The 257,054-nt window shown below is 35.3% G+C and overlaps 4 protein-coding genes across 4 annotated transcripts; all 4 read right to left on the bottom strand.

Moving 5' to 3' along the window:
* Positions 1-2,797: 2,797 nt before the first annotated feature.
* On the bottom strand, positions 2,798-38,343 carry LOC145679479 (endoglucanase E-4-like; the record flags this gene model as incomplete). The annotated part of the gene is made up of 9 exons (XM_081750058.1): positions 2,798-3,035; positions 5,657-5,796; positions 7,125-7,289; positions 10,212-10,374; positions 11,615-11,792; positions 16,535-16,717; positions 18,322-18,417; positions 37,204-37,368; positions 38,295-38,343. Coding segments are annotated over 9 exons (1,365 nt in total), but the record flags the coding sequence as incomplete, so codon positions are not given.
* A 29,605-nt stretch (positions 38,344-67,948) lies between these two features.
* Positions 67,949-90,759, bottom strand: LOC145679478 (endoglucanase A-like). The gene is made up of 9 exons (XM_081750057.1): positions 90,738-90,759; positions 87,478-87,642; positions 83,714-83,809; positions 80,420-80,602; positions 79,036-79,213; positions 76,963-77,125; positions 74,691-74,855; positions 69,282-69,421; positions 67,949-68,182 (listed from the first exon to the last, which is right to left on the bottom strand). The coding sequence occupies exons 1-9, from the start codon at positions 90,757-90,759 to the stop codon at positions 67,957-67,959; spliced, it is 1,338 nt and encodes a 445-aa protein (XP_081606183.1). The 3' UTR covers positions 67,949-67,956.
* Positions 90,760-103,185: 12,426 nt separating this feature from the next.
* On the bottom strand, positions 103,186-153,396 carry LOC145679477 (uncharacterized). Its single transcript, XM_081750056.1, has 10 exons — positions 153,303-153,396; positions 151,742-152,068; positions 122,159-122,323; positions 121,009-121,104; positions 116,056-116,238; positions 112,825-113,002; positions 108,972-109,134; positions 106,312-106,476; positions 105,515-105,654; positions 103,186-103,416 (listed from the first exon to the last, which is right to left on the bottom strand). Exons 1-10 carry the CDS (start codon positions 153,394-153,396, stop codon positions 103,191-103,193), a joined length of 1,737 nt encoding a protein of 578 aa, XP_081606182.1. The 3' UTR covers positions 103,186-103,190.
* Positions 153,397-157,637: 4,241 nt separating this feature from the next.
* Positions 157,638-198,439, bottom strand: LOC145679476 (endoglucanase E-4-like). The gene is made up of 10 exons (XM_081750055.1): positions 198,361-198,439; positions 197,561-197,621; positions 188,586-188,806; positions 188,041-188,136; positions 184,325-184,507; positions 181,810-181,987; positions 163,648-163,810; positions 161,047-161,211; positions 158,991-159,130; positions 157,638-157,896 (listed from the first exon to the last, which is right to left on the bottom strand). The coding sequence occupies exons 1-10, from the start codon at positions 198,437-198,439 to the stop codon at positions 157,671-157,673; spliced, it is 1,512 nt and encodes a 503-aa protein (XP_081606181.1). The 3' UTR covers positions 157,638-157,670.
* Positions 198,440-257,054: the final 58,615 nt, after the last annotated feature.

Raw genomic sequence — 257,054 nt, 5'->3', positions numbered from 1 at the left:
CCATTGACGCATGACGAGATACAGAGGATGAGATCTTAGATGTCTTCCTTGGGTATGACAAGCCATGTGTCCGCAACACGTTTCCAACACTCTTTAAGTGGAGGGGGTATCTGACGTGAAAGGGACTGTGGAACTGTGAACAATATCTCGGTTAGATTCTAGGTCAACGTGTAAGCCAAGGAAACACTGGAATACTGATTCTATCCAAGAAGTCTAGGATGTTGCGAGCCACGTGCGGTCGCGCATTATCTTGTTGGAAAGTGATATCATACATTACCTGCAGTAGAGGGACCACAACTGATTGAACATCTCATCGAAGTACAGTTGGCTGATTGAAGACCAGTCAATGAGTACTATGAGCGAACGAGAATGGCATCCAATAGTACCCTACATCCCAACGCTCTGTGGCAAATGTAGAATGCTGGCGTCCCTCAACCTGGTGCCACGATGCCATTAGACATGTATGCGACAGCATGACGCTGCAGGTGGAAGGTATATTCGTCCAAGAAGAGAATGACTTGACATTTAACTTTCCATGTGTGATGTTCATAGCACTATTGCATTCGCTTTATTGAGCAGTCAAAGGAAGCCGCAATAATGAACGTCGAATATGTTCAGTCCCACAGTCGATATTGAGCTGTTCGTGAGGACACATATCAGTTGAGTGTGTAATTCTCAAAAAGTATTTAACTTAACATATAGCTGCTTGGAATTGAATCACAATTGGGATTATCAACTGATAAATTTTGTTGATTGATTTTTTTTTTTTTTTAAAAAAAAGAACTTTTCTAAGATATGTTCTGTCTGATACTGGAAAATCAGACAAAATAGAAAGGAAAGCGTTTTTCACTTTTATGAAAGAAAGATGGAAAGAAAGTTTCGAAACCACAATTGAAAATAAAAGAAATAAATTACTTTTAAAGAAAGTATTGGCATTTAAATGTTATAACTACATTGGAGAATAGTCAAAAATCTACTTTTAGATGGGGTATTCGATATTTTGTGGTCCTGGAATACTTCTAAAAAAAAAAAGGAAAAAAAAAACATAAAAACCGTTGGTACATGGTGTTGCACTTTAGGAAGGTCTTGTATTCTTAGTTCTTTTTTGGGCAATTTCTTAGTACACAAGAAGTATACCTGGTGATATGATAGGGTAGCACGTATTCCTATAGTTTTCGAAACCCGTAACACTTTTTCCGTCATTGTATTGTGTGTACACTAAGGTGAAATTTGAATTCATATAAAACAACTTGAAAAGAGAACTTCTGGATATTAGGTGTTTGTAATTTGCATGGCTAAACTTTTCTCTGAAACTGTATTCCCCTATATATATATATATATATATATATATATATATATATATATATATATATATATATATATATATATATATATATATACCGGGTGATTCAATAAGAACGTACCAGGCCTATATCGCAGCTAATACTGCACGTAGAGCCTTCAAACAAAAAATTGCATGGCCAAATTGTATGTGTAGAATGCAATAAAAATAGTAACGAGACCAGTGGCGTCTCGTGAATACCTCCAACGGGGGTCAACTTCAAAATTTGCAATGGAAAGTGGTATAATTGTTGGAATCGTTCGAAAGGACATTAAATGTCATGCAACTTTTAGAGGACAAACTTTGTCATATCCTTTCCCATTTAGCCGCTAGAGGCGTTGTTGCAGACTTGTATCTGACTACCCGTAGCAGGCCTTTATCTCAGCTAATAATGCACATAGAGTCGTCAAACAAAAAATTGAACTACCAAATCGTATGTGTAGAATGCAATAAAAATAGTAGCGACACCAGTGGAGTATCGTGAATATCTCCAACGGGGGTCATCTGCAAAATTTGACATGGAAACAGGGGTTGGTGGTGCCTCCATTGAAACAAGCGCACAATCGGAGAAACGTCGAGAGGAAACACTTTGGCATATTTCTTCCTCGTCGGCAGCAACACGGTCGCATTACTAGGTGAAAGTCAAATGGTGTGAGGGTGTTTCCTCTCGACGTTTCTCCTATTGTGCGCTTGTTTCAATGGAGGCACAACTAATCCCTGTTTCCATGACAAATTTTGCAGATGATCCCCGTTGGAGGTATTCACGAGACGCCATTGGTCTCGCTACTATTTTTTTATTGTATTCTACACATACGATTTGGTAATGCAATTTTTTGTTTGAAGGCTCTACGTGCAGTATTAGCTGCGATATAGGCCTGGTACGTTCTTATTGAATCACCCGGTATATACAGTAGCGTACGCAGGAATTTATTTCGGGAGGGGGTCCGGACCCCCAAACCCACCCCCTGCGTATGTCCCTGTATATATATATATACATATATATAGTAGAACCCCTCTAATCCGTTCCCTTTGGGACTGGGGGTGTGGTCGGAACGCAAAAGAGTTCGGATTATAAGAAAATACAGAAAAATACAGTAAAATAAACAATCTCTAAACTCAAAAATGACTATATTGCTCTGTACAGTAAAAACAAACGAACACTAAGCACTAAAAACTGCACAGTACAGTACAGAAAACACCCACAACAAAAGAAACGATACTAGAGATAAAGGAGCACTAAACCGAATGTTCGGTAGCAGCAAATAAACAACAATGGGTCTCGTGAGTCACCGATGTGTCGGGACAAGATCAGCTCACGCACGGTGGGATGAACCGGATTGGCAGACCAGCCGAGGGCGTCGAGGGGGGTTCTACTATATATATCAGGTTACAAAACTAAATCAAACATTATAATAAAACTGTGTATTATTTATTTAGTATTACATTCCAGAGCTGTTTATAATCTCATTAAAGAAGTCCACTATTTTGTAAGGTAACAAGACTAGCTAGAGCGTTTGTAAATCCCGCATTGTAGCCACAAGCAACTTCATTGTGGACATAGTCATCTCTTATATCTTCGTATTCATCATTTACATTAGGACCACCAACTAAAGCACCATAGAGAATATGCCCATTGGGATCAGGACTGCACAGCTGTTTTGTATCACATGGGTTTGGTAGATCTGGACAAGAGCTGAAATTCAGAAGGAAACAAAATAAGTACAACTTAAAAGTTTATAATAAATTATAAATATATATCTCAAACATGCAAATATTTTTCTAAACACAAAATTATAAAGTCCTTCATTCCTATTTATATGCCTTTTTCCGTCACTTTTTCAAATAAGCAATAGTGTAAACTTCAGCAATCTCAGGTCAGCTATCTCTCGAATAGTTTGGCGCAACTTTTCACCCGTCCCTATCCTGATCCATCTCTTTCCATTTTTTTGAAGCTTTCCTATCTTGTATGTGGTCCGTTTATTTCAATCGCAATCTTCCTCTAGGTATTTTCATTCTGCAATTCCTTCTATAGTTACTAACTTGATTCCTCCATGTCTCATAAAGTGTCCAATCATCCTATCTCGTCTTCTCGAAATATTCTCCAGTAAAGTCCTTCTTTACCACTTTTCCAGTACTCTCTCATTTCATACCTTCTCCGCCTAAGTTTCAACATTCTCATATAGTACAATATTTCAAATTCTTCCATTCTCCATTTTTCTTCTTCTAGTTTCAATCTTTCATATCCATACACTTCCCTACATATACTTTCGTCAACAATTTCTTCAGTTCTATGCCGATGTTTCCGGTTAGAAGGTCCTGTTTTTTTTTTTTTCCAAATTTCTTCTTCGCCTGAGATATTTTGGATTTTACATTTTGTTTGCATCTGTTATCGTTCGTTATTTTGCTCCCTAAATAACATAATTCTTGTACTTCTTCCACAAGTAACCTATTTTTATCTTTACTTTTCCTGTTATTTCTTTTGTGTGCATCTCGTAACTTTTGTTTTGCTCTGGTTTATCTACTTGTTGCATACCGTTTAGATCTGTCTCTTTTCTCACTGTCTGCCAACATTACGATATTGCCCCTAAGTCTAAGTGTGTGTGTTTTCTGCCCATGAACAGTGTGTTCCTATGCTCTGAGTGTTCTTGAGTTTTTTGTTGTTCCTTCAATATAAAGATTTTTTAAAAAATGATGACAATGAGCATCCTTGTTTAACCCTTTTCTGAATTGCTACTTCTCTTCTCTCACTTTCCAGATCCACAAATACTACATACGTTGCTCTTCGCACTCGAATTCTTTCTTCTAGTAACCCTCTTAATACAAGTATTGTATCCCTCATTAAGGTTTTCTTTCTGAATCCAACTGGTCATCTGCTAGTACCTAGTTTATCTGGGATTACAACCTTCTAGAGATTACTTTTATCAAGGTTTCTGAAGCATATGTAAGCAAGTTTATCGTTCTGTGATTGTTGCATTTTTCATTATCTACTGCTTTCGGTACTGCCGCCTTTCGACTTCTTGGTCCTCCCAAAATTTGCGGAGCCAAGTTCTTTTGTAGTATGGAGTTGTACGTTTATTGCTCTACCCATTTGAGATAACTCAGTTCTAAAAATCGCCAGTCCTAGTAAGCTGCTTTGTGTGCAATGTATGAAATACTACAAATTAGAATAGCAATTATATGTCTATTATAAAATTACTTTTTTAATCAGTTCTTCACAAAAAAAAACCTATCTGTGATATTACTCCACAGTATATAATTTCTAAAGAATTGTTGCTGTTTTTTAGACTCAAAACTTTTATAAACCAAACATGTTTAGGAAATTATGTTGTGTAGTTTCAATATTATTATTTACTTAAATTATATTAGTATTATGTAATGTATTTTTATTTATAAAAAGTAGCAAATCGTTATAAAATTCAATAACCAGTCTTATGTTTCTGATATCTACATTTAGTCATGTAATTGATTTCTTACTAACAATCTATCTTTTCCCCATACATCATTCCAGTAAACTTTATGAAATACACAAATCAGTACAAAGAAAGTGTATTATTAGAAGTTTAATACTTCAATACTTAATGAGAAACAAAGTATACGACAAATAAACTTTGGACTGATATTAAATGAAAGGCGAAATGTAAAATATACAAATCGTTTAACTTTTTAGAGGCGGGCGTGGCATACAAACACAAAACCGGTCGTTCCGTTTATGACGAGTGGTATATAAACAAAACATCTGGACAAGAAGGACGAGTGTTGTTTATAAGGGTCATTTGCATTTAATTTGCCAAGTAGTTATTCCAATCATAGGCTTATATGGCTTTTAGGGCGTCCTTATTGTTCTATTTTTTTTGCGTCTTAAAAAAAACATGTATTTGAAATAGCCATCCCTATTTGTCAAGTAAATCATTCTATGTATTACAATATAATAAATCTTCTCTTTGAAAATTGTTTTCATTTTTATTTTATCTTTTTCTTGTTTCTTCTTCTTTTTGGATCTTTGAAGAAATACTCATTTAAAATAGCCTTCTCTAAAGGGTTAATGCTATTCGGAGTATTACTTGTGTCATCTGAAAGCGTTGATGTTATATCTTCTTATCTCTGGCTATCGATATTATTTTAGAGTGAGTTTGTCAGAATTAATTAACAATCTTCAGTTGTTAAGAATCCTCTGATGTGTAAGAATTGAAAACCAACTGAAACGGTTTCAAACAGCACCTAATAAATTACATATATCATTGAAATGTATTATTATTATTATTATTTTGTCTTTTGATTTTCTTATTTGAATGAAATTTCCAGTGTTTAACTTACGCTGGTCTATGATGATAGTGAGTTGGCGGATTTTCTCCGTATCCAACAACGTAACTTCGTCCTGCGTCTCCTAGAGCGTAGTCAACTTGCTGCTTAGCAAAATCTCTGTAAATCTCTGGATTTATTCCAAGGTTGGCTACCTACAGTAAACGAATAGTAAAACTGTTTTAAACAATTCACTTTTTGAACAATTCACTTATTGTTTCTTGATATTTTTTTTAAAATAAAGTATACATTTATTATTCTTTCATTGTCCACAACATAAATTTAATAGTAAGATTATCCATTAACTCACTCCGTATTGGCTGAAATTGACAATGAATACAATTAAAGGTCTAACATTGCAAAATTTAAACAAGTGAATTTCGTTTCATGTCGTGGAGCTATAATAGTTTTAAACTATGGTGATTCAGCATAGTGAACGGAAGTGATTGATCCAGCTGTTCTGACTTTTAAAGGAGGAAAAGGAGATAAAGCCTACGTTTGAGACTTAAAATAAACATAAAAAATCATTTCTTACTTTATCTTACTGTGTTTGCTCTATAGAAAATAGATTGAACGTTTACGACTATGTTCCCTGCTTGTCCTTCTTCCACTTCTGAAACTAAAAGGGACCGCGGTGGCTCAGTGGAAGAGCGTTCACCTCTTGTGTGTGGGTTCCCTGGTTCGAGCTCGTGCCAAGTAGATATTGTGGTAGACAGTGTGCGTAGGTTTTCTCGGGGTTCTCCCGTTTCTTCCCACTTTCTTCATTTTACCATTTCATTCATTTCTCATCATCAACGTCTCCTTTAGCCTAGCTGGCATAACCGTGTGACGAAAAATTTAAAGATTTCATTTCAATACTGAAACTAAAAGTACATTTCAGTAGAGGAATAAGGGGGGGGGGGAGGAACCCACATTTCCAAAGTTCAATCCATAAAAAAGAAAAGAAGTTCCTTGTTACCGATTATCATTTTTTCACTCTTTAGGGATCCCATATTGAAACTGCATTTGGTTAAATATACTACTCCCAGACATAGTAGTTCTATAAGATAGTTATACACATCTGTTTTGGAAGTTTAAAGAATGAAATTTCGGAAGGTTATTTCCATTCGCTTTGTTTTCTCTAAGAAACCTACATAAGATAAGGAGCAATTGCTCTTGCATCTATTAGAACTGATTTTTAGCTTATTGAAGTAAGACCTTCCATTATTAATTATTTACGAACTATTATGTGCACTTGACGAATAAAAGTTTCTATTCTGTTCATGATGTAAATACTAATATTAATGTTCTGTCTGTAGACATGCTAACCAAGAAATAAGTACGAGTAACTTGCTACTTACAGTTTCAATAGCCAGCAAAGCGTCTTGAAAGAAAATAATTGACTTTTGCAATGTAAGTTACCTTGCAATGAAATATATCATAATCATACTGGTTGACACTAGAAAATGATTGAACAATGGCCTTATTTGATAACATTACTTACTTCTAGGCAAATGAAGGCGGTGGTAGTAGCGTAGGTCAGCGATCCCCATTCAGCTACAAAGATCATTCCCTTTGGAGTTCTCTGTTGGTCGTTCACCATGTAATCACAAAATTCCTGGGATCTGTTTAGATACCTCTCTTCTCCAGTTATTTGAGCTAAAAGAACCTTATGAGATAATAAGGGGAGTTGTCAAATTTGATTTCAAGAAAACACAAGACTAGATTTTAAAAATATACTGATGTATTTTAAACTTCTGTCTACCTCTCAGTGACAATTTCACTTTTATGAAACAATGTAAATGTTGTACAATTACATTAATTAAGCATTGGATCATGCTAATTTGCATGGATTTGAAAAGAATCACTTCATGCCATATATGTTGGGATATGGTATACTGACTCTCAAAGCCGCACAGTCAAATCCAGTTTCTTCCATATAACGGTAAACACTGGCATGTATCTAGAAATCCTCACCTACCATTGTGGATTAGGCGTGAACGTCTGAATACTACTATTGGATATTTTCAACAAGATGGAGCGACATGTCAGACTTGAAAGAGATCATGGCTCTAAGCTCCAATCGAGATTTTTCCCTGCCGTGTCATCTTGAATGGACTGTGGACCATGGTTGCTTTTAATTACAAGGCCACCATAATTTCTTCCTGAATGTTATGTTGAAGTATGCAATATATTGGTTCTAACTTGACTTTTGTGGCACACTCTTCGCCAAATTGAATTTGTGATTTCCTAAGAGCTAGTAGAAATCTTTGACCACAAGGACCGTTGCATTTAAAAGTGTCTGAATACCAACAGTGACCATTGTTAACTCCTCATGTGCTAACTAGTTGATTCATAGAGCAAGATAAATCCAACTATAATTTATTTTCCATGCATTTTTTATTTCTCGTGTTATCGAGAAAAAACAGGGAGAACAGTGGATAACCTGTATCATAGGTTATTCACTATCATTGCAATTATGTATGGTGATTTAAGTCACCTTAAGAGCAACTTTGGTAAAAAAAAAAAAGAAAGAAAAAAAAAGTTAATACTTCAAATAGTAGCGTTCAAAATTACTACTTTCAATTTGTCAAGATATTTCAATTCTCTATAGGTATTATTTTTAAGCAAGGAGAAGGATGTTCTCCTATTTGTATTTCCCAAACAGACCATGTAATTTGTTCCAAATATGTTTGAAGCATATTTGGTGAAAGACAGATTTCAGGTGTCCCCAAAATATAAGACATACTATCGTGCCTCCAGTTACAAACATTTGTAAACTTTACTCTTCTATCAAACTATTAGCGATAATTGTTTGAAGACTTGACTTGTGAATCTACTTTTACTTTACTTAAGTTTATTCAGCTATACTAGGCATTTGCAAGTTAACACTAGTAACTCAGACGGGATATGAATTACCGACTAAGGAAAAGTCAATATGTATTGAATTTCTGTTGTTTTAACTATTGATATAAAATGTCTCAAAATGCATAACGATTCACAAAGAGAGAAAGAGCCAACATTTTATTTCTACAAATCACTGAGAATGACTCAAAGACGTAATGTTTTAAATACTAACATAAAAAACACAGAAACCAATTAAGATTGAATTTCCATGACATCCTAATTTATGGAAATAACAATGGTTTGCTTCAAGAACACCTGAATACAAAGACTCCCAATCTCTCTACTTACTACTAAAACGTGGCTAAAGGTGTGTGTGTGTGTCATCGTTAGGAAAATACAATCAAAAAGTAAGATATAATTTGCTAGTTGACTGTATATTGCTACATACAGTACATAAATAATTATGCTTGAATATCTTCCAGCAAAATAAATACTTTCAATTATTATTGGTAATGGACGATAATGGATTTATAAATGGACTAGCCTTTGGCTAGCCTGGGACTCCGGCCCTAGACCCCCGAGTCTGCTCGGCCTACGACCTCACATGTCTTATCTATCGGCCTTTGCATCAACAGTGAATTTCGTGAACTTGCTCTTCATTTTTCCTGAATCTGCCCATCCGAGGGCTTCGCCCCCACACACTGTTGCTAGGCCTACGGCCTCGCACCCCTTGAACCCACAATTGTATCGTTTCTTTTTCTATTTCAATTATCTAAAACATAAGATTTTGTATCCTAAGAAAACGCCCATTTAAATAGCATGGGAATTTCTTCATCCCGTTTAGACCCCTAAAAATTTAAAATATTCACTTTTGACAATTTTCCTGTCGGTTAGTCCTGGAAGGCTACAATCATACAAATTTCATCATTCTAATCCTGCCGGAAGTGCCTAAACATTTTGTGGTGTAGAAGACGTCCCATATAAATAACATCGGAAAGATTTTTCAGTTCCTCATAAAACCACTCTACGGTTGGAATTTTTTATTTCTAATGATTTACTTAGGTAATGATAACAAAAACGTACAAGCATACCGAATTTCAAGTTTTTATTCCAATTCTAAGTACCTAAAAACATGAGATTATAAGTAAAAAAAAAAAGTCCCATTTAAATAACATAGGGAAATTCTTCATTCCCTCTTTAGACCCCTAAAAGTTAAAAATATTCACTTTTGGCAATTTTCCTGTGGGTTAGTTCCGGAAAGCTACAATCATGCCAAATTTAATCATTGCAGCCCTACAGAAGTGTTCAATAATTTATGTCAGCTCATGTAGTATTATATATAGTTAAGATTTATAAACGATACGGTAGCTCAGAAGCTTCATAAATTTGGCGATCACTGCTATAAAATATCGCACGAACCATACTATTACTATCATCGAGTGTCAGAACGAAGAGTTATATGAGGGTAAATTTTAGTGTCAGTTTTACTTAATAAGTGGCATGCTTCTTGTAAGTATCAATTTCAAAACCTACGCATGGAGTTTTAACGCATGTATGTAATTTTATTCAGCTTCATATGATGTACGTATTGGAAAGAATATATATTATTATTTTTTTGCTGATACATTATTTCCATGAAAGTATCTCCAAAATACCACAAGAATGAAACCGAATTTTACCTTGTTATGAAATGAACTATTTGTCTATAAAGTTTGTTGAATAAACTATAATATATAACTGTTACCTGTATGCCATTCACTTTACTGTCAACAGTAACTACTCCCGGCCTGTAGTCGAGTTCATATTGGTCATAGAGTTGTTCAGCAGTGTCCAAGTAAGTCTGGTTATTAGTAGCCTTGTTAAGCCAAATAGCTCCCCATACCAGTTCATCTTCAAAACCAGACGTTCTGAAAATATTAACTTAATAATATTAGTCTTAATTTGTACTTATTATTAATACACAAGACATTATGTTCGACTAATTGTATATTTCATAAAATTAGTGACATAATTTGACACAAATGTTCTTATTTTCTTACTGAAGATTATAACTCAATGACAAACAAAGAAATTTCAATAACATTTTCTTTTAAGTATAAAGATGGTTTGTTTTGCTTTAGTATTTTAATAACATTAGATGACAACTATGTTTTGAGGAATTTTCAAAACTGATAGTTGCAACTGCAAATGACATTTTTAGTCTTACGTCGCAACGAGGAGCCCTTTAAGTTAAAGAACAAGAATGGTTAATGAAAGTGAGTGCTTATGGAAGACCTAGTGTAATGAGAATGCGGGAGGAAACGGGAAAACCTCCAAAAAACTCATGAATACGATGTTGTCCACCACAAACTCACATTGTTTTTGATTGAATCAGGGATCGTTTGCACCAGAGGTGAACGTCCCAGCACTAAGGCACAGTATGGATTTATAAAATACTGCTGGTGAAAATTAGACCTAATCTGGACAGCTTTCATGATTGATCATTCAAATATCACTGAATTCGATATACAGAGTGGCCCAAAAGTAGGTATGCAGAACAGTATCGATCAAGTATGACATTTTAATTTATTAAGATCATGAATTTATTTGCTTTGGTTTGTTTCGAGCTTAAGATACAAATAAAAATAAATTAAGAATAGATAAGGAAGAAACTAAGTCAATACCTATATGGATAACAATAAGTAAATGATATAAAATGTAATGACCGATCAGTACGGGACTGTATACCTACTTCTGGGACACTGTATATTCAATAATCAGTACTCGAGAGCTTTCCAAGTGCTGAATTCGGCGAATGTTTCCATAGTAGAAAACTGCAACGGATTACTGTACTCATGACTTCCTCCATTCGTAATGAAGAGTTTGAATAATCTGTCAGTGTAGTTTTACTGAGCGTTTTCCTCATTCCCTTCAAACGAATGTCGGGATGGTACTTCTTAAAATACTGTATATACCGTATATCTACTGGTCAATTTCTCTTCAAAAGTTCCTTACTATTCTTTGCTGTTACTTCCCTGCGTAGAAAGGCAATATCACTTATCTGGAACTATATGAATGAACTTCTAAAAAAAAGTTTTGGTGATTATAGTTTCTGTAGATAGAATGACGGTATATACTGAAAGGTCAATAAAGATACTAGTAACTTACCCATAGAAATCTGCAGCATTTGTGATTGAGTCCGTGTATTTCGCTTGGAAATTAAGCGCAAATTCATAGAGTTGTTCAGCACGGACTACAAGATCATCTGCGTAGGTGCTGTTTACATCTCGGAAAATAATCGAGGTAGCAGCCATAGCGGCAGCAGTTTCAGCAGCAAGGTCAGAACCTTTAGAAAAGAAGTGCGAGTTAATAGCAAGTTCCAATACTAGGTTAAAAGGTTTCTGTGAGGTACAAACTATCATTTTCCACCGAAATCCAGTTGAAAGGAAGACTAAAGTAAGAACCTAAAATTAGTTGTGCATAGGAACATAATGTCCAATTCTAAAGTTAAGTTAGAAACAAAAGATACAAACGACATGGCATAAATTTATTTTATTTACATTGTCTCCGTTAGTAGAGACACAGTTCTGCCATTGAATGACAAGTGCTTGATTTGTAGTTGAAAATAAATATAAGTTACGGGATTCGAAAAAGTAATGGAGCGTACTTTTAGTCTCCTTTCGGTTTCGGAGCTGTATTTTTCAGATAATTACTCAGGTGTACGAAAATTGAAAAATCGGTAAATGTAAATTGGGCCTGGAAGCTAGATATTGGGGGTTACAAGTTTTGTGTAGTGTATTTTCTCTTTGACTATTTGAGGTGTGAAGTTCATCTTGTCATGCAGTAGAAGAGGTCATTTTTATCTTCATTAAAGATGAGTATTTGAAAAGCAAATTCTGACACAATACGTTAATTTCGATGCATCATGTAGTTCAAGAATAAGAAACTCATTTAAGTATTTAAAATACATGTGAAAGAGGTTACACTATTTTGTTGCACCAGAACACGAACTTTCTTGACATCCTTAACAAAGGCTAATCCCTTCTGTCTATTTGATTTATTGATGTATGACTTCATTGAGAACTAGAGCTGGGACCTCTATTTGATTTATTGATATATTGGGAACTAGAGCGTACTATCTGGAATTATGCAAAAATGGATAAGTTGGTTGATAAGTAATTTTTGAGGTCCACTTACTTCTTACAATATTTATTTATCAATGATACAATTACTGAGGAAGCTACTATTGGATTCTTATTCACAATTCTAAATAGTTGCCTCTACTCCCTAAGGATAAGCTTCTGTGGTCGTTTCACCTCGAACCATTCACATTATAACAACTTCTTTGCATCCATTTGCAATTTCAGCAAATTATTTCTCTTTGTCGTATTGGTTTACGATGAGCTTTATTTCCTCAAGAATGCTTCTTTTCCTTTCTATTCTATTATACACAAACACACACTTGTTCAATATCTTGTGTCAATTTCTTAAACACGAACCACTGTATACTCATTCAGTGCAACTCAAGATAGTAACGGTAATATTTTGTTGGGCTTCTTACATTTATCTTCTGCTGTATGAATAATTACGTATTTCTTTCAAAATTGCGCTTACACTGCATTGGTATATGAGCATTAGATCAAAGCTTTATAAAAGTTGAACATAAAAATATGGAATTATCTTATTTTACAAACATTGATGTGAAATAACTCATTTACTACATTACAATGTAGACATTTTAGACGAACTATGTAGTATCTGAAGCATACGATGCCAGTAAAAGTGTTATGTCTTTTCACACATGTTCTGTTGCCAGTTTCTGTGGAATGTGTGAATCAACTAGAGACATGTTTTAGGCTACACAAGGATATCTTTGTTCTGCCGAGAAACCAACCAACAAACAAAAAAGCATAAATAAGTACAATTTCTTCAAAAGTTTGCGGAATGTGATTACATAAAGAGCTCATATTGTGACGATTTGCTAGCTGTTTATAAAATGTCCTCTTATAAAGATGACAAATGTGTATCTTTTAAATTTAAAAAATAAATAAATTTATATTTTTTCGCAACGCTTAAAAACTTAATACCTTTACTTTCAAAAATTCTCTAAGGAACTAGAGTTACTTTTTCTAATAGGGGTTTCCAAGTTCAAAAAAGAAGTTTTTAAACTTTTAAATAACCATAACATATATTAACCTAGTAGTTAGGATGTATATCTATCTATATGTCTGAAAAGATAATATTGATATATTGCTGAATTCATATTAGATCAAAGATCAGAATTCTTTAAATATTTGTGGCGTATTCATTCTATTATGTAAACACTACACAATTATTTTCTTACGAATATTCGTGAACTAGAGCTCCTTCGTGGCTAAGCGGTTAGCGTACGCACCTTTGGCTTGGGAGATCCGGGTTCGATTCCCGGTGGGAGCTCATGTGGTTCGGATTCCACGTTAATCAGTAGGTCCATCTCTCATATAGCCTCGCTGCTAAATGGGACGTTACACTCAACTCAACAACAACAAAAACATTCGTGAACTATACTATTGTAAATTCAATAAAATCTATAAAAAAAAATCATTGAAATAATATGAAGACATCGGCGGAAAATAATGGTACCTCACACTGACATGATTTTGAGATACACGCCTTTAAACGTTTGGGTACGTATAGTGACACTATTGAGAAACCTGTAAGGAATTGGCCATATCTCTGTCACCTGTTGACCAAACTCGGTAATTCTTCGAGGGATAATGATTTCACGATTTTGAGAGTTATCATTATTTCCTCCCGAGATCATTATATACGTGGTAGAACATACAGTGATTATAGAGTGAGAGAAAAGTTTTACGAAAAGTTTGACTAAAATAATGAATTAGAATTAGTTTTAAGGACAGTCCATATATTTTATTTTGTTTTAATTTTTCCCGAGCTCTGAGCAATGATTTCGAAGCTTAACATTATTAATATTTGCTAAATCTCAAATCTCTGAAGATAGGAAAAATATGATTGGCTTGATCAAAATGAGTTCATATATTAAATCTGTTGCTAAACTGATTTGCATATGAATTCTTTTATTTTAAAACTTTAAACAATTTTCCACTTTGAAATTTTGAAGTGTTTCGTTTCCACTGTACACAACATTATATTATATAAGAGTTAAAAAAGAATGGAGATATCTCATGCATAGAATAACAAACATCCATAATACGATGCAGGACATGCATTTTGTCGTCTGCATTTAATACTATCTGAGAATAGACTTACTGGTCGAACAACTAACGAGGAAGGTCCATAAACCGTGAGAGTTGAATTTTGATGAAAATTTGTGACAAGATTCAGTTCGAGTTGCTAAGTAACGTAGTAATAGTCACTCGATGCGCAAATGCTTCGTTGAGCTGCTACACCGACGCCATCTTGAAATCCTGTAGGCAGTGTCCAACAATACCCTTTTAGCACAAAAATGAAAAAGCTTTTGATATATCTGACTTCAGTATTGTGAACCAAGGTAAATCATCTATATGTGAGAGTACTTCCAGTGCATGACCGCCATCTTGAAAGGCGCCATATTAAATCGCCGTCAAATATGATAAATGGCAAGGAAGTCATATGGGGTATCAAATAGCACTGAAATTTACTCCTGAATTCATTTCCGTAACCAAAATTTAGATATCTGTTTTCACTTCCGAGTTAAGATCTCTCTCGCTCACAGGAACATATAAAAACTGTGCGAGTTAAAATTGTTTCATGAAACACGGTCGTGCGAGCACTTGCATGATTTTAACTAATGCAGTAGTTAATGCAGTACAATAGCAACTATACCAATCAGATCTTGAGACTAGTAAGAGAACTCGTTAATTAAATTGAAATTTCTGTAGTGAAAAATGGAATATCAGCATGCTACAAGTTATACCTATTTCAAAGTGCGTTGGAATAGACGTTGGTCGATGAAACACATGCCTAATAGTACTGACAAGCAGAGAATACCAAAGAAAATGCATTCTGTTGTGTATCATCAATTTTGTGCACCAGTCCTAAAGGACATGCTTGCTTATGCATGGCAGAAATGTGAGTACGTAACAGGAGCAATAGTTGGTTCATTTACAAATGTTCTGAAGACTAGTAGAAAATAGTGTCTGTGGTCATAAAGATTGTGACGAAAGTGCATTTGTTAAGTGTTTGCACTACGTTTTGGATCTACATCATCACAATTGAAGAGCAAAAGGTTAGTAGGTTAATATTTGCTTATGTGCAATAGTTTATATTATTTTTCTAATATTTTTGTATTAATTTTCTAATAACTTCAAGACAGATTCTTTAAAACCATATGTTCCGTTACACCTAACTTGTATTACAGCATTTAAATGCTATGCATAATCGCAACACACACAGACTCATACATATATAGCGATTTTGAAATATGTATAATTTGTTACAGTGCTGCTATTCCATTTTTCACTACAGGCATTTCAATTTAATTAACGATATCTCTCACTAGTCTTAAGATCTGATTGGTATAGTGGCTATTGTAGATCAAAAACTACTATTGCATTAGTTAAAATCATGCAAGTGTTTGCACGACCGCATTTCATATCACAAATTTTACTTGCTCAGTTTTTGTATGTTCCTGTGAGCGAGAGAGATCTTAACTCTGAAGTGAAAACAGATATCTGAACTTTGATTACGGAAATGAATTCAGGAGTAAATTCCAGTGCTATTTGATACCCCACATGACCCCCTTGTCGTTTATCATATTTGACGACGATTCAATATGGCGCCTTTCAAGATGGCGGGCATGCACTGGAAGTGCTCTCACATATAGATGATTTACCTTGGTTTACAATACTGAAGTCAGATATATCAAAAGCTTTTTCATTTTTGTGCTAAAAGGGTATTCTTGGACATTGCCTACAGGATTTCAAGATGGCGTCGGTGTAGCAGCTCAACGAAGCATTTGCGCATCGAGTGACTATTACTACGTTACTTAGCAACTCGAACTGAATCTTGTCACAAATTTTCATCAAAATTCAACTCTCACGGTTTATGGACTTCCTCGTAAGTATGATCCAAGTAATTTTATTTTACCTGGGTGTTCCTCATCAATTTTGAAAGCTGGTCGTGCCATAGTCATTTCTTCTGGTCGTCCCCAATATGCGTGGTCACTGGTTCCATTACCAACTTGGCCATAGAGAACATGAGGAGCGACGTGACATTTGATGAAATAATCCGTGCCCCATTTCAAAGCGTCCATTGCATATCCAAGTTGCTCTATGAAAAGGAGCAATTATTACTCAAAATACACAGAATTTCAAAATAACCATTGGAATTTGACCTTATGTAATTTTGTTTCGTCAGACATGCTACTAGACGAATCAGTGAAGTTGTGATCAATTATATTACTAACATGAGTATTGGCATATGGTTAAAATATAAGTAATAGTTCTGTGAAATTGTACTAAATGCAAATGAAAATATAAGAATGTGCTCTTAGTTCAAATAATGGCGAGTTCATAACTAAATATTCTTGTATAACTTACATTTAGGTCGAACAAATCAATAATATATTTCAATAATATTTATATTTTCAAATTATAACTGTTCCCAATTTTGCTAGTTTATGTTTTAAATTTTGATTGTAATGTATTCGTACCTTCTATTCATAAAAATAAGTAACAAGAAATTTTGGAAAACCAAAAATGGATTAAAAGTTTTCGACCTCGACCAATCATTAGTTTTTGGATCAGGGGCCACAAAATTTTTGAACTACTTCTAAATCGAGTTTTCATATCATACTGAGTTAACTGATAGCTTGGATTCGGCGACACTATTATGTAGTTCTCAGATACAAGGCCTATAAGAAAATTTTTGATTGAAATATATTTCATATTTGATCGAAATATATCGGATCTTTCGATCCAAAAAGAATTAACGTGATTCCTTTCTGATAGATATTTGGGTCTTGAAATCTTATTAAGAAGGACCTTTACATTGCTTTAATGATACAGGTATGGGCCAGAATATCGAAAATTGTCGAATATCGGAAAAATATTTGTATGATTATTGTAACAGTTCATATTTTAATTTAAATTTTTACGTAGGCCTACAAATAGTACTTCAATAATAGAAATGTTGATAATAAAAACATTATTATTATTATTATTATTATTATTATTATTATTATTATTATTATTATTATTATTATTAAGCATTCTGACTGTTGGCAAGTCCTGGGACTAATGATTTTTTGTTAGGTTCCGGCCTGGAAATGTTTCTTTCACGTTCCTTGATCTTCAACTTCCTCTATTAACTCCAAATATTTTCTTCTACTTTTTCACATCATCGGTTAGTTGTGTTCTTTTCCTACTTCTCGCTTTCATTCCATCTTTCCCACTAAGGCGGCTTGAAGAAGGCAATTTCTTTGCAAGATGTGTTTAATCCAATTGGCATTTCTATGAAGGGTGCTAGCTAAAAAGTCCTCTTCTCTCCTACCCGTTCTAAAACAACTTTGTTTGTTACCTTCTCAGTCCATTTTATCTTAATATTCCTCCTGTATCACATTTTTGAAGCTCTCTAAATATTTTTTCTAATTTCCATAATGTTCACGATTCTAAACTATATAATCCAATACTGCATATAGAGTACTTGACCAGCTTCTTTCTTAGTTCAATATTAAACCTGCTAGTGAGAAGTGATCTTTTTCGATAAAAAAATGATTTGAATATTTTTATCAATGATATTGAAACCTATTTAATGTTCAGCTTCTTTTGTAGGAATTTAAGTCAGTAGTTCAAAATCAATCGTATTGATTTTATGCTTTACGATGTGAAAAGTTTCGTGATTAAGGAATAGTAATGTTTTATAAACCTTCTTACCTGTGGACTCATAAGCTTCTCTGTTAGAAAGGATGCCCCAGCTGAGAAAAGTAACTGTGTAAGCCATGGGGAAACCAAACTTGACGAGATCACCAGCTAAAAATAGATAGTAAAGGAAGATATTCTTAGAACTATCAAAATGTAAGAAGTATACAATATTTGTAAGTTTGCAAATAAGGAGAGAAAAATGTATTTTTAAAAAATCACTAAAATAAGGTCTTAAATTAATATCCAATTTTCGTCGATTTGTGACAGTTGTATCATCTCCATTTTCATTTAATTTTTAAATAAATCTTTTAAATTCCATTTTGCATATAATTATGAACGTTAGTGAATATCATTTTCATTTTCATTTTTGTGTGTTCAAAGAAGCAAAGAACATTCTTTATTTTCCTTTACTATCCGAGAGTAAGATGTTTACTTTTTTTTTATTCTGTATACCTGTCGTCGCGGCGAGGACAGTTGAAAGACCCTTCTATTGTCTCTTTATACCGCTGCCTAAGCCACATGCGTAAAAGACCACACATACAGAGGACCCTGCGTGAGCCCAAGAAAGGAAAACAAAACAGCTTTTAGCATCTTTTTGTGAAATTGAAAAAAAATAATAAAGTCTGAACACTGAATAAAATCCAAGGGGAAAATAATCTCTGTGAATTTGTCAAAATCATATCATAGACCATATGTCGCCACGCAGTACCAAGATAAAATTTTGACACAGGTCTGGTTCAAAAGCACGCATGAAACTACGAGGCGCCGAATAGACCCCTATAAAAATTTTCTATATTACATGTGAAATCTAAAAAAATCACGTACGTCGGAGAGACGACGCTCGAACACCGTAAATAGGCGGAGACCAAGAAAATAAACATTTAGGACATCAAAATAATCTAACGAATAAGAGAACAGAGACGAAATCGAAGACACCGTTAGAGGCGTATCCAAAAAGATCGACAGGTTAAAAATTCAAAACTCCAGGTCAGTCGTATCCAAGTACATCACCGGGAAACATCATATCACCACAACACAAAAACACACCCGGAACTTACACACACACTACACTGATAATCAAAAGTTAATCAACCGAGAATAATGTGCGGCTAAACTAACCGAAGCCGAGTGTACGGACTTGCAATTTTTCTAAGGCATAGGAACTTACACATTGATCTTCTTCAAATTTATATATATATATATATATATATATATATATATATATATATATATATATATATATATATATATATAAACTTTTAACGCTGCTAATATATATATATTGCGAAACGCTTACAGACATTTTTTTGAGTGACAGAATTTCGCACTTATAAACATATTCACGAGCAATTACAGACAATTAGCAATAACGGATGGCCTACATACTCACCAAAAGCACTTAGACTAGTTTCAATAATACATAATCAGTTTTGAAGTACTATACACAATACTTAAAAACAATAAATACTATTTATCCGTGTAACACTACACTTCTGACACATAGAGTGATGTTGGTGCAGTGTCACGTTTCTGAGTGTTGTTAAGAGTGAAAGTAACCAACAGAAATGGACCAACAGAAGCAAGTCCACTTTGATGGACCAGGAAACGCCCAAGAGCGTCGCCCCTTGCAGTTTAAGAGGAGGACGCAGCAGGAATCGAAGAGAGGAACTCCGGATCCAGGACACTTCTCACGGAAGAAGGAAACCAAGAAACACAGGGACATCTGTATGTATGTGGTCAGCTTAGTGGTGACTACGAAAGTGGTGAGAGCAGTGTGGACGGCGAAAGGTAGGACCCATCCAAATTATTTTTTGTTGATGCTAAAAGGGAAATTTTCGGCATTGAATAAAATGCAAGACGTTCGCGGTATAAAAGTCGGAACTATTTGAAAACTGTAAACGCATTTAAACCGTGTGGAGATAAGATTTTCCAATTCGAACTATAATTACTAAGCATTAGAATTCTTTTTTTTCTTTTCTTTTTGAGCAAGGCTTATTGAAAATAGAGACTTTTTTTTCAATGTTACTCTTACATATATTCTGTGACTTCAGTGAACATGTCGTTGTTTTTATTAAAGAGATAGTAGTTTATGTCATTATTCTATTTGTCAATTAGAATTGTTAAATAATATATAAAGAAAGTTAAATTAAATGTAGATCAAATAACAGGCTGTAGATCTTTAACGACTCGAACTGTGAAATTTGTCATGAAAGAAGTATGTACTTTACCATATTGAAGTTTGTATGAAGTGAAAGTGTATCATCTGCGCTATGGACATGCAATATTAGAAATTTAAGATAATTTAGAACAAGGCGTAATATGTATTCCTAGAAAATATATTCCAAACATTGCTCCAATTGTCCAAAGGTTATTGTGTTTGTAAAGTCATTTTGCAAAAAAGTTAACGGACTGAATGAATCTATTTCAATCTATATGCGAGTAAATCTCTAATAAATAATACTGTAATGTCTCCGCAAAAGTATGTTATGTAAGAGAGCTAAAAGATTAATTAGTAATTATAATATATATGCGACTAGTCTCGCAATTAAGCATTTTCTTGGTTAGACATACGTAATCCGTAAATAAAGCGGAACCAACATTATTTTCAGTCAGGTAGAATGCAGATGGAAAAACACAAAGTAGGCTAAGTAAAGCCGAAATTATTACGTCATTCTGATCCTCTAACAATAGAGCGATCAGAAGTCTATGCGCATAAACTAGACAAATAAATGAAAATGTATGCCATATACAAATCTTATTGATGATACAGAAAAAAATCACGAAAACTCAATATATTCATGTTAAAAATCTCGAGAGACGTCTTTGCATTTACTATTAATATTCATATGTTATTTGATTTTTATGTATGTATGCATGTCTTTACTTATGATTTTTTATATATATCTATGTATGTTTGTGTCTGTTAATTTTCTGCTTGTGCTAATATGTGTATATATATATATAGCTTTTATGCATAATCAAATAGTAATGCTACACTCATTAATTTTATGTATTTGATGATGTATTCTTGTTAGTTAGATAAATGTCGAATTGCATATTTAGTGTACTTATTTTCATTCTCAGTTATTAATTTCAATAATTAGAAATGGTTAGCAGTCAAGCAGTAAGTTTACTTAACTCCTTTAGATCATTCTATGTTTCTTTCATACTTCCCACGAATCTCAAATCAAAGTCATGACTTGTTTTTCGACTTATTTTATTTATTTATTTATTTCAATTTACTTCAACTCATTTCCGCTTACTTCAACTCGTTTCAACTTATTTTTAAATCATCCCAATATTTAGTTTTCACCCAAATAAGATGTAGGTAGTTATATTCAAATTCCGTCAAGCAATATAATATCTTAATTTCGTTATTCTTGGAAAGGTCATTGTCAAAACATATCAGCTGATCAACGTAAACTATATACTTAGCATACAATGTCAAATAATTAGGTATTTTCAAATACAAAATTGTAATTTAACCAGTTTGATATAATATATATGTAAATTATAAAAGCTCTATATAAAATATAAACAATGCAAGATTGCATCTAGCACTGGTTATAAACATCAATTTCATAGTTTGTTTATGTATGTCAAGTTAATGATAACAATTCATTCACTACATAGGTCAAGAAAAAAAGCCCAGATGTAATTTACTTGAATTAATTTCTTTTTGTGTTAAGGCCTTATGCCTTATTCTGAACATTTGCTGTCACAAAACTCAAAATTCAATGTTAATTTTCGGCCTGCTTAATATTAAAAAAAAACAAAAACATTTTCTTGTTGTTGTTTTCGTTTGCTCATTAAAACTTTTATTACATTGTTAACCACAAATTCATAAGCTTTTTCTTTCATAAACAAGTTGTATCCCTAACCTTAAGCATATCTTTGGTTTCCAAGGGATCTGTTAGGCTAATTAAGCAATATAAGCAATTTCTCGATTCTAGTGGGGATTAAACTAATTTTCAGGATTTTCAACTAAAATTTTAAATTCTAGATATTCGTTTATTTTCTGGTATTATTATTATTATTACTATTATTATTCAGTCCACTTGGAAAGTAAAAGTCAGTCTAGTTCGTCCACACAAACCAAACATTAGAGCAAAATTCTCTTTCAGCGTTGCAGCATGTAAATACAGGATACGTATGCAAATAATATCAAGTTTCATTTGCTTACACGGTTTTAGGGAAATCTTGTTTCCCTAAAGCCCTGGGACACCGCAGGAAGATAGAATTTCCAAACCGTGAAACTAGTCCTTATCAAATCACAAACCATTTTAGTTCGGGGAACGAAAACTTTAACGGTGGTGCACAAAAAATAAAAAGTAACACACGAAATATAAACCCGAAACCCGCCATCTCATTTTTTTTATTTTTATTATTACAAAATCTGGCGCTACAAACAATCACCACCGGGATCTCTCTCTCTTTCATTTTTCAAATTTTACAGATTGCAGTTAAATTTGTTGAATTTCGAATTTGTAAAAAAAAAAAAAAGAAAAAAATCCCTTATAATTAACAAGTGTAAACTGAGTAATTTTTAAGAAGACTCGAGCATAAAACATCTTTGTACGATTTTCTGCCAATGTTCACTTCCAAACGGCTGTAGTCGAGGGTTCACGGCGGTACACGCAGTACACCCTCTGTTTGATCGTAGTCATTAGAGTGTACCTTCTGCTTCAGAGCGTATAGTACTTTCTACTTTTGTTTCGAAGGCCACAAAATTACTTTCAAAATACAAGAGTCGCCGGCAATAGCATCGAGGAAGGCATTATGAGACTTACTTTAACTGCAGAGAATACTACTATAATAATATTTCGAACAGCTTAATACCTGGCAAAGAAAAATCGACCTTTTTTAGATCACGAGGACTTGATTCGTTTATTGGAGACAAATGAAATAAATATGGGTTCCATTTTACATTCCTGCTACACTGCCATCAATATTATCTCTCATACAAGGTCTGTATGATAAGTAATGAGACTCGCCGCGCCGCGGCGCGCGTGTCGCTGGAGCGGGTTTGTCGGTGATGGAGGATGTAGGGGGGGGTCCGAGCAAAGCAACGCACCGCGCGTCAGTTGGCTCCGAGCCTTAGTGGAGCGCGGACAAGCCTTGGACAAAGCCCTTGTGAACATTCTTGTCACGGCGGAAAATCAACAAACATGGAGGGTTCCATCGAACAGCGTTATGCGATCAAATTTTGCGTTCGCCTGGGGAAAACGGCTACTCAGACGCTTTCTCTCATCACGGAGGCCTACAAAGAGGAAGCCCTATCCAAAGCCCAGGTGTTTCGTTGGCACAGTGCGTTCCGGAACGGCCGGGAAAGCGTTGAGGATCTGGAGAGGGCTGGACGCCCGACAACAGTGACTACGGACGAAACTGTGGCAAAAGTGAGGGATCTCCTGAACTCAGACCGTCGATTATCGTTGAGATTGATTGCTGATGAACTCGATATGAACCACACAACAGTGCACAAGATTGTGACGGAACAATTGGGAATGAGAAAAATCTGTGCGAAACTGGTGCCGCGAGTGTTGACTGACGAACAAAAGCAACGACGTGTTGATTGTTGTCAGGAACTGTTGAACCTCATGAACAGTGACCCTAACTTTGAAGATGACGTCATAACAGGTGACGAGTCGTGGGTGTTCCAGTACGACCCTGAAACGAAACGTCAAAGCGCGGAGTGGCACACTCCTGCGTCCCCGCGCCCCAAGAAGGCCAGAATGTCGAAGTCAAAGGTGAAAACAATGTTGATTGTTTTTTTTGACAATGTGGGGGTGGTCCACAAGGAGTTTGTACCCCAAGGACAAGCCGTCAACGCCGCCTTCTACAAACAAGTCCTTGAGAGACTGCACAGGAGCGTCAAGCGGAAAAGACCGGCGATCGCTAGCCGGTGGAAGTTGCATCACGACAATGCCCCTGCCCACACCGCCTTCTTAGTGACCTCCTTTTTGACCCGGATTGGGGTGGAAGTCCTTCCACAACCACCCTACAGCCCAGATGTGAGCCCGGCCGACTTCTTCCTCTTCCCGAAGCTGAAGCCACGCTTGAAAGGAACCCGTTTTGCAGACGTCACAGCCATCCAAGCAGCCGTGACCACATTTCTAAAGGACATGCCGGCTGCTGACTTCCAGGGGGCGTTTGCAGCGTGGAAACATCGATTGCAGAAGTGCATCGACGCAAGAGGAGAGTACTTCGAAAGCTTTTAAGTCCCTGTACAGATCAGATCAATAAAACAATGTTTCCAGACCTGGTCTCATTACTTATCATACAAACCCTGTATTGCTGGAGAAATGAGGAACGAATTGGTTCGGTCAATGATTACCACAGGATCAAAATTTAGCGTTCTTATTGAGGAATCAACTAGCTTGGAAAATAAAAGCACCTGTGGTATATTTAATAGTGTATTTAGCAGGTAAAGCTATTAATTATGTATTCATTAACTTAATCGGGTTAGATTCCCAGGATGCCGAACCCATTAAGTCCAAATTGTTGAACTCTTTAAATGTATGGCCTTCGTGAAAATTATCTGAGAGAAAATTGGATTGCGAATGCTAGTGATGGTGCTAAAGCTATAATTGGGTAACGTTTTGGAGTTGTCATAACGATTGAAACAGAAATACTCTCAACGGTTTTCATGGCATTGTTTAACACTTAAACCGTATGCCCCGTCTGTGATACGGGGAAGTAGTTTTGTTTCCATGGTGTGGCAACAATGAAGGCGGTAGAAATCTCCCCTCCACATTACCTTTCCCCTCTTTCATCTTGCATCTCTGGGAATTTCTGCAACTTAGTACGAGCTTGTCATCTTTGTGCAATAGTTCAATTGTTGAGAGTTAGTACGTCTGACAGACGGGACATACGGGAACTGTTACTTTTCTCCCCGTCTGTGTGACGGGGCATAAGGTTAAGCATATAAAAATGTTTTAAGTCTGTTTTTTTTAATGAACTATGTTTCTATGAATCTTATTGTAATGGAGAAGCATTGTACTCGTCGTGGAGATATTGCTCGTCCAACCGATAGTGATTTTGATGCATGTTTTCGTCGTTTACTAGCAGAAGAAAGTGATGTTTCTAGTGAGTGTTTTAGCGAGTTTGACGATACGGACTGAGACTCAGATTACGATCCTAACGACACGACTGGTGTAGAAATAAATACAGGAGCAAGAGTCGGAGGATGAGGAGGAAGATAATTCAGAAGTAGAAGATGTTGAAGACCTGACAGGATTGAAAACCCTGAAACAGTACAAATGGATGTTCTCACGGCAAATTATGTAGTCAAGGATGGTTACACATGGTCTTCTTAATTGTCTCCTAGGAACCGTCGAACTTTGCAGCATAACATTATTAAAGGTGGAATTCCCTGGTTTGACTACTCAGACTCGAGTGCTCGGACAAAACCCTTCCCAACATGAAGTGTGGTCTCTCTTCACAGATGCAATGATAAATGTTATTGTTTTGGAGACAAACAAAAAATGCTATAACTAGACAAAAACATCCTGATTCCACTATTTAAAAAATATAGACTCTGATCCGGTAGAAATAAAAGATTTCATTGGTCTGTTACTTGTTCCTTCACTTATTTCATAACATAAGTGAATGAAGTTACTGATTGAAATGGGGGCTGACCATCGACATGTTAACGTATTAAAAGACAGTAACTTCATTCCCTTATGTTGATTGTCGAGGTAAATGGCAACGTTGCATCCTCATTTAACATTGGGCGCATAAAAAATGTAGGGGAAATCGTCTGGTATTGGACAGCGGGTGTTATCGGACAAAAGCAGTTTTCGTTATTTCCTGCTTAGGGCGGCACATGTCAAGCATACAGTGAGTTGATCGAAATGAACTAGCCAAGCCCACACCATAGTGGATTTGTCCGATGAACGGTGTATCTCGTGCTTCAAAGTTTTTGTATTTTTGCGAGTAATCAGGTGCACGGAAATAGATTTGCGTGCCTGCAACTTGTTACAAAGTAAATGTATTGATATGTTATTGCAATCATAGCATTTATTAGGGTGTATATATTATAATTTACGCGTATAGTTGCCTTCGTGTTGTTACAAACCGATAGATAGCCATTCATAAGTTGCAAGTCTTTCGGCTGGTATCGGACAAAAGGAAATCTGGTGGTATTGGACAAAACACTGGTAAGTAAACTTGACGTTTTTAATGGTTTCTGGCTTTTTCAGAAAACTATGGGGAAAATACGTGGAAATTGCGATGAAGAAAGTATAAAGTTGGTCATGGACAAAGTTATTTCCAAAGAAGCACGTGTGGCCAGTGCTAGATATGGTGTTCCTTAGATTATATTAGGAGATTGTATCGAAAACTGTCGGAAGGGAAAGAGGTAACAGCTAAGCCTCGCTGCTCGGATAAGAAAGGCACATTTAGTAGAACGTGACCAAGAAGAAATACTATAAAATCATGTAAAGGCTTTGTATAGTTAACTAGTCTAATGCCACTACGAATACCAGAGTTTTTTAAAACTAGTTTACAAATTTGCTGAAAAACTAAACATTATAATCTGCGGGGAGTCTTTTGATGATTGGATAGAGCGCAATATGTGTAAAGACTTGGTCCATGAACAATGTGAAAATTTTGAAGGCAGACTGTTTTATCATTGTGATTTATGTCAGAATAAAAAATAACAACTCTTGATGAGACTAAGAATTTTAAGATATATTTTTACTCTTATTTTAGGCTGTATTTCAAAGCGTAATAAAACTCTATTTTGTGTGTAAGAACTCCTGTAAGTAAACAGTTCATATTTGCAATTTGTTCTGTTATTAAATTACCTCAAAAGACCAATTCTCTATAGTCTTATGTTTGTCCGATACCACCCTCCACTTTTTAAGAATGCTAATTTGTATTACCTTTGATTTTTTACAAAAATATATATTATTTCTTTTTACCTGTCAAATCACCTTTAACGCGTTGTGCGTAAGATACCAAGGTATAATTTTGTGCATTAAGTAATTTGATATAGCTATTTTTCTGAATGACAAACTGAAAAAAGATACGGTGTCCGATACCAGACGACCTTCCCCTGTAGCCCAAACGCTCATCTGATTTAAAAAAAAAATATTTCACTTTAGATTGAAAATATCATGTTTGGAGACGGTTTTCCCCGTTACATTTTGTTGTAGCTCTGATAATAACAGAGTAACCCTTGTGGAGGAACTTTTGAGATACCCTGTATATTTATATATAGGCTATACACCTTTGGAAGTGTAAAATATCTTGTTGCTTGTTAAGGTGTTTATGAAAAGTATAAACCATTCCAAAGATATTCTTAAACTATATACGTATTTGGTCTAGGAATTAATTCGTGCGGGTGGACAAGAGATGGCGCAACGAACGGAGCGTCCCACAGTTCCGTGTATCCACACATGTGTTGCAAACCCCTGTCATCGCGTATCGTTCGTAGTAAAGGGCAGTGGATTAAAGCGTCAACAACACCAGTTTGTAGTTAAGTGAACATGGCGCAATTTGTGCCTGATAAAGTGTTTTTGCGGGGTGTCCTGCTGCATTACTTTAACATGCAGAAAAGTGCGACTGAAAGTCATCGTATTTTGGTGGAAGTGTATGGTGACCATGCTCTAGCTGAGCGAACGTGTCAGAAGTGGTTTGCACGGTTTAGAAGTGGTGATTTCGGCTTGGCAGACCAAGAGCGAGCTGGGCAGCCAAAAAAAATTCAAGACGAAGAATTGACAGCATTGCTCGAGCAGGATTCGTGTCAAACGCAGGAACAACTTGCAGCAGCATTAGACGTTGATCAAACAACAGTCTCCAAACGCTTGAAAGCCATGGGAATGATTCCAAAGATGTCACATTGGGTTCCACATGAATTGAAAGACAGAGACGTTGAAAGACGAAAAACCATTTGCGAATTGCTGCTTCAACGACAGAGCAGAAAGGGGTTTCTGCATCGAATTATTACGGGTGATGAGAAGTGGATCCATTAAGAGAACCCTAAACGAAAAAAGGCCTGGGTGAAACCAGGTGAACCAGGTCCATCACAACCAAAACGAGATATTCACTGTGCAAAGGTTATGCTGTGCATATGGTGAGATATGAAAGGTGTGGTGTACTATGAGCTGCTGCAACCGGGTGAAACTATGAATGGAGAACGTTATCGACGACAATTAATGCGTTTGAAGCAAGCTCTGGCCAGAACACGATCAGAATGGGAGAACAGACATGATAAACTTATTGTTCAACATGATAACGCTCGCCCACATGTCGCAAAACCGGTCAAAACCTATTTAGAAAATGTCGGATGGGAAGTTTTACCCCACCCGCCGTATTCACCAGACGTTGCTCCTTCGGACTACTACTTGTTCGATTGCATGAACAACGATTTGATTGGACAGCGGTTTACTTCTTCAGAAGATATTGAAACATGGGTCTCTGACTGGATCGCTTCCAAGGATGAGGACTTTTTTCGCCACGGAATCCGTACATTGCCTGACAGATGGGCGAAAGTGGTGGCTAGCGATGGACAATATTTTTCTTAAGGTATTTATGTATTTTGTGTTTGTACTACAGCTTCAATGTGTGCGTACCAACCGCACGAATTAATTCCTAGACCAAATATATCGGTGGCCGTCTGAGAGACGGGACTTACGGTTAAGTGTTGGAGAATAAAGCATACGGTTTAAGTGTTAAACCATAGACTTGAACTATCAAGTCCCTATCAAGTGCCAGAGTCAAACCATCGTTGACTTCAATGCTTTTATGGACAAATTGTTTAGTTTATACAACCTGTCCCTTAAGCATTGTCGCGCAATGGAAGAAGCATGCCATGAGTTCGGTGTGCAGTTTCTGAAAGTAGGACGAGTTCTTGGGATGCAGAAGGTTGCAAGTACACTCCGAACCGTAAAGGCTATGCGGACATCATTTGGACACTCCATCTTCAATTCACTAGCCCATTGCAGGATAGTACAATAAATCCTTTAAGGAAAAGGCTTGCGAGTCTAGAATTTTTTCTGTATTTTGCACTAATGTATGACGTCTTGCAAGAGTTAGCTATGCTGTCAAAAGAGCTATAATCACCACAGATAACGCTGCCAAGAGCTGGTTATCTAGTGAAACAAACCATACAAGTGATCGAAAGTTTCAAAGATGAACCAGGTGAACATATGCAATTAGCCTTGCAGGCTGTAAGGAATTGTATATTTCGAAATGTAATATTTCAACACAACAAGAAGATAGCTGCAATAAACGCTCGTCAATTCATTCAAAGTGGGACAGACAGAATGAGATCCAGACTGTGTTCTGACGCCGACTCAGAAAATAACCAGTTGTTTTGCGACATTTCAGCAATCGATTCTGTGAACATAATTAAGCGAAACATACGTCATGGAGAAGTTGAATGTAAAAGAATCTACAGGTGTTTCCGTCTTGATGAAACTGTCGCAATTCGAGGGTTAAGGGACTTGGCAGACAACCCTACAGCCGAAATTATTCTAAATAGCCGGTAATATTAGTAAACTGATGCAAATAGTTCTAGAAAAAAACCTGTAGTGTTGAAGGTAAATAATAAGATCTTTAAAGTAACGTCATTTTGTTCAAAATTTTAAAAATCTTTTTGCAGTATTATTAAATTATTAAGGGTTTTCGTATGATAATTGTGAAGTAGAATCGAATTAAGAGATGCGAATAGTTCCAGAGGAAGAATTTATTATTCCAGACGCAGTTAATGAAGCTGTTCATACTACTTTGTTGAAGCTTTCTATGTTTTGTGTTGTTATTAGTGATATTTAAGTTATTTAGAAAGTATTTCACTGACAAGTGTTAGGACAATTAAAATTAGCACTTTCGAGTTTTATTGAGTAAACGGACGCGTAGCTTCCGATAAAGACTATCAAGGTGTTAGTATCACATCTTAAATTTTATCGAAGATTTTCATTGTTACTGTTGTTACTATTTACTATTATTTGGATGTTATTATACAGGTAAGATCAAAACACAAAACTATTAGTTTTAGAATGAGAGGATAGATCGACGCAAAATAGCACATTTTTGTTCTGTAAGGATATCCAAGCGTTTGAAGATCGATGACTGTGATATTTCAGTTGTTTTGTTTAGTTTTATACGTATTTCTGTTAAAACTTTGTTCTGTGTTGAAGACAACCAAACTTGTTCGATATTTTTAAACTAAGGTATGAATATTTTCAATATCACGCCAATGTTAATACGTAACTTTGAACAATATAGAACCTATTAATAGAAAAAAGAAAGAAAATACATTTCAAGCCTTAAAGGTTTATAGAGGTAAATTTTCTTACTTGTGGCACATCGGATGCAATGTTTTTCTCTTCCTTCTCGGAGTGAGTTGGTTTCTTCTCCATATCTGCACACATTTATAATATTAATGGTGTGATTTAAGTAAGGAATGTCATTAAGAAAATAGCATGAAATGCTTTTAGATTATAAAACAGTAATGTATCCTTTATATTTTAATTTAATTAATTAAGACATGCGTTTTACATTGTTCATTAAAAATACCATCTATGTTTTTTATGACAATCATAGATGATCACAAAACAGCGTATACCCTCAGAAAATTTCAGGACTACAACACTGTTCCAAACGGAAGCTTTTCTAAATGTTGATGTTTCACAGGTAGGTTAGAATTAATCCAAATCATGTTGTAAGCATAGTTAAAAAATTAGGTTAGCATTTATATATCAAATGCTAATAGTGTCAGAGTTCTCTTGTGGTTATATGATTAACATATGCGTCTTCAGCTTAAGATACCGTGTTTGATTCCCAGTGGGACCTTATTTGATTCGGATTCCATTTAAGATGTAGGCCCACCTCTCGTATAGTCTCGCTGCTGAAAGAGACGTTAAACCCCATACTCAACTCAACTACCAATCTACTAGTGCCGTACCTGGTAGCAGATGTTTTTAAGTTGACAGGAACTTACTTTCTTGCTATTAATCGATTTCAACTTTTTTGAACTTATTAATAATCCTCGTCAGATTTTGGGCAATTAGGCTACTTTCATTGACAGTATTATCGCTTTTAATCTTGTGATGCAAATAGTTAACTTTCTTTAAGGCTTCTCTTTGGAGCCTTCACCTGTTTTATAATAGATTAATACTATTTTAAGTTCTGTTCTTTTTTATTTATTTTGTTTCTCTTCGCTTTTAGTCTTTTTATTACTTAACCTTAATCTTTTCAAATTTGTACATTATATTCAAGTTTTAGATCTTTTTGTTTGTGTTTAATAGTCATGTCTCTCACTCTTTTTTTTCGAAATTATTTTATAAAAATCTCTTTTAGTTTTACGTCCCACGGTTATGCCGGTTAGGCTAAAGGAGACGGTGATGATGAGAGATGAGTGAAATGGTGGAATGAAGAAAGTGGGAGGAAACGGGAGAACCCCGAGAAAACCCACGAGCACGGTGTTTGTCCACCACAAAGTTCACTTGGCGGGGCCTGGGATCGAACCCGGGACCCCAAGCACCAGAGGTGAACGCTCTACCACTGAGCCACCGCGTCCCCCGGAAATTATTTTATAAATGATATGTGTTGGCCATTGGCTTTTTCGTGACTTGAGCAAATAGCCTCGCTGTTGACGTCCGCAACCAACCAATTGATAAATTTAAATCTCAATCAAATGGGTATAATTGTGAAGTCCTGAAGAAAATATACATCATTTAACATGAAAATCGAATAATGTTACAGAATTTATCACGGAAGATTATTTCTTATTACATTAATTTTACATGCGGAATTTTCCAAAACTGATTATTCTCTAATTAATAAAAATAATTGAAAAACTGTAAAATATGCAACATAGTACCTCAAAATCGAAGAATTATTCCAGTTGTTAACTTTATATTTCTTCCTCTGTTGAAAATGAATATTCCAGAAACCGCTTTCATTCTGATATTTAATGCAGATGTACTACATTTACACTCATGTCCAAAATGATTGTCGCATGTCTATAATTGTCTTCTTGTAAGAATATAATTTGATAATGATTTTGCAGGATACTTTTAGTACTGATACTATGTGAATAATCGGGAAATGTATATTGTAGTACGAAAATTACAATGAGTAGAACAAAATGTTGCTAAATTGACAAGAAAGTTTTATTTTCGTTTTATTGTTCTTATTTACTGCTCTTTTGACATGAAATTTGCCACATACATGTCTTTCCCGATTATATACATACGAACATTATAAGAAATATCGGGCGAATTCGTTATTAAATTATATTCCTACAGCATATTTATAGACATGCAACAATAATTTTGGACATGAGTGTACATATTTATGATTTGTATTTTAGAATAGCGCAATTCATGTAGCTAGCTAGTATTTGATGACCGAAAATCACTCAGTGAGTGTTAAAAGATTAGTTAAATACGTATCATACATCATGTAAAGAAAAGAGTAGATAAAAGAGATGTTGAAACTAATGGGCACAGTGTAACTTTTCGTCAAATCCATGTCTCGAAGATTTTAGGAAAGAAAGTGATAATCCAACAAAACAGAAGAGGTATAAACCACAAGTGCAATAGTGTTTCAATTAAGTTTCATACGTATATTTGACAATTTATGTGTTAAAATAGTAGAAAAGTAGTGCAAAATTTACCATCTTTGAAATGAAGAGATATACTGAAAACCAGTGTCTCACATATCACTTTACTATCAATAGTTACAAATATTGTAACTTGTATCTGCTCGTCACTTGTTCTTTTATGATCTCAAAAATTCATTTACCTTTGATGAGTTTCATATATACACCGGTGTATATATATATCTAAGTTTATGTTATCACGGATTATGACAATATCCCCTGCCGACGTTTCCATGGATTAAAATTTCAGAGTTTGAAGGCCACAACTCTGAAATTTTAATCCATGGAAACGTCGGCAGGGGATATTGTCATAATCCGTGATAACATAAATTTAGCAGTATTGCCAACTCAACGTAATGTTGCAAGTTTTCAAATATGGAAAACGTACTTTACATAACTTGTCTTGCAGTGTTGCAAACTTAGGGCGCTACAGTATAAAAAATCCCAATTTTGATGGTTTTTACAGCAGTAATAACGCAAATGAGACAGACGGAGCAACGCACATCCAAAGTACTTTAGTGTCTAATACTATGATCATGATATGGGGATTTCGAACGAATAAGAACGAACTTACAAGGGATTAAAAATTTAACTTTTTCAAAAGCTTTTATTTCGATAAACTATTTAGATAAGTACCTGGTTCAATTGCATAGATTATTTTCGATAGATGTGATAATCACAATGCAGTTAACAGCATTGTGGCATCTTAAACCTTTCTGGAGATACTAAAAAAGTATTAAAGGTTGCAACATTTGCTTAAAATGACGTAGTTCCGAAAACCCGTTGTAATTACATCTAAAAAGGTAGGGTGGGTGCGCTATATATGGAATACGTTCCTAATTTGAAATACCAGACTATTTCGTCTACTATGTGCTGCCGCCGAGAAGACTTTACATAAACTTGTACAGAGTGACACCCTCAGTCTGCGCATGAATGGTTTGCTGTCGAACGATAACAAAACATTTTCTTTTGTTGCAGAATATTTTTCTGAAGAACTTGAGTTTTTCGGATGTACCCTTCCAAGCTGCTAAGTGTACGCAAAAAGGCATGTATTATCTTTGAGTTTGTGATGTTTAGATTACATATATAGTGTACCATAAGGGCAGAAAGATTCAGTACACTGAGAATCACGTAAGCGTGTGTAGGAAGAGAACTATCCAAAATAGCGATTTTCCTAATATGGAATACTAGCATGATTCTAATATGGAATATTCCTATATAGGTTCAAACGTATGTGAACTAGAAGTGAAGTCGAATAACTGAATTGTAAGTTATAGTCCACGTCACTCGAATTGGCATATGGCGTCCACCAATAAACTTGCAGTGCGCTGTTGGCAAACCTTCAGTGAGGTTTCTAATCATTCGTAAATGACCATAAATAAGAACAAAATCAACTACGAAAGATTAAATTTCTTACTGAAGATTTGAAATCAGCTTATTGGTTGACTCCATACGCCAATTCGAGTGACGCGGACTGACAGGCCTGACATATTATTTTAGACCGAGCGTCAGCGAACGTCTCCTAGTCGAGACGTTTGGCATTTGTGTTGTCTGTCTGTGTGGCTTGCGATAACTCCTGAACGCGTGAACTGATTTGAATGAAAGTTTCACAGATTATTTATTGGTTCAAACGTCCCAAATGCCGTGTAGTCTACAGTGCAAAGTGAAGAGAACAGCACGACAGCACGACAGTACCGATTGAAGTAGTGAGTACGCTACCACAGCATTGCAGCATTGTGAGTCCACAACTACAGCCATAACATTGTAACACACTTGGTCAAAAGCTAGGTGAGGCTAAAGTAGAGCACTCTACACAAAAACGATTTAGAAGCTGCCTCTACCTCATCACAACGGGCCTTTACCTCATCACTGCAAGTAGTTAGAAAAATGTTTAACTTTCCAAGTCCCTCCCCAAAAAAATCAAATCGAAACAGCCAAAGATAAGGACATCAAGTGGCTACAAGTTAGAAAGTTAATATGAAGAGTCAGTGAGTGATTTGAACGAAGATCGTGACAGTTTAAGTGATCCTACTGATGATGACGATGATGAGGAATATGGATATTGTGGTAAATTGTGGTCGCTTAGTGCAAGGGAGGGAGATTGGTTAAAGTGGCCACTTTGTAAAAGATGGTCCCACGAAACGTGTCCCATGAAAGATGGAGAAAAATATGTTTGTGGTCAGTGTTTTGCAAAGCAAAACCGGAATTAAAAATTTGGACGTCTTAAAACACACTAATCCAGTATGTTCGAACTTTTTCTTTATATAGGGCATTTTTGTATACTTTATTTGTTGCACGTAGTTTGCTTCCCGGAATATTTCGTTTACAAGCAGTTTACAAACATAGGCGTAATAATGAATAAGTCAAGTCAAGTTCGATAATTATCTTTGTACTACGTAAAATTCTGGTATTTCTGCTGTTTTATGCTTTAATTATCTTAAGAATGCTATGTAATTTTTGTTTACTTGTCTTATACACCTATAGGCCGCAATGCCTACAACGCGACATTTGGATAATTCGAGCATGAGCACGATCACTGCTCAGACCGCCCATTCTGAGTGAGGCTTTCCCTTATTTTCCTCAGTCCCATCAGGCGTATGAAGACATGGTACTTTTCTGGAGGCTGGACCGAGTCCTTTTCAATTCGTATACTTATATTAAGGGCCTATGTGATTTCGGAGTTCGAGGCTTGAACACTTCATATGCTTCTTTCCTTGAACTAATATCTAAGTAAATTTAATCCTTAAATAAACAAATAAATTGCTCGAATGCATCACCCATGCTCGAGTTGTCTAAATGTCGTATTGTAGGTAGACACATACATTTGTTCTAGTATTCCATTTTAAGAACAGGTAGTGTTCCATATTAGGAGCGGGGTGTACCTAATATGGGAAATTGAGTTTCTTTCAATTTTGTAATATTGTAAAAAATCAATAATGTGGAACACACTTTCATACTTGTATTTTGTTTTGCAAAGGTATCGCAAGTATTATGATGTATAATATTTTTATTCTGGATTACGCATTTCCGAGAAATGAAGAAGAAATAAAAAGTATTCCATATTCGGTGCCTTTACCCTATTGTTGTAATGGTGTAGAAGCAAAGTAAATAAAAATGTTTGAGATACACCCCACAAATACGAAATTTAAAGCAATTTATGAAAGTTTACCATTTTTCATATATCCCGAATGATTTGAGATCTCAAATTGCTGTAAATGATATTATGATCTTTATCTCTATTGGAAATCACGTACATAATTCGATGTGATACTTATCTAATTGTTGTTCCGAAGTAAAATCCCTTGAAGAAAATCAAATTTTCATTCCCTTTTAACTTCGTTTCTACTTGTCTGAAATACCTCATACGATGGCTGTAGTATTCAATATTATAGTACTTTGGATGTTAATTATCCCCATCCATCTACTTTGTTGTAGAACTCTTCAAACTTAGGTTGCTTTTTGATGATTGTGATATTGTTGCGTCCTTCGTGACAAATGTGGTATTGTATTTTTTTCTTTTATATATAGATTTGGAATAAGTAATAACCTGACGTATGCCATTCGAGAAAATACAACTTTATGTTGAGCTGGTAATATTGTTATCCATGTAGTATCACATAGTATGTCAAACAATGGCCCCATGTCGATATTTGCATGCTAAACAATTTCAGCTTTCTTTTGTCCATTTGTTTAAAAATTACAAGGATGTATCAAGATAATGGTCTACCCGGTACATATATATATTAGTATTGATATTATTATAATCTTCATATTGGAAATATAGATGTTTCTACGTGAAACTATACCATCACCCGTTCGAGTGAATGTTGTGACAATGACATGACATACAAGGATGCATTTCCAGGAGTTACAAATCTAAACATTTGGTGACTTTCCATCCCGTTCGAGTTTGTTTAGCTTGTTTCTGGCAAAAATAGGCAGATATTTCAAGAAACAAAAATGTTTAACTTTAACTACTACAAAAAGGCTGAAAAGCGAGTTATAGCTTAAATAAAACACATTTTTAGTTTAAAAACATAAAATAAAAGTTCTTTCCTGTTTCTATCGTCGTGACTATTCAAAAGTTTTAGAAAGGGAAAATTATCCCTAGGACGGATAAAAATTTTCTTCTCAAGTGGGATAAATTTTTATCAGGGGGGAAATACTTGACATCCCTTCCGTCAATCCGCAGATTGTTTATGCTTAACTATATGCTCCGAAACAAGTACTAAGTAGTTTATTTTTTTTTTTAATTTAAAGCTACCAAATTGAAAGCACAATACCGTCATAATATCCTCCAGTAAGATCTTCTCCATTTTCTCCTTGGTCACCTAAGGCAGAATCTCCTCTCCAGGGGACACGGTTGTCTGCAGGAAGCTTTCCCGACCTCTGAGCCTCATAGAATAAATAGGAGAGACCCAACACTTCTCCGTAGTCATACTGACCAGCTACAAAAATGTTCAAATACAATTGTTAAAGAACAACAAATTTTGAATAATTTTGTAATTATGTAGTGAATGTAGTCTAAAAAAGTGTATGTTTAGAAATACTTGTATTTTCTGCTCAGTATATATTAATAATTAATTATTAAATGTTGTAGAAATAATGTTTATAAAGTATCCATCTGTGTATTCGAGGTTCAGAGTTGAAAAACGCATCGTGATTTCTCTTATGACTATAAGGTTAGCGACGTGTTTGAGACCCGAGTGCGATTTTCGGCAGGAGATCATGTTTTCCGGTTTCCACATTAAGCAGTAGGTTTACGTCTTATAGACCTAATGTTAAGCTAAAAGGAACGTGAATCTCAAAATTACTAACAATATCAAAAATATGTCTTACAACACATAGATGCGTCATTTTGATAATGGAATGAAAAATTGTTTTGCGTTTCACTTTCATGGCCTTAAGGCTAAAATAGCCAAATAATTGATAAAATATATTGATTTCTTTCATCAAACTAATTTTGTGTAGAGATTGATTTGTGTTCCATATTGAAAAAAACTAACATATCCAATATATTGAAAGTGGTACAATTAAGTCATTTCTAGATACATTTTGAGTACAACTCCATATTTTTTTAAAAGTTGTTTAACTTCAATAAACGTTAAAATACAATACATAACCAGAACTGTATTACTTTCCACTTAACTAATCTCAAAGGATATTAGCAGGGTTATATACTGTGTGTTTGAAAAAGAACTCCCTACTTTTAATGTATCCTAGAATCTGTACAAAGTGACATATACTATTCTAGTTTGTGGTGTTTAATTCATCAACTCTCCAAGTTTGGTTCCCCTGCAGTTGGCAGGTCTGCTTGACCTTGAAACGGCACCAGTGCCGTTTTTTCCCTCTGTTTCCTCAGTTCAGTCCAGACAGACGTGCAGTGCAGAGCAACTCAGCATCAATATGTACTCCGCAACAGAAAGTGCAGTGTGTTATTTGGCTTGTGAAAACTGAGTCAGTTATAAAAGTGCAACGTAATTTTAGACGTCAGTATGGTGGTGAACCACCTACAGCAAAAACTATCTGTCATTGGCTAAAGTCTTTCAAGGAAATCGGTAGTGTTTTAAAAGCAAAATCACCAGGTAGCCTAGACCGAGAACTTCTGAAGATATTGTTGAATAGATCCGTGTTTCTTGTGTTCGGAGCCCGAAGAAGTCATTGGCCATACGTAGTGTAGAACTAGGAGTGCCTAAAGATACTGTGTATGATAGTGTGCGTAAAAGACTTAAGTTGAGCGCCTACAAATTGCAACTGTTGCATGATATTAAACGTACTGATAAAATCGAAAGGTATGAGTTTGCTGCTGATTTTCTACACAGAATTGATGATGAAGTCAATTTTTTTTTAAAAAAAGATTCTCTTTTCTGATGAGGTTACATTTCATGTCAGTGGAACAGTTAATCGTCATAACTGCAGAATTTGGGGGGCAGAGCATCCACATGAAGTTGTCAGTGGAACAGTTAATCGTCATAACTGCAGAATTTCGGGGGGGGGGGGGGCAGAGCATCGTTATTCAGCATCAATGTGACTCTCCCAAACTTAATGTCTGGTGCGGTTTGATGGAAGATCGTGTGATTGGTCCTTTCATTTTTGTAGAAAAAACGTTTACTATGACATGCTGACAGAGTACGTCTTTCCCCAAATGGACGATATTGAGGCGGAAAAGGGTCTTGTGCTTTTCCAACAAGATGGCGCCCCACCTCATTACAGTAACCATGTGCGTGCAGCTCTTGACACTTGCTTTCTAGGAAGGTGGATAGGCAGGGTTGGCCCAATACCTTGGCCACCACGAAGCCCAGACTTAACCCCACTGGACTTTTTCTTTTGGGGCCACATAAAAAATGTTGTGTACAGTGAAAAGATCGGAGACATCAATCATTTACGGGAAAGAATCGTCGCGGCGGTTGGGACAGTTACACCTGAAGTATTAGTGAATACGTGGCGAGAAGTGGAATATTGTCTCGACGTGTACAGGGCCACAAATGGATCCCACGTTGAAGTCTACCAACATTAAACAAAACTTAAAGGAATTCTCTTTCATCATTGATGTAAGTTTTCATCCATTTCCCAATTAAATTTATACTTAAAACTAGGGAGTTTTTTTTCAAACACCCTGTATATCACCGTACATCCTCTGCTTAATCTTGGTTATTAGAGTTACCTTCTGCTTCAAGGCGTATCGTACTTTCTTCTTTATTTCATTTGTATTTGTTTTCTTTCTTTCTTTTAAGTCGTCCATGACTCCAGTGAATAAGTGATTGCACTACTTTCATTTCTATCCTATTCTTAACCGCTGTTTAAATATCTCGACCATTCAAGAAAAATCTGATTTTCATCATTACTCTGCGATTACAAAATAGATTAGATAGGTAGGATTAAAGTTTAGTGTCCTGTTTGAGCGTTGAGGCTATACGAGACGTGGATCAACAGCGTAACATGGAATTCGAGCCACATGAGCTCCTGCATAGAGCCGAACTCAGGTCTCTAGCGGTTAACCGTATAGCCACGATTGAGGATCACAAAACAGAAACAAAGAGGGAGAGAAACAAAACTTGTAAAAGTACGTGAGCTCTTGCCTCTGTCCCAGTTCGTGTTATTCTGATCACTGAATATCAATATAATTGCGATAATCAGTGGCGCATTTAAGGGATGGGCCTCCGGGCTTAAGTCCCTCCCGGAATGTTATTTACTATTTTAAAATAAATGAAATATCTTGTAGAATTTTCGCATTTGCAGGAATAAAGTTAGAAAAGTCCCTCCCCGAAACAAAACCTTAAATACGCCACTGCCTGCCACCATACACTCTGGCACGCCTTTCTAGCTACAGTTCCTTATTAGCCAATGTTCCAACCATGTTCTCTTCTGAAGCCAACAATATTTCTATACCTTATATTTTATTAGTTTCAAAAAAAAAAAAAAAAAAAAACTGAAATTTCTAAACGCCAAATACCAAACTTGTATTAAATTTTTTAAAAAATGTTTTTTTTAACTCAATATGAAAAATAACCACAATAAAGTACTTAAGGCACTTCCTTGCCACTGGTAGATTCCTAAATAAGTGACGTTCTCCCCCTTTTTTGACGAAAAACTGATAAAGTGTTAAGATGAAAGATTTCAAATCCCCTACTCGTCTAAAATGCAAGGTTAATTCAACCGAACCCTATATCAACAAATTTTCTTCAATTATTTACGTGGCAATAGTAGGCCGCATTCATTTAACTTTACTTTCATTTTCATGTGACACATTACTTACCAAGACAAAAGTTTCTGATACCCTTATTTCTAATTTTTATATATTACCAATTAAATTTAATTACTCTATGCTTAAATTTTAAGTCTTCTTACGTTAGCCTCCAATTAAACTTGGACAATACTTCTTTACTATTCCATTTTAACTTTCCAAGTTCGATTTAACTAAAAGTATTACATATTACAGGTTGCAGGTCTGATAATGTTCTCTTCCGTTATCAGACCCGACAGTTAATAAATTATGAAAATTGTTTGATAAATGTAGATTGTTACGTAACAATATGACAGTTTTGTAATGGTGTGTTGTCATAACAAATTAACAATACAAGACTTCATATTTTTCATCTGAAAATTTCCATGAGAACGAAGAAAGATGAGCGAAATATTTTTCTACTTTTAATTCTGTCTATCAAAGCACTCTGATTTATCCCTAGAGGACCTAGAATTGAACATAATCCACGAGTATATATATCTTTGTTATTTTATATATTTGTTTGGTATATTCTATAAGTACAAGAATTTTGAAGTAACGCTAACAAAACACACAAATAGAATGATACACTCAAATTTAGAATTTTATTTTGCTGGTAACGTCACTGCAAATATAAATTTCCTTCTTCGTTTTTTTTAAAGTCATCACATTTCATGTTCTTATTTGTTAAGACAGTATAAAATATCTTTTCTCCAGTTTAATCCACTGGAACTGTCAACATAATTTATTAAATCAACATTGACATCACATTAGGTGAAGCCTGCTCCTGGGGAAGGGAAGTAAAACGCCCTGAATCACCATCTATGAGCTGCGTCTTGTTTTACCACTATATTGTCTCCAACAACCCAACAACTAAGGGATAAAATGAGTGAGAGTAGCAAAATCTTCAGTTAGAATATGCTGGAAACATCCAGGTGAAGGAAGGATAAAACCTCTGCCACAAATACTGAACATAATTGTATTTCTCAGGAAGCAATTTCCAGGACAGCAGCCAGAAGATATGACAACTAAAATACTACTCTAGAACGTCCTTCTGATGACCACATACGAAATGTTCCCGGGAGAGAAGACAAGGACATCCCGAATTACCAAAGTGAACAAATGTTTGTCACAAAATTCGTTGCAGAACAGCAACCAGGTGTGACAACCAAAAGTCCAAGTTCTGTAGAATATACTTTAAACTTTCAAATGAATGGTTCCAGATGAGAACACGGCGGACCGACAACAATAAACAAATTTTAGATTCCTTATAAATTAGCTGCAATACAAGAATCAGAAGACATAACAACTAGAAAAAAAACTCAAAATCCTCTAGATCACGCCTGATACCCTCAGGTGAGGCGTGGTCCTGGGGGAGGGGAGGAGGACGCTCCGGGCCACCAACAACAAACCAAGTTTGCATTTCAGAAGATAATAATTTCGAAGGAGAACAAACAGAAGAAACAACAAATTGGAAACTTGAAGAGCCTCTGAAACATGCCTCATATGCCTATGTGAGTAGTAGTCCCGGAGTGGAGGAGGAGACTTCACTAGACCTGTAAATAATTGTAAATATTTGTACATATGTTTATATTTGTAAATATTATTGTGAAATATTTGTAAATAATGTACTATCTAGTTACGAGAATGTATATAATACTTGTAAATATTCGTATTATATGTAAATAAATTTGTACATATGTAAATATAAATATTGCTATATTTGTTGAAATGAATAGTAAATAAAATTAATTTAACACGTTGTGGTTGAGCCCCGTTTACAGGTGACAATAACAATTGAAGCTGAATGATAATAATAATTAGTTGGCTGCAACAGTGGTATTAAACAGTAGTTCTAAGGGTTAATCCACGTATTTTGTACGAACTATTCGTACATAGTACGACTTAAGCTTTGAAAACACAAAAAATCAAACGGCAGTATTCAGTACTATACTTTTTGGTCGTGGTGCTTGTGGTAATCATGAAACTTTGTGAATGTGCAAAGCTTTAAGACTATAATAGGAAAAAAAAAAAACAGTATACCTCGTTATTTGGTGAAGTTTAGCATCCCTTTTCAGCTCGGATATAAGCATCCTGGACAAAATATCACAAAGTATGGGTGTTCAAGGGGCTTTGTGGGAAGTGGCATTTGGAATAGCAATATGTTTGTAGATATCACGAATGTGAGTATTGTATGTTATTTGTGACAGTTTGGGGCTAGTGAAACGTGCATGCTGATGCGGTATCTTTCTATTGTAGGTTGAACGATGGGATGAAGAAGGCATATAACCGAGTGGCAAAAGGGAGACACTGTCTTCGGGGGTAAACATAAACATAGTACCCTGCAGGAGGTGGCGCAGTTCATTGACATGTCCAAATTCACGGTTAATACTGTCCATGAGGAGTAGGGGACGTCTGGCAAAAATGAATCCTCTCGAATCATCAGTGGTAGAAAACCCACTATTTTCGATCGCGACCGTACACGTCTAGGAAGATTAGCGACTTCTAAACGGTTCCAAACCCAGCAAAAGCTGCTGCTGCTGGACTAAACGAACCCTGCGACGACAACTGCATGGTGTAGGCATATTCAGTCGCATTGGTAGGATACGCCCAAAACTGACTGCCATACAGAAGAATAATCCCCAGTCGTGGGCGAGAGAACACGAGCACTGGAGTAGAGACGAGTGGCGACGTATGCTCTGGTCAGACGAATCCCAGTTCTGCCTCTATTTCAATGACGGCCGCTCCAGGGTGATACGCCGGGTCAGAGAAGCCTACAAAACTAAGTGTGTGCAAAGTGCTCCCCAAGATTAGTGGGTTCCTTGACAGAGGTGCTCAACTGCATGGAGGCTGTGGATTACGTGTCCATTCTCGATACTGAGGTATTGCCATTTGTCTAGTTTCTGCGAGGTGGTCACATCACAGAGTCCTAGTATCAAGACGATAACTGCTCTGTTCATCGAGCCAGATTTATACGATAATGATTCACTTAGACATTCCACTTCTCACCTGAACTGCGAATTCGCCTGATTTCAACGTTATCGAGAAAATTTGAGAAATATTGGAACGGACTGTAAAGAGGAGACAACATCCCCCTACGTTGGCCGCTCTGCAGGACCAGTTGCTTAGGGAATGGGTTAAACTGGACTTGAACGTTATACTCTCCCAAGAAAGTACACACTTCGTAATTTTTAATCCTGAGTGCTTATGAAACGTGGATCTACAGTGTCACAGTTAAGTTTGAATTCTATTCTATTCTATTTATCGACCCCTTGCAGGTGATTATGTAATATAGTCGCAGCCATAAAGCCCAGTCGACTTCTTCAGTAAGATTGTTTCAAGTTACAATTGATATAAATATATCAGTATAAAGATGGCTTGTCCATGTGGACGATTAGCCTGTTCTAAATAATATTGTTGTAAACTAATACTTGTAGAAATAATGTGGGGTAGAGGTGCCTGGCATAGTTACGTTGTACTATATACTATATCTCAAGGATTGTTGTATAAAGATCAAATTGTTTAAATATTTAAAGTGAAAAAAGTGAAAACTTGACGCTCATATAGACCTACTTATGTCTGGCGGCCATCTTGATCCCCCATGTTAAGTTTTATTGTTCATAGTAATTTATCTTTCTTTTTTAATATAGTATGAATGTTTGATTGGAATATTATCTTTCAGCGTCCTTTTTCAGCACAGACTGTATAAGACATGATTCTACAATGTCATATACTAAGTTCCTAAGCAAGTTTATTGTCCATAGTAATTCCCAGTTCTTTACAAGATGTGGATATTTGATTACAATAGCACGACTTGGGTAATCATAATTCAGGGGACTGTTTCTGGGTTGCTAAAATAATCGACTTATTTTGCATATATTCAGTTTTACAGTAGTGTTGTTCTGTTTACTTTATAGTATTTTTGAAGACTTTATTCATTATGCTGTGTATATATAGTGGTTCAAGACAGTACCGTATCATTTAAACATACATACAGAAAAGTAAAGACCTTAAGATGGTAACTGGTTGTACTCCTTAAACAAGAGAGAGATATAATAGGGTGTACATCTACCTAGTACTTTTAGTCCACCGTATACTCGCCTTAAATTAATAAAAAGGAGCGTATACGAGCATGGGTATATGTTATATTTTTGAAAACTTTCTTGCGTATATTCTCCGAAAATTTTAGCATTATATCCCTACTCAAAAGTAGACCCGTAACCGGGATTTTCTTAAGGGGGAAAATTCTTTCTCTGTTCGTCTCAAACATATAAGCCTTCTTAACCGAGTTATTAACACGCTTTTTGCACTTAGTACGCATGTTTCTGGGTTTAGTTCTCGTCAGAGAATCAAGATTTTCGGTGCTGAGACAGTTTAAGAGTTACTTACACAAAGAACTCATGAATTCCAGTTCAGAATAGACTAGAAATTAACGGCTTAGTAACTACAGTTATTTTAATAATAATAACTATAGCAATAATAATCAATATTTGATTTTACTTTCAGTAAGAACTCTTTCCTTATTGGCATAAGAAAATATTCTCAGAAGGAAATGTTCTTACAGAATCACGTGAATAAATTGCGTGCTGCATGATTCTTCGGGTCTTAAAACCTGTTGAGATAATGAACTAAGAAAAATATTAAATAACACTTAATATTTGTACATATCTGACCAATATTTTTAGCCAACCAAATTTAAATCCCTAGGATTTAAAGAAACAAAAACGATTACCGGATTTACCCAACTTGCAGAGCTGTTTTACATAAAAATTGCAGAAAAAAATTATGAATCAACTGTCCTATACACAGGGGCGTATTTAAGGAGGGATTCCAGGCTTAAGCCCCTCCCCGAAATTTTATTTATTGTTTTAAATTAAATGAAATATCTTGCAGTATTTTCACATTTCTAGGAATGTTAGCAAAGCCCCTCCCGAAACAAAATCGTAAATACGCCACTGGTGATAATGATAACCGTATTTTCACTCTAGTCTTCAGCACAATTTTCTCAATTCCTTTTGGTACATCAGGAGCCATCTTCTTCATTCCTTCTCGCAGTGTGTTGGTTCCTTCTTCGTACCTTTACCCATTTATGTTATTAACAGAGTGATTTATCTAAGGCGTATTATCGAGAAAACAGTTTAAACCACTTTTAGACTATAAAGCATTATCCCGGACGTTATATTTTAATGGAACTATTAATACATGTGTTTTACATTTATAATTAAAAACATACCTCCTCTATTATCATATATGTATTTTAGACCAATCCAAGATATTCACAAAATGTGTATAGCTTGTGGAAGTTTTAGGACTGCAGTACTGTCTATAAAAGAATACAGAGCATCTAGTACAGCATTTCCCAACCGGTGTGCCGCGAATGGACCGTTGGTGTGTCGCGAGGAAAACGAAACAAAATCATTAATTCTATAGCAACCAAATTGCAAGACATAGGGAAAAAATGTACATTTTTGTATTTTACATTACTATCAATTTCTACTATGGAGAAAATTACTGTAATTGTAATATATTATTCTACATCTATTACTGTGTAGCAAATAGTATCTCCACTCATACACATTTCCACGGTTAGCTGCTATGTTACGCTTCAATTGAGAGTCATACTAACACCGAAGATGGAAGCACATGTACTATATGCGTCAAGTGAACGTTCGTAGAACACTCATTCGCACGTGAATAACAGAACAACACTTTGTTCAACAGGTGTGTTTTGACTTCGACGCATCGCAAGCAGTGTGATTGCAATAATATGCACCGGTTTTGGTTAAAACAGCAAAGTTAAAAGTACAAGACATTTGTTTGTTCGTTCGTTATTTAGTGATCTTCGTTCTTAGTGAAAGGTTGGATATAGCTTTCGAAAAAGAAAGGGTATTTTTAAAAATCTGAGTCCTATATTTCATTGCAATTGTTTTCTATTTTAAAATTAGAATAAAAAATAAGCATAATGAATTAGCATAGGGGAAAACCAGTGATCGAGCTTTCATCTCTGTGAGAAGATCAGTAATCACAGTAAAAAAAAAATACCTTGGTATTTTATATTTGCAAATAATAATAATAATATCTATGAGTGTGCCGCGAGAATTCAAGTTACACCCGTAGTGTGCCGCAAGTTGAAAAAGGTTGGGAAACGCTGATCTAGTACATTACAATATATTGTAAACTATTTCGTATGTCCTACAAAATATCAACTAAATTATATGTGATTACTTATAACTTGAAAAGGTAGAAGAGCTGGTCAACCAATTTTAATTCAGTAACATGAAGGGCAAGTGAGGAAGTTCTCTACATCTAAGCAAAATACTTTCCTGACAAATAACAAATCGAAGTTTTAAAGTTGATCTCCACTTAGCAAGTAAATACTTGTCAAAGTTTCGATATTAATGTATTGCACAAAAAGATCTGGAGATATGACTTTTATGTGTATTACACAAATCAGAAAGACACAGAAAAGTAGTATTGTGTTGGTTCACATTACACTAGAAGATTATCCATTTTGGGCTTCAATTTTTCGCAGACGAAGGCTTCCACAATCTAGAAATATCACATCAAGTCAACTTGACTCTAAAAGAAGCATGTGTTGTGTGGAAAAGAGGTGAATTATATTCTGTAGAATATTATCACCGTATAATAATAATAATAATAATAATAATAATAATAATAATAATAATAATAATAATAATAATAATAATAATAATAATAATAATAATAATAATACAAATATCTCATTAAGATTAACACACATCAATGATGGAACTCATGGAACGCAAGAAAATTGCATGCGTGGGGGTAAAAATCTCACATTACTTTTCCAGAAAATTGACAAAATCGATTTTTATGGTGTTAAAAGATAAGGTATTCGTGGCCAACAATAAATAAGTTTAATAATTATTCAGGCGAAGCTAATCCTAAAACATTCCCATCAAATATTTCATTATGACATTTGCAAAAGAGCAACACATACTATGATTAACGAGATATATAATAACTTGAAATTATAGTTAATTCTTAAACTTTAATTTGAATATCTTTGTAGTTAGTCTTGAGAGTTATACGCATTTCTGTAAAAAGAAATTAAACAATGTTGTGTGTAATTTGCATGCGTTAAACTTGCTCCTTGGTAAAAGGTTGAGAGACGAAAATATTCGTAATTGGAAGGAAACGTAAGTTTTCCAGTATAATGACTCCAGGAGATCAAGAACAGGCAAAGACAAGCTAGCTTCCACATGGTCTTACACAATGAGTCATTATGACATCTGGTATATTTATAAACGTTGATTGCAATTGTGATTCATGAACAAAACTTCCACTTCAATACTTCACTTGTTTTTTATTTCCTTTTTTTATGTATTCAAGATTAATTAGAAACATTTTTACTGATTCAATGTTGGATAAAGGATAGTTATGTAACTAAATCTGCACACCTGGATCAAACTGAATAGAACATCATTTTTCATATTGTTCACACAAATAACGGAGGTATAATTTTGAAATTATACATTGTACACACTAAAGTACTATAGAAGAAACTTACTTTTTTGTTTACACATATTTATAAATAATGATAATTTACCATTTTTTCTCGCAAAAATTGAACTACAGTTTCGGAACATATGAATGTATGGAGTTTTAAAATGCCTTTGAATAAATTTAGCTGATTTTTCTCTCAGTCATCTGTTCCCGTATAGTTTAAAATGAACCAAATATTTGTTTTCAAAATTTCACATTTTCTAGTATATTTTTAAAAATTTCCAAGAAGTTTCAGACGCTTTTATCTTGAATTTAATAATTAATATTTTGTAAAATTCCAAAGACACATTATACTAAGTTTTTGATGGCCTGGTGCAAGGGAACTTAGAAAAACATAATAAAATATTTTTTAAAAAAATAAGGAGTACCTTATATTCTAGGAATAATAATAACTATTTTTTGTGCCAAATATTCCTCATGTATCCCTACAATATGTATAAATCTTAAATTTCTCTAAAAGATGAAATATATAAAACTTTTAAAAAATAAATAAAAGTCATGATTGAACGCACCACAGTCAGACAAGGGAACCCTAATAATCACATTTGAAAATTTACCTTCATACTTTTTACATAGTTGTAAGAGCTTGATATGCTATCATCTACGTGTGGCAATTAAATAACGAGACTGCCCACCTCCTGTCGCGCAAGATCGTGGGATGGAGGTAGCTAATGATGTGTTGCTGATCTGGAACCTTCATGAGCAGCTACTGTTTGTTTCATGATTCTGAAAGCTTTCTTTGCTTTGCAGGCTTGCATGAAGAGGAATGTTCTGTAGTAGTGACGGAATTATGGTGAACAGTAAAGTTGAGCAGCGCATTAACATCATATTTCTGGTGAAATTAAGAAGAAAAAAAAACGGAATGTTGTGCAATGTTCAAAGATGTATATGGGGATAATATTATGTCACGTGCGCGAGTTTTCGAATGGCACAAACGATTTTCAGAAAGTAGGGAGGAGGTTGAAGATGATGAACGACTCGGCCGCCTTTTGAGTTCAAGAGCGGACGATAATGTTCAAAAAATTAATGAACTTGTGCTGAAAGACATACTGGGCATTCGGATAATTGCAGATATGACGAACATTAACAAAGAGACAGTAAGACAAATTTTGCATGACAATTTAAACATGACAAAACTTTGTGCAGAAATTGTCCCGAAAAACCTCTTTCAGGAGCAAAAAGACGTTCGAAAGACTATTTGCTGTGACGTCATGGAACGACTCGAAGCAGAACCAGACTTACTAACACGTGTCATTAGATGTGATGAAACATGGATTTTCCAGTATGGCCCCGAGACTAAGCGTCAATCCATGCACTGGAACACTCCTTCATCGCCAAGAATGAAATAAGCACGAATGAGCAAGTCGAAAGTGAAGGCAATGCTCATCTTTTTCTTCGGTATCAGGGGTATCATCATGACTGAATGGGTGCCTTAGGGTCAAACGGTGAATCAGACCTACTACAAAGCAGTCCTAATCAAGCTGAGGGAAAGAATAAGGAAGAAGAGACCGGATTTATGGAAGAACGATGCATGGATCCTCCACCAAGACAATGCACCTTTCCATAATGCCCTTTCTGTGAAGCCGTTTTTAGCAGCCAGGCGCATTCCTGTGTTCGACCATCCTCCGTGTTCCTCAGACCTGGCTCCATGTGACTTTTATCTATTCCCAACAGTGAAAAGTGCATTGAAGAGAACACATTTTCAATCTTTCAATCTGTGGAAGAGGTGAAACGAAAAACGGCAGAGTTGTTGAACAGGGTGACATCTGAAGACCTCCAGTATTGCTTTGAAGAATGGAAGGCACGTATGCAGCTTTGTATAGATAGGGGAGGGGAGTATATTGAAGGGGATAACAGTCAATTGTATCTTTCTTTGCAGTACATCACATTTATAATACCAGTCTCGCTATTTAATTGCCATACCTCGTATACGGTACATGTTTGACTATTAAATACTAAATACTGTTCTTTTCTGCATTACCTGTCACTTTTAGTTTTTAAGCTTTTGGTTAACAATGGCGTTGATATTTTCATTGTTTGAAGGATTGTCGGTGTTGTTGGATATATAAAAACGGACATTTAACAATTTATAACTAAGTTTCAAGGAGCCAGAAATTTATACTCAATTACATTGGTTCTTATAGTTATTTAACTTTTAAATACTGTTTTACAAACTTTGATACAAAGAAGTGCTAAATTAAAGACAGAAAATAATTATCGAGTAAGAACTGCGGTTTCATTATGGAAGAAAGCTCGTAAAATATAATACCTGCACTAGGCTATAATGTAGACATCTTATTGATGATTATTATTATTGTCAGTGGCGTATTTAGTTTGGTGGCTACCGGGCTTAAGCCTCCCCGAAATAAATATATTATGTGCACAACTTCATTAAAACTTGTTGGAACCCAAAAGGAAAAAAATATTTGCTTATTCACCTATTGTGCATAGCTCTCCCAAAACAAACTCCTAGATACGTCACTTATTATTATTATTATTATTATTATTATTATTATTATTATTATTATTATTATTATTATTATTATTATTATTATTATTATTATTATTATTATTAAAGATTTGATAATTGAATGCTGCATCTGATATCTCAGGACGAATAAGATAAAAGCACATATGGCCAACAAACTGGATGGAGAGGGCGTGAAGTATGTAGAGTTAACAAAGGGAGAGCCAGGTAAACAGGATTAGGAACACTGAATTCATAAATAAATAGATAGATAAAAAAAACTGTTAATTGGTACAATACAAACTCAAAGATTGTGTCGTTTGAGATAAAAATACAACGATTATAACAGCACATTGGAATATGTAATAAGTTTCCCACGCTTACCATCCCTATGCCGTAAAACGTCGCCAACACCTAGTGGCCCACTTGCCGGTAAATGTCGATCGTCGACATAGCGACGTGTAGAAGGATTGCTGCTAGTGTGCCACTGGCAGCAGAGGACTTTATTTTGGTCCGCGCTTCTTCGATTCGTCACAGAGAATCGCGAAGGGACCAACACGAACTATCGCCAGCCGTGTGCATATGCTTATTATTACATATTATTTTTTCCTGAAGAATGTTTCTAAAGTGAGCTCCGGGAGTCAACAGTAACCCCTGCCTCTGCATAATGAATTGAAAAATCTTGAGATAAGTGCGTATAATTGCATGAACTTAGATGGCAACTGTTGCCGATCATTAGAATGTGAATATGGGAGAACTATGAAATAAAGTAAACAGGCGTATGTCATTTTGTTACAAAATGAAATTGCGAATGTATTTTAGCAGATCCCAAACGGTTATCGTGGAATATACACGGTTAAAGGAGCACTCGGATTAACAAAATTAAAAAGATTTTACGCTTTACCCCTCTACAAGCGGTTTTCATCATCGCCTCCGTGGCGAAGTTGACAGAACACGCGGCTAGTAATTATAAGGTTGGTGGTTCGCGCAAACTCGGCGGTACCTTTTTTTTTTAACTTTTTGTGTTTTTGAGATTCACCTTAATGTAAATAAATCACACATATAGGCGATTTAACATATTTTGGAGGTGTAATTTTGTGGTTCATTGGTGTTCCGTCTTGTCTCTACCACTGTTCGGCCGCTGGTGGTAAAATTTTCAAAACGAAAGTGGGGCCACCGCGGGATCGTCGCTGTCGGGCCGTCAATTTGTGGCGAGATGTCGCTAGTTGTCCATTGGTGGTCCACGGACGCTTACGGCATGGGGATAATATTAAACGATTCACATGGTTGTACAACAATATCAATATAATGATTCAGTTTTGTTGACTGTGCTGACTGGTATAGTTCAACATGTTATAATAGATAATTTACATTTGCTTGACTTCGAATCTACAAGATTAGAATCCAAATGTGAATTTTTACAATGTATTTATATGGTGTATCATTTTTACAAATTTTAGATTTATACAATTCGGAAAATGGATATAAGGCCTGTTTTACAAAAACGTGATTATTATTATATGATACTTTTCTTTCTTTCTTTCTTTTCCTTTTTCCACGGATTATCGAAAAATTGACCCTGTTTAATCTTCAGAAACTGAAAATATTTTTCTTTTTCATCTGTTGAACTTTTTTCCTGAAAATATAAAGTTTTCCCAATTTAAGCTTACGTAGGAACGGATCACTTAAATATCTCACTAAATCTGTGCGAAGGTTCTCTGCTTGTCTGGCTACCACATTTCCAAATAATATCTCTTCCATAGCAGTAACATATATCTATAAATGAGTAGCTCGGGGGAAGAGGAGGGTTAACGCCGTTTTCTTACTTTCCAGTAAACTGAAATGGAAGTTCAACATTCGGTTCGGGTACAAAATCTCGCCGGACCAAAACCTCGTCTGGCCAAAAACTCGCCGACCAAAATCTCGCCAGGCCAAAACCTCGCGGGCCAAAACCTCGCCTTGACAAAACTTCGTGTCCCAAAATCTCGCCGGGCCAAAACCTCGCGGTCCTGATTTCGGGACATAGAATTTCGTCTGGTTTAAACTTCGCGGGACGTAATCTCGCTTGGGAAGAAATGTTGTCAGTATAAAACATCGTCACGACGATTTCTTCGATGTATTTTAGAATACTCTATATATTGCTATATGTGTATATTTTGTAATAATATAATTGCATTAAAATAATGAGAAGAAAAATTCTAACGCGTGCATTGAAAATCTATCCTATATAAAAATGAAAATGATTATGTTAGTGATATCATACTTCTTGAGCTACCCGACCGATCTCGATGAAATTTTCAACATAGATGAGGTTCGGTCGTGGGATGTATTTTATAATTTCATTTTGACGGCACAACGAAGGGGGAGATATTTAAGGGGAGGGGGAGATATTTAAAAATAAATAAAACTTAATAACTCTTGAACCACGAGACCAATCTCGATATAATTTGCCACACAGATCAAGTTAGAGCCTGGGATGGTTTTTATCATTTCAGTTTGACGGGAAGGGGGAGACATATAGAAATACATAAAAATGAAAGGGGCTGCGTTTGTGACTTAATAACTCTTGAACCACTCAACTATTCTTGATCAAATATTCAACACATATGGGGGTTTGAGCCAGGGATGGTTTTTATTTGCTTTGACGGTGACTTTAGGAAATTCTAACAACTAATAATATTTATGAAAGTATGAAATAATATTTGAGTTTTTAATTCCGTCGATCATGTCTTGTAGGTTAAAGGAGACGTAGATGATCAGGATGAAGGAAATGATGGAATGAAGAAAGTGGGAGGAAACGGGAATACCCCGAGAAAGCCCCACGCTCACGATATTTTGTATCTTCTTCTTCTTAATGATATTATTATTATTATTATTATTATTATTATTATTATTATTATTATTATTATTATTATTATTATTATTGGTAATATGGAATATTTGTAATAAGAAACTCATTGGGAAAATTTTAAGGAAAGGTTTCATTCTGCAAGGTTTTATCCAAGCGAGATTTTGGTTCGCGAGGTTTTTGGAGGGCGAGGTTTAGACCAGGCGAGATTTTGGCCCACGAGGTTTTGGACGGGGGAGATTTTGGGTGGCGAAGTTTTGGCCACGCTAGGTTTTAGATGGGGGCACGGTGGCTCAGTGGTAGAGCGTTCACCTCTGGTGCTTGGGGTCCCGGGTTCGATCCCAGCCCCCGCCAAGTGAACTTTGTGGTGGACAAACACCGTGCTCGTGGGTTTTCTCGGGGTACTCTCGTTTCCTCCCACTTTCTTCATTCCACCATTTCACTCATCTCTCATTATCACCGTCTCCTTTAGCCTAACCGGCATAATCGTGGAACGTAAAACTTACTTACAGCTAGGTTTTAGGCGGCGAGGTTTTGGCCCCGCGGTGTTTTGACCCGGCGAGATTTTGGCCCACGATGTTTTGGGCGGCGAGGTTTTGGCCCGGCGAGATTTTGGTCCGTGAGGTTTTGGGCGGCGAGGTTTTGGCCATGCGAGGTTATTGGAGACGAGGTTTTGGCCGCGAGAGGTTTTGGACTGCGAGATGTTGGGCGGCGAGGTTTCGGCCGCGAGATTTTGTCCTATCCCCAACCTTCCCACGTAATGGAATGCAATGATACATACTAAATAAGCTTCCTCTGTGGTATGCAGATACAATGTCTGGACTTAAACTTCCTACGTACTTTTCTGTGGTCTGATCCCAACCTATTCCATCTAATAACTCAATTTTGCCCGAGGTTGCACTTATCATTGTCTCCCCCCAAACCGCTCAGATATGCAATAAACTATTTTTTCTGGTTTCTTCTTTCAATGCTTCAAGCAAACGTAGGATGATAACTTCTGACGTAAGCTAAAGGAAAAAAATCACATTTTAATACACTGGGCTTTAGTAATGTATATTTCAGTAAGTGGTATATTTTTAATGTAATTCGTGCAATTCAGAAATTAATTCTTTAAACATTTACAATAGAAGCTGACAAATTGAGAGGAAAATTAACTGTATTGTATAAAGCTTGAAAACTGAAATAATAGTTTCAGTTCTCTTAACAGCCATCAAGACTCAGACGACCCAGAACAAGTAACTCATGTCGATTGGATGAGTATGACAAAAATAAAGCAAATTACAGAGTGAATATCTATCATATTCACAAACATATGTGTAACAACTATGTATAAATATCGATATAATTAAATAACAGTATAGATTAAAATTAATTAGTGTAGTAATTAAAATGGATACTTTTTTTATGTACCGTGTTTTTAACCTTCTTTTATACCAAGGTACATAAATATTCAATAGATATGTCGCAACGTTCAGATGTCATTCTTCCTTCATCTATTGAATAGTTTTTCTTTGGAATAAAGACTAATTAGAATAAAGTAAGAAACAATAACAATGTTTTAAAGAATGATTCCGTTTTACCAACATTTGTGGTTATCTTCGTCTTCATTTTCTACAGATGGGAGACGACAGATATAATATTATTTTCTCGGAATCTATGTCGTATAAACGATCCGACGAAGTATCACTCATAGTCTCATGATAACCAAGACCGTGGACGTAAATGTAATTTTTCTCGCTTTAAATACACATTACAGAGTGTCTCACATGCACTATCAATTGCCATTTTGCTACCTTACGACGTTAAAAAAAAAAAAAAAAAAAAAAATCCTATTTTGCTTTCTTTGCCATCTTCTACAGCTTGGGCACGATATGCACAAATCTTATCTCTTTCAAATCTACCTTCCAATAGCATTACTGTAAGGTACGATTCATGGCCCTATAATAATTTGAACGGTGACCAGAGCCGAGAACGTCAATGTCTGTCTTGCTTAAGATGGCCGCCATTTGAGGATGGGGGAGTTTCAAAGTGCTCCCCATATTAAAAGTGACTCATGGGTATGGACATTAAATATAGCAGATTTGGAAAAAATCTTCAAAATAAAAAGTACAGTTTCATTTCGCTTATCCACCATACTATAGTTGCCATTATATTAGGTTTCCCCTACATTTTTCGTTTTCTTTTGCTACGAAATCTTCAACCTTAGGACATTTGGTATTAATATAAAAATTGAAAATAAAATGTAGATTATCACATGAAATATTTTCTGAAAAATTATAATGGTGCAAATGATGAGCTATAAAGAAAAGGTAAATATCAGAAAAGTATTAAAACAATCCGTTCTGTAACTGTTAAATCAAACACTGAAAATATTGAATTGCACCCATTTATTCGATATTTTAAAAATATCTGTGGTTAAAGTGAATCAAGTGCTTAAAGTATACTCAAAGCTTCTTGAGAGATAGACAGACTAGTGCCATGAAATGATCCCTAGGAAATAACAATAGAAGAATTGTAATCTATATTATCATGTGCTCCAATAGTAAATAGTCCCTTTCTGAGGTTGCTTGGACAGATGATCCCTTCCTCCTCAGCTCGGAGTACTTGAAACTGGCAAAAACAGATGTGATGAAAGTGATATTCCAGAGGCATATATTTCGTGTGTCGTTTTCCTGCGACGAGACTTGAAATATGTAAAAAGAGCCCAATACAAAGAAAGAGGTGGTTCTTTGTTTCTTCTCTGACGTACAATATAACACTCGCATTGTGGTGCACGTGATCTGTGATCCAATACTATGAGTTGGCTAATATTGACTATGTTGACTGGGAAGCTCGAGTCTGTATGGGGCCGTATAAAAGAAGGTTAGCTGTAGCAAGCAAAACTGAAGATACAGAAGCCTCCTGGCAACCACTCTCTATTGAACCAATAAACGAGCACAAATGTTCTGAAATTTTTTTCCTCAAAGATCTAATAAATTTAAAGAATGCATCAACATTACTATTAGACAAATTTTCAGTGTTAATCTCCCAGAAAGGGTTAACACCATTAACGAACTAAAATGTCTCTCTTCCACATTGTTGTACTCGAAGCTCAGGAAAATGAAGCAAAATTCACTCACGTAAATGTGTCGTGTGAATAGTGGTTATTTCACCTTGTTGTTAACCTAGTAGCTATATCAATTAATTTATGTTTGATCAAGATTTAACATTTTGAATTCATATTCGGCGTCGCCACTGTTAAGTTTGTCCATAATGAACTGAATAATACACTGAATGCTCACTGAATTGCTACCATCTTTCCACACAAAAAAGTGTGGCCAGCAGCCGAACTGATTACATGACTACCCCGACTGGTATTAGTATTGCAGATAGTGATGGGCAGTGGGAATATTCCCGGTGGGAAGGAATTTAAAAAATGGGAATATTCCCGGGTTTTTCCCTGGCCTATAAATTCCCGGGAAGGAATTTATTTCAATTTCTTTACTTTATCTTCCAAATTATAAGAACCATATGACTATTTACTTTATATTAATATATTGTGATTTACTTCTAGGTTTTAAAGAATTTGGAGGTTAAACAATTTAAAATTGTTTGACTACTTTATATAACTAATAATATGATTTTTAAAGTTCCATTTCCATTTGCACTAAAAAATAGGCTAAATGTTTAGTATTGGTGGGCAAAACTAGCAAAAAGTAAGATGATTTACGGAAGAAATGAGTTGATAGCAAAGGTGGCCATTTTCCACTGGGCTCGCTCGGGCTCGCGCTCACCTGTCTCAGCTGGGCTCGCACTCACTCGGGCTTGCGCTCATCTCTGTGGACTGGGCTCGCACTCACTCGCGCTCGCGCTCACCAGTCTCAACTGGACTCGCGATCACTAGCGCTCGCGGTCACTTCTCCCAACTGGGCTCGCGCTCATCTCTCTGGACTGGGCTCGCACTCACTCGCGCTCGCGATCACTTCTCCCAACTGGGCTCGCGCTCACTCGCGCTCGCACTCACTAATCTTATCTGGGCTCGCACTCACTCGCGCTCGCGCTCATCTCTCTCGACTGAGCTCGCACTCACTCGCGCTCGCGATCACTTCTCCCAACTGGGCTCGCACTCACTCGCGCTCGCGCTCACTTCTTCCAACTGGGCTCGCACTCACTCGGGCTCGCGCTCACTTCTCTCCAATAGGCTTGCGCTCACCCGGGCTCACGCTCACTTGCCTTAATTAGGCTCGCGGCAGGAGCGGATCCAGGGGGGGGGCGATCGGGGCGATCGCCCCCCCCCCAGAAGAGTAAACTTTCTTACTTTATATATATAAATAAAATCTATCCCAGAGTTTGGAGCCCTTAAAAGTTGCATTATGACAACCCACCGCCCCCCCCAGAAGTCGGTCCTGGATCCGCCCCTGGCTCGCGGTTATATGATGGGTATAAAGAGGTATTAAAATCTAGACTTTGACTAGCAGTAGGCCTAATTCAGTAGAAAATAGAGCTATTAATGCTATATATCAGTTGTCAGATACAAAAATAAAATAATAAAAATGTTGCAGGGTTTAATGTATTAAACGTGGGCGGACTTTGAGGAACTTGAAATAAAATGCTCCTGATATTTAAATCTGGGCTTTGACTACTAGTAGGCCTAGTTTCTCAATAGAAAATAGGCTATATGACTAACGTCATATAGGAGTTATCAGACATCAGAATAAAATATTAAGAGTGTTGCAGAGTTCAAGTCTTAAGGCTGTCATCGCACTTGCAGACCAATACTCATTAAATGAATCTCTTTCTTATTTACTAAGATCAAAACAACTTATGAACCAAAAAAAAAAAAAAAAAAGCTTAGTGTTAGGAAATAAGAAAGAAACTTGTTTGAGTGTTTGTCTGCAAGCACGACGGCAGCACTAAGAAGCAAAGCCTAAATACATCTGAGTATGATGATTTCGTAATAAATAAATAAAAAAAACAGTCCTGTTAGCAAACAAATTCTATTATGTAAGTACTCATGCCTTATCATGAAATTATTTTAATGCAGTTGATGAATTGTCAGGCTTATAAGAAAAATTTGGTTCGAAAGTTTCCAGGGCCAAAATTAGGCTTACTGTCGCCCATGCTTCACACATTAAACTTGCAACATCCCTATTTTATTCTGATATCTGATAACTGCTATACGACATTAGTAGCTCTACTTTCTACCGAGTTATTTGGCCTATTTGTAATTGTAGTCAAAAGCTAGATTTTAATATCCAGGGCATTTTATTACAAGTTCCTCAAGGTCTGCCCACGTTTAATACAACGCAACTCCGCAACGTCCTTATTATTATTTTTTTATACCTGATAGATAAGTCATATAAGATAGTTGCTCTATTTTCTGCTTAGGAAGTAACTAACACCTGAATTTCAATATTCGGTGAATTTTATTACAAGTCCTTCAAGGAAGCTTATGTTTGCTATCGGTGAGCTTTTGTCCATCCCCGTAATATGAGACTGTCGGTAAGCTTTTTGCCGGTGAGCTTATGTCCGACACCCACATTACGCATAGATATATCTTGTTTTTAACTAACACACATATTCTTAGGTTTTAATTTTTTATTTATTTATATTTTTGTGAGAAGACAGCTTTAGAAGTAAAATTAGAAGTAGAAATTTAGGAACACATTACAGGTATTCAACATTCGTGAAATTACAGAACTTATAATAACAAGAGCTAAACGTTTCCCGAAAATCTGCTAAACGTTTGGTAAAGGAAGTAACAGGATCTGATATCAGTGACTCTAAGTGTTTGTTAAAACCATTTTATAATAAAACAGCTACCTCTGCGGAAGCTAAAAGCAAACCAAAAGGTAAAAGGGAACTTTCTCTGATCTCTTTATATCGGTTTGAATGTAACACAACGAAATAATAGTACTTCAGTGGATAGTGCAATGTCAATGGTCTCATAGGCTCCAGTAATACTTGCAGGAGTTCCGGCCTATCCTACAGGGATGTGCTAATCAAAGCACTAAAAATTAGAGTTTTGAGAAATTTTGGTAGTGTATACCTCCAGAGCAATAACTTTTATATATATAGAGAAGGAAAAGTAGAAAAATATTTTCTAAATTTTTTAAAATGGACCTACTTTTAATCGGAGGGGCTTGTAAGAGAAGTAACACGGATAAAAATTAAAAGACTTTTTGTTGCTTCAAACTAAAAGAAGAAAACTTCCCTACTATATTAATTATCGTATACAACAATCAGGGCCGGACTTCAGCGGATTGGACCGATTGTTCCCAGTCTGGTCCCGCGCTAGAGTGTAATCTACTATTCAGTGCCGTCTTAGCACCATAATGTTCCCCTGTGGAAACCAGTGTGGCTCCTATGACTAAATTCTTCAAGTAATACATGCAATTAATACATTCTGCTCGCGGGTCCCTCGGCCAAGTGATCATCAGACTGTTGGATGGCTCTTACTCTTGGCTTGTGAAATACTCACAATAACATATTGCAATACATATACATCCATGAACATAAACAAGGGAGCGTATAGCCTGTTGGCCTCTATCTAGAATTTGAGGGAGTAAATAGTTTGTATTAAAAGCAACATTTTCTAAAGTTAATTCTGCAGTAGTTTCTTTATTTCTTTACGTTTCCAATTTCCGATGAAAAAATAGGCCTATTAAGTGATATGACATCTCAATGAATACCAGGATGATATAGTCTTAATGCGATTTCTTTACTTGTTTTTCTGGAACCGGGAGTCCCACAATAGTGTTCCCATTCGGGCCTGCATCTTCTAAGTCCATTAGATTACTTTTACCCCTTACTTTGAAGCAAGAAAACTTCAATTTTTTAACTTTGTGACTTCCCTCAGGAGCAACTACTACTTTTAATTATGTATTTGAAAGCATATTGTCCAGCTAAAATACATTAAATATGAATATTTCTTAATTTAGGCCAAGTTTAAGAGTATTAAAACTGAAAATTTGAAAGTATGCGTTGATTATAGCCTGTATTTTGTTAAAACAACACCAAAGAAAATTAGAAGTTAATGAAAGCTCAATAAAGATGTTTATGAATGAAATTTACGTCATAACATCAGTTTGAGTCAAGAAGTTATGTGTAATACTTTCGAAAATGGTAAGCATATTGTGGTTCTAGTTTTCAATTCATCTGTACATTTCCTTATGTATATTAAAAGCCGGTTCTTTAATGGCGTAACATTACGGAAAAATAGAACTTATATAAAATAAGGTAATAATAAGAACTGCGTTAAAAGAGGAAATGTAATTATGTCAATTTACGAAGCTATCGTGAAATTTAGAATGTTTTGTGTTTGTTTGTTTGGAGCTTAATATTCTTTTTCATCAGTGAGGTTATATGAGATCTCGCTCGTCTGGAAGATGAGAATACTTACCACTTATTCACAGTGAATCAACATGAATAAGTGCCTGGCAACCCTTAGATATTTCGTCAGGTATGTGCTAATCTTCACGGTAATAAGATTTGATAAATCCGCAATGAAAATATTGTCAAACAACATCAAAATCGAGTTGTAACCAGGGGTAAAAATTGACGTTGGGGAACGCACGATGTCATGTCATCCCTTGTGCCTATCTTTGTCCACTATATTTTTTAGGAAGTGGAAGGACGCCATAGATATTTTTGGAAGTGGGAAATGACGTTCCCCATGTTTTCCTTCACTTTTAACTCTGGTTGCAACAAACGACACGCCATCGTTTCAGGGTAGCTTTCGAAAAAAGACTTTAATAAAAGGAGGTATGTGTGTGTGTGTGTGTTTTTGGATGTTGAATTGTTATTTTTCTTTTTTTTAAATAGCCCATTGACTTATATGAGGAAGTATTTTTGTTTTAAATAGACGAGATTTTACTCATTCAATTTTACTAATTTCTTCTTCTGGCCTATTTAAGAGTTCCTTGCTTTAAAAATATTCAATGTAATATTGTTTTAGTTTTTATTTATATATATTAAAATTACATAATACAGTGGTTAAATTTCGCATAGAATACATTTAAAGATCTCAAGAAGAAGTAGTCAGTAAAATTAACTGGCTAAAATTCTTTGTTTCCTCATATAAATCAATGGGCTGAAAAACCATTACGATGCAAGTTATCAACATTCCTAAGAGCTACTCTTGTTTATTGGGATTTAAAGAAGCTATAATTAAATAATACATAATTATTTCGCTCGACTTTTCTATGAACGCACAGCTTCATTAGTTGTTAGTAAATAAATTTCCTACTTCGGAAGATCAAGTAGTTTCCTTATTCTATGATCTCGCACACACAGACACACACAAAAAGCTTGGGTCATGGAAGTTGTTACTAAGACAACAAAAACAAATACCTGCCTCAAATACCATCCTCTCATAATAGCCATGAAAAAGTCGGTTCTCAATCGAAAGGTGTTTGAAGTCCTCTGGACAATAAAATGACAGCTCAGATCTCAAGAATGTGATTTTTCATTTTGTAAAGTTGTTTAATTCTTCCTTTACAATTCTGCACATGGAATGAATTTCCTATTTTTTTGACTCTAAAGCAAATTAGTCCACGTGAGTGTGAAGTGAGCGCGGGCTCGCACTTAACTGAGCTCGCACTCACTCGGGCTCGCGCTCATCTCTTTGGACTGGGCTCGCACTCAATCGCGCTCGCGCTCACCAGTCTCACCTGGACTCGCGGTCACTAGCGCTCGCGATCACTTCTCCCAACTGGGCTCGCGCTCATCTCTCTCGACTGGGCTCGCACTCACTCGCGCTCGCGATCACTTCTCCCAACTGAGCTCGCACTCACTCGCGCTCGCGCTCACTTCTCCCAACTGGGCTCGCGCTCACTAATCTCAAGTGGGCTCGTGCTCACTCGGGCTCGCACTCAATTATTGAGCCCGAGCCCGGTTGAGCGTGGGTGCCGAGCTCACGAGCGTCGGGCTCGCGAGTTTGGACACCTATGGTTGATAGTGGTGTTCAAGTAGTCAAGAAAGTATCGAACACATATTTTAGGCCAGTAGAGAATTTGTACAAACTGTAAAGGTAAGTGGAAGTGATTTAAGTGAGAAAAGGAAGTGAATTGTTGATAACGAAGATAGAAAACAACGTGCCTTGCGGGCCTCTAACCCGCCTTCACTCGCTTACGCTCGCTCGGCAATGCTTCTATTTGTATCCTCTCTCTGACTCGAATTTCTGAAGAGGTACTCGGACTTCTTTTACATGTGAATTAACGGATGAAATTTCGAGAAATGGGCAGGAAGAAAGGTCGTGTGTGGTAATATTACATGCAAAATTAGAAAGATAGAAAAGTATCATGCAAATATTGTGAACATACATATTTATGCGCAAATGTTGACAAAATGGTGGGACATGTGTCTTCTGGCAGTTACCCAACCTAATTTATTTATAATATTTAAAAATTTAATATGTTTATAATATCATTAGTAGAGTCAAGTTTAGAAAATCCACTTACATGTAAATTTAAACTGTTTAGCGGTTTAAAAGTATGTGGACTTACTATACCATTTTTGAAACAGATTTACTTTCATAGAATATATTGTAAATGAATACCCATTTATGCTTACTCTCTAAATATAATAAAATATTAATAAAATAACATAACATCGTTCAGAATATACATTTTAAAGACACCTCTGGGGACCACAGTAATAATATACTGTGATATAAAAACGAATTTAACTTTGAAATTATAATATAGTAATAGAATGCAATTTTCTTTGTGATTGTACATAAATTCCCGGAAAATTCCCATTTTGGGGAATATTCCCAGGGAATATTCCCGAAAATATCTTCCTGGGAATTTACCCATCTCTAATTGCAGAGAGAGAACACTCTCTAGACTACATGTTGGCAGACAACACACTGTTATAATGGGAGATGTGCAGGATTTATTCACATTCCAATAGGACATGATTTTGGGTACCGGGACAATAACCCAGACAGCGATATTTGTCGGATGCAGGGGCGTCGGAACAGGGTGGTAAGGGGGCAGCTACCCCCTGAAATTTTCATAGGGGACTACATACTCGTTTTGCCCCTCCATTTTCAGACTGTAAAAACACAACATAAAAGTGATTATATGAACTAAATTTTGTTTCTTTATGGTAATGTGAAAAATTCTCTATTCCAGATTTATCTTTCTCTGTAAGACATGAGAACGGGCGCTTTTTCTCACCCCATATTAGACAGAAAGATTTAGGAAAAATAATTGAAAATTCTCTTTCTTTCCATTGGTGTACATTCTCAAAACACTAAATTCTTTAAGAATTGTTGTTTAAGTAATCGTAAGTCTGCAATATGAATGGTGGGTCTTGGAGGTCCGGACCTCCCCCGAAATCCCGACTATTCTGTATATTGAACTAAACGAAACAAGAGGGTGGGAATCAGAAATTGCCATTGCATACGTGTATACAGTACAGATGGTTTTAAAAGAATATCGTAACATTTAGGAATTATACAGTATAGTATGCTTATTCGTAGTTGAGTTAGTGCAGTAACCGCGTTGGTGTAATACTGTTTGTTTTGGTGTTCCTCTTTCATGAATTTTGTTTTCTCCATGTTTGTGTGCCTTTTTTATGCAAATACAGTATAATGTTTTGAAGCACCTGTATACGATACGAACATGAAATTATAAATGAAGCATCAAACAGGTTCACTATATTACATAAACGAAACAACACACAAAAGGTAAATTAAAAAAAAAAAGAGTCGTAGGCCCATTTCAGTAAAAAATGTCTACCATTAGGGGCCCTAGAAATAATATTTATTCGTATAGCTTTGAAATTTGTTAATATTGTCCCCTTAATTAATTTGTCATGTATGGAACGGGCCTAGGGAAGTGCGCGAAGGCGCACAAAGAATAAAAGAAAGATAGAAAAAGGAGTATATTTGCGAATTTTGCGGGAGGGTCCAAAACAACTTTTTCTACTGGGTCCAAATATTAATGCTTGCCCCCCCCCCCCAGAAAAAAATCTTAGTTATGGCGCTGGCTCCTCCTCATCTATTAGTGACATATGAAAAAATTGATGAAGTGCATTTATCTCCTTGAATCTCAAGAGATTATCGGAAAGTGATTTTAGCTATCATTCACTTTTGTTCTATCATTATTCCTGAATGGATCAATGAGTTTCTTGAAATCAACCTAACAAATACAACATTTGAAACTGTTTATCTCACGTGGTGGCACAGATAACGCATAAAATTTATGGGACAGGAATGCGAAACACTCCCGCTACTAAATTTCCTTTATGAGAAACTACATTCTGCTATACAGCTTTATTTGTAACCGGGCCCGGATTTTTAAGTTTTATGAATATCAATTTAGCCTTCTTCTTTTTTTAAAATGATAATCTAGTCCTTTCTACGATTTTATTTTTCTGACCATTTTTATGTTAATCTGACATTGCAAACTTGCACTGAATAACGCACAAAAAGTCGGCACAATTTACTTGATACTGTTACTGTTCACTGAAATTATTGCATTTTTTAAGGTAACATACATCAATACAACATAATTCGAACATACATCAATACAACATAATTCGAGTCAAAGTTTATATTTTTAAAACTGTTTAATTGTGAAGTACGTATGCAAAACGCAAAACAAAATGTTCATTTTAAGTTGAATTGTTATAATGCGCAACAGTATACATGTTCAAATTATGTACTGCAAAAGACTTCCTATTTTCCCTTAAAATATTTTTGTAGCGAAAAAGTGCTTGCCACATATTACATGTAGTTACTGATGCATACTTCATAAATGTCACCGCTTTCTGCCCCATGTACTACTTCTTCTTGAAGAGCTTCCTTCATTTTCGCGTATCCCAGATTTCGTTCCAGAGCTCGAGAAAGCTTCGAAGAGAGTATGTCGTCCACTATTTCTGGTACATCTTTCCCCAAAATTGATTTAAAAGAGTTGAACCCTCCAGGGGTTCACTCGAAGCAGGTAAGTCAGCGAAGTTAACTTTGATGAGCAAGATTAACGACGTTTTTTTTTTTTTTTTTTTATCCTGAAGAGCACTATTTATAGAATACGCCTTCTTATGTGAATGGGTGGTCGCAATTCAGTGAGTACTCACAAGGAAATCGATTCAAGTGTGACACGAAATTGTGGACGAGTTATGCCCAAACGAAGTGTTTTTGTGTACAATTAAACCCATTAGAGGGGAAAACCCTCGATCTCAACCGTTCCGGAGATATAGAGGAATAAGGGGAAGGCTAGTGCTCCGATATTTTGCGAATTTTTGAATATGTAGCGATACTACAAGTAAAAGAAATATTTAAAAATGCAGAATTCGTTTATCCACGAAACTGTAGTAATACGCCACCTTAGACATGAGGGTTACAAAACAGAAGAGTCCATTAAATTTCTAGGGGAAGAATGTTTTGGAAGGGGAAGATGAAAATACCGGATTTTCATTGTTACCTGAAATAGGCATGTAAGGTGTCTATATATAGGTTTCTTGGTACGCTGAATCGAATAAAAGCATCATCAGTCAAATTGGACTAAAAATGTAAAAACTGGTGTCTGTCCGAATTTTCCAAACATTTAAAATTTCTACAATAGTTAACCTATCGGAACTGTATGTGATATACTGTATATAAGACGTACATATCTTCATTTTTCAAGGGGAAGATACTATTTATGTTTATTGAATCATACTTTGCGTTTTAATATATTTCACACAGCTACACACTGTCGTACTTATGTTACAACAATTTTTTTTATGTTCTATATTATTTGATTTTCTTTTCTAGCGCTTTTGCACAGACTTCGACTTTGTATTTTTGTTCACTTAATAACGTCTCTCTGTTCCTTTGGCAATAGAATTAATACATTTTCATATCACGTTTTCTCATTTGTTACGAACTAAAGACATGATATATTAGCAAGTAATATCGTATAATTTTGGTCTTCGTGTCAATGGCGTTTTTAATTCCTCATAGCAACTTCTTTTTTCAGCCCCTGCAAAAGCTACGTCACTCACTTCAACATTCAACACCGCTTTCATTCGCTGTGGTGCATCTTTCTTAAAGTTAGAATGCAATTTTCAAACATATTCACTTCCAATATAGCCGAAAATCCAGAAAATATTAGAGCACCAGCTTTCTCCTTACCCTTCAATAGCTCCGGAACGGTTGCGATCGAGGGTTTTTCTCTCTAATGGGTTTAATTGTACACAAAACACTTCGTTTGAGCATAAAATCGTCCACAATTTCGTGTCATACTAGAATCGGTTCCCTTGTCAGTGTTTATCCATAAAGATATTCTACAAAGTGACAAGAATACCCAACCTACACCGTGTGTGTGGGGTTTCACGTTGATATCCCATTTCCTTCAAAATTCTTCACTCCACAATTTCATTCATTATTATGATAATCTTTCTCTCAGTGTCGGTTCATAATCGTGGGTCATTAAACTTAAAAAGGAGAAGAAATCTTAATACACAACATAATAATACAAAATTTCCCAGACAACCAAATCAGTTTAAAACAATTTTTGTTTCTTCTGTCTCGCTACCTTTTATTTTATCAAACACTTTCTGCTCTGCTCACTGTTGCAACTTTTCAATATTAATTTTTACATCCTGCCAAAACAACCGCATGAAACTCATTATTTACTGCAAATTAAACCTACACAATTCACACGCAATATATATATCGATGGTAAGCATAAAATGTTGTCAACCTGAGTGAAACAGCAAAATAGTAATAAACACTATGTTTAACTTCCACGAAAACATGTCTGGTATGCGTAAAGCAGTAACAATTTTCCAAAGAAAGGATATTGTGTTTCCCGTGCAAAATTTGCAAGGAACGAGGAGCATTGCCCTGAAATCCATGATTATTACAAAACCTGTAACGTTTTGTGATTTGTTGATTTGCATGCAGGCCAATACATGAAAATACTTATGAAGTCAATACGTTACATATACACTAAATCAATATAGGACATAGAGTACTTTTACTGTATTTGGCTGACTTCATCCATGAGATGTTGATACCTAAGTCTTACTTAATCTTCCAAATCAAATCTGATACTAATCACAACATACTAATATAAGATTTATCTAGCATCCCAGTTTAGGACATATAATTATTTCTTAAAGCCAGTGACTTATCCACACATCTCTCACATCCAACTAAATTTTCTTAACCATCTGCCAACTATATATCAAAACATCATTCTGAGTACTCATGAATCTGCACACACCCACATAAACATACATTTCAATTACAACTTCAAGAAGAAAATTGCATGCTATTTCTAAATTATTATATTATTATTATCATTATTATATTTTCTGACCTGCTCCTCTGTTCCATACATTTTTGACACTATTGATATAAGTGATAGTATTGTAGCTAATAATGCCATCTGGTAATAAAGGTAACATAACTTAATAAAACATGGATTGAAAATGAATGTTATTTATTTGTTATTACATTCAGCTGTTTTAAATTCTTAAAGAAATCCGCTATTTTGCAAGGTAACAAGACTAGCCAGGGTATTTGTAAATCCTGAATTATAGGTACAAGAGACTTCATTATGCACATAGTCATCTCTTATATCTTCGTATTCGTCATTCACATTAGGACCACCAACTAAAGCACCATACAAAATATGTCCGTTTGGTTCAGGACTACATAATTGCTTTGTGTCGCAAGGATTTGGGAGATCTGGACAAGAGCTGAAATATAATGACAGAGCAAGTAAGAATTTTTAATTCAACATACAAAGCACCTACATTGTAATCACAAAATATGAATGAAATATATACGGAACCTCGTTTTTATCAAGTAACTGATGTACATACTGTTTTTAAAGCTTCGATTAATCAGTTACACATGACTTGTTCAGTGCAATGCATTATTGTTAATCAACATAATATTATCATATACAGGAACAACGTTTGGAATGTCACAAATTGCGATTGATTGGATGTATGAGGATGTGATTTAGGTGTTTAAGCACTGCTAGGTGAAAAATCTTCTCAACTTGCTCATATTAAAATTGGATATGCAGTCTTCTTTAAGACAATAGATACTTTCTTTTATCAATACTTTCCCTTATCAATGAAGTAAAAACAAGTAGATTTCAAAAATTCGGTTTCCATAATAAGCAGGAAGTTTCATCGTTTAATTTAAATTTTCCCCTTCTTATAAATGCCAAATATTACTGATAGGCGAAGAAGTTTCAAAAAATGCTTTCTAGCATTCTATTTTTCAGTGGATATGGCCATTTTAATATCTTAAAATTTACCCCAAAGCGTAGCTGTTTCATTTTCACGTAGAAGATAAAAAGTTGTTTTACATCATATGAACATCTTCAGACTTTCAAGTTTCTTCGTGTTTGAATTTTTGATCTGAATTTTCATCTATTATTTTGTCGTTGTTGATTAATAATCCTTATTGATAGAAACCAGTCTCCAACGCTACTATTGTTGTTTCTATCTGGTATCCAAATCGGTTTGGACTTTAAAACATTTCCATCGAATTTTGTTTGAAATTTTAAAAACATATATGAGAAGGTAAGAGTACCTATAATACATGTTTTGTTTTCAAGAAACATACTCAATATTGTACATTCTATTCACCTGAACAATCCATAATGGTCCAATATTAAGCATGAACACAGACAGCATAACAACATCACTTCCTGATTTTCAATTCGTAGTAAAAAGTGCAGTGTGTTAGAATTACAACGTCAAGTGATAATTTAAAAACAGTTTTGTTAATACATTCCTTTTTCAGTTACCCTTGTAGAAGGGTTTTGATGTAATAACTTACGCTGGTCTATGATGACAGTGAGTTGGTGGATTTTCTCCGTATCCAACCACGTAGCTTCTCCCTGCGTCTCCTAGAGCGTAGTCAATTTGTTGTTTAGCAAATTGTCTGTAAACATCTGGATTTATTCCAAGATTGGCAACCTACAATAAAATTTAAATATACGTATAAATATTTGAGTGTATTATAAAGATATTTATAATACCGAACACTAAATTTGATTTCGTAGTAATGAAAAATAAGATGTAGTTATCTCTATAAGAATTGTGTTTTACAAGTTTCCACCATGTGTGTAAAAGAATTCAAACTGCGCACTAGCCAGATTGCAGATTTGTAAGAGTGTATACCTCCATTCATGGTTCCCATTTTTGAGACAAACTTGTTAATATGGTGGTAAAGAAGTCATGTAAGGAGTTCTAGTTCTGCTAAATATTGCGATATCACAAATATTACTCAAACAAGTATACTGTCTTATTTGGTGATGTTTTAGTTTTCATTTTCAGCCCCAAGATTAAATGGAACGAGCAATTACAGTTTAATCTGAAATCCGAACGTTTGCGATGCTTTTGATGCTCTTCTAACGAGAATCAAGACACCACATGAACCAAATATCCTAGATAAGTGAGCAGGGCTAACTGCACAGTCTTGTGGCATTATATTAACAATATCATTTTTAATAATGGCAGTTAGGTATAAAAGAGCAGTACAACGTTTCTTTGACAACAATTATTAAGTATACAAAACATATTTAAAAATCAAAATATAACGAACAATTAGCAAATATTTTACCACAACAGCATTGTTTAATTACAGTCTAGTATAATGCAGGGAACACGGTTTACATTAAAACAAACAATCATTGACCTTACGATACCATGAAATTTAAAATCAATGTGGTGGAAGAATTTTCTGTCATTGATTTGACATAATGCAACAGAGAAACCCTTGCATTATAGTGCATCTCAAAATCGGATTAGTATTTCTCATGATTTGACAATACATTATGTAACCATATTTCTCTCAATTTTATTGAACGATTCAAACATGAAAATATTCACTATATGTGTAATGTTTAGAAAATGGAACGCACCGTAATTGCGATTTCTTTGGAATAGGAAATACCAGTTCTATGAAATGCAAACAACAGATAATGAAACTACACTGTTTCTTAGGATTACCAAATTTCTTGTTATTGATGCCTTAGTTTTCTTTCTTCGTTTAATTATCGCTAAAAGACTGAAACTACCGTTTCTGTCACTGCAGTAAAATGCTTGTTTTTTTTCCGCTGCAAAGAAACAAACAAAGGAAAGCAGGTGATTGCTATAGTTTCTAGTTTTACATTCCACGTTTACTCCTTGTATGCTAAAGGAGACGGACAATTTCAGATAGTGAATGATAATGAAATAATTGGTCTAATGGAAATGGTGGAGAAAACAAAACACTATAAGAAACTCCTCGGTCACAATGTTGTATAAGCTCTCTTGATCTGAGATCGAATAAGTAACCTATTAAGTTCCAAAGTTGGTCGTCAGTTTCTAGCAAAATTTTGAAAATTTACCGGCAACATTTCATTTGCAAAGTTGGCAGTAAACCATAGTCGGCAGAGCTTGTAGTAACTGTCTAAACGATAAGGACATCGTTGTAAGCGTCTCCTTAAAGTTCTCCACACAGACGATTGCACTGTAACTACAGATTTAGTCTTTGCAAAATATAAAAGACAAAAAGTTTTCAGCTCATTATAGTGATCGCGAGGACTCGTGAAGCCTGGCCTAGATTTACCAATTTCGCCACCCAATAGAACGCGAGGGTGTGTCCCAGTCGTCAACTCTTCATCCATAAATGGGGGGCCGCGGTGGCTCAGTGGTGGAGCGTTCACCTCTAGTGCTAGGGGTCTCGGGTTCAAACCCTGCTCCCGCCAAGTGAACTTTGTGGTGGACAAACACCGTGTGCGTGGGTTTTCTCGGGGTTCTCCCGTTTCCTCCCACTTTTCATCATTCCACCATTTCATTCATTACTCATCATCACCGTCTCCTGTAGCCTAACCGGCATAACCGTGGGACGTAAAACTCAAAAATTTCATTTCTCTCCATCCATAAAATTCTGCCAATGTCGTTTCTCGTTCCACACGGAGAATATCCCCTGAGGGTACAATGTTATCAGATTGCCGCTAAGTTTCGTTTTGTTCGTATTGTTGTGGTCGTTATTTTATATTTTTGTTTTTTTAATTATTGCTACCATTTAATTCTAATAACTGTTATAGTTCTTTGAATGACCGGGATGTTTTTTTTTTTTGTGTGTGTGTGTGGTTCGTTTCCCATGTTTTCTAAGCTTGGCAGCGTTGTTGATGCCCTTTTGCTGTTTCACTTTTTCTCAAGTGTGCGTTCGAAGGCAGCTCCACGAATTGTGCCGAATTCTTCCGATGCATTATACGTGAGGGAAAGCAGTTCTGTGATAAGTGTAGAGCCCAGTCTTCACGAATTGTCGCGGTCACTATAGTTGCCGTCTTTGCTACTAGCGCTCTCTCACAGCAGATAGGGGAAACAGAGCATGCGCATGCGTATGTACAAAACTGTTTGTTGATTTATTATTTATAATTGTAAGTTAATTATAAAAAATACTACAAAGGCTTAAAACCGCGATATTCATTTTGAAACACTTGTATTATTAGCGTTTAACGAAAACATAACAATCTATATATTTCATTCACCTGAAAAAAAATATTATAACCAAGCGTAAATCCTCATGCGCATAGCAGTTCTCACGAAAATTGATAAAAACAAGTTTCTTTTTTTTTTTGTAAAATGTATGCTGTACGATAATCACATCATCTATTCAGAAAATATATATTAATCAAACATTTCATTATGACTGTAGTGCATATTAGATTAATCAGATATAGCCCATAATTATAATAACTCCTCAACTTTATTTTTTTGTTTAAATATACAGGTTCAAAAATCTATATTATAAAATTGAAAATGACTATGTTTGTGGCTCTTAATCTCTTGAAGCGCCTGACCGATCTTGATCAAATTTTCAACGTAAATGCCGTTCTGCCTGGGAGTGTTTTTAGCTATTCACTTTGACGGTAGAACTTAGGGGAGAAGAGATAGAAAAAGATAAATAAAACTTAATAACTCTTGAACCACCCGACCGATCTCGATCAAACTTTCAACATACATAAGGTTCGGGCCTGGGATGTTTCTTCATTTCACTTTTACAGTGCAACGAAGGGGAGAGGGACTGGGAAATATATGTAAAAAAGTAGAAATAAAAGTGACATTCTTTGTGACTTTATCACGCTTAAACCACCCGACCGATCTTTAAAATATTCAGCATAGATGAGGTTTGGATCTGAGGTGGTCTTTATCATATCACTTTAACGTTAAAACTTAGGGGAGGGGGAAGGGACAAATATATAAAAATAAATGAAGCTTCATAACTCTTGAGCCACCAGACCTATCTTGATCAAACTTTCAACATAGATAAGGTTCGGTCCTGGGATGTTTTCGTTATTTCACTTTTACGGTGTAACCTAGGGGAGGGGGAGGAGGAGATATATATGAGAAGAAGAATAAAAATAAAAGTGACCATCTTTGTGACTCCATTACGCTTTAACCATAGGACCGATATTAATCAAATTTTCAATATGGATGAAGTTCGGACCTTTCGGTGGTTTTTATCATATCACTTTGACGGTAGACCTTAGGGGGGAGGGGAGAGGACAGATATATAAAAAATAATATAACTTAATAACTCTTGATTCTTGAACCACCCAATCGATCTCGGTTAAATTTTCAACATAGATGACGTTCGGGCTTGGGATAATTTTTATCATTTAACTTTGACTGTGCAGCGTAGAGGAGGGGGGGGGGAGTCGGATATATATGTAAAAAATAAAAATGAAAGTGACTCTCTATGTGACTTCATTCTTGAACCACCTGACCGATCTCGATCAAAGTTTCGACATAGATGAGGTTAGGGCCTGGGATGGTATTTATCTATTCACTTTGACGATAGATCTTAGAGGAGGAGGTAGGAGGGGGAGATATATAAAAATAAATAAAACTTAATAACTCTTGAACCACCGGACCGATCTCGATCAAAATTTCAACTTAGATTAAGTTCGAACATGAGATGATTTTTCATCACTTTCACATGAGATGATTCACTTTCACGATGTAATTTAAAGGAGAGGAAAGATATTTACAAATCATCGAAAATGACCGATATTAGTATCGAGTCTATAGTTTTTGAGGTCGATGAGATGAAGAGTGACCCCCTGATGACATTTAAATCCAAATTCAGCCCCGAAAAAATAGTAAAAGTCTGGGAGGGGAGGGATATATATATATATATATATATATATATATATATATATATATATATATATATATATATATATATATATATATATATATATATATATATATATATATATTAATCATATATATATATATATAATCAAAATGACCAATAGCAGTGTCGAATTCATACTTTTTGCGTCGCTGAGATAAACAATGATACTTCCGATGCCGTGGCAAGCAAAATGGGGAAGAGAGGAGATATATAAAAATCATCGAAAATGACCAATATCAAGGAGCGCTTTAGTAATAGTAAAAAGTGACTGACTAACGAAATATGTTACTATTTTTTCTTAATTTAACCCAGCGAAGCGGGTAATTGATGGTAGTAAGACATATATCAATCGATGGATGAAATCGAGATAAATAAAATTACATGGTTGAAGGCGAATTCTTATGCGCAGTTTTCGAGAAAATCGAAAGAAACGAATTCTTATAGCTCTAAAAACTATGCTGTTCTTTATCAATCTGGTTCAATTAATATGATTTATTCTGCTGTGTAGGTTTTTAAATTATTAATTTATTTACTGAATAAGAGAAATACACTACTTGTAATCAATGTGCCACCAAGAGTATCAATGGTGATAGCAAAATGAAGTCAAAGCTGAATTTATAATTATAAAAATAAAAGTGACTATGTTTGGTACTTTATCTCTTGAACCACACAACCGATCCTGATCAAATTTTCAGCATACATTATGCTCGGGTCTGGGATGTTTTTTTTATCATTTCACTTTCAAGTGCAACTTAGGGAAGGGGGATGGGAGAGATATTTAAAAATGATCGAAAATGACCGATATTTGCATCGAATCCATAGTTTTTTGGGGTCGCTCAGACACTTCCGATGCCGGTTTAATCCAAACTCAGCCCCGACGAAGAGTAACGCTTCTGCTGCAGTTTAAATAAAAAATCAGACCTTTATGTTCAAAATGAAATGTATTCTCCTGGTGCGAAGTTCTGGTATTCTGCTAGTTCCTGCTAAAAGTGATAATTATGTTCCTTGAAATGGGAAAGAGAGGAATGACGTTATTACATAAGAGTTACTTACTTCTAAACAAACGAAAGCAGCACAAGTGGCGAGATGTAGAGATCCCCATTCACCCAAGAAGACCATTCCCTTTGGAGTTCTCTGTTGATCGTTCACCATGTTATCACAAAAGTCTTGCGATCTGTTTAAATACCTCTCTTCTCCAGTTATTTGGGCTAAAAGAATCTTAGAAGACAATTCGCTTAGATTACAACACAACATTTTAATTAAACACAAATATATTCACAATATTCGAGTACTAATACACGATTGAACTTTAGGCCAGTGAGTGTTGCTCCATTTCCACCCTTCTCATGAAGTCAATTATTGTAATTCAATTGACGTATACAAAAAATTCTTCAGAAAAAAGTACAGGGAAATTGACTATTCTGCACTGATCGCTAAGATACAAGGTGATTGTTATAAGTTCGGAAAACAAAATGATGAGATTTAATTGTGTGTGCTAAAATTCTTTTTACCGCATTGTTAAGAATTTTAAATGAGTTTCAAAATAATCTTAGGTGATTTATCTTTTAAAAAAATGAACTTGCTGTCTCGATTTTGATCAATTTGAGTAGAGAATACATATACATCATTCATGTTATTGTTCTATGAACGAATTCCTGCGAGTTGTGATATAAAGAAAATAACTAATACTATCCAGAAAACAAAACCTTCTATCATGTGCCAAAGCATTGTAATCAGAATTACTAATGATTGTGTAGAAGTTGTATGATGTCACAATTGGCCTTGGCGCCATCAAACACTCACTGGATGATTCATATCTTGCTCTAAGTGTCACACTCAGTCTTAGACTAATTTTGCAAACATACCTATTACATTTTCTTTAATACATGCAGCAATATAAAATTTAGTTCATACTTAGTAGAGTAGCTATTACAAACACTATCTTGAGCGAAACTCCAATATAAAGTTGACTGTAACGCAAGATCTATTGAAGTACTTTTCAGTACAGAATTGTGTTGTTTACCTAACACTTGTAGGTTACGTACATGCAACATGAACAAATAGATTCTATTTGATTGAGTGATGAGCCTAACCTCTATCTCAGACGCCCTCGCTTTGGTCAAATTGCTCAGTTGTGATAAATAAATGAGGTAGTGTAGTGTTACCGAACAATTCTTCTGGTATATAAATTTTTATTTACTAAGAATGAAGATAATTGTTTCACATTACGACTACAGTATATCTCTCTTTTCGCTAGTGAGTATAGGGGAAGGTACGATGTAATTTAGGCGAGGAGTCAAATCAGGGGCGGACCCAGGGTGGCGGATCGGGGCGATCAGACCCCTGACAATAGGATTTTTTTATTTTAAAAATAAAACCTATGCTAAGAATTTTCACCTTTGTATCATAAATATAAAATAAAACCTAAAATAGGAAGGTCTTACTTTTTTTTTTTTTTAATTTGCGTTGACTGGTCTAGCTCTCTTATATGTCCATCGCGAAATCAATGTCCATGTTGAGAAACTGGTAGATAAATTCGACAACGCAAGCTGGAATATATGTTTTGTAAAGTGTCGTATGACAGGAACCGATTCTTTTGTGCATTTCCTTTCTTTATTCAAAACTGTTTATTTTGTATTTCCAAGAACCAAATCTGTAGTAAGCTTTAGTAATTACACATATTCTTCCTGTGAATCAATCGTGTTGTTATTGCATTTGTAAAAATAGTTATTACACATACTTCTTCTGTGAACTAATAGTATTGTTATTGCATTTGTAAAAAATATTTATTTCAAAAGTTGTAATTCACATAGGTTAGTCGTGTATTTTACATGCAAGTACAATTGAAAATAGCAAGGAAAAGAATTAAGTAATACAAACTAGCGTATGAATATAAATTTAAAATGTCTTGATTAAAAAGGAATTCGCATTCTTATTATTATTATTATTGTACCTTTTTTTTCTTTGCAATACACTCTTACCTTGATTTGACTTCGAACGACCCCTCCGCAAACATTCAACCTGGATACGCCCATGAGTCAAATCGAGAGTTTCTATTTGATCAGATATCTTAGTAACTAAAACCTGCAAAATTTTTCTAAGTAAACTGGTCCCAAATGAAATGAATTTGTAACTAGGTGAATTAGGCAACTAGGCGAATAGCGTGAATTCAACGAAAGAAACAATATTTGTTTATACTAGATGTAAAACTTTCTAATACTACATACCTAAAACTCAGATAATAATTTTATTAATAATAAAAACATTTGAAGTAGGGTTTCTCTACAAAGTTTGTTGATATATGGATATTCTGCACACATCCTACCTGTATACCATTGACTTTGTTGTCACTGCCAAGTACGAATGGCCTGTAATCTAGTTCATATTCATCATACAGCTGCTGAGCTGTGTCTAAGTAGGTCTCGTTATTAGTGGCTTTATAAAGCCAAATAGCTCCCCACACAAGCTCATCTTCGAAACCAGATGATCTGTAAATGTAATTATATTAATATTAGTGTGTATGGTTTGGATAGTTAGGAACAGCTGTTGTCAGAACCAATGTCTCTAGAGAGCAATTACATGATTGACATAGTGAATTGTATGTTGCTAACATTTTGTATTTTTGTTATTAGTAACTAATAATTGGACTCTTGTCTGTTCCAACTTTCACCAAATATTGCTGGTTTCTTCTTATATTATTGTCTTATACAAAATTTGTTACATTTTCCTTAATCTACGCTATGATCAAGTGCTACGTTTATAGAATAACTCTGTAAAGATGTCTCTATCATATCTATCTTCGTAGGTTTCATTTTACTATTCTGCGTAAAGGAAAACTGTTTCCTTGCAGCTTTGGAAACACATAATCCATCATTACTGTAAACCATTTGTTCCATCTAAGTCTTCGGCCTGTGAATGATCGAAGAACGACACATCAAAATGCGTGCAAATGTAAACAATCTGATCTGTACTCCTAAACCAGACCTGTACAAGAAACTTGTAATTAGGTTAATATGTCGCTAAACAAGCGGTTACACAATTAAAATATTAATGCGCAAACCTAAACATGGTTACCACCACTTGTCCTATTTGGAAATGTTTAAATTCAAATTATACCATTTTTAAGCTGCATTTAATCTTTAGATTAGTTTTAAATCCACTAATTGTCTGCACAATTTAATACTCGATAGCAGATGTAGCGACATCTATTTTCGAGACTGTTTATTTAATTAGGATTATTATGATATACAGTTTGAGACGTTTTCCGTCTATTATTAGGACGATGTTCAAGAAGACGTTTCACAAAGTAAAGTCCGGGTAGGAAATTTCTTGTCCACGAGCTTTAAAGTCTTATAACTTCAAATATACGTATAATGCCCACCTATGTACTAATAACCAATCGAAAGAGCATTCTTTAAAGTTTTATTTACGTCATTGCAGGTTCCGTTGTGACTCACCAGGTGGCAGGGTGATAACAGTTTGCAAAATGGCGAATAAGCAACAGAAAACATTTTGTATGATCTAATATATGAAGACAGAATCCGATACCACCATGCAGCGTGCGTTCCGAAGACTGTATAACATACAACCACCATCTCACCAAAGGATTTAGCGATGATATCGACAGTTTAAGGACACAGGCTGGCTCTGTAAAGGAATAAGCTCCGAACGACCACCTGTCTCGGAGGAAACAGTGGAGAACTTGAACGTGTATGGGCTAAGCTTGACTACCGCATAGGTGTGTGTCGTGTAACACAAGAAGCACACACAGAATATTTGTAATGATGCGTAAGAAACTTGAAAATTTGCTTTTTCAAATGATTTATCTATCATTATTTTGTATGTAATACTTTGTGAACATTCATATAAACCCCGATGAATCATTTGTAATAATTCTGTACACTAAGTTTTTGTATGCTATGAATACGAGGAACCCGGAAGTATGTCCAGTATAGATTGTTCAAAAAGAAATAAAAATTTAAATGTATTCTAAAAGAAAAATATAAAATTGCTCAAGAAGTAACAAAAGATTGATTAAACTCTTTCTGTTTACAGTTTTTAACACAGAAGATCATGATTTTGTCATAAACCAAAGACTCAGATGATTTTAAGACTAGCATCTTTTTCAGATTATTTTAAAAACTGTAAAATCGTCTTAACCTCTAGAAACCATCTCCGATGCTGTTGTCTGATAGATGACTCAGGAACTCTTTTGTGCAAAGCATTGAAGGAAGATGATACTTTAGGAGTGAATTGGTCTTTCATCCACTGTCCTAAATGTTTTCGCTCCTGTTTAACAAGATAACAGTGAGGTGATAAATTTTAATTTAGAAATGTGTTTTCTTTCCTAATTTAAATTCAATAAAATAAATTGTGATTTCAATTACATTTTACTTACGCATAGAAATTGGCAGCATTTGTAATGGAATCTGTATATTTTGCTTGGAAATTGAGAGCAAATTCGTAAAGTTGTTCAGCGTGACTCACTAGTTCGTCTGCGTAGGTGCTATTTACATCCCGGAAGACAATGGAGGTAGCAGCCAATGCAGCTGCAGTTTCACCAGCCAGATCAGAACCTTTAGAAAGAGAACAAAATAGCAAATTTTCAGTCAATGAAATAAATTACCTGAAATTCTTATGTTAAACAATGCATTAGTATGAGAAATCTAGAATTCCTTTTTCTTTAGATAAGAATGGACTATGTAAATTGAGGGAAATTTAGACTTAACCAATTTCCTTCGAATAATTTCGATTTTGTATTCGATATGTGGTATTTGTGGAACTATGCTGCATATATTTGGCGTTCTTTCACATGGCGTTCATTCTAAAAGAAACTTGCCATTTTGTAATTGTCTTTTGGAAATAATACGAATAGATGAACATAGGCCTAAGTGTCAATTTTCCTACTGCTTTCAATGTATATAGTCCTGCGTTCGATTCCCGGTGGAGAATATTTGGATGTATTACGAAGTTCGGATTTCATCATAAGCTATTGATGGTTTACTGACACACGACGACCTCTGTAGATAGCAAAACTATGAACCGATCACTACCGTTCGTTACACTGAGAAAAACCCGTTCTCGGGACAGCGGTATATTGTGCAAATATACGGAATCCTTTTGCTTACTACAGAAATCAGTACGGATCATACGCTATCTGTATGCTACATAGGCACTACCCTTAAATGTTACTTTATACCGTTACAGGATGTCTGATGTATTGTATGTTACCTTCGTCAGCTATGTTATATACGTCCATTTGTATGTGAGATCGTGACCGCCTATATTGTTTCACACGGAAAGTATGCAATTAAACTCCTACACAGAAAGTATTATAAAATATGCGTTTTCAGTTATATGTTTGCTGTACGTTAAGTCCAAAAACTACAGGATTTACAAATGTTAAATAGGATTTTACGTGCGCCACATACATTTTTTCTCAGTGTATCCACGGCTCAATGCTGACTACATTTGCATAAATAAATAAGCAAATAAACACATTTCCAATTAAAATGAAAGTTATGAAGGTTTGAAATTAATTAGATTGAAAAATTTTCTTTTGCTCCTTTGTAGTAAGCTGAAGTATATTATCCAGAAATATATATATATATATATATATATATATATATATATATATATATATATATATATATATATATATATATATATATATATATATATATATATATATATCCAGAAATATATATGTTCCAAAAGTATATTTACACTCGAATAGTCTATTTGGCCTCTATCCACGGAAAACAATAAATTAATTTTAGTACCTGGGTGTTCCTCGTCAATTTTGAAAGCTGGTCGCGCCATAGTCATTTCTTCTGGTCGTCCCCAATACGCATGATCACTCGTTCCATTTCCAACTTGGCCATAGAAAACATGGGGTTCCACGTGGCATTTGATGAAGTAATCGGTACCCCATTTCAAAGCATCCATTGCATATTCAAGTTGCTCTGTAAAGGAAAAGAAAGCTTTGTGTAATGAGGATTGTTACGAAAGAGTACTTTCCTTGGAATGCATTCATGTATAAGAAATGTATCAATGGAACATATCTTTATTTAATATCGAAGCAGTAGAGCTGTCTGAAATTCAGCTTTCATGGAAAGATCTCCATGTTTTGTAGAGTAAGGATTTTCCATTTTTTTTAATTTCGAGAGACAGTAGGACAGTCAAAAATATGATCATGAAAAAAAAGTCGAACACGAGATTTTAAGGGATTCATATATTTCATGGCACCTAAATTCCATAAAAGGGATTTATGGATGTCTGTCCGTTTTAATGTATGTATGCTCGTTTGGATGTCATATGATTAAGGTATTTAGACCAAATTTTAAACTAAGATTTTTATAAGTTTTCAGTTTTTTTTTCTTTCGAATTTGCATGTCTGAACTGTACTACGATAAGCTTTCATACCCAGCACGTTTGGCATTTCCTTAAATTAAGTATTGTGTTCTTTCTATTTGTTCTGACCAAAATAAATATTTTTTGTATTTGAGTCATTCAGTTGCAAATTGGCTTTTGTCCTTTTACAACAAATCCCGGAAAACTGATGAACACTGTTATATTGATGTTTTGTAGAACTAGAAATATTTAAGAGGTAGTACATCACATGGACACACTCTAATAAATCCGGATCTTCAAAACATACAAATGCTACAACTTTTGTGAGTTTTGTCGGATTTCTGTAAATTATAAAAGAAGACGTTTTGGAACAATTCATATAGATATGATTTTCATAAGCCATTGTGACATCAGTAAGTCCTCTTTGAAAGTTCAATAATTGGCCAGTGCATCATATTGTCTTTTCAATAGAAACTTGGAAAAGGTGGCCAAACTCCTGCTGTCTGCAGAGGGCCCATTGAGACTATAGCTACACTACTGGGAGTAGACATTCTACTCTAGAGGATGAGTTTTGTCCGCCGATTATCTGAAAACATGGTAGGCTCAACCAATTTTGTTCATATTCCATAAACAAACGTTAATAATATTATAATATTCTTCTAGAGCCAATTTTATGCAATATATCACAAGGTTTAATTTATAACTATTCTTTGGTCGAGTTTTTTCAGACGCTTTATTTAAAAAAATGCTCAGACAAATTTGTTCAGTTTTCATAAATATTTTAAAATCACTATATTGTGGTTTAAGCCATTTTACCTTAAAATATCCACAGAAGTAGTTTATTCTGGGGATAAGTTTTTTTCGGGCAGTTTATTCACAAAAATATACTAAGCCAATTTTGTGCATATTTTTAAAAAAAATACCTCAATAACCCTGACGCAAGTTCTTTCTGAAAAATGTTCATCAAAGGATAGTTTATTTTTGGATTGAGCTTATTCAGACGATTGTCTAAAATTTACTCAGCCGATTTTGCTCCTGTTACACAAACGAACAGAATAATAACCCTCAATATGGCATTGGCCTACGACATTTCAAATGAAAAATCAAGAGAGAGGAATTTAGTCATGGGGACGAGACTTCCTCGAAGTTTCCCCCGAATACCCCTGTCATAATTGTGTTCATATGTCATAAACAAATGTTATAGCAATTACTGCAGCATGACTTGATTTAATTAATAACTGCAGCATGAATAAACTAAATGGAAGTAAAAAAGTTTAGTGCGGGTGTCCGTATCGTTTACCGTAAACTTATAGACTGTTTTACTTACTACTATTACTATTATTCATGAACTCTTCTTTTGAATGAAATAAAATGAAATTTTATAGTTTTATGTCCCACTATTACATCGTGCAGTCTAAAGAAGACAGTGATGATGGAAATAGTGAAATGGTGAAATTAGTAAAATGACAGGAAATGGGAGAATCCCAAGGGAACCCACGCACACAGTGTTGGTTCACCACAACCTGCACTTGGCGCGAGTTGGAATCGAACCAAGGACCACACTTACTCAGTAGCGGTTTCTGACGTAGGGCTACCGGGCTACAGCACGCTTCCTATGTTTGTGTATTTGTGTTAGTCTAATTTTAGTTCAAAAAATTTTCATCTATTCATTTGTTTAAACTGTTCGTTAATTAACAAAATACGATCTTGTTTTTCGAGCGTGGAGCGCGCGATTATCAGCGCCCTCAGCAGTGTGAAAGTTGTACTAACGAACCGAGCGGGCTGTACTGAATGGAGCCCGCTTGAACTATACAAGCCTACCCAACAAATATATCTCTAGAAAAAATAAACGAATTAAATGATCGAAAAATGGTTCTACATCCACTCATACCAAACTTCTTAATATTGTGTATTTGAGATCGACGGGAAGAACCCAGCACATTCCTCCTGATGATTACAGATCGTATACCGAGACGAGAAACAGTAAAATGCATTGTAAAGTGATAGCAATAGTTCGTACAGTGAGAAGTGAAAATCGTACTAACATTCATCGGGCCATCTACGTCCCACACGCTACCAAAAGGGAAGTTGGTAAAACTTCTGCACAAGGAATGAGAGCAGGAACAAAAGCCTCTTGTGTAAAATTTTTAAAACTTGTGTCAGGAGCATTGAACCACCCTTTGCTTCATCGGCCTTCGAGAACTTGTTTTGTATCACCTACACACAGTATATTATAAACATTATAAAATACCTCTTTTTAAGAGATGCAGTTTGGCTCTCAAAAATTAGTAGCGTGTCACATTTTGCTGTAAAAGCGCTGCTTGGTACTCAATCTAAATATATACCTTTATATAATGTGCTATGGAATAATACAAAATACATACGTATCTGTCATGTTTGAATATGTTATAATGATTTTATGCATATTACTCCTTGTAAAACAGAAAGTGAAATTTGCTTGTATTACATGTACTATAATTAATAATGTATTTACGGCAATAAATAGTAAAATGTATACAAAAACAACTGTGGAGCAAAATGTACTTTGAAGCATAAAAATCAAGTAATAATAAATTTAAAATTGAGAGACCCTACCAACACGTAAATGTTAGTTAAAACCACCAGCACAATTAAGGGTTTTATATGTGATTTTTTCAGGTAACATTGCAACCAATATTATATTCAAAGGTGTATTTATATATATTAACAACTAACTTGCTTACCTGTAGAAACATAAGCATCTTTATTAGAAAGAATACCCCAGCTGAGGAATGTAACTGTGAAAGCCATAGGAAAGCCAAACTTGACTAAATCGCCAGCTGAAAATACAATAATCATCCCTTGATTAGATCATCCCTTAATCATCATCCCTTATTACGAGAAATCATTTTGAGAACACTTTACTATTCAAAATTTTGTTGGGATAATTAGAGAATAAACATAATCAAATACAATCTTCTATTTTTGAAATTTTAAAACCATTAGACCTTGGAAAAAAATATTAAGAACATTTATTTGCAATAATGCTGTTAGAAACTTCGTTGGAAATATTTCCTAAAGTAGACGGCTAATGGACAACAACGGAAAAAGAAATCTTGCTACAGGAATACTGGAAGCAAATAATTGAAACAATATTTTCATTGTTGTACACAAAACATGAAAACGTTCTTAACATCGTTCTTAATTTTCTGAGTTTCCAGTTTGAATTGTTACGTAAAAATGCACGTTATGTGCTTTTAAAATGTCAGAAATGAAATGAAGTATGTGAGCCACAAATCAGTTGGTAGACCCTGTTCCTCTAAGGGCTGTTGTGCGAGCTTTTTATGCAGGCAATTGTTTCAGATTTAAGATTCAGATCGTACACTTGTAAAAATGTATATAATTGTGAATGTTAATATTGTTGCAATATTCCATTTCCAAGGAAATAAAAGACACACATCCAGCTGTAGACGTAAAGCAAATAAAGTTAATATTTCTGTGATCGATTTTGATTGAATTGTGTTTTCTCGCTTCGCTATTAAATGAGTTGCTAAGTGTTGGAATATAAAAGGGCACAAAGTGCTTGTTAAATGGACACTGGCTGTTGCTAAGGAAAGTAGGTGATATTATGTGCAAATATGATGGAAGATAATATTAGTTGTTGTCATATAGATTGGATTTTGGAGTTCCGCGGTGATAGTGATAGATTGAACATCGCAGAAAGTGAGCTGCCGAAGAGGAAGTGGATAAAGTGAAAGACATTCATTAGATATCATTTACACTCATTACATCTAAACACGAAAACATCTATACACACTTTCAAACATTTTACACACAATCATTTCATCTATATTTCACTTTTTCCAATATTTTCACCCCGAACAACTGGGTAACTGGCCCTCTTCTTCCCGTTGGAACTCCTTCCCGATTATGACATTATATACCTAACTAAGACTATACAATTACTACCTGGATTTGACTTATTGCTTCTATATATATCATAACGTAACTGACGAACATTTTATACTTAAAAACATTTTAATACTATATATAACAGGAAAAACGACTTTGAAGTCGACCAGAAAAAATGCAAATGGCGGCTTACGCCATTTGCAAAAATAGTTACAATTTCAAGAAAGACATTTCAATTTTCATACATTTTTAGCATACTAGGCAAATAATGCTGATGCTTATATTTAAAACACCGATAGTTGGTGATTGAAGACAAGACAAGACAAGATTGGATTTGTATTCTTAGATTTGGATATGAGTTCTAGATGCCCAGAACGAGATTTATGGTGATTAAGATATGTCATGATAAACAGATGTTGTACTTGAAGAAGTGAATTCAATTGTATCAGTGCAGATTAGGAATAAAGTGGCTAAATGCGATATATAGTTTTTTGGTGTAAAGAAGTACTAGGTTAACTTTGATTTAGTATCCCTATAAGAAAAGCTAACATATTTGGCGCAGTCTGGTTTTTATAAGTACCTACAAGCTTGCATAATGTCTATGATTCCCAATTTTCCACCGTTTAATGCAGAAACAGATCAGCTACAATCGTATTTGGATCGATTCGAACATTTGTGCATAGCGTCACAAATTCCAGAAGAAAGGAAAGTTTCTACATTATTTACAGTTATTGGTGCAGAAGCGTATGAACAATTATGTAACATCTGTTGGCCGGTCTCGCCCGCAGAAAAGTCATATGCCGAGATTAAAGAAGAAATGAAAAAATATTATGCAGCAAAAGTAAACATTATTTCTGAAAGGTATCAATTTCGTACGTTAAAGCAAAAATCATATCAGTCTGTTAAGAGTTTTGTTCTGGATTTAAAAAAATCAATCGTCCTTTTGTGATTACAAGTGCTGTTTGGATGAAAATTTGAGGGACCAGTTCGTTTTTGGAATTACTGATGAGTCAATTCGAAGGAAATTGTTAAATACCAAAGACTTAACTTTCCAAAAAGCAACAGAAATTGCGGTCAACATGGAATCAACAGAAAATCAATTAAGATTATACAAGCACGATCAAGATAATACAGTAAGTACAGTGCATCAGAATAGGAAACGATTCTCTACTGGTAAAGAAAGGAAGGCTTCAAGTGCAAGTACAAGTTCAGGTTCTCCCCAAACAACACCACCTACTTCACCAAGTCGCTGTCTTTACTGTAACTTACATCACAGGAAAGGAGTTTGCCCAGCATGGGGAAAGCAATGTTTAAAGTGTGGTAGATGGAATCATTTTGCCTTAGCATGCCGATATGATACTTTTCAGTCCCAAAAGTATAAAATGCACGGACTGGTTGTAGAAGAAGATCAGACACAGAAGCAGAGAGATAATTCAGCACAGCAGGAGCAGGAAGATTTATTCAATATGGTCAGCTTCATGAATTTGGATGTGGGCGTTGATAGCATGGATAATAATCGGTCGTTCTCTGCCAAGGAATCTGAAGATGGATTCTCAGATATATTATTTTATGATCAGCAGGACGATAAAAAACCTCACGATGCAGAAATTAACGACGAAGGTTTAAATAAGACACCAGAGGAAAACCAACAAGCATTCGGGTATTCTTATCCAGAACAACAGTTGGGTAATTCCATGGATATAGGCATAATAGAGGAAAAGAGAATGACTTTCCCGAAAAAAGTTAAAACTAGCTGGACGAATTGGTTCAATAGAAGAATAGATCGAGATTATAGTAAAACTGGTATGACGAATAGGAAGTACAGAGATGGGGAGCAGACAAGTAGGGAGAAGACACAACAAGTAGAGAAGCAAGATGAACTTATTCAGCGGCTGATTAGACAACAAGCTTACATGCAAGAGCAAATTGACTTTCTGATGAATAGTTGGTACCGGATTAAACATCACAAAAAGCATAAGATTGCGAAGGAAAAGGAATTTAATTCCGATCATTACTTTGGTTCGGTTAATTTTTAAACAGATTGATGTTCGTTTCGTTTTTTAGTTCGGATTGCATTACAGGTTCTGTTTTTTGTACCGGGGGAAGAATGTTGGAATATAAAAGGGCACAAAGTGCTTGTTAAATGGACACTGGCTGTTGCTAAGGAAAGTAGGTGATATTATGTGCAAATATGATGGAAGATAAGATTAGTTGTTGTCATATAGATTGGATTTGTATGGTGATTAAGATATGTCATGATAAACAGATGTTGTACTTGAAGAAGTGAATTCAATTGTATCAGTGCAGATTAGGAATAAAGTGGCTAAATGCGATATATAGTTTTTTGGTGTAAAGAAGTACTAGGTTAACTTTGATTTAGTATCCCTATAAGAAAAGCTAACACTAAGTAATATAGTCTACATGTCCTTGTGAATCTAAAATGTCCTTTTCTTAAAAGTCTGTCATAGAGTAATCCTAGTCTAGACAACAAGTTACTGTCCTAGTAATGCCCAAGAAAAACGGACCAATAAAATTCAAGGGGATAATTATGATTTTCCTCTTTGTGGCTTTAGTGTATCTAAAAGCAATGCAATACCGTCATAGTATCCGCCAGTAAGATCTTCTCCATTTTCTCCTTGATCACCTAAGGCAGAATCTCCTCTCCAGGAGATACGGTTATTGGCTGGAAGCTTCCCTGATCTTTGGGCCTCATAGAACAAGTATGAGAGACCCAAGACCTCTCCGTAGTCATACTGCGCAGCTACAAAACAACAGATATATTAGAAAATTAGAATCACGGGTGGCAATTATGATACAATTGTCAGTGATGCTTAATCACTAAGAACAAACTATTCCAGAAACAAATAAAGAACGTCTCTTTCTCTCTCTCTCTCACACACACACACACACATACACAGAAACAAACGTACACATAGACAGAATATAAGAACTGTTTTTAATGTAGGCTAATTTAATGCTATTATACAGATGCAATGCTCCAATGCCAGACCAATTCAGGTGTGACTTGTAAAACATCTCGATGATCTTTATCATCTCGCCTAGCCTGCTTAATCTCCTGACTTGAACATATTGAACACCTATGACCAGTTTTAGATAAGCGGGTCAAGCACATATTTTCTCCTTTACAATTACTGATGCAATTTAGAACTGCACTTAGCGAAAATCTCTATTTCTCTGGAAATAATTCACGAGTTGTATGCCTCAATTTCGTGAAGAACACATTTTTAGTACAGTCTAACGTCATATTAATAAGATAAAATACATTTTGTTAAGATACTTCTATATTTTAGTGACCCCATATAGAATATAGTGTCATACAAAATTTTAGAAAGTATTATAATTTCAAAATGCCTTCAGAAGATATTTTGGATGTGCATAATGGGGATTGAGTAGCACCTGATAGAGAGTTTGTTCATCAGAAAACATTTAAATACATGCTTTCATGTTATTCAGACCATTGCACCGTTAAGTCAACTTGGTGACCTGTATACATATACCAACTAATATATTTTTCATCACACTTATTTCGCCTTTGGTGCAATAGGTCTCTGGTTCGACACTAAGCCATGCGAGTTTATCGGAGATAATGTCGTGTTCATATTTTTGGGGAGTACATTTCTAGTTATTTTTCACTATTTGATTTCGTGCACTCACCTTCAAATTTTTCTCTATTATCCGCCCTTTATTTCTTTCATTTTGTAAGAAAGAATTCCTACACATGGAACTGGACTTCATATAATTTTGAAAGGTACTTTAATCGTCTTACTTAAAACCTTGAAAGTAAAATATAGAAAAAAGTTATTACCAGTAAAGTGACTACAAAAAGTCAAGAAGACACAGAGGAAAGCTGGCTTCCACATGGCATTTCACAATAGACCACTGTAACATCTGGTCTATTTATAAATGTCGGCTGCATCCTAATTACCTGAATAAATGTCTCTTTCCTCACCTATTCAAGTTTAATTAGAAACATATTTACGAAGCAAATGCCGCAGAAAAGATGTCTTAAAAATTGCACAATTGCTAAAACATATTAGAATTAATTGTTGACATTGTAAACAAAAAATAAAAACGATCAAGGAAATTACATCTGTCACAAATACAAATGTGATGAACAAGATTATTGTTTTTCCTTCGTAATATATACCTTTCATGACTCATACAATTAGTTTTAAGTGCTTATAGTTATGCTAGAAAAGCGTACTCTATGAACTGTATTACACTAATAGAAATAAGATTATTACTCCTAGCAACAGCCAGAATCAAGTATAAATTTGTGAATGGAATGAGTCATATGGTATATTTAATAATCTAGCATGTCTTTCACATTTCATAAAAAATAATGATTCATGCTCATTCATGGGCGGATCTATGACGGACTCCTGGGAGGAGGCAGCGGTGGTAATGCAATGTTTTCACTACGGAGAAACTCAACTTCAGGATTGTCATCTTTATTCTCCCTCACAAGAAAAGTATATTGTTTCACTTGTAAATTATTATCACTTATTATGTTTTTGACAAAAAGCAAGAAATAAATCCTATTTCACATGAGTAAGGCTTCCGTATTTTTAGATTTATACCCTATGAACTCTGAAAATTTACATTGGTCATAGTTATGCACTATCTTTCTGCCGAAATATGAATTAATTCAATCGTAGGTCGAAATAAAACTGTTTGAAATCAATCAAATTTCCTGTCTTGTAGTTTATTGCAATCGCAGTGGAAATGTATCTATTTCATGATGAGTTTGGATTTGCATTCGCGGTTCAGGATAACTTCACAGAATTGAAGGACATCTGGACAGCGCTTAGTTTAGACATTATGAGTAACAGCAAGGTGCCATCAGTATGAGTACTTCAGCTTCTTGGTGTAATTCAATTCCAGCGAGGTCAGTCCCCAATATATACTTCCCGTGTGGTTCTAGAATGGTTCGCATAGCAGTCTGAAATTGATTTGATTGACTGGCCTCCTCGTGGCGCAAACCTCGATCCCATAGAAAATATATGGGCAGAGGTGAATTGTAGTCGAAGGGACTGGCCTGAGGCAGATCCAAGAACTCTGGATGACCTGTGACGACTTATTTCCGAGGCATGGCTGGAGGTGGGAGAAGAAGATTGTTCAGAAGGATCTTGGACACAATATTAGTGTCCCTAGCTTAACTTCAGAAACACCCCTTTTTTAGGCTACCTAAACTTTTCTGAAAATATTTCTAAGAGTGAGCATTCCTTGTATCATATTTTTGTGCAATTCTACTAAGGAAAAGTCTCTGTAGGACTTGAACTCAAGACTTGATGATTAAGTATTCCGTGCTCTTCCAGTGAACTAACATGAACCCACAAACCCATTCTGGTTAAACATGACTTTGAATTTCCTTTGTTCGATAACAATGATACTAATATCCGTTGCAGATGGTATTAAAGTTGGGATATTATGAAACACCGAAGTTTCGATGTAGCAAACGTTTGCACACATTTAAACAACCAATGATAATGAAAATATTTGAATTTACTTCCATTACTAAATTAGTCAAAGTGTGGTTTTATATGGTTTCTTTCCTACAACCCTGTCAAATTCACATGTAATGTTTCATATGTTTGAATATGGGATGGTAAATTCCCAAATTCGGAAACTTCGTTATTCTAAAATCCGGAAATTTCTATACTCTGAGATTCGGAAATTGAACTAATGATTTCCAAATGCCATATACTCGGCCATCACTCAAGATATGTTACAAAACCTCAGGTTGTAAATGAAAGAGAAAATATAAATATGTCATCAGTAAAAGAAATATAAAGTTAATCTACACTTAGGAGAAACATTCCACATCAGACTTACGCTCAAGTATTCTACTTAACATGTTACCTTTCGACAACCAACGAACTTCGTTATGGAAAAGTAACCTTTTATGTTCAGAACTGGTCTTCACACAAAGCCTTAAAGAGACGAGTATTTAGAGCACTTGACTTAACAATTTAACAACCTTAACAGCCAATGATAATGCTTTCTTAAGATTCTCTGGTAAAGATTTTGCAGCTAAGAACGCGAAGCTAACATTGCTGGAGCTCCATTAGTATATACGCGCTTCTAAAACTCTGTCCCAAGACACATTACTGATAGCAATAAAGGCATCAGAACGTGTGAATGATGCCCTCAACGTTTTAGAAAATAATATTTCTTTCATTAACATTCTTTCATTTACGAACCGACAGTGCACTATATGTCCATTGAATCATACTGAGATATGTCCATTGAATCATCACAGTGCAGGGCAAACAATGGTGATTCTTTTTACCTTTTCAACTACCTGGCCTTTTAAATCTAAAGTCATTTCACTAATTCTATGTTTCATAATATTATCTGAAAGCGATATTTTGTCAATTTTTACGGCTTTCTTCCCCAATCAATAATAAGATATTATTCTCTTTGGTTATAAGAAGAGCAAGTTAATATAATGTTTCCTTCAAGTTCTCATTTTGTTCGTGAAATATTCTAGAGGAATCCAACTTCATACATTTAAGCGAGTTTAATTTTACAATAAAAATCTTCAGATATGTCTTTTAGGCCTTGATGTATTGTTGAAAAATGCTGTTCGAATCAGAATGAGTGAAGAGCATCTCTCTAAGCCAGAGTATGACTCACAACACAGTGTGATAGTTGAATACGATCTTTCTCAATGAATGTAAAACCATCCCTAATGTAATCTTCATTATACAATCTTCTCTTAGAACTGGAAAATACAATTTCACTTCATTTATACACTGACGCAAACGAGAAGTTAAAAGTCAATACAACATTCACATCACAAAATTAACTTTTCAGATTAGAACACCTGTCTGGAAAATGAATAAAACTAACAATAGCTCGTGAAAGGTTCCAATATTGCAGATATAAACAGTTTCCATTAGGTTTATTATTCAGAAGCACAATAGCGACTATTGAAACAAGAAAGAAAGAGCTCATTATCAATCGATTACTAATCACCTTTAAACTAAGTGATGTAGGCTTTTCGTATATTAATTGTTAACAACAGTTCCAAAAATAAATACTAAATGTTGTACTGCTCTCTTTCTGATTGTTCACAACTCTTCATTTTAACAATCAGAATATTTTCTTGTTTACTTATCGAGAGTTGTCGGTGTCTTCGGAAGTACTAAAAATTTAAAAGTGACGTTTAAAGAATTCAAAAGTGAATTACAAGGAGCGAAGAATGGATACTAAATTATTATTTTCTTTACGGTTATTTAGCTTAGAAATAAAGTAAATGTTATAATAATGAGACGTTGAAGCAAATATCGTACAAACACAAGAGCAGTAGTTCTAACTATTCAATAAGAACTGTGATTTCATAATAATAATAATAATAATAATAATAATAATAATAATAATAATAATAATAATAATAATAATAATAATAATAATAATAATATACTAAAATGGTATGTAGAGTTCTTGATACAAGCATATATAATCTCATGAGAACATGATATTCTTATTATTATTCAAGATTTGAGAATTCATAGTTGTATCTACTACGCTATCACTCGAGTCCAAATAGAGTTTAAATCTGAGTTAAACGGAATAGCAAGTGACACTATTTATCAAGACGACCCCCAAAACTATGAATTCGACAGTAATACCGAACGCTTTCTATCATTTTTATGTATTACCTTCCCATTTCCCGTAGATGCGCTAGAGAGCTTACCTCAACAGTACTCTTTCCCAGACTGTAAGTAATATGGGTACGAAGTTTGGTTAAAATTACTCCAAGCATGGTGGAGTTATGTTGGAACACACACACATAAACACACACACACACACACACACACACACACACATATATATATATATATATATATATATATATATATATATATATGAGAGAAATAGAGAGACGGTCACCACTTCCATATACAAAAGCATTTCAGAGTATTGAACTGAAAACCACTGTAAAGAAGTTCTGTTCTGCCTGCCTTAATAAAGCACAATTCATTCTGTTAGTGACCTGTTGGGATCGTGATTTTTTTTTTTTTTTTGAAGGTTTGAGGCTAGTAAGCTATCCTGGTGATACTAGCATGTTCTGTTTTCACTTCTGAGTATACACTGTGGCCCAAAAGTAGGTATACAGTACCGTACTGCATTTTATATAATTTCTTATCGTTATCCACCAGGTAGACTTAGCTTCTTTATTATTTGTTCTTAATGTGTTTTTACTTACATCTTAAGTTCAGAAGAACCGAAGCCAATAAACCCATAAACTAGAATATTATACTTGATCAATGCAGGGATGTATACCTACTTTTGGGCCAATGACAAATAGCTGTAGATAAGTACACTACATACCTTATTTATTACTATTACACTGTTTTCTTAATTTGTATTTAACACTTATGTCTTGAAATGTTTATTTGAATAATTATATATATATATATATATATATATATATATATATATATATATATATATATATATATATATATATATATATATATATATGATTAATTTTATGCAATTTTTTATGCATTGTGGAAAATAGCATTACATGCTAAAAAGTTTGTCCCAAACGCAAATCGAACTCACGATTTAGAGTTCCGCAGTTTATCACTGAGCTAACATGATCACTCTGGCCGAACTTCTTCTGACGAAATATAACTGAATTTCCGAGACAATGATATTCATATCTGTTGTAAATCCTGTTTTTTTATCTTTTGTCTTTCTTATTTTATTATGCATGCCAGAACTATGTTCGCTGTCTTTAATTTAATGTTCATTGGAAATGTTCGCTTGGAAATGCTCATTTACGTATGAAAACATAAATAGAAAACGAGCATGTGCTGACACGAAAACATAGTATCGAAATATTTTATCATTAAGTATTTCAATTAATGTTACGTTGTTTCTACACTTAATAACATTTCAACATGTCTTATTATACGTAAAAGAAGAAAAAAACACATCTGCGCATTTTTTTTTTCGATTGCAAATGATGTCATGGTGGTCCGAACCTGACATCTTTGGTTTACTGTTTCTCGAAGATCTCCAAAGTTGCACTTAGAAAATTTTCCCCTCAAAACAACCGTAATCAATGCAATCATTCATTTTCAATAAAGTGTACGAAAAAAATGCAATACAGCAATTAATACTAATAAATATGAACATATATAAGTGCATCTTGAAAGGGAAAAACAGTTACCCCAGCCATAACTCAAAGCTGGGCCTTTATATTCTAGCGGCCCACGCGTTAACCATTAGAACACCGACACAATTTTTGCCAATGTTACTTTGTCCCTTCTATTGACAGTGCGAACAAGGGAAATTGGAACTAAAAGATGGCCTCAAATCTGGTCAAATAGATCGTAAAAGAATATGCATGTTATACACAGCATAATTATTTCAAGACCACGTCCCTGTCGGAGCACTTTCCACACTGTCGAAAGAAAAAAGCACGTAAAACTACATGACCACACCTAACCTGCACTAACCCATAGTTACTGATTTAAGATGATTTACGAAAAATGCAAAAAAGCAATTATTCATAACAAATATGAATATATAGAAATATATTTTGAAAGAAAACATCTTGTATCAGCCGAGATTCGCACCCGGGTTGTTTTACTCAACAAGGCATCACCTTACAGACTTACACACATCAGAGATTGCAAACTGGGTTCTGGAAGTTTTATTTATACGGTATGTGTGTTGCTTAACAACACTGCGACATGCCATTTGAGCATAGATTTCTGGTGCGTCCACCTCCTTCAAGAACTGGGACTCGTTGTGAAATCACTTTTTAAATCCTCGATTAATCCGAGATATATATGTTGGTGCAACAGTAAGTTTTAAAGATTGTTGATTAAGTCTTGTTTGATCTTGATCCACAGATCGATTGGTTTTTATGAAACTAGGAGAGGGAAAGCCGTAGACGCCTAAAGGCCGTAAATAAAATTCAAATTTCAAATGGAACCAGAGGTAACTTACTGACAGCTGCGAGTTTAATAGCTGTTTAACAACACGTCTGTTATCGTCAGTGTAGCTAAGTAGACAAGTTGTGAGACTCACTGTCAAGGTTCTTGGTTGGATTCCCAGCCTGAATTTGCAGTTATTTTTTCAAGGAATTAAGCATTGTAAATTATGTTCGTGAGATTATGTTCGCTACTGAAAGACATTTACCTCATAAGGGCAAAAAAGCCTGAGGAAGAGTGAGTGGCAGGGGGAAAGACGCAGGCTGTTTATCCATAAGCACTAACGTTTCCTTGTCTTCCGCTTTCTTCTTTCCGTCTTTCCTTCTTTGCCCTCTTTCCCTCTTGTTTTGCTCTTTCTATGCTTTTTCTGTCTCAGCAAGATGCGTATTATTATTTTCCTTTTCTTTACATTAATTTCTATATCTTAAAATTTTGACGTGAATGGAATTTCTGTCTATGTATGTCGTGTTTCTCTAAGTGATGCTTAACTACTAACTGTTTCTTGCTCCAAATGGAGAAATATCCTGATATATCATATTTTGGGGCATATTTGTGCTGTCATATTGATTGTCCAACTATCAGCTGTACAGTAAAAAAATTCTGAAACAATTCTCCCGAGGGAAAGAGTTATTTCTTATAACTCTAACTTCCACTTAATGATGTCGTTCGTTTTACTACTTCTCCATTTTACTTCCTTTGTTTTTGCATATCTTGGATTCGTTCCAGACCTTGAGAAAGCTTCAAAGGGAGTATGTCTTTCACTATCCCTGGTAATCTTTCCTTGAAACTGATTCAATTATGTTCATTCCTTCATCTAGCGAAAGAGCAGAACCCTCCAGACATTCAATCGAAGAAGGTAAGTCAGTGATGCTAGCTTTGATGAATCAAAGATTAACGAGGTTTTTCCTATTCTGAAGATTATTCTTTGCCTTCGAAACATATTAAGCTTCAGAATTATCGATATTTTTCTATGGCACTTCTTATTTCCTCATAATGATCGTGTGGCTAAAAACCAGGTTCCCTAGTGAGTGTAGGGGCGTCATTAGGAAGGTGCAAGGGGTACAGGTGCACCCTCTGTATGCATCTCTGCACTCCTATTCTAGTACGGAAGATAAAATTTAATTGATAAGTGAAGATCAAGAGTATCATATATTTTACTTTTGAAATGATAAGGCAACTTCCAAATCCTCGCATGAGAACAAAGGAATGTAACTCAAGAATGGGAACTTTGTATTCTTGGATTATGTATAAGCCATAACCCTTTCTTCTTATACATAATTCTGAAAGCCCCATTTGGTGTCATTTGAGAGTTAATGAACCTTACTTTGTCATGCCTTGACTTCTATTCAATAATGTTTTTACCATTTCATTAAAACAATGTTGCTTTCTTTTAACCGCTTACCGGTCTACATTTTTGCAGAGAAACGTCCCAAAAAAGTCATATTATTTTATTTCATATTTTAAATCTATCATAAATGCAACCTCTCTTGATCTATGTTAATTGTCATTCAGAACTAAATTTCGAAAGTTATAGCTCCTCAAAAAACTCCTTCTGGATTATCCCGAGTTATTTCGGATACAGTTCAAAATACAAGATACAGTATGTAAGAATACAATGAATTTGCGCTCTAAAGAATTTGCTCTATTCAGAAATATCTTACCTATTTATTACTGAACAGAAACAAAGCGAAAGTTCTGTGTAATAACAATATGGAGCTATCTAAAAAAAAAAAAAAAAGTTACGACATTTCTTCTGGATTATCCCGAATTATTTCGGGCACTGAAAAATAGAAAAAAAATGTAAAAATGAAATAAAATACACACTAAAAATATGCTATATTTATTCATATGCTGTTCCATATGTCATAATATAATGGCTATATTATCTTAATATATGCTATTTTCATTTAATAGAAGCAAATACAATATAGAAGTTCGTAGGAATTCAAACAAAGAAGTAAAGATAATTTTTGAATAACTACACCGGAGAACTGTTAACACTACCTCATGTTGACTTTCATTGTGCCAGTTCTTTAGTGTGTCGTCCTCAGCGTAATTTATAAATTGCGTTTACCTCCTTTACCCTCGAACAAATTGGAAATGTTAAAATATAAAAAAATATCTGTAGCGAATTCACTGTCACTACTACTATTTGTATTTACACTAACAACACTGAAATTTTCTGCTTCACCATTGCTCATTGTTTGCAAAATGTACTCAACAATGCAGTCGTAATATAAACACAATTCTTCAGAAAGAAAGAAAACAAACAAACTAGGGAACAGCTCCCTTGTAGCGATGATACCGAAAAATAATGAGATTTTATGGAAGTAATACACTGACCAGTGGCGTTAAATCAAAAAACCAAAACAAAAGATGATTGAGTCACGTGTAAATATTTGCTCCGTGTGCTTTTTTTTTTTTTTATCATGACGCAATATTTCGGGTTAATCAGACAAGAACGTAAAAAATATAATGAGCGTAATAACTCGGTTAATCCAGTTTTACATGTTATCCATAAACGTAAATATTGGGGTTAATCCGGGAAGCGGTTAAAAAAAGAACTTTATTTTATTTACACCAGTAAACGTACGAAAATAGACCTACGTTACTCTGGTTCTCATACAAAGAAAATATTGCTTAAGATCACATAAAAGGAAAGAAATCTGATGTAATGGTTTCTTTTGGACCTATTAAACTCTTTTGAGTGCTTCCCGGTGAAGTTGAAAAAAAAAAAAAGATCTATTCTCACCTTATTTCAAGCTCACCGAATTATTCGACGTTACGATTGTGCTTTTCCCTCTGTGATTTTTAGTCTCATAACAGCGATTTCGGAATGGTTGGTTTTTTGCGCCGGTGAAATTAATCGATTTTCTGTAGTCGGGGGTGTTAAGACACAGTGCAATCTAGTGTCATATTGACGATTAGGAACCAGTATGTTAACAACACTAAACCTCAAATTAAGGCTGGAAGATGGTTTTGGTACCAATTTATTCCTGAAAGATGCAGCTTTGCTGGTGTGCATTTTATGTATGCGGGAGGAGGGTAAATATCGTGTTTTTTTTTTGTTTTTTCAACAGTTTTTTGGGGGCCATTCCCCCTCTTGGGGGATAGATTCATAAAAATTGTACGTGAAGCAATGAAGTAGGTCACTACATGGTAATATCGTGAATTTGTATTTCTTGCTTATATGGGTAAGCAGGGAGGGGGCAAAGTTAGCCAATTTTTGTAGTTTAAGTTTTTTGACGTAAATTACATTTATTTTTAGAACAAGCGTCAATAGCTCAGTCGTTAATTAAGCTAGAAAGATGATTTGGTACCAAAGTATTTTTGAGGGATGAAGCTTTCCGGTAGTTGCATTTTATGTATATAGGGGGTACGTATGTACGGCCGAGAAAGGGAGGATGAAGTTTTTTTTTTAATTTTCATCAAATTTTTTTCATTAGGTTTTGGTGGGTATTCCTCCCCCCTTTGTGGTACATCCATAAAAATTGGTATGTGAAGCAATGAAGTAGTCCCCTACATGATAGTAACCTGTGTGTGTACTTGTTTATAGGGGAAGAGGGGGTCAAATTTGGTTAATTTACATTTATTTTCGGGACGGTCCCATATAACACAAGATATATTTCACTGAAGTGGTCTAGAAGCATAATTCTTGTTCGTATACATGATGTGTGCAGCAAAAATGATTTGCATATGGACATGGTACTATAGTGAGGGAGGGGAGAGAATGTCTAATTCAATGAATGTTTTTCTGCGCATATTTTTTAAAAAATATTTCCTACATAAAACGAATTCATTACGCAATGACAGCAATGGCTACCATTTCTTATATTATTGTCACAAGTATGTGGCCTACACATTAGCGTCATTTTTTCAGCGTAGGGTGACTGCAAGGGTTGCCAGGGCCCCGAAAAGTTAATATTTTCATATTTTTAATGACTTTTTTATGTCTGTTCTTTTTCTACGAATACGGCGGGAATTTCACGGATTTTACCCCGTTGTAATTTGTGGTCTATAAGCTTTCCAATGGTGTATAACTCATGACTGTGATAATTAGGGGGGTCACAAGAGCCCCGAACGTGAGAGTCTACCATTTTGTTAAAATCCCTGGCGGGTGTCTAGAGTTGTGTTGTTATGCCGTAGACACTAATCATTATTAGCTACCCATGTTGCAGATAGATATGTATCTTGAAAACTGTTTAGTTAAAATGTCATTTGCTCCTTGTAGGCTAGTCACTGCTCTTTTCTATGAGTTGTATTGTATTTGTCAGAGCATTTCTTCTAGCTTATGATGTGAGAACTGTTCATTATTATGAAAATGATAGTGATCAAAAAATACCCAAGTTTTGAATTTGTGAATTTGGATCTTAGAATAGTGTATAGGGTGTTTAACCTCCGTTATTCTTAGAAATTAAGAAATATTCAAATACTTAACTTGAATTTCTGTTGGTTTAGTTAGTTTAGTTCAATTTCGTTCAGTAATTGCTGTTATAAGAAGAATATAACTCTGCTTGTAATTTACTCCGTGCACAAATCCTGCGGAGGATGGGTTGTTTGTTAGAAAATTAAATTAGCTTCTTTAATGTGATATTTTAGTTAGTTGTTTTAAACATGTCGAACCAGCATCGAAAAAAAAACACGTTTAAAACAATTTGTTTAAAACGTTTAAAACAAACTGAATAAAACAACAGCCCTCGTTTTAAACGTGTTTTAAACACTTGTTTTAAACATATCAACCCTGGCTATGGACCTTTAAAGTTAATTTTTTCTTGTTTTGGGCAACCTATAACTCCGAAAGGAAGCATTTGTGCACCCAGGATGGTCTATACTTTTTGTCTTATCTTGGTGTCAGGAATCACCTCCCAAACGTTGTCGGTGCTATTTTGAGATACCCTGCGCTATATATATAAAATGTATAGCTGAAAAAAAAAATCAGTTTGGACTACAAATAGCTCAAAACCGCTATCTTTCGAGCACAACCTCACTACTTTTTAAGCATGAGATCTGGCAACACTGTACGGTGATTGCTATCAGTAGCTGAAGTTTCTTCCTGCCTATCTGTGCTCATATAAACCGTGCGTTGAATCTTCCAGTGCCAAAAGAAAGTTTGTAAAACTTCTCTACAAATTTATTTTGTGTTTATGTCTGTCTCACTCTGTCTCTCTCTCTCTCTCTCTCTCTCTCTCTCTCTCTCTCTCTCTATATATATATATATATATATATATATATATATATATATATATATATATATATATATATATATATATGTGTGTGTGTGTGTGTAAAAATTAAGAATGTGTAGTACTCAGAAACGAAATGTTTCTATTTTTTTCTAGAAAGTATCTGTAAAACAAATTAGGTAAGTGAACTTCAAAGTGTCAAGAGATATTTTCATGACGATATAATAGAAGATAGTAGCAGTTCGTATAATGAGGAAGGTGATTGTCAATTTCCTTCTGATATCACGAAATCCATTTCAGATGGGTCTCAGCAACCAACCAGTCTTAAGTGAATGTCCGAAGAGAGAATTCGGACAGAAGAAACGAAGTTTAGAAGCGGAATTATTTGGTTGGAGTATAGCATTATTAAAGATTCTGCTTACTGTTCGCTTGTCTTTTATTACTGTCCGATACTAACCGATGTTCATCGATAGCAACAGATCTGATACATGTCAATTAGAAGAAAACTCTTTCTGCTGATTCGGGGATCCAAAAACACGCTGACGTTCACAAGAAAAACTGTGCGAGTAAGGAAGAATACAGGCGGATAAAGCAACCGGATACACATACAACAATATCAATTTTGTTAAGTAAAACATGTACTAGTGAAGTACAGAAAAATCGAAAGTACATTCAGCAAATAACTGAAATACTCAAGTTTACTATGGTACAGAGGCTTACACAGAGAGACTATAATCAATCGGAAGAAACTGAAAACCGTGTTAATTTTTTTTAGAACCTTTAGAAATTGTTTCAAAAAGTAACCCCGTTGTGAAGAAAAGAGTGATGAGTCTCCAACATGCGAAATATATACACATCTATCTATTCAAAACGATGTTTTAGATATTCTGCAAATAAGACTTGAGGGTAATAGCAAAAGAGGCACATAAACGAATTTCTTTCGCTCTGATAGTTGACAAGACCAAAGATATAAGTAAATCCGAACGATTAGGAGCTGTTTTTCGTTTCTACTTCCATGGTAATATTTATGAAAGGCTTTTATGCTTGTCGTCAGTTGTTTTCTGAGAATCAAGTTCTCTACTTTCATACACAAAAGAAAATTTATGTGAATGTGGCATAAATAAGCAAAATTCTATTGCACGTACTTACGATGGTGCTAGTGTCATGAAGGGGTCAATCAATGGTGTACGGTCTCTTTTTAGGATAGAAGTTCCTCAAGCGATATAGAGTTATACTCTCTGCCAAATCATTACATGACGTTGTTATAGTTGATGTATGTAAAGTTGTGTGTACACGAGCAAAAGTGCATTCACACTTCCAATTTTCATATCCTGCAACGTTAGACAACCAACAATACTGTTAATGTTGGTTGGTTGAGAACTACATAAGGCGTTCTACAAGTACTATAGTTTATTTGAAAAATGTCAGTGTAGCAAGCAGCAAAAATAGAAAAAAAAAATGTTTTGAACGAATAAAAAAATGGATAGAAGACACCATTTAGTATCTACAGAGCGATTGATATCATCACAAAGTTACAAAGGAATCTTATTTAACATTATACATACCAAAGAAAAATCAATGTTGGTCAAACATTCATTTTATTTCACAAGTTACAGTATTTTGTAAAATCTCTGAATGTTTTACATTATTCGTTTCAACGTTACCTTCACTTTTCTTAGTTATCAGTTTTAATATTTCTACCAAAACTTTATGAAAAAAGAAACAGGTCAAACGAGGTCATTTGATTCTCATCTTTGTTTTGCGAATATTTTTTTTATCAGCAAAACTATCGAAGTTTATATTTTCTTAAAAATGTATTATTATTATTATTTTTCATTTACACATTAAAGCTAACAAGAATGTTTTCTGATATAATATTATTGGTTTCCAGCATGTTCGGAAAATGAAAAGAAAAAAGAAAAACAAAAAGAGAAAGAAAAAAGACAATAATAAAGAAAACACAAGATGTGCAATGTGTGTCAGTTCAATTTGCGGAAACCATTGCATGAATAGAAACATGCCATATATTTCAAATATGACAAATATTCATGTTTGTGCACATATAACATGAATTTGTGTAATTTAATTACCAATTAATAATACAAACATGTTTTATTAGAACCAATAATACAATATCAAAGAATACGAGTTCTTCCTTGTAATACGCCGTAATATATCATTTACTACCACTTGCTATATTTTAAGTAATCGAGAACTCTAATTTCGTAAAGCAGAATAAACAAAAATGTACCGAAACATAATCAAATATGAATAACGATGAATGTTTCTGATAACATTTCAATAGGAGATATCTCCACTAACACTTTCTCTCGGTTAATATGGGCATGATTCTTGCATTTCATCTCTAGATGGAGAACTTTGAGCAAAGGGAAGGTATCATACAACTTGCAAGAACAAATTAAAAGTATTATATTGAAGTACAGTGGATTTGAACTCACGACCAGAGGCTTTCTAGACCACTGTTTATAACAAATAGAGTATTCTTTCATACTGCCGAAGTCTTCTAACTTGAGCGTTATGTTCATCAAATGATAGGAGAAGAGAGAAGGGACGAAAAAACAAGTTTGAATTAAAAAGAAAAATATCTAAAGGAAGTGCCTTATATTAATACATTACTATCTGTTATAAAGATTTTTGTCGCGAGTCTACATTGTTTAATCCTTCCTGGAATCAGCGGCGAAAGTCTATCCTCAACATTGAAGGGGGGGGGGGGTAGACCGTTCCCATAATCTTTTTTAAGCGATGTCCGAAATATTTATGAAGTTGAAAAACACTGTTGTGGAGGATCAGGCGAGCAGAGATGTCTTCAACATTGGGAGGCGGGCAGATTTGAGGCTTATTCTGAGGGGACGTCAATTTCTTCTCATGTTCCTTTGTGGCAGTCGAACAAAAACTATTACATTTCTCCTCAAAAAACACATTGCAAGTGGATTATTGCACTGGATTATTGCACTTTGTATACACACGAGCAAAAGTGTATTCACACTTCCAATTAATACGTGATAGAATTCTAGCTGATGAACTATCATCTGGTAATAAAGGTAACATAACTAAATAAAACATGGTAAGAAAATGCATATTATTTATTTGTAGTTACATTCAGCCACAACATAAGGCTCACATTCTTAAAGAAGTCCACTATTTTGCAAGGTAACAAGACTGGCCAGGGCATTTGTAAATCCTGAATTGTAGCCACAAGCTACTTCATTGTGGACATAGTCATCTCTTATATCTTCATATTCGTCATTTACATTAGGACCACCAACTAAAGCACCATAGAGAATATGTCCATTAGGTTCAGGACTACACAGTTGCTTCGTGTCGCAAGGATTTGGGAGATCTGGACAAGAGCTGAAAATTTAATGACAAAGAAAGTAAGATTAACTAATTTAGCATTCAAATCACCTACATTGCAATCACAAGATATAGATGGAGCATATAAAGAAACTTATTATTATCAAGTAACTTAGGTACATACTGTTACCGTTCTTAAAGTTCAGTTAATCAGTTATACATAGCTTGTTCATTTGTCAGCTCTGCAATGTACAATTTTTAATAAACAGAATGTTATCATATACAAGAGTTACGTTTGCAATGTTACAAATTGCGATCAATTTAGATAGGAAGATGTGATTTAGCTTTAACCACTGCTAGGTGAAAAATCTCAACTTCCTCATATTAAAATTGGATATGCAGTTTTCTTTAAGACAGTAGATCCTTTTTTATCGCTGCTTATCATGATGTTCAGTGAAGTAAAAGAGTAGATTCCGAAAATCCGGTTTCCATAAATCCAATAAGTTTAATCTTTTAATTTAAATTTTGTCCTTCGTATAAATCCCACATGAATTAAATATTAATGATAGACAAGGAAGTTTCGGAATATGCTTTGCAGCATTCTATTTTTTACTGGATGTGATCATTTTAATATCTTGAATCCTAAGGCGTCGCTGTTTAATTCTCGAGTAGAAGATAGAAAGTTGTATTTATTATAATATGAATATCTTCAAGCTTTTAATTTATTCTCGTTTTGATTTTTGATTTGAACTTTCATCTATTATTTTGTCGTTGTTAGTTAATAATCGCTATTAATAAAAAAAGACAGTCTGAAACTGCTGCAATTGTAGTTTCTACCTTGTATCCAAGTGGGGCTGGATTAATCTTGTTAGAAATTTTTAAAATATGTGAGAAGATAAGGGTACCTACACTTTTTATTTCTCTGGAAAAATACTTAATATTGTAGACTATTAACCTGAAAAGTTCTTAACAGTCCAATATTAAGCATGCACAGAGACAGCATATACGCTGTTACTTTCAATTTGCAGCTGAAAGTATATTAAAATTACATTGGTAAGTTATGTTATTACTTGTGGAAACTTTTTTCCACATTTTATTAAAAATATTTTGATAAGTGGGAACCTATTATATATATTACCCGGATAAGATAACTATGTTCAGCGCCATAGGTGGAATTTCTCTGAAACCCTGCCTTCGAATATTCGTCTCGATAACCGTAGTCATTCGAAGGCAATAGATGAAAACGGGCAGAGCCTTGTAATCTTCCTTCTTATGTAAAGCACTGAAAGTTAAAAGTTATGTTGTGAATCTATATTGTAATCAAAAAGGGTTGTCTTTTCCTAGTCTATTAAGTGGTGTAATTTATCGGAAAGTGGTGTTATAGTGTTAAATATGATTTAAAACTAATTTGTGGTGCATACAATACGGAAAAAGAAAAGAGGGGTGAATGAGGTGCGTTATCAGAAATATTTTAGATGAGTTGTGACTTTTGTGTTGTATTCTTATAGCTTTGGTAACTTATTTGACGAATTGTGCTATTTAAGGGTATAATTCAGAATATTAATCTTGTAACAATTAATAACTTTGAAAATTAAGGTAATGATTTATTATATGAACGTGAAAGACTAACTGTAATATTTGACTACAATTTCTCACTTCCAGTTAAATTTCAAGTTAAATTTTGGCCTTAATAGTTCATGTTAATTGAACGCGAGTGATTAATGAAAGAAAAGATACGTACTGTTAAATATTTATTCTCCATTCTTGTTGAAATTTGTCGTTATTTCAAAATAATTGTTATAAAGAGTTTAAAAATATACATATTAACTTTCATTTTAAGTATCCTAGAATACCAATTGTAATTCACAATTAGAGGTTTTCGTCTTTCAGCATATAATTTCAGGATTTTGGAAGTCATACGATTTAAATTGAATCTATATTTTGATATTAGCTTATAGTATTTTATTTTCCATAATTTTTCTAAGAAGACTCAATAAATGTCTAGTCTTGTTTAATAAAATCTTGTCATGATCTATAAGATAAGCAGCCCATCAAGGAGCTTAAACAGAGCTAAATAAGGTGACAATTTAAAAACAGTTTTAATAATACATTCCTTTTCTGTTAGCTATGCAGAATGAGTTTGGATGTAACTTACGCTGGTCTATGATGATAGTGAGTTGGTGGATTTTCTCCATATCCAACCACGTAGCTTCTTCCTCCATCTCCTAGAGCGTAGTCAATTTGTTGTTTAGCAAATTGTCTGTACACATCTGGACTTATTCCAAGGTTGGCTACCTACAATGACATTGAAATGTACGTATAAATATCGCTGTGCGGGAAGGATAAAGGTATTTGTTTTGGTAGTAATAAAAAAATAAGATGGACTTATCTCTATAAGAAGTGTGTTTTACAAATTTACAGTAAGATGTTCGTTTTTCCTAAATCTAAAAATGTATGTTGTATGATAATCATGCCACCTATCCTAAAATGTATAGTAATCAAGCATTTCATTATGACTCTAGTAAGACCACAGTACACAGTTTTGATTAATGAGATATAACCAGAATTATAATTAGGTTATAAACTTTAATTTTTTTACAAAAAATAATATAGGCCAAAGGTAAGACATATACCAATCAATGGATCACGTCGAGATGAACAAAGTGACATGATTGAATGCACATTCTCATGCGTAGTTTTCGAGAAAATGGAATGACACAAATTTTTATGGGACCAAACTGTGTATATTTTATTCCTTACCAATAGTCTGTTGTGATGGAATAGGTTTTTAAATTATTAATTTATTTAATATATAAGAAAAACGATTGTAATATTTGTCACCAAGAATATTAGTAGTGATAGCAGGATGAGCTGATTTCCCCCTAAAAGTGATATCATGTTCCGTGAAATGACAAAGGGAGAAACACAATTATTGTATTATGCGTTACTTACTTCTAAACAAACGAAAGCAGCAGAAGCAGCAAGGTGTAGAGATCCCCATTCAGCTATGAAGACCATTCCCTTTGGAGTTCTCTGTTGCTCGTTCACCATGTAATCACAAAATTCTTGTGATCTGTTTAAATACCTCTCTTCTCCAGTTATTTGGGCTAAAAGAACCTTAAAAGACAATTCGCATAGATTATAACTTTTTAATTAAACACACATATATCTTCATAATATTCAAGTAATAATACCTAATCAACTTTAGGCCAGTGAATGTTTTCTCTCCTTTTCTGTCATGTTAATTATTGTAATTCAATTAGTCTACACTAAAAGTATTTAATATTCTGAATTCTATAGAAAAAGTGCAATGGACATTCACCATTCTGATCTGATTGCTAAGGTACAAAACAATGATGTTTGATTGAATGTCAGTAAAATTCCGCTTATCTCATTGTTGAGAATTTTATTCGAATTAAAAATGTTTTTATAATTTACCTTAAAACAACAATATACATTCTTTCCATATTTTCGTCTGTTGGAGTAGAATGTGTACAAATCATTTACATTATTGATTTATGAACGAGTTAGTGCCTATTATGATTTAAGAAAATAATTAAGTAATTCTATACTATCCGGAAAATACTATCCACAAAAGAAAACCTTAAAAGTTGTTTCTGTCATGTGCTAAAGCAATGTAGTCAGAATTTCATAATGCCTAGGGGTCAGATGTCCTGCTTTTGGCCGGACAGTCCTGCTTTTGGAGGTTCTGTCCCGGGCCCGGCTTAGTAGTCGAGCCGGACACCCATTTGTCCTGCTTTTCAGTTTTCTCATTATAAATGTTTAACTTTCCATTACTTGATGGCCCCAGTTTCAAACATTTCACAATTTGCATATTATTACCAGTAAATTTTTAAGTTATAAAGTAAGAAAAGTTCGGAGCTCCACAATTTGGTACAAAAACGGAAGTGTAATTTCAGTGAAACAAGTTTACATATGAGACTATTGTTGTTTTCGCTTGAAAATCCCAAATGTTCTTTTGAAGATTTCATTAGTTCTGTTGAGGCGTATTGACATGGATGGATTTTATGAAGAGTTCAAGATGTTTCAAGAAGTAGCAGCCTCATATATGTTCATGAACTGAAGAACCATTGAAGAAGGGTATTTAAAACTTCGAACGTGCGAAAACACCAAGCGAAAAAGGTTTTCAGAATTTGAAGAAAACCTGTTCATTTATTATTTCCATACAAATTAGTAATACTTACTGTGAACGGGTATTTTCATTAATGAATGCTACTTGGACAAAACAACATAACCGACATAATATCTCCACAGTGATCCGATCTTAGATTGTTTCAACTTTAAAGAAAAAGTAAGAATGGAACGTGTGGTGACATATTGAAAGAATTCTTGTAAAAGAAGCGTTCATTGCAAGCCGCTCGAGGAGTAGAAAAATATGAACGAAGTATGAATTTTAACATGTAAATGTAGTTTTCCTAGCTTGAGCGAAAAATGTCTAAATGCAAATAATGGATTGAATTGTCATATGTGGGGAAAAGGTTTACAAATTCATAAACTCCAGCTTTCTAAGTCAATGTGTCCATCTTTTTAATCATTGTCTTCTGGCCACCCTAATAATGCCTGTGTAAAAGTTTTATAATGTCACAGTTCGCGATGGAGATCCATATCGTACTCCACGTATCGCATGCACGCATTAGACAAATTTTGCAAATAACAATTGAAGAATTTAATGAAAAAAAAAATGTAAATCTGAAAAATGATCTACATATGAGACGCTCGGTGCACAAGGGATTCAAATCCAATTTTGGTCATTTAAAGATCTCTACCTGAAGATCCTTTTAGTACTCAAAAGATTCATATGCAGATATTGTAAGCAACTTATAATGAAAAGAGAGTGTTCACTTTCCATGTATTTAAACTGAACATACGGAACATTTATGTCTCTCTTTCCCATAACTTTGGTAATTGGACTTGAATAGCTTGTGCTCTGAATGCCTCATAGATTCTTGATATACGAGATTCTCCTACTTTAAGTTATTAGTTGAGACAAAGCTTTTTCGCAAATGCGCCATGAGCGATCGATAAAAAGAAAGTGTGTATGTTTGAGGAAACCTCAAACTTTTCGTTTCAGCGCCAGAAACCACATCTATATTATCGCAAATTTTTGCGAAATTCGGTTATAAATGCGAATAAAAGCGAAAAAATGGAATTCTTGCTAATAATAACTAAAAAGCGCATTTCCAATATTACGTATTTAACTTAAAAATCGTTGCATGTTACCGAAAATCCATAAAATCCATAAGTTTGCATGGCGTGATGTCATTTTCTGGGATTTTCAACGCCTGTTTGTGCGTCGCTAAGGCCAGCCGGGACCCTTATGCTATTGAAACGTGATATTTCGAATTTTCGGTAGTTCATAACTCTGAAAGGAGACGTTTTTCGACCCATGTTTATTAGAACTCTTTTTCTTTCATCTCATATAAGGAACCATCTTCCAAAGTGATGGAGTTACCTACTACCCTGTATACTTGATGTAAAACTTTAAAATATTATATACCTAAAGCTCAGACATATTAATAATAATAAAAACATTGGAAGCAAAGTCTCTTTAAAGAATTTGTTGATATATAGATATTCTGTACACATCTTACCTGTATACCATTGACTTTGTTGTCAGTGCCAAGTACGCCTGGCCTATAATCTAATTCATATTCGTCATACAGCTGTTGAGCTGTGTCTAAGTAGGTCTCGTTATTAATGGCTTTATAAAGCCAAATAGCTCCCCACACAAGCTCATCTTCGAAACCAGATGATCTGTAAATGAAATTATATTAATATTAGTATGTATGGTCTGGATAGTTAGGGACAACTGTTGTCAGTACCGATGTCTCCAGAGAGCGAACCAGATATGCACGTCGATAAATTAGTGACATGATTGACATGATGAATTGTATGTTGCTAACATTTTGTATTCTTGTTATTAGTAACTAATAATTGGACTCTTGTCTGTTCCAGCTTTCACCATATATTGCTGGCTCTTCTTATATTATAGTTTTATACAGAATTTGTTACATTTTCTTTAATCTACACTATGATCAAGTGTAGATTACCTTTATAGAATAACTTTTATACGAAGATGGTTTTGCCTTTAATCATTGAGAGCGTCTATTTTACTGTAATTGTGTTTCCTTATAACTTTGGAAACACATAATCCAATATTAGTGTAAATTATTCGTTTCGTTCGAGCCTTCGGCTTGCTATATGATCAAAATGTGACACATGAAAATAGGTGCGAATCTAAGTAATACATTAAATATTAGTTTTGCCCTGATCCATGGACAAAATGAGAGTGGCTGTAATAGCTAAACCACAAGTACCAAAATCTTGTTATTAGGTGGCTAAACAAGTGGTTCCACAAATATAATATTAATGCACAAATTTAAATATAGTTACGACCTTTGTCTTAGTTTGCAATAGTTAAATTGAAACTATACAGTTTTCTAAGCTGCAATTAATGTTCACATTAGTTCTAAATCGACCAATTTCCTGCATAATTTAACATTCCGTAATGCAAATAGCGAGCGACATCTATTACCAGGACTTTATAATGTTAGGATTATTGTGACGTACACACTGAGAAGTTTCCGTCTATTATTAGGATGATGTTTTAAGGTAACTCATCCAAAGCGTTTATCCTTGGTTAAGTGTTCTGAGTGCTCTAAAAGTCCATCATTGTATATCCCCTCATTGATGAGTTGAGGAAATGGAGAATGGATGGTAGTTTACTTCACTTTGAAAAATACCTTAATTATGATAGATTGGAATTTACTAGAAAAAAGAATTACGACTAGAATACAGTGGCAAATTATGAAAAATTGTATAGACACAAAACTACACACACACACACACACACACACACACACACACACACACACACACATATATATATATATATATATATATATATATATATATATATATATATATATATATATATATATATATATATATATTTAACATTCCTACAGGGCGTGTGGGAGAATAATGGCTCTTCGGACATTCGGGAAATCTAGACTTTGGAGATGTGATATTAGTCCATGTATTAAAAGCAACTAATTATGAAATTTTATACTCAAAGAAAAAGATTAAATATATTTATAGCAAACAATATTGAAAATTCGAAACATAAAATTATGAATTATCAGGGATCATCAGTGATGGCTTTTACATAGGGTGATCCGGGCAACTATCTGGGGTCCCGCACTTCAGAGCAGTGCTCTTGAATTTTTAAAACATATATGGTCAAGTGCATCAGCGAATAAAAATACAAAGTTTACGAAGTCCTAATCGACCCGATTACAATTCTATAAATCTGCAGGACACCAGAGAACGCAGCATGAATAAAAGTATTCCTTCCATCAGCTTGGGTATTTTCGAGTAGACAAACAAAGCAAACTGTCTAGGGCCGCTGAGCTCTGAAGGGCCGCAAAAGAGAAAAATCAACATTTGGAACAATTTCATTAATGGTTAGCGTATCAGGAGGTGGTGTAGCGACGAGAGAGAGGCCTTCGAACTTAATTTGCCTAGGCTGCAAAACACCAATATCCGGCAGTGTCCTCCACCTAAGTATATATTCAATGTATTAGTGAATCATGTTATCCTTCAATTTGTCCTGTAATATCCTTGTAGGTAGATTCATAGTGTTGTAAAATGCAAATCTTATTTTTTTATTGTTTAAAATTTAAATTGTATCCATTATTTTCTAAGTATCCTTTCACAAGCGGTACCTTTCTGAAACTGCATAACGACATAAAACTAAAGCAATAAGTTTATTTTCTAATACTAGTTCATGTTGCTTTGGTGTATAGGCAATTAAGAGGAAAAGAGTTTCGTTCGCAAGCTTCGAAGTTCCCTGAAAATTATTTTATCATAAGCTATTAAAATCCATTCAGTCACCTGCAAACAATAGTAAAAATAGTTTCTTTAAATGAACTTTAATCAACGTTTTCGTAACAGCTCTTTCCATTGGTATCGTGGTTAGTGCATAGACCATTGACACACAGTAACGGGTTCCATTTCGACCCAGAGCGCTTTGAAAATTTCAACGCATTATGCTGCTTCTAGTTCCACCTTAATATGTAGCTCCACGTCTTATATAGACTTGTTGCTAAAAAGGGACGCTAAACTTCACAGAAATTTTATAAGTATTTTACCGTAGCTAATTTCATAATACAATGTAATGTAAACACTCATCTATGAGAGATATATATAGAGAAAAAAACGCCGTGATCACCTAACTTCTATTTGTCACTCTCGCGAAATACATAATACTGATAACATCTGAACTGGTAACATGTAACATCTGAACTTTACACTAGGTTTCTTTTACTGATATTACACAGAAAACGACAAAATGAGTAAAGAGAAATCGTTCTTTAACGACACGTTATAACAATTTAACATTTTACAAAGGGAGCTCGAAAAATGATTTAAAATAAACAACAAGAAAGTGGCGTGTTTCTAGCACTTACAAATCTATCTTAAAATAAACTAGACGGCCAACCCTGTAATAGACAGAACGCCTTACATATTCTGAAAGCGAGTATTTGGCCCTATAATCGCGCGCGGCTTGTATCCTACGCTTCTACAAGTAGGTGCAATGAATATGGAACCACATAGGGATAGTTCAAGATCCTGCGAAACGGCGGATGATCTCTCTACCTACATGGAAGCAGGGTCTAAATAAGGATCTACTTTCACCTTTAAAAAGAATTTTAAAAAGTATAGGTATATTTCAATTTAAAAAAGACCTAACTTAATGTATATAAAATTCTAACGTGTAGGCGCTGTCTAACTGTCTCTCATCAAGCCTCGCCACTGTTAGAATATATAAACACTATACATTATCTAACTAAAAAGCTAGAGCTCTTCTATAATACATTAAGCGCCTGTATGATATGAATATGAGAAGTCCGAAATATGTACGTATAGATTGTTGCTTGCCACCTATAATACAAGGAAGATAAAATACAATATACCAAAAAAGAAATAAAAAATAAAATTAGCTTTTAAAGAGAGAAAAATATAAAATATTTTCAAAAAGTAACAAAAGAAGAATTAAACTGTTTATAATTTTTAGCTTAGAAGACCAAGATCTGGTGATAAACTAAAGACTTGGGTGATTTAAAAGCTAGCATTTTCTTTTTCAAATTGTTTTAAAAACTGTAAATCGTCTTAACGTCTCGAAACGATATCTGATACTGTTGTCTGATGGATGGCACAACGAAATCTTTTTCTAAAGCATTGAAGGAAGATGTTACCGTACGTTAGTTGTGAATTGATCTCTCATCCAGTTCTAAAAATCTCCGCTTCTTTTGAACAAGATAACAGTGGAGGTTAAGAGGTCGAGACGCACAAGGTGAAAATGTTTAATTTAGAAATATGTTTATTTTTCTAATTTAAATCCAATAAAATAAATTCTTATCTCAATTATATTTTACTTACGCATAGAAATCAATAGCATTTGTAATGGAATCCGTGTATATTGCTTGGAAATTGAGAGCAAATTCGTAAAGTTGTTCAGCGTGACTCAGGAGTTCGTCTGAGTAGGTGCTATTGATGTCCCGGAAGACAATGGAGGTAGCAGCCATTGCAGCTGCAGTTTCAGCAGCAAGATCAGATCCTTTAGAAAGAGAACAAAATAGCAAATTTCCACCCAACTAACAGACATTGAGATTATTATGTTAAACACTGCATTAGTATGCGAAATCGAATATTTTACTTCCTTTAGTTAAGGGTTGAATATATAAATTAAGAGAAATTTAGAAATCCATTTTCCTCGGATAATTTCGATTTTGTATTATATTTTGTAGATAATCTCATGTTTTTGCGTTATTATACTTCTGTAGTTTAGCTATACTAATTGTTTATTTTCATATTATATTGTTATGTAAATTAGTTATCAACATTGTCTTATTGTAATTTGTAATATAAATAATGTAATTTCTCTTCTTTCATTGAATAATGATAATCAGAAACATTAAACATTACAATATCTGTAATTCTTAGGGAAGCACGAGAGATGATTTCTTAATTCAAATAGTGCCTTATCCTAATTGATGTCCCGTGCAGCCCCATGGAGTGTGTGGCTTAATTTTAGACTAAAAATAAATTTTATTTTGCCTAGAAAGCTTATAAGTCTAGATTTTAGATGACATTTTTTTATTTTTATTATGAAACGTTTAACATAAGGTTAGTATGAATTTTCTAGCCAGACTGTACCAGTCAACGACCTCAACAGTGGCACCAATGATGAATTCTAATCAATTCTAACATGACCTAAGTGTATCGCGATGTTATAGAAGTTCAGTAAAGTGTGTCGTCTGTCAAAAAGAAAGAAAAAACGTAGAGAAGAACTGCAGCTGTATAAGCTAAGTAAGAGTGGTATGTGTGTATTTTTAGGATCACAATAGTTGGCCTTATAAGATTATAATGTTAGTATGTGTGTTCGTTGCTCCACAGAACGAAAGTTTATGTTTTTGCAGTAGATAATTACATCGATTATTTCGGCCAAGTCTTAAAACAAATGTTGCTTTCTTCAGTGATTTGTTTTTCTAGTTCAAATTATTTAAGGCAGCAAACCTAATATGAGCGAGTAAGCAATCAAAGATACATCAACATTCGTTTCGAATTGGAATGCAAGTTTCGGATGTTTCAGGTTAATTAGATTGAGAAACTGTCCTTTACTCCATCACATTAAGCCCAAGGCAACCTCGAATCCTGCTGGAAGTTGAGTACAATTTTAATACTTTTGAGGGAAAAGATAGAGCTATTGATTTCAATGAGCATTTCTGCAATAGGTTTTCTAAGCTTGGGACTCCCCCTTTTCTACTTAAGATCCAACCTGTGAATTCGTGTCCGCTGACTGCAATTACTAACTCCCTCAATGAAATGGAATCAACTATTTCCTCACTATCTTCTCGCCGATCCTCTAGCCCTCACAATATTAGTACAGTTTTTCTTTGTAACACAGCACACTCGCTCGCTTACCCTCTGTAATTATTATTCAACGGATGTTTTTTGGAAGGCACCTTTTTCATTTTGTGGAAAACTGCCAATATCATACTTATTTTCAAGTGTGGAGAGAGAAAACAAGTTCCATCCTACAGAACAATTTCTCTTCTCTCTTCTGTGTATATTCTTTGTGAGAAAATAGTTAAAGACAGAATATATAGCTTTGTCAAACCATTTCTAAACAATTTTCAGCATGGTTCGTCTCTTACCAATTTGTCAGTGTTAGCCACACATGCAACCCAAGCAGTAACTGCTAACTCCCAACTTGATGTAGTTTACTTTGACATATTTAAGGGTTTTGATTCCATAAACACCAAGTTTCTTCTTTATAAACCCTCTAATAGACATAACATCCAAGATTCTCTCTTTCCTAGATAGTTATCTCTCAGGGAGAGAACAATGTGCTACTTTTCCTGGGTTCCTGTCTTCGTATAGTCCCGTCTTATCCGAAGTGTCTCAGGGGAGTGTGCTTGGCTCACTTCTGTTTTTTTTACTGTATATAGACGACTTACCTAGCATCTTTTCAATCCCTTCTTCTAATATTTTGCTCTTTGCCGATGACTGTAAACTCCATAGAGTTATTAACACCGTAGATGATATATCTTCACGACAAGCTGACATAGACATGTTAAGTAACTAGTGTTCCAACTGGAATCTGATCTTAAACCCCAACGAATGTTCTTCTACCCTTTTTATCTCCCTAAGAAAGAATGTACTTTGTCAGATATATAAGGTCAATAATGTACCCATTAAACGAGTTCCATCTCAAAAAGAGCTAAGTGTTGTCCCTAACGAAAAACTCTTCTTTGAGAATCACAATATATCAACCTCATCCAAAGCCATGAATCTACTTGGTCTACTTTTTTTTTAGATTTTCTTAAATACAAAGTCTCCCTGTCCTTGCGATGTTTTTTTACAAGGCTTTGTTTTCCCGATCATTGAATATTGTTCATCTGTATGGAATATGGCTGTGCCTACTAATCTATCTCACATCGACTCGTTTTCAAAGTTCTTTCTTGCGATAGTTAAATTTAGAATTCCTGAGTTACGTAAGCATTTAAGAGAGGAACTAATGTCTTTAATAAACTTATGTGCCCCTGAGAAACCACGTCGCACAGCTAATTTACTTTACCTATCTTACATTATCAAAGGTAAAGTTGATTCTGAATTCTTATTACCACAGATTTATCTTCTTGTTCCTTATCGGCGAACTCGCTTTCTAAATTTACTAACCTACGAGTCTCATAGGTTATCAATTGTTAAGTGCTCCTTGTTTTACAGACTAGCGCAAGGTTATAACACAGTTTCAACAGATTTCAACATTTTTACTACTCAGTGAAGATTTAGAAATCAACTGAAGAGAATATTGTAAATTTAGAGGTGAGCTTTCTTTGATTTATATTTGTGTTTTCAATGTTGATATTCTGTTTCAGGCCAATGACCTTGTGCTGTATACAACTTAGTGAATAAATAAATAAATGAATCTATCTATCTATCTATCTATCTATCTATCTATCTATCTATCTATCTATCTATCTATCTATCTATCTATCTATCTATCTATCTATCTATCTATCTATCTATCTATCTATGTATATATAGATATACGTGAATAGTTCATTCTGCCTCCATCCTCGGAATACAATGAATTTATTCTAGTACCTGGGTGTTCTTCGTCAATTTTGAAAGCTGGTCTTGCCATAGTCATTTCCTCTGGTCTTCCCCAATACGCATGGTCACTCGTTCCATTACCAACTTGGCCGTAGAAAACATGGGGTTCCACGTGGCATTTGATGAAGTAATCAGTACCCCATTTCAAAGCATCCGTTGCATATTCGAGTTGCTCTATAAAGGAAAAGAAAGCTTTGTGTAATGAGGAGTGTTACGAAAGAAAGAGTACTGTTAAGAAAGAGTACTTTTTTTGGAATGCATTCATTTATAAGGAATGTATCATGGCATATATCTTTATTTAATATAGAAGCAATGGAGACGAATGAAATTGACCTTTTGGGGCTAAGATAAAATATTTTATAGAATAAGGTTTTCAAATTTTATTTTTACTTTCTAGAGGCGATAGCACAAAAATATGGTGATTATGAAAAATAATCGAACTCGATACTTTTAAGGGATTGACATGTTTCATGGCACCTACATTCCATCAAAGTGATTTATGAATGTTTTTCCGTCTTAATGTATGTACGCTCGTCTAGATGTCATATCGTTCAACATACTTAGATTAAATTTTTAACTAAAGCTTTTATAAGATTCTTCAGTTTTTATTTTTTCGAATTTTCTTCCTACTCCCAAAAATAAGAGTTGTTTACTGAAGGATGAAAATCAAAATTCGAGGTTTTCTGGGAAACTTCTCTAACGATTGTGTTTATATTTCATAAATCAATATACAAAGAACAAACGTATATCATAGTATAAATATTGTTTCCAGAAAAAATCCAGAAGAGATAGTTTACTCTTCGGAGTAAGTTCCCTTGGGATAAATTTCAAAAACGACACAGCAGAATTTGTTCACATTTCATAAATTAAGATTGTTGCTCGTATTTCATTAACAGCCCTACAATTTGGCGTTAGTAATTTTTCCTGAAAAAATCTATAAGTTTTCTCTTGGGGGTGTTTTTTTATGAGTTATCCAGAAGCATCTGGTATAATTTTGTTGATATTTAAGAAATTCTCGTATATGTTTGCTTGACAACGCTACAATGCAGCATAGGCTGTTCCTCCTGGAAAACTCCTCAAAGTTACAGTCTACTCTTGGGGATGAATTGTTTCAGGCGATTTTCTCAAAAACTGCTCAGCCGATTTTCTTCACATTTCATAAGTAAATATTAACAACACTATATCTAATATTCTTCTGAAGCTATTTTTAAAATGGAAATTACTCCATTTTGAAACGGAGGTTTACTTTAGAATTACTCTCAGGGTGATTTTTTCAGACGCTTTTTATTTCGAAAATTTCTCAGACAAATTTTACTATTTTTCACAAATATTTTAACTTTCCCATTCTGTGATATAAACCTTTTCTTCTTAAGATATCCGCAGAGGGTAGTTTATTCTTGGGGTAAGTTTTTTTTTTCAATCAGTTTATTCACCAAAAATACTCAGCCAAGTTTGTGCACATTTCGTAAAAGGAAAACGAAAAGAAAACTCCTTCAACAATCTTGACGCAAGTTTATTTCTTCTGAAACTGTTCACAAGGGATAGTTGATTCTTGGAGTGAATTTATTCAAATGATCGTCTCAAAAATTGCTCAGACGACTTTACTCATACAGAAATTATACAAATAAACAATAAGAAGCCTGCAATATAGCATTGCTTTATGACATTTCAAATGAAACATCAGTTATTTAGTTTTTGGTGTGTGTCCTCCTCCATGTTTTTCGAGAACATCTATAATAATTATGTTCATATTTCATAAACAAAATGTTCTAGTAATAAGTGCAGCATGACTTGATTTAATTTTGTAGGCTAAATGAAAGTAAGGAAGTTTAATGCAGAGGTTCATACCTATTATTGTATACGTTATAGACGGTTTTGTTTACTACTATTACTGTTATTTATTTTACCTTCTTTTGAATTACATGAAATGAAATCTTTGAGCTTTATGTCTCACAGTTTTGCCTTGTAGGCTAAAGGAAACGGCGATGGTGAGAACAATGAAATGAAGAAAGTGACAGGAAATGGGAGAACCCCGAGGAAACCCACGCACACGATAACTGTTTACCACAAATCGCACTTGGTGCGAACTGGAATGTAACCAGGAATCTCACTCACCACAGTGAACACTTCACCAATGAGAAACTACGGTCCCACACCACAGTTTTAAAAAACTCAAATTATTTTTTCTCTTTCTCTGTCATTCTTTGCTAATGATTATATTCGTTCACTAATGTAGTTACACCGAGGGTATAATTGACTACATATAGACTATTAACCCTTAACTGTGCTGGTGGATCCCACACAGTTCCCCAAAGGAACCCACGTGGTTTTCATTTCCATTTTGAAAAAAAATAAGTGCGTCCAATGATGAAAAAATATTTCTACGCTCACTGATACCAAGCTTCTTAATATTATGCATTTGAGAACGACGGGAAGAGGCCAACACATTCCTACTGATGAACACAGATCGTATATCGAGACGAGAAAAAGTAGAATTTCTTGTGAATTGATAGCAGTACTTACAAGGGACTTATGGGAACCTTGACAGCTAGATATTTATGAAAATTGGTACCCTGACTAATTATGGATCGCTAATCATCGTGGTGATAGTCATTCTGTACGGAAATGCCTTGTTTACTCGCTAAATAAACACACTGCTGAACAAGACTGCACTTATTTAATATAAAAACACATTTACACGTGACGTTTCGATCTTCTAGCCAAGATCCTCATCATATCCTCATCAGATCCTCATAAGAGATCCTTATCATTACCCGCTAAGTATAATGCATATACCAGACAGTGACCGGGTTAGGCTGTGACGAGTTATACCCTAAAAGTATCGGAAAAAGGCAGTAAATGAGAAATGTGTGCAAGTAACCTGAAACCTATCGGGGGAGGACACGGGACCAAAAATACGGCAGTAGTATCGCACAAGCAGTGTTCCCATCCAAACACAAACATATAGTTTTTCAAATAAAATGTATACCATTTTATGGCATTACAACGTGAAAGAAACTAAGCAAAAGGTGGGTTATCAATTTTGTCAAATAAGGAAGACATAGGCCTAAGGCTCTAAAGTTGAGAAATTATGGGACCTGTATAAAGAAACGAACAAGTGTACAACAACAACAAGACTGCGAAAGGAACAAATGTACAGTAGGGATTAAACCACACCATGCATAGTATTCAGTGACTAACAGGCTTGATGCTTCATATCGAGTGTGCAGCTAGGGCAAGAAATGTACTTATTTTGCCATACTATCTATGTTTTTCTGTTGTATGCATTGGTGTATTATGTTAAAATATTTTGCGCCTGTATATTGTTCTTAACCTGAATGCAGTGTGTTTTGTCTTCATTGTGGTCTCACATGTTAACGTATCCTATACTCTTGACTGACACCTATCGTAGGTCATTAATCTTTGCGAATAAATTCTGACTTTCTTGTCATGTATTTGTTCGCTTTTACGCCAGAGTTTTTCTGTAATCTTTTTAGGCGCTACACCGTCGTTTCTGTGGTTTGGAAGGCATGCAGGATTTTATGCAATGTTTCAACCCCAAGACAATGTTTCATTTTATAGTTCTCAAGAACAGCTCGAGATATCGATTCCTCACAAACACCATTGGAATTGCTGCGCCACAGAAAGACTTTCTGTTCACATTTGCACCTATGTCACATGTGACTTCTTCTTTATATGGCTACTCTAACATGTTCCCTTTTTTGCGTGAATCCTGTATCAAGCCTGTTAGACACTGAACACTGTATATAGTGTGGTTTACTCCCTACTGTACATTTGTTCCTTCTGCAGCCTTGTTGTACATTTATTCGTTTCTCTGTACGGACCCCGTAACTTCTCAACTTTAGAGCCTCATATCTCCCTTATTTGGCAACACTGGTAACTCATCTTTTGATTATTTTCGTTCCCATTTTATGCCAATTGTTTTAATGCCATAAAATGGCATACGCTCTATTTGAAAAACTATATGTTTGTGTTGGAGTGGCAACACTGCTTGTGCGATACTACTGCCGTGTTCTTGATCTTGCGTCCCCCTCTCATAGGTATCAGGTTATTTGCACACATCTTTTATTTTCTGTCTTTTCCCGGCATTTTTGGAGTATAACTCGGCACAACCTTATCCAGTCACTGCCTGGTATATGTATTATATGTAGAGGGTAAGCAAGACATTTCCGCACCGAGTGACTATCACCACGATGATTAGCGATCCATAATTAGTCAGGGTACAAATTTTCATAAATATCTATCTGTCACGATTCGCATACATCCCTTGTTAGTACTGCGAGAAGCGAAAATCGTACAAACTTTCATTGGACCATAGACACCCGACGCGCTACCAAAAGGGAATTCGGTGAAACCTTTCACAAGAAATAAGAACAAGGAAACCAAACCTTCTCGTTCAAAATGTCAAAAACTTGTGCGTCAGGAGCACTGAAACATCATTTTCTCCATCTACTTTTGAAAACTTGCTTTGTGTCACGTACGCACAGTGCATTATAAACATTATAAAATACTTTTTTTTTTTAGATGGATGCAATAACTCTCAAAAATTAGTAGCGTGTCACATTTTACTGTAAAAGCGCTGTTTATTATTCAATCTGAATATATAGTTCTACTAATATCAGTCAGGTTTGAATATATTATAATGATTTTGTGCATATTACTTCTTGTAAAACAGACAGTGAAATTTATTTGTATTACGAATACTCTAATTGATATGTATTTCGTGCAATAAATAGCAAAACATATACAAAAAAATTGTGGAGAATAAAGTTCTTTGAAATACAAAAATAAAGTAATAATAAATTTAAAATTGAGAGATCCTACCAAGACGTAAATGTTAATTGAAACCATCAACCCAGTTCGGTAACATAACAAACAATATTCAAAGGTGTATTTGTATTATTAACAACGTAACTTGCTTACCTGTAGAAACATAAGCATCTGTATTAGAAAGAATACCCCAGCTGAGGTATGTAACTGTGAAAGCCATGGGAAAGCCAAACTTTACTAAATCGCCAGCTGAAAATAGAATAATCATCCTCTGAGTAGGTAGTTTATGAGAAACCATTCTAAGAATACTTTACTATTCAAAATTTTGTTGAGATAGAGAAAAAGCATAATTAAATACGATCTTCTGTTTTTTTTTTAAATTGTAAAACCATTAGGCCAGATGAAATAATTCTGTTAGAAACTTTGTTGATAATATTTCCTAAAGTAGGTAGGCAATGGCAACAATAGAAGTAGAAATGTTGTTTCAGAAATGTTGGAAGCAAATAATTCAAAGAACGTTTCCATTGTTGTATACAAAGCATCAGAACGCTTAATATAGTTCTTAATGTTCTGAGTTTCCTGTTTGAATAGTTACGTAAAAATGTACGTTATGTGCTTTTTAAAAAGTCAGAAATGAAATGAGGCAGTAGTGGTATAAGTCGGCTGGTAGGTCCTGTATACCAGGAATATTTTTTATGGTACAGGCAATAGTGTCAACTTCAAGATTTATAATGTACACTTGTAGATACGTAATTGTGATTATTAATAATGTTTCAATATTCCATTTCCAAGGAAATAAAAAGCACGCATCCAGGGGTAAGCGCAAAAGAAAAGAAAGTTAATATTCCTGTAATCGATCTTGTAGAAGGTTAGCTAATTAAATTATATTTCCTCGTTATGCTATTAAATGACTTGTTAATTAAAATATAGTACACATCTTTTTTATGAATGTATTTGTGAATGCCCTCTTTCTTAAAGTCTGTCATAAGGTAACCCTAGTCTCCCGCTAACGTACTGCCCTACTAATGTCAATGAATAACACACCAATAAAATTAGAGGTTATAATTATTTGATTTTTCCCTTGCATGCAGTGTTCGAAGTGGAAAAAAAGCAGAGGCGGTATGTTTTATTATGATTTTGACTCAACATACCGGCTACTTAAATATTGTCTTGATCACAGAAAAACCAGAGACGGTATGTCCTCATTACTGAAAAACCAGAGGCAGTATGGCATACCACCGCATACCGTCTCACTTCGACCACTGCTTGCATGGCTTTAGAGTGTCTAAAAGCAATACCATACCGTCATAGTATCCACCAGTAAGATCTTCTCCGTTTTCTCCTTGGTCACCTAAGGCAGAATCTCCTCTCCAGGGAACACGGTTGTTTGCAGGAAGCTTCCCTGACCTTTGGGCCTCATAGAACAAGTAAGAGAGACCCAAGACCTCTCCGTAGTCATACTGCGCAGCTATAAAACAACAGATATATATTTTTTTTAGAAAATTAGAGTAACGGGTGGCAATTCTGCTATGGTTGTCAGTCACGCTTACTAATACGGAACGAACTTATAGAGAAACATAAAAAAAGGTCTCTCTCTCTCTCTCTCACACACACACACACATACAGACACACACACACACTCATACACATACACATACACACAATATAAGTTCTTTTTCCACAAAAATTGTAGATATAAAATTATTGAGGGACAATTACAACTGTTTAATACGTTTATGTACAAAATACCCTGTAAACAATCTATGAGGATGAAGAAATGACGGCAGGACTTCACCAACATCATTGTTAAATCCCAAAATAGTCTCATTGTTTGAATTTTTTGCCGTAAAGAAAGAGAAGGTAAAGAACAACAATGATTTGGGTGTTTTGAACTTTTGGTTTGGTACTTGCGTGAATTTTCTATAGTCATCTTACAGAATTGGTTTTATCCACATAGGCTAATAAACTATGTGGGTTCTCAAAATTGACACAAATGTTTTGGTTGATGGGATGCTTATATTTGATTTATAGGCTATTAAGAATTTGCATTTGGGTAGCGAACTGCTAAACAAATTTACATTTTCATAGTTCATAAGTTTCATACATTATTTTGTTAAGCGAAGGAAAGTAATCATATTATTATTATTATTATTATTATTATTATTATTATTATTATTATTATTATTATTATTATTATTACGAGGAGGTGAGAGTAGCATTGTCATATTTCCCTATCGTAAATACAGGACGTGCATTGTAAAAAAATCTAAACATACATGCAGCACATAAATTATTTTTACATTAAAGATATATTAACTTTCTTAACAGTACGATTAATTACTTAACTATTTTGATTAATATGTGCTGCATTATTTTCATGTGCTTCGCCCCTAAAAGTGTAATATTACAATTCTAGCAGCATTGTGAGTTGACATGGATTCAAACATTTGAACTGGTGGTGTTAGTAAACAAATGTACGACAAATGTGCGTCCTGTACAACTACCGTATGGCAATAAATTGCAAAATCATTCAGGAGAATCTCCATATGCATTATATCTGGTACAGTCAGCGACTGTAAAAAGTGGAGGTTGGATACATAAGAAATGATAGCTTTTTCCAGTAGCAGAATAGTTTCACTGTATGTCTGATAGTTGGACAACCAACATGACAGCAAATACATGCCCGAAAACATAACATACCAGGATATTCCTCCATTTGGAGGAAAAAGTATTACTATCTGAGAGCATCACTTAGAGAAACAACCACGAGATAAATCTGCAGAAATTCCATTCACTTTAAGATCAAAGAGATAGGAATTAATGCAAAGAAAACGAAAAGAATAATACGCATCATGCAGAGACCGAAAAAGTATGGAAAACTAAACAAAATGAGAAAAGAAGGAAAGAGGGAAAGGAAAGAGCAAAAGACATGGGAATAAATTAAATTTTAACACTTATTAATAAACAATCTCCGTCTTTCCCCCTACCCCCGTATTGTCTTGTTTTTCTCCCTTCATAGGATAAATCTCTTTCAGTATCAAACGCGAACATCATTTGTAATGTTTAATTCCTTGAAAAAAAATGCAATTCAGTCTAGGCTGAGACTCGAACACAGAATCCTGAGAACGACAGTCACACACGGTACCCACTTATCTACATAGGCTCTATCAGGTGTGTTTATAATTCAACCATTACATGCGCTGTCATCAAGCGTGTTAAATCAGCCATTGACTGTGAGTTACTCCAGTTACACATGAAGTTAGAATTTCATTTACGGCCTTTAGCTATCTACGGCAACAGGCCCCATGTTTTCATTAAAAGCATTTGTGCTGTAGATTAACATCAAGAATACATTAATCTATTATGAATTAATCTCTTGGGTGCACCAACACACATACATACATCGTATATACGTATATAGAGATATAATCGGATTGATTAAGGATTAAATGAGTTATTTCGTAAATTTACGAAACGGGTCTTGAAGGACAGTAATGACATCTCGTAGCGTTGTTACGTAACACACGTAATATAAATAAAGCTTCAAAACCAAAAGTTACAAGTTCTGCCGTGGCTAAGTCGGTAGAACGTCTTTTTCTTAAGCGGTACAACGCGGGTTCAAATCTCGGCTGGTTCATTTTGATTTTTCTTTTTCTCAAAATACATTCCTATATGTTTGTATTTGTCAATAATAATTGCTTTATTGCATTTTTTGTAGATTAACTTAAATTAGTGAGGTTAAGTAAAGTCAAGAAGGTTAAGATAAATATATGACTGCTTTATACGTGTGTGCAGTCCAGAGATGGAGTGAGTCAGTGGGTCAATTGCGTCAAGATTTGTAAGTGGGTCATGGGTCAACAGGATGTGACTCACTGCGATAGACAACCCACCGTGACTCACTCTGACCAAACTACCCATTCTGATCCACACTGACCCACTGATCCACTCTGACTTACGACCCCATTCTGCTCAGTGCATTGTAGACAGTTTCTTCTGAGCACTGGTGAATTTGTCTACCTTTTACTTTCAAGGCCTCCTTTTTTCTTCTTTTTTCATTTGTCTCTATTGAAGAAGGAATTTCAGGCACTCTTGCAGAACTTCAGGCAATTGATCATATTTGGAATTGTAATAATAGCAATAGGACTTACTTCTTGATTTTTCAAACACATCCTGTGAGTTTTTAGAGGAGCTAACTACTGGAGAAAAAAAATGTGAATTACCTATAATGTACGAATAATTATATAAAACATTGAATATAACTGTGTGTGTGATCGTCATGATCAAATTGCAAAGTGAACTGAAATGACATTTGGTATATACATAGTTAGGCCCTGATCTCAATATCATTTTTAAAACTCTTTTATTGGGAGGGAGCATTTTCTATATATAGGGTTGATTTCTAAAAATAATCGAAAACGATGAATATTACTTCAGAAACAAATTGAAAAGCAATTATTGAGAAATAAAAACTACAGTTTTATGCATTTTACATCTACTGCTTTTTATTATAATAACTGCTGAAACTTGTGTTTATGTATGGAGCGTTACAGCATAAGGATATCACGTCATAAACTTGTGAGGAAAATTTACATAAAATTTGTACTGCAAGCTTAATTACATGGGAATTTTAAATTTGTACGGGATGCTTAATTATATGGCCAATTTTAGACTTCTCTTTACTTTGGTCTACTTTACCTTGATTTGAGACTTTCAAATTTCATCCTATTTTCCACTGAAAATGTCTGTAAGTCAACAAAGAAATAATTATATATGATAATTAAAGTTAAATTCATCGCAATTTGGCCCATGACAAACATTTTATCATTGTATATCGTAAAGATCACATCCACCGGTATTGTAACAGAGCGGTGCTTGAGCGTTGAACCGTGGAAATTCAAACTCCGATTAGTGATAATTTCACAGCCTTGTTTTATTACAATTGTAAACTTTATTTAGTTTTAAAGAGAGCGTGGATTATGGGTCAGAGTTGATGACGATGGGTTTTGGCGGGTCGGAGTTGGTCACAATGGTTCAGAGTGGGTCATAGTGGGTGGTGGGTCGCAGTGGATCACATGCTGTTGATCTACTTGACCCACTCCAACTCTGATTAACGCTTCGACATCTGGAGTAAATAAGTTCTGCCAGGGGACCCTTTTCCTTTCAATATATATATTTTGATATGCTCATATTTATTATTATTAATTACTTTCTTGCATTTTTTCCTACATTATCTTAGATTAATGACCGTGGTTTAGGATAGATTATATAAAGTGAAATGCGGTTATGTATGTTTACACTTTCGTTTCTTTCTTTCAAAATACACTCCTATCTATTCACGTAGTCCAAAAGTAGGCATACACCTCTTCATTGATCAAGTATAACATTCTAGTTTATGAGTTTATTTGCTTCGGCTCTTCCGAGCTTAAGATGTAAGTAAAACACATTAAGAACAAATAATAAAGAAACTAAGTCTATCTGATGGATAACAATAAAAAATTATATAAAATGCAATGAACTGATCAGTACGGCACTGTAAACTTATTTTTGGGCCACCCTGTATATTACTAATAATTTATTTCTTGCATTTATTAATAACTAGCTGAAATACACACTTTTCGCATGGGTCAGATAAAATACCTATGCAAACAAACTGAACAACGAAACGAAAAGATATCGGTTATTTTCTAATACTTTTACATATCCCGGTAAACGCTCCCTGTGACCCCCTGGTTCGAAATTTAAAAGAACGCCTCTCGCCCGCAGGCGATTGGCCTGTATTTGAAAGTCAACGCCTCTGGAAGAATCACCATTCATCTCAGCGACCGTGAAAACTAAGGATTTGACACTAATATTGGTCATTTTGGAATATTTTTTATATATTTCGGTACCCCACCTCCAGGGTGACACCGACCCGCATACAATGGTAGCCTATTTTCAAAGTCATCGCTAATGGAAGTGTCACCATTGTTCTCAGCGACGGCGCTAACTATAAATTCAACACAAAAACCGGTCATTTTCTAATGTTTTTACATGTCTCGGTAAACGGTCCCTTCCCCTGAGAAACTGGTTCGAATTGAAAAAACGCTTCGTTCTGGTCTGGAGCCTGGATAAAGTATCCGTGACCAAAGTTTAGTAACTTTCGGTCAACTCGTCTGATTCCCAGGCCGCACACAGACAGACACACAAACAAACTCGTATTTCATACACAACAACAGATAACACAACCCAGAGCATTTTTTCTTTTTTACATAGCACAGCGTTCTTTGTCATAGAACGTTGCTATGTTGCTTCCACGCAGTCAAACCTTCTAGTAAGTGCCTGAGGCAATTAGTCTTTTATACGTAAACACGTGCGTTTGCCTCTTCTGTAGAAGTAATGGGTCGCGTGTACTTCTAGTACAGCTATTTTGTTGATGTATTGACCTTGAAGAACCTACAAATGGATTTTCATTAAGCCACGAGTCGCTTTTGTCCGTGAAGTTGATATACAGTAGAAATGACCTATTCATTATTAACCCGATGTAAAATACTAAGATTATATTGGTTTTACCTGAACACCCACAAATTTGATGTAGCAAGAGGCCTTCCCACAACTGCTTCCAATCCGGCATAAATTTCAAGGTTAACTTTTTGAATTATACACAAGAGTATCATTGATATGTTAGTGTTAATAATATTTATGGAACTAGACAAGTTTTTAACTTCCAAACTGTGCGGTGCATAAAAGTCGGAAGTCTCATAGAGTGGTTTCATCCGTGTGTGTGACAGATACCAGAGCAAAGATAAAAGTGATATCGGGAAGTGATTTTCTGCCATTGATTCTGCATCCAAAGAATAGGTCCATCTCATCCGTTAACTCCATATTCAAGCCAGAAGTGGTCCAAATTAGCTATTTTTCGTGTCTCGTCTCGTCTCGTAAACGAGACGAGACAGAACTCTTTGGGACAAGACAAGGCAGACGTTTTCGAGACGAGACACGAGACGAGACGAGACGTCTATTGAAATGTCTCGTCTCGTCTCCTGTCTCGAAATTGCAAACACAGTTTTTGAATTTAAAGCACACACACAGCAAACGTAACGTTTTCGATGTTACTCGGATGACACATTAAGATGTTAGAACATTGAAACCGTTACGTTTGCTCTGCGTTTTTTTTTAAAATAAAGTTAAGTGTGATAGCCTTGTTAGCTGATTTTTATTAAATTATTTCTTCATGTTTAATTTTTCGGTTGTTTCTAGTGATCACTCCTTAATTTCCTACAGTAATTTGAGTCCGACATTTATAATTGAATTTAAGTTTTGGTTCCATCGCATTTTATTGTGAATATTAAAGTTGCCTTACAACATATTTAATTTTGACTGAGGAAATGAAATTTCTTCACGTATTTGTGAATTCGAACCCCTGCCCTGGATGACTTTTGTATGTGTCCTTAACCTTACTTTTTACAACGTATGTCCTGCACAGTAAAAAAATAACTGTGTTGATTCAACACCATTGGCGGAGCTATGGGGGGATGGAGGGTATTGTCCCCCAACTTTTAGACAAAAAATGAGTTATTCATATTAATTCCACACTCGTCTAGGAAGTATTCCACAGGTCGAGACCGGCCAAAAGGTCTGTCCCCCCAGCAGGCAATCCTAACTCCGCCCATGTTCAAGACAATGCGGTGACCCAACGTGACTACCACTTTTTGTGTTAAATCAACACAACACCGGTGTTGATTTCGGTAGTGGGAGAAAAAAAGGTTAGCTGCAGGGAGATTTGAATGGATTAGTCAGTTAGAAGTCAAGCGTCTTACCTAATTGGCTAACTCATCAGACAGAAAAAAAAACCCTTAAACCAGTATAGAGATAAAAAAAATGTTGCTGAACACTAAACACAAAGTTACTCTCACGACATATACCATGATTTAATTACTTTTTCAATCGTCAACTAAGAAGCACATTTCCCTATTCCTTTCAGTACCCTTTCTGTAGTTTTATTTTTTTAAGCCACTACACGACCTGGCGACGCGACGGCCAAAACATTTTCTTTCATCGCGCTTTTGTTATTATCTCTGGATCCAATCATAGCATCGCTATTACTAGCGTCAAGCCATAATAGTAAATACGGTCGTAATTGGAATACCCATCAAGTTCCTTTTTTTTCTTTTTTTTTTACACTTTCACTGTCAAAAACATTCTTATTATCAGCAGGCTATTATCATATCTAATATAAGTGTGTTAGGACTTGGAAACGATTTGTGAAAGTTAGGAAAATCACGCCGCCATTTTAAACCTGTCTTAAGACCGCCTTTACTATTATGATTGTCGTATGCAATTACTAACTCCAGTATCGCAGTAGACATGCCTATCTGACTTGACTCGCGGTTTTAGAGAGTAAGGTAGGTTGTACGGAATACTATTAAAAAAAAATAGTGAGTCGGTATTGAAATCTTGAACACGTTCAGGAAGGCCTGTTTCAATTCAGTTTGGCATTTTACTTCGTAGGAGCTTTTATTTTCAGTTGTTTGCCACCCTCTAAACGTGCCCTTACTCGCTCCTAACAACAATCAGTATCGTCTGGGGCCAGTGCAGTCACATCGAACTTTACTTGTCGTGTTAACATTACTTGACATTAATGTCTTCGTTTTCGACGTATCTATGAGCAATATATATTCGTGTATTCGTGCCGGTAAAACAAATTTCAATGTTTCAGAATGTTAAAAAAAAGTTCAGGGTCGAGGAGCCTCAAACCAGCGGCGCAAATCTGTCTTCAACATTGGGAAGGGGGGAGGCAGGGGGACGAGTAAGACCGTTCCCGTATTTATTCCACATACCGTATTATCCGACATATCATTGCAGGTAAAAAGTAGGATCAATCGGCAAGAAGAACTGCAGGTTGTATGTGTTTTTGATGCTCTGGACTCTATCGCCTAGCACGCCCGTCTACACCATGACTCATACGTCTATCATTCAGTGCAGGCACGTATTCAAGTTTTCTTTTCGGATGGGGCAAAACACGAATCCTCCTAAGCACTTAATTCTAATGTTTCAAAATTATCGATATTATTATTATTATTATTAATAATAATAATAATAATAATAATAATAATAATAATAATAATAATAATAATAATAATAATAATGAAACAGTTCTGTATTTTTCTTAAACTTTTTCTTACTTTTCATTTATAAACCGCTTTACTTTAAACAAACTGCATTGCAGCACAAACAAAATCAAAAAATATTTTTGAGACACATGTAAGGAAAACTGTCTGCTACGTATATCACATAAAAGCAGCAAATGGCAGTAAGTGTATCGTCCTAATACATTAACGTCATAAACAGAACGGAATCGAAATTGTAATCCCATTTAAAAATTTTCTTTAACTTCACCTGGTATCAATGGCATTACGGTATGTTCTTAGAATTATAACAACATATTGCCCACTGTTTGGACACTGCCTCAAAGTAATCTGATATAAAAGAACCCAGTGTGCGAATTAGATAATTCATATTGGGTGGATAAAATTAGGCAACAGGACGTAGAGTTTGAAGGTAAAATAATTCAAAATAAGACAATAATGTCTTACCCCCCACACACAAATATATGGGTGGACAAACACCGTGCTCGTGGGTTTTCTCGGGGTACTCCCGTTTCCTCCCACTTTCTTCATTCCACCATTTCATTCATTTCTCATTATAACCGTCTCCTTTAGCCTCGCCGGCATAATCGTGGGATGTTAAACTTAAAGATTTCATTTCATTTTCATTTCAATTTTTTATATAATAATTCATATATTACACATGATTCAAACATTTTTTCCCAGTAGTTAACTCCTCTAAAAAGTCACAGGCTGCGTCTCAAAGCTAACTAATAAGTCCTATTGCTATTATTACAATTGCAAATATCAATATCTAAAATTGCCTGAAGCACTATTTTCAATAGAAAAAAATGAAAAAAGAACAAAAAGCATGGCTTGAAAGTAAGACGTAGACAAATTCACTAGTGTTTGGAAGCTGTCTGTAATCCACTGAGCAAAATGGGTCGGTGGGTCGTAATGCGTTGTTAAGTCATAGTGGATCGGTGGGTCACAGTGGGTCCCGGTGGGTGGTGAGTCGCAGCGACCCCCTCCATCTCTGGATTGCATATACGAGAAAGCAATCATATATGTGTGTTTTAACCTTCCTGACTTTACTTAACCTCAATTAATTTAAGATAATTTACAAAAAAATGCAAAAAAAAACAATTATTAATAACATACATAAAAATATAGAAATGTATTTTGAGAGAAAAAGTAATCGTTGTATTCGAAACTCGAACCCGCACTGCCCACTCAAGAAGCAAACACCTTACTGACTTGCCCACACCATAACTTGTAATGTACGATTTTGAAGCTTTATTTATAGTGCGTGTGTTACGTAACAACCGTACGAGATGTCATTATTTGCGAGGACTTCCTTCAAGACCCGTTTCGTAAATTTACGAGATAACTCATTTAATCCTTAATCAATCCGATTATATAATTATATATATGATTATACACAACACATATATATATATATACGATGTATGTGTGTCTGTGTGTTGTTTGTGTGTGTGTTGGTGCAGCCAAGAGATTATTAATTCATAATAGATTAATTTATTGTTGATTTTAATCGACAGAACAAATGCTTTTAATGAAAACATGGGGCCTGTTGCAGTAGATGGCTAAAAGCCGTAAATAAAATTCAAACTTCAAGTGTACCTGGGGTAACTCACCGTCAATGGCTGATTTAACACGCTTGATGACAGCGCGTGTAATGGTTGAATTATAAACACACTTGATAGAGCCTATGTAGATAAGTGGGTACCGTGTGTGACTGTAGTTCTCAGGATTCTGTGTTCGAGTCTCAGCCTAGACTGAGTTGCATTTTTTTTCAAGGAATTAAACATTATAAATGATGTTCGCGTTTGATACTGAAAGAGATTTATCCTATGAAGGGAGAAAAAACAAGACAATACAGGGGGTAGGGGGAAAGACGGAGATTGTTTATTAATAAGTGTTAAAATTTAATTTATTCCCTTGTCTTTTGCTCTTTCCTTTCCCTCTTTCCTTCTTTTCTCATTTTGTTTAGCTTTCCATACTTTTTCGGTCTCTGCATGATGCGTATTATTCTTTTCGTTTTCTTTGCATTAATTCCTATCTCTTTGATCTTAAAGTGAATGGAGTCACATCCTGTTGACCCATGACCCACTTACAAATCTTGACGCAATTGACCCACTGACTCACTCCATCTCTGGACTGCACACACGTATAAAGCAGTCATATATTTATCTTAACCTTCTTGACTTTACTTAACCTCACTAATTTAAGTTAATCTACAAAAAATGCAATAAAGCAATTATTATTGACAAATACAAACATATAGGAATGTATTTTGAGAAAAAGAAAAATCAAAATGAACCAGCCGAGATTTGAACCCGATTTGCCCCACTCAAGAAACAGACGTTCTACCGACTTAGCCACGGCAGAACTTGTAACATTTGGTTTTGAAGCTTTATTTATATTACGTGTGTTACGTAACAACGCTACGAGATGTCATTACTGTCCTTCAAGACCCGTTTCGTAAATTTACGAAATAACTCATTTAATCCTTAATCAATCCGATTATATCTCTATATACGTATATACGATGTATGTATGTGTGTTGGTGCACCCAAGAGATTAATTCATAATAGATTAATGTATTCTTGATGTTAATCTACAGCACAAATGCTTTTAATGAAAACATGGGGCCTGTTGCCGTAGATAGCTAAAGGCCGTAAATGAAATTCTAACTTCATGTGTAACTGGAGTAACTCACCGTCAATGGCTGATTTAACACGCTTGATGACAGCGCGTGTAATGGTTGAATTATAAACACACTTGATAGAGCCTATGTAGATAAGTGGGTACCGTGTGTGACTGTCGTTCTCAGGAGTCTGTGTTCGAGTCTCAGCCTAGACTGAGTTGCATTTTTTTTCAAGGAATTAAACATTACAAATGATGTTCGCGTTTGATACTGAAAGAGATTTATCCTATGAAGGGAGAAAAACAAGACAATACGGGGGTAGGGGGAAAGACGGAGATTGTTTATTAATAAGTGTTAAAATTTAATTTATTCCCATGTCTTTTGCTCTTTCCTTTCCCTCTTTCCTTCTTTTCTCATTTTGTTTAGTTTTCCATACTTTTTCGGTCTCTGCATGATGCGTATTATTCTTTTCGTTTTCTTTGCATTAATTCCTATCTCTTTGATCTTAAAGTGAATGGAATTTCTGCAGATTTATCTCGTGGTTGTTTCTCTAAGTGATGCTCTCAGATAGTAATACTTTTTCCTCCAAATGGAGGAATATCCTGGCATGTTATGTTTTCGGGCATGTATTTGCTGTCATGTTGGTTGTCCAACTATCAGACATACAGTGAAACTATTCTGCTACTGGAAAAAGCTATCATTTCTTATGTATCCAACCTCCACTTATTACAGTCGCTGACTGTACATGCAACGCTGGTACGTAATAAGAATAAAAAACAAATGTGCATCACGAAAAGTGAAAAGTAAACAAGAGCAAATACAATTACAATATATTACAATAGTAGCTCAAATGGTAGAACATTGACTTCGCCTTCGGGAGGTCGTGGGTTCGATTCATGCTGCCTGGTGTTTTTCAGAGTTTTCCTCAGTCCTACCAGGCAAATGCAGGGATGGTACCTGCTAAACAGGCTCTGGCCAATACCTTCCCAAATTCTTTCCATTGTTATTGTTGTTGTGAGATAACCAGTGTAAAATAGCTTCTGAGCTGTATCTGGTGATTTGTTAAATAAAAAATAAGAACTGTCATTAGGGCTTTTTATGAAGTGCTGAGTACATAATGTCATCAAGAAATTTGTAACGTTCACTTTTGTCATTAAAACACATCTTAATTTCACACAAATGTTCACTTCCAAAATCGTATTGTACTCGTACGAACCTTGATTGAAATAGGTTCCTGGTTCGATACCAACTCGTGTGAAGTTTGCTTTGTGGTGGACAAACACCGTGTGCGGAGAGCAGAATTTACTACTACCCCCTAGGCCAGGGCCAAAAGGCTCAACGTTCTTGGACTGCGCATCTGCGCAACATTTTTAGACTTAGAGTGCGTTCTTGGACAAAATTTTAATAGGTAAGAGGGAAAATGCTAATGTTAAATGATACTACTACTACTTCAAATATTATTATTATTATTATTATTATTATTATTATTATTATTATTATTATTATTAATAATAATAATAATAATAATAATAATAATAATAATAATAATAATAATAATAATAATAATAATAATAATAATGTAATTCAAGTCAGATTAAGCATCTTTCAAGTGATAACTCCTTTAAAAAGTTTATTGGCTTCAATCATTGGCGATTGAAGTTAAGTGGGATTTTAAGTTGTATATATACATGTTGTAAACAGTTGTGTAGGAGCAGGCGAATAACACTGGTGGGGTGGCCCACGGCTCCGTCCCACTCCGCGGAGTTCTTCGATACACACGCGCCTTATGACACTCTATCACCATAGCAAAATTTGTTGAAACGTATGCAAAAATATTGGAACAAAAGTATGCGTAAAATAAAATCATCATTTTTAGTAGTATTGTGAAACACGTTGCCGGACGTATTCTGTCGGCTGAGATTCGGCTGCATTTTCACGACGCAAATCCTTGCCAGTACACTCATAAGTCACTCATTTGATCTCATAGTTTACGAGCATAATGGCAGGGATATGGGACACCAACTTGAAAGAACCAAAACAAAACTTGGGAACAATTAGGCAACGAAATCAAAGTGTGTACTCCCAGAAGTTACATGAAAAGTTATTTTTCACTGAACATCATCTAACAAAGGACGATATTCAGTAATGTCTTCGACCATGACTACATTTTTTAAAAAGGCACGTTTAGATATTTTTTTATGGAACAACTTTACAAAAACACTTCAGTTAGGATTGGGTGTGTTACATTTATCGAAAATGAGCTTAAACCCAGGCATACGTTCCCCTAGTATCTTTCGATAATGATTCCTCGGCAAATCACGAAATACCGGTACCGTTTTCTTTAGCCTAACCGACATAACTGTAGGACGTAAAACTGAAATATTCAAGAAAAATTTGCAAATCATGAAATCGAATCACAATCTCTTTACATGTAGAATGACCTTGATTTTTTCTGAATGAAAATAGCTTATTGTATTAGTTCTTTTGTAGCAGGTGGTTAAGTACCAATGGCGTTGATCCCGCTCTCACAATGTGGACGGTGTAATATAACACTGTTAAGTATTCTGTCAAGGTTCTGGTAATTCTGGTATTTGTTAAGATAGTAACCCTTATTGCATAGGAATGTAAAACATGATTGTTGCCTGAGACTGTTACTAGTAATATATCACCACAATAGTCAACATTACTGGGGTGTCACTTGTAACATGTTAAGCCAATAGTCAACGTGACAGTGAATTCTCAGTGAATGCTCCAACGTAATGAATTCGTGAAAATGGAAAGAAGTCACGATATTAATATGCCCAGAAGTATTTTCAAATTGAAGAGACTGTTGTAATAAAATCCAGTTACGCAACACCTCATCATTCATCTCATCATTCATGAACTTGAACTTACGGTCGAGTTGATATAGTGTAATTGTAGTTGTGTAGGCGGCTTTTTCAGATGGAGATCCGATTAGAGAGTCCTAACTACAAATACTCTCTTCTCCATCAGTTGACTTAAACCTGATGGCATGTTTGCGTTATTATGCTGAGAATGAGAAGATTCACTTTCCGATACATGGAGTCTGGAGAGGGAACTAATCAAGTCACAACAGTAGCTTTGAATGTGTCGTGGAACCTCTCGCGACCTTTGAACATTTTGAAGTATCCAAAGGAGATCGTTTCGTAAAGGAACATTAGTTGAAATATATCATCGAGCCTTCAGTCTAGAGACAAAACAACATATGATATTTTGAGAGGTGTCTGCTTACCACCGATATCAATGTCAACTTTCTGCAACATCTTAATTTGGGATCAATGAATACTTATATCATAACAAACAGTGATCAGTATATGTCGTCTAGAGAAAGTATTACCATCTTTGCTCCACGTTGTAGTTATTGCAGGGATCTCTAATGAGTAGATCGAAAATCCGTCCCATTTTGACCGTGACAGTCCCATTTTAGGAGCGTGTCCCGTCAGTAGATGAAAAAAGGTAGTAGGCCTATGTCCCGTTTTGTGCAAAGGCAAGGATTGAACTGAAATTCTCTACAATAAGCATGCTCTATAGTTCGAGTACTGCTCGAAAGGCAGCAGAGGTTTTAGCAGTTGTTTGTTTGTTGAACAAACTTCAACGTGTCTTTCCTTTTTCATAATTATCGAGTTAGCTACTTGACCCCGCAGTGTAACAAAGAGAGAGAGAGAGAGAGAGAGGAGGGGAGAGCTGATATCAGAGTGCTGATAAGAACATAGTTAGACCTAAAAGTCCAGAGTTGCTAATTAAGCACCAGTAGCAATCGTAGCCACATTCTATTTACTTCTAACCATTTTATAGTCAATTTTCATATTCATTCTTACGTCTCTAAAAGTATAGTCATTATAAGTAAATTGTATGTAGGTACAGGAAATTTGCAAATGCAGGAAGCATCATGTCCTAGTATACTGTAAGTTAAACGCTGTTTATATTATATAGCTTATACATATTATATTACAATACAAATGTATTAAGTATTGCTAAGGTAAACAGGAACTAATTTACCCTGACCTGTTTCTCATTTCTCATGATTTTTAAATATCCGGAACCTGTCCCGTTTTCAGTTGAAAATTTTATGGTCACCCTACTAATGAGTTATTAGGAAATAGAGGCTAAGTGTAATTCGGGAAGTCTACCTGACATTACCATTTTTGATTAAACTTGGCATTAAATGTCACTAGAATTGTCACAAATCAGCGACACCGAAAACTATGGATTCGACAATAACGTCGCTCATCTTGGACGTTTCATTCCTCATGCAGATTGGGGTGAATTTGGCCTTAAATCATCTCACTCTTCATCTCATCGACACGAAACCAATATCAGTCGTTTTCGACTATTTGAAGGGCTGGCGGAATAAAAGGGTTAAGTCCATCAATTCGCATAAGAGATGTTTTTATGCCCAATTATACATTGAACCAATGCCTTTCGAATGGTCTTGTTTGTTGTGGGATAAATGGGACCAGTCGTTCTAAAATCACTAAGAAAAAATAAAAATAAAAATAAATTATCAAAGACAAAAGTTATTTGGTTTCAGAGCATTGTTTTTGTTCTCCTGATTTTTTTTAAAGTGGACTTATCCCTTTTATCCCGCCAGCCCTTCATTTAATGTGTTACCCGTCCTGGTGCTTGTCTGATCCCCACAGTACGATACCATAAGTATTAGTATTGTTCTCAGCAACTCGAGAAACCATGGATTCGACCCTAACATCGATTGTTTCTAATTATTTTTTCATGTATTTCCTCCCTTCTCCGCCCATTTATATTGATGCGCATTTGCAACTTTTGAACTAACAGACAAAAAATTTTGAAGTTTTTTTTTTACCATACCAATATCGGCAGGGCGGCATTGTTTCACATATTCTGTAATAGCACTAGTTTAACAGTGTTGTACATCAGGTTATTAATATTTCAAAGCGATATTTTAAACGAAAACTTTCAAGAAAGCATTTATTACTCAATATTTGCAAACTAAGGACATTACAATATCACTAACATTTAAATTTTGGTGATCTCTATAGTACTAATAACGTAATTGAGACCGACGGGGCATGACATACCTAAAGTACCATACACAGCTCCTTTTGAATCGCAGTTATCGTTATCTTTGTGAGTAAGCGCTGACCACTGGTGCACTGCGATTGGCTTGTTAGGGAGTTTGGTTTACGAAAAAATAGTTTGTAAAGTTACTCCTGTCTGTCTGTACGAGAAGAAAAAAAAAATCTTAAGAAGTACTTGATAAAACACCATCAATTTTGGTAAGAATGTAGAGGTTCAAAATTTAGGAATCAAGTTCACTGATGGAAGTGATATTCAAACCGGAATTGGTAGATATTCAAACCGGATTTAACGTTGATCATTATAGAACAAAAACGGTAGTAGATAGCAAGAAGTGCTTTACTCCTATAGATTAAGTGTCCCAAAAACACGTTTTGTCTCCATCCTTAACTCTCAACTGAAAACAAAAGCAGGGGTGCCCACAAGGGGGGGCTATGACGCAAACTGCGTCATTGAAATATTTGGGGGGTTAAAATATATATAAATATGTTTGATAAGGGTGGGGGTAAAATTAATCGAAAAGAAGATTTTTTTCATGGAAGAACACCTACGGATAGACAATTGGGGGGGGGGGTGCGTCATAGACATAAGGGTGGGTGGGCACCACTGACAAAAGAAATCCATTACAACTTCCGATTTCAATGTTGATTTACTTAGAACAATAACGATAAGATACAGTGACAAACGGTTCTTTTGGAATCGATTCAATGTTCTAAGCAGTGTTTCTTCCAGACATGTTTTTTTGGGGGGCACTGCCCCCAGGGAAGACTAAAATAATACGTCTATAATATACTAATAAATGCAATAGTATGGTGTGAAAATAATATGTGCCGTTCCGAATATCAAGTGTGCCCCCTCCCCCAGAACATTTTTTTCTGAAAGAAACATTGGTTCTAAGAGTACCGGTAGGTATCATCTTCTCTCTTACTAGGGATTATTCCATACCGGGACCAGGTACCTGGGGAATACCTATATATCGTCTGAGAGCTCTTATCATGAGAAATACGAAACCATTTTCAAATCACGGGCAAATCCACAACCTGACCCTATAAAGGGTCAATTTGTTAGTGTTTGTGACCCTATGTATGGCATATAAAACAAAAGTAAAAATGAATGTTACGATACATCATGCGGAAGCGTCTGAGCCCATCGTGTTCCTTTTTGGCTCATTGCTAAAACAAGATTCGGGAGAGTTTGATATCACTTTGCACCCAGACGCACCCATTTTATCAGTGTTGCCAACGAATTTTAAATACACCGTGGGAGATGGTTTGTGTAAGACCGGATGCATATAAATGAAACGTGGCATAAACATCATTCGTCACTAGAGAAAATATATTGTGGACATATTCCTCTCCCAAGAACCCCAGTTTGTCAGTGTTGCCAACCAAGTATAAAATTAAGTTGTAAAACAGGTTCCGTAGGATGAAACGTTTGTTCATCATGCTTAGCAGAAACATCACACTACACTATAGTAAAAAGACGTTTAGTGTGACTTGTCTCCCAACCATTCTAGGTTGACAGTGTTGCCAATCACAATGTTGAAAATGGCGTGCGTGCCATTTAACGAATATATAACAAATGTAACAGAACAGCATTGGACCATGGAAAACAAAGTGTGAATGTTCCAATCTCCCAAGCACCCCAGTGTGGCAGTGTTGCCAACTAAATCGAGCATTCAAGATTTTTGCATGAAATTTCCCGCATTGGCGGGAATAACTGATAATATGTGCTTGTGGGTTCACACTAACATATTACAATCCTAGTATGGGCCACAGTTTAATTATGTCCGCCAATGCTGTAGACTTCATGCGAAAATCTTGAATATTCGCATTGGTTGGCAATACTGCCACACTGGGGTAATTGGGAGACGGGACACTCACACAGTTTTTCATTATCTAATGTTGCATCTGTCACATTTCTTATATATACGATCAATGGCACGCACGTCATTTTCAACATTGTGACGTTTACGCTTATTGACAACACTGACAATCTAGAATGGTTGGGAGACGGTCACGCTCAATGACTGCTATTGTTCGTGTGATGTTTGTGCCAAGCATGGTGAACAAACGTTTCATCGTACGGAACCTGTTTTACAACTATTCATTTTTACACTTGGTTGGCAATACTGACAAACCGGGGTCCTTGGAAGAGGAATACTTTCTCTAGTGACGAATAATGTTTATGAAAAGTTGCATGGATATACATCCAGTAGTACAGAAACCATCTGCCACATTGTATTTACAATTCATTGGCAACACTGACAAAATGGGTACGTCGGGGTGCAAAGTGATTTTATCAAACTCTTTCCCGAATCACATTCTAGCAATGAACCAAAAAGGAACATAACAAGCTCAGGTGCTTACGCATGATGAATCGTAACATTCATTTTTACTTCTGTAGAACAGCCATACATAGTCACAAACACCAACAAACTGACCCCTTATAGGATCAGGTTGTGGGTTTGCCCGTTATTTGAAAACGGTTTCGTACTTCTCATGGCAAGAGCTTTCAGACGATATATAGGTTTTCCCCAGGTACTTGGTCCCGATATGGTATCATCCCTAGTTAGTCCTTTATTCAAACCTAAAGTGGCCGGAATTAACTACTTCGGGTTTTAATGTTGGTCATTACAGAGTGGGAACAGTAATAGGAAGCAAGAAGCGATTTTCTCCAATTAATTAAGTGTCCCAAGAATACCCGCTGTCTGCACTGTAATATATCTACTGAAATCAGAAGCGATAGAAACCCACTCTCACCTCCAGTTTCTGTATTAATTGAGAAAATATATAATTCAAACCAAACCTCTTCTCGTGATGTACACATGAAACTACTAGGCTACTTGTGTATTGTGTGTATGATAGACCAAACGTTGATGATGCTAAATGAGAGACTTCTACAATTCTAAAAATTATAAATTGTGGATTTAAGTTTAGTTGGAGATATTTACACAATACTGCCAGTGCTGTAAGTGTGTAGAGAGTTACAGTGTCTAAGGCAGCGTTTCCCAACCTTTTTCAACTTGCGGCACACTATGGGTGTAACTTGAATCCTCGCGGCACACTCAGATTTTATTATATTTAAATATAAAATACCATGGTATCTTTTTCTGTGATTACTGATCTCCTCACAGAGAAGAAAGCTCGATCACTGGTTTTCCACCATGCTAAATCATTATGCTTACTTTTCATTCTAATTTAAAAATAGAAAACAATTGCAATGAAATATTGGACTTAGGTTTTTAAAAATACGCTTTCTTTTTCGAAAACTGCATCCAAACTTTCACTAACAAGGAAGATCACTAAACAACGAACGAACAAACAAATCTCTTTTACTTTTAAAACACAAATGTAGGTAATTCGTATGCATGTTTGTTTTTTCGAAAGGATTGAATATTTTAAAATTTGAAGTTATGAAATAGTCTGCAACAATAAAGAAGCAATAATGGCCATAACGTCATAACAATGATAACAAATACCTTTTTCAATATTAAAAATGTACAGAAAAGTAACGCGGTATGGAACTTAAAATTGTAGATTCATATTAGAGGTTCATAGTAATGTGAAATACAAATATACATTTTTCCTTGTCCTGTAATTTAATTGCTATAGAATTAATAATTTTGTTTCGATTTACTCGCGGCACACCAGCGACCCATTCACGGCACAACAGTGTGCAGCGGCACACCGGTTGGGAAACGCTGGTCTAAGGTGATACAGAACTGATGACAAGATAATCTAAAAGTAGAAGAATAGTAGACATAAACGAAGCTTAGGTGAGAGGAAATGGAAACTGATGAAGAAGAGTGTAGAGTTAATGTGGTACAAATGATTGAAGAAATTCAGTTACCATTTGGAAGACCTATTTCTACACTCACATACCAACGAGAGCTGCAATACCTTAACATTGTTGAACGTGTTGCAATTTTGAAATGTATGGTTACCGATAACGGGGCAGTGGGAAAAACATTAAACATTTATCATTCATTATTAACAAAAAGTAATATAGTCCAATGGGTCACTTTTCTCTTTGTTTTCAACAGTAGGCCCGATTTTTATGTCAAACAGGAAATGGCTACAGGGTATATATATCTTCTACCGCTAAACATTTTAGCGCTTTGTGCTGATATGAATCATAAGTTCACGGTTGCAAGAAGTGGCGGTGATTGGACGTTAAAAGTGGGGGACAAGGCATGATCAGCAAGGTGACCAGACGTCCCGTTTTAGCCGGGACAGTCCCTTATTTTTAACCGTTGTTCCGGTTTTTTCTGATTCTCAAACGGGACGCTTAAATGTCCCGTTTTTAAGCAAACATGACCCAGGTGTTCCGTAATTATTATTCAAAATATAAATGCTGAATGCTAATTCTACACTCTTCCGTACCAACACTCATTAGGAAGGTTCAGCCATGTCTGGAACTTCTGAATATTCAAATGAGAATTCAGTGTTCTGTGCTTGAATTGAGTGGGAATTCTGAGTGTTGAACTAGTTAAAAGTGTTGTTGGGTAGTACTTAAGTTAGAAACGCTGTGTTATCATTCTTACTTGTGTATTTTGTAAATTGAAAACACTGCTGAGTCCCAAAATGTAATGTAGAAGACCCCCCCCCCCGTCGCTGATTCGTATGCGTTCCGTTTTTGAAAGTAAAAGTTCTGGTCACCTTGATGATCAGAATATTTGTATCAATCTTAGTTTCCCTGGTTGTTTTTGACGAAAGGTGCATAACTAATAGGATACTATCTTGTTCAGTTAAAATACCGTATATCGTATTTCATATTTTCTTAAGTAAATTGAAAGAGCAACCAAAGTATGTACTAGCCCTAGCCCTATGTACTCTTAAACAACGAAAGTGTAAAATGAGATTTGATTCCTTGCTCATGAACATCTTAAAATTGTGTCTGGAAAATTGTGTGATCAGATTATTTAATAACAAAATTTATAAAACAAGTAAATAGAAAGGATAATATCAATTATAGTAATGAATAATGAGGCTTTTTTGCAAAAGTAATATTGAAACTGGAAATTAATGAACAGCTTAATTCCACTCATGGCATTAAATATATGTTATTACTCTTACAAGGTACATTCGGGAAGTGCCCTCTCGGGATTCGTATAAAATAGATTCAAATGCAAAGTTCTCCTCGTCACATTGTGTATTATACTAATTTTAGCGGCCCATATCGGTAATTTGCATATTTATGGACCTTCACATACCCGACACTAGTATAACACTTGTACACAAAATTGCTTTTAAAGATATACCACATTGACTTGATCCCTAGTCTTCCGTTGCAAGCGCTGCTATCGGCTGACGGAATTCCACTCCCTTTCTCTCGCTTAGCAACAGCTGAACCCTTATTGGCTCAACGCGTGGGTGTGTGAGGGTGTGAGCTTTAGTTCGCATTTTTGCCACGGCTCAAGACATTTTGGCAGCACAATAGTTTCTTTAGATGTAACTGGACATGAATGTGGGTGTGTGCAAAACAAATAAACAAATTGGATCAAGTACTGCTTCTCTGACACATGTTACCAACCCCGGCTGCCATCTTGGATTCGCCATATTGAATTGAACTTTCGGTTTTTCAAATGGGAATAGGTGCAAGTGATACATTAAATTCATACAATTTTCTCCGAAATTCACTAATGTAGTGAGTTTTACCCTAGCTATTATATGTTAAATGTCAAGCACTTCACGCTTATTGAATCAAATAGGAAGTTGTGCAGGGCCCAGTGTGTATATGTAATGTTTGACGTGATTTATTCTTGACGAAATATTCTCTGAACATATATACATGCAGACACATAGATGTCAATACGGAAATGATAGGAGGTCTTTGCCCAAATCTGGTCGTATCTGGATTTACATTAGGCATTTTGACCGCAATACTCGCACAATACTTCGTTATTACAGTATAACATGGAAGTAAAAACTCACAGAAACGTAATAAGATTACAACATTAATGTCGTTGTTTATACCTACAGTATTTTTCCAGTTAGAAATTGTTTTGATTTCGCAACATCAAAAAAATATGCGTAACTGATATCACTATGCAATGTCTATTCGCGAAGTGCCTGGCAGGATTTAACATGCAATACCTTGCAAACGGTACAAGCTACAGTAAAATCCTCTACATCAGTGAGTTTTCAAGAAAATAGTACACGAATTTGATGTATCACTTGTACCTATTCCCATTTGAAAAACAGGAAGTCAAATTCAATACCGCGGATGCAAGACGGCAGCCAGGGTGGGTAACATGTTCATAGAAGCAGTACTTGATCCAATTTGTTGTGCATATGCCTACATTCAAGTCCAGTTTCATCTAAAGAAACTAGAAGTAATTTTGTGTCCGAGCGTTATACTAGTGCATGATTAAATTCTGGATATATGAAGGCCTATAAATATGCAAATTACCAGTATGGGCCGCTAAAATTAGTAGAATAAATATTATGACGAGAAGAACTTTGCATTTAAATCAATTTTACATGAATCCGAGGGTACACTTCGCGAATGTACCTTGTTAGAATATGAAAGACAGTAAATACTACAAGCATATGCCACGAGATTTAAAGAAATACGCAATTGCGATATTAATTGCTTTGAATTGCAATTAAAACACAATTCCTGTAGCTTGCGAGAAGACAACCAATACGTACTCAGTCAACGGGAAATATTATATGGCACCATTTTTTTTAATGAACCAGTAATACATACAAAATCTACATTTCCAAATAAAACAATGTATATTAATGGGTTACTTCAAAATAGTGGGGGGCAACTGCCCCCTCCCCCATAATCTCCATCCATGGTTGCAAGATGCATGCTATTATACAGATGACAATGCTCCAATGCCAGATCAGTTGAGACGTGACTTGTAAAACATCTCGATGATCTTCATCATCTCGCCTAGCCTGCTTAATCGCCTGACTTGAACATATTGAACACTTATGGCCAGTTTTAGAGCTGCGACTCAAGTGTAGATTTTCTCCTCCACAATTACTGATGCAGCTGAGTGCTGCGTTGAATGAAAATGATCCTCCATTACTCTGGAAATGATTCATGAGTTGTATGCCTCGATTTCGTAAACAATACATTTTTTATGCAGTTCAATACCGTATTAAAATTGTAAAATGCACTTTCTTAAGATGTTTCTATGTTTTAGTGACCATCTGTGTTCATATATAGTATGAAGTGTAATACAAATTTTTTATACAGTCTTGTATTTTTAAAATGTGTCCAGAGGATATTTTGGAAGTGAATAATGGGAATGGAGTGCATCTATTAATCACAAAACATTTAAGAACATGTTTTCATGTTATTCACACCATTGTGCAGTTAAGTCAAGTTGAAGACCTGTATGGAACTACCATCTAATATATTTTACAACATACTTCTCTTACATTTGGTGCAATAAGTCTCTGGTTCGACACTAAGACATACGAGTTCGTTAGAGATATCGTGTTCGTATTTTTGGTGGGATATATTTCTCGTTATTTCTCACTTTCTGACTTCAGTAACTCGCCTTTAAATTTACATCTATAATCCCTTCTTTCTTTCTTTCAGCTTGTAAGATATAATTGCTACACATGAAACTGAAGACTTGATATAATTTTAGAAATGTACCCCAATCGTATAATGTAAAAACTTGACAAGAAAATATAGAAAAAGTTATTACCAGTAAAGTGACTACAGAAAATCAAGAAGACACAGAAGAAAGCTGGCTTCCACATGGCTTTTCACAATAGACCACTGTAACATCTGGTCTATTTATAAATGTCGCCTGCATCTTAATTACCTGAACAAATATCTCTTTTCTCACCTATTCATGTTTAATTAGAAACATTTATGAAGCAAATGCCGGAAAAAAGATGTCTTCAAATTCGCACAATTGCTAAAGCATATTAGAATTAATTGTTGTCATTGTTAACACAAAATTAAAGTTGATCAAGGAAATTACATCTGTCACAAATACTGATATGATGAGCAAGATTATTGTTCTTCCTTCTTAAAACATACCTTTCATGACTCATACAATTATTTTAAGTGCTTATAACATGCTAGAAAAGAAAGCTCTATGAATATTATTACACTGATATAAATAAAATTATTACTCCTAGCAACAGCGAAAGTCAAGTATAAATTTGTTCTTTAATAATCGAACATGTCTTTCATATTTCATAAAAAAGATGATGATTTATGCTAATGCAGAGGCGGATCCGTGACGGGCTCCTGGTAGCAGGCAGTGGTGTAATGTAATGTTTTTAGTACGGAGAAACTCAACTTCAGGGTTGTTACTTTTATTCTCCTTCACAAGAAAATTGTATCATTTCGTTTACATATTGTTCTCAACTTCTGATTTTCTGTTTATATTACAGAAAACAAGAAATAAATCCTATTTCACATGAGTATGGCTTTCTTATTTTTCTGATGTATACCCTATGAACTCTTTGAAAATTTACATTAGACATAGTTATAAATTGCCTTTTTGCTGAAATATCTGAATTAATTAAATAATTGGTCGAATGAAACTATTTGAAATAAGTCAGATTTTCTGCCTTGTGGCTGATTGTAATCGCAGTGGCCATGTATCTATTTCATGTTGGAGTTGGGTTTCAAGTTGCGATGCAGGACAGCTTTACAAACTTGAAGGACATCTGGACAGTGCTCACTATTTAGACATCATCAAGGTGCAATCAGTACGTGTACAACTGCCTCATTGTGTAATTCATTTCCAGTAAAAGCAATCCCCAATATATCCTTTCCGTGTGGTTCAGAAATGGCTCGCAGTGCAGTCTGAGATTCATTTAATTGACTGGCCTCCTCGTGGAACATATCTCAATCTCATAGAAAATATGTCGGCAGAGGTGAAGTGTAGTTTAAGGAACTGTTGGCCTGAGGATGATCTAAGGATTCGGGATGATTTGTGGAGCCTTGTTTCCGAGTCATGACTGGAGGTACGGGAAACAGATAAATTTGTCAGGCATTTTATAGATTCCATGACCAGAAGAATGGAACGTGTAATAAATTCAGAAGGATCTCGGACAGAATCCTGCCTTAACTCCCGAAGCAGCTCTTTTTGGGATTACCTAAACTTTTCTGAAAATATTTCTAGAAGTAAACCAATCCTTGTATCATATTTCTGTGCAATTCTACAAATAAAGAAAACATCTGTACAGGGCTTGAACATAAGACCTGATAATTGGGATTTCCGCGCTCTTCCAGTGAGCTAACACGATCACAGAAACCCATTCAGATGAAACATGACATTGAAGTTCCGATGTTCCATAACAACGGTACTCATATTCGTTGCAAATGTATTAAGCTTGGGATATTCCGATACTCCGGAGTATAGATGTAGCAAACGTTTGAACACATTTAATCAACAAATGGTAATGGAAATATTTGAAATTCCATTATTCATTTAATGAAAGTGTGAGTTTATACGGTTTCTTTCCTAAAACCCTATGTCATGTTTCGTATGTTTGATTATGGGATATATATTTTCCAGAGTTGGGAAACTCCCAAATTCGAAACTTTCGATAGTCTGAAATTCGGAAATTGGAATTAATTATTTCCTAATGCTACCTATTTGACCATCACTCAGGATATGCCACAGAAGTTCAGGTTGGAAGTATTTAAGAAAATACAAGTACGTATGGTTTAGTCTCACGCGTAGAGGCTAACAAATTCAGGAGGAAATGCTAACAAATTCAAAAGAATAGGCCATGCCGTTTTGTTAAAACTATATAATAAATAGTGCACTTTACTGTGCATAAGTATGATCATGCATTAAATAAGTGGTTTCCAACCTGGGCGCCTCCTGGGTAGATATGAAGGACGAGCAACGGAGCGGAAGCTATGGTGTAAGTAAAATAAAATGTGATATATAATAAGGATAACTTGTAATAAGCATTTACTTGTAAACCTAAAAACTCATCGGAACTACTCCCAATGAACTCAGTAACCTCGAAAGCTATGGATTTGACACTAATATAAGCCATTTCGAATTATTTTTACATGTCACAATTTCACACACTCCTGCATGGTGCTAATAGGGGCTAAGCTGAAACTTAAATGGCACCTAGAGTGTCTCTCTTTATCTAGGCTATCAAAACAATTATGGATTCGACACTAATATCGTTCGTTTTTATAACTTTTATGCCAGCTTCACCCATTCCTAGGGGACCTTGCCAACACTTGGGTTAAAATTTGATTTAAAAGGCATCAAAACTGAACCTAGCTAGCGACGCTGAAAACTTATGATTCAACTCTAATATTGGTCAATTTCGATATTTTTACGTCACTACGTTATCCTCTGGGTCCAAATAAGAGTTTAAATTGGAGTTAAACGGAATCGGAAGTGACATTATTTATCTAAGCGACCCTGAGAACAATGTATTCGACACTAATATCGATTTTTTTGGTAATTTTTATATATATCCCCTCCCACTTCTCATGTGCATGCTAGAGAGCTTACCCCAACAGTATTCATTTCCAGACGGTAAGTAATATGTGTATGTGTTTGGTTAAATTATTCGAGGCATACCAGAGTTATGTTGGAACAAACACATACACACACATATATCAGTTTATATGTATATAAATAAAAATAAGAGACAGAGAGAGATGGATGTTTGAACTGAAAACCTATGAATGAAGTTCCGTTCTGCTTTCCTAACTAAAGCACTGTTTATAGTCTCTTAAAATAACCTTGGGAATCGTGAATTTGTTGTGAGAGTTTGGGGCTAGAGAGTTTTTTTTGTTTGTTTGGAACCACGACCAAATTTGGCATATTTTCTGTTTATACTCGCATGTTCTCTTTAGGCCTCTGACTATATATTAAAACATATATTAAATGCTGTAATGAGAATATTGAGAAGTATCCTCAGCATGATAAATAGGTGCAGATAAATACACTACACAATTTACTTATTGCAATTACACGATTTTCTTCATTTGTATTTACATTCACGTGTGATATATCAATGTTCTGTCAACACCTGCTATTTTAAACTTAATTGCTTATGTCTTAACAACTGATGCATTTTAATGTAATTATTTTATAAAATTATTTATGCATTGAAGAAAAAAGCATCACATACCAAAGCGTTTGACCTACATGGGAATCGAACTCACGACTTTACAATTTGAAGTCCCGCAGTTTATTACTGAACCATGATCACTCTGGCCGAACTTTTTCTCAGGAAATATATCTGAATTTCTAGGACAGTGACTTTCATTTCCGTTGTAAATACTGTTGTTATTTTCCCCTTTGTCTTTTTTTATATGGACACGAGAACTATGTTCGTTGTCTCTCCTTTCATTGTAAATGTTCAGTTAGGTATGAAAACATAAACAATAAAACGAGCGTGTGCTGACATGAATACATAGTATCGTAACATTGTATCATCAAGTATTTCATTTAATGTTATTTTTTTACATTTAATAATATTTTAAAACTTGTCTTACTATACTTAAAACAAGAAAAAAAAACAAGTTTGGACATTTTTTCCGATTGCGAAGTTTGGCTTGGATGTTCAAGTCTGACATCCTTCATTTCCTGTTTCCCGAAGATACCCCACAGTAAAAGATGGGGTGTTGAAACAACACAAAATGACTACCACTTTAGTGTGTTACTTGTGTGTCAATTCAACAACAAGTTTTTTTTTGTTCGTCGTCCCGTTTAAAGGGTTGTGCCCTTTCTTCGAGTAAGTGCTGTAATGTAGATCAATTGTTTCTATGGAAATATAGGTGGTCTAAGGGTTGTCAGGTTTATTATTTCTTTATTCATCACATTAATATTAAATATACATGAATTGAAATTATTCCAAGAGATAAAAAATAAAATAAAATTTATATATATATATACATATATATATATATATATATATATATATATATATATATATATATATATATATAGCACAAGCAGAAATAGGTTAATGGCTAGTGAACATTGCCAGTTATTACATATCACAATAGATGAGAGGAAAAGAAAGTTGAGGGTTGCAGTAAAAAAAAAAATGAACAATTGTAATGAATGGATGAAATGCAGTGCTTTGGACGTCACATCACAAGATTATATTAGTTCAAACGAATGATGTTATCTTCTGTTCCTGGGGCGATTCAGGAACTGATGAAGACGGAGGAGGCCCTTGTTAATAGGTATTACTGCGCATATGATGGATAGATATGAGATGAAAGTTCATGCGGTCAGTAGATTGTATAGATTTCGGGGTCCAACATGTCATCATCTAACTGTAAATGATATGTCATGAAGTGTTGGAGAGGGGTGTCAATGAAAGTTGGTGGAGCATCGTTGTCACTGTCGTAGCGGAGTATATCAAGTATCATAGGATGGGGCTGTGCCAAGCGTTTGCTGATGTAACGTATACGAAGTTGTTCCAGGTATGTTAATAATGGCGAAAAATTGATCATCTCATACAGTAAACGTGTTGGATGCGATAGGCTTATGCGGTATGCTAGGCGTATAGCATGGCGTTCTAGTATAGCAAGGTTTTGAGAGAATTTTAGGGGCGCAGATGCCCAGGCTGTATGTCCGTAGGTTAATGTACTCCGCATGAAGGTTTTATATGTATTGAGAACGGTATGTGCCCTTAATCCCCAGGTTGTGCCAACTAATCGTTTGAGAAGATTAAGTCGATTTTGCGCTTGACCTATGAGTTTGGTGAGATGTGCAGTCCAGGTAAGATGAACGTCAAAAATGACACGGAGATACGTAATAGTACCTGAAACTGGAATAGGCGTAAGATCAACCTGAAGGCGATGTAGATTCGGGTTACGATGTACTCGTGAACGGCGTCGACATGGCAAGAAAACTATGGTTTGTGTTTTGGAAGAGTTAATATTCAACCTCCAAACATGACACCATCGCACAAATGCATCAATAGCTACTTGCATGGTTTTATTAAGGGATTGTACGGTGCGGCCAGTTGTGAAAAAAGCAGTGTCGTCAGCAAACTAAAATTGTGATCTTAACAGGAACAAGATCAGCGACGTACAGTAAGTATAATAAAGGAGACAAAGATGAGCCTTGTGGTACACCAGATTGCAGCAAGATAGTATGAGATAGCGTTCCATTGATTGAAATATAAGCTAGTCGTCCTATTAAGAAGGAGTGAGTGTATGAAACGGATGTACGAAGTTGGCAGTAGGTAGTTACGAAGTTTATATAGTAAGCCAGGGTGCCAAACATTGTCAAAAGTCTTTTCCAAATTAAATGTTACAAGGCAAGAAGGAAAACCTGTATTATATTGATTGTAAATAGCTGTGGTGAGATGGAATAATTGATCTTGGGTACTAAAATTTGGCCGAAATCCAGATTGGTATATTGGAAGAAGATTATGTGAGTGAAGATGGTCGTGTATGCGACGGATAAGAATTCTTTCGAAGATTTTGCAGAAACAACTGGTGAGGTGAATAGGACGATAGGATGTGACTTCTGATGGAGATTTCTTTGGTTTAGGAAAGAGAAACACTTTTGAGTGTTTCCATTCAAGTTGGAAATATCTAGTTCGCAGAATAAAGGTATAGATTGTGCTCAGAAAGAGTAGAAAAGAGTGAGGCGCTTGTCTGATGAGTACATATGTAAGAGTCAAATCCTGGTGCAGTATTGTGTTTATCTCTAAGTGTATTACTAATAGTTTCGGGGTGAATCGGCATGGTTAGAGGATTATTTGGTTCTAAATCATGATCAGCATACGGGCGAAAGGAAGTAGAAGCTGCATCGGTATGTCGGTTTATAGTTGCTTGCAAGCGATCTGGTGTATGACAACCGGGTAGAGGTGTAAATATATCTTGAAAATAGGAAGCAAAAATATTAGCCTTTTCTGCATCAGTAAGGACTGCTTGATGATTATGAACAATAGAGTAAGGCGTACGAGATACTCTACCAGTTAATTGATGGAACTTGCGCCAATATTTTGTAGGACGTGTTTCAATAGCTAGTGTGTTGCAAGTTTGAATCCAGTGGAGGCTCTTAAACGCAACAATATAATTATGAGGTATTGACGATGAAGCCGAAGTGCTTCAAGGTTACCCGTAGCGAGATATTCACGGAAAGCCCTTCGAGATGCTGAAATAAATTGTAAATATTGCAGAGGTAACTTAGGTTTGTATAGCTGAACTTCGATTGTTGGAATGGAACGTTGTGCTGCGTCTTGAAGGGCTGTAGTAAGTGCAGTGATTGTTCGATCGAGTTCGTATTGCGTACTAGACATTGTGAGCGTAGTTACTGCAGTGTCTATATCGGTGCGATATTGTTCCCAATTTGCCCTTTGATAGCAGTAGATCTTCTGAGAAGGAGGCTTCGGTTGAGTGTTGGAAGAACAATGAAGTTCAACTTTGATGGGGACATGGTCGCTACCTATGGAGTCAAGTACAGATATATGAATGGACTGAGATAGTGACGATGAAGTTATGACTACATCAGGAGTAGTGCGACTGATAGGACGTGTAGGTTTCGGTCAAGTATGAAATTCATGTTTCATTCCGAACAAAATCGAGAAAGATGTCTTTGTCACGTTGGGAGCGGCTATGAAAATTGAGGTCGGCCATGATAATGTAATGCCGGAAGTTGGTATCAATATAGCGGAAGAAATTATAGATGAAAGCACTGCCTGGACGATAGTAAATAGTAACAAAGGTAACTGTTTTGCCTCTAAAATAAATTGTCGCGATGTTATATTCAGGAAGGTGAAGAACAGGTGGGACAGTAACTGCACGACAAGGAAGACTTTACCGAATACCAATAGCTGTACCTCCGTAGATACGTGGTCCAGTTGGAGCGTCGTGTCTAACAAGTGATACTTCGGTACATAGCATATTAAATATGGCGCAAGGTAAGTTTCATTAAGAGCAAATGCGGCAATTTGTTCTTCCTGGAGGAGCTGTGTAAAGAGTAGTGGGTGCGTCAACAGTGATCGTATGTTAGGGGAGAGTAAATTGTAACTCATAATGAAAGTGAATATAAGTCCGTAGGTAGAATTGTCCATATTAAACTTCAAGTGGTTGGATTTGAAAATGCACTGTAGGTCCGGAATAAGTTTTATGGAGTTGTAGATTAAACAACAGTTTGGCTGCGTGCATGATTTGAGTTAGAATATGGTTGCGAAGAAATGGATGGATGTTCTGTAGAGAAATAGTGAGAAAACGGAGTAGATCTTCGACAGTAACTGGATGGCGTAACGAATTCGCTGGTGGAGTTGGTGCATCGATCGTACGTATAGGAACAACGAGTTCAGGCTTAGCTGGATCAGGTTGAAGTTTAGCTTTACATTTATAGCTGTACGTTGGGTAACTTTCAGAACAGGGATCACAATGTGGGGGTTCTTGAAGGTTTGGACAGTTTTTATTAGGATGTTCGCGGGAACAAGAACCACATTTGATGTTGTTTGTGCATTCAGCTGTCGGGTGTGAATTATATTGTTGGCATTTCTCGCATCGAACAGGCAGAGGTGCTGGCGTGCGAGATGGTTTAACCTTATATCAGCGTCTATAGATATATGCGCCCTTGGATAGAAGTTGGTCAATTAGCTGTTGTTGATCAGTCAGCACTCGTACGAGATAAGTTGGGCCCTGGTTGTTATTGATCCTAATACAACGCTTTATAGGTAGGCCTTCCTTGTGAAGTTCAGCAAGAATTTCGTCATCAGCAAGATCAGGTTCTACTCCACGAATAACTACGGACAACATAGGAGGTCACCGTGGAAGAGGAGGAGTTTTGCGTGTACTCGGATGTAAAGTAGAAATCTTTGCTTTCGTCCCGAAAATTTCATACGTTGCCTTGTTACGGACATGCGTGGCGAAATTTGGGTTACTGGATTTTAAAATGATGCCTCGGCGTGTCTTAACAATTTCACAGATCTCAGGACGAGGGACGTACTTGACTAATTGCTGGAAGACAGCACGAACAGTGTCATACGTTTTTTCATAGTCGACTAGCAAGAAGTTGTACACGGGATCTGACTGGTATTGCTGCTGTTGATTATTGGCAGAAGTGGATGCCCAATCCATAGAATAGCTGGCAGCTGTAGTCTGATTAACATTGGGAGTAATTCGTTGATTGTTTGGATCTAGGACTTGTTTGCCATCAGAGAAAAATCGAGAACGAATCCGATGTCCTCTAGTGATGCAATCAGTGTAGTTAGACGAAGTAATAGTATTACGGTCTGAACGAGGTGTTCCCGTAACAATCCGTGGTTGCGTCTTTTGGCGGCCGTTAGGCCCGATGTTGAGTGGTGGAGGTTGTAATCCTAAATCCTCACCGAGATTCGTAGATCCGTTAACCTTGCCAATGTATGTCATCGTGATAGAGTAGCCGAGGGTCGAAACCCAGATGAGGATGAAGAAAATGAACAAGATGTTGAAAATGAAGATGATGAAATTCAAAAAACAAGACACCCTCCGAAAGTTAAAACTTTCGTCAGACCCCTAAGTGTTGTAATTGTGCTATGCTCGCAAGTACGTATGCTATAGTTGGTCCTCGCTGGCACAGTAACTGACACAAGGGAGGTTAGGTTTCGTGGAAAGGTATTTCAACACCAAGATATCGCCTTCAGAGCATATCAGAAATACCTTTTTATTGGCTGTGAGTATTTGCATCGTTTTTTATTGTTTGGTATGAGTAATGCTTTGCGAAATATATTTTGCATTTTAAGAGCTGCCTAATAACATTCTGTGTTTTCTGTAATCGGTCACAATAATATTGTTGTAAACCTGTGAATCATCTGACAACAGTTACACAGATAGCAGTGCTTCCATCTATTTCCTTTGTCTGTTATTCTTGTGTCTTTGCACGTATGAACAGAAGATGGCAGAACTGTTTACTATGTAACTGTTGTCAGACGATTCACATGTTTACAACAATATTATTGTGATCGATTACAGAAAACATAGAACATTATTCGTTACTTGGCATAAGTGCCAAATATATTTCGCAAAGCTTTACTCATATTAAACGATAAATACCAATACAAATTCTCTCAGGTAGTAACGATTTATTTCTGATATGCTCGGAAGGCGATGTGCTTGGTGCTGAATAAACACACAAGTAACACGCTAAAGTGGTAGTCATTTTGTGTTGTTTCAACATTTCATTTTTTTACAGTGCAAAATTGCGCTTAGAATTTTTTGGCCTTAAAACAGCGGTCATTCTTTGTGGAATGGAACAAGATAGAGTCGGATCCGTCAATTAGTTTGAAAAAAAGTCTGCATTTTATACACAGCGCAATAACATGAAGAACACGTCCCATCGGAGCAGTAATTCACCCCGTCAAAAGAAATAAAGAAAAGTGTAAAGATACAAGACTACACCTACCCTCCAATAATCTAAGGTTACTAATCAACGAAAAGTGGAAGTTTGTTTTAATAACAAATATGAATATATAGAAACGTATTTTGAAAGAAAATATATATTGTACCAGCCGAAATTCGAACCCGGCTTGTTGGCCGCGGTGGCTATGGTAGAGCTTTCACCTCTGGTGTATGAGGTCCTGGTTTGATCCCAGCTCGCGGCAAGTGAGCATTGTGGTGGATGAACACCGCGTGTGGTGGCTTTCTCGGGGTTACTCCCACTTTCTTCATTCCATCATTTCATTCATTTCTCATCAATACCGTCTCCTTCAGCCTAACCGCCATAAGTATGGGAAGTAAAACTTAAAGATTTTTTCTTTCGAACCTGACTTGTTTCACTCAACAAGTCAACACTTTCCCAACTTATTAATATCAGAGCTTCCAAGTTGCTTCTTCTAAACTTTATTTATACTGTACGTGTGTTACATAACAACGCTACGAAGTGGCATTTGCGACTGGATTACTCTGCCACAACCTCCTTCAAGAACTGCGACTCGTTTCGTAGATTTAAGAAATCACTCTTTTAAACCTCGATTAATCCGAGATATAAATGTTGGTGCAAGAGTAAGTTCTCAAGATTATGAATTAATTCTTGCATGATCTTGAACTACAGACCAAATGTTTTTTTTATGAAACCAGGAAAGGGGTGAGTTATGAACGCCTAAAAAATTCAAACGGAACAGGCTCGCTGACAGTTATAGTTGCAAATTTAATAGCTGATTTAACAACACGCCTGTTATAGCTAAATGGACAGCGCCTGTGATTCATTGTGAAGGTTCTTGTTTTTTCCCCCAGCCACGATTTACAATTATTTTTTCAAGGAAGTAAACTACTTCTTGTCGTCTTCATGCATAGTATAAGGAGTGCGATTTATGTTAAGAGAACTTTGAATTTTTGTAATAACTTTTTTATTTCTTGAGAAATCACAACACATCCTAATATAATAAACAAATGATATCTGAAAAAAGAAGTAGTTTACTATTTGATGCTGTAGACACACTTGCGTCCGATTTCTTGAAGCTAGAACCGGAACTTCCGGAAAAGCGCTTGTCCACTACTTTTTGGCACTTCTTTTGATATTCCCGACCCTTTTATTTGCGTATCTTTCGCATTCTTGATGGAAATATGCTTTTTAGCCATTTCGCGTTTAACTAGAGCCCAAAAAATGTTCAATGGGTCTAGCCAGAGGATTTTTTAGCGCGTTCTCGTTTTTGCCGCCAAACGCTATAATAGCGTCAGTAATCGCGTCGCGCACTTTTTCACATAATGCAAGGATGGCTTATCGGGGCAAAACACAATGTTATGTCCGGTGAATTCTTTATGTATCCATGTAATCAGAACGTTTTCAATGTTCTCTAAATAGCGGTCACCACTGATTGTTCTACTTCGAACAACAACGCGCGAAACTTTGTCACTTCCAGTTCAAAAACTTTTTCTCATACCTGTCTTCAGGTTTTACGAACTTACTAGGATTAACCTGACGTTTATCAATGTGTACATACTTGGAAACAGGTGCGAACGCTAAGTTTTGGTAACAGTAAGTTTCATTATTCATGATCACAATCTTGTTCATGAACTTCTTATCAGAGGGTTTGCGGCAGTAGATTTTAGCACGCTTCTTCTGTTCGTCTGTATAAAATGCACTTTCACATGTTTTAACCTTGAATCCGTGTTCTTTCTTGATTTTCCTTACGCTGAATTCAGAAATTTTATATTTTTGTCCTAAAAGATGGTTTGGAAAGTTAGGGTTCTTCAAGAGTTCTCGTCTAACCGCAATTTTCACTTTTTGTGTACATTTTGAAATTAGGCAACCAGATTTCTTCTTTCTTGATGCTTCACCAGTCTCTACATAATTGTTCAATATTGTATACACTGTACTATAAGGATATTCACACTTAAAATGGTTTAAAGCAACCGTAAAGTCACGAGAGCAGTGGTTCTCGTAGAATTGGATAAGCCGTTCGTGGACAGCCTTGGCCTGTTCGGCTGTCATTTGCTTCCCATTCACGTTTACGCGCTCGTACTTCGCGAACATTCGTGATATACTCTGACGAGCAAAGGATGGAACTGTCATTGAGATCGAATGAGTTGTTTTCGTTTTATAGATACTTTTTGCCAGTAACCTTAACTTAAATCGCACTCCTTATAATGCTAAAATACTTTCAACCTTTGTAAAAAGATTTGATATACATCAACCTCCTCTTGATAGTGTACTTTCAAATTTTCTTTCTTAAACATAGTCATTTAAAAAAAATGTTCTGTCTTAATAGACCACTTAAAGTATAATTTATCAGTTTTATCGAAAAACTTGCCTGTTCGAGTTTTTAACAACTTGGTCTACTGTTTCTAACAAAATGTCTATTATAAACGCTCTTTCTTCCCCTGCTTAATCTCTCACTCGGTATTCTTGTTGCTTTTTACCATTATTTTATCAATAGCACCATTTTCTGATCTCTGTTTCCTACATTTTTGACACCATTAGTACAAGTGGTAGAATTGTAGCTGGTGATCTACCATTTGATAATAAAGGAATTATAACTAAATAAAACATGGAGTAAAATGGATATTATTTATTTGTTGTTGTTACATTCAGAAGCTACATAAGGTTCAAATTCTTAAAGAAGTCCGCTATTTTGCAAGGTAACAAGACTGGCCAGAGCATTTGTAAATCCTGCATTGTAGGTACAAGAGACTTCATTATGCACATAATCATCTCTTATATCTTCGTATTCGTCATTTACATTAGGACCACCAACTAAAGCACCATACAGAACATGTCCGTTAGGTTCAGGACTACACAGTTGCTTCGTGTCGCAAGGATTTGGGAGATCTGGACAAGAGCTGAAATATAATGACACAGAAAATAAGATTATCTAATTCAATATTCAAAGCATCTACATTACAATCATAAGATATAAACCATGTAAGGAACCTTGTTATTATCAAGTAACTAATGTACGTACCGTTTTTTAAAATTTCTATTAATCAGTTATACATGATCTGTTCATAAGCTAACTCTACAACGTATCATTATTAATCAACAGAATATTATCATGTATATGTAGGAGCTACGTTTGAAATGCTACAAATTGCTATCGACTGAATTATGAAGATGTGATTTAGGTTTTAGGTACTGCTCGTTAAAAATCTTATAAACTCGATAATATTAAAATTGGATATGCAGTTTTCTTTAAGACAGTAGATCCTTTTCTATCGTTGCTTATCATGAAGTTCAGTGAATTAAAAGAGAAAAGTACATTTCAGATATCCAGTTTCCATAATAACCAAGAAGTATTGTCGTTAATTTAAACTCTATCCTTCGTATAAATACCACATGAATTAAATATTATTGATATGGAAAGAAGTTTCGGAACACGCTTTCTAGTATTCTATTTTTCAGTGAATGTGGCTATTTTAATGTCTTGAATACTAAGCGATTGATGTTTAATTCTCGTGTTTAAGATAGGAAGTTGTGTTATATCATACGAACTCCTTGAAACTTTTAATTTGTTCCCGTTTGAATATTTGATTTGTAGTTTATTAGTAATGAACATTAACAAAAACCACTCTACAACTGTTGCAATGTCGTTTTAATCTGGTATGCAAATCGTTTTCGATTCTAAAATGTTTTCGTAGAATTTTATTTGAAATTTTTAAAACGTTAATGAAAAGTTAAGAGTACCAACGTACTTTTTTTTATGGAAACAAAGTTAATATTGTAAGTCTATTAATCTGATTGGTTGTCAACGATCCAATGTTAAGCATGCACAGAAACAACGTATGCGCAAGTACTTTCTGAGTTTCAATTTGCAATCAAAAGTATATTAGAATTACATTATTTATGTACATGTCAGGTGATAATTTAAAAACAGTTTTGTTAATGCAGTTTCTTTCTCAGTTACGCGTGTAGAATAAGTTTTGGTGTAATAACTTACGCTGGTCTATGATGATAACGAGTTGGTGGATTTTCTCCGTATCCAACGACGTAGCTTCTCCCTGTGTCTCCTAGAGCGTAGTCAACTTGTTGTTTACCAAATTCTCTGTAAACATCTTGATTTATTCCAAGATTGGCTACCTACAATAAAAGGAAATAGTTCTATAAAAGGAAAGCAACGAATAATGAAAGTACAATGTTACGTAGGGTTACCAAATTACAGGCTTTAATCGGGTATCATTCGTTTTTGATATTTTTCTGTTTTTCCACTTACGCCTAATTATCGCTAAAACATTAAAAGCACCGTATCCCTGACTACAGTAAAATGCTTTCTTCAGCTCCAACAAACAAAAACAAGTGATTCTAATAAATGATAGTTTCTAGTTTAACATCTCACGATTATTTCCTGTATGCTAAAAGAGATGGATAATTTCAAAAAGTGAATGATAATAAAATTATTTCTGGAATGGGAATGTGGAGGAAAAAAGAAACACTCTGAGAAAATCTTCGGACAACATGTTGTCCACCATAAGCTCTCTTCGCTTGAAATCGAACAAGTCACCCCTAGCACCAGAGGTGAACCATCTACCACTGAGCCACTGTGCTCCGTATTTGATTGGTCCTTGCTTGTTGTGTATAGTTCATTGTAACCCTTTTACGTTTCTTTTACTGATGCATTCTTTAAATCTAGTTAAATGACCATTGGTTTCTAAAAATAAATTTGTATTATATATGATTTTAATATTATTTAAATTAACTTTGAAGTTATGGATAGTAAAACTTAATTTTCACGGAATAAGGGACATTTAAAACCATTTGAAAGCAAATCTGTAAAATCAAATCATTTATATTGCAGTATACATAAAAGAAAACACAAAAATAATTCCACATTTTAATCAGTGGGTTTAATATAAAGATGGCACATGTACCATCTTTGTTACAAACAAGTTTCTTTTTGTAAACCTAAAAGTATATGCTGTATGAAAATCACACCTTTAATCCTGAAATGCATTATAATGTCCCGCACATAGGGATATCAAATCATAGGGATAGGGATCTGTTTACTAACAACCAACACATGATGTATTTATAAACAACATCCACATGCATTCTACTACAAACTACTACTGTGACAGACGACAGGAACACCAGTGACACAACTAGTCACGTGACGAAGAACCACCAACACCACGGCCACACTGTACCGTATCAGCTGTAAAACTACGAAACCTCCACATCTGGTATCAGGCTTTGACTAGTCAAATTCATTCTGTCAGCTTGCCTGGAGCTTTGAGAGGAATGTAACTCAAGCCATCTAGCTTGCTTGGAGCTCTAAGACCTCCTAATCCATCCCAATCTGCTTGCATGGAGGTTTGAGAATCCTAAATCCAGTGCAGTTAGTTTGCGTGAAACTCTGTAGGGATATTCCCTAGGTTGCCGGGGTCTTGGGACACCTTATTAAACTAGTTACTAGAGAATTTTATACTTTCTTTTATAGTGATATTGTATCATATTGTTTATCACAGAAAATTTTGTAATGAAACTGGTAGTGGAAGAAAATGATTCCCGAGTACAACTGCTCACCTTTGACCTGCATAAGCAGAACTTTAAAATATACTAATCAACCATTTCATTATGGCTCTCTCTAGAAAGACAACAATACACAATCTGATTAATGAGATAGAGCCAGGAATTATAATGAAGTCTTAAACTTTATTTTTTCAACTATGATATGGTCTAAAGGTTATGGATGAGTCGAAATGAACAAAATGACATGGTTGAAGGCGAATTTTCATCCATAGTATTCGAGAAAATCGCAATTCTTATAATAAAACAGTATGTTGTTCCTAACTAATCTGATCCAGCGAGTAGCTTTATTCTGCCGAAATAGCTCTTTACATTATACTTTATAAGAAAAAATTGTAATGAACGTTTCACCAAGAATATCAATGAAGATAAGAAGATAAAGTCAAAGCTGAATTTCTCCTAAAAGTGATATTCATGTTTCTTGAAATCAAAAAGGGCGAAATGGCATTATTGCATTAAGCATTACTTACTTCTAAGCAAACGAAAGCAGCAGAAGTAGCATGGCGTAGAGATCCCCATTCAGCTATGAAGACCATTCCCTTTGGAGTTCTCTGTTGCTCGTTCACCATGTAATCGCAAAATTCTTGCGATCTGTTTATATACCTCTCTTCTCCAGTTATTTGGGCTAAAAGAACCTTAAAAGACAGTTCACTTTGATTATAACACATATTTTTTTTTTTAAATAAACATACATATGTTCACACTAACACACGGTTCAATTTTAGGCCAGCGAGTGTTGCTCTAGTGAGTGTTTTCCCAGCCTTTCCATCAAATCAACTATTCTAATTCAATTGACTCCAAAAACGACTTTAAATTCTTAAGCCTACAGAAAAAAGTCAAGAGAAATTGACCATTCTGAACTGATCGCTAAGATACAAGTTGATTGTCATAACTTCGGGGCACAAAATCATGAGATTTGATGGTATGTGCTAAAATTATGCTTATCGCATTATTGAGATTTTTAAACGGGTTTCATATATTTTTTAATAATTTGTTTTAAAATAACAATAAATATGCATTGGAGATTTTAATTAATTTGAGTAGAGAATATACTTATCAGAACCGTATCCACCAGGTTTGCAGCCCCCAGTAACTTAGTAATTCGGTATAGCTACATTTGTATACTTTCTCAATACACTTGCTTAGCAGAGCAATGATTGATGTAGCCTAAAGATTTGATCTTTTACTTAATCTCGATCCTTTATTTTCTTATAAAAGAAATCTAGTTCTACTGTTTTTTTCTAAGAGTATGTACTGTATAGTGTAATTAACAATGACTTATTGTGTTTTCGGGTGCAGAATGATAATAATACCGGTTTAATACTACATAGGCGTAGAGTCGTATAGTCGGGACACTCTCAAACTTTGTACCCCTCTCAACTAAATTTTTTGGCTACCTGCCTGATACACATCATTCATGTCCTTGTTCTATGAACGTAGTTATGATTTTAAAAAAAATACTAAGTACTTCTATAGCGTAACAAATACTATCCACAAAACAAAACCTTAAAAGTTAGTTGGTTCTGTCATGTGCCAAAACAATACACTCAGAATTACTTATGCCTATGTAAAAATTGTATGATGTCACAATTGGCCTCGACCCTGTCAAAGACTCACTCGACGATCCATATCGTTCTCCAAGTGTAACATGCATTTTCTAGACTAACTTTGCAATCATCAATTCAGGAAGTTGGTAAAAAAAAAATCTGAAAAAAGATCTACATATGGGCTGTTCGGTGCACAAGGGACAAAAGTCAGTTTTGGCAATTTCAAACACATATCATATTCAAGATAATTACCTGAAGTTCCTTTCAGTGCTTTGAAGATTCATAGCTGATATTGTAAATAACTTAAATGTAAAACAGTGTTCACTTTTCATATATATATTTCAAGAGGAGCGTACAACTCACAACTTCGGTAATTGAATGTGAATCCATTGTGTTCTGAACGCCTTATGTATTAAATTGTTTATATACGTGATTCTCCTATCGAGACTTTTTTATATAAAAGACAAACATGACATAAATACTTACATTCAAGTTTGTATGTAATGAGTAACTAACGTTTCTCCTGTAAGAAAGATTATAAAGTATGTTTGTGTAAATTATGTTTCATGTATATACATTCCTATTACATTTTGCATGAATTTGAGTTTTAAAATACTGTCTGAAGGTACGATATTTTTTCGAACTTTGCTATACACAATTTCAAATTTGGCTAAATAGTAGTCAAGCAAACTGTTGAGGTAACTCAAAACTTTTAGATGTGAATTTATTTCCTTTATTTTAGTGATATTGTTTGCATTTTAAGTAAGACTCCATATATAAACATTTAAAATAGTCGATATAAAAATAGTTGATATCGTAAAATGTAAATAAAGTTTGGTTTGTATCCTGTGTCCGTTGAATTTTTGTGTAATTATTACTGGAATACACATATTTTTCAAACCTGAAGAAATTAATCAATAGTCCTACTATGTTCACGTGAACTTGGCTAACTCTGTTTTTTGATTTTCTCGAATTCGAAGCCCGTACAAACGAAATTTTGAGCGGTACAAACCGGTAAAAACTTTCAAATATTTATAACTTTCAAATGTGGTCCTGCTAAATTTACACACGTCTTCCTTTTGTCAAATTGCTTAATTGTGATGGAAAAAAATAAAGTAGTGTAGCGTTATCGAATAATTCTTCTTGCATATAATTTTTATTTAGTAAGAATGAAAATAATTGTTTGACATTACGACTATTTTTATCACTTTTCTCTAGTGAGAACAGGATAAGACAGGGCGTTGTTTAGGCGAGAAGGCAAATCGAGAGTTTTCATTTGATCTGATGTCTTAGTTACTAAAATCCACAATATCTTTCTAAGTAAACTGGTCCCAAATGAAATCCAATTGTAACCAGGGAAAGTGTGAATCCAACGAAGGAAGCAATTTTTTATGCTTGATGTAAAACATTCAAATATTACACACCTAAAACTCACATTAGAATAGTATTAATAATAAAAACATTTAAGGCAAGGTTTCATTACAGAGTATGTTAATATTAATGGATATTTTATCTACATCTTACCTGTATACCATTGACTTTGCTGTCAGTGCGAAGTACCTCTGGCCTGTAATCTAGTTCATATTGGTCATAGAGCTGCTGAGCTGTGTCCAAGTAGGTCTCGTTATTAGTAGCTTTATAAAGCCAAATAGCTCCCCACACAAGCTCATCTTCGAAACCAGTAGATCTGTAAATGCAATTATGATATGTATATATTAATATTATTATGAACGGTCTGAATAGTTGGAGTAGCTGTTGTGGGTAGCAATATCTAGAGAGTAAACCAGATACGAAAATCGATAAATTAGTAACATGATTGACGTAGTGAATTATATTATTATTATTATTATTATTATTATTATTATTATTATTATTATTATTATTATTAATAATAATAATAATAATAATAATAATACTAATAATAATAATAATTCTGCCTTTTGTCAGGTCCAGGGACTAATGAGTTTTATTTTCAATTTTTGATTTGGGCGTCGAAATGTTCCTTCCACGTTTTACGATCTTCGGCTTTCTCTTTTAAGTCCCAATATTTTCTTATATTTTTCAAATCATCAATCAGTTCTGTTCTTCTTCTTTCTATTCATCGCTTTCTATCTTTCTATGGCGGTATGAAGAAGACAATTTACTCGCAAGATGTGTCCAATCCAATTGGCCTATCTACGAAGGATGGTGCCTAGAAGCGTCCTTTTCTCTCCTATCCGTTTTAAAACATCTTCGTTTATTACTCTTTCTGTTTAATTTATGTTTTCTATCTTCCTCCAACACCACATTTCGAAGCTCTCTAAATATCTCTTCTCTAACTTCCGTAATGTCCAAGTCTCTGAACCATAAAATCCTATAATTCTTATATAACACTTGACCAATTTTTTCCTTAGTCCAATATTAAGGCTGCTAGTTAAGAGTGATTTTCTCTTATTGAATGCTTCTTTGACTATGGCAATTCTCGACCTGATCTCTTTAGTGCAGTACAAGTCTTTCGTCAAAATACTTCCCAGATGTTTGAAATGATGGACCTCTTCAAGTACATTTTGTTCTACTCTGACCCATAAGGGCGCATTTTCAGGGGATACTCCCATAACTTTCGGTTTTTCGATGTTGATTTCCATTCCATAGTTTCCCAGTGCCAACTATTTTGTCAATCATCTCCTGTACTATTTCTTCTGTTCTAGCTATAATAACCATATAATCTGCATAGTTGATCTTGGTAATGATCTGCCCTCCAATCTTGAAGTCTTCAATTCCCTTTAAAGCTTCCTTCATGAACCATTCACTGTAAACGTTGAATAATTGGGGCGACATACTACATCCCTATCTGACACTTCTTCTAATCTCCACACTATTGGTTTCTTCTTGATTCAAGCGCAACTTGACTCGTTGTCCTGTTTACAAGTTGCGAATGAGTCGTCGGTCTCTCCAGTTGACCTCAATTTCTTTAAGTATTTGAAGTTTCGTCTAACTGACCCTGTCGACCAATTGACAATTCTTCTGGTCATACAGATCTTTTATGTATTTCTCCCAAATTTTAAGAATTCTTTGATGATCATTGACTACATGAAATAGTTGATCTTCGATTCCAAACGTGCGTATGCATTTGCTAGCTTTCCATCCTAATTTTTGTGCTTTCTAATACATCAGATCATATCTGCCGCGTAGTTGAAGTTCCATTATTTCTTAACTATCTGTTCCATGTATTTTTCTTTGGAAATTTCCGTCTCTCTTCTTAATTCATTATTCAGCCTTGTATATTCTTTGATGTTTGTGATTTTAGCCCTGCTACGTTCGTCCATATTCTCAAGCATAGCTTCAGTTATCCATGGTTTTCTTGGTGCTCTTTCGATTTTACCAATGCTATTGTGGACTGTGTCAAGTAGAACCTGTTTAACTTTTCTCCAACTATTTTCTACATTGTCTACCATATCGCCAATTACACAGAATTTTTCTTCAATCTCTTCTTTCACATCACTGTCAACGCTTCTTAGTCGCTCTAAGTTCCATTTTCGATTTCTCCTACCAATTTTCTTGATTGTCTTTAACCAGGTTTACACTTCCGCCACTAGAAGATTGTGATCCGAATCGATATCCGCTCCCGGTAGTGTGTTCACGTCTCGCAGGACACTATTCCTGAAACGTTGCTTCACAAGAATGTAATCGATTGTAATAGCTCTGTTTACGTATTTCTTTTTCTCTTCCTATTGCGCAACAAATTTACTTTGATACAGTCTCGCGACGGGCGACATGGGCATGCGCCGCGAAACTGTAGGCCCATGGTCGCCATAGAGGTGTATCCTCTAAATGTGATAACGCATCCGATATTGCATCCAAGTCCTTGAATTCTAGAGAGGCATGATGAAATCTAAGTATATCACAACGCACGGTGGTGAAAATTTTGAACCGTGACGTAATTGGAATCAGAAGATCTTGCTAGATATATGTTAGATAGAAGTAGGTTAATGATAAGAACGTCGTATTTCATCGTAAATTAAATTGTTTATATATTGCGCGTAGCATTATTTACCTCTAACAACATTTGTACTATTTTCATATAGATTAATTCATCATCACTTATTCTCATTAATAATAACAATAACTAATACTCTTTACATAAATCGTTCCATTGGACTTTACTTTCGAAGAACTACAATTCCCTTTACCGGTACATATTAATTCTAGTTCCTTACGTTCATGTTATCATGCATCAGCTGTTCCAGAAATGACGTACCAAACCATCTTACCTTACTTGTATACATCTAACAACATTAAAGACTTCCACTGTGACTACTTGGCTCTTTATTCTCATATGTTACTATAGTGTTAGAATAAATTTTCTTATTGTGCATGTAATATGAATTTTACTGAACCAACTAGTTGACACTTTTAATCACAAAATGGAAAATCATCGAAACAAGCAGCTTACTTGAAGTTACCATTATTTTTGAGATTTAAATGTAAATATAAAATGCTACATGAATTTGGTGTTTTGTCGTTATGTAACGATTTATTTCGCTTTCTTCCTTTCCTCAGAATTTGGCCTAGGTTGAATATTCTCCTGGGTACTGAAGGTACTCCAGGCTATCCAACCGTAACTTAAATTATATTTGCACAACGAAAGAGAAAAAAAAAAACTTAAGTTAAAATATAAAAGAGAAATAAAATAACATCTGCAATAATGAAGAAAGGAAGATTAAAAAAAAAAAAAATAAATAAATAAAATTAAACTATACTTGGAATCAGGATCTTTTCTCCTGTTGAGACCACTGCGAGAAGCACTGTAACTGTTGATAATATCCATAAAGTTTAATTCTTTCGTTTTGAAGACCACTTGCTAATATTGTTAATCGAGCTTATAACTAAGGGATATTCAGATCTCATAACACAATGACGACTACTTCATACAATACAAACTAAATTTATTGTTAGAACAGAAAGAAAAAAAAATGAAACTACAATGACAGAGCTCCCCTTCCCGCACGGGGAGGAAAAGACTGAAATACATTGCAAGTGGGGAAAAAACAGTATAATTAGGTTGAAAATTTAGTTCCAAATTATGTTCCTAATTCCAAATTTTGTCTTCACCAAACCTACCTTTACGACAATATCTACGCGAACAGAACATTTACTTTAATGCACCTCTTAAGTTTCCAAAAAAAATTTTAGTTCAGGTTATATTTAGTTTCATACAATATAAACTCTGTTTCGTCAATCCGATTCTTAGTGCAAGTACATTATTTTGCATTTTGGAAATTTAGAATTACATAGTACAAAATTACAAGTTCTGTTTATATCGGGTTGACCAAAAAAAATTGTTACGTTGCCTGAACTCAATTTCGTCACAATTTAGTATTAAATTTTACAATTGTTTTTAAACACTATTACATCATTCGAAAGGAAGGGGGGGTGGTAACATTTCTTTCGCCTGCTGACATACATCAGGAATACAAAATAACTATTACAAAGGTTTACGGCATACTTATTAACTCGGTTCACAAACTGAATACAATTTTCACCCAACAGCTTTCCTAATGGCTGAACACCCTATGAAAGTGGCAGCGGTGGAGATAGAGAATGGCCGGGCCTACATAAACGCACTGAAGAAATAAAATATTATCTGCCTTCGAGCGGGCAACCTGTCTATCTCAGGCGCAACACGTCTCTAAATACACACTTTCTTCATATATTTAACTATTTCTTTGCCCATGGCTCATTAAATCGCAACTTCTCTAGTGTCACTTTTGTGTAGCACAAATTTTTAACTACTGATCGTATCTGCCAAATATTTCTTTAAGTTACAGGGTGAGCGGACAAGCTTCAGGTAATTCCATTATCACAAGCATTTATGTTAACAACATGCCAGCAGGATAGAGAGAGAAAGCAGTGAACGTTCTAAACATCACCCCCGGTTTATAATTCCATATTTGAAGTTTACTAGAAGGGTCCTATTAACCACAAACAACAGAGCCAATTTCAGATTTTGGTACACAATAGTTAACAATACTAAAACTAACCTAACTACTATAACTAACAAACAAAGAAAATAAATTCACACAAAACGAAAGAGATTTGAACGAAGATTTGATATGGAGAGGTGCTGAGCTAAGCGTAGATTTTCGATATTTGAAGTTCCAACAGAGACAAGTGGAAGTGGAAGTGAAGGGAGAGGAAGGACGAATTCTATCACCCAGGCGCCTGGGGACCCATGCTTGACCGGAAAGATTTACTTTAAACAATCATGTTTCTAGATTCCATTACTCTAACGAAACTCATATAATGTTATTTTTATCATTGTAGAAATAATTTACAATAAGCAGGCGTATATATTAATTTATCTTTGCTCCCCCCTTTTTATCTGATATATATATATAAAAAAATATAAATTTTCGAAAACCAAGAATTTAGTTCCTAGTTCAAATTTTTAAGGTTTGTCACGGTTTATAAAACATCAGCCAATTCGTCCGAAACTAAATTTAGACGGCAGCAGTCACTTCTCCTACGCCTGGAATCTTCCGAGTCACATGACCCTTCCGGATTTACAATTTATCTTCTAGATTTACTCCAGCCGCATTGTAAATAAAAAAAGCATTGATGTTACCTTGTAATCCTGGAAACTAACGTTCAAACCTTATCCACTGCAAACTAATCCATTATGGGTGAAGCACGTGCATCCTCACCATGCAAGAGGGAGTTGTCAATTTTGTCGTAGTTGATCGAATTATTACACTCAATCCATAGCTGTCCTTCAGGTTTTCTCCCACCAACCGGTTTTGGTTTCACTGATAAGTTTGACTTACATATTACACTGCGGTTAAGTGGATTTTGTCAGAAATTTCTCCCTGAGTTGGCTAAGACGCTCTCACCACTTCATGATGACGCGGAAAAAAAAGGACGCTATCCCCTACCGGCGAGGATAGCTTCACTTCGCCCCCCTTATTTTTCAATTGGTAGATTTCCTACCGGGAGATTTTTTTTAAATTTTAACATGCTTATCCACCTATTAAATGTGGTAAAATAATTACGATTAAAGTAAAAATATCTAAATTACAACTACTTACTTGAATAAATCTAGTTTGAAATTTTAAATTTTCTCTTCTTAAAAAAAATACTTGATATTTGTTTGTTTTTATTCTAGCTTTTCTCACTTGGTGACAGCACATTCGCGCACAGCGAGGACTATAAACGAACACTTGATGTGGCTTTGGATCGAACTCGACGGGCGCCATTTTGGGTCCTCGGATCCCAACGATCTCATACTAATATAAACAATTATACATGAGCGGAAAGGGACCGTCTCATCTTCGGGGCCCACCGAAGAAAAATAAGTTATCTCGATCGAGATAATTTATTTTTCCATCTTGATTCCCAATTATTTAATTCGAGTTCACACGACACCAAAGCTAACTCTTACCTAAATCGTCAATGAAGGTCAGGTACAAAACAAACACGACATAACATTTAACAAGCCTTACCAATGAAAAGAAAAAAATGACATCCTGATCCTAACCTATACCTACAAGGATATTAGCTAAGAGAAAAAGAAAAAAAACTTCTTAAACTATATTAAAAAAAATCTTCAGGTTCCACCGACAATTCACATTAACCCGCACGACATAAAATTACACCTAAGATTCAGTCAATGAAATCATCTGCAAGACATCAACATCACATACACGAGTAATATGACATAAGACTATACCTAACCAAAAAAAAAAAAAAATAAAAGTACACGGGAATGGAAATACACTACTAATGGAAGAAAGAAAAGGAAAAAAAAGGAAAAAAAATCAATATGACAACATGACATGAAAATACACTAACAATGAAAGAAAAAAAAACGCAATGAGACATGACAACGACTTTATACCTATCTTAACATAAGGAATATCTTCTACCACTAACAAAATTACAGTATAAAACAATCACATACCATTGTTTTTTTTTACTACATATCCTATAGGCTGTTTTTGGTTTCTATTTTCTTTACCTTCTAATCGTTACGTAATTTCGTCTTGTATGATGTGAGGATAATGACGGAGGAGTTCTAATCTCTTCTCCTTGGTATAGTCAAATAATTTTAGGTTTTGAAAATTTTGGGTTCCTACACTTTCGCCTTTCAACGTATAAAGAATGGCGCTGTTTTTCAGAATTTTCTGGACCACATAAGGGCCGACATAGCATTTCATAAATTTATACGTTTAATGCTTAACTGCAGATGAGAGGTAATGGGTTTTTACCATCACAAGATGTCCCTCTTTCAGGATTACCTCTCGCCCAGTTTTCTTTACCCTTTTTTTTTCAACTTTTGAGGTCACGTCCGGGTGAATTTCAAGATATTTATCTCCAATATTTAAATTATTTAAATTTGAGGGCCACGGAAATGATTTCTTAAAGACTTCCGCCGCTGAATACGATAAGAACAGTTCAGCAGGCGTACAGTTTATACTACTACATAAGGAATAGTTTAAAAGTTCCTGCGCGAGCTTTAATACCTGACTCCATTGTGTTTGTCTCTCCTGACACTCCAGTCTAATAATACGATTAAGCTCTTTATGGCTGCGTTCCGCTAGGCCATTCGCATTCGGGGTGTAGCTGGAAGTAAGAACATGCTTAATACTGTTACGATTACAATATCCTTTAAAAAGCTTAGAAAGGAACTGTGGGCCACGATCAGAGATAATAGCCCTGGGATAGGGGAACAGATAGAAATATCTCCTTTCCAACACTGCTATTATCTCCTTAGCGTGGGCCGTTTTAAGTGGAAAGAAACACACGTACCGAGAATAAATGTCTATTAAAAGAATATAATAGAAACCATGACTTCCTGGCAATTTCCCTACGATGTCCAATCCTAATCGTTCATGTGGCATTCTTGCCTCTATGCTACAATCATCCTTTGCAATAATGCGGTTCGCGAATTTTGTTTCTGCACATTTTATACAATTTCGTATGTATTGTTTTATACTAAGCTTTACCCCTTTCCAGTAAAACAATGACCGACAAAACGACCAACATTTCCTCACTCCGAAATGTCCCTTGGAATGAACTAACTCAACGATTTTTGTTGTAAGTTCCTGAGGGATAACTAACAGCCACTGATTAGTTTTACGATTTTTGATATAAAGGAGATCCTGATGAACCAAAATATGATTAGATTTAGAAACGTTATCCAAAGAGGACCGAAGTTTAACACAAAGGGGGTCGGTACGTTGTTTTTCCTTAATTTCGTTAAAGTCTAGAGCTGAACAATCCTGTACCGTAAGAAAATTTACATACCGGAGCTCTTGTTCCTTAGTTACCTCAGGAGGATTTCGGCTAAGTATATCAGCAATTTGATTGGACCGGCCGGATAAATGTTCGAAAATTAAATCAAAACGTTGCAATTTCAATAAAATACGGGTGGTACGAGGATCCAAGTTCTTCATTGTAAACGCGTGCGTAACGGCAGCGTTATCACAATGAATATACGTAGTTCGACCCAAAACATATTGAGAAAAATGTTCGCAGAGGAACAGTACGGCTAAGAGTTCAAGTTGAAAGATTGATAAAGATAATTCATGTGGTCGAACACGACGACTAGCATAAGCTATCACCACAGGGTCTGCTTCCGGAGAAGGGTATTGGCACAAATAGCCCGCTAAATTCTCTGCACAAGCATCCGAGTAAATATGATAAGGAAGAGAAAAATCGGGTTGGCCTAAAGCTGGAGGTTGACTAATGATTTCTCTTAATTTGAAGAAAAGTTCTAGCAATTCGGGTGTCATCTGGAATTTCTTATCCTTTTTAAGAAGGTCGAAAAATGGAGCTGTTAGTCCTGCGAAGTTAGCTATGAACTTGCGTCTCCAACCAATTAAACCTAAAAATTGCCTGACCTGTTTCTTGGATTTTGGAATAGGAAAACATCTTATCGGTTCGTTGTGACGCGGGTCTGTCTTAACTTCCTGGCCACTTATTACATGTCCTAAGAAGTGGATTTCTTTCTGCAGGAAACTACACTTCTTGAAATTCAAAGAAAAATTAGCCGACCTAAAAATTTCAAAAACACGTTCCAAATGTTCAAAATGTTGGTCTAAAGTGATGCTAGAGACGAGAACGTCATCTAGATAGACCGTTACGTACGATTTCGTAGAATTTTGAAAAAAACTATACATTACATTTTGAAAAATAGATGGAGCACTTTTAATTCCCATCGGAAGAACAGTCATTACATATTGTCTGCCTAAGTAAACAAAGCTGGTACAGTTATACGAAGAAGGATGAAGTCCTATTCCGTAATAGCCTGACGAACAATCAAAATTACTGAAATAGCATGCTTTGGCAACACGATTGAGGATGTCCCCAATCGGTTCCACTTGTATTTTAGAAGAAATTACCTTTTTATTGAGATATCGCGTATCAAGGACTGGGCGTACGCCACCAGAAGCTTTTTTCACACAATGGATCGGGTTGCGGTAAGGAGAAGGTTGTTCTTTGGCGATCCCTAACTTAATCCATTTTTGAAGTTCTTCTTCGAAAGCTGCCTGCATAGACTGCGGGATAGGATAATATGGACCGACAATAGGCACCTCATCCGTCAATTCGATCCTGCACAGGGGTGTTCTAACTCTTCGCGGATACTCAGAAAAGAGATCTCTATTTTTAATAAGTAAATCTTGTAAGCGTTGTTTCGAAGAGGAGTCGAGATCGTCTCGAGAGGAAATATAAGTTCGAATTTCGTCTTCACTAAGATTAGATTCAAATTCCGTTACTGACCCAGCTGTATTCTCCAACCTAACCGAATCTGTCCTTGAACCCACTTTAGACTGATCTTTACTATTAGAAGTTTCGTTTACGACCGCAACTATCTTTTCCAGTGACTTTTGAAAAGGACTAGTTTCGATTTCAACCATCGAAATAGAAACCGAAAGTATGTTCGGGTTTGTGGTTTCAATAATAATTTCCTTCCCGGAATTATCCTTCAATCTAACTTCTCTTCTACATCTATCAATCACTCCTTGGAACTTGTCCAAGAAGAGACAACCCAAAATTAAATCAGTCCTTAAATATTTTATGACAAAGATTGGCACATCAAAAATCCGGTTCTGAATATTTAAATTAAAAGTTTGAACACCCTGCACAGAAAATTTCTCCTTGCCGGCAAAGGCGCCCAAAGTCAATCCTGAATATGGTCTTAACTTAGCAGATGGGAATTTCTGCTTAAGTTTTCTCCATATCTCCCAGTCCATCAGGTTCAGATCTGAGCCACTATCTATTGTACAATTTAACGTTACACCCCCAATATCACCACTTACTACCGGAGACGATGAAAAATAATGTTCACTAATTGGTTCTGATATTTCGTCTTCTACTACAAAATTTACATTGAAGCAAACGGATTGTTGATAAACATCAAAAGTCTGAGAAATTTCATTAGGTTCCAACGATATTAAAGTTTTAGGAATAGTTTCTAACGTCTGATCAATTATAATGGGGTCTTCATCCTTACCGCAGCCAGCTTCACCCATTTCCAAAAGTGACTGCCTTTCTAGTTTTCCGGGGCCGGAGCCCGTCTGTCTGGGGTCGTACTATTTCCGTTTATGTTTCCCGAGTTATTGGTAAAATTTGTGTTATCACTATTTCTCTCATTACTTTGACCGGAAGTGTTTTCTGATGACTCATGCCTATAGTTCGAATTTCCATTTCGACTACCACGCCACCTTCGTCGGAAGTTACGATTCCTTCCTCGGTACGATCCAAAGCCTTGATTGTTTTGTGCGTTTTGACCATTCCGATTATTTCTATTATCATTACCGTATCCTAAATTATCTCGGTTAGTACGTTGACTGTCGAAGTAGCTAAGAAAATCAGTTTGACTCCCACTTTCTACTTGTTGAATTTTATTTTTGACGACTTTAGCCTGTTTGGCAGAAAACCGTCTCGCAGGAGGTCTTAAATCACTCGCATGCGCGTTTGCGTGACCCGACAGTGCCGCAATCTTAGCCATCAATTCATCGATGTCTGAACACGGACTTACCATGAACAACCGCGAATCCTCAGCCGGCAAGCAACCCAATAAAATATCTATCAATTTGGACTGGTCTGGCACTTCAGTTATATTGAAATAAACCTCAACTATATACCAAGCAAACTCAAGCAATGTAGAAAATTTCGACCGATCGAATCTTAAAGCTTGCAAAGCTTTCTTATGGATCCTTTCCATACTGGCAGAACAATACTGTTTCTTAAAAAGTTTTACAAAATCTTCATAACTTTTAATATCGCGTGCCACTGATTGCAGCCACGCTTCGGCCCCCCGCATCAAACATTTCGACACTATTAAAAGTTTTTCGGCATCAGACAATCTATACATATCCAAACATCGTTGTAAATTTCGCAAGAAAGATCGGCCTGCACCTGCTGTCATCTCTCCACTAAAAACCGGAAAATCTTTAAGGTCTTTAGGTTTGATAATAGACGATGAGAAACTAGGAGAATTTTGGAAACCACTATTAGGTGAAAAGAAAAATGGGTTAGAAGTTACTGGATGAACATCAGGTTTTTGGCCTTGCCATTGCCATTGAGATTCCAAATTCGGGGTGGTTGTCATAAAAGAAGATCCGAAACAATTTCCTAAGTTAGTACCCTCAAAAATCTTGTTTTGCCAATTACCTGCCATATAATGATAATTATCATTACCACTCGACAGAGGAGGAGTCGACAGGTTGTATACAAAAGGATTGTTAGTTGGGATATTCCTATTCCGGTTACTTGTTTGAGCAAACCCGGTTTCAAAGTTCACGTGCGCTCTTTTTCTAGGAATTTCGTGATCTACAGACTTGTCACTTTTACTATCCTCATGCAAAGCTAATTCTAACTTTTCTAATTGCTGTTTCAATGCTGTTACTTCATTTCCTATTTCGCCTTGATACTTCTCTAATCTTTCATTTGTTTTGGAATTCTGTGATTTCAGCTCGCCCACTGCGCCCTCAACTCCATCCTGCTTACTTTTAACTTCTTGTAAAACAATATTCTGCGCTTCTATCCTCTCAGGTAATTGTTGCAGACGCGTATCCTGAGATTCGAGCCTACTCAAGGTTCCCTTCATATTATGCTCAAGTGTTTGAATTCGTAATTCATTACTCTCGACCTTCGTGCTAACTATCCCAACATTATCCATTAATTTCTGGCTTGCTACTTGCAATTCCTCATGAGCTTGTATTTTTACTTGCTCCAACTTAGAGGATAATTGCTGCACGGTTATAGCAGTTCGTTCAATTTTAGACTGCACCTCAGTAATTTGAGTCCCAAATTTCTCGAACCCTTCGTCGATTTTCTGGTTAACTTTACTCACCTCCTTTTTACTACTAACTACCTCGTAACTAATTTCGTGTATCTTCTTGAACAGCTTTTCCATCATTAACATAAGACCGTCTTCTCGCGAGACAGACGACACAGTACAATTGTCTCGTAAGACAGGTGACGAGGTCGCGATGGGTGCATTGTCAGAAATACCGTTATCAAGCGTAAACTCCTTGTTTCCCTTTTCGGGATCCTCGTCATTGCCATTGTTAGGCTGAGGTAGCTTAGCCGCTTCGCACCCTGCACATACCCAGCGGTAGGAATCAGCGCTTACTAAAGCAAACATACTAGAGGTATTCTTCATACCTACACAATCAAAATGAAACCAGCGAAGGCAACTCTCGCACATCACGGCTTTCACTTTCTCTACTCCTTCATTACTGACTACTTGATGCGCATTATCACAACATGCATATTCTTTTTGCTGAGAACCCGAACAAACGCTATCCCCATCGGAGCCACTTCCACGAGACGCCATTTTACAATCGCTTTACAAACACAGTTAGCATAAAATAAAACAAAAAGACATTGAAACTTTCACTTCAAGAACACTATATACTTATATAAACACTCATAAGATATTTCCAGTCAAGCCTCCAGTCCCAGCACCGGAAAACAAAACTCGCCCACCATCTCTCCACTTCACTTCCACTTCACCAACTTAATATTTGAATTATCCATTAATATTATTACACGCTACTTCTCGAGCAGTACTCAGACAAGAGAATCATCCTGGCTGGGTCGCCACTTTTTAATGTAACGATTTATTTCGCTTTCTTCCTTTCCTCAGACTTTGGCCTAGGTTGAATATTCTCCTGGGTACTGAAGGTACTCCAGGCTATCCAACCGTAACGTAAATTATATTTGCACAACGAAAGAGAAAAAAAAACTTAAGTTAAAATATAAAAGAGAAATAAAATAACATCTGCAATAATGAAGAAAGGAAGATTAAAAAAAATAAATAAATAAAATTAAACTATACTTGGAATCAGGATCTTTTCTCCTGTTGAGACCACTGCGAGAAGCACTGTAACTGTTGATAATATCCATAAAGTTTAATTCTTTCGTTTTGAAGACCACTTGCTAATATTGTTAATCGAGCTTATAACTAAGGGATATTCAGATCTCATAACACAATGACGACTACTTCATACAATACAAACTAAATTTATTGTTAGAACAGAAAGAAAAAAAATGAAACTACAATGACAGAGCTCCCCTTCCCGCACGGGGAGGAAAAGACTGAAATACATTGCAAGTGGGAAAAAAAAGTATAATTAGGTTGAAAATTTAGTTCCAAATTATGTTCCTAATTCCAAATTTTGTCTTCACCAAACCTACCTTTACGACAATATCTACGCGAACAGAACATTTACTTTAATGCACCTCTTAAGTTTCCAAAAAAAAATTTTAGTTCAGGTTATATTTAGTTTCATACAATATAAACTCTGTTTCGTCAATCCGATTCTTAGTGCAAGTACATTATTTTGCATTTTGGAAATTTAGAATTACATAGTACAAAATTACAAGTTCTGTTTATATCGGGTTGACCAAAAAAAAAAATTGTTACGTTGCCTGAACTCAATTTCGTCACAATTTAGTATTAAATTTTACAATTGTTTTTAAACACTATTACATCATTCGAAAGGAAGGGGGGGTGGTAACATTTCTTTCGCCTGCTGACATACATCAGGAATACAAAATAACTATTACAAAGGTTTACGGCATACTTATTAACTCGGTTCACAAACTGAATACAATTTTCACCCAACAGCTTTCCTAATGGCTGAACACCCTATGAAAGTGGCAGCGGTGGAGATAGAGAATGGCCGGGCCTACATAAACGCACTGAAGAAATAAAATATTATCTGCCTTCGAGCGGGCAACCTGTCTATCTCAGGCGCAACACGTCTCTAAATACACACTTTCTTCATATATTTAACTATTTCTTTGCCCATGGCTCATTAAATCGCAACTTCTCTAGTGTCACTTTTGTGTAGCACAAATTTTTAACTACTGATCGTATCTGCCAAATATTTCTTTAAGTTACAGGGTGAGCGGACAAGCTTCAGGTAATTCCATTATCACAAGCATTTATGTTAACAACATGCCAGCAGGATAGAGAGAGAAAGCAGTGAACGTTCTAAACATCACCCCCGGTTTATAATTCCATATTTGAAGTTTACTAGAAGGGTCCTATTAACCACAAACAACAGAGCCAATTTCAGATTTTGGTACACAATAGTTAACAATACTAAAACTAACCTAACTACTATAACTAACAAACAAAGAAAATAAATTCACACAAAACGAAAGAGATTTGAACGAAGATTTGATATGGAGAGGTGCTGAGCTAAGCGTAGATTTTCGATATTTGAAGTTCCAACAGAGACAAGTGGAAGTGGAAGTGAAGGGAGAGGAAGGACGAATTCTATCACCCAGGCGACTGGGGACCCATGCTTGACCGGAAAGATTTACTTTAAACAATCATGTTTCTAGATTCCATTACTCTAACGAAACTCATATAATGTTATTTTTATCATTGTAGAAATAATTTACAATAAGCAGGCGTATATATTAATTTATCTTTGCTCCCCCCTTTTTATCTGATATATATATATATATAAAAAAATATAAATTTTCGAAAACCAAGAATTTAGTTCCTAGTTCAAATTTTTAAGGTTTGTCACGGTTTATAAAACATTAGCCAATTCGTCCGAAACTAAATTTAGACGGCAGCAGTCACTTCCCCTACGCCTGGAATCTTCCGAGTCACATGACCCTTCCGGATTTACAATTTATCTTCTAGATTTACTCCAGCCGCATTGTAAATAAAAAAAAGCATTGATGTTACCTTGTAATCCTGGAAACTAACGTTCAAACCTTATCCACTGCAAACTAATCCATTATGGGTGAAGCACGTGCATCCTCACCATGCAAGAGGGAGTTGTCAATTTTGTCGTAGTTGATCGAATTATTACACTCAATCCATAGCTGTCCTTCAGGTTTTCTCCCACCAACCGGTTTTGGTTTCACTGATAAGTTTGACTTACATATTACACTGCGGTTAAGTGGATTTTGTCAGAAATTTCTCCCTGAGTTGGCTAAGACGCTCTCACCACTTCATGATGACGCGGAAAAAAAAAGGACGCTATCCCCTACCGGCGAGGATAGCTTCACTTCGCCCCCCTTATTTTTCAATTGGTAGATTTCCTACCGGGAGATTTTTTTTAAATTTTAACATGCTTATCCACCTATTAAATGTGGTAAAATAATTACGATTAAAGTAAAAATATCTAAATTACAACTACTTACTTGAATAAATCTAGTTTGAAATTTTAAATTTTCTCTTCTTAAAAAAAAAATACTTGATATTTGTTTGTTTTTATTCTAGCTTTTCTCACTTGGTGACAGCACATTCGCGCACAGCGAGGACTATAAACGAACACTTGATGTGGCTTTGGATCGAACTCGACGGGCGCCATTTTGGGTCCTCGGATCCCAACGATCTCATACTAATATAAACAATTATACATGAGCGGAAAGGGACCGTCTCAGTTATCCCGGATTATTAGAGAAAGGGGACGGAGCCCCTAAACTTACTATTACATACACATAATCTGCTGGTATTTTCTCTCCATCATGATATTAACAGAATAATACACACACAATTATAACAGGAAGTTCTTATGTAAAAACTATTAAAATATTGTGCCTTTTCTTCTTCTATCAACATTGATTTCTATTATGGTCCAGACCATATTCCAAGTTCCCTTAACACAGCTTCTGTAACTAGATTGAGAACAAGGCATCTTCAACAAAATTAACATTAAATTAAATATTTCACAATAATAACAAGATTGTAATGCCCATACCGAATGGAGCATTACACGATTTGATAGCGTTTCTTATCTCCTGTACTTTTCCACGTGTACAGCTTGTTTTTTCTTTCCTTAAACCACGTGTTCGTCATCACCATATCATGTTGCTTACAGAAATCGATAAGCATTTGGCCCCGTTCGTTTCTTCTACCTAGTCAAAATGACCCCACTAGATTTCGCGGCTTCTTCTCCTACTACGCTGTTGAAGTTTCCCATTACTATGGTGTTGACTTTAGCTCTTCCCTCCTGGTTCAATATGTCACTACTCTCATCACACAATACTTTTACTTCATTGTTATTATGGTCGGTTGTTCACACATACACTTGTATTATCACAATATCCACTGGTTTTGCACTTAGTTTTACAAACATCAAACTGTCACTGCAGCGTTCCACTTTGGTTACACTTTTTGCTGCTTCGTATTTCATTGCTATAGCGACATTATTCTCGGCCTTAACGCCACCCGAAACAAACTAATAATGTTATTAACAGTTTCTTGTTATTGGTAAATAGCCTAATAGCTGAAATCTTGTCTGTTCCAAGTTCCACCAAATACTTCTGGATTCTTCTTTTCTTATTGTCTTATACAAAATTTGTTACATTTTCTTTATTCTACACTATGATCAAGTCTTACGTTTATAGAATAACTTTCATACTAAGATGTATTTGCCTTTAATAATTGAGAGCATTTTATTTTACGATACTTCGGAAAGCAAAATCACGTTTTCTTGGAATTTTGGAAACTCATAATCCAATATTACTGTAAACTACTTGTTTCCTTAGAACCTTCGCCTTGCTGCATCATCGAAGAGGAACACATCAAAATAGGTGCTAGTCCAAACAATACATTAAATATTATTTTTGTCCTGTATCCATGAACAAAATGAGAGAATAACTAAAGTAGATCTGTAACAAAAATCTTATAATTAGATTATTAAGTGACTAAAGAAGCGGTCCCAAAATTATAATTACGACCAGTGGCATAGGGAAGGGGGGCCAGGAGGGGCCGGACCCCCCAAAGAGGTCCGAGAATGTACTTTGGTACTTTGAAGTTTGCAATGTTTTATATATTTTTATGTTTATATATTTTTTGTTTGTAATTTTTCTATATGTACCTATAACAGCACTTGCCCCCCCCCAAACACACATCCTGGCTACGCTACTGATTACGACTCTTGTCTTATTTTGAAATAGTTAAATTGAAACTATACAGTTTTTTAAGCCGCAATTAATGTTCACATTACTTCTACATCGACCAATTTCCTGCATAGTTTAACATTCGATAGTGCAAGTAGCGAGCTACATCTATTATCAGGACTGTTCATAATATTAGGATTTGCGTGACGGTTATCCATTTATTATGAGTACGATATTTTAAGATAACCTTTTAAGGCGTTTATCCCTGTTTAAATGTTCGTACTCTATCATTGTAGGTCTCCTCACTGGAGAGTTCAGAAAATGAAGAATAGATGGTAGTTTATTTCACTATGCAAATTAAATATTTGAAAAACACCTTAATTATAACAGAGTGGAACTTGCTAGGAAAAAATTACAGCTAGGATGTAAGTACTATACATTATCTATCTAGAAAACAATAGCTCTGGTATGATAAATTAAGCTTTTGTTTGATATGAATTTAAGGAGTCCGAAAGTATGCGTAATATAGACTGTTGCTACTTGCTATGCCACCTATAATACAAGGAAAATTAAATACAAAATATACCAAAAAGAAATAAAAATTAAACTGTACTCTAAAAGAAAGAAAAATATGAAATTCACTAAAAAAAGTAACAAAAGACTAATTAAACTGCTTTTGTTTTTTTAACTTAGAAGAGTCTTGCTATAAGCTAAAGACTCGGGCGATTTTAAGTTATTTTTTTTAAATTTTAAGTTAAGTTAATTTTAAGGCGATTTAATAATTTTTTCAGATTGTTCTAAAAATTTTAAATCGCCTTAACGTCTAGAAACCATCTCTGGTGCTGTTGTCTGGATGGTTCAACGATCTCTTTCTCTAAAATATTGAAGGAAGATTATCTTTAATTGTGAATTGATCTCTCAACTAGTCAAAAAAAAAAAAAAAACTCCGCCTGTTCTTCACAAGACAACAGTGAGAAGTTAAAAGGTAGAGACTAGTGCTGTTGAAATCGGTTTTTGAAAAAATCGAAAATAGGTTTTTGAAAAAAGTGAAATTTCATAAAACCGAAATGTCGGTTTTGAAAAGCGCATTTGCGGTTTCGGTTTTGGAAACCGCTTTTGCAGTTTCGGTTTCCAAAACCGCATTTGCGGTTTTCGGTTTTCAGAAAACCGGTTTTCTCAAAAACCGAAAACCGCAAATGCCACCAAAAATTCGACAGCACTAGTAGAGACGCTCAATTTGAGAATTTTTAATCTAGAAATATGTTTATTTTTCTAATGTAAATCCAATAAAATAAATTCTTATCTCAATTGTATTTTACTTACGCATAGAAATCAACTGCATTTGGAATGGACTCCGTGTATATTGCTTGGAAATTGAGAGCAAATTCGTAAAGTTGTTCAGCGTGACTCAGGAGTTCGTCTGCGTACGTGCTGTTTACATCCCGGAAGACAATGGAGCTAGCAGCCAACGCAGCTGCAGTTTCACCAGCCAGATCAGAACCTTTAGAAACAACAGAAATTAGCACATTTCCATTCAATTAAGGATATTCTTGTGTTAAAGAATGCATTAGTATTAGAAATCTAAATTTTATTTTCTTAAAATGAATGTAATATGTAAATTGAAAGAAATTTAGACTTTATTTTTTAGAATTTTAGAATTTAAAAATGAATTTTATTCAATCAAATAGATTTTACACGAAACCTTTTTATTTATTTATTATTTTTTTTAACTCTGAAACGGTTAATCATAAGTTAGAATCTATTTTGAGACAGACTATACCAGTCAACGACCTGAAGTGTGTCGCGACGTTATAAACGTTCAGTGAAATGTGCCGTCTGTCAAAAGGGAAAAGGTTGGGGAACACTCCAACTGTACCTATAATCTAAAGAAGAGTGTGTCAAATAAAGAGTGGTTTGCGTGTATTTTTAGGATCATACTAGTCGGTTTTATAAGGTTGTAATATTACTCCGTCCGTCCGTTACTCCACACAATTACTTTTGAACGAAAGCGATTATTTGAATTATCTTTTTGCAATATCGATTATCTCGATCGTTAATAGAGTGAATCCGTTAACATTTTAACGGGTAACAGAGTGACTTCATCGTTTTCTGTCCATATCCCAGTTTCTACTAGTGAAATAAAGATATGACGTTAGGTGCCAGTATACAACCTCCAGTGTTTCACGTGTACTGGACGAAATTGAAAATGTTCTGTGCGATCCTCTTTCCAGTCTCTAGCAGAGTTACTTTTATTAATTCGATACTCACTCTTTCTCATGTCTACTATGAGTAGACACGCATACTTGATACTATACTAGTTTCGTAATTATTAACTTCTGATTGCTTATTTTTTCCTTTGCATCATTGTCTAATAGCGCGGTTATGAAAGATGGGACTTCATACGCCTAAGACTAGCAAGGGCGCCGATTTCTCGGTAAATTTGGGGGACACTCAGACACAGAAGGTATATATATGAGGATGTTAAGACAAATTGCATTCAAATTATGTCAAATATTGTATATTCATAAATACACTAGGGGACCCACATGAGCTTTGGGGGGGGAGGCGGGTCTCCCAGGGTCGGCCCCCTTACAGACAAGTACTTACGTGGGTTTCGAACCATGACCGGATTTCCGAACCTAAACCTTAGTAGTCTTCGAGTAACTTATTAATGGAAATGGATAAAATCCAACTCAAGCTCGGTAGCATTGCAGCAATTCCACCCAACAATACCAATAAGTCCTGTATTCATCTTAAAATAGAATCTTTTTAAGATTTATTTACTATGTATATACAATAGCTTGCATGCCCTTTTTTCTACTAGCTGACACACAGCTTCAAAAATGTACTAAACTGACTAGAAGCTGAAATTTACTCAGGATAGAGCGTGTTGATTTGGGTACAGTTCGTGGGTGCACTTGAATCGTGCAAGATCACTCCGCACAGAACAGATACTTTCATACTATACCATCGCATCTCAAAGAAGGCGTAACATTGAACTGCTCACTGAATAGTATAATATTTTAATATAATACTTTAATCAAGTTAACCAGGTAGGTACAGTTCGAAGCAAACATAATACTGTAATAGTCTAACTTTTATAAAACTTTGGTAAAGACCCTATGTATAGAGATATTGAAATGCTTATAATTTATTCCGAGAGGCCGATAAACATTAATACCAAAACTTAATTTAGTAAGTCTACATAAGTATATGTAAGGTTAGTTTTATTCAGGAGTTCTCAAAACCTAAGGAAAGATGTCTTTGAATTGCCAGATTAATAATGCTTGTTTCTGATGTTTTTTTGTAGAATATGACGAATGGGATAAATTAGGCATTCTTTTCAGTGAGTACAAGAAGCTTGACATTTCGCAATTGTCTTTCCGAAATAATATGAATAGATGAACATAAATTTCAAATACGTACAAGACATAAAGATTTTTCTACTACTGTCGGTGTATGCGGTCCCACGTTTGATTTACGTTGGAGAGTATTTCAAACTATTACGAGAGTTCGGAATTAACCATAATATATTGATGACACGTCACGACCTCCGAGGATGGTAGTTCTATGAAGCAATCACTGTCTTTCGCTATCCATGGCTCAGCGCTGACTAAATTTGTATAAATAAATAAAAAAGCAAACAAACATAAACATTCATTTCGAATTAGAATGAAAATTTTTGGAGGTTTCAAGTTAATTACATTGAAAAAAAACTGTCCTCTACTTCTTCATACTAAGCCCCAGTATATTATCGATATATATATATATATATATATATATATATATATATAGTCTTTTCTACCTTCTTCCTCGGAAAACAAAGAATTAAATTTACCTGGGTGTTCCTCGTCAATTTTGAAAGCTGGTCGCGCCATAGTCATTTCCTCTGGTCGTCCCCAATACGCATGGTCACTCGTTCCATTACCAACTTGGCCGTAGAAAACATGGGGTTCCACGTGGCATTTGATGAAGTAATCGGTACCCCATTTCAGAGCATCCATTGCATATTCGAGTTGCTCTGTAAAGGAAAAGAAAGCCTTGCGTAATGACCAGTGTTAAGAAAGAGTACTTTCCTTGGAATGCATTCATTTATAAGGAATGTGTCAATGAAACATATCCTTATTTGATATAGAAACAGTAGAGCTGCCCAGAATTCAACTTTTGGGGCCAAGATCAGTGGCGGCGTAAGGCAAACTGGTGCCCGGGGCCAGTGAAGTAGATCGGATTCCCTTCTCGAGCAATCATGAATTATACACTGCTATTTTTGACATTCATTTGCAGAATCATTCTTTCTGTTTACTCCTCCTCCCCCTTTCTCGTCCTTGGTATGTGTGTTTAAACCATTTCAATCTATTTGTTAATGCTCAGAATAACCTTTAGACTGGTATCTAAAAGTACAATAGACCAGAGCTATCATTGCATGCTTTTTCTTTTTTAATTCATTTTTTTAATAAAAGGACACTATAGAAAAAGGATTAGAGATACAAATGTAATGGAAACTACAACCCACGACAGAAATAACATAATCTTAAGAACCAGTGGCTTATTTACGATTTTGTTTCGGGGGGGGGGGTGCTAACTTTATTCCTGGAATGTGAAAATTCTGCAAGATATTTCATTTACTTTAAAATAGTACATAAAATTTTGGGGCTTGCTTAAGACCTGAAGATCCCCCTTTAAATACTCCCCTCTTAAGAACAAACAAAACGTAACAACGAAGAGCCCAGAATTTATCCTACACCTAAGTTATACTATCCTAGATTAAACGCGTACTGTAAGTAGATGGAACAGTGGAAGTAATGCTCCTAATAGACAAATTTACGTACAAAATTTAACAATGCTCTGACATTAAAAAAAATTGCAAATAATGCGATTTCTAACTGGTTATAACCGATACGATTTCAAAATGTAAGCTCGAAGTTTTCTAGAATTTTCCTGTTCGGTTCTCGCTTTTGGTGTTTCTCCTGTGCATTTTATCATATGGTTAAGTTCATTCATGGTTTCTCACCTGTCTGAGTTTACGCTACCTGTATTTTATTTTATTAGATTTTTCTCCTACAATTAGTCCCATTCATATTAACATTGAGTTTGTCTTTCTCACTTATTGTTTTACTAGGTTTCTCTCCAGTGATAAAATACAATCTATTTAGTCCCACTGCTTTTGCCGAAATATCATTGAATAGTTAAGCACTATAATGTTTCTCTCTCCTGCTTGTATTTTTTTACAGTTTCCAGATTTTACCCTTGTTTTCTGATTACATTATTTTGTATTTAATAATTCAGTTATATTTATATTCTGTCACTTGTGACTGTTTCCATTACCACTTACTAATACACTTAGTATTAGAATATATTATAACAAAATATCCTAAATAATTAGGAATATACCATAGATGAAATATCGCTCATTTGCTGCAACAGTGACACAACTCAAAAATCGCAACTTTTTAGGAGACGAATTTAAAGGTTTCGACGTGTTATATTGTCAACAGTAATTTATATAAAGAAACTGCCTTCTCTCAGTCAATTTTGCAATGTCAAACTTCTCGCTCTGGCAATAGAAAGTAGATGCATAAAGGGCTTTTTCCTTCCCATTAACTCAATAAGGGTCATTTTTGAGTTCTATCAGTGTTGCAGCAAATGAGCGATATGTGAGTACAGAATTCTACTACGGGCTGTACCATCCTACTTTTCACTACCACCCACCACCCGTCAATTGACAGATCTTGACGGCGTTTTATTATTCTTTTGGTACTTTTGTATTTTTATTGTCTTAAGTTGAAATGTGAAACTACTTTCGACGATAGTTCCACTTATTAGCCTGTGTTCCACCTTGCTTTGGCAGCTGCGAAAATCACAACTGTATTATCAAAATCCAAAGTAGATGCTATTTCATTTTCGATAGAAAGAATGACCATATTCGTGAGTCTTTCTTGACTCATTGTGGAGCTTAAGTATGATTTTATCAGTTTCATTTTGCTGAAAGACCTTTCACATGATGCAAGAAATACGGGCAGTGTTATGAAAATCTGAAGAGAGGTTGCCAAACTTTTGTAAGCTTCAATCCCCATTGAAGATACATATTTCAGTATGTCTTGTGGGGAAAAGTGAGCACACCTTAGTGAACGGATTATATCCTTACAATCCTGAAATAATCCTACGCCATCCAAGTCATTCGGGTAGAATAAAACCAAATCAGAGCAACATGCTTTTAACCATTCCTCCTCTGTTGGCAAAGTATAAAAATAGTTCTGTTTTATTTTCATCTAAATATAAAAGGAAGCAATATAACATATAATTCACATAAACTATTTTTTCTTTTGAATATTTGAACATTTGTTTTCTTATTGAATATTTTCTTCACTCAAAATTTGTAGGCTGAAGTGTACATTCAATTACCAAAAATCAACGACTATAGCGTCTACACCAACAGAGCTTTTAGTTAGCAACAGAATGCAAGTACCCTAGTAAATCATTATGTACGTTGATCCACTGGCGTCTCTGGCATGTAAAATTTGGGAGGGACATCAAAGAAATTGATTTAAATGGTACATCCTAGTAAAACATGTTTATTATCTTCGATTCCATTTTTACCCTTCTGCTTACCCTTCAAGTGAAACATCAAGAAGGAATAATTCAGTCTTGGGGACGAGACTTATTCGAAGTTTTCCGAGAAGCCCTATCATAATTGTGGTCATATTTAATAAACAAATGTTCTAGCATATGTTTCTACGCGCACTCATACCGAACTTCTTAATATTGTGAATTTGAGAATGACAGGAAGAGCCCAGCACATTCCTGATGATCATAGTACGTATATCGAGACGAGAAACAGGAAAAATTCTTGTGAACTGACAAAAGTAGTTCGTACAGTGTCAGCAGCGCCATCGACGTCCCACGTGCTCCGAAAAAGGAAGTCATTGAAACTTTACACAAGGAATAAGAACAGGAAAACAAAAACATTTTGTCCAAAATGTCAGAAATTGTGTGTCAGGAGCATTAAACGTTCTTTGCCCTATCTACTTCTGAGAAGTTGTTTTAAATCAGCTACACACAATGCATTGTAAATATTATAAAATGCTTTTTTATGGATACAATTGTACTACCAAAAATTAGTAACGTGTCGCATTTTTCTGTAAAAGCTCTGCTTGGTATTCAATCTGAATATGTAGTTCTGCATAATGTGCTATCGAATAATACAAAATACATAAAAGTCATGTTTGAATATGTTATAATGATTTTATGCACATTATTTTTTATAAAACAGATAGTGAAATTTATTTGTATTACGTATATTCTACTTTATATGTATTTCGGTCAATAAATGCAGAAACAATACAAAAACTATTGTGGAGAGTAAGGTTCTTTGAAACACAAATATCCAGTAATAATAAATTTAGTTATAATAAATCTAAAATTGAGAGACTCTACCAGCACGTAAACTAGTTGAAACCACCAGCATAGTTAAACGTTTTATATATGATTTTTTCAGATAAAGTTGCAAACAGTATTCAAAGGCGTATTTATATATTAACAACATAACTTGCTTACCTGTAGACACATAAGCATCTGTATTAGAAATAATACCCCAACTGAGGTACGTAACTGTGAAAGCCATGGGAAAGCCAAACTTGACTAAATCGCCAGCTGAAAATAGAATAATCATCGTTTTAATAGGTCGTTTACGAGAATACTTTACTATACAAAATTGTGTTGGGTTAGAGAATAAGCATAATCAAATACTATGTACTTTTTTGAAATTGTAAAACCATTAGTCCACGGAAATACAAAAAAATTAATAATATGAACATTTACTTGAAATAATTCTGTTAAAAACTTGGTCGATTTTGTAGAAGGTTAATTAATTAAATTATATTCTCTCGAGATGCTATTAAATGACTTGTTAAGTAATATAGTCTACATCCTTTTTGTGAATCTGCCCTCTTCCTAGAAGTCTGTCTTAGGGTAACCCTAGTCTCGGTCCCCCTAACGTACTATCCTATAATGTCAATGAACAACGGACCAATAAAAATTCAAGGGGATAATTATGTGGTTTTTCCTTGCATGGCTTTAGAGATCTAAAAGTAATACAATACCGTCAAAGTATCCTCCAGTAAGATCTTCTCCATTTTCCCCTTGGTCATCTAAGGCAGAATCTCCTCTCCAGGGAACACGGTTGTTTGCAGGAAGCTTCCCTGACCTTTGGGCCTCATAGAACAAGTATGAGAGACCCAAGACCTCTCCGTAGTCATACTGCGCAGCTATAAAATAACAGATATATTTTATTAGAAAATTACAGTGACGGGTGGCAATTCCGCTATGATTGTCAGGGATGCTTAGTAGTAAAATGAAATGAAATTTTTGAGTTTCACGTCCCACTATTATGCCGGTTAGGCTACAGGAGACGGTCATGATGAGCAATGAATGAAATGGTGGAATGAAGAAAGTGGGAGGAAGCGGAAGAACCCCGAAGAAACCCACGCACAAGGTGTTTGTCCACCACAAAGTTAACTTGGCGGGAGCAGGGTTTGAAGCCGGGACCCCATTCACCAGAGATGCACGCTCTACCACTGAGCCACCGCGGCCCTCCAGATGCTTAGTAGTAGGGAACGAATTTATATAGAAAAAAACCCTCTCTCTCTCTCTCTCTCTCACACACACACACACACAGAAAATAAAGGGCTTTTGCTTCCCAGAAACCTAGGTCTAAAATTCTTGTGGGACAATTACAACAGCTTAACACGTTTATGCACAGAATACACGGCAAACAATCTATGAGGAAGAAAAAATGAGCCGTAGGACGTAACCAACATCGCAAAATATTGCAATTGTTTTTATTTTCTGGCATAAAGAAGGAAAAGGTGAACAATAACAATGATTTGGGTGTTTTCAGTCGTTGATTTGGTAGTTGCGTGAATTTTCTGTAGTGATCTTATAGGGTTGGTTGTATTCGCTTAATACGAGGGTTCTCAAAATTGACAGAAATCTTTTGGTGGATGGGACGCTTACATTTGACTTATATTTAGAATTTGCATTTTGAATAGCGAATTGCTAAGCAAATTTAAATTTTCATAGTTTATAATTTCATACATTATTTTGTTAAGCGAAGGAAAGTAGTCATATTATTATTATTATTATTATTATTATTATTATTATTATTATTATTATTATTATTATTAGTAGTAGTAGTAGTAGTAGTAGTAGTAGTAGTAGTAGTAGTAGTAGTAGTAGTAGTAGTAGTTGTTGTTGTTGTAGCATTCTGTTTACAAGGAGATGCGAGTAGTGTTGCCACATTTCTACATTTAAATACACGAAATTCATTGTAGAAAAATCTAAACATACATGCAGCACATAAATTATTTTCACATCAAAAATATATTAACATTTTAACAATAAATTTAATTACTTAACTATTTTGATTAATAGGTGCTTTATGTACTAGAAATCGAGTTTGTTGATGCAAATAATATTCAAACCGGAATTGATAGGCAATCAAACCGGCTTTAACGTTGATCACTATAGAGCAAAAAGGGTAGTTTAGGGATTTAGGATTTAGATTTCTGGGCTTTCGACATCTAAGGCCATTTAGCCCGTCATGTTTGAGGGATGACGTCCTTCGCCGAGCACAATATCCAGGGAAATGGAAGGAAGGAAGCGGCCTGGGACCTATAAGTTAGGTGCCATCCCGGCATTTGCCTGGTGTAAATGAGGAAAACCCAGGAAAACCTGATTCAGGGTGGCTGGCCTGAAAAAGCTGTTTCACTTTTTCGACCGAGTTTCCCCACCGGGAATCGAACCCGGGACAGCTCGTACCGAAGGCGAGAGACAAAAAGGGTAGTGATAGCAAGATGCAGTTTTCTGCAATCAATTAAACGTTCCAAGAACACCTTTCGGGCTCTGTATTAAAAGTAGAAGTAAGAGAAATCCATTACAACTTTTGGTTTCAATGTTGAGAAAAATGAAATTGAAATCTTTAAGTTTTACGTCCCACGTTTATGCCGGTTAGGCTAAAGGAGACGGTGATGATGAGAAATGAATAAAATAGTGGAATGAAGAAACGGGAGAACCTCGAGAAAACCCACGAGCAGAGTGTTTGTCCACCACAAGGTCCACGCGGCGCGAGCTGGGATCGAACCATGGACCCCAAGCACCCGAGGTGAAAGCTCTACCACTGAACTACCGTGCTTGTTGGCTGGTAAGTGGCCTCATTTACGTTTGTGGTTGTTCCTCACTCACGCCACCTTTACGACAGTGCAGTACATTGCCATAGCGTGGACGCCTCCTGTTGTAGAGGTCTCAAACTGTATTGGCGACTATTGATGTCAGTAGATGGTGTGGGTCAAGTGTCTTATGCCACATGATCCCTTTCCCGTACATTCTTCTTGCACTATTTCCAATATGGCGGCTTTTCAGATGTCCCTATGATCCACGTCTATTCAGTGGAGCTCTCACATGCGTTCTCCATATATAATATTTGACCTCAATCTTTCTACTTGTTTCAAAATTAACATGGCTTTTATAGACATTTTCTATGTTCTATCTTCGCGCTTTGCTCTCACTTATCTCCCACCCTTTATACGGTCTGCCACTAAACACCTTCTTTTTCTCTGCTTCTTTTGATGCTGAGTCCAATGCCAGCAATCATTTTTAGCAATTAAATTCACCAAATTTGAATGTTTCCTTGTAAATTACATTTGAAATCGCACTTCAGCAATTACAGAACTGAGTAGTCTTTAATATTCTTTCCCATCTCTGAATAAATATTTTTAAAGATGCCGTGCATGCATTCAATAATATTGAATTTATATTTTTTGCTCTATCTGATAAAATTTTAGTAAATTTGAGGTTAAATTTCTTAACAACTTACTCTAGCAGGAGAAGTGGCAGTTAAACACATAAATCTGTGTGTCTTGTTTAATTTTGATACTGATTTTTTTTTTGCCACACTTTTGGAATGCCAGCGTAAATCTTTAAAGAGTTTTACTTTTTGTTTGTTGTTCTGAATTTAGCGTAAATGTATTTTTTCGTACTAAATGCTAAATTTGTATTTCTTTTAAGATACTGTTTCTGATTCATGTGGCGACGCAACAAAGAAAAAATATATCTCTTCAGTCATAAATGGGAGGGTGTATCGTAATTGAGGCAATATTTAGGACCTGATAAACACAACAATTCGGAATTCAGAATAAGGGACGCCAAGAGTAGCTCTTCTTATGTTACCTTTTCAATTTCTTTATATATCCCTTGTGGGGCTTCATTTGTGTTAACTGTGTATAGAATAAACTGAAAAATTGTGAATAGTAACCTGAAAGAGACAGGTAATTAATGTATTCTGACCAAATGAGTAAGAACCATGACCTTATATATAGCCTGAGATTGGTATCCCGGTTTTTCGTTTAGAAAATCTGGCAACCCTAATCCAGACATAACATACAAATCCATCAAAACTAATGAAAGCAAGGTAGTAGATCATTTTGATATGTTATAGTTGGTCAAATTTTTACATTCATGGCAGACATAGCCGTAATGTCAAATATTCGACATATTTCCTTATGTTCACTATTAGAAGGCAATTCATTTGTACACATTAAAGTATGTTCAAATTTGAAGACATGCATTTCTGAGTCGTTTTCACTCGTTTAGGGCTCTGTGTGTGTATGGTTAGCTATGCATCTTCCGCGACGAAGACCAGATTTCTATTCCCGGTAGAAGCTCATGTACCTAGGTAGTTCTGATGCCACTTCTAGTATAGCCTTTAAATTAATTCTAAATATCCGAGCTACTTATGACCTTATAAAAAAACACATTCGATCAATTAATCACAGTGAAACTTGTTTCAGATATACTTCATTCACATATGAACTTAGTAATTGTTGCCCATACTTAAGAATACCGATATCCTAACAATGCAAATTTTATCACCTACCAACGTGACAATGGATAATTTCAGTTACAGAAAAGAATATGCCTCGTCAAATCCACAGCAGCATACAGGAATATAGGAAACAACACGTTTTCTACACGTAATTGAAACAGTAGCTTTATCTACGCATTTAGAGAACATCACTTGTTTTCTACACGTCATTGAATCAGTAGCTTTATCTACACATTTAGAAAACATCACTTGTTTTCTACACGTCATTGAATCAGTAGCTTTATCTACGCATTTAGAAAACATCACTTGTTTTCTACACGTCATTGAATCAGTAGCTTTATCTACGCATTTAGAAAATACCATGTGTTTTCTACACGTCATTGAATCAATAGTTTATCTAAGCATTTAAAAAATATGTTTTCTACACGTCATTGAATCAGTAGCTTTATCTACGCATTTAGAAAATATTATGTGTTTTCTATACGTCATAGAAAAAATAGCCTTATGTACGTATTTAGAGAATCAAGTGGATTTCCTTCACGTCATGGAATCAATAGCTTTATCTACAAACCAATTAAATATAGACGAGCATGAATTATTGATATTTCTCAAGAAGTTTAATTATACTTGCGAATAGTAAAATTGAAACATGGCCTAGTAATCCATCTAAGAATACGAAATAAGTCAATGATTTTGAGTGTTATATGAATGTAAATGCATTTACTTCTGAAGTTTGTTGTTGGATCAAAACCTGGAATGGCTACAACAAATACGAAGTGAGTATACAATTGCAAACTGCCATCTGTTGTTTTTCTTGATCTAGTTTTAAAAATTTTTGCTTTCTTTAAATATTGTATTGTGAAGTTATGAATGTCCCAACTAGATAAATTATTAAAATTCATATGTCAGAGTTTATTGTGGATTCAATATTGGAGATAGGTGGCGCCACATTCTAAAAATTCTTGGATTATACTTCTATTTATTTCATACGATCTGGTGTTATGGTAAATGACCTAAGTCACATGCTTACACAGTCGAGCTTAATTTTCTCTTTTCGAAGGTAAGGATCAAATCTTACGGTCAAGTGAGCTGGTCCTAGTATTTTATTATTTTACGAGAGAAAAGATAACACTATAAGCCAGTATTTGGTAATATATTATATCATATTAGAACTTTAAGATACAAGACATATTCAAAGAAGTTCACCTAGTTTATATTTTGATGTGCCATATTGAATTATTTCTTTCTTATGAATGTGTGTGTATTCTTGTTTTAATGCATATAAATGTCGTGTTTTGAGCATGGGCAAATTTTTGGAGTTATGGGCGGATCTACTGGGGGTTTGGAATACCCCACAGTCGAGTGGACCTGGAGTTTTCCCACAGGAAATTGTTAATATCCTCATTCGGTTTTTGAGCTTTTTCGTGTGTAATTTTCTATAATACAAGATAAGGGGATTTTTTTTTTCAGAAAGTTGTTGGCGGGCGATCAAAGTCTCTACATACCCCCCCCCCCCATTACTACAGAGAAGTTCTCTAATGGTTTTCACTCATTGTGTAAATGTAAATGCAATCTTTTAGGCATCATACTTTCACTGGATTTCAGCATTTAGATAGCCCGTATGTCGAGTCAAAATCGTAATAAAACATATCGTCTCTGCTTTTTCTCCACTTCGAACACTGACCATCACTGATGCAATTGAGTGCTGAACTGCATGATAATGATCCTCTATTGCTCTGGAAATGATTCATGAGTTATATGCCTCAATTTCGTGACGAGTAGAGGTTCTAATTCAGTCCAACACCGTATTTATGCGGTAAAATGTATTTTATTAAGATGCTTGTATATTTTAGTAACCATCTATTTACTCATACAGTGTATAGTGTGATGCAAAATTTTGGATAAAGTCTTGTGATTTCAAAATGCCTCCAGAGGATATTTTGGATACGGGTAATGGCGATAGAGCTGCAACTACTACCAGCATGACGACCACCTTTAAGTCGACCATCTTCCATTTATATCCAATATATTAAACAAAAACAAGATTGTATAGTATATAGCTTTCTAGTATTATAGCTTTTCATGAGAAGTAAAATTTCAAGATACCGTATTTACGAGAGAAGTTCACTCATGCAAGATTTATTAGCTGTAAAAGTAAGGATACCCAACGGTGGTATGGTTTGTTGTTTCATGTCAGGCAATGCATCATGAACATGTCACAGCAGAAACTCACTTGTTAATATCGTTTGTGTGAAATTGAAAAATGCCACTCTTTCAACTAATAAGAACAATCTGCTTTCTGTCACTCACTTTTGGCGAGTGTTCACCTTTCCAGCAAAGAGCAAGTACGTATAACTGTAACTAGACTATAAGTTTTCATTTACTGTCCCGGGTTTTTAGTCTGAAAATCTGAGAGTAATAATCATACAGCTGGACTCTGGACCCAATGCTCCTATATGGTTTATGATGACTACTAGGGAACCAAGTGTCCTTAAATCTCTCTGAGGGCCAAATATCCGTGGGTCTGTGTGTGAATAAATGTCTATAGGCTCTTCTGTAAATCAAGTATCTCGGCGTCGTTAAATCCAGCCAGTATTTCGGAGACATACTATGTCAGAAATATGGAAAACCAATTTCAGAAGTCATAGCTTCCGAATAAAACCCTGAAATATTCGTGCTGACTTACGAACATTTATCTTCCAAAACTTCATATTACAAAATGAAATGAAATCTTTACGTTTTACGTCCCACGCCTATGCCAGTTAGGCTAAAGGAGACGGTGATGATGAGAGATGAGTGAAATAGTGGAATGAAGAAAGTGGGAAGAAACGACAAAACACCGAGAAAACCCACGAGCACGATGTTTGTCCACCACAAAGTCCACACGGTGCGACCTGGGATCGAATCAGGGATCCCAAGCACCGTAGGTGAACGCTCTACCACTGAGCCACCGCGCCACCATTTCACATTACAACCACCCTTAGTAGGAAAAGTAATTGTCTGCAGTTGTATGTACGAATTGTATTTTACTGGAATTTGAAAGCAATCCAAACATATACTGCTAAATTATTATTAATTTAGGAGTCTGCAAACATTTAAATCATTTGACAGAAATCTATGGCAAGCACGTTTAGTCACAAAACATTTAGGTACATGCTTTCATGTTATTCAGACCACTGCGCCGTTAAGTCAACTTGAAGACCTGTATGAAACTACCGTCTAATATATTTTACAAAATACTCTTACATTTGGTACAATACGTCTGTGGTTCGACGCTAAAGCATGCGAGTTAGTAGGAGATAATATCGTGCACGTGTTTTTGGGGGATATATTTCTCGCTATTTCTCGCTATCTTATTCCGCCCATTCACCTCTAATTTTCATCTATAATCCTTTCTTTCTTTCTTTCTTTTAGGCTGTAAGATGTAATCGCTACACTAGAACTGAAGACTTCGTATAATTTTGAAATGTACTTTAATCGTCTTATTTAAAACCTTGAAAATAAAATATAGAAAAAGTTATTACCAGTAAAGTGACTACAGAAAATCAAGAAGACACAGAGGAAAGCTGGCTTCCACATGGCTTTTCACAATGGAGCACTGTAACATCTGGTCTATTTATAAATGTCGACTGCATCCTAATACCTGAACAAATGCCTCTTTTTCACCTATTCACGTGTAATTAGAAACATATTTAGGAAACAAATGCTGGGAAAAAGATGTCTTTAAAATTAGCACAATTGATAAAACATAATAAAATTAATTGTCATTGTTAACAAAAAATAAAGTTGATCAAGGAAATTATGTCTGTCACAAATACAAATGTTGTGAAAAAGATGATTGTTCTTCCTTCTTTTATGACTCATACAATTATTTTTCAATGCTTATAGTCATGCAAGAAAAGCAAAATCTATGAACTTTATTATAGTAATATAAAATAAGATTATTGCTCCTAGCAACAGCTGTAGTTAAGTAGAAATTTGTAAATGAAAGGTTTCATATGCTCTCTTTAATAATCGTGCATGTCTTTCACGCTTAATAAAAAAATAATGATTCATGCTCACTCAGGGGCGGGTCCATTACGGGGGGATTTTGCAGCACTAGTACTTGTACCACTGGAGGAATGGGGACAACAATCCTTCGCTCACTCTCGGATCATCTATAGTCTCATGTCTGCCATAAGTGTGCATTACAGAAGTCACTTCCGGAAGTTATTGAAAGAAAGAAGGAAAGTAAGACATCATCATTCTTAATTCTTGGCATCCGCTACTCCAATGGTTTGCCAAACAAACAGTATTCCGATGACGCGTGATCGGGACTGATGTTCCAACACCTTGAAACGTAGCGTCTGAAGAGTTTGAGCGGTGCTGTATGTGAACGCGCGTTGTCATGAAACGCAAGAATGCATTCTGACAACCGACCTCTGCGTTTATTATCAATTGCAGGCATCAACTTGCTTACAAGCATATTACTGTACCTTTAACTATTGACCCGTTTCCCAGGTAATGTTCCAGGTTTGGCTCTTGTGAATCCCAAAACACTGTGAGCATCACTTTCCCTGTAGAAGATTGATTCTTGAATTTCTTTTTCACTTGAGATCCGGAGTGCTTCCAATCTATGGTCTGGCGTTTCCTTTCTGGTTGAAAGCGATGAATCCATGTTTCATCTCAGTAATGGTTCGCCTAAGAAACGCTTCATCTTCGTTAGCATAACGGTCCATTAGATACTGACATTCTCACATGGTTTCGCTTGTCCTCTTCATCGAGGTTTTCCGGGACCCATCTCACACAGACTTTGTGAAAGTTGAGCATGTTATGCATGACGTAATTTGCAGAACTGTGACTAATGTGTATATGGGTTGACACTTTATCAACAATTACTCATCTGTTATTCAGAATCAAGGCACGGACTCATTCAATAATGTCATCATTTGTTGTTGTAGCTGGACGCTCTGCACTTTCCTCATTCTTCGACCACTCTAGTACTGATCAATCCATTAGTAAACACTTCGCTGTGGCAACACATTGTCCCCATATTGGGCTGAAAGTTTTCTATGATTGTCTGCTCCAGGCACGCCTTCAGACCACAAAAATGGATGACAAGAACGCTGTTCTTCTTTGGTGCACAAAGAGAGTGGCGCTGCCATTTTTACTTCGCAACAGCTCAAAGCGGACTGATGTGATAACGCTGCAACCTACGACAGGCAAAGCCAACGGTGACACCTAGTGTCTGGTGAGCACAAAATGTCGTAGAGACAACCTGAAAAGAAATAGAAAAATATTGCAGTTACTTATTGACGTACCCTTGTAGTTTTCATTTTCTTTTTCGTGCAGCTATTAATGTTAGTGATTCTTAAGCACTAAAGTTCGCTCTAAAAATCTCTCAGGTGTATTTTCTTTTCTTATTTATAATGAGTATGAGGTCCAAGTAAACGCTGCCCTGCGTAAGAAGAGGTCGGGTCAAAAGGGCCTTTCTGTTCTAGTCTTTTGTTCGGACTTTTCTCATGTAACATAGTACCGGATACGTACCTCAGCTCTGACAATCAACTGTAACATAAGAAATATGATATTTTGGTACTTTTCACTTAATGCAATATTTTGGATGACTGCTTAATATTATTTTCAAAACTTGTAAACAGAATCCGAATGACACGTTATATTCATGCATTAATTTTTTCACTTGAAATTCTATTAAAATAGAAGCATAAAGCTTCCTTTCTGATCTAGAGCTATTTCTTCATATTGCAATGGTTTAAGAGATATCTAATTATCGATGCCTTATCGTTTCAATTGAGTAAGATGAGCTAAGTAAATGTAAATAGTAAATAAATCGATCTCTCACTAAATTTCAAGTGCAATGTTTTAAGAATCAAAAGCTGTATTGCATTTTACAGATCTTCAAGTACACAGTATTTCAAAGCCACCCTTGTAGACATGATATAATGCCATAATCCTTAGTAAATAAAGAAGGATATCTGAAGCAAAATGGAACGACGTACTGGTAGTATTTATAATTATATTCATACGGAACTGCGAATAAGCCATTACTTCTTCATCATCGAGTTTTTCCAGCAACATGACTTAATGTAAATTACTTCATGAAGAAAAAAAACTATCAAGTCCCTGTTATTCCTAAGCAATGCGAAAAAGAACATCCATAAATACTCTGAATCATAGAGTATTGGTTAATCAGATCCTTTGGTTCTATCAGAAACCCTTTGACAGTTGGTGCAATTAATACTGGCTCCCTGTCTCATAGGGGTCATTCAGCTCCTTTATAAATGTGCAACCCATTCATCAAATATTGTCAGGCCAGTGCTATCTCAACAGTATTGTCGACAAACCAGTGTTATGTGCCCCTAGAATTAAATATTACACGAAATATATGTAGTTCTGCTCGTGAGGCTCCCTATCCTCGGTAGGCCTCCATGCACGTGACCAACCGGCCCATACATTAAGATGGCCTTGAAGAAGTATAACTAATTTTAAGTACATCTCTGATACCAGACACCTTTATTCTTAACAAAAAAATCTTCGACTACTTCACACTATTGCTTTTCAGCCAAGATGCCATACATTTAAAATTTAACATATTTGTTAACTTATTTAGCTCACTTCATATTATAAATTGAGTGTTATTGTGATCTTCTAGGTTTCGGACAACCTTCGTTGCTTGATTTTTGTGGTCTACGCAAAGATGATCTGTGAAGAAAAGACTCCCGCAGCACAATGGATTCGCTGCTGAGGATAGTTATAGTTTATAATATTCTTTTCCTTAAAAATTAACATGACTCGTTGTGTTTATTGACTTTCTTTCGAAAATTGGAACTTTATTAGCTTCAATATAATTGATGAGGAAACGAAAAAATGATTTGTTTCTAAGAATCGTCTACGATATGCAATTTCAGCTGCTTAGGAATTAGTTTGATCTCGAATTTTGTTATTATAAAAATGCTGTAACATTGTTAATTCTACATTAGCATTTAAATATATTATAGTGTTTTAGTGTATATAAGCTTTTGAGTAAGTCTCAGTGACAGATTATCACTCTCTATTTTCATAAAATAATTTGCTCAAATTGATCTCGTGTCATCGTAACCTGTCTTTATAATTGTATCTATAACCACATTCATTTTATATAAACTGGCGCGATTGCTGTTTCCGGATTCTTCTGAATGGGTCAATCCATGCAAAGTGATCGAGAAAAAAGAAAAATTGCCGCTCGACCTTTAAAAAAGATCTATTTTCATGAATGTTTATCCTATATCAGGGTAGTATTTCAAAACTACAATTAATTGTTTTTTACAACATCCCATGGCGACATAGCGGCTGCCCCATTTTCAGTTTTTTCGATTTTAGGCTTTTATGTTGTTTTGAATATCTCAGCATATATTTGTCCTTCCAAATTTAAACTTGCTGGACGTCTCTATCTCGTGCAGAACTAAAACTTTGATCTCTTAACACTTGAAGGGAGTGAAATCAGGGTCTACAGTAGCAACACTTTTGGATATTGAAGACATGTTTGGGAAGAGTAAACAACTATCATAGAGGTCTGCATTTGCGTTTGCATGTAGTCCGGAGTCATAAGTTAATACACAAAAATTTCCAGATCTGTAGCTGCTCCCAATAGCCTGAAAAAAATCGTTAAGTTGTGGAAGTATGCCAATTTAGCATGTTTCACTGTCCAATATCTCCAATGGGCCTGGATAAAAAAGTCTGAAATTTTGGGAACAGTTAGTCCTTTAGTATACCATAACACAAAAAAGCGTGTTTTGCGTTTTTGAGCAGAAGGGGGTCAAAGTATTAAGTAATGACGTCATACTCTAGGATATGTTTTTGTTCACAGATTGAACTGGAAATTCGTTGTTGTGAAGTAAAATAAAGTAGGATGAATGAGTAGTCCACTCAAGGCTCTCAAGCTCGTTTCTCTCCTCTAGTTGTAACATTGTTTTTATCACACCCACAGCACCACTGGTGAAGAATGCCGCTATGAGCAGAAGACGAAGAAAGTCAAGATGCACACTTGACAAAAAGTCTGTAAGTTCTCATTGCTCTTGCTGTTTGCTATATCAATTATATTCAGTCATGTTCCTTGTTGTTTCAACTGTCAACTCATGTAGGAGACTGTTGTCCTTCCGTTTAATCTTCATTCCGCAGTCAGTGTTTACAGCGAGTGAATGATAAATAATTTTTAAAATGCTGCAGAATGTTCGGTTTAAAAGGTACTCATCTTACGAGAAACCTCGCCACCATTACTGATAGTGTTTTACTGGATACCCAACACTATGAACTATTACCCGTCATTTTCACTGTAACAAATTACGTTGAACCACAGAGGTAGGAGCTTCATTACGTTTCTTTCCTCATGTTCTCTATAGACAGTGAGGGCAATGTTTTAGGCGTACTTTTAGGAGTCAAAATACGCAGAAATAAATTAAAGTTTTACACCACCGATGCTGTGCAGTATATGCCAATGCTGTGTAGTCCAAGACAACTTCCTATCTGGATAATAAAAATTGTAATTGGTTATAACTAAAATGATAATGGCAATATGATTATGAAATTCGGCCTACTTCTTTTTTAAACTATTTTTAACATAATGCGAAAACAACTAATAAACGTAACAGTTACATTTATCAGAATATAGAATATCTATGTTATACTCCACCTGTAGACAGTCTGTTTTCCATTATCGGCTACACCATATTCTTATTGCTCTGAAGACTATTGCATGAGCTGTGCCTTAAACTACCTGTCTCTTGGCAGAGGTCCTGTTTCTAATGAAAACTCTTGAATACACCTCGTTTGCCCTACTTTCCTCTGCTGAAACTGATTTTAATTAGATTTGTTTCATTGAACTTATTAGTTTTCTTACTTTCTATTGGTAAGTAATTGATACATATATTCTTTCCTTCCTCTTCTTCTATTCCTTCTCCTGTTACTCTCCTGCAGGGATTTCGTGGAATTATGACATGTTTTATATGCTGCCATAGCTGCTATAGAGGAGATATCCAATTTGATCTTTAATGTAGCAGTTTCCCGTTGCTTTCCACATCTCCATGCTGTTGACCTTTGTGACTCGTTTGTTTTCAGCAATGGCTCCTATCCCAAAGTCAAGGTAGTATCCTATCTCTATCCACTCATCTATCCTCCAAGGAGATCATTGGCACTTGATAAAAGGTGACTCCTTATCCCGGAAGACGTTTAGTCCTCACCTACGTTTGCTGCCTAGTGCGTTCTCAACTCTCCACCTTGAGGAACTATAAGTTTAAGAGAAATAAATCCGAAACCAATATACACTTTCCGCTTAAGAACGTAGCCTCGCTAAGTAACGCTCGCTTTGCTCTAAGAAGTTGGTCTATGGTTCGGTAGTGGTTTCAACAGCTTTTATTTTAGAAAAAGAATAAATGAAAGCTATCAATAAGTTTAATAATATGTTTATTATTTTTTACTACTTGGGCAGTAATTTTTAAATATGATGGAAACAGCCATTGGGATCACTTGTCAGCGACATGTTCTCACGCTATTGTGTCGCAATCATTACTGATTTCAAAATCGAATCTAAGATAAATCTACTGAAAGAGGAAAACATGAATACAAATAATGAATATTGTTTTATTACAACGTATTTTTCATTTTTACTTATTATCTTGTTAGCTGTTGAAGTAGCCCCAACTACATATCTAGTAAAGGACGAATGGTCATTCATGCCGCAAGCCCTATGAAAGTATTAGTGTTCATTTATGACTAAACTTGCAAAAAATCTTCAAATACAAAAAGTTAACCTTGATTTAGATTATTTTAGACTATAGTAGAGGACGCTTAAATGTCATCCATTGACAGTTTTCTTTATAGAACACAAATGTTCAAATACTAGGAAACAAAGAACATATTTTGATTACTTGTGCATGTTTCTTAACTAAAGTTCGAGCTAAAAGTATACTCGAGTGTCCTTCACGGATCTTTAGAGTAAAGGGTGTTAAATAATGTGAGATGGTGAAACGGTTCCATTAAGCAAATATATTTGACGTCAGGTTTTTGATTACAACATATAATCAATATATTCCATTACAGATATAACATTAAAATTCACCTAATACATTTTACCCGTATACAATCTTAATGGGATCAGAAGGTTCAAAATGTATATCCATTAAAGCAGGGCAAGCGAACAATTTTGAGATTGAGTGCTAGTACTGAGGGTATTAGAAACATGAACTTAAAGACTAATGTGTTATTAGAATCATTGATGTCCCATTCGACTCAAACACAGATCTACAGAGGCAAAAACGAGTAAGCTAACCATATATATTGAGAGATTACCTTTAACTAAAAATATTATAATGCTAATATATAGCACGGTTCTCATTTTTGTCAAAGTTCAGGCCCTTACTTTTGATGCGTATATTCTAAATGTAATTCCTGGTGGCGTACAGAATTCTTGGTACGGATCTATAATCGTAAAGCAACTAGAAAATATTTGAGTTTGCATATAACAGACTCCTACTGTAACGATCTCGTTACGATGAGCATTCGAGAGAGGACAAAAAGGAAGAAAAAGGATTAAAATAATCTTTATTATTGTAAATTATGCTCTCTTCATGAAAGAGAATGCCTGTAATTATGTATTTTTTTCCTTCTTGTGACTACTTTAAAAAAGAAAAAAAGAGAAGAAAAAGAATGAGTGAAAATGCAAGCTGTTTCTATCAGCTGAGTTTGTAGTTAAGGAGAGAGAGGGGAGGAATTCTGTTGTATTGCCTCAAGGCCGATTACGTGTTACGCGTGTCTCACCTGACGCGATGGTAGCGCCAAGTGCTTTGGTGGGTTCGCTCGTTCCTTGTGACGGCGAACTGACCATGAAGTGCTAGGTGTGGGTAGATGTCTGGAATTTGTTGTCCGGAGGAGGAGAAAGGCTATGTCCTGTTCGCGTTCAATATAGTTGAAAGAGGACTTTATTTAATGGGACGATTGATTCAAATTTCAATTCATACCAAAGCCTTTGTTGAGTTTCATCACTGTGTGGAAGAATAATAGGAATGAGAATAGCAAGTTGTTGCTGTGCCTTTGTTGTGTGCAATTTTCTAAAAAGAAGTGCTGTGAAAGAACAGTGTTACTTCGTGATCGAAGTGTTAGTGCATTGCAGATTGTGCCCAGTTGTGATTTACATTGAGAGGAGTATCTTTCCATTGCCACTCTTTATGTTGATTTCATTTTTTTTTTGTTTCTCGTTTTTCTGCCGTGTTTCTGATGCACGAAAAACATATAAGATACATTTGCCTAAGTCTGAACAAATCGCCGAGTTTCCCTATTCAAGGAAAACTCTTGTTGGAATTATTAAATTGTAGTTCTCTATTTGGTGGAATGGGAACGAAGGAAACTTGTGCTTGAACTGGCAGAAATATCCCACTTCAGACTGTGTTAGCATTCCGAAGAGTTGGAAAGTTGAATGCAAATCACGTAGTACTTGTTTCTATGAGCTACTTTGGAAATTTGCTGAATGGTGGAATGGGAATGTAGACAACGTAAGTGCGTATGGTGTCTAAACCTTTGGTTTGTTCAAATAAGGTTTGTTCCCACCACCTTGTGAAGGTTCCTTGTCTTGTTTTTCATGAATTCGCTATTTAGTCAAATAGTGGAATGCGGATGTGGGAAGTCGCAAGGCAGAAAATTAGTCAACTGATTAGAGAGAGAAATATCTGTACTGGTTATATCTTTGTTGGGCCTAATTACAGAATTGATCAGAACTCAATTCATTCAGAATTCAATTGCAATAGTTGCAAGGGAGTGTTGGAAAGTGCAGCAGTTTGCATTCTGACTGAAAAGGTGTGTTTTTCTATCTAATTGACTAAGGATAGTCAAAACGTCAATACAGCTTGATCATATTACACAGCAACAACCAAATTATTCTCGATTCCCTTTTTCACTTAATAAGTCGACATGCAGTCCCAGGACAAACATACGATGAGGTAACTATAGAATTGAAAGATACGTGAGGTGAGTGTTAAACTATTTAATTATTATTTTGGTTGTCCATTGTATGTGTTATTTGTTTGTGGGTCGTGTATTCGCCTCCATTATAGCTCGTTATTAGTCTAATTCGTTTCCGTTTCTTTTATTGTTATCAAGCCGCGTGATAATTCAGCATTTAACATTTTGGCTGAGAGCCGTTGTTATTATTTATTTGTCATGTTTATGTTTATATGAGTATTTGGTGTTACCTTGGCTTATTTCGTCTCCTGAATATTGACTACGGAGTTTATTTAGAATTTTGGATTAATTTTGAAGATTGTAAACGAAGGTTAGATGCGTTAGACTTACGGAGTGAGATACTGCGTTGTCGTATTCGATATTGAATTCTAGTTAAAGTTTTCCCTCGCTAAAACTTTAAAGATTTAAATTTCTGATTATTGGAATTGCATTTAGAATTCAACCCCCCCAGAATTTTGACTACTTTGGAATTACTTGTTTATGAATTGCTTATCGTTAATAATTCTGAGGCATTATGAAGAATTAATCTCTCTCCTTAATAGAATATTAAATATAATTAAATACATAAATCTTTGCATATTTTGTAAATTTCGAGAATTGAACATATTGACGATTATGGACTTTTCTCTAAAATTGGAAGTATTGAAATTGAGACTGAGAGTAGAAACTACAACGTACTATATTTATCGACGAAGAATTCATTGTTGCCATCGGACATCTGAAGGATCAGATATCGATTGTAAATATTTTGTTAATAAATTTTTGTTAATCTGAATTGTGTTTGTTGTCATTTATTAGATATAAATTTATCTGGTTATTTGTGTGGTATTATTTTGAATTATTGGATAAATGCTGAATTATCTTTCATTGCCCGAATCCTACTCTGGATACAAGTTGGTGACGTCCTCTCGCTAAGATCCCTGTGTAGTTGGTTGAGGGTGTTGCTGACGGATCAACATATCTTGCGACCTTTTATCCATGTATGTTGGGCTCTTGGGAATTGCTCTGACTTTGACGGCGGATGGTAACGCTACTAAATTTGCTTCATTGTCAGTTCCTTTTTCTTTTTTTAAGAGAAGGGTTTCTCTCAGTTCCCGTTTCTTTTTTAAGAGAAGGGTTTCAATTGATTCCGGAATTTTTGATAAAAGATTTCAGTTCAATTTTTTTTATTAAAAAAAGTTGTAATAACATTGTTATTTTCTTATAGGCAATTAGTTTGAATACTGGTGTTGTTAAATATTGATCAATAATTACAAATTGTTTGGTAATTTTTGTGTGGCTGCCATTGATTGAAAAAAAAATATATAATTTATTTAAGGATTTAATGTTAAAGGTTGTTTGCTCGGTTGGATCCATTCTGGTTCTCCTGGTTTGTTTACTGTTCGTAGATAGTTTAATATTAAGTTTATTTATTATAACCTGTAATATTTCTTGTGTTATTATCCTAGAGTGTTGTTTATTTTTGAAAGTGTACGATGAATAATCGATCTGAATATATTAGTATTGATATACCTGAAGGATATTCGGAATTGGTGACACGTGTTAGAACGGGATATTCTGAAGCGGATACGCATTCGGATTTTGGACAATTGAGTATGTCTCTTACTCCGACTATGCAAGGAAGTCTATATGCTAGGCGAGTTTCTTTAGGAAAGAATAGGAATTTGGGGAGAGCTAATGAGAGCTCACATTCAATAAGCTATGGTTTCAGTAGGCTAGCTAATGCATCTAGTTCACGAGAACCACAGAGGGGTATGAGACAGGTTGCTTTCGAAGCTCCGATGAGCCAACCCATGCAAATGGGTTTTGGAAATAGAATTTCTTCGAGTGAGAATGCCGTTGGTAATAATCAAGGTAACGGTTCAAACAGATATTTAAATCTTCGGAATTATTATCGAAGAGTATCACAAATCAGGAATTCGACTCCTAAAGCTCCTGTGAGTTCTCCTGTCTTTCAGCCTATGAGTAAGTGTATGGAGAGACATAACTTAGAACCTGGTACTTTGGGTGGTAGTAACCGACCTGATTTAAATGATGTTGAAATAATCTTATGATTAAGTATGCATTTAAGAGAAATAGTGAATCTCTTGAATTAAGATTCAAAAATATAGCTGTGACGGATGGGAGTAATAGTAATCTGGTTTTTGAATTGTTACTTAAGATCGAAGATACTCTCTTGGAGACAAGTTATTCCCTTAGTATTATATTAATTGTGATTGTTGCCAAATGTACAGGGGCTTTATTCAGGGAGAAATTATTCGCTATCAATAATAACATAAGTTGGCAGAATTTAAGAGATAAAATATTCAATAATTTCGTTACTCCTGTTAGTCGTCATGCATTTGTTTCAGATTACATTTACAGAAGGCAGAGATTGTCAGAACAAATAAATGAATATGTAAGATCGGTTGTTATTGCAATGAATGTCTTAGGTTTCTCAGGTCCAGAATCAGAATTAGTAAATATTATAATTTGTAGTATAAACCCAAATCAAAGGTTTAGAATGCTAAACAACTATATACCAGCAACTCGTTTGGAGTTATTAGACATTGCCGATAGACATGTGTTGAATTTCCGAGATCAATTAGATTATAATAAGGAGATGGGTTATAATAAAAAGAAAGTGAATACATTCGTATCCAGTTATCAGTCTAAAGGTGCATATCAACATAAATTAAAGGTTAATGAATCTTTGTCAGAAAATAAAAGCAGATCAACCCTTAATGAAAATAAATCGGGTAGATTAATGGGAAACTCTGGGGATTTTCGGAATTCCAAGGGTCCTTTTTTCATATCTGAGCCTAGACGCGAAGAGAGACCAGCTCAAACGCAAATTCCTTGTGAGATGAACAATACAGTTGCTTCATTCATTGTGGGGAAAATTAATAATCAAGTGACGGACATATGCATTGATGGTGGTTCGAGTTTCAACATCGTTCGAATGGACTTGGTTCGTGCTTGCGGATTGGAGAAGAAGATTATGATTACGCAAGAAAAGCATGTGAATGCACCTTCTGGTTTGCATTTTACTACGAACCAGGAAATTATTTTGACTTTGAATCTTTCGGGTCACTTCGAAAGAGTTGGGCTCAAGGTTGTTGAGCAGTTACCTTGCAAGTGTTTACTCGGGACTCCGTTTTTGCGTTCTACATGTTCCGTTATTGATTATTCGAAGAATGTTTTAGTGCTCCGCAATGTTAAACAACGAATATCTTTGAACTTTAAGAAGACGGTTCGTCAACCCGTTTTTCATCCCAAGGGATTTAAATCAGTATCTCGTGATGGCCAGTCAAGTTCGAATGATACCAAGGATCATCGGAAATGGAATCAATTTGAAACTAAGGATAATAAGATGATTTCGATCTTCATTTACGAAGATATCTTCAACTATGGATTACATGATGAGGGAATCCAATGCAATCTGGATTTGTCAGATACTGAATCGAGGATGTTGGAGATTCGAGTTCCAGATGACATCCAATTGGGACAACTTAGAGCTATAATCGACTCCGAAGTGGACTTAGGGAGTCCTATTGAAGATACGTTATCATGTATGGCGGATGCTTATCGCATGGAATCATCGACCAGTGGATTACGTGGAGTGAATGAAATGTCCGAGTTCCAGTCTTCACTATTTGGTAATTCAACTTCAAGAAGATCAGGAAATCCTCCTAGTACTTCATCAAGGAGTTCGACGGGACGAATTGGTGTTAGTGGAATGTCATGTGGGAGGAGACCAATGGGTACTAACATACCGAACTACAGACCAGCGGTCAGATGTACTACAGTTCCAGCTGAAGAATTTGGAAGTACAGATGGTGTTGTTGGTACATCCAGATCTCGTCAACGTTGTAGTGAAAGTTTGGGTTCGGTTAATTCTGAATGGAACACTGTAAATAGTACTCTTTCCAATGGGATGCAAGTTGGTGTGCATGAGGATTCCAACAAAGACTATCCAAATTGTTGGTTTTCTGGAACTTCAGATAGACCTAGTGGTGCAAGAGAAATGTCCTTCCAGGGATCTTCATCTGCAGGACATGTGATGCCTACGAATTCTGCTGGGAGATCTTGTGATTTTGAAGTTTCTCGTTCAGCTAATGGAGTTGGTGCGAACGGAATGTCCATTAGTCATCGAACTTTCGCTGATAGTGAATCATCGAATTGGGTTTTGAATACCGAAACTCAAGATGCTCAAAGAACTTCAGAATCTGTATCTGGTGGCAATCCTTCATCAGATAGTGTACTGCCTTTGGATAACGTTGCTATTGCTCACAATTTAGATTCATCGGCTAAAGAGCTTTCGAACACTGGACAATCCGAGAAGTAGCAAGAAAATGCGTGAACGTCGTCGAAGAAGAAAGGATAGAAAGAAGAATGTAGTCACCGAATCTTCGAAACTAGATAGTGGTTTTGAAAGATCAAGTGGTGCTAGTGATCCAGATATGAGTGATAAGGTGGATGTTAAAGAACATAAGAATATTTCATCTAATATGCGGAGCAGTGGTTCAGAAGCATCGGATGTGGATTTTGAACAATCTGAGAACTTTCATAAACTGATTCAACGTAAGAAAAAGTTCCAGCCTATTGACCATTGTTTGTGTTCATCAAAAGGGGCTCAGAATAACACACAGGTGTTTAACCACATTAATATACAGGTGAAAGATCACAGCTTGGGTAAGGACTCATGGAAGTACGAAACCCCTGAGGTTACCGCTTTAATCAGCTCGATGAAAGCCAAGTATTCAGATGTTAAGAATTTCGTCAGTACCTGTGACGTATGTCAGAAAGTAAAGGTGTCAAATCAAAAGAAAATGGGACATTTAGTTTCTAACTTCAGCCGAAGGATTAACGCACACTGGATGTATGACATCGTGGGAGCATTGCCTAATTCCAGTGGTTATAAATATATTCTCATCGGGGTGGACAATGCAAGCAGATTTGTGGTACTTGAACGTCTGCGAAGTTTAAGTTCTAGTGTGGTGGCCAACAAAATGATGGAAATATTCAGTAGATTAGGTATTCCGGAGGCTCTGTCTACTGATAATGCCTCAATATTTGTTTCCGACTATTTTAAGAAGTTCTTGTTTGGCCTAGGTTTTAAGCATATAAGGCTTAGTCCGTACCATCCTGGTGGTAACGCAGCGGAGAGATTTATCAAGACGATGCAGGCTTCTCTCAGAGCTTATATATCTACCAAGCAACATCTATGGTCATCCCTTATCCCAGAGCTACAATTTACCTTAAACATCAGCGAGCATTCGGGATTGAAGATGTCGCCCATCGAGGTCTTCTATGGACGTCCTTATAATACAGCGCTTGAGAATCGATGGTGCATCAACGATTCCGATTTCGGAGGTAAATCGTCGGCAGAATTGTGGAAGGAAGCAATATGTAACATGGAGAGAAGTTGGGCTTCAAGACGTAAGTTAATGCTGCGGAGGAGAAATCCCGTTAATCTGGATGTTGAACAGAAGGTACTGTTAAAGGCGCATGTTAAGTCGTCGTTAAGGAACAAGGTAGCAAAGTCACAGTGTGACAAATGGTATAGGCCTTTTGTCATCCGAAGGTTTTTAACACCTAACACAATATTAGTGTCGGATGAAAACGACACGGAGGATTCATATAGACGTTCGCACGTATCTGAGCTAAAGGTTTATCGAAGCAGACGTGATTAAATGTAGTAATTTAGGCCGTTTGTTTGATATAAATAGGAATCTTGTAAATATGTTTGTAAGTACGAGGCTATGATTGTTGTTATTATATTGGTGAGTCATTATTTTCTTAATTCTTTGTTATTTCATCATGGCCATGATGAACAAAAAAATAAAGAAAGGGAAGAGTAATTAAAAACTATGGTAAATTAACATTATATTAATTGTATATATATAATATTTTTGTATATAATAATTTATGATTTTATATAGTAGTTGTTATTGTATGTTTATTTATGCTTGTACTTATGATGTTTATATATTTCGTAGCCTCACTGTTTTGAGATGACGAAAAATTCCAGGAGGAAGAATTTTTCTTTTCCATCGGTGGCCAGCCTGTAACGATCTCGTTACCATGAGCATTGGAGGGAGGACAAAAAGGAAGAAAAATGATTAAAATAATCTTTATTATTGTAAATTATGCTCTCTTCATGAAAGAGAATGCCTGTAATTATGTATTTTTTCCTTCTTGTGACTACTTTAAAAAAGAAAAAAAAGAGAAGAAAAAGAATGAGTGAAAATGCAAGCTGTTTCTATCAGCTGAGTTTGTAGTTAAGGAGAGAGAGGGGAGGAATTCTGTTGTATTGCCTCAAGGCCGATTACGTGTTACGCGTGTCTCACCTGACGCGATGGTAGCGCCAAGTGCTTTGGTGGGTTCGCTCGTTCCTTGTGACGGCGAACTGACCATGAAGTGCTAGGTGTGGGTAGATGTCTGGAATTTGTTGTCCGGAGGAGGAGAAAGGCTATGTCCTGTTCGCGTTCAATATAGTTGAAAGAGACTTTATTTAATGGGACGATTGATTCAAATTTCAATTCATACCAAAGCCTTTGTTGAGTTTCATCACTGTGTGGAAGAATAATATGAATGAGAATAGCAAGTTGTTGCTGTGCCTTTGTTGTGTGCGATTTTCTAAAAAGAAGTGCTGTGAAAGAACAGTGTTACTTCGTGATCGAAGTGTTAGTGCATTGCAGATTGTGCCCAGTTGTGATTTACATTGAGAGGAGTATCTTTCCATTGCCACTCTTTATGTTGATTTCATTTTTTTTGTTTCTCGTTTTTCTGCCGTGTTTCTGATGCACGAAAAACATATAAGATACATTTGCCTAAGTCTGAACAAATCGCCGAGTTTCCCTATTCAAGGAAGACTCTTGTTGGAATTATTAAATTGCAGTTCTCTATTTGGTGGAATGGGAACGAAGGAAACTTGTGCTTGAACTGGCAGAAATATCCCACTTCAGACTGTGTTAGCATTCCGAAGAGTTGGAAAGTTGAATGCAAATCACGTAGTACTTGTTTCTATGACCTTTGGTTTGTTCAAATAAGGTTTGTTCCCACCACCTTGTGAAGGTTCCTTGTCTTGTTTTTCATGAATTCGCTATTTAGTCAAATAGTGGAATGCGGATGTGGGAAGTCGCAAGGCAGAACATTAGTCAACTGATTAGAGAGAGAAATATCTGTACTGGTTATATCTTTGTTGGGCCTAATTACAGAATTGATCAGAACTCAATTCATTCAGAACTCAATTGCAATAGTTGCATGGGAGTGTTGGAAAGTGCAGCAGTTTGCATTCTGACTGAAAAGGTGTGTTTTTCTATCTAATTGACTAAGGATAGTCAAAACGTCAATACAGCTTGATCATATTACACAGCAACAACCAAATTATTCTCGATTCCCTTTTTCACTTAATAAGTCGACATGCAGTCCCAGGACAAACATACGATGAGGTAACTATAGAATTGAAAGATACGTGAGGTGAGTGTTAAACTATTTAATTATTATTTTAGTTGTCCATTGTATGTGTTGTTTGTTTGTGGGTCGTGTATTCGCCTCCATTATAGCTCGTTATTAGTCTAATTCGTTTCCGTTTCTTCTATAGTTATCAAGCCGCGTGATAATTCAGCATTTAACATTTTGGCTGAGAGCCGTTGTTATTATTTATTTGTCATGTTTATGTTTATACGAGTATTTGGTGTTACCTTGGCTTATTTCGTCTCCTGAATATTGACTACGGAGTTTATTTAGAATTTTGGATTAATTTTGAAGATTGTAAACGAAGGTTAGATGCGTTAGACTTACGGAGTGAGATACTGCGTTGTCGTATTCGATATTGAATTCTAGTTAAAGTTTTCCCTCGCTAAAACTTTAAAGATTTAAATTTCTGATTATTGGAATTGCATTTAGAATTCAACCCCCCCAGAATTTTGACTACTTTGGAATTACTTGTTTATGAATTGCTTATCGTTAATAATTCTGAGGCATTATGAAGAATTAATCTCTCTCCTTAATAGAATATTAAATATAATTAAATACTTAAATCTTTGCATATTTTGTAAATTTCGAGAATTGAACATATTGACGATTATGGACTTTTCTCTAAAATTGGAAGTATTGAAATTGAGACTGAGAGTAGAAACTACAACGTACTATATTTATCGACGAAGAATTCATTGTTGCCGTCGGATATCTGAAGGATCAGATATCGATTGTAAATATTTTGTTAATAAATTTTTGTTAATCTGAATTGTGTTTGTTGTCATTTATTAGATATAAGTTTATCTGGTTATTTGTGTGGTATTATTTTGAATTATTGGATAAATGCTGAATTATCTTTCATTGCCCGAATCCTACTCTGGATACAAGTTGGTGACGTCCTCTCGCTAAGATCCCTGTGTAGTTGGTTGAGGGTGTTGCTGACGGATCAACATATCTTGCGACCTTTTATCCATGTATGTTGGGCTCTTGGCAATTGCTCTGACTTTGACGGCGGATGGGAACGCTACACTACCCGGAAACCAATAAATAACAATTGGAACACAGTGCACTGATCACACATTCAATGTCTTCTTTCCTTTTTTCAAATATGACCGATCATTTCTACATTTCTATTTTGTTCAACAAAAGGGGTCACAAGAGATATATATATATAAGCGGATATCTTTTCAGTATTATAGCAAATGCATTTCAGAATATTTGCCCCGGGAGGAACTTTGAATACTCGGAGAGTGAAAGGCAGTACAGAAGTACTGCAAAACTTTTGCTTATCCACATTAAGCATGGTCAAAAATACGACCCTGGGGGAAAATTTCGTTGAGCCATGGGAAAATTTACTCTCCCGGCCACCTCCACAGCATGGCTAATTTCGTGTTCATTCGAATACCAAAGTATTACTTTACAAAGAACGAATAAATCTTAAAAGTATGATTCTCGATAAAGACAATGAGCATATCTGGCAGACACGTACCTTGAGGTAACAAACACCACATTCTAAGATGATATTGAAAATGAATACAGATTAAAGTAGTATGTTTCATTTCTGATGTACAATACTATGGCGTTGTAATTTATCATTAAAAAACATTCTAATGTCATGTTCAAAAACGTACTCCCCATAAACTATTTTTAAATACTACATAAAATGTCAACAAATTAATTAGGTACAGTATTCTTCATCTTTTTGAGATTTTTTTTGCTAACAATAGAATTAAAATTTACCATATGCAGATGATAAAAGTAAGGATTAAAAAGAAAGTGGATATTTATGGTTTTCAATAAAATGAAACATGTACCATTCATTTTAACTTTGGAACTTCTTGTATACAATAAAAGACAGATTCTGACAAATGCATATATTATTTAATACATAATAGCGTTATAAATAATTCTAATAAGTAACAAATACCGCTATTATTTATTAGATAATATATATACGTTGGTCAGAATTTATCTTTTATTAAATAAAACGTGTATTTTGATTTGCAATTTTAGCTAGGTGAAATAATTTACATCACAGCTTGGAAAACGGATTACCACACTTCTTTTTAATTTGTCCACAGAAAATGACAAGTCCCTAAATCCTAGATTCCAATGTATATACAATTGAAAGGATGGGGACATTGAAAATTAGCTACACATAGCAATTAGCTCTGAACCACTCAACATGTTCAAATTAATAATTTACACCCCAAAACTTCTGTATATCTGTTTTATAATTTCCACTTCACGACGATAATTTATTTCTTAACTATCAACAATTTTCGCAGTTGGTAGTACGAAATTTCAATAACAATAATCAAATAGACGATATGCACACCTTGATGTTTCTAAGGCTTTGGACATAATAATTAATTACACTGCTAAGCAAATTAGACAAATTTAATTTTACAACTATATTTTGATAGTGCTGTCACATTTATATGCGCGTATAGAGAATTTAATGGGCAGGCTACTGCCTTAATTTCCTAGGCTATTCTATGCTAAGTCGTATTCGAACATAACTAGCAAAACATGATAGTGTTAATAGAATTTAATTTTACTCAGGTCATTCGTTCCAGCATGACTACCACTTTAGCATGTCACTTCAACACTAAAAGTTCGGTGTCGCGGTTAACACAGATCCGGTGTTACCAGCTAGAGTTGACCGGTTTTAAATTAGACTTCGGCGATGTTACAAACTACCTCGATGAACGAAAAAAAGTGCGGTCCTCATTCATTATATACTAGATATTGTAAGTAATGACCCAACTCGTATGGTGAATATAGCCCAATGAGGTGCTAATAGTTATAACTTTGATTTTTCTTCAATGATAAGCCAAACTTTTTATTTGCCAAGAGAAACAGCTCAGGGAAATATCACAACCGCTTCAAAATATTGTATTGAGAGAGATACATTTACACTGTAACTTTTAGCGTGCATGTTGTCTTGCACGAAGTCATAAACATTTTAGTAGCAGGCATTCATAGTTTATATTAGTTTTTATTTCAGCTATGAACAAAGCAGTATATTTGTCATTTATTCCAATTAAGAAACAACGTATTATGTGTTCTTTGAATTTTTTTGATCATATGTAATGTATTATTAAATTTACATGAACAAAAGTGCTGCTATCTGTTTTTGGCATTCTTTTATTTGTTCTTAATGTATTTCAACCCTTAAAGACTTTTCAAAATGGCACTTCAGTTCGAGTTACCTAGATTGTACGAAACTTGACGAATCACTAAATTCTCGCCGCAAGAACTATTTATTGTCTTAACAATATAATTTGATTTTTCTGAAATTTAAGGCAGTTTTTTTTTGTAGAAATTATATGTTTTACGTCTTTTTATATTCTTAGCTATATATGTTTTTTATAGAAGTTATCAATCTTTTCGTGTATAAGAAACTGATTTAACTAGGTATCGATCGAACTTCGGAAAAAAACTGATTTAATGTTGTCAGCGAAAAAGTCATTGAAGGTATTTTCTACAATTTTATCCTTGGCCTGAAAAGTCAACCTCTGCAGGGAAAATACATGGTATACCTAATTATTACATAAGTATATAAAAAGTAGCTTTACCAACGTCTTAACTTATGTAAGGTTGATGTTAAGAATTATCACAGTTTTCTGGTGGACTTTGGAAGATTACAAAGCATCACTTTATAAATTTATGATGTGAAGATTCTATTCAATAGTCCATATTCTGGCGAAGTTACGTTTTCCTTGCCCAACCTGTACTAGTTTTGCACAAGACCTTCCATATGGAATAAACAATCTGAATTTCCCATCGGTCGCTTGCAAGCTATCATTTAACCATGCTTTACAACACATATGGAAATACTTTAGAATATTTTTCGAATATGTATACAATGGGCAAATTGGGCATATCCAAATTTCTAAAAGGATTTGTTCCCTAGTTATTGAAACATAATTTCAAGCGCACTACTACTATTATTACTACTAGTACTAGTAATAATAATAATAATAATAATAATAATAATAATAATAATACGAGCATAATAACGTACCTCTATAATAATAACATGGGAATGGGAAATAAAATATTATAATGTTAAATTTATTTAGTAAATTTAATTACAAATTATAAAATACAATGAGTAAATAGATATGTTAGTTTCTTGTATATACATCAAAATACTATTATTTACAAATAAAACTAAGTACAGTAACTTTTAAAATACTATATTACATTACTAATGAACTAAATAATTGAGACATTTAGTATTAAAACTACTTTGATATATTTTTCTTTAGGTATCCTTTTTTATACATTTTTCAGAACTTCTCTTTGTATTTGATCACTAACTAGACTGACTTAAAGAATACATAATTCTTTCTTTATTATTGCAAAAGAAAAGTATGAAACGACATAAATTATGGTTTTGACATGAGTACAATTGAAGGACCCTTTAATTACTTGATGATCTTACTAAGGTGAATGAAAGTTTCTTATTATCTGGATCATTTCAAGGCAAATCACCTAATTTTAAAACATGACCGTGCTTCAATGTCTCAGATTCTCTTCAAAAATTTTTCATACATGAACACCAATGAAATTATGCTACATTAATTTTTTTCCGATTTTTTGGATGAGAAATGGGCTGTGGGTAAATTTTTGAAAAGTGTGAATTTGGCGCCAATTTCACTTTCCGGCACTCAGCATCATGGAACTAAAATTACAATAACTTCATTATTTTACAAGTTCTTGTGCTCATTCAGGTGTCAAATGAAAGCTTAGTTTTCGCTCTTTCAGTGGATCCTAAAACCCTTGCAAAAGGTTACACTGTCAAACATTAATAGGCACACAAAGCATTTTTTTTGCAAATTGTACCATTGCTCAAAAGTTACAATTATGAAACTTTTGAAAATTTTTTGTACATTCATTTCAACATTCATTTTTGTACATTCATGGTATGGTTAAAAAATAAAAAAATGTGCTTTTTGCATTTTTGTAATTATTATCTTTTTTGTATTTTACGTGTTAATTGCTCGTTAGTTACAACTATGAAACTTTTAAAATTTTTAATAGTATCATCTTAGCACATAGATGATGTGGTTGAAAAATAAAATGGGTGCTTTTACCACATGTGTAATTATTATTTTTTGTATTTTACATGTACGGAAATGTACAGTTTTAAGTTTAGTTCGTAAGTTATAACCTTGAAACTTTTGAAACTTTTTATAGAATCATCTTAGCACATAGATGATATGGTTAAAAAAATAAAAAAGAATGCTTTTCGTATTTTTGTATTTTTTAATTTTACATGTACGGAAGTATACAGTTTTGGGTTTTGTTACAAATTGTGTCATTGCTCATAAGTTACAACTATGAAACTTTTGAAGCTTCTTTCTATAGAATGATTTTAGCACATACATGGTATGGTTAAAAAATGAAAAGGGTGTTTCTGGTATTTTTGCAATTATTATTATTATTTCAAATGCACAGAAATATACAGTTTTAGTGTTGTTAGAAGATGTTCTTACCTTTCCTTAAAAACCTTTCCTCTGAAGTAGTAATGCCCAATTCAGCAATTTTTACTTTCTGGATTTCGGAAAGTAAGATCGGAAAAAAATATGGATATTTTTCCGAATTCCGGGTTTTTCTAAATTTTGGAACTTTTCTGCAATCCGGAAAGTGAAACTTCCGATTCCAGAAAATAAATTCGGATTCCGGAAAAATTTTGGCCATCCCTACTCTGAAGTGACAACTGTCACACTTTAAAACCTATTTCAAATAATCATCTTAATAAATATTAGGTATGCTTAAAAACAAAACTGTGTAATGTGTAGTTTTGGTATTACCATAATACCTAGGTATTATATTTTTGTACTTTAACTATGGCTTTCATTTTTTCCCAATTGTACCATTGCTTACAACTATCAAACTTTTGTAACTTTTTATAGGATTAGTTTGCTATTACTTGATAGGTTAATTAACAAAAAGTGAGTTTTTTTTGTAAAACTTTTGTGTTTTTGAGAATGGAAAATATAGGTCTAGCAATGTAACGAGTTGAGTGATTATTAACAACACCTATCAACCAAAATTAGAAATAACAGACTAATGTACATAGATGATAATAAATAAACATACGTACCGATAATACTTCTTAAAATTACGTAGATTTACATAAAAAATATTGTGTCCTATATTTCACACCTTATTGTTTTTACTGATGACATTATGCCTTTTTTAAATTTTGCTTTCAATTGCGTAAGTCCGGGTTGATTTGCTCGTAAGAGATGGAACAGAAACGTCCCAGATGATATTTTCAAATGGCACCCAACAAAAGTCTTCCTTTTCTTGCCAGTAGAATATAGAAGCCACGGAACGAATCATGAATTGCACTCTGACATACAAAACTAATAATTACAAAAACAGCAAAAGCACCGTTTTTACATTTTAACCATATCATGAATATGCTAAGCTTCTATTTAAAAAGTTTCATAAGTTTCATAATTGTAACTTACGAGCAATGGCACAATTTTTAACTTAAAACTGTATATTACCGTAGATGTAAAATACAAAAAAGATAATAATTAGAAAAGTACAATTAAAACACGTTTTATGTTTTTTAACTATACCATGTACGTGTTAAGATGAATGTACAAAAAAATTTTCAAAAATTTCATAATTGTAACTTTTGAGCAATGGTGCAATTTGTAAAAAAAAGAAAAAAGGTTTGTGTGCCTATTAATGTTTGACATTGTAACCTTTTGCAAGAGTTTTAGAATGCGCTTAAAGAGCAAAAACTAAGCTTTCATTTGACACCTGGATGAGCCCAATAACACGAAAAATAACGAAGTTATAGTAATTTTTGTTCCATGATGCTGAGTACCGAAAAGAGAAATTGGCGCTAAATTCACATTTTTTCAGAAAATTTTCCCTAGCCCATTTCTCATCCAAAAATCGGAAACAATTGATTTACCATAATTTCATTGGTATGTATGTATTTAAAAAAATTGAAGAGAATCTGAGACATTGTAGGGTGGGTTGCTCTGGGTGGGTTGACATGGAATGATCCATCTTTTATTTCTCAGAAAGTTTCCTTTCTCACTGCAATAAATTGAATTCGTAAAATTTTAATTGATAAAATATTGTATTGAAGTTAAATATTCTAGCTAACAATATAATACCACTGTTTATGAAAATAGACAGGGTCAATAATTTAAAAGGAAAGAAGAACACACACACACACAGACAGAGTTCTTATTTTTTGCTTACTTTCTGAAAAAAAGGAAAGTAAATCAGCTGATGTACTTCAAAACCACTTCAATCCTTACTTCTTTTCGTAAAAACAGACAAAACAAAGGAAAGAAAGCGATTGAAATTAGAAGTACTATCTACCTAAGTATAAAAATCAAGTATCACATTCATTTCAAAAATGATACGAGACCCGTAGTGTAACATCCCAAGAACGAGCCTTGAGCATCTCCTCCAGAACGAGAGATTGTCATCCAACACAAATTCTCATGCCCTGCAATCGAACCAAGCATTCTCTGTAACAGGTGAGACCTATACCATTGAATAGTTGTGCCCCCAAATTTATTTCATTAATCAAAATAAATACATAAATAAATTTGCAATCTAGTAATACCACCGCGAGAAATTGTCAATTTCTCTTGTATAATTTATAAAAATTAGACTGTGCTTGTTTTAGTACTACACGTCTTAAGTTACAAACTTTTTCCAAATCGTAGACTACTTATTAATTATTAAAAAAAATATATTTTTTGTTAAATCAAACTACCAATTTGTTGCCGTAAGTCACATTTTTTTTACAATCACTAACTGCGTTACTAGAATCCTATACTGATACCCAAATATAAAAATACACAATTGACATACATTCCTTCCTTATCTTTCTTCGATTCTTTTACCCTGTTAAAAGGTTACTTTTACGTATAGGCAAGATTGACTCTAAAAGGACACAGCCAGAAAGAGAGTATTACAAATTCAGTACTATTGTCATTTTGTAAAGCAAGTAAACTTACGAAAGATGAATTATGTGAACTTCACAGGACCTAACCAGTGCTACAGATGAAACCAAACGTATACAACAGTATGTGATATTAAGTGTTTTTAAAAGAAGGCATATATTCTATGATAATCCAAAAGACACGTAAGCTTCAGTGCAATTTTTATGTGTAAAAACTGAGTAGTCCTATTCATGTAATATGCAGATATTCACTTATAAGCATTCTTTCTGTGCAGGTAGAAAGATAGAGCTGACGGATCTTCTGACTTCGGATTTACCTTAATTTAAATTAATATTAGTCAAATCTTTAAGCTTCTGCGGTCTGTTTAACAAAGAAATGATAAAAAAGTTCTTTAATGTCTGCACTTTTCATTCCAAAATATGGTACATACACTTTGTTGTGTGTCAAAACTGATATATCCATTTATCAACCAAAAACGTGCTAAATTCTCGAATTTTAGAATTTTAAAATTTTGTATTAAAAAATGTGCATTAAATGTATAAAGGAAAATATATTACGTAAATAATCCAAAACTACTTCATCTAAATAACAAAACTTTTTATAGCAAAAATCACCATAATTATTTGTTTCCCCTTTTCCCTGTAACTTTTGCTAAAGTGGATAAAATATCTTTTGGAAACAAGCTTCTCATGTGCTCTATTAAGTTAAACATTAAATACATCTCATTACTATGTTGAAAAGTATGGAAGAGGAATGAATATTGAATAGTTTTTAAATTGTAAAATAGATCATCATGAAAGATTCAATGAATCTAGAAATCAAAACTTTGGAGTACGTTAAAAGTATAAATAGAAGCACTCTGGTCCTCATCCCCTAAACTTTAGTACATTGTTACTCTATTATACAGTATCTAGCTATGTTAACATACCATTTTTACACACACACACACACACACACACACACACACACACATATATATATATATATATATATATATATATATATATATATATATATATATATATATATATATATATATATAGTTATCCTTGTATTTGGTGTCATGTTATAATTTCAATTTCTGTTTTCTTTGTCATATATTAGCTATTTAATATAAAACATTCAGAGATAATATGCTTTACTTTCGAGGGATGTAAATTAAAATTACTGAAGTATTATATTGTAAAGATATTTGTCAGTCAGATTATACTGTATTATCAAAATGTATTATACTAACATTAAATTTTGAAGAGCTTGACTGATCACTTTGGCTTTTACATTTGCTCCTTACATTATTTCTGTGCCTTATTTTGGGTTTTCCCTTTGCATTGGTTATTTCATATAAGCTTGATCAATTTGCCATGTACCTCGGTGGGAACACATTTCAATACACACTGTTTTTTAGAAGTACTTACATTTTACTTCAAACATTATTATGAAGATTTAACAAAGAAATTCACTATACATATATACTATGTATCTATTACATTATCTGTCAATTTATCTCTGCTTTCTTGGTATTTCGTTTGCCCCTTATATTCACGAATCACTTTCTCAAAATATTTCAATTATCCCACCTTTGCAACACATGCTTTAACCACTGTTTTCTTCTTAAATTTTCAATTATAAACACCAAAAATGACAACATCCAACCAATGATTAAACAATAGAATATAGCATTAACATTCTCTAAAGAAATAGCTCTACTTCGATTTCCACATGGTTTAGAGCAGGTGTTTTTATATGCAATTAACCATTCGATGTCCCTAATCCATTTTCTGACCAGTCCAGCATATCTCATCCGTTTAATTAAAATATTAAAACGAGAAAGTAGCATAGAACCTTTCGGTACAGCAGTGAGTGTAAACATTGTGCTGAAAACCTGTTTAACTAATGTAAACGGCAATGGACAGTCTAAACAGATGTGAGATTTCTGTGCTTCGTAATCCAACGTAACTTTGCTACCAATTATAGCTATGTTACCGTACTTGATTAAAGTCTTAATGGATTTCTGGTAGTTGTTACATACCACGAATCTTTTGTATAAAGCCCACGATGCAGGATTTGTATTGTCTTCTAACATTTTCTTGTAATAATCTATTCCACAAATCCTAAGATTAGAATCAGCAAGCTCTTGAAAATTATTAATACTGGAATAATATTTAGGAATTGTTAGTATGCCAATAATGCTTCCGTGATAAACAGATAAAATAACAAATGTGAAATATATCCAAACTGATAATATTATACGAAATACAATTGTCTTTGGTTTGGATACAGATATCTGTAAAAGTATGGCAAACAATTTCAGAAATATTTGTGTGATTTCCTTTTTACTTTCACCACTACGAGAAAGCTTATGAAAGATTCGTAGTGTAATACACATGATGAGAAATGTAATAACTATAGTATACCATACAGCTGGTTCATACAAGTGTAACAGAGCAAGTGGTGTTGGTACTTTCTTTCCTTTTGGGACTATTGCTGTCACTGCATTGAGGACTATGTATTCAGCATAGTCCAGAATGCTAAGTCTAATAGGAAGAAATCCTATTAGTGTCTCAGTAATGTCAGCTTCCTTTGTAGCAAGACTTCCCATCAAATCCTCCCATGTCCCATTTTCAGCTTTGTATCCAAATTTAAAATAACCATGAGTTACCACAGTTTTAGTAGTGAAATTCATATAATGCTTGAAAGTTTCGTATACTTTGTGAATATATCCTTCGGATTTATATTGGTTGTCGTGATCAGACCAATAGTGAGAAAGAGCAGGTAAAAGATTTACTTCTACGTTAGCTTTGCGAAGTTCGTAACCATGAAGATTGTGTAATTTCGTTGGTGAGTAAGCTTTCATTATAATATACTTGGCTTCTTCCATTGTATTCACCGAAACATTCAAGTAATGTGTAATATCCCAGAAAGGATTATAAGCTGAGATGAGCGCAGAACCACTAGAACTGGAGAAACTGTTAAGTAGATCTTTTGTCTTTCCATAGATCGTAACACAGAGTATTGCACCTTTGAGCACCTGATGTCTCCATAATTCTTCAAATATATTTCGAACCATTCTATCAGTATTACAATCAACACACATCAGAACAACAAGATAGTTTTGTCTCTTGTTCCACAAAACATTGAAGTTGATTGGAAAATCAAGTGATGAGTTTGAAAGAAAAATTACAATAAGATTATTGTCTTTGTTTATGTCTTCTATGATCGGAGATTTAGAGTTTTCAGAATCCATGTTAATTACTGTAACAGCAAAATCCCGTAATGAATATTTGTAAGAAGTTCTGTTTGTTAATAATACAAAGTAGTTCGTGTTTGGAAACAGTTGATTATAAACTTTTATTAAAGGTTGCAACAACTCATATTCATGGTTAGTCTCGATATATTTTAACACTGTTGTTGTGAAAGACCCACTTGTCAAGGATATGAATGAAAGTACTAGATTATACCTCATGATTATCCTTTCTGGCAAGTTTTTATAATCCACCAATGGTGATGAATAATTCAGACATGTCTTCCACTAATCACCGACTCTGGAAATAAAAATGCTATTTATTAACTATTGTTAGCTATTTTAGATAATAAATGAAATGAACACTTGAATTCCAATGCATCATTAAAATATTATCGTGCCTATTTTACAACCTAGTAAATATGTGAGAAATAAGGCTAATTAACTTTTCATAATTAATTAGTCTTTTGCCTTTGTTTCAAATTGCATTGTTAATAATTATGTACGTTAACCAACACGTAATAAAATGATTTTCTCAGTACCAATTGAAAAATTAATTTTGAAGAAATAATTTGAGCTGTGTTGAGCAGAGCAACATCCATTATTTTCTACTTCTTGAACACTTAAATTCTTTGTGCTAAGTAAAACATTTTTAAGATAAATAATTCTGTACCACGCATACTGGATATAAAATTATGCAATTGTCAAATTCTTTATTATTTTTTCTGTAATATTTATACCCCACATCATAGTTTAAATAACGCTTTCAAAGTGAAAAATTACTAGACGCCAAGGCGGCCATTAATTTTGCATGGAAGAGATGCAAAGCTAGTTTCATCACCGTTGTCGATGTGACTTTTTATAGAACTCTGCGGTCGCCACTGCATTGCAGTAAAAAGTTAATGATTTTGACTTGTATCACATATCGTTAATTTCAAATGTATTAATGTCTAGACTAATTTGAATAGTTATAATTTTTCATTTATTATCTTTGCTTAAACATTGTTTCTGTGAAGATGATTAATGAAAGAGAGAAAATGTAACATTTCGATTGTTAGACCCACTATACACTATGAGATAAATCCTAGGAAATATCAAGATTTATCTCCGGAAAAATGTTACGATATATCTCGTAGGAAATCCTACCCTTTTGTGCCATACACGTGAAGATTTTTACTGTCTGACCTGATTACGTGCTTGAAAAGTTCAACATGCATTTCTCACGAAATATTAAACTCACAGGTGCATCTCCCATATACTTGCATTTCTTGTGAAACATTCTTTCAAAATTATATTACAGTTCACAAATTTGCGAGATCTAAAATAGGATAGCACCAGGATAACTCCAAACTAACCAGGATAACTCAACTTCCAAAATTTTGGATGGGGGCTTTTGCGCCATAAAACCGTTTTTTGCAGAAAATAAAAAAACACGTATTCGTTTGTTTATTTCTAGTATCAAACTGCCAAATTTTATCAAAATCGGAGTGTTACAATTGCGAAGTGTTACTTGTTAATATAGTCGTGACTGTTAGGAATACGGAGTAAGATGAAGTCAACAGTAAAGTATCAAATATTGCAAGTCAGCGCGATCCAGCCGAGAGTGGAGTTCAGCGCAAGAGTTAGTGTGCTTTGCTAGAATAGTCTCACAACTATTGCCTTATCGTTTGCTTTGAGAAAGGATATGCATTGCGGCCCATGCATGTGCTGCTTTTGTCATAGGTATCCAAACTAGCGAGCACTCGCGCTTAGCCGGGCTCTGGCTGAATAATTGAACACGAGCCTGAGTGAGCCCGAGCCTCAATGAAATAAGTAAGCGCGAGTCCCACTGAGCGTGAGCCCAGTCGTGAAATAATTGCGAGACCGAGTGAGCGCGAGCCCAGTTGTGAGAAGTGATTGCGAGCCTCAGTGAGCGCAAAATCAGTTTACAGATGTGAACGCGAGTTCGAGTAAATGTGACCCTATTTATAATTAGTGAGAGAGAGCCATTCTAGAGAATTGAGTGCGAGCCGTTTCTGGAAGTGATCGCGAGACCGAGTGAGCTAGAGCTAAGCTGAGAAAAGTGATCCCGAGAGCGAACCCAGTTCAGGGAAGTTAGCATGAGCTTGAGTGAGCGCGAGCTCAGTTGATAGAAGTTAGCGCAAGTCCTGAGTGAACGCTAGCCCACTTACGATTATTAAGCGTGAGGCTACTTGAGAGAATTGAGTGCGAGCTCGTGTGAGCGCGAGCCCAGTTTGGAGAAGTGATCGAGAGTCCAGTTGAGAAAAGTAATCGCGAACTCGAGGCATGTAGATTTAAATGAGCGCGAGTCCGAGTGAGCGCGAGCCCCATTGAGGTAAGTGATCGCGAGCCCGAGCGAGCGCGAGCCCAGTTGGAAACAGTAACCCCGAGCGAAAGCGAGCTTAGTGCAAAATGTTCATCTCTGGTCCATGACAAAATGTCCATCCATGGGCTGTTTTTACTCACGCAGTATTTGCATGCGCTGTTTGTTATTGCGCGGTTTTTGTTCATGCGCTGTTTTCGTCCCCGCGGTATTTGTATGAGCTGTTTTGTCAAGGGATGGTTTTTATCCATGCGTGGTTTTTGTGATTATATCCATTTAACTAGGAAGAGAGCCTGTTAATTATGCAACCTGAAACACTATAAAGGCATTTAGGTTGTCAAATTTAAGGGATTTCTGCTGTAATTGTTCTTGACTCATCTTACCTAAGGATGTCCATAAAAATTGTAAAGTCTCTGCAAGTCGTTCTCAACCTTATTCATATCTTGACCCGCTCGTGTGAGTGCAAGCCCGAGTGACTACGAGCCCAGTCGAGAAAGGTGAGTGCGAACCCAAGTGACCGCGCGGGCGAGTAATTGAGAGAACAGTCGAGGGAAGTGGTCGGAAGCGCGAGCCCAATTAAGGTAAGTGAGCGCGAGCCCAGTGGAAAGAAGTGATCTCGAACGCGAGCGAGCCTAGTGAAAAATGTTCATCTATGATTTTTGTCCATGGGTTGTTTTCGCTTACTCGGTATTTGAATGCGTTGTTTTTGTCCTTGCGCGGTTTTTGTCCATGCGATGTTTTTGCCCTTGCGGTATTTGCATGCGCTGTTTTTGTCCTTGCGCGGTTTTTGTCCATACCCTGTTTTGTCCTTATATCTATTTAACTAATAAGAGTCCCTGTCAATTATGCAATCTGAAACAACAAGACATTTGGGTTGTCAAAGTTAAGGGACTTCTGCTGTAATTGTTCCTGACTTATCTTTCCTAAGGATGTTTATAAAAATTTAGAACAGTCTTTCACAGTGGTTCTCAACCTAATTCATATATTGACCCATTCCATTGAGTGCAAGCCCGAGTGAGTACGAGTCCAGTCAAGAGAGATGAGTGCGAGCCCAAGTTACCGCGAGATCCAGTGGTTGCGAGAGTAGTTGAGGGAAGTGGCGGAAGCTTGAGTGCGATTGAGGTGATTGCGAGTCCGAGTGAGCGCGAGCCCAGTTGAAAGAAGTGAGCTCGAGCGCGAGTCAGCCTAGTACAAAATGTCCATCTATGGTTTTTGTCCATGGTCTGTTCTCGCTCACGCTGTATTTGCATGTGCTGTTTTTGTCCTTTCGGTATTTGCATGCGCTGTTTTTGCCCACGCTGTATTTACTCGGGCGGTTTTCACCCATCACTGTTATTGTTTGCGCGGTTTTGACCTAGAACCAATACAACCATTCCGTACAGTAAATTTATTAACTATTAATTGAATCGAGGCGTTGGATGGCAAAGTGGCGTAACTCTTTTTTTTTTTTTTCAAAAATGAGATTAAGTCATTTTAGTGAACTTGAAATCACAACCTGTTGAATGGCAATTTGCGTATATCAGAGTTAGAAATAGACCAAGAGATGGTAGCACAAAGAACGTCGTAAATTCGAAATCACGATGACCCAGCATGGCAAAGTGGATTAAGTAAGATAACATTTGACAAGGACCACTTAACAAAGGATCTCGAGTCATCAGCAAGCTAAAGAAGAAAGACGTAATTGACTTGTTGCCATTTATATCACCTATCCATTATTACTACTTCTCTTTAAAGGAGATGATGATGATGACGTATACTGTGACAATAATGATGATGCATAATGTTCCAGTATACCTTATTATTTGTTCATGTGCCTGTTTACATTAATGTTGCCACTTCGGTTTCTATGTCTTATTTTTACCTTCATTTACTTCTGTGCGTTGACTTCGACAACGTACTCTTCTGTTACACAAAGGGTTGCATGACAAAGTGGCGTAAATCAATATTACTCGTCATTTTAAACACTGAATTGTTTATGAGAGTAAATACAGGTAATTCTGCAAACTTATAAACTTATACTTACATAACGAGTTGTCGCAGATAACGGTCTACTTATATAGGGATAAAAATCTATAATACTTGTAAAATTTCCTGTACTTATTTTAATATGTATCTCAATATCTAGTAATGATCAGCACCACTTTTATCCAACCCCTCAATTATGCTGTTTCACTGAAAATACAGGAACTCTATATATTCTGACACTCTGTACTTTCCGGGTTGGCAACATACTTTAGCAATTTAAAGGATTCACAATAGAACTTTGTACATTCTGCCCGATTTTTCTATATCGATTCTAATAAAAATCTCAATATCTGAAAAAGGTCTCAAAAGTGACTTACGCCACTTTGTCATCCATCTTCTCAATTATCTTTATCGTTGGGTTAATTTTATTGTCGCTAAAGTTGTTTTTTAGAGGTAACCTTTCTGTACTTCGTAAATATAATTTGATCCGTCGCTTTTAATGATTAATATTGTTTAATTTTTAAGACTTCCAAAATATGCTGTGCGTAAATGTGGGAAGATTTATGTGTTCGTAGAATGGCTACTTTCATCCACTTGAAGACAGATAACAGACCAAAAACAGTAAGTTAAAGCTATATATAAGTTAAAACAACTTCCGCTTTCAACGTTAATCGTCATAGTGAAACTCTGTTATTATGCACCGAGAAGTAAGTTTCTTCCAATACAGGGTGAGGTATAAGTAGGTAAAACCCCTGTAGCACACGAACGGATTGGCTTTCACACTTGGTTCATGATATATGTTGTTCGGGTGGGTAGTGGACCATATTACACGACATGGTTGCCAAGCTTCCATCTTGGAAGATGCCATCTTTTATCCAACCTTGGAGTTTTAAATCAGAAGGTTGCATGTGAGGTATCATTTGACACGAGCTCAATCTCAGGGAAACAGTGTTAGTCCATTTTTACCTACCGATATTGGTTAAGTTATTGCGTCACAAAGGGTGAAAAATTGGCATTGCAGCACGTTTTTCTCTGTTATTCTAGGTGATGTAAAATACCGCTAACAATCCCAGAACGAATCGAGATCCTGGAGAAGAGTGTGGACGATCTGCCAGGGTGATAGCGAATGAGTTTAATGCATCCCACCCAGAGAGGGAGAACATCTTACACGTTGCAGTGTTCAAGTTGTTGAAGAAGTTCCATGAGACGGGCTCGCTGCACGACAAGGATCGATCTGAATACGTATAGACCGCTACTGTTGACGACAAGGCGACAGAAGTGTTGACTGCTGTTGTGAAAAGCCAAAACACAGTATTCGTCGTGTGCTGCATAGGAACAAGTGGTACCCGTACAAGCTCCAACTTCAGATCCAGCAGCGGTTAACAGAGGATGATCCAGATAGGCGAGTGCAGTTTGCTGAATGGGCCATAGAAAGATGGAGAGGATCCCATGTTCCCAGGACGTGTTCTTTTCAGTAATGAGGCATTATTTTTCGTCCACGGAGAGGTCAATAAACTAAATCAGAGATACTTGAGTGACACAAACCCAGATTGGCGCCAAGACAGCAAAGACATGGATGCGAAAAAGCTGAGGTGGAATCTGGGGTACAACAATAACGTATATTGTTTATTTTGATTGAGATCAGGACATCCGTGCTCAAGCACTTTCTATAGAAGAAGAAGAAGAAGAAGAAGAAAAGAACCAAACATAATCGATATAGATGTTTTGTTTGTGCGTTGCTATGGTAATGTTGGTCGTTGTCAAGGAGATGTTTATAATATATAATTATGAGTGCCGCCATATTTGTTAGATGCATAATTTTGAATGGTGCATTAACATAATTAATATAGTAAAATATAAATTTGTGTGTATTCTAAACTGGTATATGTTTATTGAAGTATCCTTTAATTTACGTAATAAATTTATATATATATATATATATATATATATATATATATATATATATATATATATATATATATATATATATATACGAACTGTGGGAAATATATAAGATAACGTTATAGGGGGACGCGTATTATTGAACCGTACTTCATCCATGTCACTCTGACTGGTGAGAAATATCGTGATCAGCTCCAGGATGCTCTCTTGAATGAGGAGGTTAATTTTCCTTTTCCCTGCTCTCTTGAATGAGGACGTTACTTTTCCATCTCTCTTTGCAGCAAGACGTGACTCCACCTCAGTATGAGTTATGTTCAGACAGCCGGAACATTGGATAGGGCGACGGAAACCGATAGAGTGGTCACCATGATCTCCAGATTTTACGCCGCTAGACTTTTTCCTCTGGGGCCATCTGAAGAACTTTGTTTATCAAGAACCCATCACTGATATATATCTGATGCAATGAATTCTGCAATGTTGTGAAACCGTCGACCCGGACATGCTGTTGCGAGTCCATGCGGATTGGTAGAGGCGCCTAGCTTTATGTCTTGCTCAAGAAGGACAGCATATACAGCACATGCTGTAATGCCAAATTTTCACCTTTTGGGACGTAATAATTTCTTAACCAATACCAGTAGGTGAAAATGAACTGCACTACGGTTAGATTGAGCTCCTGTCAAATGATACTCCACATGCCTCCCTTTCCATTTAAAATCCAAAGTTGGATCCAAGATGGGGACTTTTAAGATGACCGCCATGGCAACCATGTCATGCAATATGGCCCACTACCCACCAGAACAACATATACCGTGAACCATGTGTGAAAGCCAATCCTTTCGTGAGCTACAGCGGTGTTAACCGACTTATGCCTCACCGTGTGGTATCCCATCTTCATTCTAATCCCTCCACTTAAAACGGAAGTGATATGAATTCAGCACTACTTTTGGTTTCGATATTAATCTTCATAGGGCAAAAACCATAAGAGTAAGCAGGAATTCAGCGTGTCAAGATTATATTTAGTTCCTACTTTTAACCTTACTTCAAACCGGAAGTTGTAGAACATTGCAATTTTCTGTATTAACACTGATTGCATTAGGTAAAAAAAAGTGGTATCATACGGTGACAAATACCATGAGTACTGCAAGAATGAGTTTTATCTCCGCTCTTATCTATGTACTAAAACAGCGAGAGGTAATGGATTCCGTCCATAGAGCGTAGATTCCAATGGTAATGAGTGGGTTCTAATATTCATCCATACAGGGAGAAAATGGTAAAAAAAAAAAAAAAAAAAGGGAGACATTTTATTTATCTGGATTCAGGATCCTAAGAATGTTTCATTTTAGCTCTTATTCTTCTATTGAAACTAAAAGTACTAAACCAATACAACTTCCGGTTTCAATACTAATTCATATAGAATAGCATAACGATACGAAGAAAATGTCTTTAATTCGGGTTCAACATCCCAAGAACATGCTTCATGTTCGATCCTTTTCATTATTGCAACCATGCTCAAACGTATCTCTCTATACCCTTATATACCTAAAACTCCATCTCTTCACGCAAATGCTTTTCCTCGCCCTGAGGATAGTTAGTGCTTCAAAACGTTATTTGCGTGTCTTTTTTTTTTTAACACATTGCATAAAGTCCAACGAATGGAAACTTTAGTTTTCATTTCACGAAGGATAATAGCTGCACAAGAAGGATTGTAAAATAAAGAGAGGTGTATTATAATGATAATGTAACTTATACGCAATGTTTTGTAATGAAGAAACTGATTAATAATACACATTAAATCTAAAGTCGTGATCAATCTAAGTTGCAGTGACGTAAGCCCTGGTCCACTCGCAATCAGGGCAGTATTGTATTTATGCGCGCATTCAGATAAGTTTTCGACAACCAGTGTGTGAAGCGATGCGTTGGAATCGAGGCAGAGCTTCCGATTGACGATGACAGCAGTCAATCACATTCGGGTTCGAGGATCAGTAAACAAACAGTAAAACAGAAACAGCAGAACGAAACAACAGCAAACAGAACGAAAAATATTTGAGAACATAAACACACACCTACATTGAAATGTAAATTGGTTCTACCTCGAAGCTCAGTGCTGTTCGTTTGCGGATGTTGATACTTTCCCTTCTTCCAAGAATTCCTTTTTCAACGAAAAAATCACGCGGTCACTGACATCTATCATATCAGCAATAAGATTAACAATATCAATCATACTCTTACAGGGATCGCCACGTCGTAAATATGAATACAAGTTTAAAACAATTTGCCTTGCTTGGTTATTAATGGATTGCCGGCTTTATGTATTCGAAAATAACACGCAGGTGAATATACACATTGAATATTGCACATTAGGGTGGGCCGAAAACGGCCGAAAAAATTTTTTTTTAGAAAATTAAGATTGAGTACCGTGCAAAAGTTGTATAATGTTATATTATGTTTCCTCACCAAAACAGAGCCAGATTAAAAGATATTTAACCGGGCCCCGGGGGCCCCAAAGAACGTTAATTTTGAAGAAAAAAGTAGCCAGCAATGAAAACATTATTAAAATATATTTTTTAGAAATTTAAGTTTGAGTACCATGCAAAAGTTGCATAATATTACGTTATGTTTCTTCACCAAAATAGAGCCGGATAAAAAGATATCTAACCGGGCCCCGGGGGCCCGAAAGAACGCTAATTTTGAAAAAAAAGTAGCCAGCAATGAAAATATTATTAAAATATATTTTTTAGAAAGTTAAGTTTCAGTACCGTGCAAAAGTTGTATAATGTTATATTATGTTTCCTCACCAAAACAGCCGGATTAAAAGATATTTAACCGGGCCCCGGGGGCCCCAAAGAACGTTAATTTTGAAAAAAAAGTTGTGAATAGTGCAAATATTGAAATATATTTTTTTAGAAAGTTAATTTTGAGTACCGTGCAAAATTTATAATGTCATGTTTTCTCACCAAAACAGAGCCGGACAAAAAATATTTAACCGCTCCCTGGGAGCCCAAAAGAACGTTAATGCTGAAAAAATATGGTTTTGAGTAGTGAAAATATTATTGAAATATTTGTTTTCAGAAAATTAAGTTTGAGTACCGTGCAAAAGTTGTATAATCCTATGTTTCTTCCCCAAAACAGAGGCAGATAAAAATATTTCATCAGGCCCTGCGGGTCCGAAAAGTGTTATTATTATTTTTTAAATATATATATACCATTATTTTAAGTATGTATAGAAAATTAATTAAGATTCCTAATACTTTAACTTGACCCCAGGATTTTAAATGTTCTGATCTGATGTGCAGCTCTTCGCCTGATTGGTGTTTAGTAGATATAATAGTACGGACACAAATACATAAGGTAAGGTTGAAAAATTGACCAACAAACACCAAACCAGCGCAGAACTCACCACGTGGAGATGGCTACACAGCGAGTTCCTCCCACCCACCCTCCTCTTACTTAGAGCTCCTTAGCGGGATCTTGGAACAAAATATTGAGATTTATGTCCGAAGCTTGGTAGATACTTTCGTGCTTCCAGTTTTGCGCGAATATAACCGTCTCGTGCAACACTACCGCATACTTCTGAAGAAGATTCTGTTACTACCTTTAGACACCTCTCTAAAGCTTGTGTGTGGAAGGGGAACGTGACAAACTGAAACCTCCTCTTTTCCACAATCATTTCGGTTGGTTCTTCTATTGATACGTTAGCCGAAAATGGAGGTTTCGTTACTATTACTTCTGACCAATCGGTCAAATCGATATAATCCGCATATTCTTCAATGCTTTGCCTATTGCAATTGTTAATTAGAACTATAGTTTGGTATTTTCGGCCATCAAAATAGAGACCCTTAAAATTAGTAGCTTTACACTATAGACGGTTTCTTTTTTCTTTTTCTTTTTCTTTTTTGCTAGTTTCGTACGGATTTTGTTTTTATCTACTACCTTGTCTTAGTTTTGTTCAGTAAATTCATATCTTCTAAAACAGCGGATACAATTTTAGCAGCCGACCTATTCGATATACCTGTTAAATCTTTTGCGGTACTCATTTGTTTAGGGCTCACTATTGTTTATTTAGGTTTACTTTAGATTTTATTCTCTAAACGATAGCTCCATGCGAACTCTTCATCGTCTGAATTCGGGGTGGAATCGCTTAATGTATGTTCCAAGTACGGGATTGAGGCTAACGATTGTAACCCTCTTGTAATTGGTACCGTAGCATCATAATCGATCTGTGTGTCATGCTTTCTTTTGAGCCTATGGGTTTCTGCTTCATTTACATTGCAACTCGTCATTTGTCTCTGATTTCTCTGATCTAATATGAGCTCCCACTCCAAAAGCGGTATATAATTTGATTTACCACACTTACAGGTTAATCTATCGCAGCATTTGCAAGAGAAAATATCACATAACTTCTGAGCACCGTTCTTAAATTTCTTTAATTTGGCTCTTAATGGGGTATATCTCATTTCTTAATGGGGTTAATGATCGTTTTGCATTTTGAGTTGTAATTTAAAATCATATGCTTACTTCGAAGTCATGACAATACAGGAAGAGAGGCTCGCAGCCATATTGTTTGTAGTTTATTTGAATTCAGCAGTGTAAGCGCCGCCTTCGGAAAGCCAGTGTTATGTATTTTGCATCCAGATGCGAAAAAGTGATATTCTCTTAAAGTTTGAGAGTTCTGAGGTGGGCTCAACACAAAGGTTTTTCATCTGTTAATATGGTAGTTATGAAAGTTAGTTAAGCTCTTAATAGTTATTTGCGTATATTGAAACCATGTATTTCATGTTTTATGTATTAATAGTATTGTCTGGTAAAATGTTATTATTACCTAAAACCATTTTATTTGAACAAAAAATTGGGAACTTTAGGGCCACGGGGGCCCGGTTAAATATTGTTTTAAAATCAATATATTTGACATGGCTTCATTTCGTACCAATGCACAACTTTTGATAACTACTCAATCCTGAATATCTGAAAAAAATATTTTCGGCCCACCCTATTGCACATCTACAGCAGAAAAGACTCTTGCTCTGATGTGAGTGTTTCTACATTGTATGCTCGTTGACGACTATATAAGCAATTTTATGCACATATATGAATTATTGTACTTCACATAAATATTGTAGGTCTTTTATCAGATGATAACTGCACAATTTTTTTTCCTAAAGGGTAATTTTCTTTAAAGTGTGGGATTATTTGTTAGCCCACATCGAAACCCCGCATTGTTTATTACAGAAAATGTTGCAGCCCTGCATTCGTTTCTATAACTTAACATCATTGAGTATTTGCGAGCATGCATTATGTATATATTAACTAGTTGTTACTTCAAAGTGCTAATAATTTTAACTATGTGCAGGTAAATCTGAAAAATCAAGTTCTGTAGTAGGAAACTCTTTCATAATGATGCAGTTCCAACACTATTTGGATTTACTTACGGTTAGTGATTTGGAGCTACTAAAATTACGTCACTGAAAGCTTAATTTGGCCAGGTCTAGACAGAATTTGAACCGTAGACAAATGCCAGACTTAAACAAACAAAATGTCCAATAAGTATAGCCAAAATAGCAAGATAAGAATCGGATATTTTTTTTCCTTTTTATAAAATCAAATTTTTTTATGGTTAGATATTCAAATATAAATTTATAACAATATAACTATCGTAACACAATAAATGTACAGCAATTCCCCAAATTAATACAACTCTCATGATAAATGCAGTCAATGCGTTAGCAACATGCGTTAAAATAAATAAAACACGAATGAGACACCGAAAGTTTTATCTTTCGAAGTTCAACCGTTGCATTGGTTTTGATCTCTTCTACGGTTGCGAAACGGGTACTGGTGCTGTTTCCTTAAAGCACTGTCACCGTAAGCTGTTTTTAAGGCTATCGAAGCACATTTCCCCATTTTGCACATGAATTTGATTGCTCTAACGATCACCACACACTCCTTCGTTCAGCCACGCTACTCATGCAGTGCCTGCTATGACCTTTTCACACTTGTCAAATTCATAATTAGGTAATCTAAGGACTGTATTGTACAAGATTCATTTGATTGGAGGATCACTGATACCGAAGCTGCAACATCATTTCGGGAACTTTTTGATTGCTCCTCGTATGTCGTTACTCATACTATTGCTTGCCTGTCTGACACTAATATGCCACTACCTCCTGTATCACTCGAATGCCTGACACTAATAGATGTTCCTACCTCCGGTATCGTTTGCTTGCCTGGCACCAATAAATGTCACTACCTGCGCTATCGCCTATCAGCCTGACTGTAGATATCACTATTTTCGGTGTCGTTTGCCCATCTGACACTAATAGATGTCACTACCTCCTGTATCACTCGAATGCCTGGCACTAATGGATGTTCCTACCTCCGGTATCGTTTGCTTGCCTGACACTAATAGATGTCACTACCTGCGTTATCGCCTACCAACCTGACTGTAGATATCACTATTTTCGGTGTCGTTTGCCCAACTGACGCAAATAGATGTCACTACCTGCGGTATCCCTTGAGTGCATAACTAAGTCATTCAATAATTGCATAAATACAATGTGAAGTTTGGCATGATTGTACGGCAAACAAAAGCATACACAAAAAATACAGTTTTTAATTAAATACAATCTTAATCTATAGTATACAGGCCGAAACTCGGCTGGAACTAGTTACGAAATAAAATAAAAACTTACCCGTAAGTTATTTTTGCTTTCTGTGCAATATTAGGTTAAGTACTCATCCGTAATAATAGCTTGTTGTAAGTAGGCTTCTCAGATTCAAGTGTTACACGTGCGTAACAACACACAAAAAAACGAACGAGTTTTTATATATTTTAAAAATGTTTCTACATTATCTTTCCAGTGAAATAATGCTTAAATATTTAATTAGGACATTGTTACGTTTGACATGTAATGACCAAGAGAGAGGACAGGAACATATTCTTACATATCTATTTATGCAAAAATATTATGAATATTATTAACTCTACTGATAACTATCATAATTTCCGTATTGTATGACTACAAAACACAGAAGCAATATAAATAATTGATTTTTATTATCACACGAAATGAGTTTCCTTTCACGAAATAAGTACATTAAGTCCGATCAATACTCTTCATGTTGAAATAAATTATGTCCTACTTTCAAAGCGTGTGACATTTAGACTTGAATATTTAATTGGTTTAATCTTTAATCATAATCTAACGAATTAGATGAAATTGAAGAAATCTGATCATTTTTGAAGCGAGAGAACAATTTGGCAGTTGCATTGGAAATAGTCATTTTAGGACTACTTTAAGAAAACTCATTTGTACAAATGCAGAGCTAAGGATTTTAATAACACGGTTTTCACTGTCAACCGTTTTAAAAATGTTCAAATTGAAAGGAAAAAATATTTTCGTTCCTTTCATCTACAACCCCTGTCTAGAAGGTTCAGTGTATATGTCTATATTTCGAATGGATTGTTGTTTTACCTGAAATAACAGTTACTGTCCTTCGAAGTAATCCGTGTCGATGCTAATGCACTTCTGGGAACGGCTATATAAATCCTGGAAACTCCTGGCGTACTTATCTTTAGGGATAGCCTCCAGCTGGGTCGTAACATTACGTTGAATAGCCGAAACGTCTAGAAACCTCTGTCCCTTCAGGCCTGATTTAAATTATGGGAACAAGAAAAGGTTTGGGGAGACACGTTTAGGGAGTAGGGTGGGTGATTGAGTGACACAAGCTCCCCTGTTGGTCAGAAACTGCTGCATCAGAAAGGAAGTGTATGGCCGGGCATTGTCATGGAAGAAAGTCCAGTCGCTTTGCTTGACGTACTGGGAGCGTACCGCTTGATCCGTTGCAGCAGACGTTTCAGCATTTCCATATACCTAGCGGTATTTAACGTGGTGCCTATAGAGAGGAATTCTTTTTGGATTAGACGCTCAGAGTCGAAGAACACCACGAATATTGATTTGATGTGTAGGATCTCTCACTTTGCACTTTCTTGCTTTTCGGCGACTCTTGACCTCGCCACTCCATACTTTGACGCTTGCCTTCGGGGTCGTACATCAGGCACCAGGTCTCGTCGCCTGAGACAGTGATTTCCAGGAAATTTGGATCTCCATCCACCATGTCGATGAGGTCTCCATACGCGTTAAGTGTTTGACACAAGTGAGGAGCAAAGCTTGCTTTTATCCAATTCATGGGTCACTATGAGGTGGGCTGTCTCACGAGTAACTCCTACTTCCACCTCTATCATTCACACTATCACACACGATGCTGGGTCAGAAGTTCCTTCACTTAACATACGTTATCCGAGATGTGTGCAGTTGCAGGCTGGCCAATTCCACGGGAACGACTCCTCGGAAACATTTAAAGTACCGGTACCTATAAACGCATTTCAACGCGGCAGCACGTTCTTTGTAAACTGTTGAAGATAACCATACTTCGAAATCCTTATATATATATATATATATTTGGTCTAGGAATTAATTCGTGCGGTTGGTACGCACACATTGAAGCTGTAGTACAAACACAAAATACATAAATACCTTAAGAAAAATATTGTCCATCGCTAGCCACCACTTTCGCCCATCTGTCAGGCAATGTACGGATTCCGTGGCGAAAGAAGTCCTCATCCTTGGAAGCGATCCACTCAGAGACCCATGTTTCGATATCTTCTGAAGAAGTAAACCGCTGTCCAATCAAATCGTTGTTCATGCAATCGAACAAGTAGTAGTCCGAAGGAGCAATGTCTGGTGAATACGGCGGGTGGGGTAAAACTTCCCATCCGACATTTTCTAAATAGGTTTTGACCGGTTTTGCGACATGTGGGCGAGCGTTATCATGTTGAACAATAAGTTTATCATGTCTGTTCTCCCATTCTGGTCGTGTTCTGGCCAGAGCTTGCTTCAAACACATTAATTGTCGTCGATAACGTTCTCCATTCATAGTTTCACCCGGTTGCAGCAGCTCATAGTACACCACACCTTTCATATCCCACTATATGCACAGCATAACCTTTGCACAGTGAATATCTCGTTTTGGTTGTGATGGACCTGGTTCACCTGGTTTCACCCAGGCCTTTTTTCGTTTAGGGTTCTCGTAATGGATCCACTTCTCATCACCCGTAATAATTCGATGCAGAAACCCCTTTCTGCTCTGTCGTTGAAGCAGCAATTCGCAAATGGTTTTTCGTCTTTCAACGTCTCTGTCTTTCAATTCATGTGGAACCCAATGTGACATCTTTTGAATCATTCCCATGGCTTTCAAGCGTTTGGAGACTGTTGTTTGATCAACGCCTAATGCTGCTGCAAGTTGTTCCTGCGTTTGACACGAATCCTGCTCGAGCAATGCTGTCAATTCTTCGTCTTGAAATTTTTTTGGCTGTCCAGCTCGCTCTTGGTCTTCCAAGCCGAAATCACCACTTCTAAACCGTGCAAACCACTTCTGACACGTTCGCTCAACTAGAGCATGGTCACCATACACTTCCACCAAAATACGATTACTTTCAGTCGCACTTTTCTGCATGTTAAAGTAATGCAGCAGGACACCCCGCAAAAACACTTTATCAGGCACAAATTGCGCCATGTTCACTTAACTACAAACTGGTGTTGTTGACGCTTTAATCTACTGCCCTATACTACGAAGGATACGCGATGACAGGGGTTTGCAACACATGTGTGGATACACGGAACTGTGGGACGCTCCGTTCGTTGCGCCATCTCTTGTCCACCAGCACGAATTAATTCCTAGACCAAATATATATATATATCAAGTAGTAGACCTATTATAATAATAATATAGTAATGAAAATCGTTAAATTCTATTTACATTAGTCTATCTCCCCCAGCAACATGTGTTGTTTTATGTGCAAAGATTCAGAAGAAAAATGTAATACTGTAGTTAAATCATTTCTGCCTTTCTTCACAAGAGGTGAAGGGGGCCGCGGTAGCTCAGTGGTAGAGCGCTCATCTCTGGTGCTTGGGGTCCCGGGTTCGATCCCAGCCCCCACCAAGTGAACTTTGTGGTGGACTAACACCGTGCGCGTGGGTTTTCTCAGGGTTCTCCCGTTTCCTCCCACTTTCTTCATTCCACCATTTCATTCATTAGTCATCATCACCGTGTCCTTTAGCCTAACTGATATAACCGTGGGACGTAAAACTCAAAGATTTCATTTCATTTCATTTTACACAAGAGGTGAACCCTCTACAACTGAGTCACCGCGTCCCTGTTATCTTCAATTGTCGTTACACACTATGGTTGTAAATTTGACATGGTGTTGTTTGTATTGCGTCGTTATCGTTTAATGCGCACGTCAAAAGAGTTGAATGTGTTCTTGTTTGTAGATTTTTTCTTGTAGTTTGGACCTTATATTCAACAAAATTTGCTTCTGTTGTTTTCTTGATGTTCTAGTCAGTGTTCGAAGTGGAAAAAAGCAGAGGCCGTATGTTTTATTATGATTTTGACTCAACATACCTGTTATTTTAATACTGTCTTGATCACAGAAAAAACAGAGACGATATGTCCTCATTACTGAAAGACCAGAGGCGGTAAGGCATACAACCGCACACCGTCTCACTTCGACCACTGGTTCTAGTAATATACACCGTATAGCATAGCTCACCTAACTTCTTTTGTTTGAATTTGATTTCTTCCTTTATTACTTTCTGTAATTTATTGGTTGTATATTTGAATAATAGTTACCTTACTTTTGTATGTATAATCAATGTTATTTTCTTTTGTGAGTTACATGTGGTACTCGTAATAATCTATCTTCTTTACTATTAACATAAATGCATTAAATATTCGCTTTTGGATTGCTGTTTGTATACCTTCTTTTTTTGATTGGCTAGTTGTATTATTTCTTGAGCGTTGTAGTTAGATCATTTATCATTTCATTTGTAGTCTTTCGGAGATCTTCCCAATTATTTTCCTAATACTGTAATATAGTTTTATCGTAGTTGTTTTCAATATGTTTCATGACTGTTGTTTTGTATGGCTGCGAAACATGGTCACTTACTCTGAGGGAAGAACATAGACTGAAAGTATTTGAGAACAAGATCCTGAGACGAATATTCGGACCCAAGAGGAACGGGAATGGGGAATGGCGGAAACTTCATAACGAGAAACTACATAATTTATACGGTTTACCCAACATTGTTAGGGTCGTCAAGTCTAGGAGGCTTAGGTGGGCGGGTCATGTAGCTAGAATGGAAGAAAGTAGAAACGCTTTCAAAGTCTTGACTAGAAGACCAATTGGAAAACGACCATTAGGAAGACCAGATGGGAAGACAATATTAAGTTGGATCTCGCAGAGATTGGAATACAAAGTAGAAACTGGATAGACGTCAGTGGAGAGCTTTTGTGAACGCGGCATCGAACCTCCGGGTTCCATAGGCCATAGAGTTAGTTAGTTAGTTAGTTTTTCTTCTATATTCGATTTAATTCCTGCGTTGTCTGAACACAGTGCAAAATACTTGCAAGTGTTTAAACCACTCATAAACACATTTTCAGGATGAAAGCACATTCTTCGTAAACTGTTGTGAGCATTTTATGAGGCTCTTTCGTTGATTTTTCTCAAGTTTGAAACACAACAGCATATTCCTTCGCTGCTACATTATGGTGCCCAATTTTGTTTGTACCGCGCGCACTACGCCTTCACTCTACAATGTGCTTTTTATACACGATAAGCACACTCGCAGTCAGTGTGACCACCGCGAGTACTTTCGTACTAGATCTAGTATCTTTTATAATATTTTAGTTTTCTAGTACGTTCACCAACAAACCTAGTACTTTTCTCTTCCTCTTCTTTTCTCATAATTACAGTTGGGAGAGAAAAGGGAATCTCATGAAAATTTATCAATGTACGAAAATTTTACTGTTCCTGGTAACTTTTTCTTCCATTTTTTTTTCAATAATGGTAATTACAAGAGTGGAAGTGGGACATATATATGTCGTCCGGTCGCCTCCTCCAACTAATAAATGACCACAGAAGACAATAATGCACATTTGGTGATTCGTTTAAACAGTAGGCTATTAAGGAATTAAAACTCGATTTTCTTAATAAGCTCATTTTATATTTCTAGTTTTCTATATTTGTCATACTTGTGTTACTTTAGAGGTTTACAGTAAGTTCTAATACGACAATTAAACAGGGATTCCGGAGGATTTTTAGTTTGAGAGTGTAAAGTCAAAATTGGGAGGTTGTAAATGGTTTGCACGGTTTGTATCGAATTTTGACTGTAAAAAATTAAAGTTGGTGGTTCTTTCAAGAATGTGGGGGTCGTTCCACACCCGCAGGGGAGAGGGAGCTGCTGGAAACCTTCTAAGATATTAATATCGTAACATGTCATAAGTATGGTGAAAATGGGAGCAGATAACATTTTAGTACTTTTACACAGCTCTAGTACTTTTTTCTGCATAGATTAGTACGAAATATTTTTGCTGGCTGGTCACACTCGCGAACAAGATAGCTACCCCCAGTTGATTTTTCAAGTAACCCTATAAGGAAAACGGTACAAACGAAAATATTTTCGGTACAAACGGTGCAAAAGTAGTACAAACGAATGACCTAGTCATTGTTTCAATTTTCTAAAGTGTGTGTGTGTGGGGGGGGGGCTATCTTGCCATACGTCTTTATAATTGGAGTTTCACTATAATTGTTGTTTTCAAGATTTTTCACAAATGCGAAAATGAAAATGCTCGTTAGTAATGACTCAGAAACTGTACCTAATTTCTGGTTTGTGAGAGAAACTAAAACAACCTAGTAAATTATTTTCAAACGCCTTTGAAGTACTACAGGATGTCTACTGATACTGGAAATACTTGAATTATACTGGAATTTAATTTTGATACTGGAAATACTGTAGATATAGGCTACTGGACTTTGATCCACATACTGGAAAAGTCATGAAAGTGGTAATTTGTCAACACCCCCTTTTTTGTAATTGTTTTAATAGTCTTAGAAACAATTTTGTATCCATTGAGATTGCAAATTTTTCCAAAGCAAGAGTTGTATATATTTTGTTATTAGACATTTAAAGCAATGGGTGGAACGGAAGGCTGTGAGGTTAGTTGGGAGGCCCTTTTAAAAATGTTAAAAAATTATTGTATTTCAGAAAATCAAGGATAACTAAGTTTATTAAAAAATTCTTTTGATGGTAAAACAATTACAAACCTGAAATCATCAAAAGTGTGATTATTCCTAAAGAACTTTAAAAAATCATTATAGCCTATTAGGTATTGAAATTTTGCTGATAATTATACTGAATATACCGGAATTTTTGAAAATGAAACTCAGTAGACACCCTGTACTAGATTATGAACTTTCTAGGTTTACAATATTCTTTACTAAATTTGTGCTCCATGAAAGATATTAAGCAGTACTTTATTAAGAAGCGATCCGAAATTAACATAAAAATGCCTAGTGTTTGATTTAAAATTCCCACCAGTTTTAAAAATGGCCATATATTCTATGCAGCGGGAAACCACTGTCAATCTGGCAACATTGGATTCAACTAGCAGCAGCAGTGCACCGATGCGAAGCAGTGATGCCTATTTTTGGCTAAATCTAGTGTAGGCTATTTGGAGAGGCATTTAGCCATACAAATCTGCGAAATGCTTATAGCCTTAAATATAGTTTATTTATGAAACAATTTAGCCATTTTTATTTTTTTATTAGCCGTTAAATTAATTCTAAAACTTCTTTTTCTTTTGAAATAAAGTGTAATTTTTAAAAATTAGCCTATTTGTCATTATACTGTGTATTAATAATTGATTTCTCTAGATAGAGGGTCTTCTATTACCAAAGTAACCAGAATTTTCACTTGCGAAAACGGGACGCATAGGAATCGGCTACGGGGGGGGGGAGTGGTATCTGACTTCCAGATTGCATTTTGGGACTCAGCAGTGTTCTCAATTTTTCAAAATACACAAGTACAATTGATAACACACCGTTTCTAACTTCGCGTGTACCACACAACAAATAATGGTTCCCGATTGCAAATTCTACCCAACAATTCTTTTAACTAGTTGAACACTCAGAATTCCCACTCAATTCCCACTTGAACCACGAACACTCAATTCCCATTTGAAAATTCAGAAGTTCACGGCTGAACCTTGGCAACGAGTGTTGGTACGGAAGACAGAATTTGCATTGACGATTTATATTTTGAATAATTACGGGACACCTAGGTCATTTTTACTTAAAAGCGGGACATTTAGGCGTCCCGTTCGAGAATCAGAAAAAAACGGGACAACGGTTGGAAAAAAGGGACTGTCCCGGCTAAAACGGGACGTCTGGTCACCTTGCTATTACGCAACAAATATAACACCAATGTCGATTTCCATTCTTCTTCTCTCTCCGCTCCCACAGATTTACAACTACTTAACAATACTTACGGACGCAGAAAAAAATCTAATGTCTCTCCCGTAACGGCTCCGTTTGCTACTTTTTAATTGTTTCAATTGTCGCATTTTATTGCAAGAATGGAAGTTTTCTAATACAAATTTAGTAAACTGTTTGGTTCTTCAAGCCACAGCGATTGCCTTGGTTTATTATTGGAAAAGATAGGATATCTAATTATCTTGAAAACAGTGGTAGAGCGTTCACCTCTGGTGCTAGGGGTCCCGGGTTCGATCCCACCCCCCGCCAAGTGAACTTTGTGGTGGACAAACACCGTGTGCGTGGGTTTCCTCGGGGTTCTCCCGTTTCCCCCACTTTCTTCATTCCACAAATTTCCTCCATTACTCATAATCACCGTCTCCTTTAGCCTAATCGGCATAACCGTTGGACTGAAAGATTTCATTTCATTTTCCTCATCTCAATGTAATCATGATGACCATCTAGCTTATTTTCTAGATACTGTAGATGAGTTGCACGGATTCACAAGCTTGCTAACACTGTCTCTCTCCCGCCCCGCCATCTAATAATAAAAATGGTTAAAATGTTACGGTATTTAAAAACAAAATGCTTAAAAGTTAATTTACGTCTTATAGTCCGTAGCGTCTTATAGTTTGTAAAATACGGTAGTTCCAACCATATGTTTCTGTTTACTTTTAGTTTTACCGAATTCCGATGTTCAAGCCGTGTCAACCGAATAGAGAATCACTCATGCCATATACAGAACTTCTTCGCATTTAAAAAAAAAAATGGATTGGATTGGATTGGATTGAATTTGAGTTTAGCATGCCGTTCAACAGTAAGACTATGGGACGTGGACGTACAGTTTGACATAGTATCTGAACAAAATGAGTCCTCGCCAGAAATCGAACTCGCGTTTCCAATGCCAAAGGCCAATTTTATTTCAAAACTATTAAAGGAATAATTGGAAATTCCAAACCAGTCAGCGCCAGCCTTAGACCAAGTGGATCGATTATTTCCAATTTGGTCCCGCTCGCATTAGTGTAATATACTTTCGGCTTATAAGTGAGGGATTTGTGAAGTTTCAGACTCTAGGCCAGTCTCAATTGTATTATTATTATTATTATTATTATTATTATTATTATTATTATTATTATTATTATTATTATTATTATTATTATTATTATTATTATTAAGCTAGCGTTTTCATGTGTCATACTTTGCACCCGACTATCACACAGATAATTCTAAAAAAAAAAAATAACATGTTTTACTGTAATTTCAAGTTCTGAATTGAATATTCTATAAAATAAAAGCACTGTAAAATAAATACTCTTTCGTTTGAAAGAAAACTCAGCTACCGTGTAATTCCTTTCTTCTTTTTTTCTTGCCACAAATTGCTGTACGAGGTCGCCGAAGTTAACTTCTTGCAGGACATCATCAATCGCTGTAAAGTCTGCCATCCGATGTTGAATTTCTAAGAACAATTTTTCTTTTCTTTAAGATACTAAGTGATCGCTCTCCACTTGTAGTAGCTTTTATAATACTCATAAAAATTCTAAAAGCAATATCTAGATTTGGGAAAAGAACTGTTAAATGTTTTGCATGAATAAATTTTAAGCAGATTTCACTTCAAAGTCTATCAAAAATTCTGCAAAATTGGTACATTCTTCATCTACTTCACACGAGAAATCTTTAGAGTAGTTCTTCACACGATTTCCAGCACTTTTTCTAATGCCATTTGATGGAAGTACGCTTAAGTTGTCAAAGAAACTAAATAGAGTGTGAAATTTATGGTAAGCGGCTGTTCTTCTTTCTAATTATGATGTTAATTTGTCAATTATCAAATAACATGTGTTGATTTTCATATCCAAATTTCGATCACTATTAAAATCATCCTCTCTTATCCCTTTCCCTTGCCTTCTTTCGTCTAGTTGGTGACAGTCTACTCGAGATAATCCCATTCTCCTTTCTTCGTAAAATCCAAACCTATCTCTAAGACCTTTCAGGGGAAACGCGGAGGGACGGCGTCCTCCCACCTTCAAAAAATACGTAGGGCGTTCTCTACAATGACAATGGGCAAAGATAGGCAGGGAGATGGCGTGACGTCATGCCGCTACCTACGGTCCCCCTACCTTTTCAGATCCACTTTTTCCCCTGTATTATACAACTTTTGAGATGTCATTTAAGGTAGTGGCTTCGGATTGTAATGCCTCATTGGTGTTTCCAAATCGTTCCAATATATCTAGTCTAGCAGAAATTGGCCAAATTTGGGCCATACTTGGGCCAAATTTGGGCCTTGGAGATATGCTTTTTTTTTTTTTTTTTTTTTGCTGTTTCTGATAGTTCAAAGTCCATAGAATCGAAATTCAGAAGGTATCGGCTTGGCATTGTTGGGCATTTTGATTTACGTCAACTTTTTCAATATGGCGACCTGCGCATCATTTTTGTTATGAAAAATTCATACTTACTATCGTAATTCAGTTACTACTCAGACAATTGCAATCATGTTTTGCACGTAAGTTAAGGTTGTCTAAATAAAGTTTTATATCACATTATTATCATTCTAATATAAGAAGTAAACAATGATTCCAACCTAAAATCTTGTAAAAAAAATATATATATATATCGAGTTTTGTAAAGAAGCATAATCCAAGTACATGCTAAATAGGATATTGTCAAATTTGTCTAGGACATTTGGTTTATTTCTGCTCTGCCCTTTTTAAGTAACGTTCACTTACTAATTATGAACTCAGTATTAATTTTGAGCATAAATTAAGAGCTACTTTACCAATAAGTAAGCTCTATCCGTTTCAAAAAATAGGTGATTTTTGGTCAGTTAAGTATATTTAGTCTATAGAGTAGCTTTCGCCAGTTAGAATGAGTAACAATTAACAACACTGCTACTTCCTAATCTTATCTTAAATAAGAAGGAAGTTGAAGAAAACCTAATTTATTAAAAAAAAAAAAAAAAAAAAAAAGCAGCGCATTCTCATTGACGATGTAGTCCTTAAGTTACATTCAATATTAATATCAATATAAAACCTATTAGTGCTATTTTGTTTATACTTACCTTACATCATAATGAAAATAGTGCTTTCATTGTTAACTTGTTTTTGAAGAAATACAGAAACTTCTGCATATAGTAATACTCCACTATATTAGATTCTGAGTAAAACAAAGATAAGACAATTAATCTTTATAAAATGATGTTTATAAAATGGATTATTTTCCAGTCAACTCTACTCCAGGCGTGTTGAAATTTCGCAAACTGATAAGCTGATTACTTTCGTATTGGGTATTTAGTCATTCAACGGCAGGGTCTTCGTCATCGGGATTGCATTCATCGGTCGCGTTGCAGGGTTTGACAGTTTGTTTCACAATGCAGCCACAAAAAACAGTACAACTTAGGTTAGAAGATACACAGTTACACTCGTATGAGCACACAGAGCTTTTTCCACATCCGCACTTAATCATTTGTAGAACTTGTGGCGGAACAACTTCTGTTCCTGTAGGCACCTCTGCTGCAACGAGAACCTTTGTTGGAGCTATCGTAACACCATCCATATTGTAAAGGATTAAGAGTAGGATCAGATGATTAAATTGCAGATCTCCATATTACAATTTGAGCTCATTTCACGTTCTGCAAAGGCTTCAGTTGTTGGTGGCAATGTTTTAAGAGGTAGAGCAAGTACTGCTTTATATTTTCCGGTAACAGCACTACAGAAGTGAAACCTTACGTTTGTCATTGTATCAAAAGAGTTTTTTACATGGCATGATCCTGTAAACCGTGTTGCCTTACTGACAACAGAATCCATATTAACATCTAGAAGGCCTTTAAGAAGTAACTCTTTGACTTCTTGACTATTTTACCTTTACTAATTCTGTAAATGTTTTCTATACTATCACATCCTGAGAGAGCGTGAGGTGCTAACAGCTGCTCAACTATGTCCTTATGTTTCATAACTGTTGCTCCTATGTCTATTACCATCCTGTCTGGTCGATTCCATAACAAAATTTGCTTTCAAACTGTAAATACTATAAAAGTGAAGTATAAAAGAAATATATTTGTATCATCATAAATCACTTTCAAGTTTTCGTAGTTGCAATCTAGTACTCTCTTCATAACATTCTGAACAATTAGTACATCAGCTACATGTTCCGTTCGAAGGTCAATTCATTCCATCACAACACTGTTCTTAATTTAAAGAGGGACTGTATGCTGACTAATTATGGTGAGTGTTTGCAAGTTCTTCTCAGAGAATGGTCACTTTGCTACATATTTGCATATTATGTCTATGAGTTGAACTTTATTTTCGTACACTTGCAAAACGACATGTTGTTGTAGAAGTTCTGACATCAAATTGAGGCGATAGTTTCTGGACCCTTTCTCTCACGCTCTTTTGGACCTCGCCAAGCTTTTAATGCTGCCTTCGACATATCGATCAAATATGAGACAAACTATTGAGTGCCTAAGATGCTTCTCCAGGTACTCAGAAAATTTAACAACATAATCACTAACTGTTCAATTTGCTGGCCATGCAACTATCCACAATATAGAACAACCATCAATGAATACTTCACCCACTGCAGAATAAAACCTTTGTGAATGTTCTACAGCCAAAATGGTTTTCATTTTTGACTTGCTGGTACCTTTAATCTCTCCATTGTCTTTAAATAAAGCGGGTGGGACAGCTCATGTTGAAATAATTTTCTGATATCGAAGTCTCGATTTATCAACATGCCGAGTACTCGGGTGTATACAAGATTAGAATCGACTATACGCTCACTTGAAACTTTATCATTTTTCTTCAACTTTGCCATAGTGACTACTCTACTTTCTATCCTATTGTGGACATCTTCTGGCCATGATTCCCCAAAACTTTTCATCTGAGCTTCTCCAGTTGCAACAGCATTATTCACGTTAGTGTCTTTTGATGAGGTTACTCCAGATACTATATTTATAATTTCTGATGGATGTTATTCAGGATCTATGAACTGTGCATGATTAAAGCGTATTTTTTTCTCAATCACTGTTATCCAGAATAATTCTTGCTGGAGATTCCTCTTTGTGATGCATTACAATCTTTTGTGAGTCGCAGTTCTCTCATATCTTCCACATGTCCTTTTCTACTTGGTTGAAAATGTGTAGACTAAGTGCCCATTTCTTCATTGCATTAGGTTTTAGAGTAAGACCGATTATACCCTCTGGACCATGACCATATCGCATAAATATGTTTTCTATGTTCATATCACGCCAAATTCCATTCCATACTCCTGGTTTATGACGCATTACATCATGTTCTCCTTTTAGAAATCTCTCCATAATGTGACGGGGATTTAGGATTTAGATTTCTGGGCTTTCGGCATCTAAGGCCATTTAGCCCTTTACAATTTGGGGGATAACGTCCCTCGGCGAGTAGACAATCCGGGGAAAGGGAAGGAAGAAAGGACTGGGGAAGGAATGAAGCGGCCTGGGACCTATAAGTTAGGTACCACCCCAGCATTTGCCTGGCGTGAATGAGAAAAACCCAGGAAAACCTCATTCAGAGTGGCTGGCCTGAAAAAGCGTGTTACACTTTTTCGACCGAGTGACCCCACCGGGAATCGAACCTGGGACCTGTCGCATCGAAGTTTTCCCATGGATCTTAGATAATACAGACAATATTTTGCGTAGATGAAGTGATTCGCAGCAAACAAAATATGGCAACATTTGTTGGATGAAAACGGGTTTCATTAAATAATCCAGTCACAATTTACACGTTTTACTTTTTACAACATATGCTTCCAAAATTTCCAATATTTATTACACTTTCATGAAAGTTGTCCTTTCATATGAACAAAATTGTTTACACTATTAATAAATTTGAGTTAGAAACACTGTTAAACAACGCCAACATGAAATTTGTTCTATAGTACAAAATTTCCCTTGACAAGGGTTATTTGCTCTACAAAATTTCAACGTAATTACTGAAGATCTTGTTGATTTAAGAAGCAAATTTGTATCTCCAGAAAAGAAGCCATTAATGCACAGGGCGCCATGTTGAAAAGGGCTCTATATCAAAATGCTCAACAATGCCGAACTGACACCCTTTGTATTTCTATTCTATGGATTATGATCTTTGAAATTCCGTTAAAAAAAACTTTGGGCAAATCTCCACGCAAGGTACACCTTAGATTCTCCTAGACTAATTAGTAAAATATGAAATAAGAATCGCTGTTTCTAACCTCTGATAATATTTACATAACCTGCAAACATGGGCTCTGACATCCGGTTTCTCACTAGAATAATGACCAAACTTTCCTAAAGCTTTGAGGTATATCCATTAATTATTTAACACTCCCCTAAAAGCCGACCATCGTGTGGTAGATAATTTCTTGGGAAAAAACTTTTTGTTTCTGTCACTTTCCTTTACATTATTTTGAACTTTTACCCAACGTGATGAAAACCCACTAAGAAATACATATACTTCTTGTATAAACATGAAAAAAATGTGCCTGAAGGTAATAATTAGCTGCTGCTGTACCTATGAGGTTTAATGAATATGCAGGAACATGCCACGAATATAGAAAATTCATTGTGGTTCTGAATTCTTGCTTCTAGTCTTGAATAATGTTCGCCCATATTTGATGCATTATTATAACACTGTCCCCTTATATCCAGAGCCGTAGCCTGAGGGTAGGGCGAAAGGGGCGGTTGCCCCGGGCACTGATAGCAAGAGAGCGCCGAACGAGCAAGAAGAAAGGAAAATTATTGGAAATGAGTAAACGACGCGTCGCCTCGGAAAAGTATTGGCGGCCTTTTAAATCAATATTCTTTTCGGTTTACATAGAAATAGATTTCTTAAAAATTTTCTTGCTCGCTAAGCTGGCAATCCAAACATTTCAATGAGAGTCACAGCAAGTTTTTTTTTTTCTTTTACTTATTACTTAAAGAAAGTTATTATAAACTTATATGATTTTATAATGACGTTGTAATATACATGCTGGAAGTAATGAATTTTAGTGTACGCAGTGTGTATTTGAGTTAGAGTGTTTTTAGTATGTTCATTAATAATAAGTAACCTTAAATTCAGAATTTTTATTCATTAAGGAATTAAATAATTACTATAGCTTCCAACACGTGTAGTAGGCAAACTATATTCTGGATTAAGTACAAACAAATATATTCTTCACCTTCATCGATCAATGTTAAGAAATTCTCAAAGAAGGCTCATTCTTACATTTCACAAAATATTTTTTTAACGCAAAACAATCGAAATTAAGATCCTATTTGTGTGCTTACATACAAAATAAAATTACGAAAGTTTACAAATTACTGGAAATTGATGCTGTCACCTATTTCGAACATTTTAAAAGCACATAGTTTCTAATGTATTGAAATTTCTTTTCTTATCGATAGTATGAAATGTTGTAAATAGTTGTAAATTTCCATAACTGTTCTCCAACTGAAATGGTATACATCCAAAGATAGTATTGCCAAGTTTAGCAAGAAGTCCTAAAGTAAGCCTCTTGAAAACAGCTGTTACACCTAATGATCGCTTTTAGTTGTTGCAATGGTCTGTCGGAGCAGATTGATAAAAAATCAGGGTAGCATAACAACAAAAGCTGCTTCTCTTATTTGTAATTAAAAAAAAAAAGACTTGATAAAGTGATTGTAGAGGGCGCCGAATTCTACTTTGCCCCGCTGGCACGAAATCTCTAGCTACGGCTCTGCTTTTATCTTCTATGGAAATGATTCAGGATGATAAGACATCCAAAACTTTTCCCCCCCAAAGTTATTTGCTGCATGACCACAAAGTTTTATAAATATTATGAGTCTCTCTACAGGGATTTCGTTCTCAAGTACATAAGTGAATATTACAACTAGCTTATCTGAATTTGCAATATCAGGAGTAGAATCGACTCTACTAGAATAATATTTGAATGTCTTAATTTCCTGTACTATAATATTCAATATATTTCCATGAATTAGATCAATAAGTTCATTGCAAATTGTTTCTGACAAAAAGCTTGTTTTACTACCCCCACATGTGTTGATATGATTTCAAGAAATAGTCATATTTAACGATAAGTTCTGGAAGTTCCATATCATTTAGACTTTTGTGCGAGCCAAAAGTTTCATTGGCTTCGCTACCATGCAATCACAGACCACAAACACCAGGAAATTTAATAGCGCTCACAACTGCGTTATTGAATACCTTCTTCCTTAATACCTCCTTCCAATATTCACTCTCCTGTATATATTTTTAGCGTAAACTGAATCTATTTTTTCCAATCCAATTCCTCTCATTACAAATTTCTTTGGGTACTCGCGATATTCGTTACTGCGTTCATATTCGGCCAGTCCCGTTGTTTTTTTCCAGTCAGTGAAAGAATTATCAACCTGATCAAATAGTTTACAAGAAATACAGAAGAATCTACCATTGATTTCAGAAAAGAGGATCTACTCGCGCTGTTTTAACTCTCCATTAGCTAACTTTGTGAAAAACATCCGTTTCTAGGCAATGTTGCTTTATAACTGTTAACACGCCTTGAACTGTAGAAATCCTATTTATATCAACATTGAAACCAGAAGTAAGAAATGAATGATTAAATTTATATCATTTCCAGTTTTAGGACACTAATACGTTTGGAGATGGTATCATTTTCTGAGACGCTGAATCGCTTTTCTTCCCACAAAAAGACACTTGTCAGTATCTATTAGTTTTTGTTCCATAATAATGAATGTTGAAACTGTGTGAATTTATTTCTACCACTTCCGGTTTGAATAGAAGGTTAACAGAGGGGATTAAACTTACTTTTGGGGCACTGGATCGATTTCTAATAACTGCTTATCGATATTTATTACTGTTCTTGTCGTAATACCTAGGTACTTGTCAATGGACAGAGATACGGATATAGTCGTTCTATAACAGTGTTGAATTCAGACATTTGTACAAGGGAGGGCAAAAAAATTTAAGGGTGGCTCTGCTCTAGATTGCAATAGAACAACAGGAATGTCTCGCAACGAAACTCGAGACTTGTTATTGTTTGGTCGGTTGCAATAACCAACTTACTGTCATTTTCCCCTAACTAACGTTACAAAGTGTTTGTGTGCGTCTGTATCTAATTTCGAAGTTCTTATTTAACTTAGACTTTATATGAGAATACGGTTTGTTAATTAGAACAATTAGGTTGGGATAAAGAAGAAACTAATTTTCTTTAAAAAAAATCTTTCCTTTTAAGATTATTTCCAAAAAAAACCCAGAAAAAAGCAAATATTTCAATACATGTGTGTATATATATTCTAGGGGTGGGCATATATATTTTAAAGGGGCTCAGCCTCCTCTTGGACATGCCTGAATTCAACACTGTTCTATAAGATGCCCGATACTTATGTGTGCTACAGTTTGGAAATCTAATTTGGATTGAATTGAATCCAATTGATATTTATATATTTGCTCATTGTGGTTCTAAATTTTCGGCGTATTCTACTTTAGGACTGGATATGCAGCATATATTAGTTTTAAATACATTAATATTATTATTGAATTTAATTCCAAGTTCATTACAAATCCGAGATTTCTCTAGGTTTTATTTATTACCTGATTCAGATGATTGTCGAATGAGAAATTTGATCTTCTTTACATACCAAGATCGATTATATTGTCAGTTCTTTGCAGTTGTATGTCATTGATGTGATACGTACTCAAATTCCAAGTAATTTATTTTTCTTGTATAAGACTGTTCTCTTCACTAGGGAAGTACGTGAAGTGGTACGCGGGGATCTACATGTGTTATATATCATTGGAAAGATCACACCAATTATACTTCACATGTGAAATATCTCGCTTGAATGGGACCTGTAGGGGGCGTGACGACAGAACAAGACACGCTCCGAAACATCAGAAAACGTGGACAAAGTAAGAAGCTATGATGTAATTGTCTTGAGACGTGGTATATATAGGTTTAAAAGGTAGCTGAATACAAATCTGAAATCAAGTGTTTACAAATCAAAATGGTGGATCCAACATGGCGGACACAAGTTGTAGTCTCCTTATTTGCTTACTACATTAAAAAAAATTAATCTAGGCTGTTGCCGTAATCTTTCACAAGATGCTTTTCATGCCATAAAGACAGGAAGAAAAGAAAAAAAAGTCAAAGAAATTCTTACTTAGAGAATTCACCTTTGTTGAACTTCGCTATTCTATTTAGATTTTCATTTCGATATTTTTACGTAATCAACAGTCATAAATATTGGCTATAGTGTTTCACTGTTCTTTCCATAGACCAAATAATTAGATTCAGTAATCCTACAAATTTCTTATATTCGACATAAACATGCTATAATTTAGTATGCACAACGATTATTCATTTCAAAGAAAACTAACTTGTTTACCTGTACATCCAAGAACTTGTGGTAATGGCAATCCAGTGAGCAGTCTACTACGTCTTCGTACTAGTGTCCAGTCATCCATGCACTACTATTTAACTTAAATGGTATTGCTATTGTTTTGATATACTAATAAAAGAGTGAATTTTCGAAGTTTAGTAACCCATTTATTTCTTTTATTAACAGACAACTAAAACTCTAACATCAACAATAACAGAGAAGAGAAGAAATAAAAAAAAATCCATTTCTATCAGTGGAGTTAACTTCAAGAGGAAGATTTTAAATATGCAATTTTATTGTTACTCTTATTTTTTTTTAAATCATTGGTGTATTGCTATGTATATCAAACAGTACAATAAATGGTGAATGCTATATATATATATATATATATATATATATATATATATATATATATATATATATATATATATATATATATATATATATATATATATATATATATATATATATTCTGATCGTTTATATAGTTAGTTGTAGGATTAGAGTATCTATCGCTTAATCAGTCTAGATATCTTTTATTGAGATATTCAGCATATTTTGGATCATACAGATACTATCAACGTTTAGTCGCATCCTAAAAGTTCACGGTAATACCCATTCACAGATTTTTTTATCAGGTTACATTTGTCTGTTAAGCTGTTCACCTTATTCAAACATTTAATATTATTATCCAATATTCAACAATTTGAATGTATTGTCTGCAATACATAGCACTTAGTTACCAGGTGCTTCACATATATAAACAAACATATCACCACATTTCAATATACTTAAAGCGCTCAGTTTACATATCATTCTGATATTTGAGCATACGGACACATTTCAATACTCATATTAATATTATTCGTACATTCTATCACATGCATTCATTAAGTTTTAACATGTTTAAAACCATCAGAGATTACTAACTAATAAAAGAAAACCTACCCTAACTAACCTACACTAACTTAACCTAAACATATTATTCAAAGTACTTCAATTCCATAACACATTCAAACTATTATATTTCCATGAGGTATTAACCGTGAATGAAAGATGATATTGTTATCTAGACTGAAGCTTATGAGACAATTACTATCTCGGGTAACAATGAGTCATTGCTCAGAATCAGCAATTATTCCATTATAGCATATAGCTAGTATAATGAGTTATTTACTATCTGTTTACTGTCAAAATTTCCATATCTACGATCGATAACATGGATGACTATGTGGAAAGGACACTTATAAATCTTTTAAGACATTTTAGCAATAAGGTTAATTTTTGCCCCCCATAGGCCTACCCGGACTTGTGCAACTGGAGGTATTTAGATCCTCATGGTCAAGAATTGAGATTTCCTCCGCAGAACTACAACCACTGTAAACAGTTTAAATTTCAAAGGTAATTGTTTTACTTAAAGTCACAAAGTCAGAACAAAATGGCAGCTAACTTACGAATTCCCATGAAATTTTATGTGTAAATTTTGTATATCACTCACATAATTGGCAAGTACCTAGATTCCTAAAAATTACTAAGGTTGTTCTAAAGACAATTTTTCCTGAGATTTGTGGTCTAATTGCCTTTTCCGGGCAGAATTTCGAAGTTTTGGTACTGCCTTATAAACACGAACTTACTTCACTTTATACTTACTTTTCACTGCACCGGAAATCATAGCTCCCTCTAGGACAACTACTATTATTTTAACATATTTCCATAGTTATATATATATATATATAATTTATTATTAAATCTCGTATTATTTCACCTCCTAAATTTCTAATTTAACTTCTAAATTCCGCTTTTGTCCCTTTTCTGTATATCCACTATAAATTTTATACTTAATTTGAACTACTGCACTTCCCGTTTCCTATACCCGGAAGAAAAGTAAACAAAGGAGGATTTTGATTTCTTGACAAGCACAGCTGCTATCAATTACGAAAGATTTTAGCCTAAAACACATCAACGGTGGTCGGTAAGTTCCCTAACTAAGGAAACATTAAATTTTATTAATTTTTATGAAAATAAACCCAACTTGCATATTTACCATACGTTTAACACAGATAGGCCTACTTTATTCACTCAGTTCGTAAACATGCATATTATGTGTTGTTTCTGCTCTGCATGTCTAATCAACGCTAGAATTATCCTCTTGAACCTTATTTACATGCTATAAAAGGGAATTTTGTATTATGATGAACAATCCTAAATACCGATAGTGTAATGCAAAATCATAAACATAGTCAGCAGCCGTATCGTGTTCACCAACGGTTGCAGATTAAGGATATGCGAACCATAATACTTCCTCTCGAAAATAACCCATAGGTTTCTCAATATTACTTAATAATATCAAATCTATGCTTTTATATAGATATGAACGTATGAAACTATATTGTTACGGTTTACGGTAAAAGTGAACTCTAACAAAGTTACAAAGAAACATGCTATGGATCTGAAATTAGCTATATAGAGATATTCTACGTCCCTATGTTGAATCGGATACCAAAATGTAAAATTCAGCATGGCGGATTCATTATAACAAACCAAATGTGAAACACTGCTATGGAACTGAAAGCGGGTAGGTAGAGGTTTTCGTGGTTGGTGAGTACGAATTCAATGTTAAAAGTACAAAATGCAATATGATGGATCCAATGTGGCGGACGAAAAATTAAATAAAAAAGGACAGAACAGGCATATGTTGTTTCTACACATGTAGTAGATAAGTACCTATAGTACAAAACGGGACAAGTTGGGGAAAGTGATGTTTTACAAGGAACAGAGAGCGTGTTTTGCTTTACAATCATGCCAAAATTAAGGCACGGAATACAGGGCAGGTTTTCTAGCGCACATGCAAGTTTTATGACACAAACATATTGCAATCATAAACAATAATTATGTTACTACCAACTCCCTCTCCTGCCCCCGAAAGGATACGAGGGTTTCGGCATGTGTTATATATAGTTGAATAGCTGCATCGACTACAGTTTACATCTTTAACATCTCGCTTGAATGGCTCCTGTAGGATACGTTGTGGTTATTTTCAGATACTATCTGAAGACCCGAACAATGAAAGTGGAAAATGCGCGTTTAAAATCGAGACGGAGCCCAGGCTCCTCCCGATACACATACCTCC

This window comes from Thermobia domestica, chromosome 2 (assembly GCF_964235325.1).
Source record: "Thermobia domestica chromosome 2, izTheDome1.hap1.1, whole genome shotgun sequence".
Classification (NCBI taxonomy): Eukaryota; Metazoa; Arthropoda; class Insecta; order Zygentoma; family Lepismatidae; genus Thermobia; species Thermobia domestica.
The sequence above is the reverse complement of the archived record's forward strand: the minus strand, read 5'-3'. Positions and strand labels throughout refer to the sequence as shown.

Excerpts from the sequence above, each read along its gene's own strand:
- LOC145679477 (XM_081750056.1), bottom strand. The coding sequence starts at position 153,396 with ATGTTGTCCGTAGTTATTCGTGGAGTAGAACCTGATCTTGCTGATGAC. Across the intron at positions 113,003-116,055 it reads AATTGACGAAGAACACCCAG|GATCTGATCTTGCTGCTGAA; the intron begins GTACTAGAATAA and ends CTCTTTCTAAAG. Across the intron at positions 106,477-108,971 it reads ACAAAGTCAATGGTATACAG|GTTCTTTTAGCCCAAATAAC; the intron begins GTAAGATGTGTA and ends TTGTCTTTTAAG.
- LOC145679476 (XM_081750055.1), bottom strand. The coding sequence starts at position 198,439 with ATGTTGCTGGAAAAACTCGATGATGAAGAAGTAATGGCTTATTCGCAG. Across the intron at positions 197,622-198,360 it reads TATAATTATAAATACTACCA|GTTGTCTCTACGACATTTTG; the intron begins GTACGTCGTTCC and ends ATTTCTTTTCAG. Across the intron at positions 159,131-161,046 it reads CTGCTTTCGTTTGCTTAGAA|GTAGCCAATCTTGGAATAAA; the intron begins GTAAGTAATGCT and ends CTTTTATTGTAG.
- LOC145679478 (XM_081750057.1), bottom strand. The coding sequence starts at position 90,759 with ATGTTAAGTAGAATACTTGAGC. Across the intron at positions 74,856-76,962 it reads ACAAAGTCAATGGTATACAG|ATTCTTTTAGCCCAAATAAC; the intron begins GTAGGATGTGTG and ends TTGTCTTCTAAG. Across the intron at positions 68,183-69,281 it reads CACTGTCATCATAGACCAGC|CTCTTGTCCAGATCTCCCAA; the intron begins GTAAGTTATTAC and ends ATTATATTTCAG.